At 37.2% G+C, this 288,358-nt stretch overlaps 2 protein-coding genes and 1 long non-coding RNA gene across 5 annotated transcripts; 1 reads left to right on the top strand and 2 right to left on the bottom strand.

The window, feature by feature from the left end:
- Positions 1-74,000: 74,000 nt before the first annotated feature.
- GPATCH2 (G-patch domain containing 2) lies at positions 74,001-193,069 on the bottom strand. The gene is made up of 10 exons (XM_059468549.1): positions 192,867-193,069; positions 184,151-184,864; positions 178,839-178,900; positions 170,835-171,017; positions 169,653-169,732; positions 108,874-108,938; positions 106,197-106,236; positions 103,346-103,416; positions 89,589-89,671; positions 74,001-77,714 (listed from the first exon to the last, which is right to left on the bottom strand). The coding sequence occupies exons 1-10, from the start codon at positions 192,920-192,922 to the stop codon at positions 77,545-77,547; spliced, it is 1,524 nt and encodes a 507-aa protein (XP_059324532.1). The 5' UTR covers positions 192,923-193,069; the 3' UTR covers positions 74,001-77,544.
- Positions 193,070-199,447: 6,378 nt separating this feature from the next.
- Positions 199,448-279,707, top strand: SPATA17 (spermatogenesis associated 17). Of its 3 annotated transcripts, none has more exons than XM_059469108.1 (8): positions 199,448-199,482; positions 205,051-205,101; positions 210,744-210,847; positions 227,912-228,035; positions 245,921-246,124; positions 251,237-251,388; positions 259,730-259,868; positions 279,506-279,707. In XM_059469108.1, exons 2-8 carry the CDS (start codon positions 205,090-205,092, stop codon positions 279,584-279,586), a joined length of 816 nt encoding a protein of 271 aa, XP_059325091.1. In that variant the 5' UTR covers positions 199,448-199,482; positions 205,051-205,089; the 3' UTR covers positions 279,587-279,707. The 3 variants fall into 3 exon arrangements, with proteins under 3 accessions (XP_059325091.1, XP_059325090.1, XP_059325092.1); XM_059469107.1 differs by lacking the exon at positions 279,506-279,707 and adding an exon at positions 260,546-261,105; XM_059469109.1 differs by lacking the exon at positions 279,506-279,707 and adding an exon at positions 260,520-261,105.
- LOC132071785 (uncharacterized) lies at positions 239,917-243,015 on the bottom strand. The gene is made up of 4 exons (XR_009418196.1): positions 242,964-243,015; positions 242,281-242,429; positions 241,486-241,535; positions 239,917-240,373 (listed from the first exon to the last, which is right to left on the bottom strand). It is a non-coding gene; the product is annotated as an uncharacterized LOC132071785 (long non-coding RNA).
- Positions 279,708-288,358: the final 8,651 nt, after the last annotated feature.

The following is a 288,358-nucleotide window of genomic DNA, read 5'->3' as shown; positions in this document are numbered from 1 at the left end:
CTGGGAATATTTTTCAAGAGGAGAACTATACCTTGACACACTACAATTGAGTAGGAAGAGATGTTCCTACAGTAACTGAATTTAGTGGTACAGAACTTTGAAGAGGCCAGAGGTTTTCTACCCAAAATGTGTCAATTAAGTATTTTGTGTCTAAGAAGGTGTTGGTCTTGTTTAAGTATGCTGAAAAGAAGTTTTCTTAAATTCTTACATTTGGTGGTTGAGAGACTCTGAGTCACCTTTAAAATTTGTCTTATTGAGCCCTCTGAACCTAGACATTCATTAGGTACAACGAGGTGGCAAAAGCAGCCTGTGAGCCCTCAAACTGAGTTTAAAAAGTGCCATGAGGTACAGCAGAACCCCGGCTGAAGGGCTTCAACTACAGCTTTCTGGAAGCTCCAAGTGTTCTTCAGCATCTCCAAATTTAGTGCCCAGCTCCAGTGATGATCTCTGCAGTCACAGCCAACAAACAGCCATAGAGAAAGCTGGGTAGGGAAGTTAAGAGACATTTACTATGCATGCTAAAAAAATCAAACAGGACACGAGAGAAATCTAACACACCAATCTGGTTTTTGGTATTCAGCTCTCATACAGGGAACCTTTAATCTGATTGAACCGGTGTGGTGACTGTTTGTTTTTCCTGACTGGGAGAGCACATGTGTATGTGATAGTAGCATGGCAGCAGGCCAGGCCATTAAATTGAGCAACTACATTCAATAAGAAGCAAACAATGGCATTAAGCTTTCTATCATTTTTGCTATTAGACTGAATCTAAAGTTTTCAAAAGAATAAAAGTTGGGTGCTTGAACAGGGAAATCCAATATAACTTGAACTTCTAAATAACAGAGTCCTCTTCTTGGGTAGCTTATGAATTTGAGCTACTTCAGGAGTTCAGGAAAAACTCCCTTTCACTTTCTGCCTTTGATTGTAGCTTGTATCTGATATGTTGAGATAGAAGGGCAGGTTTGAACAACAGCTTCCCTAGAACCCAAAACACTTTACAATGTCAGCACTTAATGTGAAAGAGGGAATTGCACCAGCATAATCCACCATGTTTTATTACAGGCCAGCAGTATCCATCTCAGCTGCTGCTGCTGTATTTTCCAGCAGACTTCTGAGTGGCCTCAATCCTGCTCACTTCTCTTGGAAAACAGAAGACTTCCCAAACTCTGCAGTACTAAAATTATAGCATGTATTTAAATACTGTACTCAAGTACATGAAAACATATTATATATATACACATATAATATATAACATTGCTGGGAGGTGTGTAACCTTCACCTCAGGCTTAAGCAGGAAGTAATCTGTTCCACACTGCTCTGTCCCACCTTTTTTTTACAAAGGAAAAGGAGAACAAACAAATATTTGGACTGCCACAATAGCATTAATAAACATGAGAATGCAACAGCTAGTGTTATTCTACAGAAATGAATGAATAAATAAATAGACTATAAGCACTTTATTCTTCTCACATAATTTCTTCTCAGTGACATTATTGAACAGACTGTTGAAAACAAACATCGTTAAATGAGAAAAGAAGAGCAGGAGCCTGTCTAATTCCCCACTGCAACATTTTCCAATGACGAATGCTCCCTAAATGGATTTAGCTTTTTGAAAAGAAGTCAGAGAGAAATTTGATGTGGCCCCCTGACCCCTGGTAAGCACATGTATCTTCACCTGTCACATAACACACTGGCACTTGCTTACTTTTCAGCAAAGACTATTGATTTTGCTTATTGGCTGCAGGCTAGTCCATAAAGAACAAATTACAAAGTCAGAGGTCTACAGTTAGCAATTGCTTGCATGATAACAGGGAACTCAGCACTATTCCCACAATGCAGTATTAACATTCTCACAAATGTGTGCAAACCTAAAACACTCATTCCTGCTGTGAAGTCCTCTGGATTTTCTGTGATGTACAGCAAGCAGAACACAGAGTACATCCCATCCCAAATGATCTAAAAACTACAGAGATTTTGCCCCAGTACATAAGCTAGACTGTACATAAGACCTCCTTTATGTGGTTTAAACAATATCTTTGTAAAGAACAAAGAGAGAGAGGATTAAGTAATGGTTAAATGCTACTACTAAAAAAAGAAAAATGTTAGACACAACCTACTGTTGTTATGAATGCCTTCACAACTAAATCTTACACAGAAAAAGACAATGTGGTGATTTTTCCGAAATGTTTCATTGTGCTACTTCTCTGGAGTTGTAAAGTTTATCTTTACCCCTGCCTTGATAGATGACCTTGGGGACATATATTTTGATTTGCTGCACCTTGCTTTCATCTTATAGAAAATAGGACACAATACTGTTGTCTGCTGTTCAAGTGCAGTTGAAACCCACTGCTAAAAAGTCCCTGCAAAAGTCTCTGTAGCCTGGCTTTTATTACTGAAATGGGACAGGCATAGGAGAAGGAGAGCCTGAGTGAGTTTCCAAAATGTCATTTTAATTTTTGGAATTTAAATTGTACTTGCCTGATATAATAATTGCAATTATATTTTAATATCCAATCATATAAAAATAGAAATATGTACTGCTCATCTGGCATATATTTTTCAGTAAGAGCCCTGAGAATGACACAGAAGGGTCTCATTTCAACACTATTTCAAGCTAAAGAAATTATTATAAATTTCAGATATGATATTATTAATGACAAAAAAATTAAGCTATTGTCTTAACTCACTTCCCTAGAAAGGAGAGTTTTTTTAAATTTTAAAAGATGCCTTCCATAATCAAATGTGATGATTCAGCAGGTCTGACTGAACAGCTTTCAGGAAAAATTTCCTTTTCTAGAATATTCTAATGGGAGAAAGAGGCTGAAAATTTCAAAGGGGAGTTAGAGCTGAGCATATATGAAAATCATAACTCAATTCCCCACTGAAGTCAAAGTGTCCAGGAAGAAAGAGCAACAAAAAGCACTTAGGGAATTCATAATAAGCACTGGCTTAGTGTGTGTCTGTAACAGACTGTTTTGCTTCAGGTTAACTGGTTACCAATTAACTAGAACTAGTGAGTGTATTAGTAAATTCTACTGCTGACACTTCCTAAATGTTTCTGGCTTATGCTAAGACTGAACATGGCAACCTAGAATAATAAGCTATAGAGAAAGCTGGATAGGACAAAGAAATCTTGTGGAGTAATTTATAGGGCAAACGGAGATCAATGATTTCTCAAGACATGGCCCTGCCACTGAGAAGGCAGACACCTGAGTGGTCAAATAACACGCAGGAACAAGCAGCCACAATGCCCCATCAAGCAATGACAGTCACAACAAAAAGAAAGGCTCAGGACAATAGATGTCCCAAGGTGCATTTGACTTCAGAGGTGGTGGCAAATAACTTCTAATTGTCAAGAGGAAGTATGTGGGTGGTGACACGACCACTTCCTTGGGCAGCCTGCTCCAGTATTTGAAAATCCTTTCAGTAAAGAATTTTTCCTAAAGTCCAATCTAAATTTTACAAGCTTTATTGATAATCCTCAAGGCGGAAATTCAACTTCTCACATTACAAGATTATTGAGTCTCCTTCTCTCTGTTCCAGAGTGAGGTCAACCTAAAAGTCTTGTGGTGCCTGAACACTTGTACTGTGCCTAGTCCATAGTACTAATGGTGACCATGGTTCTTTGGAATTACAGGTTCTGAGTCTTCCCATTAAATAAAAACAACAGAAAAAGCCTGGGCAAGAAATGCTTCACAGATTTGGATGCCTTCACCAAGATCTACAGCCAAAATTCAGCATTGCTGTGAATGCACAATAGTAAAACAGGTTAGGCAACAGCTAACCATTCCAAAAACTTACAGGTGGAGTCTTCAACTAGCATCATGGGTTTACATTTGGCAAAATATAACCTTTCCATTACAAAAAGCTAGGCTTTACTTTCATTTACTATTTCTCATCTCACTCACTTTCTACTTTGATACCCCAACAGACACAAATTTCAATCTCATAATGGGAAACCAGTATGACACAGTGGATTGCATGTCTGTCTCTATTCTGTAAAAAAAATTAAAAATTGAACATGATAGAGAAACAAGCCTCCCTACTGAAAAGTAATGCAGAAACCAAGTAAGAAAGAGCATGCAGATTCCTATGTGAAATTGTTATGGTATTGCCAGTTACAGGGAGCAAAGAAACCCAGTGAGTTTCCCAAAACCTGGATTTTAAAAGATTTTGGGTTTTCTGCTGCAGAGGGATTTTATGATTTATGTCTTCAAGGGTTTTTAAAATTAAAATAAAAAAAAGAAAAGAGAGAGAAAAAAATTACTTTGCAAATATTGAAGATAAGATTATTATTTTCTCAGATGAATACATCTGGATGAAGACCTCCTTTATCAGCAGATGTGTAAAGAAACAGCAACATGATGGCCTTTGATGCAGTCAAAGAAGGGAATATAGCCCAAGAGAGAGATCACTTGATGTTTAAACCTTCTGACCTTCCTGACAAGGCTCTATAAGGATCTCTAGCTGCAGAGAAGAGCTCATTGTGCCCAGCTAGGGATGCTTGCAATTTGATTAAAGAGAGTTACCATCATGCAGGGTATATATAACAAAGCAGAGAACGACTTCTCCAGTTAAGACTATAAAAGAGGTAAATTTACAGACATTTAGAAATTATTTTTGATCTTTTGAATTACTTTTCTTACTTTGAATACCTTCCAGTTGTTTTTAATGTTAGCATTTCATTGAAAAATTCTTACTAATAGTCCTAATTAGAGAAGAACACCCCAACCACAAAAGGAGAAATAATGAAAGGTGAAACATCTGGAAATTAGACCTTTCCTCCAATCTTGTCCAAGACAAAGTCCTTGTGAATGGACACAGAGAGAAAAGCTGAAGAATCTCCATGGATCACAATTAACAAACCCACTGGTCATATGTGTCAACCCCAAGAATGTGGGCTGGAATCTGGGCTGAAAAGCAGATCATCTGTGTTCAGCTCAATGTCAATAAGCACATAATTACTTGTTAAGACTGAGATGGACTCCTCCAATTCCTCCTTCTAATTTGTGCCATCAGTACCAAAAACCACTCTAAATTTGACATTTTAAAAACTACTACTATTTGGGTGGGAAGGGGAAGATTCTTACCTGCAAAGAAAAGCTGACACTATTATTCAAGCAAGGCATCATTGTTTCACTAGTAAAACTGAATTACTTTACTGTCAAATAGCCAAATCTTGATTTCAGTATTCGAGTTCCTTTTCATTTCTCACACACATTGTCTTTGGAATGAATTAAACTTGCATTGTGCCGTTTGTCACCCTCAATGTGGCAGAAAAAAAAGAAAGAGATACAGGAAGTCAAGGTTTCTGAGCCAAGAGCTAACTCATCCATACACAAATGCATTCACTTCCCCTGTCTTCACTGGGTTATGCCAAAACAGAGTGCACTCTCTTTTGCCTCTGTGCCACTGCCTTCTACGGAATTTGAGCTTTGGCCATTGAGTGACAACCTGCATCCAATAAGGTCATGATTCAATGAATAAAATTTTGAAATATTTAATACTTCTAATGTTGTAGAGTTTCTAAATCCATTTCATACTGGTTTCCATAAATCAAGGAAGCAAAATCGATATAAGCAACAGTAAGACACACATTGTTTTTTAAAGTCAAGTCATAAAAAGAATGTCATCGAAAATACATAATTGTTTAGAACTTATGCTAAAGCCCTCGCTGTCACACTGGAGAAGAAAAAAATTACTTTCTGAACACTACTCTTTAGACAGTGCAAACCTTTTAAAGACCCCATTTTTGTAAATGAATACTGGTTTGAGTTGAACATATGAAGAGCAATTCACAGACACTTTTGGATTTGAAGTTAGGTTTGATGAGACAGTGGTGCACTAAAAATCAACAATTCAGTTTAGCTATATCCTCTAAAAGAAACTTTGAAAATACCTGTTGTTACTATAAAATATATAAAATCCCTTCCCCTAGCTGAGGCTGAGAAATTTTAAGTGGAATTGTTATGTGCAAGACATCTAACTTCATAAAAGCTGTACTTTTAAGGACACTACTAGGAGTTGCAGTGATTGAGCCATTTTTTTCAGGTAGAACAAAACATTTCAAATTTATTTCAAACAGTACAATTCAGCACTGCTGTTTAAAATTCATCAGAGAACACTTCAGAAAAGACTGCTTATCTATTCAAGCCACACATTTTAAGTGAACTCGTACTAAATTCTCTATGTACAGATCAGGATTACATGTACTCTGAATATGGAGAACTTCATCTGACAAATTAAAGAGCGGGAGTGGGGCATTCAGCAGAGCCCAAATGCAGAGATCTGCTGTGCCTTGTAAAGGCTGACAGTGTAATATGTCAGGCAAGGGGAGCCTGGGGTAGCAGGGCCAGGCCGTGCTTGTTCCCAGGATGTGATTTAGTGTCTGGGAGCCGTTGGCTTTGCGGCGCGTGGACACCTCGCGGTGCCGAGTGAAGGGGACACATTTGTCACCGCCCGCTGCCAGGAGCACTCCCGAGCAGGGACATCGTCGGCCTTGGATAAGGATTGCTGTTACTAATTCTACTGCGAAACACACAGAGCATCTGCACGGGGACTGCAGGAAGGTGCTGCCAAAACAGCTCTGGCTTTGTGCTGTTGCTCCTGGGGTCTGATTGAGGCAGCGATGAGACAGATCATATGACTTCAGCCCTTGCAAGACCTCATCACTTTTCATGGGAGAATGGAAAAGTGCTGATCCCAAGGCTTTTATGCTGAGGGAAAGCAGATAAAAATCTGCAGGTGCAACTTAAAAAAATTGGTATGAGAGCACAAAATAGTGTAAATAAGGCTGAATTTCTAAGGAAAACAAATAAAGATCAAGCATGTGATGGCAAATAAATGAAAAGAAGAATTTAATGATATAAGCACAGAGGTGTGCATTGTTAACCTGAGTGGATAACATTTTGATTTCCAGAGTATCTGTTAGTTTTAAGCTACAAACAGTATTGATACAAAAAAGCACAAAGATGAATGGATGTAACAATTTCTATTTTATTTTTCTGATGAAAAGGAACTAGTTATAATTGACTGTAACTCTGCCTGGCCCCATCTCTGGAGAGCCATAATCATTCTGGATATATGAAAATAGATTGCTCATTCTAATCCACTATTGTTTTATACTCTTTGGGGCCCACTTCTCAGCTGGTGATAATCAATGGTATTAGTCATTGCAATACAGGGAGCTGATTTACTCTATAAAGGGTTCTGGCCTTGAGCAAAACTCACATTACCCATTTAATTCTCTTCCTAGCAGCAGCAAACTTAACACGGCTTGAACAAGAAGTTGTCTCCTTTCATCCAGTGTGCCAGGAAAAGCTCAGAAATGCTGCCCATACACTGCTTAATCGTACCAAGAGCAGCCACCAGAACCTATGCAATGGATGTTATGATCCTAGGTCCTCCAAACACTGAAGTTTTCGCTTTGAGAGCATTTCAGAAGTTCTGCAAAACCGTTGAGAAACTGGTGTTTTAGAGCCAAACAAGAACAGCTTGGTTTTGTGCATATCCTCAATCATTACCAAGACGTTCAGCTTTTTCTATGCCTGTTATTTTCTTGGCCAGAATTATCACACCTGCCATTTAAGCATGTCGTAAAACGATGTGAAATTTACCTGGGCTTTTCTAACTTGGGCAACAAAACAACTCAAACACAGAGAGAAGCCTTCCCCACCCCCCGCCAGTGTTAACTGGTCGCATCTCACCTGAATTATCAGTTTGAAAAAAACAGGAATTGGCTGCATTTAACAGTTAAAATGCATTTTCAATCCAATTCCAAATGTCTAAAGCGAACATGATTTGGCTATGAATTCCATTATTCACTCACAACATTATTAGCATGGGAGGAGCAAGGTTTATCACTGTTGTCAGCACGATTATGCAGCTTTCCCACTTGCCTTATCTCAGGGAACATACACAGCATGGTCCTGATCAGGTTTGCCATCTTCCCAATGCCTTGGCCATGATGACAGTCAGAATGAATGAACAGATCGGCACTTTGAAGTGCTCATTGATATCTTGAGGTCAGATGTTCCTTGCATGTTTCTGGACCCTTTCCAGGCACACGGGAAGCGACAGGAGCAACGGTACCACAACTGGCTCTGCCAGTCTTCCCCAACTCTACCCTGCTCCTTCCCTGCATGGCCTGGCTGGCTAACACGTGCCAGAAGTCAGAGCAGAAGATTGCCACCTTTTCTTTTTGGTAATGAAGAACTGCTACATCAAAGCGGTTTGGGAGCACTGCTTAAACTGTCTCACTGAATCTGAGCTAGCTATCAAGTTATCCCTCCCACACAGAGCAGAACAGCTTGGTCCTGCTGTTTAGGGGTCCTTGCCAGGTGCAGAGATGGGAAAGGATTTTTTTTGGTTTTGTCTTCATTTTCACTTGTTCTGGTTTTCTCCTGTGCAAGTTTGTTAACATTTGCAGCTCAGAGAAAATGCAATTCAAGAGAACACCCAAACAAAGGATCAAAGATTGAAAAGATAGAAAAAGAGAAAAAGATAATCAATATGTATTAGTGTGGCAGAACTCTTGTCAATATGAATATTCAAGAAGAACAAGTTCTGATTTCCTTAATGTATTTCAATTTTTTTTTTCTAATTCCTGTTTTTATTCAAGTAAATATATTCCAGAACTGGCAGAAGAGCTGCAATTGCAAAGGTGTCACAGTTCTTGTTTGGAGTAACTCACATTGTTAAGAAGTCAATGAGAAACTGCCCAAGGGAAAACCTAAGAAATGTGCTGTGTTGAGATGAAAATAATTTATAAAATAGTAGCAGCTGTAGGACATACAAATTTAGCTGAAGGCTTTGTTTCCCTCTCTGCCTTAAAAGTAAATGACACTGGAACAAACCTTTTTCAGCTTTAGAGTTGGCAGTTACCATTTTCTGGAATGCATTTTTAAAAACATCCCTGTCATCACCAGCTCCTCAGAGCAATACATAAAACTTCCTTAAACAGCCAGTGAAATGAATGTTTGGCACACTCCGGAGCAGTCCCTGGGAAGCAGCATGGCTGCAGCAAGACGCCAGACAGCAATTCCTCAAGAGAAGAAAGGTGTGCCACCAGCAAATAAACACACCCAAAGAATGCCACTGATCAGCAAATATTTTATGCTATTTCCATAATGAAACTCCACAGCTGTGGAGAACTTTTCATCCTCAAAGCCTAGGGTTAGAATTAGGTAAATTATAAATCAGCTCCTGGAGAAGCACTGCCTTATGCGCACCATGTGGGTGTTCTTGACATTGCTCCTCTTTGGAGACCTCCAGTCCCTGGACAGAGGAATCATCTTCTGTGACATGGATGAGTCTTTCAGCTTTTAGCCAACAGTAAATTGGCTCATTTCAGCAACTCAGGCAACTGAAAATATCTGTGCACCACCATCATGTGTAATGCTGCTTGGTTTCATAGCACATTCTAACACCTACTGCTGGCAGTGCCCTGTTCCAATGGTGCATGAGAAAAGGTCACATTTAAGTGTCCAGGTAAAGATTTCAGGTGACATTGCAAAGAGAGTTCAAAACTACAACAAACACTATGAGCCAGTGTACTGCTACCTACAACATGACTAGTCCTATTTACTTGATTAGTTCATTTACTCCTATTTACTTAATGAGTCACATGGAATGTTTAAGAACGTGTTTACAATAAAATGCAAAAACCTAACCAAAGCAGCTGCCTGAATTCATCTAATGTGAAGGCAGTCTTCAGGTTAATCAAGGAAATAAAACACAACTCCACTGTTCATCTATTTTGCTTTACAGAAAAAATGAAAAGGTATCCAGAAGGGCAACAGAGACTGAGGAAGGTATTACACAGCCAATGTAACCTACCATCAGCATCTTATGGTGTAGGGCTTAAGGCATCCTAACTCAAAAATTTCTAGGTAATTTGAACTCTTGAAGCAAAATACAAAAGACAGGTAATTTCAGAGATATACAGGATCCAATCAAAAAAGAGCTTTGTACATCAAAACCAGCACTTTGAAATAAACCCGTAAATAAAATGCAAGTCTAAAGCAGGTCAAGATACCACTAAGAAAGCAGGAAGTCACTAACCCATTCCAGGGGGGTCAAGGATACCTCCAAATTAAGTGCAGTAGCAGGTTCAAAATGTGGAAGCTGTGAGCTGCAATTTTCACATCCAATAGTTGCATTGAAAGAATGAAAGAAATTACATTTTCCTGCCTCTTCCCTAATGATGAGTGGCATCGGTACCAGGACAGAAACGTGACTGTAAAGATACATCATGCCCAACCAGTATTTTGTACAGACTTATTGCATACTTGAATTATCAACAATACTGGTCTCCATGCAGCCTAATTGCATCTTGTTCTATGCATGGCCCTGCCATGTCACTGTGTCAGCTCCCTTCCTGACCCTATTTCCTGGATTAGAACAAATCAGGATCTTCCCAAAAGGTTACTTTTTCCATTCTCTCATGCCAAAGCAGAATCAGCTGCTGCTGACAGAACATCCAAAAATCTTGGTAACAAGCACTCAGTGATGGAGATGCCACAGCCTGTTCATCCCACTGCCCAACTGCCTTAAACATGAGACAGCTTTTCTGAAGTCTTATTGCACTTTAACCACTGCCTCTCACCTGTTGCAGACCTGAAACAAAGCCCAGGTAATTTACAGACTCAGCCCTCTTCTGCAGGCTTTCAAAGATTTGAAGACTGCTACCACATCCTGCCCTTGCATCTCCATTTCCCATTTTCTTTGCCACCTTAACCCACACAACTCTTCCACTCCTCTCATTTAGTTAAAATCTAACATCTAAAATCACATATTTTGTTAAAATCATTTTGACAATCTTACTGTTCTCCTTTGGACTGTTTCCAGGTGGTCTCAGAGGGACAGAAGGAGGCAGAGGAAAGCCATGGGAAGGGAAGAAGTGGGCACAGCCTGGGTTTGCATCTCTCTGCAGGCTGACCAAAAGGCCCAGCATGACAGGAGCAGGGAATTTCACAGGAGATGAGAAAGGTCCTGCCCCAGAGCAAAGGAGGAGCAGAGAGGAAACGGAAGTCTGATGTATAATCCAATTTCTTGTCCACTCACGTGCACTGGCCATCATAATGCCATGACTAAGAGTGGTCTGTCTGGTTGCAAATTCACCCTATGTAGTAAAAGAAGATAGAAACGTTTCTAGCAGTTGTCTAAAAATGCTAATAACTGAAGTTATCTGCCTGGGCACTGAAGTATGGTCCTTTTAATATGTGGGGGTGCCAGGGGGACATGGCAAAACAAACTTTCTGTTGTTTGCTCACTGTGGTTTGGAAGGCATATGAGTTCTGGACAGCTGGTGAGGTGTTTTCATGGAGAAATAACAAATCAGGACAAATCCCTTTGAAACTTCAGCTCAGTCTAGAAGCTATCACAACCTTTGCACAAATCTAAGGGTCTATATTCTATCTAATCTACAGATGAATCAGTGGCTCAGCAGGTTGCTGCTCTCTACTTATTTTACCTGTATGTGGGTGTACAGGCAGGTGAGACTGTCACAGCTACTAGGTTGATGTACCCTGGGTTCTTGGTCACAGCAACAGGCTGGTTTGCACATACAATCCTCCCTCAACACACACTTTTTTCTTTTAGACAATGTCCCTCATGACATTTGAGCATCTGCTTTTGCAAATTGCATCTGAATTCTTTTCTGCTGGAAGAAAAATCTTCACAACCATAGGAAGAACTTGGCAAAATAAAGTTTTTGACCTTTCATGAAAAGATACTTTCTTCTTCCATTTCATTTTCCCCACCAAGATGTAAATGAGGTTCTTCCACCAAAATATTTCTAGCATTTACAAGAACTTACAAAGTAGTAATTTCTTGATTTGATCAACAGTTTGAACACAGGGCCTGTTGCCCTGTTTTTTTCCCATAATATGAATGTTTCCTGCTCTCTGAGATCTTTATTTTAGGCAGTTTTTCAACTGTATTTTTTGTCTGTTTTACACTCCAGCATACAAATACTGAGCAGAACACAATAAATATCCACAAAAGGGTAGCAAAGTAATCCAGGCTCAGAGTCCCAACTTGTATGGCACTGGATGCACTTGGAAAAGAGGTTGTTATGCTCAGAAAGCTCCTCAGACACCACTTCTAAGCCTGACAGAGACTGTGAATCAGAGTCCTCAGCTACAGCAGTTCACAGCCAGGGATGTCCATGTAAACTGAAATCAATAATGATTTAAACCATGGTACCAGGCCTTCAGCTCTGGCCATGCCACAGAGTCAGTTGCCAGGACAGAGGAGGGATGAATCACTGGCACAGGAACATCTGACCCCACCTCTCCATGAATCATCAGATCTCTGGAGCCTGCAGCCTTGGACAGCTGGTTCTTCCTGAGCTGCTCCAGTGTAAACACTTTAAAATAAAACCTGAAAGAACCTGCACCATACCCAAGTCACAGTTCTGCATCTTTTTAAAAGCAGAAGCTAAACAAACAAAAAAAACCCAACCCCAAATTTCTACATATGAAGCCATAGTTCTAAAGGGACTGCTTTTGTGTACCCAACACTTAGGATTAGGAAGTGTGACTCAAAGTTCTGAAAACACTATCCTGGAAATACATTAAAAAAATCATTCCTCCAACCTATTTTTGTTTGGAAAATTGTTTTAAATATTTTTTTTAAATGTTCACTCCTACTAAAATGCATCATAATACTATAATTACTCCACATACAAAGTTTAGACACCAAAGATAGCAGGATGGAAATCTTAGTGTGTTCATACTTGTTTCCATTCTTATCTGTGTTAGAAGGATACTTTGCACGTACATACGTGTAATACTTACTGCATCCTGCTGCTGAACTTGTCATTGTTAGCAGTTACCTTTCTCATTTTGTAGTTGTGAAGGCAGTTGAAAAGCATGTTATTGTTCTAGAAACGTTTTTCTCAGAGTTGTAGACCCTCACCCCCGGGCGAAAATAAAGAAATGTATGATTTGATGAAACCAACCATCTGCAACAGCCCCTGAGCTAAGAAATCCAGAGTGAGATAAAGTGGAAGCTCCAACTTCTTTCTGTGGTTTTGGAAGATAAAATAATTATCTGAGACAAAATGTCAAATTAATCTTTTACTCGTGTGTTTGTCAAAGCTCTAATCAGTAGCAACAAAATCAGATTTAACTTCTCTAAGTTTTATTACATTTACCTGGGGTGTTACTTTCAACACAAATATTTCTGCACAACCCAAAGCACATAGTAACTATTCCAGACCTGATTCTGAGGTCAGATGGAGGCAATTAATCATTTATTCCACTGGACTTGTTGGAATTACAGTGAGACAAATGGGTTCATCAGAATTACAGCCCCTTAGCTGCAATAAATAAAAGATATATTCAAATCTGTGAGCAATTTTCTATTACTTAATCTTTCATTTTCCTTTCCCCACAAACTTTACCCAAATAGAAATTAAAGCACTGTGGCTGAAACTGAGAGCTTCATGAGTCCATAAAAGGCACAAGACTAATGTTCTCTACGTGATGGCAAATTACACTTTTTTGTGTGCATTACAATACTTTTACAAGAGTTGCTACGTAAAAAGAAAATACTGATGATCATTTAACACAGTAAGAATTCACTTAAATGAACTGCCAGAAGAACAGAACTCTTAAAATAATTGATTTTTTCCCCACATCAGATGAAAAATGCATAACGCTGTACAATGAAGTCCGTTTGAGGAAAAGTAATTTTCTGTCCATTAAAAGAAACATAAAATACATTGGGGTACTTAATTAAAAGTCTTAGAACCGATTTGCACATCATAAATTTACCAAACACACACAAATTTCAGAAAAATACCTTAATTAATGCTTTTACTAAATCTATGGGTCCTCCCAAATATTTTATAAGCGTAGGAAATTCACACTCACTACAGTTGGAAGAATAGCACCGTCGCTAAGAAATAAATTCAAACAGTTGCTGCCTCAGTGTTTCTGCCAGCATGCTGATGCCTTACATTTATGGAATGTATGGAGTGATTTGGAAATGACAGCTATCTCATGACAGGCAATACCAGCAGACAGCCTTTGAAAAAATCTATACTGACCTCACCTCCATCCAAAACCTATTGACAGTTGTCACTCAAACTGTGATATCACATAAACACTTTCCGATCTGAGGCTTAAGTTTCCATAGTAGGGCAAAATCCTGTTAACTTCTGACCCACCTCTCAGACACCCTTTCTGTTGTGTTCATGTTTGCAAACCGCTGACAGGTTTTTCAAGGCAGAGCATGTATGGCTGGTGCAACACTGCACTCCCTGCCCTCTAAGTTTCTTCCCTTAAAACCCAGTCAGAAACTTGTTGCTAATCAAAGGCAAAGAAATCTGCACCTGAAAAAGACACAGAGCAATCCAGAGAAAGAAATAAAATATTGTTTGAATGTATTCTCTGAAAGACCTGCAGCATTTTTTCTATGTAGTCCCTTCCACCTTCTGTTATAGGTGGATCAGTTTTCCCTGTTCCTTTCTATTTCAAAACTTTGGGTAGCTCCAAAATGATGTGATAAAATAATCGCTAACCACAAAACTACACTGTAGATATCACCCAGATTATAAAGAGAGATCAGGAAACATAAAACCCTCTTCGATTAGAAAACTTAGGACCTCCATAAGAAGGTAGCAGGGAATGAAGTGTTCTCAGTGTTATAAAAAGAATGATTTATAGCTGCAGCAAAGAAATTAATGTCCATCAATCACAGCTGTTGATACACTCTGGTAATGAGAGGTTTAGAAACATGGAGCATGGATGAGTGTTTATAACCACATCTATCTGCCCCTCTGCAAAACTTCTGGTCATTTATAACAAACTAAGGGATGCTCCAAACTAAGGGATGCTCCAAACTCTGTCAAGCAATTAAAGAAAAGAGGATCAGTTTATCTCCTCCTTCAGCACTTCAGTAAAGTGTTAAAGCACTTCACAACTGCTAAAGGCTCGATATTCCAGTAAGTCTGGTAATAACACAGCAAGTGTATACTCAAATATTATAATGCCTCAATCTAGCCTTTCTTGTACATCTTCTCCACCCTAAAAAAGGACATGTTACTTCAACAAAAACCATGGATCTCTTGGGCTACTTACAAAACATATCTCTAGATGGGTATTTTCTTTGCCTTTTGCTCTCTGACAAAAATTATGGATATATTTCCAAGTTACATTTTGTATTCTGAAATGAAATACAAAATACAGGGGAATGGCTAGGAACTTCGGCCAGGTTTTTGAAGTAAACAGAAACTTAGTTTTGTAACTGAACTTTTGAAATGCTTGTAATTCACAGGAACTGAGAAATAAGATCTAGTCTTTGTGAAACTGCACTAGATATGGATCTAGAATGAAAGGCTGTCCCAGAAAATTAGAGAGAGTTTGGAGATATGGATTTATTCTTAAGGATATATTCCTTCCTGGATGTCAGGTGCCATTTGTCACACCCTGGATTTTGCTGTCCATCAGGATATAGGTGAAAAAAAAAATAAACTGCTTCATAGCTCAAGGAATTTAGTCAAGAGACATTTTTATACAATAGAGAAAGAAGTCATTATCCATTAACAAAGAATAAAAGATCCAGGCAAATCTATATTAGTGTGCATATGTACAGTGGCAGGATGCACAACAGCACGTTTCTGAAGAAGTACTGTTGCAGAGTATGCTGCAGCCCCACTAAAAATATCATATTATTTTGGTCTGCCTAGTTTGATGCAAGGGTGCAGAAATGCTTTTTGATTGAGGGCTAGAGAGACACATTGCAACTTCTAAATCCCCAGGTACCTTTAGCTGATTAATTCATTTACTCTGCTTTACTTGCAGATTTGAAATTGCAATAAAGATGTAAAAAAAAATCTCTTTCCAGGCCCTGGTCCTGAAATGATATACTCCATGGCCAGGCTGCTTTGTCCACACTGAGCCCCATGGACTTCTCCATGGCTCCAGGCAGAGCACCATCAGTTTGCCTACACGCTGTTGGCTGCAAGAGCAGATCTCACAGTCACTGATACTTCCAAGAGGTGACATTAAATAACATGCACCTTAAAAAAAAAAAAAAGCGCCTTTTCACTCTTTTTGTATAGATTAGAAGTTGGGAGAGCAGCTGCACAAGGAGGCTGTCATGACATCCACCAGCCCATCGCTGAGGATCACTCCTGACCTTGGGGCACCACCCACTGCTGGTCCCAGACAGAAATTTCTTTTCTTCTCCCTCCACCCTGTGGGCCTCCCACAGCTGGAAGTGAGGAGCTGGTGCCAGTGCACCGCTGTTTTATTGGATATGTTAATGTACAATGGGGGACCAAGGTCATCCAAACTCATGTCACCTGGGAGCTTTTGTGTCCATTGTGTCAGGCTGGTTTGCACCCCCTTGAATCCAGCTGGTCTGAGATGCAATACCTGTGTGACTGGAAACACCAACCCATGGAAATGCAGTGGCCCTTAAAGTTCAGCAAGACAGATAAACTTGACATTTATCCCTTTTCAGGATACCATGGAGCTCTGTGCTGGTTCATTGGTGAGACCTTCCTGAAATGTTGGCACTGAGCTGTTAAAAAAATGAAAATGTATGGCTGTAATGACAAATCTGCTCTGTATGATGTCTGTTGGTCCAACAGGGGCACTTGTGGATTCTCTGGGATGATGTCACTACCAGATGGCATGTCCCAAAAATGTACAGGGAGAACAGGGATAGAAGTGATGTTGTCTGGTGCTGTTCGGGCTCTATGACAGAAAATCATCTAATTCTCATTCATCTACTATGAACTACATGTGGTAAGGTACTGATGCCAGTGAGAGAACTTCTAATTCCCTCTATACGTATACAGACATCTATTTTATATATATAAAATAAGGAAAATATGCACACATATGTAAATAGATATAAAAACTACATAAAATATGGGATGGTCTCCAGAAGTGTCACCACAATCTGAGTGATTAATTACAAGAAAGTAGAAGCCAACTGAAAAGAGACATAGAACATATCCTATTCCTATTTTCCCTTCCCACGCAGTCTGGTGCTGTTAATTTAATTTTCTTAATTTAGTGACAATTACAGATGCAAATCTGACAGTGTGTAAAAACCAAAATTAGGAAGCAAATAGTAATGGTTGGGTTGGTACCAACATCAAATGGTGCCTTTAGCATCACATCTGGTTTGTGATCTGAGAGGACTACCTCTGCAGGGAGAGGCATTCACAATCACCTTTGAAAGTAGGATGAAGATTCTCATTATCAGGGAATTTATCTGCTAGCAATAAATTATGAGCTGAAGGAACACTTTCCTCAGTACTGCAGGAGCCAGACATGAAATTAGGAGGATGTGGTGATGTTAGGCCAGGTGCTGCATGACTCCACAAACTTCTTACTCAGTTTTATACAGCAGGGACACTTTGTGGGAATTAAAGGTCTTGGTACGTCTATTAGAAAAAGAGAGCAAGGGTGGGAATAAATGATGCTTCCCAACATGTCATTGTTAGTAGACACCAGGGGGACAAAAGAGTTGCTTAAGCTGGAGGACAGTGTTCATATATTAAGAAATGGGTGATGGGCCAAATAACTTCAGTCTGCAAACTGGAGCTAAGTTTTGGAGACTCTGAAATTGAGGAATCCTGAGCTGTCTCCCAGCAAGAGGGCAAGCAACCCAATTTTTGTTCTACCTTATAATGTGGTTTTATAATATTTTTAAACAGAACAATATGAAATAGGTACCTATGATAGTACAGACTGTTTCAGAAGCCAAGAGCTTTCTTCTAGCCCTGTATCCCTACACAGGGAAAAGGAAGAAAGAGTGTAAAATAGTGCATGGGTACAATCTACCCTGAGAAAACATGGTTCTTGTTAAACAGCCTGACAGGAATATTGTGGTGTGGGAGACAGAAGGGCAACAAGGGGCAGGGTTCTTGAGGGTCACATTGCTTCGCAGCCCAGGGCATGTGGTGGTCTCAAGCTTTATGAACACTCACTACCCCGGGGTCTATTATCTGCCAGGCGCCACTGATGCCTGAATTATTGTATTTCAATTAAAATTGCAGCTTTGGTACTTAACCCAATAACTAGATTGGTGCATTCCCTCCCCACACTGAATTGGCATCAGTAAAGAAGTGGAAAGCAGGCTAGCTGCCCCTGTGCTCCCCCCTCAGCAGCCACACACACACGTGGCAGCTCTGGGCTCACACAGGCCAGGGACAGAGGGAGTTCTCTTGGTGATGGACACTGAGAATGCTCCACCACAAAGCACAGACACATCCCTGCCAGGCACAAAGTATAAAATGCAGCCTGACTGGGGGCAGAGTGGAGACATTGTACTGGGGGAAAGCAGAGATAAGCTTATGAACGCCCAGAAATTAAAAAAAAACCCTAAAAATATATTTAAAAAAATTATCTGTAACAGTGTGCTGTAAAAACCTAGAAGAAAAAAAAATTCCCACCAAATCTTGCAGCTTACAAATGCCTCTATGGATGTAAACTCATTACTCATTTATATATGAAGTGAAAAGTATTAAGATAAATGATGCTATTTGCTGCCATGATGCACCTAACATCAAAACAGATGTGTATTTTCAATGTTGGGTGCATTAAACACATTATCCAACTTTCAAAATACAATAAGTGATTTATGCTAGAGGTTTAATATGCCCAAGCAGCAACTAAAAATACAATAGAAAAAAAAAACCCAAACAACCCAGAGCAGATAAGCACAACTAAGATACAAAGTCAGCCAGAAAGCTCAGATTACCCACAAAATTGGAAGGTAAAAATTAAATAAATCCTTGCTTTAGGGTATCTTGGGCAAATTTTTTTTTTCTTCTAATAGTTCACAATGTTTTCCAGGATTTAATCCATGGTCCTGCTTCTAAGCAACACAAACATATTTGCCAGCCAAGAAAAAACATTATTTGTATAGTTTACATTGTTTGTATTTTGTCAGAGAGTCCAGCACAAAAGTATATTTTCTGATGAAAGCATAAGCCAAAACTTCTGGAGTCAAACATAATGTTTTCCAACCTTGGATTTTCCATATTAGAACCACAGCAAAATATCCATCCCCTCACAACCTCTCCCAAAGGGGACACGCATTTCTCCCTTAACAGGGGAAGCAAAGAAAACAACCAAGATTTTTAAATAGGCTTCCCAAAATCTCACGACAAAATAAAGAAGAAAGAAAAATTTCCAGCCATTCTGCTTACCTTAATAGCCTTGTCAAAATACAAACTTGTCACAACTCAGTTAACCAGTCTGGGCACAAGGGGCTGTCTTTGGTGCGGTGGCTCGCTCTGGGGAGACTGGAAGAACACTTTGAGGAGAGTCTTTACCTGCTGGCAGCAGAGGGGTTCCACCCGATATGGCTCAGCTTAATCAGAAAGGCTTTCCTTCCTCGTTAAACAGCACCTGATTGGGATGGAGAAAAGCAGGCTGAAGCTTACATACATTTACCTCCCAATCCGTGCTGAAACATCTGAAATCATTTTAGCCCTGATTTGCAGCCATTTCTCAGCCAGAGCAGTTAGCTGGTGCTGAGGCTGTATGTAAAAGGCAAAAATGGCCAGAGCAGGCATTTCACGTGTGGGCAGTGAGGTGAGCACCCTCCAGGCTGATCTCCCTCAGGAGGAGCAGTGGCTCTGCCATGGGCCCATGCTGCTTGATGCAGGGACAATGGCTGCAGGGTGGGAGGTCTTCATGCCTGCTTTCTGAAAACTGGCAAACAATTACCTTGGAAAGGGCTTGGCCACTGTTTAGATACTTTGTTAGGGCATTGAGACAAAAAGAAGGGGTTTTAAAGCAAACTAGTTTATTGTGGGGATTTGAGAAAAACTCATTGTGTCATACAGTAGTAGCGTGACCACCTTTGACATGCAAGAGTTCTCCTGAGTTCACCAACTGTGCTCAGTGATATTAAAAATCTGGGTTTGTTTTTAAGATGCAAAAGAACAAGGCTGCCAATATTCAGGAAATAGTTCCAAGAACAATTTGCTTCATTAGCCACGGGTCTGAGGCCCCCTCTGAGAACATGTCATCACCTCGGGGGTAAGGAGAGGCCGATGGGGTGAAGGCTGGGAATGCTCAGGGAAGGCCAGTCCCAGCTGGACCACCAAAACGGGCAGCAGGTGGCTGGGAAGCAGCTTGCTGAAGGTGCAGCTGCTTGGCTCTGCCTAGCAGGAAGAGCTATCCTGGGAAGGCACGCTGGAAAAGGGCTTCTGCAGCAGGGAAGGGCTGTGGGAGAGAGTTTATGGGGACTGGCCAGGCCTGGGCAGTGAGGACAGCTTGTCTGCGCCTTCCCAGAGCCACTGAGGGACTGTGCACTCACCCAGCAGGGCACTGCCCACCGGGCAGATGTAGTCCCAGAAATGCTGCCTGGTCCTGCTTCCAGTAACAAATTACCTCAGAGGGGGCTCCCTATGCAGGAATGTCCTTCCTGCTGAGAGTCCAGGCACCCACTGTGAGGCAGGGTGTGAGCTTACTCCCCTCACACCCTGCTTTGCCTCGCTGGCTCCTAAAGTGTCACAGTCCCCCCATGCTGCATTACATTGCTGCACTCTCTGGTGCCAGAGGCTGTAGGACATGTATGTTTGTTGGATAAGGCATGAGACATTTGTTTGCAGTACTGTTTCACTGTTGCTATCCCTGGTCTGGTTTTGAAACTGCATTTATATTTTGCTGATACAGCATAAGAGCTATGATAAACTAGTGTTCAGAAATTCATATTATCCAGTAGTACCTATTAGCATACAAAGTCTTGCTTTGTAAAAGTTTTCGAAGTAAGGAAATTGATGAAAGAAGAACCTGAAGATCCAAGTGACCTCTCTGGCCTGGCTCAGATACTCACAAGCATTTGCTTCTTGGAAGCAGAAATTCCTCTTCTCCTCATGGTATGCCTAGTGCTGCAGCACACAGACCTTTGTTGTCTTGCAGAACAAGAAATGGATTCAGTTTTATTTGTTCTTCAGGGAACAAATAAAATTTACATGGAAGCAGCTGTAAGCTGGAGAGATCTGCACCTCCTGAGACTGCTCTTGGCTTAAAGAATGTGTCTCAGCTGCTGCTTTCATAAACCTGCTGACCAGTTTAGGACCCAGAATCAGAGCTGGACTGGTAAAAGACTGATCAGTAGTATGGGCACAACTTTTTTACAATTTAGAAAAAAATATTTCTGATCACTTCTTCATGGCTGTGTTCATTCATGCTCCCACCTGCCCCTTGCAGCTCATTTCTCACACAAAAGCATAAGGAGAAAAAACAAACCAAAATTATTCTACCTACTCTCCCTTCAGATTTTTAAAGACGGATTTATGAGTGTCCTTTCTAACTGTAAACACCTGGAGTGCAATCAGATGGAGGAGTGCTGGAGACCATGTGAAATATTTTGTGGTTACACAGCACCAAGGAAGTCTGAGGTAAACATGCAAGAGACAAGACTAGCTAAAGACTATCTGGTGTTATTTGTGGATGGAGTCAGTTGAACAGAACCATAGAATCATTTAGGTTGGACAAGAGCTATAAGAGCGTTGTGCCCAACCATTAACCCAGCACTGCCAAGCCCAGCACTAAACCATGTCCCAAAGTGCCACGTCTCCATATCTTTTAAATACCTCCAGGGCTGGTCATTCAACCACATCCCTGGGCAGCCTTTCCAGTGCTTGACAGCCCTTTCAGTTGAGAAGCTTTTCCAGTAGGCATAGAGGAACATACTCCATCTCTGTGGCCAGCTCCTAATAGCAGCCATTCACTCTGCTGGGGTCAGTAGAGACAGTGTGCTATCAAAGTGTGTTAACATCCAGCTGAAACTTTTCTATCCAAATCTCTATAAAGCTCATTTTTCTCATAACATTTTAAACTCATTATTTCATTTCTAAGATTAGGCTGAGAGTTATACAGCTTTTGTCAGAACTTGGGGTGAACCAAGGTGTTATTAGCAGGGTATTCTGAAATCCCATCAATGCAGGGAAGAAAAACCGAACAAATGCTTAAAATTAATTGACAGTGTTCAGAAAACAGTATGTGATGCATCTCTATAAGCACAACTTTCAAAACCTGTCTATTATTCCTTGATATTTGGGCTGGGCCTTGCAGAGCAGCTGAAGCCTTGAAGAATTTACTTTCCATGGAGGAAGATTTGTCAGACTTATGAGTCAGGGCCTTTGCATTGAGAAGCACAGTGATGCAGGTCATGCAGAAACCTGTAATGGATGATAGATATAATAGATGTAACATGTGGCCTATAAAATCTGGTGTACAACTGGCTTTTTACTTGTTCTGTGTTAAGTTTCATTCCCCTGCAATTTTGCAACAGTAATAAATAAAATTTTAAAATGGGTTCATTCTTTCATTCTTCTCTATACTGTTCACAAATAAGTTTTTCTCTTTTCAGATTTCACCTCTTATTTTACCCTCAGTCCAACAAAAAGACTGTAGAGACAAGCGTAATGGAATAAATCCCAACCCTATTGTTACTAACATTTTAACAGCATTATCTGGGTGTGCAAGTTCACACCTCAGTGAGGAATAGGGTGAAACATGGAGAATTGCCATCTTTGCAGCTGCTGCTGGCTGACATGGCAGCAAGGCAGATAGCTGTGAGGACAGTGCTATATCTGCTGTCTTGTTCATGGCAATGAACCAGACTCTCCACAGCCAGCTTCCTTGTGCTGCTCACATAGTGCAAAGGGATGCTAATAAGGCCACACATAGCTTATAAAGAATTAAGATATTGAGGGGAAAAACGGAAATCACACTCACCTAAGCATGCCAGACTTGAGTTTGTTTCATGTGGGTCCTTCGCTTGTGTGATGAAGGGTAATTGTAGGAATGGTGGTGTACTGCTACTGCCATCCACTAATGGTCTATTCCAAAATTACAGTTCAGCACAACTTGGTAATTACTGCTATCCACGGGAGGGAGCAAAATGCCTTTAAAACAGCCCTTAAGAATACATTGAAGGGAGTCCTCACACAGGAAAGAGTTTAACCCCAGAGCTTTGAAAAGAAAAAAAAAGGCAAAACCTTTGATCTTGATCATTTGCTACGGCCTGAATGCACAGCTCAGGGCAGAAGCATTGGCCTCTGCTATCTTCAGAGCCTGGCGTGGCTGCTTGCCAAGCAAGTGCTCTGCAGTCCAAGCAGAAGGACAGCTCTAAATAACACCGGCTACCAACAGCCCAGAGGGCAGCAGTGCAAGAGCTGTGTGTGAACTGGGGCAGGCAGCTCCACTGCCATGCATCCTGTTCTGGCAGCAAAGTGTGGTGTTGATTTTGAGAATGCCATCTCTAAGTTGTCTCTCAAAATAATATAATCCTCTTATTTCCTGCTTCACCAGTTTTAAGGTCGCTTTGGTCTTCTGGGGCAGTGTAAAGCTGTTGTAGCTCCACAGGGGAAAATCTTGGCTATTCCTCTTAGAGCAAAGCTTGACTGTCTGAGATGTTGTAGAGAGGAACATGAATCTCAGTAACCCTCTGAAAGTGCAGTATACACAAATAATCTTTGTGCCTGCAATTCTCTCCTGGCCTGGATGCTAAGGCAGTTTTTAATGAGGATTTGGCTCTGAGTGCATGTTTCCATGAAATGCTTACAATCTTCTTTTCCAGCCTCCACAATAATACCTACGTGCACAAAAATAATAAAGTCTCATGTACAAATATGCAGAACCACATGCCTGTTCTCCAGCTTTCCAGCCCTTCCAAGGACTCCAACAGAGTGGCATTAGAGAGGGGGCAGGAGGACAGCTAAGATGCTGACACCCAGAACAAGAAGCAAAGAGCATATTACAATGCTTTGTCGGGTCAGATCTTTATTCTGGCACTGAAGACAGAGCTACAGACTGACAGAAAGTGTTTATGACCTGAGCAGAAAGAAGACAACAGTGAAAGGATCAAGGCCTGTTAAACCAGGATACAGCTGTCCCCAGAGAACTTGATCCTGGCCAACGGGCTTTGGCAAGGAACAGTTCACATGCAATAGCTGTGTTTTGCTGTGGATGATTGCCTAAATCCCAGCTTAAAGTGGTTAAGTGTTCTACTCCCCCTCACAGATGATCTCTCAATATGATAAGTCGAGGAGAAAGGGATGCAAAAATAGTTAAAAATTAGGTTTTATATATTTTTTGAAACATCTATTTTCATTATGAAAAGAAATATAGAGAGAATAGATGTACAGCACCTTTTTGCTTCCGTGAGGGTAGACAAAATTATGGGAGATGGCAGGAAGACAAAAAAGCGTGCTGGAAAGAGAAAAAGAGGAAAACTGCAAAGTCTAGTTCATTCATCATAAAACTACGAAATCTAATGATGACAAGAGTACCAAGAGACGAAACACAGAGTCACAGAATATGCTGCAATGGAAGAGACCCATCAGAATCATTGAGTCCAACTCCGGGTCCTGCGCAGGACATCCCAGGAGTCACACCATGGCCTCACAGCACTGTCCAAATGCTTCTTGAACTTTGTCAGGCTGGCTGGTGCCGGGACCACTGCCCTGGGGAGGGGGTTCAGGTGCCCAACCGCCTTTTGGGTGAAGAACATTTTCCTGATATGCAACCTAAACCTGCACTGATTCAGCTTCATGCCATTAATAAATAATTAAATTAACAAAAAAATGCTGTTCACTGATGTCTGAAAAATTGTCATTATCCTTAAGAAATGAGTAATAACAAACCAATAAAGTAATTCTACAAGGTTTTTCTATACTTTCAAGAAAAACAAAATGATTGAATGTTTCTATGCAGGAAAAGACAACCTTGAAAACTAGTATTTTTGTTTCAGGGATATGCAAAACATGAATCAAGAGGATCAGGAAGTAGAAATGTCCGCATCAACAGAATGGAATGTCACAGGGTAGAGCTACCTGGAAGGATCCAAAAGGTGGACTGTGCAGCTCAGTCACTTATTGGTGCAAAGTCTTTGTGACCAGAAAACCCTTTGACATTAGCAATTCTACTGGGCAGTGACAGTGACATCAAGTGGATACATTAGTGAATTAAACAACTGAGTTACTCTGATACACGAGAAGCTGTATTTTAGTAATGATTCATCTGAAAAGTGCTTCTACCATATGACAGATTGAGAAGTGATTTGCCCTTTGAGGGACTCTTTGTGTTCATGTGTACATCATCCCCTCCCTGCATGAAGGGCAGCTCCCACTTCATTTATTTGAACAGAAGAAATGGGGAAATTTTCTAAAGAGGCTGAGAAAAGGGTAAAAAATTGGAAGCTTCATCCTTCCAGATACAAATAGCAACAGTTCATGAATGCAGAATTAGTTTGGGAAAACTCAGATGCATAAAATAGGGCTGCCCCAGGCTGTTTTAGCTTCTTCACAACAATGCTGTAGTACCTATTTAGTTATCCAGTAATGCCAAGCAACTGCTGATGACTTCATTATCCGCAAAGTATGCATGCATGCACCCCAAGTGAGTCCACTGCAAATGTACTCGCATCATTAAATTTAGAGTAAGGTACCAAAGAACTTTTCAAATACATGGGGACTCTTAATGAAAAGACTTATTTTCTTCTACCTGGGTGAAAATATTCAAATGCAAAACCTTCATAGTAGCCTTATTCTGAGATGAAAACACACCATTTTCACCATGAGAGTGATGGCAGTGTCTCTTTTATCTTCATCTGCCAACACCCTTGTTTCCACCATATACTCCCATGTGACTAATACTCCCATTTCAGCCTAAGTGCCTGCCACTCACTGGAACTTTTCTTTATTAGGACATTTTATTAGAGGATTTGTATTGCTTGCTCAGCACTGCTGGAGCAGTGCCTTGCAAGTGAAATCAACAATGATGCTCAAGTGTGTAGTGGACTTGGTGGAGTACCCACACTCTCATTTGGTAGTTAAAAACAGGCTTGCATTTTGTCTTGATTTCTGCTAGCATCTGCCTGCTCACTAAAAAGGAAAACTAAGTGTTTTAAACCTAGATTGGTCGGTGACACAACCTTTGGTGGTGATACAACCTTTGGTGCTGTGGCCCAACAAAACGTAGTCCAGATGTCAGCAAAAGTGTTTTGACCATCTTCGTTGCCTCCAGCTTGCACCACACAGGCAGTGTGTGAATATCTCTTTGATTTATGTGGATGGAAATCTACAGAAATGCAAAATCTTGCATTAGAGCTAAGCATCCTCATGTTTCCCTCATGGAAGGTGTGGCTCCACTGACAGCCACCAGCATCCTCCAGGTTTTAAGCAAACATCTCCAGACACTCTTGCCTTGCCCAGGTTGTACAGAGGTGCCAGGGTGATTTCCCACTATCTCCTAGGAGAAGGTTAATTCTTTTGCCCATGAGAAGTTTAGGTCTTTTCCATTATGATGAATCTTTGCTCCTTGGTCTTCTCCAAGGTACCAGTCGAGGTCCCCTGGAAGAAGAGATTTTCTTCACTTCAGGTTGCCCTGTGCAGCTAGGGTGGCTCCCAACCTTGCTCCATTTTGAGATGAGTTCACACAAAAGCAGATGAGAATGCCAACAAAGGAAGGATTTCATGTTTTGGCTGGTGCCATGATGGCTCCTTTATTCAGTTTTTATCCTTAGAAACAGCATTGCCTTAGACTGCACATCTGCTGCAGAAGAACAAATATCTGTCTTTGCCCACTTCTGTACATACATCCTCTGTCTCCTCAGAGGCTTGTGCTCCCCACCACAGAGGTACCCAACCTTTGCTGAAGCAAAGTAACTACACTGAAAATCAATAGTAGAGCTAAGCACACTAATACCCTCTGTGTGCTTCAGCTTCCAAGACCAATCATCTGCTCTTGAGGAAATGCTGAGAGGAAATTAGAAATATTTTTAAAAATCCCACACCTTTATAAATTATTGTGACTATATCGCTGCTGCAGATGCATAAGTGAAAGTAGAAGTTAATATTCTTTGTCACTTCAGAAAAAGCTTTAGACAGGTGCACAGTATGTCTTACCTCAGTGTTGGCAAGCACCTTGTAAAGGATTTCTTTAGGAAAGGGTAGGCAGAAAAGCAGAATGCAAATCCTGCAGTAAGTAAACCTGAGATTACTTCCTTTATGAACAATTTAGATTTTTTGGGGGAAACAAAAATTAAAGAGGAGAAACAATTTGCTATTGTAGAACTGCAAAGCTTTTTCTTGAATGCTTTATTCAAACCTGGATGAACAGACTTTCTTCCCTACACAACCATTGTAATGTGCCTAGGCCAGGAAAACACTGAGAACCAAAACATTTGTGTAAGTTCGGTGTAACTGAAGAATAATTAGCATGGAGGTAAATAATAGAGTGTGCTAATGCAATGTAAACCTGCATGAGATCTGTGTTCTGTAGTACAGATTTCACGTCAATGTCAAAGAATGAATAATGCCTAACAATTAGAGTTTGTGATGCTGTCACTGGAGGAAAGGATTTCATTGCATGTCTACAGGGATTGTCTTATCAGGCCATTTGGATGCAAGATCGTGATGGCAAAACTATTCCACTGTATGCCTAGCCCCTCTGACTATTGCATTACAATGCTGTCAGGGTGCTGGGGCATAAAGATTTTACTGCAATCATTCTGAAGCTAATACGTCCAGATACGATGATATCGGTGTCGCTTGTTTTCCCAATGAATTTAAAAGAAAAAACAGATAAAAAAACTGAAAAATCCAAAAACAATACTGAAGGTTGTTAAGGTTTGGGAAAGGCACTCTAATTTAGTGAGGCACATAAGCTTAGAATCTTCCACATTATTACAGCACCAGTTGGATCATGAGACTCTGGGATATGATGCATGCAGTTGGAATGGAGAACTCTAATTATTCAGATTAGGGTTTTTGAGATACTGTGGCATTTGAACATAGGTAGCTCTAGTATTCCTAGAGGTCCTGAAGGGAACACCATACATAGTCCTGAAATCTTTCTCAGATGTCAAATGTTTAATTGTTTCTATTATCTGCTTTAGTACTCTACTCACACAGGGTTAAAGTTGACCGATGGGGTGGCATACCCTTTCAGAATCACCCATACATCTGTATCTCCATTTTTAAAGATAAAAAATGGTAAGTTAAAGTATCTACCATCCCTGCCTGAAAGCCTTAGCTGAGCCCCCATACTGGAGAGCAGTGCAGCTCAGGGGGGCGTGTACGCTCGCTGCAGCCACGGCACGTGTCTGACACACCATCCCCTTGGCAACCCCTTTTCTCATTTATCTTCCTGAATGCTCGGCTAACCTTCTCTATCTTATAGGCAGCTGCTCTGATTGGCACAGATGTTAATTAAACTAGGTAGTAACAGAGCCCACGCCGCAAAGGCAGCCCTTGGAGCTGAAAGGGATCCTTGTCCGCTCTGCTGCCCCACTGCCGTTCCCAGTTATGTGCAGTGTGGAAGGAGGGAAGAAAAAATAACCTTATCCATGTTCCTGAGGTCTGTAACAGTCTCAGGATGGCAGAAGAAGGGACAGGGCAAGCACCAGCTGGTGGCAACAGGCAGCAAATGGTGGTTACTGGTGAGCCAGAGATGTGGACAAAACACTGCTAATCGCTAACACTGACCTAAGGTTAAATTTCTGTTTTCTCTGCCCATGGGTAGCAATTTTCTTTTTCCTCATTTGAGCACTGTGATCTTCCATGTTGCCCAGAGTATTCTTTCAGTTGGAAATGAGCCATGAGGATATGAAACAGAGTTAAAATTATAAGAAACGGGCTAATGCATCCTTCAACCCTATTTGCTTTTCTTAAATTTTTCATCCAATATTCTGGAAATTTTCCCGCTAGAAATTTTCACAGTGACTTTCCTAGTTATTACAGAAAATCATAGTTATGAGGTGGTTCTAAAGAAGGCAAATCAGGAGGTTTCCCCTGAAAATCCTCTGTAAAACCACTCTACTGTAACACCCATTCACAGAATACTGCAAAGGGCAAGGTGAACTCCCAGGACATGCTGATACATGAATTTTGTTGGACATAGTACATTTTAAGACCCTGTGCTTACTCCAACTTTAATAAATCCCTATCCCATTCTCTGATCTGTAGCAGAGCACTGGTCTTCCTCCACCTGTTTATTTTGCATGAAGCTGTGCTGCAGATACAACCAAAGCCTTAAATTTTGAAAGTTTTGGCTGCTGCAAAAAGTTGATGAAAATTAGATACTGGATAAGAGCAATTGAAACCAGGTATATCACACTCAGCTAGGATCTATAGCTGAACATTCATGCAAAGTGAAAAAAATAATTCTTGGATGCCACCTGTTTCTTTGAGGGTGTCATGAGAATTCCTCCCTCAAATGGTTGAGTTCTTACTTCAGATATGAATAATCACAGAGATTTTTCAGAACTGAGAAAATCTGTGGAATGTGCATTTAAATAGAAATGGTTTGCTATGAGAAAGAAAATGTATTTGATATAATTTTTACTAAGTGCTTTAGATTCACTTAGGTTCCAGATAAGATTAAAAGACCAGAAACTAGCCTGTTTAAACAGATACTGCAAGTTTGAGAGTGTCTGGACCCTCTGCAATCAAAGCTGTGAGCAGTGAGCAGAGATTCTCGGTACTCCCAGGTAAGAAGCTACCTGCTGACAACTCCGCAGCTGCTGGCCACTCCTCCTCTCATCAGTCCTCCCGCTCCATCCTGAGGGCCACTGCAGCTCCAGAAGTGCTCTCTTTCCCTTGGTGTGTAACCTGAATGCTTAAGGCTGTAAAAGGTCTCGGAGGATGTAACCAGGCTCAAGTCATTACCCCTCTCCCCAGCCAACATGCTGCTTAAGGACTTTATGCTCTGTTTGCCTTAATCCTCGCCGGCGCCGTTCCATGCACCGTGCCTCCCCTTGTCTTCTCCTACCAGTTGTGATTTAAAATATACCAGAATATGACCCAGTTTTGTAGTCACGGCGGGCTCTTTGCAGCGCACAGAGCAGGTAGGAAGCTTCTCTAAGCTCCCTGTCTTTCTGAATCAAAAAATCATATGGTTGGTCTCACACATCCTGCGCCAAGCTCATAGGAACTGAACTTGAGACAAAGCAGAGAAACACTGCTATCATTACTGTATTAAGAGTGCAGTCCTGGCTCTGTGTGCCTGCACTTGAAGTGCAAACATCACATAGGTAGCACTGAATATCAGTTTATTCTATTTCCAAAATTTAATTAAATAATAATAAAAAATTCCTTCTATCTACCTAAACCACCGCTTTTCCAAGACATTCCTAATTAATAGCCATGCTCCCATACTATTCCCCAGTTTGGTGCCATCATCATACAGTTCCTGTAGCTGGTGAAACTATTCAGTTTAATTTCATGGCTTCATATTTTTCAAGCAGAATGCAGAAGAAAAAAGGACTTACCTAGGACCTCAAACAACCCTAAAGCCCAGTCAGTATATATCAGAACTTTGTAATTAATAGGTTTCAGCTCTCTTGTAAAAGGCTTAAATCATTTATTCCTATATCATTGCCAGAAAAATCTCAATGTTCTTGTATTAAATATAATATACATTCATATATATTTTTCCTGAGTGTGTTCCAAAAACAGCCCATCAGCTTTAAGAAGCACTTGTTAATGCCTCCACAATATGACAGCATTTGTTTGAAATATTTGCATGCCATATAGTTCAGAGTACCTTCTTTTTTCCAGGCAACAGCTAAAAATTTTACTACAGCATTAAGAAATTTTAATGACTGTTAAAAGGTTCTCTAATGACTATAATAAAGGACAATATTTTATTGATGTCAGCAACTAGCAGTTGACTTATGCAGTACTACTTTTTAATCTTCTGGTTTGCTGTCTTCTTATATATCTTTGCTCTAATTCTTAGAGCAAAACCTGATGCATCTCAGCTGTGATTTAATGAATTTACTCATAGAGCTAAAGAAGTCAATGCTGAAGTTGCTTAATGAAATAAGTGCTGTCTCTCCAGTGCATATTCAATTTTTCACGCTGTTTTCATGCTCATCGTCATTTTCGTTTGGACAGTTGTCTGTGAACCTGTACAATGCCTCCCCTCGGCTGGAAATCCAAAGCCTCATTGTTTATGCCACAGCAAGTTTGCCAAGACATGAGCAGAAGGTCCAAAATCTAATTCCTGGGTAAAGAAGACATCCCAGGCTTGGGTGCCCAGTCCATTTGATTGCCATCTACTTTGGAATCCAAGCACAAGTTTGTTACCTCCTGATGCTCTTTCCTTAGTCTATGGAAGTGCCTGTGTTGGTCTATCAGGACATCCTGGAAGCCTACAAAGAGAAAGGTGGAAAGTCTTTGAAAGACTGCAAAAGATCATGGAATCAAGTCAGCTATTTTTTCCTGAATGTACCCACGCCGTAAGGAAACGAGATGTGGCTGGGGTTCTGGTATATTTACACTTCTGATTTACTGTATGACCTTGGGCAAGTCACTCATCCCTTTTGTGCCTTTGTTCCTGTATCTGCATTACAGAAATAGTAATTACATTTTCTGCCTCACACGGTTCTTCTGAGGCTTATTTAGTGTTATCAATATACAATGCTTCACAAAATACTGGAATTATTTTAACAAATATGTCAATCTGGAATGACTGTTGAGAGCAACAAATTCAGAACCAGTTCTCACAGCAATTCTTAGACCTACCCTCACGATCCCAGGCATCTATCTGAAGAAAAAAGCTCTTTAAGAGTTGTATTATCAATGAAAGGCAGTAGTATCAAAGCCCCAGGGTTGCTCTGGCCTCTAAATGCTAGTACAAGAATATAAAGGTAACACAGATGCATGGCTGGAGCAACCCCTGTTAACTGAGTGAGAGGGAGCTAGCAGGGGAAAAGCCTAACATGCTGACTGGCTCCTAGCCCTGGCTGGGCTGGTGGGGGTACAGCAGAGCACAGCCCACTTAAAACACACTGCCCTCTCATGTTAATCCTTGCAGAATGCTGAAACCATTCTGATTGCTTCATTCATTTGATTACTCCAACTGGTCAAAACAGGGTTTGCAGCATACCTTGCACACAGAAGATGAAGGATGGAAAGGGTGTAGGCACGAAAGTTTCCTACACAGACGTCTGGCAGTTCCTTACCACTTATCAGCGGACCTCCCTGGTCCTCGCAGAGACTAGGAGAGTGCAAATTAACAGAAGCAATTAATTACTCACATGTAAGCTGCTGGACACAATCCGGGGGAATGGAGAGGACGGCAATCCACGAGGTCAGAATGGAGCCTTAATGAGCCCTTCTGGCCCTGGACCCTGTGACTATTCAATTAGGCACGAGACCTCGCTGCGTGCCAAAGGCCTTTCGCCCCAGCCTCCGGAGCTGCGGCTCCTCGTGCCAAGCCACAGACCTTTCCCTGGAAGTCTGGGCCGGCGTTAAACATGGGTAGTTGGACTGCTCTGGATCTCAGCCCTGAAACGAGGGCAAGGAGTGACAGCCCAGCACAACTGCAGCTGCTCTTCACTTCAGCCTTGCCTTTAAGCGCATTGTGTTTTGTCGTCTTAAATTACAGTAAAATTGCAGTCAGCTGGGTGAACCCAAAGACCCGTGTTGTTCTTTGCTGGGTTCTGCTGTTCACAGAGTTCTCTCTCATGCACACCTATAGCTACTCAAACACTACAGTGTTCATCTGAAGGCAGGGAATTTTGTGTTTAAATAAAAACTCAGCTGATTTTTTAATATCCATTTTATCTTTCACCCACCTCACAAGTCTCCTTCAAAATGATCCCTTTCTAAGTGATTAATTTTCCATGAGAAGATGCTAACACCAGGACAGTGCAAAAATAAATATCAGAAAAGAGCAAGCAAAAGGGAATGTGTCACATACTGACTACAGGGAAACAGTGCAAAACATCTAATCACAGCAGTGCCAGGAAACTTGAACCTGTCCAAAAGGATCCAGTGCTCTCAATGTTTAATTGCTGTTGATGGCTGCTGGTCAGTCATGCATGACAATGTGTGTGTCACGCTGCTTCCTGCCTATGTTCATTCCTGTCAGCCTTCACTCCAGGTGATGAGTACAGCTTCTCTGACCAGGGGAGAGAGAGAGAGAGAGAGAGAGAGAGAGGGAAAAAAGAGCCCTCAGAGACACAAAGCAACATGTACCCAAATAACCCAAGCCACAGAAACAGAGTGCCAAAAATGGACAGCAAAGGCCAGCTTTTATCAACTTCTCTACCCCTCATGCTTCGAGCAAACAAAACAAAGCCAAAACCAACCTAACAAAAAACAACAAAAGAACAACAACAAAAAAAACCCCAACAAAAACAACAACAACAAAAAAAGTGTGGCATCTGTGACTGACAGTATTCCAACTGGCAAGTCTCAGGTCTCCTGTTTGCTTGATTATATGTTTGAACACGTGCTTGGGGCTGCATGAAGCAATGTGAATTACAATTGGGTAGCAATGAACATTATCTTTTTTGGGGAACTGGAGCTTTATAAACCTCTTGCTTGAGCTAATAAGAGAAAGGTAGGGGGAAATATAGGAGAAGTAACTTAAAAGGTCTAGAAATTGTATAACAGGTTTCCACTGCTTTCTTAAAGTGATTGTTTAATGGTTTATGTATCTGGGCCCAGATTCAGCAAAGCACTTAAGCATACATTTAACTTTAAGTATGTGAATGATCTCATCCTTATTCAGCAAAACCCTTAAATAAATGCCTAATTTTTAGCCTGTGCTTAGCTGTGTGGCTGTAGCAGGGCTTCATCACACACTTCTGCATCCTGCTATGTCTGTCATATAATTAGAAAGAGAGCTGCTCTTTTACCTCACCCATTGCGCTCTTCTTTTCAAAACAACAATCATTATTTTGCCATTATCTTCCTTTTGCTTTGTGCAAAACTGATGCCTGGGAGTCAATACATTCCTTAAGCATTCAGAACCTATCTGCTCATTCCCATTCCACTTTGGATCCGTCTGCAGTGGAAGTCAGGCTGAGTCCTGCTGTGGTCTCCAGTGGGAGCTGGGTCAGGACACGCTCCAGATGTGGTGCAGCAGTACATGGAGTGAGTTGTCTAAGAATGGGAAAGACAGTGCAGTAGAGAGGTTTTTCTGCAACAAAAGCACAGTAACAAGACTTCAGCTGATTCAAAATTCATCCGACTCCAGCTGTGGTCGGGACACTTTGAGGAAGGAACTAAAATATAATTTCTGGACCACGACTTTTTAAGCTATTAGGAGATAGCATATGACGTTAGTTTTGATGATGTAATTGTTTTACAATCATCTTGTTATTCTCTCTGTATACTGCTTTCATTCATCTCTCCAGTAAGTGGGAAATGAAGGTAGAATACAAAGCAGGGAGAAGAGCTTGTTTCACACGATGTTTCTGGCTCATTTGAAGATGTTCCTTATTGCAATTACCACCCTTTCCATATCCACACCCAAACACCAGTGAGAGTCAGGAAGGCTGTTCAATTTAATTTCTGTTTAGGATGATGATGAGAATCCTGTTTAAGTGCTAATACACAGATCCAAATTGAGAAATGCTGTGGGGGGGGGGGGGGGGGGGGCGGGGGGGGGGGCGGTAACTCCACTTTATTTTTCTTGAATCGGCTTTTTTTAGCTTTAATATTTGGAACAACCTGACTTCTTCTGGCATCACAGAGGAGAGTCTATGGGTTTGTAAATTATTGTTATTGTTACTACTACTACTAAAGAGGTGGTATGGACAAAGAGAGCAAGAGGTGCACAAGGAAGAATAACTCTGCTCAATTTATGTTATTTAATGTATGTGCTCATTCTTTTTTACCACAGATTGAAAAGTGGTAGCAAAATAACTCGCTAAAGAAGTCCTGGGGTACATTCAATTGTCACAATTTCTATGTTCACAAGTGTCATGGAAGGAAAATAAAAACATAAATAAGTAGTTTTGCAAGAGGAGAACTAATGAAGCCCTGTTCCTGCAGCTTTGTGCCTCATAATTAATTGTGAGCTACAGTTGAAGCTTTTCCCAGGGGTGGGACACATATGGTCCATCTCTTACACTCTCTGAGAAATATATAGATAGATATACTGTGTGGATTCTTTATGGTTAATAATGCATGAACTCACTCTGCAGTCTTGTTGTTAGGCAGGCTCCTTATCTGGTGTCTTTTCTTCACCATCCTCCTCCTTCTATCCTTCCACAACAAGTACAAAATTTTATTTCAGTATTAAAGGTTACTTCTCTGCCAAATTTCTCTGAAACCACCAAAGAGATTAAAACCTGAATAGGTTAAACTATACACATGCTAAAATGTATGTTAAATACACTACATACACAAACATGCAAACTGTGTGACTGAATGAGCCTTACCCCTTTGTGAAAGGTGGCTCCCAATTGCATACGACACCAGTAGATATTTATTTTCATGACATGTAAAAGCAAAGGGAAAATACTATCACTTAATCCTTGCCCTTTTTTGGCATCATCTCTTGTAAAGCAGAAGTCACCAACACTCATGAGAACTGCAACAGAGATAAGCCAAATGAGCTCAACAAGAAATGACAAACTCATTGCTAGCATGGGAACGGGCCATGAAGTCAAGTCTGTGAAGTTCAGGTTTGGAATGCATTATGGATTCTGAAGAAAAGCTCAGACTACACTGAAGTGCATGCTGGCACTGAAGAACTCTGTCATGTATGGCCCTTTCCTTTCTGTTCTGCAGGAATGTTAATGATTTGAAGCATTAAAAGGCATTGTTCCTACTTGTGGTGATTTTCAGAAAATGGGAACTGTGAAAACAGGATTATCAAACCATTGGAAACTTAGAACCACTTTTGAAGTTCAGGCCACATAATGACTGTATGTAGGGGAGGATGCAGCAAATCACTTGGAACTTGGCCTTGAATAAGATAGCCAAAAAAGCTCATGTAAAATTAATAAGCAGCCTTCCTTTTCATTTTAAATGCAACCAAAGCCCAAATGCTGGAATAAATACATTCAGTATACAGACAGAATTTTCATAAATCAGCCATGCTTATCCATATCCTTTGTACTTTGTAACCATTAGCCATACACTCTATCGAACATAATGTTTCCTGAGATCCCTGGTGGCTTCAGTAATAATCTGAATTCTGTGATTCTACTGTCAAGTTTAAATTACAGATCTGACCACAAACTCATTAGAAAATATGTTGCTCTATTCTGTGCTTCTCTTGTCTGATTTCATATTTTTTGAAAAAAAAAAAAAAGGAAAAAGAAAAAAAAAAGAAAAAAGAAATAAAAAGGAGAAAAATGCCATTGCTCTTGCAAAAAGACTGATCTCTATGATGTGGCAATGAGCCAAACTTATTTTAGGAAGTGTTGAAAAAAGAAAAAGGATTCATCTTCATCTAATCCATAACTAACATAAATAGGATGTTCGATGATAGATATTTATAACAATTACACAACACATTTATTTATTTATATTTTATATAAAGGATGAAGGATTAATTCTCTTAACTACCAGGGGGCAAGTATAATCTGTCCAGAGGAAAGCACAGTATGGCCAGACGAAATGATAGCTCTCTCACACTGCTCTGTCATTGCAACTAAGCCCTGACATGAAAGCCTTAAGGGTGTGGTAAAAAGGACTGCCCTCCAGTGCGCTGAAAGGAAACTTCAGCATCCTTGCTCATTCGTTTTTTGTATAAAAACTGACAGATGTGTCAAAGGTGTGATAGTTTTGTGAATAAGTAATAAGTCCTGACAAGTTGGACCTTATCATTCCCTTCAGCCTAAGGTGGGGAAGGAGCCTGGGGTAAGAGCAGGGGCAACAGAAAAGCCCTGGATGGGACTTGCGGGATGGCTCGCCTCGCTCGTCTGTGCTCCTGCTGGTACAAAATGGATTTGATGACAAATCTGATCAAATTCATGCCTGGTGTAATTTCAGAGAGGTCAGTGGTGTTACACCAGGGGAAGCATCAGTCCTTGGTGTTTATTTAGGGAAGATGGCAGAGGCTTTGGAATAAGAGCAGCGCACTGAGCCATGAGCTCTCTTCCCCTCAGCAGCGTGGTGTGGATGCTTCCCTGGAAGGGCAGCTGGTTATCAGAGTCATGTAGGAGCACTTTGTCAAAACCTGTGTTCAGCGTGGCTCACAGAGAAGGGGCAATTACTGCACTCGGCCAGTGTGACCCTTAGATGCCTTTCCCAACACTGCCAGATCCACCTGAAATCTCTTTCCAAACAAAAGCAAACCAAGATTCTTCTCTTTGCAATATCTAGGTCATATTACACAAGATTTACATTCAAGTGGAAGAAAAAGAAAGGAGATTGTAATATATTTATTTGTGAAGCAAAAGGTTTGCCTTTCTGCAGGGATGGCAAAGCTCATGTTTACAATGCATAGACTTGCAAAGATCACTAGTGCAATGAGAACATACGAGGTAGTTTGAAAAGCAGGAATTCCAGATGGAAGGGATCCGAATGAGGATGCAAAAATATTTTTACAAGTAAATACTCATGGTCTCAGTATGTAATTTTCATAAGCTTTCATCAGAAGGAAATAAACTAATATGGAAATGACACCAGCTGAGATACTTAAGAATATGATTAACTCTCCAGCTTGGAAAAAAAAAAAGAGTTAGGCAAATTGTAATGCTACTTAGATTTCCTTATCTATGTATTTTTTCACTCAGGTGTGTAATAAACCAGGAAAATCTAATATAACATTCCAGATGATGGGAAAAGGGACGAAAAAATCAGATCAGGTTAACATATTGCTATTGTACATACAACATATATAGGCCAAATAGACAAAGAATGAGAGAACAAGATACAGTGTAAGAGTGTGCTGTGCAATGGCATTGACTTTGCAGGTGATGGATGGTAGTAAGACACACAACCTCAGGGATAGAGGAAACTGGGACATGTGGAAAACAAAAATCCCAGAAGCATGAGAGGGGACTGCAGGAACAGCATGGCAGTGAAGGGCATTCGTTGAAGAAGTCGGGAGAAGGTCAGAGCCAAGAGCCAGACATTGTAGGGAAGAACAGAGAGCCCAGTTTCCTGAGCAGCAGTAGTGGATGTAGCAATGTAGCAGGAAATGGGTTCTGCAAAGAGTGTGGGGGCACCAAATATATGTGATCTGGGGCACAGAGATCTGAAATACTGCACAATGAGGCCAGACAAGTTCTGGCAGAGGGGTTTGGACTGGAGGTAAGAGTTTGTTCCACATTTCACAGACTTGTTCTAACTACTGCAGCACCCCCCTACTTCTTTATGTTTTAAATTACTTCATTGCTGTCTTCCCTCATTTTTTTTTCTCCTAAGGCCTGAAATGCGATGCCTGCTATGAACACTGTCTTCTTTTGACATTTTCGCTCCCTGATAATGCTGCAAGCTAGCCTTGAATTTTAAAAAGTGGCACACATGCACACACTCAAGCACTCCCACTCTGAGGCTGTCATTCTCATCAAACATCTGGAAATCTGTTTGCCAGAGTGCTACTGCCAAATGCTCCTGCCTCATCCAGACAGAATTGTGCTTCCCCTACAGGGTAAGCAAGAAGTGCTCGAGAGCAGATTTACAGCTGTTGATGTGGCAGCACTGAAGTCTTGTGAGGCAGCTCAGAGCTCCTTATTTATGGCTTTAACCCTCAGAGGAGTTTGGTTAGAGAGCAGATTGGATGTGGACATCCAAAGCCTTCATGCAGCCTGAAGATTCTTTCCTTTTCCTTTTATTTCTAGCCTCTTTCCCGTCCAGCCCTTCATAACTCTGGCCAAACACAGATGGCTGAGGACAGCATCAGCCTCAGTACTGAGACCTCACTGGGCAAAGTACCACAAGATTTCAACTCTTAGCCCAGGGGAAGAAGGAATGGAGGATCAGACTTCAAGGCATCTAAGTGCCTGAATCCCATCCCCTTTCTAAAGCAGTCCCTGGGCTGAAGAAAATTCTATTTCAGGCAGGACACATGAAACTGGTAACAAATACTGTCTTGTCTTAGGTCATAAGAATAAGTCCTGTTACCCTGACCTCCTCCCCTGCCAAAAAAATAATTAGGGAAAAGAGGCGGGGGGAAGGCAGGGAAGTGGCATTAAGGCTGTGAGGTAAAAGAGTTGGAAAGATACAGGTGGAGAAATGAAAGGGATTGTATCCAGTCCGAAAAGATCCAATTCTGGATAGCGAGTGGAAAAGTAGAGTAAGAGCAATGGGAAATTAACAGAACCGAGACAAGATGACAACAAGCCACCTGCAGAGACATAGCAGAACAGTAAACAAAAGGAAAAAAGCCTTTCTTGTACTTTCCATAACATCAGGACCAGCATCCAGGATTCCCAATGCAAAGCCCAGACACAGCTGTTTCCTTACTAGCCTAAATATCTTAACAGAAATTTTACATCTTGGCTAAGACATTCAGCCTGCTGGTGTGCAGACCAGAAATGCTCAATTTCTAAAGGATTTTCCCCAAAAGGAGCAAAGCTTGCACACCAGGACACAGGGAGGCATTTGATAGCACAGCACGGAAGGGGAAACTGACTATTCCGTCCCTATTAGGACAGCTGGAAGTTACAGTAAATGGGCTATTGAGAACAATGTGTTGGAGCCAATGGAAAGGCAACTTCCAAACATTTCAATTTAAAGGTCTCTCAGCTATGGAAAATGATTGCCATGGGGCTTTGTTTCAGGTCGAGGCACCAGGGAAAGTGCATTTAAAAAGCATGACAGTCCATTTAGCAGGCATCCCTCAGCCATAGGCACAGATTCCCTCCACAAACGCTTGGCTGTGGGCACACCTGATCTTTATCCAACTTAGAGGAAAAACACCACTAAAAGGCAAGGAGTTTTTAGTGAAGTTTCAGTGCTAAAGCTCCACACAGGCATCTCCTTGTACAAAAAAAAAAAAAAAAAAGAAAAAAAAGAAAACCAAACTAAACCAAACAAAACATAACCCCCTGAATATGTAAGAGCTGTTAGTTACTGCTGTGCTGTTTAGTGGCTGTCAGGCCAGCCTCAGGAAACATGACTGAGGACTATTGTGCCTTTGGTCCTGATGATGGAAAGAACAAAACATGTATTTATTAACAGTGTTATTTTAACTGCTGAACAGCTAGAATAAAATTAAGGCATTTAGACCTTTTTTTTCTCTAAGCATTTACAAACTGCTTTAGTGCTCCAGCTATGTGTTTATCTTTCAGAAAGTGCAAGAACAAAACCAGCCAGACAAATAACCCTAAATATGTTGAAAAAGCAAAGCGTCAATAAGTTGTTTGAATTTAGACAGTCCACTGGTCTGACTTAGAAATGAACATCTGAACTAAAGGAGGCCAAAGTTTTGATTTTTATAAGGCCCAAGGAGAGATTCAGCCCTGGTAAGTGGTCACTATGGCTCACTAGAATGGAGGCACCGTGTCCAGGAAGGTTGGATAACTCATTGCAGGCACAGAGAACCAGTGACAGAAAGAAAATGTGCCCCTGTGCTCATGACATTCCTCATGTTTTTGAAAGGGTCCAAAGTAAAACTCAAGAAAAAGAAGCAAAGGGAAATATTGCCATGATTTGCCTTTTCAACCTTATCTACCATTGCTTACTTGTGCTCTTAGAAAGAGGATGAATGAGGTTGGAAATAGTGAGTTAAGAGTTAATGGGCAGATTCAGCACTTCTTGAATTTACATTTGTTGTCTGGCATCATCCTGCCTATTTTGTCTCTCTTTCTGTGATCACACATATCCCATCATGTATGTCAAGTTTCACATGTGTCTCTGCATCTAGAGTTTCAGGGTAGTGGCCCAGGAGTCAAAATGCCAATTCCCTTTAAGCTCTGGAATGAATCACTTTGGATGCTTGATTACCCAAGAGCAGGGAGACTTATATGTGAATTAGTTGCCATCAGCAGACGATTGGTTCATTCTACAAGTCTTATAATTTTATCTTGCTTGGGAAGAATAGGATTTAGGGGGAATCTGAGTAATTCCAATAGAACAGATAATTGTGCCCATTTTATAATTGTGAGAGTAGGCTTGTTACATCCATTAGCTACCTCAGCTGCCAGGAGCACTGTTTCTAAGGAAGTTTGAAGACTACCTGGGGCAGCTTAACCCTCTGAACACAAAAGAATGGCTGTTTTGTGTTTGTCTGGCACTACAGAATTAGTGGCTTATTTCCCAGTCTTCTTTCAATGTATCAAACATATCAAACAGGTTCAGAGGTACAGCAGTCAGGGATGGAAAAGAAAGTTTGGCCAAGTGTAAAAAGTCAAATCTGCAAATACAGTAAAAACTCAACAGAGGTTTTGAGCAAAATAAGTATCATTTATGTCCTCAAATTAGTTTTTGCAGAGTAAATAAAACAGGATGATGCATGGCTTCACTCCCAAACTGAAACAATTATGCATTAACCCATCTTTTAGACCTTCCTTTTAGGCAGAGATCTAATGTCTTTGTACATGAGTAGTAGATGAAGAAGATTTTTATTGCATCTTTCAGTGGTTCTATTACAAACTATTCAGTTGTTTCACTGTTACCTGGGGTACATAAAACTCTCATTCATTCCTTATGAAAAAGATTTCCCACCATCTACAGACAGTGGAGATTTGGATCTATTACTCCTTGCTATGCACACCTATCTGCTCTTGTTTGGGAATCCTCCAATACAATCATAAAACAGTTGATGTGCCAAAACTTGAACTGCATCAGCAAGAGAGTGCAGGTTCACATCTTGCAGGTTAGAATCCTTTGTACCTCTTCTCTTTTACAGGTTTGGGTTTTTTTTCTATGGAATAGCATTTTAAAAAAGACCCCACCATTTGTTATCTCTAAATTTTTTCAGTCTATCTAGCCTCATTATTTAAGTGCTTATGGACTAAGGTGGTGATAGCTGATCTGGTTTTTATTATACTTGCTTTTTTTCTGCTGCACACCCTGCGCCTACTTTAACAGAAATAAGACACCAAGGAACAGAATGATCAAAACAGTGACAAAAAGGAGGAAAAGATTGAATGCAACAAAATTTTACTTCTAATCAGCTTTGTTCTAATTTCAGCTTGCCCAACAGTTTTTAATATGCAAAAGAAGTGTCCTTCATACTGATTTGATGAAAATGGTCATTTTGCTGAGGGTGTGCTATGTATCATCCAGTCAAGATGTGAATATGCTCAACTGAGGGTTTTTATTTTTGAGCTCAGTATGCCCTCTGGTTTGTTTCTGGTTTGTTTTCACTTAAAAAAAAAATTACAGCAGCTAAATCTGGTCGTTTTGCCAATTCAAACATTTTTCATTCTTTCTCAAACCCAAGTCATTTGTTTCAGCTCAAAGTTACTTCACTTAAGGCATCTGTCTGAGGTTACTTCTTTTTCTCTCTCCAGCCTGTCCCCACATCTATTCTTTCCATATATCATACAAACTAGTCTGCTTTGAACCTCCCCTTTTGTCAGCCACAACGCTGTGGAGGGCGGTGATTTGTAGGCTCGGAGCAGTGAAGACAATGCATGCCTGGGTCAGTAGTAATTAAGGAATGTCAGTGGTCAAGAGGGAGAAAATTCAGCTCAAGCCAAACTGAAGCATTTAGATATTTTACTGCTGCATCCTTTTAGGCCTCTCTCAGCTTATAAATATTAATTTAAAGACTACCAACAAGGACAGTAAACGGATTTAGGCATAAAACTTCCTGTCAGCGGTGATTTGTGCCCAATAAAAGGAGAGCTGGATAGAGAAAGCCTGCTTCACTAAGTTTATGATAGACAGTGAAAGGCTGCCATCAAAATAAAAAGGCTTTCACTCTGTCTTGTGCTGTATTGGCATCTCCTACCCTGACGAGCATCGTGCTGGGGCTGCACTGCTGCTTTCACATCCAGCTCACTGAGGGAGAGGTCTGGGGCAGGACAGCTCTGGCACTGGGCTCTGCACACTCAGCAGCATGGAAAGGCAACTTTTACAGCTGTGGTGCCTTGTAGTGAACACTGAGATGGAAAAAGCTGACAAAATGCCATTCCTTTCCTACTATTGTCCAACCTGAAAGTAGGAAAGGAGTCAGCAGGCACTGTGAGAATGTGTCTTTAAAATGTGACTATGCTAATTATAATAATATATTAATTATCTGCCCCTGACCTAATTTCTCCACAGGAAACAATCACTCTAAACTATAATCTCGTTTATTTTTTGATAGAAAAGAGAATAAATTTTATCCCTTTTCTTTGTTTCTCTGAACAGCCTAATTTCTTTTTCTTTGAGCAGTAAGCCATGCTGTTGCTGAGTAGCATGACCATGAGAACCTGAATATCAGCTAAATATCAACTAAACATAACTCTTTAATTAATCTTAACACTTTATCTATACTTAGGTAAGGGAGCCTGGTTAAAGCAGTTCGTGTTTCCACATGTTTAATTCTCTGGAGTGCCCACCTGGCTCGTGCTCTCTCTCCAGCTAGATCCACAAGACAACACACACCTTGTGTCTGACCTGTGTACAATGTTTGCCCAATTCATTTATCTCCACTCACTGCTTGTACTGCAGGGGATGTTGTTACATGGCTCCACAACCTTTCTAGTTTGCCTTGCTCATCTGAGGCTTGCAACTTTAATATTTTAGGGAGGCAAATAAAAAGGTAACATCTCTGTAATCTCTACAAATATCTAGTGGTCTCAGTAGGTCATGGTGATTGTTTCCCTGCCTGGAGACTGTCCACAGTCATTCACAGGATGCCTGGCTTCATTTTGGAGAAAAGGTTTGCCTACCTCCCTCCTACAGAAGCTGCTCTCTGTGGCTCTTCAGTTCATTGTGAAGACTTGGCCCATGGAGGATCACTGGGGAAAAAGGTTGTTTGGGAAAACCTTCTGAGGGGAGGGTAGTGGGAGGAGGAAAAAGGGACATGCATGTGGAGAAATACCCTTGTGAAAAAAGCTGGGAGACAGAGCTACGCTTTGTGGATGGAATTAACATGAACCAGAGGCTCTTAGAGAAGATCATTCTGAAAAGAAATGAAAAATACATAAAACTTTGTTTAATTTATGGAATTTATAGGCTGCTGACCAGTAAGTATAAAGTTGTGTTCCCATGGTCCTCACTATCACTCATGTATTACTTGTCAGTAAATGTGGTGCACTCAGAACATAACAGCTACTGCAATATTTCTGTTCCCACTGCAGCTTTACTACACCCATGAAACTCTGTAATCTTTAAATTCCCTCACTGTTAACATCTGCTGAAACATTATTGGTCCCAGCATAGCCAAGCTGCTCTGAAATTACATTTAGCAGAGTAGTTAATGCTATGAGTATAATTCTAGAAGCAACCATGTTTTAAAAAGGCTTTACAACTGGTGTGGTGTCTCTGCTTCCCTTTGCTTTCACTCCTTCCCTACTTCCCTGCTTTTTGCAATTATCTCATCTGCAGGCCAGAATTCATGTTGAAACAACGTTTTCAGTTTTCATTTGAATAACATTGTCATTTTGTTTCCCAGCCTTTGACTGCCAAGGCAAACTTCTGAAAACACCTTTGTCTCACCCCGTTACAGCATCAAATTCAAGAGTCCAAGGGGCTGATGGAGGAAATTTCTAAAGCTTTAATAACAATAATATCTTTTATCACCAATATAGACTGCTTTTTGTTACCCAATATAGAAGCAAAATAAACTGGTTGTCATTGTTAATGATGATTGCTTAAAATATTAATTTGCAGCTTGTAAAGAACTCAAGAGTTCAGCCTTGCTTTTATAAGGGAATGTCAGACAGAGGGCATTTAACTAAATCAGGCAGGGTTGCAAACATATAATTATTCTTAAAAAAATAAAATGCAAGCACCCTATAGTATTTGAAATTATGCTATGCATTTTTTAGTACTATGCAATATAATATATTTTAAAAACCTATGCATGGCTATATAATGCCTTATATAAAGCTTTATTCACAGATACTCAGGAAAATAACCACGTTTCTTAAAAAAAAATAATTTGCGTGAGTTTTTCTAAAAAAATTAAGCCCAAAATTTTCATTTTTAATGCAGTAGCTCGAACCCCCTGCCTATTCAGCAGTTCCTCCTTCAGCTAGAAATCCTGATAGCTCTCTTTCAAAAAGTAGCCTTGAAACACACACATTCTAGAGCTGAAAGATTACTGTTAAATGTTTATGTAGCTGTTAGATTTTGTATGTTGTGTATTTAGAATATTATTCTAAAAACTATTAAAAACTATTTAATTAAAAAACCTCCAGATTTTCTGTTCACAAAATAACGAACTGTACAATTTGCAATTTCAAAGAATAATTATTGCATTACCCAGCATTGCACAAGGATAGATGGACTGCTAAATCAGTTAAATTTAACTGGTTCCTGATTCATGAACAGCAGTAAATGACATCTGTGCCAGATGGCAGTCAGCATTTGTGCACTGATACTCTGATTTTCCCTTCTCACCACCCATCTCGTCTCCATTAGTATTTGCTGCTTAAGTGGCAGTGTCCATCATGAGATCATTTAATGCAGGTTAAAGCCATGCAAGTGAAGGAATTTCCCAGGAACACTTTACAGGATTTTTAATGCTACCACAGCAACAGCAGTGGTGTTCAAGATAACTCATTAAATACTCTGCAGTCTAGTTTTATACTTCTGCCCCACATCTGTCTTATGTGATGCATTTTTTAAGATGATTTTTGTTATTGTCTTGTTTAAAAAGAGAGAATGTGTTTTCAGCAAGTGACTAAATTAATGATTTCTTCATGGAGTCATAGCTATGAAAGCATATATATCACAGTATGATGCTACTTCAAGTAATGTGGAATGATTTCTTTTGAAACTTTTCATCAGAGTGATGTTCAGGACAATTCTGTTTGAGGTGTGGATCCCTTCCCTTCAGTCTATTGTGTCCATGTCGGAAGCAGCTGCTGCTACTGCTTGCCAGGAGGGACTCCAATCCCCATCAGTGACATCCTTCTCCCAGTAAGAGGCAATCACAGAGCCTCTGAGAGAAAAAGTGAGGAGCTGCTCTATGCATCATTACCATCATACATCAATCTCTGAGCATGTCATGGGACATTATTTTAGAAAAACTTTAATGTGGCGTTTTGTAATCAGAACTTGAATGTACTTTCCCCCAGTCTTCTCCTATCATGACAGAAATTGACACAAAAGTGGGTAGGGAAAACCATTTCAATGCAACCACTTGGAAATTCCTACCCCCTCATCTGGAAATCTGGAAAAGCTGCAGAATTTCTGAGAAGCACCTATGCTGGCTGATTAACTTCTAGCATTCATGTTTTGATTAAAACAGGACTTGGGACAAATGTGCTTTGTCTGGAAAGTTGCTTTTGGAAAGTTAAAACTCAATTCTAGCTCAGGGTAGGAATCCAAATTCTTTTTCAGAACTGCCTTTATATAAAAAAACCCCTAACATTATTTTGAACAGTGCCACATTTTAGATATTACTACTTTTGTAATAAAGACATTATTTGAATATTGGCCTCAGTCTCAATGCTGTGGTGCAACGAGTGTGGGACCATTTTGTGGCTCACGGGTGAAATGCCATCTGAAGTGGTAGCACAGCTTCTATAAGGGCAGTGGTATCTCCTGTGTCATACTGTACAAAAGGCTTCTCTTTCCTGACATGCCTAGAAAACCCTACAAAATAACCCTCAAACAGCTCTAGAGATAACTGGCACTTGCTGAGGGGTGTGGTACCTGCATCATTTATGATAACACTAAACCCAGTACTTAGTTAACTGTACAGAGCATTTTCATGAGTCTTGATTTTTTTCAAACTGCTGAACAAATATTTGTTTATTCCATTGCTTACTGATTATAATAATTATGACCTGACCTTATCATGACCAATAAATGCACAATATTCTCCTCATTTATTTTATATATAACTCCAAATATCTTAAAAGTTGACACTTGCACAAACTGCCTTTCAGGAAGGGAGCAGCAGTCTCCAAAAAGTCATTTATTGGAAGCAGCATTACTGTGCTAGTTATGGTAAAACCACATTGTACACACTTTTCAGGCTGTAAGGAGTAAATTAAGGTTGTATAAGCTATAAATCACTGATGGATCCTGGAGTCCTGACTATAAATAGTAATGACCCTCTTTTAAGTAATGCATGAGATTAAAATAATAATAGAATATGAAATTATACAATAAATATACAATTCAAGATATAACTATATAAGACATAAAAGATATAAGAATATAAAATAAAAGGTAAAAATCCAGACCCTTGTGGGCAGAGGAGGAAAGCAGGCAGTAATGGATCCCTGCTTCTGCATGTCTTCCCCATGCTTGAAAATCTCAGCCTGTTCCCTCTTAGACTCTCCTTTTCCCTATCCTGTTCTTCTCTGTTTAGGTTCCTTTTCTCAGTCCCATTCTCCTCACATAATCAGGTTCAGCATTACATCCTAGTCCTTCTCTTACACTCATGAAGAGCCCTAAAGAAAATGTGTCATAAATTTAGAGACAGCTCTTTGCTTACTGATTAAATCTACTGGATTTCTCACTCTAGGCTCTCACTTTCTGGATAACAGTTTGGGAACATATGACCTAAATTATTGAGGAAGATGAGGTGTTTAGCTGCTGAATCAGATTAAATCCTGGCAGCCACAGCCTTCAAAGTTAAAAACTGCAGTGCCTAACCAGGACTGTCTCTAGTTCCTGGTCCAAACCATAGATCTTGCTCTAATTGGATCAAATAATTTAAAGGCATTTGGAGATGATATGTATATATGATTTCAGCCTCAAAGAAAACATGCAATAGGCTTTATTTCAGCACTTGTGTAGTTTTGAGGGATTCCTTTACAACTGGAAAATCTAATTACAAGAAAGGCTACAAGCTCCTCTTGGAAAGCAATAGTCAACAACAACACTGCCATGGCTGCTGAGCACCACAACAAGACACTGACCCTCTCAGCCCTGGTAAGATCATCATCACTGGGCTATGAACATGCAAGGTATGGCCACAGGCAGGGATATCAATAGCAGCTTCCTCTCTTTGTATTTGCAGACACAGGAACTCAGCAGCGCATCCAGTCAAATCCCCCTAATCCCCAAAACCCAAACACGAGTGCCCTCCCATCCCTTCTTCCTCCTTTCAAAAAGAGCTTCTTAAAGAAGCCTTTCTGTCTCCAAAGTTGAAATTGGGAAGAACAGAGAAAAAGCTCTCAAATCCTAGTGGTTGTTATAGTGCTCTTAATTATCAAATGGGTCACATTGAGCGGATCCTCCTGCTCTGAGGCTGACAGAGACCACAGCTCTCCTGGAAAAACAGCAGGAGAAGAGTCCCAGATGAATCCACCGTCCTACCAGCCATGTATCCTTCCAGACCTTCCACCTGCACATGGATCAGCAGCTGGGACTTACGGCTGAGCACCTGATGCTCTGAGCTGGTGCTGCTGCACCCACACCTGGCACTGTTCTGGTGCTCCTCCTGCAGCACTGCAAACGAGAAGTGCAGCTGAAGCAGTGCTTGTATTTACAAATTGCAGCTCACTGTGCCATCTACACTTCAGAGGAGGAGTAATATGTAATAACAGTGTAATGCTGTTATTATGATAATGATGATTAATACACAGCCCTGAGCGATGCTAGTCTGAATGCTGAGCTCCACTGCCGTGTTTTCTATCAGAAAACTAACTCAGAAAGAGGCAAAGAATTTCCTTAAATGGTTTTTAGAAAGAAACAGAGAAAAGGCTTTGATACCTAATTACAGTCTCTTTTGAACAATGTGCAGCAGTGTTCCATTTCAGAATGACAGCTGCCTTCAGCTACATGTAATGGCACAGAGTAATCAATAGATAAATAAATAAAGTCAAAAACAAAATAGAATTTTTTAATTAACCTGAGACAGCATTTTATTTTGGGGCAGATGGTAAATTTTTTGAAATGTGGTCTGTGGCCTTCTTTCAAAGTACTTTTATTAAAGACATCTTCTCTCGTCAGGCTCAAGTACTTCCCTGCTCTTTATGCTGCTCCTGACTTTTAAATGAGAGGCTGACATAGAAGGATAAGTTTTCTTTTACATCTTGCTGTATGTGCTCACACAGGGTTTAGTATGAAATCATGGATGATTGTTTGCTGTACTAGCACAGCAAAATCTTTTGTATTATTGGTATACAACTGCAATAAAATTACAATACTGAATGATCACATTATTTTACAGAGGTTATTAAATTGACGGTTAGCGGTGACACTGATGTAGTCAGTTACAAAGTTTTACTAAGGGTATAGAGAGTAGGACCACCTGTGACAGACCCAGTTTTTCCTTCCCTAGTTCTAGCCTTCTAGCACAGAACTTACTTGGCAAACTGCTTGGATTTCTAGTTTTGCTTCTTCAACAAAAGCCCAAAGCTGCTTAAATGTCTTACTCACCTGGAAACCTAGAAATGTCTATTGAAATTAGCAACCAAGCTAAGTAGTATGGGGGTGTGATTTACATCTATGGCACTTTAATACTCCTTTACCCTTCCTGAGCAGCGGAAAGGTAGGTCAGGGAAAAGAGAGAATCAGGCCTTAGGACTATGCTATTTATAAAACAATATAAAATCAAAAGAGAATGTATTAAAATGGTAGCAAAAAAAAGCTATTAAAATCCATGTCCTCCCATACTATTATGTCACAAAATCTTTTCCTTAATAGATTTCACAGGATAGTAAAAAAGGTATTTTTGAAAAGAATTGTTTTATATAAAAGTTGAATTAAAATTTGTAGAGCCATGCTGTAATAGCATTAAGACACTCCTGGGCATGTTTTAATGGTCCATTAATACTCCCCTCTGGTGACTGGATGCATGAGGCTGCACATCCACATTATGTATTAGTGGACCTCTGAAACATGTCCTGTCACCTGTTAATACCATATTACAATGGTGCACTACCTGGGAAGCCTCAGAAATAACTTCCAAAAACTGAGGAGAATGTTTCTGAGCTTTGTAAAATATTACGTTTAATTGCCTGTCGGTGCTTATTCTATTGTTCAAATATTCAAGAAATAACACAATGGTATTAGAGCAAATAAACTCTATAAAACCCATAGAAAATTATCTGGTTTTAAATATTAAATTGCACCCTGAACAACATGAGCAACCTCTCAAGTACCTGCAGAATGATGAATCCTTGCCTTAAAGAGATAATTGGTAAATAGAGTGTAGCTTAAGAAAGGTTATGAAAGTAGTTCAGTAAGAGATGCCTACACATTTCTGCTTTACTATTTCCCTCCTCCATTTTTATATTTCACTCCAAATTGCGCTTATTTTATCTACTGCAATTCTTCCTTATTCTTTCATAATAAGGACTTTGAAATACAAGACTTGAGTCTTGATTACCTAGAGCAGAATGCTATAGATCCTCATTAGAAAGAACTTCAGGTATTTTTAACTCAGAAGGGCCTTTCAAGAAGTCTTGTGCATAGATAAGCCTCTTGAGAAAAATACTTGAGCATAAAGTAAAATGCACTCCCACTCTGCAAAGCATTACAGTTTCTCCATGTGCTTAGGTCCCACTGAGCTCCAGCAGAAGTTCCTAAAGATGAGCACGTGTGGGCTTCTTGCTGGAAGGAAATGCACTGATGCTGAAAAGCCTGTAAAGTCTCTGAAGCTGCCTTCTACGTGATGCCAAGGAATGCTACACATTAAAGAACTGGGAAAAACAAGTTGGTGACAAGTAAGAAAGGAAGATGTTTCTAAAATACGGTTTGCTTTCCTTAATAGAAGCAAAAAACAGGAACATTCCATATCCTGTAAGCTGTTTCTTCCCTTGGCATCTCATGTAAAATTATAATTGAGGAGAAAGTGAACTCACTGCACAGTTTATGTTCCTCCTCTCCTGCATTTTGTGACTAGGCTATTTTATTTCCCTGAGAGAGAGGCCTCTTGACAACTGGACCAAACAAATTGCTTATCAAGAATAAGTAAAATGCATCTTGTAAGGGACATAAGTAGCTACTTACTAGGAAGGGTTCTTTCTTAGTCCTTTAATGGCTGATCATACAATTGCAGCATCACGTTCATCAGAAGGTGGCTGGGTCCTGAAACATTTTGTGTCAAACTTATACATTAAAAATGTCTCTTCCCAGTGCTACCTGTGATACAACTGTGTCTGTTGGGGTTTCGGATGCTCTGGGAGAGATGATTTTCCAAACACAATTGCCTCCAAAAAAGGCCTTTCATGTAGACTCCAAATGTTAGCAAAAAATGGATAGACAAAATTTTCAGGATCCATATTCCAGCATTTATCACACAATTAATTAGACATACGGAAGTCCTGACAGAGTCTGAATTTTTCAAGCACTCTGATGTGCCACAATCTGGACTGCATTTTCTCTCTTGCCATATCTGGAAGATGCAGGTCTGTGTTCACAAGGACCATGGCAATAAACCTCTCCCTTTTCTGCCAGTGGTTTAATGGAAAGGCTCCAACTGCTGAGCAAATCCCTCACCCCACAGATTGCTGTGATCCCAGTCTGTCAGAGGGTGTACCCTGAACATCCTCTGCTGGGAGCACAGGGGTGCTGGCAGCCCCCTGCTCTCCTGGATGGGTGGGTGCACACCAGGTGTGGTGTAACCCTTTCAGAATGGGGCCAGGAACACTTCTATTGCTCCTTGGCTACAAAATCTTCACAATCCCCAGGCAGATCACAGATTTCTGTACCAGAGGCCATCACTCATCTGCTTTCTACTGAAAGACCTCTCCCTTTCATCCTTGACCTCTTTTAATTTTTTTACAGTTTTAATTTTTTTTTACTTCTACAGTTTTGCTCTCCATTTTTTTTTTCTCAGTCTACTTGTAATTTTTTCTCTTTGGAAGCCCTTTCCTGATTCCAAAACTCATGTTGGCCCCTTACCAAAAATAGCAGATGTCAGGGTCTCATGATTTGGTTACCCATTAAAATAAAAGAACAGCGATAGTGAGCCTGGTGATATGATAAACTCTCTTACTGTAAATGCCATGCAGACATTGAGGAAACTTTACTGATTCATTAAACTCTAAGCCAAGAATGAAAAATAATTGTGGAGTTGGAATATTTGTTGCAGGGTAATGAAATGGTGATAGAGAAAACACCAAAACAGCACCAACCAGAAGATTCAAAGAATATATATAATTATATTCTTTGGGATATCCCAAGACCAATAGGAAGAAATACAGATAAGAAAATCAAAGTTGCCAAGAAAAACTTCCTGACATTGAAATGCACTAAGCTTCCAGCTCATCTCTCAGGGGAACAGGAAGGCCCATCACTTGAAATGTTTAACACCAGACTGGAGGAATCACTAGAAAAATATACTACAGGGAACAACTTGTTATTGGCAGAAAGATGGACTGAATGCTGTAAAAGGGATTTTCTATCTCTAATGTTTACTTTTTATGATAGTCATTTATGTTTTTCCTTCATTACAGGTAGAGAAAAATCTATACAAGTTATTGGCTCTGGCACAGCATACTTAATTTCTGTAGAGCCACGTATCTGGGGCGCTCAAGCAAGCTCAACACTACTTCTTGCCTCTTGCCTCTCCTTGTGCATTTTTCCACATGCACTGTTCTTTTTAGTAAAAATGGTAAAATCTTCACAGCATATTCCTAACACCAATGCAAAACCCATCTAAGCATCCCAAGTTTTGATTTAGCTCAAATTAAAGTGAAGGAGAAAATCATGTGGTAGGGAGAAGTGAACCAGCAAAACCCATCTGAGCACCCCAAGTTTTGATTTAGTTCAAACTAAAGGTAGACTAAAGTAAAGGAGAAAATTATGTCATAGGGAGAAGTAAACCAGCAGAAGCATAAGTGAAACACTCATAACGTGAGAAAGAGAAGGAGGAAGACGTGATGGGGAAAAGATTTGGAAAAGTGGGAACTGCACGTATCCATGAGAGAAGATGGCTTGCAGGTTTTTGGAAGTCACCTAGAGCTGTGAGGGCTGGGAGAAGTTGCTGGGAAAGTTGGATAAGGTGATTCTCTCCCTCAGCAATTCCAGCTCTTAAAGGACATAATTTCCCATGTCCCTAGGTGATGAGCTGCAGGGTGCAAACACTATTATTATTAGTACAGGAGAATCAAAGAGGGAAAAGTAAGGGTGAAAGTACATCTGGTGATGGCTTCTGTTTGCCCTAGCAAGGTGTGGGTGGTCAGAGTTAAAATTATGTGTGTCAATCAAATGAAAGCAAACAAATAAAAATCCTTCAATTTTTGTATGCAGAACTCAGGTTCTGTCATTAGACCCAAATCCTTTTCCTCACAGCAGCAAAGTCAAAACACCAACTTCAAACTTGAAGCAGCAGAACAACGCTGAGTATGCTAAAGGTTATTTCTCCCCCTCCCTCCGTGTCCTCTCAGAGCCCTCCCTGAAGAGCCCCAGCAGCCTGGGCTGGTGTTAGGGCAGCAGGGAAACCTGAGGGATGCCAGGAGGACAGAGGGGATTCCGTGGGACCAGGAAAGGTTTCCAAAGACAGACACAGGCCTCTTGTTCCTGCCAAGCAGCTGAGTGTCCCTGCCGGGCTGCTGAGCAAAGGGTGTGATTAATGAAAAGATGTCAGAATGATAATCCTTACTATCAGGAAATAGTGGACAGGATTTTTTTTTTCCTTCACATATCAGGTGGCGGTGGGAAGAGTGAGAACAAAATAAGAAAGCAAAAAGGGAAACAAGGAGAAGGGAGGGGTTTTGAAGAGAGAAAACAGTAATATTATATATATACACACATATATATAAAAGACAGCTTCCCCTCTGCCCACCTCTTTTAATGTTTCTCTGGTGGAGCACTGAGATACCTTCGGCGTTATAAATAGCAGCACAGATGTTGACAGAAAAATGCTCCCTTAATTACCATACAAACTGCTTTACTTGAGTGAGCCGTTTAAAGCGGCCTCCAAAGGAAGTTCACTCAAGCAATTCCACAGATTACAGCTAATGAACAATATTTCCTCACTCCTATTTAGTGCTCATTAAAATGTAAAAGCCTTTCATTTTCAACAGGCACACAATAAATAATTCCTCTCTCCCTGTGCCTGGGAGCAGCCAGGATGGGAGCGGGGAGGGAGGAGACCGGCACAAGGAGGCAGGGGGCTGCAGGAGGCAAATAAGTGGATTGGAGAAGTGGCCAATTCATTAAAATCCCTGGAATAGTGGTGACTGCTGCTTGTTGGGAAAGGCCATGTGTGTGTTTGGAGCTCAGCAGGCAGGCTGGGAGCTGAGCAGGCATTTCCCACCCATCCTGGACAAGCAGCGCACCACTCTGCTCCCGGGAGGCAGCCACCGCTGCTACGGCAAGTGCGGGCACAAATTGCCCCTGTACTCTCATAAAAACAATGTGGACACTGGGAGGGGACAAAAGATGAAAATGCTGTTATGAAAACTGACAGTCCAGATCTGGTTGATGCTTGTTTGGACCCAGTTTAAAATTTCTCCCTGGCTTCAACCTTGCAATCCACTGCAGACCATTCCTTTTATGCTTTGTTTGAAGCCTACCAAAGCTGAATTGGATATATGCTACATTGGAAATTGGCTGCACTTTTAGTTCCTGAGATGGAGCAGGTACAGGGCTGAACTTCAGGCAGGTTGGAGAGCAGAGGGGTCTGTGTGCATTAGGGCACTGTGAGGTGAAGGAGCCCAAGGGAGACTTTATGGCACCTTCCAGTGCCTAAAGAGGCTACAAGAAAAGTGGAGAGGGACTTTTTGCAAAGTGCTAGGACAAGGGGGAATGGCTTTAGAGTGAAGAATGGTAGGTTCAGGTGAGATATTAGGAAGAAATTCTTTACTGTGGGGGTGGTGAGGCCCTGGAACAGATTGCCCAAAGAAACTGTGGGTGTCCCATCTCTGGATACGTTCAAGGCCAGTCTGGATGGGGCTCTGAGCAACCTGCTCTAGTGGAAGGTGTCCCTGCCCATACCAAGGGGAGCTGGAACAAGATGGTCCTTAAGGTCCCCTCCAATTCAAACCATTCTATGACTCTATGATTATCTATTCCCTTACCACCAACCTACTTAGGATTTTAGATTAATTTACAAAACAAGAAATTTTAGAAGCTAGTTAAACCATGAACCAAAGCCTTAACAAGAACCAATCTTAACCAAACTATCTGAAATTATTATTTTGAGTAGGATTCCAGTTAAGTGGATGAATGGGAAATGCAGAGGTACCAGCTGAATTGAAGTTAGTGTGCTCACAGATAGATGGCACACAGAAACATTCTCCATTAGTTTACATAAGAATTTTTGAAGCAGAAGATATGAAGCAAAAAGTTAGCAAGCCACTGAGATGCTGTGCAGATAATAATTGGAAAACTGCAGGAAAGAAAGGCTATTTCACCCTCTTTTAGGATGAATGGGTAAACCAACACTTTAATGCAATACAACACTGATTTTAAGCTGGGATATGCAGCAGATCTCAGCTGAAAGGATACAGAAACAGAGGTTAACAGGCTGCAATTATTGGTGAAAACATGACAGAAACATGACTCCTGCTTCTCTCATCTGCCAAAAACCTCATGGCACCCCTCCCACTATTTTGGTTTTCTTAATTTACGTTTATTTTTTAAATTTTTGTTCCTTCACACTTCTAAGTGTCTGAGGGGCCTCTTTCTCCCCCTGTGGCTGGTGCTGTGCTCCCTTCTGTCCCCGTGAGCCAGGCCACCCCTCCACAGGGAGGTGAATTAGCAGCAGAGGTAGCTACTCCATCAAAGGCAATGCATTCCTGGGGGAGTTGTGGATCTCAACCTTGGCAGGGACTGCCAGAACAAAATCCCTGATATTAGCCTCCCTGAATAGAGGCTACAATCTGAGTAGGATAAAAACCATCAGGGCTTTCTCCTGTCTTTAATTTCAAGGCTTAAAAAATTGACAAGTGTATTTCCTGTGGTGAAGCTAGTATACCCTATACCTGAGCCATAAATAAGACTGTGGTGGTATTCAATCATCAGAAAAGAAAAAAGAAAGCAGAGAACTAAGATCTTATATTGACCTAAGCCTCAGACTTAGATAAACTTGTCAGCAATATCACTTTGTGGTGACTTTATCTTTGTTAAACTTGTGCATGGGGAAGATGCATTCTCACAGCTTGCAGGAGCCACTGTGACCCCACTTGCTGCACTGCCGATGTGCCACCCTCGTGCAGCAAAACTGAACGTTGGCTCAAGGATGCAGTGACATTTCTACATGAGGATAAATGTTACAACAATATATTTTCTCTGAGAAAAATATTTGCAAATAATAATTGCAAGTGGAGTGCAGAAGAACTGGAACCCAGATCCCCATCCTGCCCATGTCCTTTCAGCAGAGGTGATGCCCATTCTCACTGTGGTCCCAATCACCAAAATGTGTCTGGATTTGTGCAATCTTGAATGGTGCAATTTATAATCTCACCCTGCCTTGCCTCCTGTAAGCAGGCAGCTCTGGTAAAGAGAGAACTTTACCAGCAGTGCAGTATTATTGATGCTTTCAACACTCTGTACTTGGTTTTTAACTAAGGTCATTTGAAATCGGTCTTTAACACCCATCTCATTTGCTTTTTTATACTTGCCAATTTAGTGTTGTATTCACAGTGATTAATTAGTTTGTGGTGAAGGTTTATTAGGTAATCTTTCTGTCAATCAAAAATCACAGAGGTTTCTGAGCAAAGAAAAACCAGAGGTTTTATAAACACAAGGAATTGATATTGTTGCCTTTGTGTATGAAAAGTAGGAGCTTTGTCTTGACATGTGGCCATGTACTTTAAAGACTTTAAAGAGTGCTTTTTATTCATGTTCCACCACAAAAGCATCTTGATTCCCTTAGAGTTTATTTTTTTAAACAAGAATCTAGAAATACTTTTGCTTTCTCTGCCTGCTTACTGATGAATTTTTAGGGCTGCTTTAGAAAACCAATCAGTAGAATTCAACAAATTACAAAATGCTGTAGCTCACCATTTGTGAAATATGCTATGTAGTTCATTCATCTCAATATGACTGAAAGCAGGACCAAATTTAATGAATTTAAAAGCATCTTCAACTGGAAACTCTTTCCAATGTTCATATTTGGGAAAACAACTTGTATACCTATATGTATAAAAAGAACAATTTAAAGAGAATTCGGATTTTACACCTTTATGTGTGGAATAATAACTGAGATTCTTTTAAGGGAGAGAAGAAAGATTACATGAAATTAACTAATTCTAAAAATGAAAAATCAACAGCACACCATATAAGAAATACAGATTATTGTCCACCTGACTTATTTTTGCATATTTTTACTGACTTTTTATATTGTTTTGAGTATTGTGTGAAAATTTACTGCAATCTGTGCTACATGATTTTCTACATACAAGTTTTCTTGTTGACAGCCATACTTCGAAAACAAAAGTGGCAAAAAATTGCAAGATTTTAGACAGATGACTTTACTAATCTTCACAAACTTGGTGTTTTCCAGAAGATCTTGAACCTTACTGTGAAAAATACAAAAAGGTGAATGGCTGTCTTGACCAGAAAAGGTATTACATTGAAGAGGTTGGGAAGTGCACTTGGAGATCTTAGCTGATTAAATTACACACTATGTAAATGTATGTCACATTCTGATTTTTACAGCACTGAGGAAACATGTAAAGAGACATAGATTAATAGTAAGAATTCAACTAAGCACTTTTCAGAGCCATTGCTGTTTTAAATTACATCAGTGCTTGTCTAAAAATGTAAAATTGTCTATACCACTGTGAGAATAAGCATCAAGTTAACTGAAGTCCTTCCTCTGTCAGCTCCCAGAGAAAGCTGTGGGTTATTTCTATCACTCAGAGGTGATGAACGGGCAGCAGCAAAATCAGATGACGAATTCGGATGAAACTCTACAGTTGTAGCAGTTTTCCCCCCCTAGCTAAATTCAGGCGTTCTTTTTGTGGGCTCTGGGATTACAGATCTGGAGCTGGAACAGGAGACGGGCATGCAGGGCCACAAACTGGATAACTGACATAAGGACAGATAATATAAAACTATAATCTGTTGAATATATAATCAGCATATTTAAAAGCAGCTTTTCCAAATTAAAAAAGAAAAAGGCAAGTATAGGTCTGTGATAAAATTATTACAGCACGTGTTCTACAGCTTTGACAATCACCCCTTCCCCTCACCCACTCCTACACACAAAGCCAATAGAGATTAACTTCAACTGATTAACATGAATTGAGAGACAGAAAACAGACAGGTTTTAGCCCAGAGTTCACCCACAGACTAGGCCTGACTGTGAGAACGAAACAGTTCTGGAGTTTGTATTATTTTAGTCTTACAAATCTAGCAGCTGTATGAAAATATGTTAAATATTAGTCTGGAAGCCAGAACAATGAAATTTCAGTGTATCTTTATTAATCACCATTTTTGGTTTTATTATTTCTGGTTTAGTTAGACTGCATTTTATTGAATTGGCTTTTGAAAAAGCTTTCATGGCTTTATCAAAAGTGGGAAGGCTCCATTCAGAGGTTTCCTTTCATGCCTGAGACATGAAATTGGAGCAACCAACAATTTGCACACATAATTCCAGCATACAAAATGAGGGAACAAAGAGAGAGGCAAAAATTGAATCTGCTGCCTTCCTGGCCTTATTGCAGGAGACCACTGCAAAGAAAAAAAAAAAAAAAAAAAAAAAAAAGAAAAAAAAAGGGGCAATTATCTGTTTTCTTGAGGTTCCCCAGAAAGCTGAATCACCAGCATTTGGTCCGTGGGCATGCGGGAGACGCCGGCGCGGCCGTGGTAGATGGATGGTACTGATGGCAATCTAACTGGAACATCCTGCCTGAATATGAACAACAGATTTGTCAGTGTGTGACAGGCTGACAGCCCAGCTCCCAGCTGCTTGTCCACTGTTGTTAAATCAGTACCTTGTCTAAGTGCTCAGCAAAGAGGCAATCTGCTTCCTCCATTCGCACAGGCAGGTTGCCAGTTAAAAAACAAGCACTGGCTTTAGGCTGCAGTGCCATAATGCATTGAAAAGATGCAATCTAAACCTTTGCATGCTCCTAAGGCAACAGAGAGCAGGACTTGGAAGTACAGGCTCAGACTTGAGACTATCCTTTTCAAAACCACAAGGATAACTCCACAGGGGAATCATGAAAGAAATGCATGAGGATTTGAAAACTGTGGATGACTTAACAGAACTTATTTAAGGAGGAGAATATGGCTTATTTTGGTCGCAGGGAAGCAAGATCATGCTACTGTACTTAAGAATGTGTCAGAATTTCTTTATAATCTATTTTAAAGCAGTTTATAATTCATCAACAGTAACAATTAGCTCTAGGCTGAAATTTCATATGCAAAGATGCGATCCAGAAGCACTACAGGGGGGAAAAAAAAAAGGAAAAAGAGGAAAACAAAAAAGAAAAAAGCAGCTTGTGTACACAGAAACTCTAAATTACAGAACACAACTAAAGGGCTTACTGGTTTATGAAGGTTTTCTCTTTCCTGTGACAAAAAAATGTCCAGCTGGTTTCAGTTCTTTAATTTGGTAGCTGTTAGTTGACCATATTAAAAAAGAGGTTTAAAAAGTGTGACAATAGTGACATGAACTAAGGAAATCACAAACCCTAGCACTAACAATAATGTTTTCAGCTCTTGGGTGTGGTGTGTGAGGCAGTCTCTGAGGTGATGCTCAGCCATCTGAGAACTAGGAATTTACACCACCAACTGCTGCATCACTTTGGAAGCACTTTTAGCCTGTCAGGTGATTTACAGAGTTCATTTAAGGGTCCCCAATTCCAGATCCATGCATCAGGTCTCTGCTGGCTCAGAAGGAGCCATTGTAGCTCATGGGATCAATAATCTCTGTAGCCTTGTTGGTGTCCCCCATGTGAGAGAGGCTCCCCAGCTGTGTCCCTGTGCACCCTTGTCCAGCTCAGCACCCAGGAGCTCTCACCAAGCCTCATGTTCTGCTCCCATTCCAGGCTGCCAGCCCTGCCCAGCCCCTGCCAGCCCTGCCCTGCCTTGGGCAGAAATTGCACTGGTGGTTCCATGGGCATCCAGCTGCTCCTTCCCAGCACGGCACGTTCTGATGCCCTACCTCGGGCCAAGGATCCATATCCAAGTCCCAGGAATACAGGTGCATAAACATGCCAGGTTATGTGCCTCTGTCTTCTAAAGCATCTTTTCCACACAGTCCTAGGTCAGGTAAGTATTCCTGCTCAGGACAATGTTAATGGGCACACGTTTCAGCTGAAGTCACTGAGATTTAAATATAGGCTTGTTAGCATCTCTCCCAATGACAGCACATCACAGCTTAAAAATTTCTCTAGAAATCAAGATAAGAAGAATTATATTCATATGCACATTTACATATAGTCTTGAGAATTACCCATTCCAAAGTAATCACAGAGACTTCTAAAATACATTAGTTTTCAATTTATCTTCTTGAAAATCCATAATATGGCCTTTAGAAAATAAGGCAAACTGGAGTATGAAGAGACATGTAAAAAAAGCCAATGCAACAGAATAATTTGTTTGCAGAATAATATTTTGCAACCTGTGTGGCCTACGTGGAATACATAATGGTTCAGAAAAAAAAGACATAGGTGGCAGGTTTAAGTCTGAATTCTCCTCTTGGTAAGAAAACCATGTGTAATGAATGAAACTTTAGGTCACGTCACACTATCAAGCATGCTGGTACTTAATAAAATAACCACATCTTATGAATAAAATGAGAAAATATTAGGCTAATATTCTATTATTGTGCCCTTCTTGATTCCCTTATAATTACCAAGTATCAAATCAATTTGTGTGAAGATGTTTCCCCCTTCTCTAGCAGATATGTAAGATCTAGCAGAAGAGCAAGGTAATCAAACTAAAGTGAGAGCACAATCTGTTTGTGGCTTCCCAGTGTGCTGTAGCAGGAGTTATTTTTGCTGTTTGTCACAGTCTAAAGGGAAAGGGGGCAAAATATTTACGTAAGAAATGCCTGCTCTGCAGCTCATGTCACTGTTGTTAGGATGTGTCATAAAATTCAAACATAATTCTGTGACAATTAGCTTCATAATAATATATTCAGAAATACAATGCTGCATCCTATGCCAGAAACTATTTTCTGCTTCAGTGTTTTATTGTGGCTGTATGTTTTAAAGGAGCCAACTATTTTAAACCAAAGCTGCTTTAAAAAATTTTCCCCTATGGAAAAGTACAACATCAATGCACTCAGATGCTATCACTAGTATTTTCCCATTTGGGGAAAAATAGTTGTATTAATAAAACCAAAAATGCCAAAAGCATTGCCAAAATGTTTAGTCTCTTCGTACATTTCCCGTTGGGACATTTATAAAATACTATACTTGTTTGTTTTACCAGCCTCCTCGATGGTAATCTCGATTTAAATCTGTAATTTAATTATCTTTTTTTCTCATTTTGTCCAGCTTTGTAACCTGACTAGTAGCAGTGAACATGGAGACTGCACCTTTATTTACAGCTACTTTCATGTTTTTTTCTCAAGGATAATGAAATGAAGTGCCTTCAGCAGCTCGGCTTGCACAAGAGTTTTTAAAGAAGCTTTGTAAAAATGATAATTAATATGATAATTAATATGGAGGCATTATCTTACTTCTTTACCATGATGCTGATGCTAATGAAAAAGTTACTGAGATGTTACTCTCTGGGCCAAAAACTAATAATGATGAAAAGTTTTGGCTGAATATTAACCTCATACATTTACACAAATCAAAGGAAAATGTTTCCTGAATCCTCTGGGCTTTAGCTGTATTTTTCGGCAGCCTGTAATTTAAGAGGATAAAAAATACTTGCATTATTTCATGGAGGGTTTTCCCAATTGCTAATCACACACTAAAGCATTGCATACAACAGCCTGAGACCTGGGAAAGGGACAGGATGCCAGTGATTCTGACCTGCACCTCCAGCACACCCGTGGCTTTGACCCTGGAGTTTCCTCTCTCTTCACTACATCCATTACCAGGAGCAGCACTGTACAACCAGAACAAACACTCTGCCCCTGCCTCTCATTTTAAAATTCAGAGGGAAGAGGACTTTATATGCGGATAAATTTTTGCCTTCATAGTTCCTACTTCAAGATGATTTTCAGTCAGCATGATATTATGAATCCTATTTAACTATGCTTAAGATCTCTCATTTAGAGCTAAGTGGAAGAAGAAAAGGGAAAAATTGTCTTTGCAGATGTTAAGAAGAAATTCATTGCAAGCAATCATCATTTAATATCCAGCGCTGACTTTTTGAACAAATCCTTGCTCTAAATAATAAATCAAGTGAGTTGGCACTAACAATAATACCTTCGAATATGAATGAGGAAAACAAGAATATTAAAACAATAGAAACATTAACATACAAGGCCCTGCTGTTTACAGGAGGGAATGGCAGAGGACACTATGAAAAATAGCTGTTGCTTATACTCAGTTTTGTGATCTGTCAACAGCAGAGACGACTGCTATTATGGAAAGAGAACTGGGTTCTTCCAGGCACCAGTCCCTTAAAAATGAGCCTGCAGCATTTATTCTTTAAATAGCATGTGATGCTGCTGAGCTGTCTCCATCAGTGAGTGCTCCCCCAGGTGAGAGGGAGCTGACAGGAGCCCCCCACCACCAGCACCCCCTTTCCCTCTGCCACAGGAGTCTCACTGAGCTCTGCCAGAGCTTACCATGAGGACATGGCCCCATGCACAGCAGTGGAGATAAAAATCTGCAACTGCAGCAGCTCCACAGACCCCACGAGTATTGTTTGTTATTTGTCTCTAAGGCATGCCATTGAGATCACCTGGCAAGTTCTGGGATCTCTGAAGGTTTATTTTATCTTTCTTTCTGAGGCTGAAGGGAGTTAGGTCTCACATTCAATAGCAGGTCACATTGTAAACCAAAACATTTCACATAAGGAGGAAGAATAGCATGCAGGGTAACCAAACTAATGCCAGCCATGGATGTGAAGTCCACACCTCGGGGGAAAATAGCTATGTTCAAAGCTGGTGACAAGGCTTTTCAAGGCTCTGGGTGTTGGTACAAGGCACACAGGACTTGGGAACCAGGCAGCACAATGATCTACTCTAGTTTAACAGCACTTCTGTTTCTTTGGTGTGTTTTGTATTTTGTGTGTATATTTTTATATATTACACTGGATTAGTCACAAAATTTATGAAAATGGCTTTGCAGTAAAAACTGCCCCATTGACTAACTGTGTAAGTAAAATATCAGAGGAAATGAAGAGCAATTGGCAGGTTGAAGGCACGAGTTCCAAACAAAACAAACTGTGACTTCAGGAGGACTAGCCATTAACCCCTTACCTGGCAGAAGCATCTGCTATGAACAGTGTAGCCAGTTCCTTTAGACCACCATGCTCCTGATTTTTGCAAAGATACATCTCCTCCTAACATCTTGATGTTGACATATATAAAGGAAAATATTTAAGGGGAGAATGGAAATCAGGATTGACATAAACCCATGGATTGCTCTTGTATTTGGGCTGGATTAAGGTTACACCTTGAAGCTGTCACAGAAAATGAGACACAAATGGCTACACAGACAAATAACACAGAGGAATAATCTGGGTTTTCTCTGGAAGAATAGTATCAGAGATTAAATGCCTTTGCTAAGGTGCCAGGGAAAGCCTGGTGTGATCTCCAACTCAAGAGCAGTCCCTTGAACACAATGATAGCCATGCAAAAATGAGGTGGCTTTGAGAACAGGAATGCAAATCCTTCTATGCTGTGAGCTTGGCTACTCCTTAGGCATTATATAAACTATTCTGCAGCCTTTTACCTGTCCATATAGACATATTCCCAACCTGCTCCAAGCAGGCTGCTGCAGGAGAAGGGCTGGAGGGCACAGCAGCATCCCTGTCCTGCTGCACAGGTTGAGGAGCAGCAGCACAATCAATGTTTCCCAGCTCTGGGGACTGTGCCAGCCTTGCATTTCCTTCTGCCTACTCCAGACCTCTCTCTGCAGGACCTGGCAGAGGTTGGAAAGCTGATACTGTATGTTCTCTCACTAAGATGGAGATGGTATAGTTTTAACTCCTGCTGCTGCTGCATCTCATTTTAGTGACCTTACACCAGTTCCCAGTAAAAGAGCTTTTTTTTTTTTTAATCAACAAGTGGTTTGAAGTGCCCTTGAGATAACTGCACTTCATCTTAATTGTACATGAAGTACATCCACATCCTTACAGTGCTTTATTGGAATTTGGTGTGGCTTTCTCCTTGACTTCTTGGGGTACCACCTGCACAATCCCACCTATTTTGAATATGTCTAGGCTATAAAAATCCAGGGCTTTTGAATAAACTGCAACATCCTACATTTGTTTCACATCAGACAATAAGGGAAGATGCTTTTAGCATCATATTCCTACAGACTGATGTTCCAGACACTACAATCAAATGTAAGGCTGCATTTGGAAGCAATTGTTCCAGATGGCTGCATATTATGGAAGGTTCAGGCACACTGCAAAACTCAAGATTATAATAATAATAATAAAGATTTTTTCATATTTTTGCTTATGGAAAAACTACAGTCTTTTCACAGGTGATGACCAACTATCCAGGCTTTTTATATATTCCCTCTTCCACTATCAGAAAGTTGACCCACACTAAAGTTTCCTTTTGAAATCTCCCATTGGTACCAGCCTTGTCCATAGCTATATATAGATAAGGACTTGCCAAGAGAAAGGAAAAGTTATTACAAATACTGTGTGAGACTGAGAAAGACAACAATACCAGTCATTTAAGTCACATTTACCTGTGATAACATCAGGCTTATTTCAGTCATAAACTGAACTGTAACAACTGATCTCAAACTATAAACCTTTAAATGATTACATGTTCGGACAGATGAAATTTCATCGTTTGAGACCAGATCCAATTGAGGTCTCTTTCCTCAGACTGCTAGAACCTACTTACACTTCTGATATATTTGAATAAAAAGAGCTGAAAAAATTCTGGCTAGACTTTGCTACAGGTAAACATTTAGTAGAGACCTAATTACATTCCTTCTGATGAACCATCTTCATTAACTCTCTGCTGCAGAACATAACCTCTAACTTGAAGACTGGCCTGGCACCACATGGCACTCTACTTAGACATGTCCAAACCTGAAGCTTTCAAATACTTACCCTCTTGGAAGCACTTGCAAGCTGTAGTAGCCATTCCTGCAAGGGAGATCGCTACAGGTGGTTCAGGCAGCTTGTGCCACATCTGTCAGGATGCCCCGAGTCTGGCTGCCCTTCAGGGACAGAGACAGGGAAAGAACCCTGGGACCTGTCATCCCTGCTCTTGAGCAGTGATAAACCCTCCCTAAAGTTGGGAAAACAAAGTCTCATCTCATGAAGATCATTTGGACACCAATGGGCTACGAAGCAGATAGCTTTACAAAGCAGATTCTTCTCTTTAATGATCAGGAATCAATTGCACAGGTTTCCACTAATCTTTGTATGTGTTTTCACACCACTCCTTTCCTTGTGCCTTTCCATTGGGGAAAATGGAGCTTCCTGCACTTTATTTCTAGTGTAAAAGCTACTGCCAAAACTGCAGCTGCCTTGTGTTTTGTCAAAACTTGCTATTTAAAAGTCATGATTTGCCTGGAAACTTTCTTAAAAACAATTATGAAGGTCCAACAGTTGCCATTCCCTATAAATGTCCAATACTGACCATCTTTTGCTTTGTTGCATTTGATACCTGAGAAGCAAAGCTGCTTCCATTTGTCATAAATGTACAGCTTGCTACAGGGTACAGCTGTGAGATACCTCTCTCAGCACTATTGGTGGATTGATGTCTTTTTACAAACAAGTACTTCAGAAAAGACTTAGCTGAATAGTCCTAAATTATTATATTTAAAATATAGAAATTATTGAACTATATACTTCATATATTTTAGTGGAAAACCTGCTTATATAAATACCCTGCACACACTGAATTTCCTGCTTATGAAAAAAGTGAAGAAAAATACTATTTGCTTTTAGGTAATCAGATTCTGTGAGATCTAATCCTATATCCTATTTATGGCTGTGCTAGCTATTCAAAATTAAAATGAACCTTTCATCCGTGTGTATCATAAATGGGCATTTATCAGGATTATATGATTTTGCAATCCATCTGAATATGTAACCAGAATTTGTTTTCTTTCCGTTTCACTATGTAATTACCATGCAACAATAACAAAAGTGACATGTTTGAAGAACAGATAAAATGCTGTAAATTGGCCAGTAATGGTGATATTTCCTCATCTTCTGAAAAACCCATTTATTCTCTCTCTCAACAAATCAAGGCATTGTCAGCCCATACTCATCTCGTGGCCAGAGGGGCCCTACCAATTTCTAGATGTAAGTGAATACTGGAATGCAGATGAGGGCTACTAACTAAGGCTTTCCACCCAGGCAGCTGGTCTTAGCTTGCCTCAATTTCTAAATCATCCATAATGGGGCCAAGACCTCCGAAGCACTAAAAAGAGCGAGCTGACATGCTGGACAAACTGTTAATTTTTTCCTGAAGAAGCTGCTATATTGCACATCTGTCACTGCTGTGCAGACAATTACTTGTGGAGTGGAAAAAAAAAATCTGCTGCTTGTTTCTCTCGTGTAGTTGTTAACAGGCGTGATGGAGAAACACAAGCGGCGTGAGAGCCGCTACAGGAAAGCCTCTCAGCCTCCCCCCACCTTTTTGATCGAGGTCTTCCAGAAATTAAAGTGTTTGAAAGCATCCAGGCTCTGTGGTGTGCACTCTGAGCTGCAGCAATTAAGCCCACACCTTCAGACATTTGATATCCTATGGCTGCACTAGAGGTGCAGGTTGCAAAGATTTGTGTGCTTCAGCTACGAGCTGCCCTGAAATCCTCTCTGAACTGCCTCACTGCTCTGTAACACAGGGGAAAGGCTCTCAGACACCATCATTGCAACATGATAAACACAACAAGAGACTGATGAGAATAAAACAGCTGAAAGCCTTAACTCTCATGCTACATTTCTCAAATATCTATTAAAATATGAAAAAATGTTTAATTGTGAGGTACCCACAAAGTTTACACCAAGAGGTGCTCAAACTATCATTAATAACTGTTCTGAGGAAAAATAATTACCAGAGGTGGCCAACAAGTCTGTGCTTGGTGCTGGAGGGAACAAAAAGCAGGATGGCACAAAATGGATATGGAAACCACCCAGGAAGGACCTCATAATTAAAAAAAATAACATGAATCAAAGTTGGCCACACATCCTAAAAGTCACACCCTTCAACCACAACAGCTATTAAACACTTAATGTGAGCTTGTATAAAATACTGTCCAAAGACAGGCTTACCTAGGGAATGAGTTTAGTATATTAATCATTAAAGCAGCATACAGAATGGTGAAAACAGCATCGAATGCTGTTCCAAACATTTCTGATGGCAGGAAAACCTTGGCACAGTAACCTGCTGCTGCCCTGAAGCATTTCCCCCCTTTTAAGAGGTTACATAGGTTACATGACTCACATGCCAACCAAAGGATGAACCTGGCTCACAGGATCAATTTTGTCAACACTAAACTTTTGGAAGTCTTGACTCAGAACTTGTCTTTCATCAATCAATAATTTCAATTAAAGATAATTAAACAACTTAATAAAATAAAACATTACCTTCACTGTTCTTTTCCCTTTCCTCTGGCACAGGAACACCAGACATGATAGGACTATAGGTTTTCCAGGTAAAAATTTTGCAGGATAATACACAAACAGAAGTGGTGATTTTCAGCAATACATCTGGTATTACAGGAACTTTCCAGATTATACAGGGCATGACCACAAGGCCTTATCTGAGGTCTAAACCAACACAAAAATTGAAATCCATTTCTAAGGAAGATGGGTTGATACCAGTTCAACGTTAAAAAGGACAGTCCTAAAGAAAAAGTTCACAGTGGGGGAAGAACAAGCATCTGAGAGCAGGATGACAAAAACAACCCTGTGTTCTGTTGGAAAATTTAAGAACTGTCAAGGAATGCTCTTCTGTGGCAGTGTGATCGGTGTTTGGATAATTTATGCTATTTCACAACTTGAAGGCAGAAGATGACTCTAATGTATAGACAAAAAGGTAAAAAATCGTTAAAAGTAAGCCACACCCTTGGCAGCTGGTGATACCATCCTGCTGAAGAGAAATTGGGATACACTGAAAAACACCAGGTGCATAATGTGTGTGTGTTTAGTAGGACACAATCAGGAGCCTCTGTGATTCACTTGCCAGCTGATCATATTACTTGCTAAATAAAATACCATTTATTGCCAGTTTACTCCAAAAAAAAACCTACCACCAAAACCTGAACACTTTCAGGAAAACTTGTGATAAAACTAAAGTTTTTGGTGCATTAAACTGACACACTAAAATACAGTAAAGTTTACAAAGTTAGGATAAAAATCAGGGCACAGTAAGAGTATATTTCATTTATCAAGATTAGCAGTCACAAGAGAGGCCACTTGTGCCACCCCAGCACAGATTTTAATGGTGCCTTGGGACTGTGAAAAATGCCACAGAATGGAACAAAACTTAGTGCCTGCAGTGGCTCCTGCCTGATCAGCAGGCAATGCCTGTGGCACCAGGCTGGGCACCTAAAAGGACACTGACAATTCAATGCTTCCTTTGAAAACTTCTGCTTCAAGTAGCATCCTAAGGGATGAAATTTGGAAAGAACCAACATCTTGTCATCCAGGGGACTATGATCTCACATGCCACACGCTGCCACACAAGGTCAGACTCAGTTTTCTGTTTGGTTTCTGCATTCCTTTAACACATATATGACCTAAAAGCAGTTGTGAATTTTGTGTTCACTTCTTACCATCTTCTCCTGTGAAGGATCCAAAAGATCTCAGCCCACTGGCACCACATTTATGGTATCAGCCAAGGAGAACAATGACTTATTTGGAGCAGCCAGAAAGGTTTCCCCAAGACCACATAATTTCCTCTTCCACCTGACTTTGGAACCCTTTATTTTTCCTTCACTTTATCAGTGCTTACAGGGAGAAATAGCTGCTGAATGCAGCCCCACATGAACCAATGGAGAGCTTTCATTCATTGTGCACTTCAGAATACGCCTTTTATCCAGGGAAATTTCTTCAGACAATTTATCTCTAAAGGTATTTTTCAGAAACAATTAAGATCACAAAGGTAGTATATAAAATGTCACAGGATTTTTCTATGGCTTGAAAAATAATTATCAGCTTATTTGCATTGTTAAACATTAATTAGCTATGAATGGTAATTTTTTTTCAACACTGCAATACTTCAATTTCTCATTACAAAATAATTTCAGCTCTATTAATTAGTTCTAACAGTAACTCATAGTAATGGATGACACCTTAAGTGAGCTATTAAATGCACTTTACCACTGATTAGGAAGAAGACAACTAAAAAACCTGGCTAGGTTTACATAAAGGCAGAATATGAAACAATACATTGCAGATTTATTGACTTTTGTGCAAGCAACACACCCCTCTAAGCCAGGCAGGCTCAGCAGAACCAGAGGTTTTGTAACACTTCTGTGAGGTTCACGGGGTGGCCACGTACTTAATGGCCCAGTATTTAACCATGGTTTCCATTATTTTATGTATGACATTGTTCTTTGCAGAGAGCTACACCTCTATGCATACAGATGTGTTTGTTTGTGTAAACTCATGCAGGCAAATAATTTTCTCAATTACACAGTAAACTCAATTTTAAATTTTTTTTTTTTTTTTTTTAATATCTTGCTTCTTTTTCTTTACCTGGTCCAAACACAGCAAAGGGATGTGGTTCTGGCCAAAAATATTCAAAGATCCACTATCCTGGATGGTGACAAAAATCATAACAGAATACTTCTCTTGCCAACACTTCTCTTGCAACCTTTTTGTCATGGGCCAGTATAATTAAGTCATGTAGTGATTTCTTTCTCAAACCACTGCCTAAAAATCTGCATGTATAACCAATCTGCACAGAAGTGCATGAACCTCTCACACGGCTGGTGAGATGGCAGCCTGTGCCTGCAACAAAATCCCACAGCAGTGGCTGCAAACTCCACAATCACCACATTTGACCCTTCTGGGAAGTCCAAACCTGTACTTACACTGATTTACCAGGACATTACCGCTAACTCAGAATGCTCTCAGAAACTGAGATGTGCCAGCCCTTCCTTAAACCTGCAGTGAAATTTGCCTTGGATGCTGTTCTTCATAGGACATTCCAACAATTCCAAAAGAAGTTGAGGAGCAAGAATGTGTTGTCCAAATCACACTTTATTGAGCTGGTGCTCCTTGCTGTGTACTTGGAGCCTCTAGACCTGCCCAGTCAGCAGCTCCCCTGCAGGAAGCCTGGCCATCTCTGCCTCCCCAGCCTCCCAAAACACATCCTCTGAGCTGGAAGCATGGAAACTGCTGTAAGGGCAACCTCCAATGATTGACCCACACTAGAACCACAAAAGCCACAGGGTGATTTCAGGTTTTGCAGTTCTTTGCTCTCTGGTGGGGAGCATTCAAGGTTGGAGAGACACTGAGAGACCTTCTCTGCAGTTTCAGGGGCCTCAAACTGTCAAGGCTTCCAGGCTCTTTCATTTTCCAGAAGAGAGGCTGTACCTGAGCCTATGGAGAAGGACTAGTAACCCAGAACTGAACACTGGCGTAACTTAGTTTCTGACTAACCCATGGAATACACTGTGTCTTGGCTGCAGTTTACTAGAATATTCCACAAGCCACTAGATTTTGGTGAATAAACATTATCTGACACAAAAAAGTTTTACTTTTTTGATTAATATAGATGTAGATCTCATATGAAAATACCCTTATCCTAAGGAGCAGATCTTTTTCCTCTGAAGTCACAGATTTGGCTGACCATAGGGCAAATTCAGGATTTATTCTATTAAAGGAAAGCCCAAGATGAAGTCAGCACCTGAGGCACCCCACCCACTGCAAAGTGCCCCTAGCAGCAGCTCTCCTGGAGTGGTGACCATTCACAGCCCTGGAGGTTTCAGAGGGAAGCCAGCTGTGGGAGGAACACTTCTAATGTTAGCAATAACAATGAAACAGGTATCAAATCCTGGGACTCCAGGCTGCAGGTCTGATTCCTGACACCATTTCTTAGTGAACCTTTACTAAGGAAGATCCAGTGCTTAATGAGAAAACTGCAGGTAGGTACAACATAGAGGTTGAAAGGTGATCTTCTCTATTCCAACACTTTTGCCAGTGCTATCATTCCTGTCCATATCTCTGTTCTATAAAATTCCTGGTTAAAAGCTACTGTTTAGCAGCTGACATATCTTCATGGGCAATGGATAGAAATTGCCCAAATTCAGTTAGTCAGAACTGCAATTCACATGCTCACTGACAAAAGAAGATGAAAAATAAATCAGCTTACACACCACAGTAAGTATAAAGGCAACTATGTAATTGTGTTACTTATTATTTACATCACATTATGAAAACCCTTAAAATCATTACAGGCTCACGCTCAAAATCTCTTATTTCAGTAATAAGGCATATAAAAAAGAAATCTGTAAACTGTTCTTCCAGACAGTGGAACTGTTTGAGTTTAATCCAAATTAACATACTGAGTATCACTGGCATTTTCATTCAACAGTCTTTTGCATCTTGTATTTACATATGTATGGTTCATGTTGCAGATCATATTTGATACTAGAGGAAGAGTGAGCCAGTACCACATCTACTGAGAATCTGGCATCTAGAAAATTTTAGAGAAACATTCCACTTTCTTCACAATAGGTATAACATCTGGATAACCTGAAACTTTTGGGGGAAAAAAAAGTGTGGAATTCAAACTCAGTTCTGAGGACTTGAAACCAAAGGCATGAAATTGAAAATCTGCACACTTGCAAATGCAATCAGAAAAATTCTTGTAGTCTCCACCACAATATTCTGTAAGAAAAGAATCAAGTTTGTGCAAGAGAGAAAGCAATGGTGAATAGCAGTAGGGGTCTTCAAAGACATCCAAAAAAAGTAGAAACATTTTATGGGAGGAAAAACTAGAACCTCTTTGTGCTGATTCTTCAAAGAATCTCCTTAAACTACTCAAATCTACCTTGTAGGACGGTAAGTTAAAACAACATTATAGGCAACTTCCAAGGAAGAGGATTAAAAAAATCACACCTCATTTAAAAAGAAAACAAAATTCATGGGAATGGACATGCAGGGAGCAATCTGAGGTCCAGCACAAACAATAAAGTGCTTGAGTAGAAGATGGAGAAAGATGGAGTGTGGACAGGTGTAGAATAAGATGACTTGCAGAGAAAGTTTGTAGGATTCAACATAGCAGATGCATGAGAAGTTTAGCTTATCTCAGGCATTAAAACCTCCAGCATCCTTCAGTGGGGGATCAAAATGTTGAGCCTGTTTTGCCAAACACTAACATCTTGTTTGTAAATTAAAGAAAATATTACTTGGAACATTAACGTTTTCTTTCTCTGCGTACCTGGTGCATGACTTCCCTTACTCATCTGCCCCCAAATTTAAGAAATTTCAAACTTCTCACTGTATCACAGCTTTAGAAGTGATCTTTGTTCCTTTCCATTACCTGCAACTCTTTCTTTTCTGCTATATTCTTTTTGAATTGACAAGATCCCATCCCACCTACAGAATCACGTCCTGAATACTAAACTGACAACCGTTTATGAGTGGCTTGCTGTGCCTTATTTTGTGCTCTGCAAAATTAAGATATTCCAGGCTGACATGGCAGCCTGACTCCCCACAATGCTGGAATGTATTGGTGTGGGTACTGCAAGGATAGACAGACTGACATGACCCACCTGCTAACCTGTACATTCCTGCAGCCAAAGAGCAGCTCTATAAGAGCTCAGTGCTGAAGATGGGCCAGCACAATCGTGCAAACAGGCAGCTGGGACCTGAGGGAACTCTGATGCCACAGAAAATTTAGGACCTGTATCTTTTACAAGGAAGAAAGTCACAGCCTCAGTCTGCAAATTCTTCCATGCTGCTTATTTTTAGACAGTACTTCACATTTGGAAGCCAATGGCAGATACGTGGACAAATCTCTCACTGACTCGGGGCCACAGGAAGGACAGGGACCCACACAACTGCCTCGTCAAGGACAAAGAAATCCCAAGTTCTCAGTGTCAAAATCTCTTACAACTGATGAAGGCAACATGTGGCCCTTCAGGCAACTGGCTTAGAAAGGGGATGGAAAAGGAACTTCTGTAGAGTAGCAGAAATCACAGAAAATCCTGAGTGGCCTGCCACTTACAAGAAATTATGCTTCAAGAGAGGAAACACTGAGTATTGTCACTTAAAAACACACACAGAGCTGCAGTTTTTCAGAAAAATAGACAAGTATTAAGAAGAAAAGACAACATTATAGACAAGACACAACTGAAATGAGCATATCTATGATGAAATATTCTGAATGACATTTTAATAAGCTCATATATTTACAATAACACATACATACCTCAGAGGCTAATGACTTACGTTCACACTTTCAGAAGTCAAACTCCCCAATGTTTAAATTCATCATAGGAATGTCATCAACAGGCCAAAATAACAACCTTCTATAGACAGAATACCTCATATTAATTTAAACCACTTTTCATAGCTGTTAAAAACCAGTTCTCATTAGTGAGGGAGATCAAGTTTACATAATTTATTACTTAATGATTGAATATTCAAATACAAGCAACATGGTGAAAACAGCTCCATTATCTGTTTTGTTCTAGGACAGAAGAGAATCATGAGAAGCCCAAAAAACTTAATGCGATCAATTGCAAGTAAATGTGTGCTAACCCTTTTGCAGCTACTCCACTGCTCCTGAAAACTCTGTTAGGGATGGAAGTGTAATTAGAAAGTTTCTTGATTAAGAGGGGAGGGATTCCCATTTCTGATATGCCTTCATTGAAAGTGCCCTGGGAGCAGGGGAGAGGGAAAATAAAACAAAGACTGTGTGAGTTTTCCTTGGAGGAACAATTCTGCAGAACTGTTGGAAGAGAAAGCACAAGGCCATGTCATGGTTATCAAAGCATACACATACCTAAGGAGTGAAGGGAACTTGTACTTAGACTTGTAGCAAGTCTTAGAAGAATATGATAACAAAAGTATTGCAAACATCTTAAACGAGGCATTTCCTGATATTGTGGTGTAACCTCTTCAGCAGGATAATAATAGCCTAGGAAAGAAGTACTAGCAAAAAAGTACACAAAAGGCAGTGTAATAGCTTAACCTAGTATGCATTTACTTGGTACATGGGGTAAGCCACTTTAATTATATTTCCAGAAACAGCATGCCTTTGTACTCACCTGTGCAATAGCACTACTGAAAAAGGGTAGTTTAAAGAAAAGAACAATCAAAGCCCATGAAGAATTGAGTCTATTTATTTTATTCCATCTTGCATTTGTGTTGTTAGAGCAAAGCGTTCTATACAAAGCGTTTAGGTATTTACTGCTGTTCTACACCCATTATTGACCTAATTGCAGAAAGACAAATGCAGGGACAAACTTGTTAAACAAGCATATTGATAATGCTTCTCTGACTTTGACAAATATTCATTTAGATATAAGACACTGCTCATGGGTTTCTTTTATTAACAGTTAATGGCTCAATTCACAGAACTTGGAGACACCATGGAACATGTAGCAAAACACAGTGCTGATAATAGGCAACATCTCTTCTCTTCACTACACATTCTTCAGAGGAAGAATATCATGGTAACAGCTGAGCTACTGATTCAAATATTTAAATGGAAAGAATCTGGCAAGTGATGGATGACAACTTTTAGATACAAGATGATCCCGTATTTATTTATGTAGGCAAAAAACTTCAGTGTCACAGGCATAAAGAATTATTATCTGAAAAAACTTGTATATGTAGTTTAAAACAATGTGTTCCAGCTTTATAGCAGGTATCACAGTATGATTGCAGGTTAGACATAGGAAAGATCTGAAGAAAACAAACAGTAAATCCAAGTATTTTGACCTGTTTCAAAGCCAAATAACATTGCAATGGCTTTAAAAAAAAATCTGCAATTAATTTTTGTTTTGTTTCTTAACACTAGTTTTAACTGTATGAAATCACACTGCTAGAGTATCTTTAAAACCACTCCTGTGAGATGTGGAAAACTGAAAATGAAACCACAGTGTGAGCCAGAAAGGGAATTTTACTGCACAAAAAATATCTCAAAACACTACATTAAAATATTTTAATAAATCACTTTGTTCTACAGCTTCTAACAGATAACGTGTACTGTCAGCAGAGGCATCTATTGATAATACCTGGGGAAAACCAAGTGCATCTATCTCTATATCAAAACCAGTTTAACTAACCTTAATGTCTAATAGATTCTCACTAAAAGGCTGATTTAGAACAAAAAAATTTAAGGTTTTCAATCTGATTACATAGTTCATCCATTATGACAGTCTACTAGGCTGGCTGCTTCACTGCATCTGTAGGAATGCATGAAAAAAGAGTTGAATGAGCTAAAGATATTTTTCCTCAATATGTATGCATTATTTCCCTCTTACCTTTTAAAAACAGGAAACAGTTTCAAGAACTTCTGGGGCTCTACACTTATTTCTTGAGAAACTACTGCTATGATAAATTGTACAGAAATACTTCAAAGAAGTGTTATAGGTGCCATACTTCCAGTCCAAGACATGCAGGTTTTGGAACTATAGCAGAACAGTGGAATTTTAACAGACTGAGTATTCTTTTACAGTTTTACAGATAGAGCTACAACAAACAGATCTTAAAATATTCACTTTTGCAATTCACACATTGAAAATGATTTTAAGGGATTTCTGATTGCAGCGTACAAAACAAAGAGGTTGTCAGAGTTCATTTGCTCTCAGGAGCACATGGCACTGTCAGAACAGGTGCAGGCCACAGAAATGCATTATTTGGAATAACACACAAGTGGGCACCTCTGCCAGCTGCAGAATTCCAGGCTCTTGGCCCTCTGTAACTATGTGGCCTTGAAATTCTTTGGATATGGAATGTATTTAACCAAGTTCAGTTGTGCAAGAGATATTTGAAGTGGCAAACTCACATTATGCTATGCCTCAAAACCTTACAATAAAACGTATCTTTTGCTGTATAAATCCCAATTCTGTTTAAAATTTCTTATAATTTTAAAAAGTAAAACCACACAATCATACAAAGTATTTAAACAGCAATAAATGGTCTTCCTGAAACTCAAAGAACATGTGCATTCAACTATCATAAAAACAACATCAGCTACTAATCTGTAATCTCTACACTATGGTGGTATGCTGAAACAACGTCCCCAAACAGACAGTAATTGCACTGGAAAATATGAACATTTCTTTCAAGCAAATTTAATGCTATAATGCTGCTGGTTTTCCTCTTCCTGCTACTATTTTCCTGGAAAAATGGGTGAAGCTGAGAGAAAAAGGAAAGTAATAAAAACACGTCTTAAAATGAATCACTATATTTCACAGTTGCATGAGTAAAACTGTGCTCTTTTTATGCTAAAGAAATATCTTTGCAAGCATCTGGAACTAAGTATTTTTCTCTGCAGCCTGGGAGCTGAGGAAGGGAGATCCTCCTCTTGAAGAAAAAAAAAAGACTGCAGAATCAAATCCTGTTCCCTCTGCAATGAGGGTAAATGTTGCCAGCTACTAGAGGCATGGGTGGTGAGAGGAGCACGATTTTCTCCTTAGTCCATCTGAAAAACAGTTTCCTTCAGCCCTATCATTTAATTTTAAAGTGGAATTTGTTTTATCCTGCAGACTAATAAGTACCCTAGGAGCTTGATTGGTTGGTGCTTAATGAAATTGCTTCTGCTGACATTAGATACATTAGGATACTGATTAAAACACTTAATGATCCCTCTTGATTTTAAATTGCTAGCTTAGATTTGTGAGATGCCATCAAAGCATCTTTTTCCTTCCTTTCCTCCATCCTAATCCTGCTTCTCCTTGCCCTTTTTCTGTTCATGATCCTTAAAGATTGTGGCTCATTGGCAACAGCTCAGTCACAAACCAAATGTTAACACCATGTTGAATACTGCATTGTTTAAAATGTGCCAAACCCCAGAAAAACACTGAAACACAGTCATCCCTGAAATACAATTTCCTGTTTCAAAGCTCAAACTATTCTTAAATGTGGCAACACTGAGGATTATTAATATGAAGGGAAAGCCAAAGTTGGAGTAAACTTTAACTCTGTAAAGTATTTGCTGAGGAAAGATCATTTTGTAAACATAAAAACAAGTATAAAAGCATTACTTCTCAGCTTGAATGTGGAAGACAGTAATACATTGCCAGAAAATGGTGTTGGGATGAGATTCCTATGACAACAAAGCTGTTTTTCATGCTCTTAGACAAAATTGCATACCATATCACCCTCCACTGGGAAACATGTATGTATTATGGCCATAATGACAACTTATACTCAAATACTGTTAAACACTATAAATACCAGGCTTGGAAATTTTGCCTGAAAAGGGGGAAGCCACAATAGCTGTAAAAAGTTCCATTTTCCTCAACAAATCTTATCAAGGCTCTTGAGATGAAATTATACCTACAAAACAAAATTTCCTTACATACTAAAAAAAACCTGCTGTGCCAGAAGCTTTTACCAAAAAAAGTGAGTACACTGAATTTTATGCTTAATACAAACTTTAAGACCACAGAAAATAAAAAAGTAGAAGTTTTTGTACATTTTAGCACCATTGTGAAGTCAGACTCGAATGCCGGTTCTGTCACTGCGGCTGTACCTTGCAGCTGGTGGGAGCTGTGTGAAGCTCGTTGACTTCAGCCATCTTTGAGAGAAGAAAAACTGGATTTGCCGATCACAACAAATAATATGTTTGCCATTTTTTCCTTTTTCTTTCTTTTTTTTTTTTCTTTTTAAATTAATTTTGAGCTTTATTTTTATCTCTGTCAGCTAAATCCAAGTCCAAGTCCTTTGGGCCTCTGCATGGCTCGTATGGGCTCTGCTATTCCTTTGCCATCTGGTCCGAGACCTGTGCCTGGGGTCCAGCCCATACTCTGAAGCATTCTGTTTCCAATGTTGTTTTCTGGGATTGGTTGGGTGTTTTCACCTACAAACCCTGAGATTAAAGAAATACACAGCATTAATCAGCACTGCCTGCCATGTGGAGAAGAGCAGGATAATCTCCCTTAAAGCTTTAAACCTTCTTATTCTCCTAATTTATCTAACAGGTTTCTAGAACAGGCTGCCTTTGCACATGTTGACCTCTTGACTACATATGATTCTAAATAATACAGTCTAATGCTTTTATTTTTAATGCTTTTGAGGATTCATTCTGTTTTTACATATGACAAATAGTATCATATTGTATTCCAATATGGTGGATTTCACATCAGATTCAAAGAATATAAATCACCTGCAGATGTCTACCAGTATATTGCCAAGATCACATGAATTTCTAGTCCTATGCAGTTACTACGGAGAGACACATCATAGTAACATGACCATCACTCTGTTCTTAGTAATATTTATCAATGACCTCCCTCAAGAAAACCCAATAAAAACATTCTTATTAAACAATTACAGCTCTTACAGAAACAGTATAGACAGATGGTCAACCACTCTGTAATTCATATTCAACTATACCTTTACTGTTTCTCTTTTATTGAACATTGTGAATTTCGATATGTCCAACGTTACTTTTGGTGTTTTCAATTTTACTAAGTGTCATTTACACTCTCTTCTCCTTAGCATTGAGATCTTTGAGAAATGCTGCATACATACCACAGAAAAGAGTACCAACATTGCAAGTGTTAGTATATATTTGTTACAATAACAGATTAATTTTTTTATAAGAAAGGTTTTCTTCCCCCCATGAATACATCATTAAAAAAAAAAAAGTGAAGTTAAAATAATAAAGCTAATTTTTCCAGACTCCCCAAACCAGAGTTTAGAGACAATGCATGGATAAGCCTTCTAAATGTAAGTATCTTGCACAAGGGATATTTATTTCAGGAATCTGTGTTAAAATTTATCAACTTCCACCATGCAAACAATTTAAAAAGGACTGAAGGTTTTGAACACAAGCAGTTGCACGTAGACAGCTGGATTTTGTTTTCAGCATTATTCAACATCACCCTGCCCAACAACAAAATAAAAAAAACCCCTCAATGTGCCCAGCTTCCAAACTATCTGTTTGATTTTCTACCTATTTATTCTGCCTGCTACTTTTTAAAAAATACTGTAGTAGAAGCCTGTGATTTTGAGTTCTTGGAGACTATAATATTGACAAGCAGCTGGCTTATCATTATATTAACTTACTAAACAAGAACACATAAAAGTTGAACATGAGCTTCTAAAAAGCCTAATTTATCCCACACACACAAAAAAGCAAGGTCTCACAGTGGAAACTGCATATACAGAGAGAAATTCAAAATGAGAAGTGCACATTAAAAACCTCATGATGATTGTGATGATGAATTTATAGTACTCCAGCATTATCCACTATAGATCTGTTCATATTCAGTAAAACATTGGCTACATAAAAGGCAGACTGCTTTCTAGTATCTCAGTTCCTGAGTCAAAGAAAAAAAGGAGTGCATTGAGGGAAGGCATCCTTTAATACTGGTTTGAAGCTATGCTTAATGCTAGGCTTAAAATAAAGGCTTTTAAGTCAGCAGCCTCCAGTCCCTGAGAGGGTTCTTCTTGAACTGACCAGCACAAAATTCAATGTCCAAGACTTCCTTTCTTTTCAGGCCCCCACAGGCAGAGGCAATTTTCATACAAATGAGTCCCTGGCACAGCCTGGCATACACAACATGGGCTTTGTAACCTTTTCTAGCTAAAAAAAGAAAAAAATAAAAAAGGAAGGAAGAAAGGTTACTGTTCAACAAAAATTCTGGCAAACCTCATAGGTAAAACCCTGGAACTGTGTTTTGGTCCACTTTTTGTAAAAAGTGATGGCAAAAAATGAAGAATCATTCCAGTAAATGTTTGTGGAACAATTAGGGGGAAAACTTCAAGGAGAAGAGAGATCCAACAGACCTGCCAAGAAGGAAAGAGCAAGCACAAGAGTGTATTTTATGACACCTAAAAACTGGAAACATGAAACCATTCATAATGCTGCCTAGGCAGAGGCAGCAATGCTGCTGGAACAGTATGCAAGGCATAGCCTGAGACAACGTAAACAGCTTTTTTGTTTTAGTCTATTCAGGGGAAAAACCCACAGAGCTCTTCCTGTAACAGATGTACCTTTCTATATGAATTTCAATTCCTGAGACAGCCAGAGGAACCCCACAAAGAAGATATAAGAAACAACACTCTGTACTTTGACATGTTATTTAGTAAACTGGTGCTTCTATTTTTGATACCTTTTGAAGCAATTCAATGCTGTTTTTCCCTGACAAGATAATTGGAATTATTTGTTTTTAAAGACATATAAGTACTGCTAGAATATGATACCTATTTTTCCCTCCAGTGTACATACTTTTATATCTCCTATTAAAACATAAGCTCTCCCTTAGAGACCTGTTTTACTCTTGTATATCATCAGATTAAAAAAAAAGGAGAAAAAAGAAAAAGAAAGAAAAGAGAAGCCACGATAAACTTGGTTTCACAACCCACTTTTGGCAAACAATCAAACAACATACACTGTCCAAAGGATAATGTGTTTGAAGGCTTTGTACTACAGCAAGAATAAAGCAAAACCAAAACCCCACCCACCTTGCCTATATTAGTAATTGACTAATTACTCCTTCTCATAAATGAGGTGAATTCAGATTGCATTTATTTGAATAGTGAAAAATACTTAATATACCCTGGCCATTGCATTGCAGTATAGTTTTTATATGAATACTATCTATGTCTGCCTTTAACATTCCTGCAATTCTCACCCATCACTTGAAAAATTTATCTGTAATGCAATATATTTTACTTGAATCCAAAGAATGTGGATAGTGGTATTGCCCTCTTCCTCCATTTCATGTGCAATCAGCAGGTTGGAAAAAATCTCAACATTTGCATTGCTGATAGACTGCATGATGGGAGAGAGCTCTTAAAAATCATGCTACACGGTGAGCTATTCCCCTGACCCCCATTCCTGTGCTTTGGGCTTTTATTTTCTAATTAAAAGCAGTAATTGTCCTTGTAATATTCATCTTCAAGTTCAGTTTTTAATTCATGCCTATGGCACTTCTTGGACTAGCCAGTAGGGCCTGTTAGAGAGAATGGTCCAAGCACACGGCCTTGAAAAGGGCTGTGCTACCTCTGGGACGTGTTCAGTCTTGACCCACCCAGGAGCAAGAGCAAAACCAACCCATTGTGCTGTCCCACAAAAAATAACTATGCAGAATCCAATTAAAAAAAAAAAAAAGTGGGGATATATTTTTGTAATTTTAATGTTGTATGAGGTTTCCAGAAGTTACAAGGATGCCTCTGCACTAATAATTTTTAGGAATCTCCTGTGCAGTACAGCTTTTTTTTTTCTACAGATAGAAAATGTTTTTAGCAACCCTAACAATTGATTCCTGATCTACCAGATGAGTAGTCTGCATGTAGAAGAGGCTGCCATTATATGAGAGAGGAGAAAATATTAAGGTATATTAACTTGTTTGAAAAGGCAGCTCTGTAAAATACCCTCAGCTTATGTTCCTTTTCTCTGCAATACTGCCAGCTGAAAGAAAAAAGGACAATTCTCAAATCTTTGTGTATATGAAGAGACACACTTCAAGGTCTACATTTTTTATGCATATGACCTTACATACATGGAATATAGAGTCAGTGAGTAGCAAGTGACAAAACTGGGAAGTGGAAAGCAAAAAACTCATCACATTTGTTTAATTTTGGTATGATACTTATGATGGCATGAAAGGCAGGTTTCAGTGAAAAATAAAGGTATGTAATTTTTTCTTAACAGCTGTTGAGACAGGTATGTCCTGGTTAAACAGTACACTAGCATTCAGTGCCATACCCTTGATTTTACAGTGATTGCCATGAATTAATTTAATTCCATCTGTAAGCTAAAATCAGATCAGAGGTCTAATGCTGCTGCAGGCTTCACATCTGTTTAATCATTTTTGGATACAGCAGCTTGCAAAAGTTCAGCTTTTAAATTTGCTTCATATTTAAGAAACAATGTTACACCAGTGTACAGCATTGTCAGCAGGAAACAAATGAGCCTATGAACAGTTTTGATCTGATAGACCCATTTTATTTGCAAAATGCTTCTACAGATTCAAAGCTCAACATTGAAGTTATCGTTTATTACAGAATAATAAAGGAGCTATGACCTCATAAACTACTATTGTCACAATATTTATTTGTATGGTCCAATTGCTGGATAAGACTAGCATCAAGCATGTTTGGCTTATATTGGGCTGAATAAAACCAGAATACAGCTAAGATCAAGCTCTCAGATAACCTTATTTAAGAAAATGTGTGGGTTTTTTGTTATGTTTCTTTTTTTTCCCTCTCAACCCTCCCAAGCTGTAAGAAACAAATGAAGGCATAGTGAAGCAATTTCATCTCGGGCCACCACACTATTTCTGATGTTAAGAAAACGGGGTTTTAAACAGTTCTGAGAAAATGGCACTGTACATAAATATAGTTTTACCCTTTCATCTTTCTTTTGTATGATTAAGACTTGTGAGCAGAACAGCAATGCCTTCACAGAGCATACCACAACTATTATTTCCTCTTCTATCGCTCCCAGCAGCCTTAAATCCTTTAAATCCTTTCCTAGAAGGATCTCTTTTTGCTTGGGTAATTTTTGCAATACATGGCCTGCTAACCCTTACCCCCTACCCTGGATCTCACTTATGTCTATCACAGCAGAGTCAGTCTTTCTACCTCAAATCTTCCAAGGAGCATTGTGGATGGTAATTCACTTGCGTAATTGGCTCAAGAGATGAAAATCTTGTATCTGCCTCTCTTAGCCACTAATCTATCCAGCTGACTGCAAGCCTAATTGGCAGCTTGTTTAGTAATTTGGCTCCTAAAGTGTTGTATTGATGTTGGATAAACAGCCAATGGAAGCAGAAATGATACATGCTGATTCTCTTTAAAAGCTGGTGCACTTTCCCCCTCATTTTCTGAAAGCATTTAATATTTCATCTATTCTTTTTCTTTTCTGACTCCTCACCAGACAGATGAGCTCAGAGCAGTAGGGACTGATCCTGATACACAAGGAAACCAATCAGAAAAATACATTGCTGCAGTCTGTCTTTTTATGCCAGCTCTCTCTAACTAGCAAAATGGGAATCAGACTGCCTAGATGTTTATGTTCTTAAAATTGTTTTGGGTAATTGCACAAACACAGCTTCAGAAGCACAGCCACCAGCTGCATGGTGATTTTAAAACTCGGTACCTGCAGTGATTTTCAAAATTCAGTACATATGGCTGTGTATCTACTAAAAAACCCACAAAACACCAAACCAAAACTAAAACAACTCAGCTATGAGAATGCTATGAAAATTGTTTAGTTTAATATTTGAGACTGTTTTATTTCACCAGACTAACACATCCCTCACACTGAGCTATCTAAGACTATCTAAAGAATAACTTTAGAATTATTATGTTCAGGTAAGTCTGCTTGCATTGAATTTTATTCTAACAGAGAGATAAGAATAGCAGAGAGGACATAGCTATGACTTCAGCAGGTGCTGGATGCCTCTGTATTTATCCCGTATCCACAGCAGAGTTTTGTTGATGTCTGCACTGCCATAGTTCATTCCTACTACTCCATCTCAAGGGCCTGAGTAAACACACCCTATCTTGAAGCACAGGCTCTAGATTTCAATTTATTTTCAACTCTCCTGAATATATAAACATAAATTCACACACCAATGAAGACTGTGACACTGAATTTTAGGTACAACTGGTTATCCAGAAACACAGATCACTAGGAATTGGATTTGCAGGTGCTCTTCTCCTTCCATCCTTTACTGGGTTACACTGTATGTGGAGTAAAACTTCATGCCCATTCAGTCTTTGCTGCTATAAAACTGGTTGGAAGAGTTGGTGTTTTTAGATTGCAATTTATCCCTCTGTAAGGGGAATCTCTTGAATATCCAAGACTGTCTTTTCACTTCAGTCCAAAAGTCTTTGTTTTATGCCTTGTCTTTGATGACAGAAACACTGTCACTGGATGGCACTTTGGAAGAAGCATTCTCACTGGGGGACATGGCAAAGTTCTGTTTAACTCCCCCAAAATTCAGCAAAATGAATCCCATCTGATAAGCATTCCCTCACTTTTACAGAAAGACTCGCAGCCTTACAATGAAACCCAGTGGAAATCCAAAGCAAAAATTTTCTTTGTGAAACCCAGAGGTATATACAACAGATTTTATTAGGAACTTTTCCACCAATTGCAAGGCTTTTACAAAAAGACAGAAATCTTGCCTGCACTGGAAACCTGATCAATGAATTTTATTTCCTCGCATGGTAAACTCCTCTGAAGGGTCAAAACTTTCTGCATAAATCTATCAGGTTTATGCACAGACCTCCTTCCTTATTCAGAAAGTGAATCATATGCTGACAAACCTTTAAGAAAAGTGGTTTTTGCATAATACCAGGGACTGTTTGCAGCAGTGCTCCCTATTCCCTCAGGAGAAGGAAAAACTAGTCACCAACAACTGAGAGGTTGTTGTAGAGAGATGGGATAAGAAATAATGTTGACTGAGAGAAAACTACATGTTTTAACTGCAAAACTGTCCATGTTTTAACTGCCAAACTGTCCATGTTTTAACAAAAATCCTTTGCAATTACCTAAAACTGACTGACAGAAATATCAGGTACTTCTTTTATTGGTTGAATTCTAGGAAAACTACAGGACATCCATTTGCCCATCTGAGGAAGGTGATGGTTCTAACAAACTGCACATAAAAAGGAGGTGGCTCCTCTCCATGGGGAACCACTTTAATATGATATCTGGCAGAGAATGTGCAGAACTTGCAGAGCACATAACTGCCCTTGAGGATGAGTCTCCCTACTGACATCTCTGCCTCACTCAAAGCCAGTCCTCAAGTATACAACTGTTTAATGAAACTTGAAAATAATGCCTGGTTTAGCCTTTTTCCCCCTCATATTTCCACTATATTAAGGGTACTCTCTTTGTTTATATTCTCCAGTAAGCTGGTTTATGGTTCTTGAAAGTGAAGCCAAAAAATCCATGGAATCACAGAAATCTCAAGGTGGAAGGGACCCATAAGAACCAGAAAGTTCAGCTCCCAGTAGAGGCAATTTGAAGGGTTTCCATAACCAGAAACAGCTACCTTATGAAAGATTCCCAGAGTTATTCAGGGAATCATTCTTGAAGCTTCCACATTTCACAAGATAAGAACCCTTAGAAAAACAGGCACAGTCATCTTCTATCAATCTGAATGTTTCTTCTTGACTTTATAGTGGCTGTGTGTACAGCCTGTAGAATATTGTCTTCTCTCTAGATCACAAGAAACCCATCAGCAATTTTGCAGGATAAGCTTGTCCTGGTTGAATTGCAGGTCTTCTGAAGTTTGTTACTGAACTTTCTGAACTCTGGTCCTTGTATGTAAGATGCCTTGCCTGAACCAGCCACCTCAAGCTCAACACAGGAAGCCTTTTGCTCTGAAGGGACTGCAGCTTCCAATACTGGATGGCACTCTGCAATCTTTTAACTTCTAGTTTGGTGAGACAATATGGTAGAAGAACCAAAAAACAGAAAGAAGTCCCTAAAATTTAACTTGCTGCCAAGTTACATACCAACCAAAGAAAAATGAGAGTCCATGGGCTGCACAACCAAGCAGGCATGAAGTGCATGCCAGGAAGGATTTGGGCAGACTGAGGGTAAGAAATGGTGCAATGCAATATGGGAGAGGATTCACAACATGCCAATGCTGTGAATTGCCCTGTGACAAGGGATTTCTGCCTATAGAGTTGTACATTTGGAAGACAGAAAAGCAGTGAATCAAGTTAAAAGAAAATAGGCTTATTGTCTAGAGTTTTGGAAATTTATGGTCAGTTCATCCAAGTACCCCAAAGTTTACCTTTTCCCTGAAACTACTGCACTAAGTTGACCTTCACCACAAACTCAGCCTCAGCCACCTCTGTTACCACACTGTAATCACAATCTTTTTCAAATCATCGTTTTGGTTCTGCAGATATTCAGGTCTGATTTTTAATCACTGACATATTAAGCATCAGCAAAATAGTTTGCTTAGCTGTTCCACTGGCAATTTTTAAAAAGGAATGAAAACATGTACCCTTTTGATTACCTTGTTAAAGTGAGTCATGATGGCATTATAGCAGTGCTCACTATTTCTGCTGTAATTAAGAAACTGTCATATTTTTCATTAAAACACATTCTTTAAAATGAGACTTTCAACTTGGTCATTTCAATCAGGACCAGCCTGAAGTGTAGCATGTGCATGCAACATGCCAACTAGATAAAGAATATGACATCTGAAATTTGTTTTTGTAAAAAGGTAAGCATTAAAGTGCCCATTACATGCATAGTAATTTATCTATTTTATATAAACATTTTCTACATTTTAAATAAAAAATAGTTTCCTGTTCTTATAATTGGTTTTTGCAGGTTTTTAACACTGCTTCAAACTGTAAACCACACTATGCAATACCAGAGAAAAAGATTGTTTTGAAATAGAAATAAATTACTATTTACAAGGCATACAAATATGAGATGTGAAGCAGAATTTGGGATTTTTTCCCCAACTTAGAGGTTTGTTATTTAAAAAAAAATCTAAAATATCTCTGAGATTTAACAGGAGATGGTAAAAATCAAAAATCTTGTACAGAAGAGCCAATTAGAAAGAAACTGGGATAAATGCATATTCAGTATATGGTATCTAAAATTATGTAGCACCTATTGGTTTGATATGAGACTTAAACTAGATAATCTAAGACTGAAATTGCTGCAAATATTCTCAGTGCATGTGTTTCAAGTAGTAACACTACCTTGCAAAGAATGTTCTTTCTCTAGCAAAATTTTTGTTGTTGTTGCTATTTTATTATCACTTTCATTAAACTGGACCCAGTATTAGAAGGGCTAATTCCATGACAATGAATTTGTTTGTCTAAGAGGTCCTTTTACAAACTTGAGAGCACTGTATTGCTGCAGTGAAATATGTCAGGGTGTCACATGAAATAGCTCTACCACTCAGGTAATCAGAGGGGAGAGAAGGTCATTGAAAATGACCTGTTCTCACATGAGAACAGAATCACTGGAATAATATTGGTTTCATGGAAGAAGTCATCCAAAAGAGTATTTAAAAGGTACAATACCTCATACTTCAGTTGTGGGAAGTAATCAATTTTTACTAGTATCAGTTTTTTGTTGATTAATTACTTATCTAGGTTTAACAATACACATATGGGATATATGAAACATCCACAAAATAGAAAATTCATCCTAGGAAAAAAGACAGAATATGATACTCCTGTATCAGTACTGTCAGTTCCCACCCACCCATGCCTATATTATCTCCCATTTTCTTTACTGCTATTCAACACATCTTTTCTTCACCTTTACAAATGACATTTTTGAAACAATAAAATGCACTGTGCTGCTCAAACTTTCTTGCTTCAATGCTGTACAAGTAAAGCTACATCCTTTGTTACTAATATACACAAACCTATTGGTATGTGACTTTGATTGCAGGCTGAGAAGGGGCTATAAATTTAGAAATCAATATCTACCTCTATCAATATTCATTTTACTTTTTCAATACAAAATACAAAGGTGAAAGAGCAGTAAATAAGCTGGAGTACTGAAATAAATTGGGTGTTCTTGTCACAATTAATAAATGTTTAACCAATCACACTGCTTGCTACAGAAGTCTGTGGCTTTGTAAGGTGTCTGAAAGTAGCAGGTGCTACCCTTGTGAGACTCAAACCCAGGGAACGTGTTCCAACACCTCGTTAGGATCATTCTCATCAGTACTACTGGACCTAAAGGCACAAATTACCATTTTCAGCACTGTTCAGATTTTCACAAGAGTTAATTTACCAAAGTAGTTTTTTCCAAATGCAAATGGGAATTTAGGAAACACTCTTACCAACACATTGACTCGGACCAAACATTGCCAATTTGCAGTCCATGTAAGAAAACACTTGCAGCAGAGGAGTCATTTACAGACAGCCTTTCAGATTTCACTATGATATCAAATACAAACAATTTTGACGAGAATGTTTTTTTCATTTCTAACTTCTGCTCATCTAAACAACTGCTTATTTTTTTCTTTCAAGAAAGAAGCTCACAAATTCTTCCACATAAATACAAACCCTTCTCTTCCCATATCTTAGCTAACTAAAACTACTGAAAGAAGAATAATCAAATAAGCAATCTCTTATTTTAATCCCAATTTCCAAATGTACATTCATTCTAAAAGAAAACCCTGTTTCTTTCATAAAACCTTATGGAACACAGACAAAAAGCAAGGCGTGCGACAGACAAACAATAATTTAGCTGTAGAAAGGTTAGCCTTTGAGAAAACTATAATAATCTGTAGCATGCTATACAGTTACAAGCCTATTCAATGTTTACCAAAGGTTCTATTTGCTTAAAAACTTACAAGGATGAAGTGCAGAAAAACAACAACTTTTCTAAGACCACAAAAAAAAAAATTCTCAATCCTCCTGATCACAAGAAAATTGAAAAGATTACCTTGAACTTGAAAAGAAAAGAAGGCACATCAGTTAAAAATTACCTTATATGATCCCTTATCCACCATTATTCTCTGTTGCTCTTCATATAAAGGCAAACTTTGGGGCAAAACAATTTCTAAAACTGTGAGTTCATGGACACATAACATTGAATGACCACATATTTGCCTTAGTATCAAAATATTGGCTTTGTAAAGTTATGCAGAGGATCTAGCTTGTAAAATAAAATTCTGAATACTGAAAGCCCTAAGTAAAGTGAATAATAAAATTAATTTCACAATACTTGATAACCTCTCAGTACAAAATGACATCCTCTAGTACTTGAAAGTTGTGAAGTGAAAATCACCTTGTAGAAATAATTACATTATTCTCTCTTCAGCCATTAAGTATTTTTCTTTCTCGGTTCACATATGTTCAGAGTCTTAGAAGCTGACCCATAGATTCTCTTTTTTTTATACTGCTGCCACTAAGGTACTTTTATAACATTGTTAATATTATTCCTGGTCTGTTTCTGCCACTGAGGTTTGAAACAAAGAAGTTTCGGGGGAGGGGAATTCAGTTAGAACACAAGTATTAGGCATCTCTAAAGACATCTACTTGAAATATATTTGAAAATTCTATGTATTGCAAATGTTGCTGCTGTAGTTTATGTTTGACTAGGACATGCAGTCCAGATTTCTATGTTAGAAATATATATAAAGGCTCACATACAACCTAATCTTTCCAGTATGCACATATATAATTAATACAATAAACTGATGAGAGTCCTATAAATCACTGCTAAGTATTGAAAAAGTAATTTCACAGCTGTGACATCAGCAAAATGCATCCAATGGTTGTGATCTCGCATCTGTAAAAATCTTTCAGAAATGTGCTTGCAAGGGCTTCCTGTTAATCTACAGCACTAATTTTAAAGCTGTGTTTCACAGCTTTATCATCATATTTTCGATTGTTTACCCAAGAATTCACATCCTAACTTTATTGTGCAGGGTATTTAGAGCATTCATATGCAGAAAACAAGATGCCTCAGGTCTCTTCCCTTGTCATGTTTGAAGGGACATAAGCAGAAATCTTTGCTGTCTCAGTATATGAAAAAAAATTTATTGTCTTTAAAGAAGTGCTGTTCTACAAAAGACTGGAAATTGGCAATGATTGCAGGAGAGTGGAGGGAGCCTATTTATTTCTTAATCTTTATTAATAAATAAGAATATAACATATTTGAAGTTATATGGGAAGTTACTGAATTTATCAAGCTTTTCCCCAGGTCACTGACCTACTGCTTTGTGTTTAGAGATTTAACATCTTGTGGTTTGTGCTCTGTCCCAGGGAAATTGGTTACCTGTGGGTCCTGGCAGGGGAGCAGCTTTCCTTCTCCGCTTGATGTCTCCCATGCACAATGATCCTAAATGTACACTGGTTTGCCTGCAAGTAATTATAGGAGAAAACTATTAACAAAGGAAGAAAACTGCCACATAAATACACAGCTTGTATAATCTGAACCTATATCAAAACATTCTCAACCAAGATGAAGCTGCACAGTCAAGCCACCAATCTTGTTTATATCGAAACATAATTATGTTTGTTGACAAGCGCTCAGTATCTAAATGCAGCATCATAAATTGTTACTGGAATGAATAAATATAAATATAAAGGGAATGCTTTTTAATTTTCAAAACTGGCAATCTGTCTAGCTCGACATAAAACAAAAACACTGTTGCTCCTGACAGGAAAATAGCTAAGATTAATTATCTAAAGAGATCACAATGCTGTTTGTAGGTTATCAATTGGCTGGTAATGCTTTACTGTCAGAGCAGCATTTATTACATGGAAAATATTATCAATTTTTTTAAGGCAAGATGAAGAATGAATGAGAAAACATGAAACAGTAAACTCTTCAAAGGTGCATGAAATAAACTTGTAGCATAACAATTTATCCTCTTCTAATTCACTGGCAAGTTGTGAGAATATCACGGAAGCACAATATCTGTTAGGCTTCTTGAACAATTATGAGCTTGCACTTGGAGGATGGAAAATTGATGGAGATGCAGAGGGTGGCAAACAAGCAAATGCTATTGCATTAAACCCAGCTATTAGAAGTCAGTACCACAGGAAATGGTAAATTTGGAATTTTCAAGTGTTGGCTTTTGGAATAGAATCTCAAAGGACAATTATAGTTATTATTTTTCTTAAAGCAATATAGAATGCCTGCAGAATTGAATATATGTAGCTGACTTTTCTTTTTCAAAGAACCAGAATAGAATGGGGGGGGGAGGATGCAGTAATTTTAATATGTATCTATAAATGTTACTGAGAAATGCATTTCTTACTACATAAGTGTAGTGAATTTTGATAAAGTTACAAGCTGAAAATTGCATCTGACAATCAACAGCAGTATAGTAACACTGTCACTCATGGGATCTGGTTTCAGTGTGGATATATGACTTACCCTTTATGGCATTTATAAACATTTTAAAGCTGGGCTACTTCTAAATGAATAACAAATGGTCATATACTGTGGAGAGACCTCAGATCTGCTCAATAATGTAAAAGAATGACAACAATGCCTTGATGAGTAAGATGACAATGTACAATGCTCTGCATATTTCTTCTAAGAAGATACAGTAGATTAACAAGTAGAACAGTGCTTGTATTTAAATAATAAAATATTCCAAGAAACTTATGTTTCACAGAGAAGTGCACTCTAGCTTCACCTAGTAAACCCTTATTTCAACACTTTTCTCTCTTTGTTTTAAGCCACATTTTCCTTCCAATTCCAACATAAAATTTTATCCAATTTAATATCAGGAACTCAACACAGTTGGACTAGTAAACTAACAGGATGATAATTTTCAGTTCTGAATTTAGCAAGAAATCAAAAAGTGTAACCCTTTCATAACTGATTGTATGATAAAGAAAATGAATATTTAAATACAATATGGGGCAACATTAACTACAGAAAATATATTTGAGATGTTTGATCAGCAGTGGATCAGTATTTAACAATGGTATCAAACATGCAGAATAAGTTGTGTGATACTCGTAAATTATATATTCTACAGTGTGAAACTCTTGTTTTCTGAATGAAAAAGGGAGAAAGTCTGCAGGAATACAAATAGGATGAAAGATAAAAATTAATAAAGTCAGGCAATTGAACCTGAAGACCTGAGCCACAGCAGTAACAGTGAGCAGCATTTGAGTTATTTTACCAGAATTGATTATCTGTTACACTACATTGAGATATCTAGATTATTGATCTGTAAGATTATGGTACTGGGGTCTCCCCACTTCTCCTCCAGGCACAGGGAATGGAGTTGCAACAAATAACACTAAGTAAGGACTACTTTGTTATTGTTGTCACCCTTCATGTAGAACACAGCAGTTACTTTTTAATTTAAAATCAATGAACGTCTGAAAGGCAGCCTTGTTCCTTCAGCATAAATGAATCATATGCCTTTGCCGATCACAACAACCCCATCACCAGCCAAGGTGAGCGTGGGTATTTCTTTGTTGTTGTCAAAAATTCCCTACACCACAAATAAATAACAATATGCTGGAGCACCAATTAAGCTTTGTCAAGCCCGGTCTGGTTTTGGCTACCATCAAATGTTCGGCCAGCTTGTGATTGTAAAGCTGCATTTGCCTTCACCAGGGCTTAACATCTGATATGCTCTGCCAGTGTAAGTCACAGCAAAACAAAAAGCTCATATTTATTTATTAATTTATTTATTTAGAGAGGAGCAGATAAGAACTATTACTGCTCTGGAACTGGCAGGTTAGACAAAAAGAAGCAGAGTTGTGAACCTGCACAGCACATTTTGAAATGCCTGTAATAGGGGTATTATAAAGTAGGGAGAACTCTGACCCTCAATCAGGCTAGGTTCAGCATTATGTTTCTTAGCATTAAATCAGAAGAGAGTGGATTACAGAAAGGAAGAAAGCTATTTGCCTGCCTTCTTTCTACTTACCCCTAGCTTGCTTCCAGCTATCATTTATAAATAGTGCTCTGGAGGGAAGCTAGGCATTTTATTAGGAAAAAAATAAAACTTGTTAAGACCACCTTGCCTGAAAACCTGGCTTTTGACGTGCTGGTGACAGGGACTGGAGCAAGCAGTGTCAAATGGAATAATTTTTAAGGAAAGACAACAGGAACTTGTCGCCTCATTGTATGCATTTACAAATAGAGGCTTTTCAGAGTATTAGGCCTAGTTAAAGCTGCCCTCTGGATAAAAAGTGTTCCCAAGCAGCCTCAGACAAGCTTGGGAGACAAACAGATGTGACTATGGTCCCTGGCGTTTGGCAAGAACACTCACTGTCAATAGGAAAAATATGAGCATGGACAGGGCATCAGCTGCACCACGGCCGAGCAGGCCTGCAAGTGTCACAGCAGCGGCAAACTTGTGGCAGAGGGAAATAAGAGGGCTGCAAAAGCCAGGCTGGTGCGAACTTACACTAGCATGCCAAGAATTTTTGTTGTTGTTGTTGTGTCATGCCTCAACGTATTAAGCAAAACACTGGAAAAGCTGCTGTCAATTTTTATTCATTTTTCATCTTGCACACAGTGCAAGATTATGCTTTCTACATGGTAAATAAGTCTCAAAAATGAAGACGGACTGGGAAGGCAGCAATAACAAAAATAACTGAAAAAAGCTATTAAAATACTAAATAAACCCCACAAAGTTTAGTTATTAAATCCCATAAAAAAATCCCACAGATTTGATAGAGCAAACACTTTTATAGATGTGATAACATGCAAAGAAATTCACAAGCATTTATGCATTTTTGTGAAACATTCCCTCTGACAGAAATTTTGTTATTTCCTCTTTAAATAGTGGCAGTCTCTTTATCATTTCTTTTTCTCAAGGTAGTTAAGATAATTTCCCTTACCATGGTAACATGTCTAGAATTGTCTCTTTAAGCTCCCCAAGCATATCTGTGCCTACACAACACAATCCCTTTTTCCATAATTTTCATAGCTCCGCAGGCAAATATTTTTGGCAAATGCCTTTTCAGCAGTTACACACATTCACCTCTCGAAGACATTTGTAACAGGTTATGTCAAATTTATGTCTACCCTGACCTCTGCAGTCCATGGACCATGTGGTCACATTCTCCAAAGAAACATGTTGTTCTGTGGGGGAGCCAAGCCAAGGTGCTTTAAATGCAGTAAACCTACTGAGCAACTGAGGACCCAATGGGTTCTTCACTCTTTCACCAGTAGTTCTCACCCTTGCCACTATTAGAGTTAAAAGTTGACCAGTCACTAAGAACAGCACAATAGGATGGCTATAGGACAGCAGATACTCCTGAACACGTGTTCTAGTTCTCTGATTTATTACCTGCTTCTGTACTCACTGTCATCTCAGGTGTAAAAAAAACAAAACAAAATTTACTAATGAAGGCAGGTGTGGAAGAGTGTTTTTTATCTAACAGCATTTATCACATTTCTGTACACTAACTTGGAAAATTGGATACAGCACATTATTATGGTGTAATAATGAATAATGTTTTCAAGAAGACTGATTTCTATTCTATAATTAGACGAATTGGTAAAGATCAATACATGCCTATCCATAATAATGCTATTAACATCTCCCACCTGAGGAAGAAACTCACAGTAAACAGTGACACCCCGTTCTGCCACAGTATCAGTGCATTCCTGCAGATGGCTGTAGAACTCTGCAAGTTTATCACCACTGGATGCTTCAGCTAATGGAGAGGCCTGATCAAAGTTTTTAAGCAAACTTTTTCGCAAGACATCACGAAAAGGAAAAAGTTAACTGGTTTGTATTTTAGAAGGGATTTGAGAGAATTATTTTGAAGGGGAAATCTAACTGAAACTCTCAGTTTTCAGTCCTAAAATATAGATAAAAAATAGATATTCATATGGATATGATTGCAGAGAGGATGTGGTAGGGACAACTTAACTCACTTTAAGCTTGAAATTACCTGACAATTTCTTACAAGCTGAAAGGAGCAGGGAGAGTGTGAAGCAATGTTCACAGCAGCAGTTAAGGATGAAGAAAGCAGAATTCAATTCTGTTTCTGTGGAACCCAGAGAAACAAGCTAACAAAATGATTAAAAAATTGAATCTGTGGAACAGCTCAACTTTATGAAAATCCAAAAATATCCTGAACAAACCTCCTCTTATATAAGTATCTTTTACACAAAAACATCACATAAATGATTCTCCTTACACAGAAGCCTATCTTGTTTTTACATGGCTTAAAATGCAGACACTGCTGTATCTGGTGGCCAGTGGAACACATCCATTAGTGCTGCTTAAATAAGGGAGTCTGGAGGAACTTTAACTCTTACTGATCATTCTTAAATTACCACAAGTGGCAGACAGATGCCTTCAGGAGCACTGGAGTCAACGGAACAGTTTATGGTAAGTTTAGAGGTAAACACCATTAAAACCCTATTATATATGTCTTTTTAAACATCTCATAACACTAATACCTAATTAAATTAAGATGAACATGAAATTCTACATTCCCCTTTGATTGAGTCTCCAGAATAATGGATTAAATTAAAATGCATCACTCCAAATACACGTACTAAGCAACTGGGGCTGTAAATAATATTATGTATTATCTAGGTATAATGAATACTTAATCTTTGCCTCTGGCATGAGTATCAATATAGCCACAGAAAAGATGCATGATGATTTCATAATAGTACACTGAAATATGCAAGGCATATTTGTTTCTAAGGAAAATACATGAAAACCAATGGCTAAGCAAATTTATAATAATAAGCAAATAAGCAAATTTTTTCCTTTGTGGTACACAGCTTGTCAAAGCATGAATGCAGCCCCTAGTGTCTACTTGAACATCCAGAGAAGCGTGGCATGGGCAGTAATGCATGTGTCCCATGGACAGTTAGAGAGGGATGGTTCCTTGTTCACCTGCCTTCTTTTACTCTTTTGCTTTCTTTTCAATTTTCTCAGACAACATTCAGGTGAAATCAGTTCCATGCTTATTCCTCCTCATCCTTTACAAACAGTAAAGCTTTTCCTCAAACTTGTCTAAAGGAAGACATCATCTATACAACAGACTGCTTCACCTACTTCTGCAAGAGTGAAAACCATTACATTAACCAGAAGAGCTGTGCACTTTATTTCCCTTTTATTACATCTTAAAAAGATGTGATAAGCCCATACAACTCTATCAAACTCCTTTCATACAACCTCAATCTGTTCACAACATAACTTCAAACATAAGGGTGACATACCTGTATTATTGAAGGTCCTGGTGCAATCCCATTAGGGCTAGAATACAATCTTTCCCTGGCCCATGAGACTATCTCCTTGCTTAATAAATACTATATCCTAACACACTCCTTGCTGCTGTCTTTAGCAGGACTTTTGTCATTCAGACACAGTAGCTGTCCAAAATTTATCTGAACACTACAAATCGACACATTCAACTCCACACTGGCATAATTTTAGTGCACATGATGGAAAATAAAAACCTGCATCACTCCGTATGATTTGACACCCATACTCAAGTCACTTAAGCACTCTATTTGTGAAAAGAGACCCTAAAAAAATAGTTCAGTAGTAGAGGCCTACTTCCCTCAGAAAGGATAATGCATTGTTTTTCTTGGTTCTAATTAGTAATTTAAGCATATGTTCAGCATTTAACTCTAAATGTTTGCCTTTTCCCCAAGCTCAAAGACAGCTGTCCAAGATGTGAATGCCAGAAAACATTTAAATATCAACATCTGTTGAATTATGTTAATTTAGTGTAATATAATTGGGCATGAGTTGGAATTGATCAAAAGTATATGAATTACACAAAGGCAAATCCAAACCAATATCTTGGTGTACAAACAAGTCACCAAGGAACACTGAAGGAATAAACCCAAAAAATACACTTCTGTCAAGAATTAGATAGGAAAAACTTTCCGTTTTCTTCAACAAATGACATGATTTCACATTTTCAATACAGGAAATTAATATTTACAGTAGCTCAGAATATAAATTTCATATTAATTTAGAATATTTCTAAATATTTTTGATGACAAGTTCCATTATTGTTTTGTGTGAAGAAATACATTATAACAATAAAGCTCACATTCATGCAAAGGTGAAATGTAGTTTGAAAATAGGTTGCAGTAATAGAACATCAACCTGTTATAGGACATTTTTTCACAAATTCTAAAGCAAATATTCTTTGGTTTCTTCTGCATCTTGCAACAACACTTTTGCTATTTGAGAGATTTGGGCCTCAGTCCAGCTCTGCAGAGATGTAGAAAATATCTTTATGACTTGAGCATAAACATGGATCTGAACAGATTCTTTAATGGAAGGACTTGCTAATGTACTCAGCTATACTATTTCTTCCAGATATTTCTGAATACATATTTGTTTACCAAGAATGAAAATAACCTAAATATGGAACAAATGTATTTTTCCGTAAAGATTTAAAAATACACATTTTAAAGTTCTGGATTACAGCCATATAGAGTTAAGTTAAATTACTGCAAGCATTAGTGTTGTGTTCAACATCTTTTAAAATAGGTAAAGAATAAGAAGCAACATTAAAAATTCAAGTACATAATACAGTAGCACAAAAATGGAAGACGAAAATGAATTTTTATGTAATTTGAAGCAAACTATCTAAATTTTTTTCTATACTCTTTCTCTCACCACACAAAATCACAGTCTAAATAGAAGTCAGTGTGCTTATGCCTCAGAATTTTAGCTAACATGCACCAGGGGATAATGATTTACACATATGATATTCAAGGATCCTTTCGAGATTAGTAGGAACCTGATGCAAAAATTGCAGAATTTAGTGTGCAATAAAATCAGAAAGAGGGAAACCCACCCTTCCTTCATGCACGGCTATTCATCTTCATCCTTACAATAGCCAGCTTCCATGTGCCTTTGTGGAGAAATGCAGAGAGACAAAACCAAATTTCTTGTGGTGGGGGAGATGATGGGACAAATCAGAGGTGGAAAACCAGAGTGCAAAACAACCTCCACTGCAGAGCTGCTCAACCACAGCTTAAACAGTTTGTGGGATGACAGTGCAAGCCCCTGTGCACAGCTCCTCCTCAGACCTTACACAGCAGGAAGGGTCTTCAGACATCTGAAGTATAAATTAACTTTATCCTTATGCCATTAATATTTTAACAGGCAAGATGAGACAAAGTTTAAGCTCTGGAACACAAAGCTGTGCAACAAGAGAGCAAGACATGGCATCTAACGCAGCGGAACATGAGAAACAAGCACACCATGTGCTAAAATTTGGTCACTTCAAAGTGAGAGATTTGCTATCAGTTCATTCAGGTTGAAAATTCAATCCAGATAGTACATCAGAAGGATCCAGAGTTACATAATTTCTAGAGGTTATCTGATTTTGCTTTTTAATTTACATGCTTTTAAAATCAGGAAAACATAACTTCCTGTTAGTTAACATAATCATATACCTGGAACTCCATTTTAAATGACAAATTTTCCGTACCATTTACCTTATTATAAAGTATATAAGATTTTAGTGCCAGAACAACAAAATTCAGCTAGTAGTTTTATGTTAAAGATGGAAAAAAATCTGCTCAGATCACACGAAGAAACGTATTTGCAAAACAGAGTACAGTTCAAAATTTTTGCTATTTTTACAGAAGTTCTCATTATGCAAATTAAAAGGTGATACTTTCAGGACATTAGATGACTAATCAGCATTTATTCAATAGATACTTTAAATCTATCCATGAACCACTACTGAGGCTCTAAGATTTCCATAAAATTAAAGCATCACACACTGGCTACATTTTGAAACAACAATTAAACTGTCATGGCCCTGTCCTCCTCTCCCATGTGAAAATCTTTTCAGCACCTTAAAAATAAGGCCACGGTAGAGAAAACTCAATCAGGAATTGCCCTCTCCCAAAACAGCACCATCTTTTACCCTTTCCAGGGAAGAAGAATACCAAACTGATGGAATAATGTTGTCCCTGAGGGTGACAGCAAGGGAGGGAAGCAATGTGTCCTCAAACATTCACATAATTTAATCTGGAACTGCAAATATTATTAAGCAGCAATCATAACAGCACAGTTACTGCTTCATGGCACTCCAAAGAGGAGATAAAACTGCTTAGTTGTTAATTTCTAATGATGTAAACACATTTGGATTTTAATGTTGCATCTGAATCTCCTGCATTATTAGCTCTGGGGTTATAAGACATTAACTTACTACCTTTAATAATTTTACACTTGAATTAAAAGGCATGTTTAAATATTACTTTAAAATAAAGTATTTTTGTTGAGAATATGATGGCATAATATTCATGTAATGGCAGAAGCAAATCACCTAATAAAACAGCTATGCATTCCTTTGTTTTTCTGCAGTGTAAGTATGTGCACATCTTGGTATATAATTTCCAAAAACTGGCTGAATTCACCTCCTCTGGTATTGTAATTTCATTCCGCAAAAGCCACATTAAACAATTACAGTTCTTGTAATTAACCAGTAGTCTAATGTACAGTTTTCTTATCCCGATCCATTAACAGCTGCTCAAAAAACGTAGTAATTAATGGTTTCATTTATTTTTGGCAAACCTGCACCTCGACAAATAGTTTTGTATCTGTTGCAAATTAGGACTCTTTCCCAAACAACAGATGACACGATGGGAAAGTGGGAGCAGGCAGAATCCTTGCACATCTTTGTCTCTTTAGAAGATCAAATAAAGAGCAGCTGTAATGTTATTTGTCACATCTGTGTAAAGAACTACCATGTTCCGTATCATCAGATGGAGACGAACAAGTGCTGTACAAACACACAAACAGGGTTTATGTTTAAAACCAGGAAAGACAGAAAGTTGCAACTTAACCAAAATAATGACACACTTTTGAAAAGCTCTTCTCAGGTTTGGTGTAATTCTTTCTCTTACAAGCTTTCTTTAAATACTAATTCACAGAGAACACAGTTATAAGAAGTGAAAACGTGAGAGTCATCCTCTTGTATCAGCATAAGGCACAAATTTAAACTGGACTGAGAGCAACTAGGGAAAGGAGGGAAAGTGAGGGTAGAAAAAAACCATGAAGAATTTCAGACTGTGCTGTTCACCACGGCAGGAGAAGACTTCAAAGACTTCTGGCCAGCTCATGTGATCACTGGAGGATTGGCACACATTGATTAAATTCTTAAAACAGCCTCAGTTAGGTAGGTGAAACCTGGCATGTAAAATTCTACTCCACCTTGAAACCTTTCATGAGTATGACTTAGCCTTCTTTCAAGCCAGGATTGAACTGCATAGGAACTAAAAGTAGATTTTTTTTTTCCTTTTTCAGAGGTCTTTGGGGGAACATTGGCACGTGGAAAGCCAATACAGAATTATTAAGATTCAACCCTAAAAAATTACTAAGTGGTAAGAATTTGGGTGCTATTTTCCTTTCAGTTTCTCGATTCAGGCATGTATCAAATTATAGTTACAATACAGTAAGAAAAAATAAATATGTAGATGAAATAACTCATGGTAGTTAACAGGAGCACACTACAAAAGAAATATAACACAAGACCTCTATGTAAAGGAAATAATTACATGAGAGTAACTTATTCACAGTCCGTGGGTTTCCCAACCTGCAATTCTCTTGCTTCCAGATTTCAGGATAAATTACCTAGTTATCACAGCAACTGTATGACCAAAGGCAAAAGGTGGTTAAGTATTCCGGTTATTCTGTCAAATGAGGCCAAAGGTACTTCCCCTCTTCATAATGGTATTGTGAAGAAAAGTACATTATGTATTTAAAGACAGAGACAGTTGTGTGATGGAGGTCCACCCCCACAGTAAACAATGAAAATACATGTTCAAAATCATGTTACAGCAGTTCAGCAAAATATCCTTCAGCACTGTCCCCACTGCCAATCAAAGGAATCTCTTAGCCACGGAAAAATCTCCTTTAGGTAAGTTTTCAGGTAAATTTTTTTTTTGGTAAAATTTTAAGGAAGTGACTTAAGAAAACATATTTTACCTTATGAGGGAAGCAGGCAAAGAGCCCATGACCAGCTTTGGCAGTTCAGCTGCCAAGCAGCAACTTGTTAACTCCCTGTAACTCAATCATGTGCAATTGTTTGCCCACTGCCTCGGGCTACAGACAGACATTTGGTCTGCTAACAACTGCGCCAGATGAAGACATTACTATCCCAAGCTATTTGTTATCACACATCTGCTGGAGATTATCATCTCCACAGCTCTGCTGGAGGAAAAAATCATGTGAGCAGGCCTTAATATGGTTTGTACAAAACCAGCCAATTTAATTTAAATAGGTGACTTGAGCTAGCCAGGCTGGTTTAGCCCAAATTATATTAAAAAAAATCAGAAAAAAACCCCCTTCTTTACTGGCAAAAGAATAGGGAGCAAAAAAAAAGCAGCCAGAAGAATTATCTATCACCTTTAAGCAGTGTAGCTGCCTTGGGGAGGAGACTCTTCCCATCCTAATATAAAGAGATAATGTAAACAGAGAACTTTTTCAAGGCTCTACAGGAGAAGGAAATGCAGCTTTTAAAAGAGTATTTTTGGTACTGTTAATAACTTAAAAAATGAATGGGAAAAGTACATATTCACAGATTAAATACTATCTGTACATAGTATAGATAGTATTTAGAACAGAATAGACATATATATTGAATTGTATCATCATGAGTAATATAATCTATTCTGGTTCTAAGTTTTGTGGTGCAGGACTGTCCCCCTCCTTAACATCTGTCCATCAGTAGCCATACCAAAAGTTCTCTACAGACTGATTATCTTACCACTAGCAACAGTTTGTACACGATTAGACAATTATCATTAATGTTGACAGAAGAAACCTAAGACATTAAAGCAAGTGCAGTAAAGCTCATCCCAGACAGTAGGATTCCACCAGAACTAGACAGCTGCAGACCACTGCCACGCTTAGAGCTCCACACCTTTCTGATGTATTTACAGAGTAAATGATTCCACAAGTCACTGTTCTAATGTAATGTCTACATGCTTAAACAAGAACTGTGTTTAGCCATCCAGAAGGGGTAAGAAAAGTCAAGGCAAGCATAGAAAATTGTGTATATGTACATATCTCAATACACATATGAAAACCAGAAACAAGCTCTTCCAAAATGGCAAACAAAGAAGAAATACAAATACGTGAAAACCATACAAAAAAGATCCAGAGAAATTCAGTCTTGCTAAAAAACCAGATTAGACTGTATTCTGGATAAGTACACTAATTTTATAGAATGTCCAAAACTTTTCCATTGCCGCTGTGTCTCACTGCATTTAGCAACAAAGAGTAAGGCAATATAAGGTCACAGCCACTGCTTTTCATGTGCATCTTTTTAAGGGGATTACTCATCTGAATTAGTTTGAGGTGTCCATATATTTTTATTATCTATCTTGTAAACAAGACTGCATGCTTTGAGGTTCTAAGACAGCAGATGGCCTATTAAAAACAAGAGTTTGTAGTTTGAAATATTTTTTAAAGTCACTTCAAGTTTCCATGGCAGACAGAGAGAATTGTGGTTTTCTGAAAGAGCACAAGTAATTATTTTGAAATGACTTGGCTCATTTGGATGAATCTTTATGTACATTGTAATATTAGTTTCTTATGTAAGCTCTACTTGAACAATACAGATATTTTTTAGAAAATGCCAATCTTCAGTCTTGAATTTACCACCTATTACCTGTACACGAACCTGCCACATATTTATTGGGATAAGAGTCAATTAAGGTACTGTCAACTGGATGTGAAGAGTGGTTAAAGATCACTTCAGGTTTTCAAGGCCATTTTACAAGTCTCTATTCTAACTGCTTGTGCAGGTAAACATCAGTTCCCAAGAGCTTCACTGGTAAGGATAACAAACACATAAGTTATGATTCTGAATTCCTCAAACTCTGTTTTGTTTTGCTACAGCATAAAAAAGAACCTAAAAGACTCAGAATATAATCTGTTTCTCACTGCTCAGTTTAAATCCACTTTAAACTCTCAGTTTTGTGCAAGCAGTCTGATAGTAAGACTGCATTTATGGTGAAAATTATATCTAAAGTTAAGTAATTCAAAAATTCACAGTGAAAATATCATTTAACAAGTAAACTTGCCAGAAAATCTGTGCAGAATTTTTCAGAATTTTAATATAAGAGGTTTGGTACACAAAGATAATCAAAATTTCTATAGATAAATGACTGACACTTCTGTAACCTATGTTTGAGAGCATGTAACCAGAACTAGCATACAATGAAACAGGTTCTTATTTAATATATGTATTAAAAAAATATTGGCATACTTTTCCAGGTAATCATCAAGGTAAGTACCTAAAAATATTAAAAACTGTGGTCTGGGTCACCACATATATACTGAAATTCAACTGCCTGACAGGAAATTTTCTCAAGTGGTACCACAGAATTACATACGGATATAAATTTATTAAAACTTTTTGATGAAAGTGATTTGATAGCACATTGTCATCTTTACAGGACAACATAAAAATTCTGTAAGGTGTTGTGCATAGCAAGACAAGCATTTCTGTAGATTCTCATTTGAGAAAAACTAGAATTAAAATAATTATTTGGTAGAATAGATTCAGCAGGTGACTTGTACATAAAAAAACCCTTCTAGAAACAGACTCCTAGACTAGCAAGTTCAGTCTTGAAATTTTTGTCTTTTGAGAGGAAGGAAAGAAGATGGAGAATAGAATTCGATTTGTTTTTATTAAGTCTTCACAATGAAATGTTTATTGTCAAAATACAAGAACAAAATAAGTATTATAGCATTTAAATTATCCTCTTGATTTCAGATATGCATAATAGAATTTTATATATTTCCAGTGCTTAACTTACATGCCAGAAGCACAAACCTTACTTTGGCATCCATTTAGTTCTGATGTTCTAAAGAGATTAAGTTGGATAAAAGTGCAGTTGCATAGTCAACAAAAAAGGTCTAATACTCATATATAAGGCAAAAATTATGCCATGCAAAAAATTCATGAAAGTAAGTCACAAAAAATCCCAGACCTTTGAAAATACCCCCAAAGAATAGTGTAAATTTTACATAAAGATTTAAGGAATCAATAAATTCCTAAACTGTACTAAATGCAAATACCACATTAGGTTACCTGCTGGCTGTTTTTACAGAGCTGTTCTTCTTGTGTCCCCTGTCTGAGCGGTTGTCTCGCAGGAGTTGAAGCTGTTAAAAAATAAAAATTCAGAAGACTCTCACGAACAATGCCTTTATTTGCTCTTTAGAATTGCTATATGGACAATGCAGTTATTTCCTCTCTTGAGTAATCTGTCAATGGCTTTCACCCATGACTTTTGAGATGAATATTAATAGAATTTTACAATAATAGTTAATATGTAAATATATATATGCAAAAATATATATATCCACTAATTTAAAATGCCTAAATAATTGAAATTGTAAGAATCAAAGCATTTTCAAAGCATAATAGAAAGTTATGCAATTCACAATTTCACAATAAACTTATGTGTAAAATTTTATGATTTTCACAATTTCAATTCAAATTTTTGAAGTTGTATAATTAGAAGTGTTGGAGGACACTTAATTTACAAAAAACTAATCAAGTTAGCAGTTGTGTCTAAGCAGTTATGAAACAGTTATAAATTCTTCTGAGCCCCAGGAGCTTTAGTAATTTGCAAGCTGCAGAATAAACAAAAACACAGTATTAAAGTTTCCTGTAATAGTGAGGAAGTAGGAGTAGTGAAGGATTTGTTTAACTGAAATGATGACTCAGTTTCTGAAACAAGCTGTCCTTTATTTTTAGACAAGTAAGACTTTTCATTCAGACTATCTCCAACATTCTAAAGTCTATTTCCAGCATTATGATGTTTGTCAGATGAGTCAGGTGCACTAAGTAAAAAACAACCATCAGAATACTATACTAAAAAAATTAAAACTGGACAGTATAAAACCTCCACAAATGTTTGAAATGGCTCATATATTGAAGAAAAAACAGAATGAAAGACTGTTGAGAAATAAAGTAGAGATAAATTGACCTAATATTCACAGGAAGACACTTCAAAATCCCATGGAAGTTAGGAAATGATCAACTTCAAGACTCGGCCAACTCGGCCACTCACCTTCATGGTTTAAGTGAGCACAGACTCCAAAAACTGCTACCAGTCTGAAAAACTGAACAGTTTTCCCCCACTTTCTACAGCTTCCTTCCTGTACAAGGAATGCTTCCTGTCATTTCAACTATCTTGTTCTCAGATGCAGTAAAATAGTTTATAACTTAAATAAATTTAGTGAGAATTTCATTGGTTGTCAAAATTACATTACACCACCATTACACCATTTCTTTTCTTCTGTCTTACCAAAAAGCTCAACCCCCTTATGCACCAATAACATCTATAACTCATAACATCAGCTCTAGTTCACAAGTCCTTATTAATCTGTAAGTTACAAATTCAGTTAACTTCCAACAACCTCTGACAACACAGCTCTTAGGAAAGATGAAAAAATCCATGTAAAATACAAAATTACCTAAAATTTACTATTATCTGAAAAAAATTGATTAATTCATTCTATACCAGCTAGGCAGACATTTCTCATCTTCCAGGCTGAAAATCAGTGCTGGCATGTACGATATACATTAAGTTACTTCTCATTTGGGAATTTCCTTATTTTTCAGCTTAGAATCTTTTAAGGAAGTAAACAGTACAACTTCAATTAACCCCATTACATGACACGATCAAGATTTAAAAAATTACTCAAACTCATAGTAATCTAATTATTTTTAGGTGTTTCTTCAACTAGGAAAATTATTTCAAAATAATGACTGTTAAATATGAATTATATAAAGCTGTCTACTTAGAGTTTAAGTGTCAGTCAACTTATTGTAACATGCTGGAATCTCACAATTTACAGCTAAAACTACTATGTTTTATCTACTCTGGCAGTTTTGGAGAAGCAGCATTGCTTGCTCTGGAGTTCAAAAGAAAGGGGAGGGAACAGGAAAGTTTTAAACGATGACTTACTGGAGCTACAAGTATTCATGATGGATAATCCTAAAATTAACCTTCCAAGGACTCTTCAGATTTTACTTCCTTTTGAAGTTTCAAATTTATTTACATCTGCAAAAGTACCAGCAAACTGGGACAGATCTAAGGAAATCAACTGTTATATAGATTTTTTCCAACTTAAAGAAATGGAACGTTTGTGTTAAATTTCAATGCATTGATGATATATTCAGCTACTTTAACTGAATAGGTGAAGTTAACTACACATTTGTGAAATGAAACCAGATTTATTTTCACATTTTATAGTTTTGGACAGTAAGTTCTGTTTAGACCATTCTACCATTCATAAAGGTATTCCTCCATCTCTGAAGACAAGCTAAAGAACTAAGTGCTATGCTACCACTCAAATAATAAATACAGCTTCACATTCCTGCAACTACATCTCTAGGCTTGGATCTCCCAGGGACTGCACTGTGGGGGCTCAGCAGACAAACTAATAAGGTATTTTCACCAATATCTGCACCACGATGGAGATTTAACAGCTCCTGTTTTTCTGCTGTAGTCATTGTAACCAATGAAATGCAGAAAAATGGAACTGAAGATCTTCCTGTTGAAGCCTCTCCACTTGTGTAACTCGTTCTGTGTTTGTTGATTTTCGCAGCAAAATGTTTTGCTTTCCAGCATTTTGAAAAGGTAACATTTGGAGATACCACCATTGACAAAATTATAAAAAAAAAAAATCAGAATTTTCACTTGAATGTTAAAACCTCAAGAATATTTAAGTGAAATTAAGTGACAAATTAAAGAGTTTTAATTAAGAGAATTTTGGAAATGCACTGCTGTATGTTTGCTCCCAAGAAGATATGAAATTATACCTCCTTTGTTGAAATTTCTTAAAATATTAGCCCACTACCTCTGCAGTAGAGGTAGTTAAAGTTCTTTATAGATCTCAAGTAAACTGTTCTTGATCAAAGCAGTTCTTACCTGGCTATGTTCCTTCCTAGCCCCAGGGCTAAACCAGTGACTGTGGGAGAAAAAGAAAAGACAGTTTTAACAATATAACTAACAAAGCACATGCTGTCATATGACCAGTCTGTGCGTGCTTTTGGGTATTTTATTGCCTGCCAGGAAAACACAGCCTTTGGCAATGGTTTATTTTAATGGGCTATTTTTATTGAACTCCCTAAGTTTGTAACAGTTGTGAAAGAATGCATCACCGATTTCACTTCTGAATAGCTGCTGGCTTTGCAGGTAATAATATTTTGTAAAACAAGCTAAAATAATACGTAAATGATGGTATTTTAATATACTACAATGCACATGCCATAAATTAGAGTAATTCCATATTTAGTACTGAAGTGGTACTTATTAATGATTATAGCTGAAAAGACTTTCAAGTAGTTTGGACTACCTGCTACCTGTTAATGTATTATTTCACAAACTGAGGTCTGAGATTGAATCTAAAGCGAAATGCTAAGTCTGAAAACCCAGTGGCTTCGTATTTCCATACAACTGCAAAACTGTGACTACTGGCAGCCTTATTTCACAGAGATGGAAATTTGGAGTAAGATTTTGACACACAGGGCTGCCATAATGTGCCTCTTCCCTCAACAGCAGTAAAAGCATAATACTGGTTCACATACACACTGGTCTCAAAGAACTGAATTACCATTTGAATGGAGCTGTAGCAAGCATCATACAAACCTGCACACTTGCAAAATGAAAAGACAGAAAAAAACCCCATACAACAAGGGGGATTTCAAGTTACATGTAGCATCTATGTACTATTTGGGTTAAGTAAGCAATAGCTTTTAAACAAAGTATAAAATAATTCCATCCATCACAATATTGCACAGGAAAGAACATCCCCACAATCTGCTATTACGCTTGCATGTTCCTCTAGAAGTGTAACCAAAGATTACAGCTTAACCTAGCCATGCTTCTTCTGAAACAGTTCCATTCAGTATCATTTAGTCCAATTTTCTCCTCTAAGCAGCCATATAATGACACTTAAATTTTTACTTTAATTAGTATACTGAGAAGATTCCAATTCCATGGAATTGTCTGGTTTAAATCTCTTTTATTTTCAAGTCACAAATCTAAAAATTTTGTGGCTTTTTGTCACTCAGCTTTTCAGAGTTTGATAATGAACAGTCAACCCTCTAATTCTTGCATAAAAGACCAGCTGTCACCAGAACATCCATACTGCTTTTTCTACTTTTATGGTGATTAAGGAAAAGGAGTTGGAAATAAAAAAGGAATTACAGCAATGAAGTCAAAAGTATACCTTGAGACAAAGTATACATCTATATATTTTGGACACAAAACATTCATCAATTGCATTCAATAGCTCAAAATCTGGTGAAAATTGGGAGATTCTATATACACACAACTTTGATGCTGGTAGTGGATGGAAAGTAAAAACATCACATTTGCAAGTGATTCAACAAATAAGGTCAGAATTGTCCAGGGGCTGATGAAAATCAGAATATAATGTGTTAGATTTAAATTCTACATAGATGTTTCTCTTGTCTCTGATCAGTGTGAACAGCAAATGCTCAAGGAGGAGCAGCAAACTGGGGCATCCTCCACATAAACTCTTGTGGATTGTGCCAAACCAGTTGATTACAGACTAAATGATCAGTAAAAACATATTTCTAGTGAAAAAGTACATCAAAGTAATTGGAATACACCTCATATTTAGATATTAAAAACACTTCAAAGAGAATAAGACTTTTTTAAATGGGAAAGTGATACATCACACTCATTTTAAACTTTTTGCCCATTCCCTTAATTACAATATTATTTGTCTGCTTTTTTTTTTTTTTAAATAAGCAAAAGTAAAGCCCAGCTGAATTATTACTTGGTAATAAAAAGTTATGGTACAAATAACTTATGAAATCAAAACCTCTTGAATTTACACACACTTTATCAAGTTATGAGATGAAACAGAGGTGGATCAGTGGTGTAAAAGTTGGTACTGAGGAGCTGATGTCTGTAGTATCTCTGCTTTGGCAAGTTTTGTTTTAAACTGTGGATGATATATTTAGCAGCAGTTAGAACACATAAATGTACCTCCAAATATCCTATTTCCTCATCATGTATGTCTGTGTTTTAGAGTTTTGATTTGAAAAATAAAGGAAATGTAATCTTCAAAGTATTCAAAAGATGTAACCAATAAATAATGCTGTTAAGTGTTGTCAGCTGAAGAGAATTGTTTACAATAATGACACACTAAAGTAACTAAACAAAGTGAATTACACTCCCTATTTACAGGTATTTAAACAATGAATTCAATATCTTTTTGTGAAAAGTATGATAAACTTATTCCTCACATGAAAGACTAGAAGATGTGATGCTTATGTATTTTCATACATCCCATTTTTGCTATCCAGCCTTAAACAAGTTTGTGTTTTAGGAAAGGATATTTAGGAAGTTAATAAAAACATACTTACAAAGCACTGATTTTCATGTTTCCTTAAGAAACAAAAAATTAAGTAAAAAGGATTGTAAGTACTCTTACTAAATAAAGACCATCACATAACTGAGCTGAGGTTACAAGAGATGTTTGTGCAGTTGTAAAATGTGGCTTTGGGGCAGAGGTACCATTGTAAAGCTAATAATAACAAAAAAAATTGTAATTCCCATCACTGATACTTACTCATGGTGAAGAGAATCCTGGGACAAGTGAACTGTTTTCCTGCTACCTCCTGGTCCTGAAGTTATCTAATGGAAACATGAAGGAAAAAAGAAGTCTTTGAATAATGGGGCAGCATATGCACAAAATGATTGCTTACTAAGAAAATACATCAAAAACATTAAATACAAAATAGAGACAGTATACTAGATACAGTAAATGCAATCAGCAATATCTGCAATTTTTCAGTAAAGTCTGAGTGCAGGAAGCGCTATATGAGATTAAGGAAAACCCTTTATGAACAATTTTGATTGGACATCAGACATAAAGTCATTTACAGATTTCAAGGACCTAGGCTACTTTTCTGTAAAGTCCATTTTACCTGCAAAAAAAGGAAAGTTAGATGTTTTGAAAATCATAGCCAACATGGCTCATACAGCAATACATTTATTAAAAAAACAACCCTCCCAACACAAAGCTTTTGAAATTCAAGTGTACACGGGATAGAAAGCAAAGGTAAATTATTTTTACCAAATGCACTGTAGTCCTTGTCTAGTGTTTTATACATACTGTAACCTGAAATATGTGCTATACTCAGCTGAAGAATGATCTTCAGAATGCACAAGAGCACGTGCAGACTTTTGCAGGTGATGACATACTGATATTGCTCAAGAAACGATTCAAACAGCTTTGCTTTTATTTTTGCAAAATGCTTAATTCACGTGCATATGTAGATAAATAAAAGCAGAAGAATAAGAGACAACTCATGATACACATGCTCAAGGAACTAGAGTAGCAGGCAAACTATTCCTGATGGAAAGAATGAAGCAGCAAATTTTCCATTCCTTGGAGATAATTTTACGGTCAGGAGATGACCAGAGGAGGGAATGAAGTCAGATGTTCTTGCAGATTTGACAGGAGACCACAAAAACTCAATGGTAATACATTTATATGGCTCAAGCTTGCCAGAAGTACATAAACTGGAGATTCATGGATAAAAGCAGCCCACTCATTATTACAAGAACAATGAGCTCAACTCTTTAAGTAAAACCTCCCTATTAATCTGGTGTTGTAATGGAGAAAAGGCAGGGCAGTCAGAGCTCCAAGTCTGGAAGACTTTCAAAGAATGCTCACTGAATAATTTGAGAGTTCCACATGGTTAAAGTATTTGACCAAAATCTGCTTCTTTGACCTGAAGAATGATGTCACTCTGGGCTGAATTGAGAAACAATAAAGTGCTGTCACTTTTCTGGCTGAGGGGGATAAAAAAGCATTGGTAATACCTTACCTCTGAAAATCTATGCAACCATACAAATCATAGTAGAGGAAATCACGACAGCTACATAGGAGAACAGCACCTGCTGCTTTATTCCCTTTTGGAATTTACTGTTTTACTAGACTGATCAAGACCTTACACAGCCATGGGATGATAATAAAACACTGACGAAATGCCACTGTTTCAATGTCATAGCTCATCTAATACTAAAACTGAGAAATGGTCATTCACAAAGACAGACCTGGATATATAAACCAGTATTTTAATATGTAATTTCCAAATTTTAAGATTAATAACTAAACTCTTACTTTAAAACTACAGGTAAGCATGCAGCTCAGCTCTTGAGAGTTATATCCTGCATTAATCTCAAAATGAGGTTTTCATGCTATTCCAGTGGGTATCCCTGGAATATAGTAATCCATTTTCTACACTGTGGCTATAAGAAAAGCGGACTGTGCCTATGTCATGCTTTGTTAGAGGTTCATGATCACATTATCTCATGGTGGACCTGACACTTTTATTCAGTTTACAGTATGTTCTGTGTACAGGCAACTTATTTCCTTTGCCAGGGCTGCTGACAACCTTTTCCACACTATATTAATCTTGTTTACAGACTTTATCTTGGTACAAATATCAGAAAACTGAACTTTTTATCTCAGGGAGAAAATAAACAACATGTTGACAGAAGCAAAAGCTATTTTCTGGACTAAAATTGGTTGTTTACCTGCAGCCATACTTATGGAAACAAGTTTAAGTTTCCAGCTTACTCAAAATACATAATCTGAAATTTAATAAGCATGGAAATTTCAAGAAAATTCACTTGATAAATTGCCAGTTTTAAAATAATATAGAAAGCACAGAAGTAGGTTTTTCCACCAATTTTTTATGAGAATATGAACTTGCTTGGAATACAGTTACAAGTGATCACAGTGTTCAGGTTTCTCCTGCACACCCCAGATGGCTTCAGCTACCACACAGCCACAGAATGTCTGTAAAACTAAACTCACAAGGTACACACATACAGACCTTTGCATAAAACTTGCTGCTAATTACTCTAAGATTCCCAATATGTTAATGCAAATTAATTCCTGTTTGCAAAACATACCGAGGGTATAAAAAACGAAACCAAACCTCATTGCCCAACTTCATCTGCTACCTCACCATTACAAAAATATTCAATATTAATAAAGTTCAGGGTCATTTTTGAAACTTTTATTCTCTTCTGGCTACAAGTCCTTTCACCACTGCTTGAATAAGAAGACAAAGTGATGGCTGCATCCTGTTCATAGAATCCCTGAGACACAGGTACTTCAAATCAGAGACAAAGTATTCCTGATTTGCAAAAATTTCTTTGCCTGCAAAATTATGACCTAAACTCATGGATATGGAAAAAAGAAAAAGTACTCAACACTAAGGGGTTCTGCCTCAGAAAACACAACACCATCTACTGCTGCCCAAAATCACAGTTGGAAAAGGCCCCCAGGACCATCAAGTCCAACCTTCAACTGAGTACCACCATGCCCACTAAGCCTCTGTCAAGAAGTGGCACGTTTCATTCTTTGAACACCTCCCAGGATGGCAATTCCACCATTTTCCTGGGCAGCCTGCTCTAATTCTTAACCACCACCAGTGAGGAAATTTTTCCTAATATGCAACCTGATCCTCCCCTGCAAGATATTACACGTGACAAACTTCAGAAGTGACGCAAGGAAAGATGGTGGGAATAAACACAAAAAGGACAAGACAGTCAGAGGACTTCACTCTGGCTAAAATAATATTAAGCACCTCAACTGTCATTTTAAAATGCAAATAATAGAAAATAGACCATTTTGGCTGGAAGGAACCTACAGTGAACATCTTGACCAATTCTCGGCTGACCAGTTTAGAGTGCAATTGTTAAGGGCACAAAGGGGCACATTGTTAATTGTCCAAAACCACCAACAGATTTGGGGCATCAGCCAAGTCTCTCAGAATCCAGCTTTGGTGTTTGAACACACCCTTGGTAAAGAAATGCTTCCTGATGTCCAGTGTGTACCTCCCCTTGAGCAGCTCTGCACCATTCCCACACATGGTATCACTGGGTCCCAGGGATAAGAGATCAGGCCATCAATATTCCCCTCCTCAGGAAGCTGTAAGAGGTCACCCCTCAGTCCCCTTTCCTCTAGTGCAGACAGGCCTGGAGCCCTCAGCCACAGCTCACAGGACATGCCTTCCAGGGCTGTCAACAGCCTTGCTCTCTCCTCTGGACATGTTCAAGGACCTTCATGTCCTCCTTCAACTGTGGAGCCCAGAACTGCACCCAGCACTGGGGGGGAGGCTGCACCAGTGCTGGACCCTGCGAGATCATCCCCCCTTCCGAGAGGCTCACACCACTGAGGGACAGGGAGCAAAGTGCCCACAGCTCAGTCACAGGGTGCTTGAACACCACCACTTACTTTATATGAACAGGCTAAACGGTGTCAAAGACTGGAGAAATAAAAAAATAATCAATTTATGCATCTCCTAATTAAATATGAAAGTGCTATTTTAATTTACATGTGCTGTAGTTTAAAGAAAAAGTTACTACCAGGCACCAAGAAAAATCTGCAAAACATTAATGCACAACAAAAATGTTACACTGCACTTAATAATTCTGCTTACTTTTCATTTGAAGTATATTTTAATGTTCAGTTACTGAATAGCCCAGGAAAAGTCATGAATTATTTTTAAAGACATCTATGATGCAAAGCTCTCAAGTATGGATGTTTTCAAGAATCAATAACTTCTTAGTATTTTAAATAGTATAAACAACCCTAATATGCATGCTCATCCATTCTTGTCCCTTATTTTTTCCCATGTTACCACACAGCCAAGTGAGCAAATACACTCCCTGTTCATAATTTATGTTTATCGTAGGGCACAATATTTTTGAAAAAACATAGACTATGTCCTATTCATAACTGTTCCTGAGATATATTTTCCATTACTTAAAAAGTAAGTTTATTACAGATTAAATAGGTTTTAAACACTGAAAGTGGTATTTTTGCATTTTGAATTAGATTTTATGCCAAGCACTCCACAGCATGGGCAATGAAAAGATATTACTGAGCTCATGTTTTACAGGATGTTATTTCCTTGCCATGATTTGGTGGACTTGGCAGTGCTGGGTTTATGGCTGGGCTTGATCTTTCTTACATGTCCTTTCTAATCTAAATGAGTCTATGATGTGCTTTAAAAAGTCATATAAATAATTATAAAAGTACTTGAAAGCTTAGCTTAGTTGTCACAATATGTCACATTCATAGCAGAGTAAAACCAGTAAAATTTCAGTAAAATTCTGCTGGACACTAATTACACAAATAAGCTAGCTGCTGTCCTAAATGAAAGAACAGGTTGCTTTGTCTGCTCTGTAAATTAACTGGTATGATCAACTACAGCTTAAAAAGTTCCATAGCAAACCAAATTTTCTCAGGCAGGATTTCTGCACAGAAGTTGTTTTCCAAAATGAAATGCAACTAAATTCAAATCCCGGGGAATGGGATTTTGCAGGAAATTACAGCATGGCAATGTCAAATTCATAATTCACAGATCTGCAACTGTCACTTTATAGGAAATTAAATCAAACTACATCAAGGGAAAAAATACAGTAAAACCTGTTCTCCCCATTTTATTGCACTGATTAAAAGCAATACCTTACTATTTTCGGCACCTATTTAGTATTACTCATTTTTTACCCCTTCTCCACTAGGAGCCTTGGGAAGTACATACACTAAACAAGGTTCTGGATTTAAAATACATCTTTAAAAAATATAGATGCACATTTGACTTGGAGCAATATAGAAAATGATGAAAACGAAAATAGCTTTCACAGTGTACATTACTGGAACAGTGCTATAATCCTTGACATTACCATTACACTGTTATTCCCTCTGAAAGCACACTCTTGCTGAAGGGCCCAAACTGACCATTCCAGAGAAGCATCTCTTTAATGTACAGATTACCTTTAAGTGATGCTCAGTCAAACTCTACAAAGTCTCCATGAAGATATGGCTCACTGGCAGAGTATTTCTATACCAGTTTCTTGCTACCCTAGTCATATTTCTTTAAAATTAGCCTCTTACTAGCACAGTGTTGCAAAAATCAATGGATCATTGCCATTCTGTTTACAAAATACATGCGAGTGACAGGGAAAGAAAAAAAAAAGAAAAGAAAAAGAAAAATAGTTCAAAAGACATGGATTTTTATCCTAAAGCAAATAGGTACCTCCCTGTACATGTTTTACTGTTTTCTCTTACACATTAAAAAAAAAAAAAAAGAAAAAGAAAAGTAAGAATTAGTAAGTTTCTTGGCATGACAGAATATGTCCCAGCTCCCCAGTCTCTCCAGTGATTTAACACACTGTTAAGAGTTTTCTCTACATTTCTTTTCACACAACTGATCAAACTGCCTCTATCTCTTGATAGATAGCTTTCAACTGAATGATTAACAGATGGAAAGGAATACCATGACAATATTAGAGACTAAAAGAAGAAAACTCTACTATTGAACCTAGCTACTTCAGAGAAAAATGGGAAATTTAAATCCCACATATAAAAGCAAAGAACAGAATTTCTTTGTAAATTTTTGCTATTTCACAGTTTTTGTCTGCTACCTTTAAGACAAAATCTGAATTTGAAGTTAAATAAATGTAAGCTTAAAACAAAAAAAGTAATTTTTTGAAAATAGAAATGTTTTCTGTTTGTTTTAAATTGTAACATTAGGAGAAAATATCACACACCATGTTTGGTTGTGAATCCTTGTCAAATGGACCAGTTTTTACACACTATAGAATAGGCAGAGTAAGTTTAATGATGCACTGTAATGATCTATATTAGTGCATTCCTGCTGTCTTTAGGTGTGCAATACAGTAACACTGGAGGAGCTATTAGAGGAAATAATACTAATATATAATGTAACAGAAGAAACTGGTCTATGGGGCAGGCAATGGTAAACTGAGAATTTTAAGTCTCCCATCTGCAAGGAAGTCAGTAGGGAAGTTTCTTCTGAGATTCCTAATATTTAATATGAAATATTACTGTGTGGCACTATGCCTCCAATAATAGCTCACAACACTGCAAAAAATGGACTGACTTATAAGTCTCAAGAAGAAAATATAAACCAGAAATTTGTAGTTTTTAATATTCAAATTAATTCAACTCCTTCTAAAAAGGCAAATGTAAGATTCTCCTGGCTGCAAAAATACAATAGACAGCACCATTATTTCAATATTTTACATCAGGAAAGGGGAAATATTCAGGGCAGCTGTGAAACAAAACAATGGCCAGAAGTTTGTAACTTCAGTACTCTGTAAATAGCTAGTATTTAATAAATTTAATCTTAAGTAAACCAGATTTACCTAATTTGGGAAATGGAGCCACTAATTAAATGCTGCAATAATATGCTGCATAAATATAGATATAAACATATATATATATACATATATAAAATCTTTATGGTGATACTCTAGCTGTCCGTTTAGATATAAAACTTATTCGTAGTTGAAATCTTCACTAAATCAACAGGATTTTGATTTCAGTAGTGTTGGGACTGTACCCTTATTAGCTAAGAATAATCTACAATGTTGAAATAATGTTTTACCTTGTAAAATCATAAATAAGTTACCCAAACAGGAATACAGGGAGGAGGAAGTAGCGGAGCAGCAATTAGGCAACTAGCCTTGATCTGCGAGATGCTGGCTACATTTGGAAAAAACACTTAAGATCCTCCTTTCCCTTCCTCCATAAGGGTTCTGTAACAGTATTTCCGTACTTTGTTAAAGTAATATAATATAATGACAGTAAAGATTGTACCAACAACAACGGCTGTCATCAAAGCATTTGCTTTGAGTCTGCTTGAAGTACAGAAGGTGATCTTTATTCCTGCTGCCGTGGGACTTATTAGAGGAAACAGAAAAACGTCATTATTTAATTCATTCCCGTATTGGAGCAGAACTGCTCCTAGCAGAGCCCTTTGCAGGTTGTACAAAGCCAGTTCATGGCAGCCTGAGCTGGCTGGGTGTGGATTCAAACCCCAAGCACGCAACAAACCCCCAGCTCCAAGTGGCGCCCGGCGTCAGCCGCAAGCTGTGAGTGGCCTCTGCTGGCTGACCCAAGGCTACAGGAGTCACCAAGCTCCTGCTCCGAGTCACAGCTGAGGTTACCCTTTAGTGTGGGGAGAAATGGAACAGAAGGAACATGTTCAGCACTGCTACATCATTCACTTAGGCTGGGGCTAAAAACGAACGGCAAACACAAGGTGGGTGATACAACGGGCAGCAGGAAAAATGCCTTTAATACCACTGCTCCCAAACGTGTCCAATACATGCTGCAAATAGACACATGCAGCAGTCCAGTTTCCAAAATGGCAGTGGAATTCAGCAGGATGTACTTTGCTAGCTCTTAAGGTAGACACAAACTTGAAACTCAAGTAGTGTATAATCTGTTCATATAAATTACATATTTTGAACAGAATTACTTCAATTGCAGTATCAACTGTTTGATTTAGATGCACAAATAGAAAGCTTGCTGCATCATCTGAAACATATGAAACCAGAGACTACATAACCATTCTCTTCATAGATGTAAAATAGGTTTGACCTTTTCCTTATACATAAAATTAAAATCAGTAAAATACAGAGAAATAAAAAAAAAAAATTAAAATCAGAAGGATGAAAATGTGTCTATTACCACAAAGATGACCTACAATTTCCTCCAAGCACATAAAAGTTATATTTTGTGAAGAATAAAAGGAGAACAAACTCTAACTTTTTTAAAGACCACAATAATTGTGAACAACACAGCTTAGAGAAAAGCAGTCCAAAACATGGCAAATATACTTATTAGATTATTGTGCAATCTCTGTATCAAAATTTAAAAAAAAAAAAAGACAAATAAAGATAGAGCCAGTAGCAAGGAAGTGGTTTTTTTAACTTCACTTTTCTTTTTCCTAGGAATATGTACCTGATTTGCCATTCCCCCACATTTAAATTACAGGATATCAAGGATTATAGTCAAACACAAGTGACTACTGATGCCAAAAGGTAATTGCCTTCATGAGCAGCTGCATGGTGCTCACATGCAGCCCTGTATTTCCTGATATTTCCAGCTCCTGTTCTGAATTGTGCCCCATCTCAGAGTTCCACCTCATTTCAGAATTCAGTCCCATTATCTCCTCTGCTCCAAATTGTTCACAGGGTTATCTAGCTGCCATAGAAGATAACCCTCCATCTCACTAGACACCACTGGGATATGACATGCTGACCCACAGCAAGCCCTGATTATTAGCTTGAAACATACACCATATAAATGGAGCTTTGAGCCAAATAATTTGCTTTAAAGTTTTTCCATTCTACTTACACATTAAAACTCACTTTAAACATGCTGACATGAGTTCCATTAATCTATACACTTATGAACATATTCAGACATAGATGTATTAATGTTAGATTCTATCATCAGAAAACGGATGAAAAATACTGGTGGGAATGCAGCCTGCAGGGAATGCCTTTTTATTTACAAAAAAGACAAAGGATTTTGGCTTATGAATGAAATGGAAATCAAATGGCCAATCACTGCAATTAAACAGAATGCCTCACTGCCTGTTTTGCACTGAAGCCCACAGTGTTCCAGAAAAAGGACTTGTAGCAAACAGAAGAACAGTGAGATCCCATCTTCTCCATACCACAGTGAGGATTACTGACCCCTAACAGACCTGCTAGGATAATTCTCCTCTTCCCCTCAGCCACCAAATGGTTTCCTGTCATAACACCTACAGTCCTGCATGGATTTAAAAGTCTTGAACTGTTGAAGGTTCATTTGCATGAAAAACTTAATACCTTTTGTTTTTGCCAAAGGGCACCCAATGAGATGTATTACAGCCTGGACAACAAAAACCAGGCAGTACCCGAACTATTATCAGGGGAAAAACATGATAAGAAGACTGAGCACATGAGAATGCTGATAGCAGTATTAAAAATTTCCCATGTGAAGAAAACAGTTCTGAAGATTGTGGATGAAAAGGTTACACTTTGCTAAGATTTGGAATAAAATACATACAGTTTGATCAATAACAGATGCTGTGAAAGTTACACGTTTGAACTGCAAAAATAGAAGCATGACCTTTTGCCCTTCAGGTTAGATGACATTTAAATAATTAGTGCCCACAAAACTATTTTTCTTCATTTCAAGTGAAATTCTCACCAGAAGGGCTCATGACAGTGGGAAAACAACAGGAAGAAGGCTGTAGGGGAGCCTCAGTCACAAACATGGGCAGTTTCACTGTTGTATGTGGATGACATTTCTCATTATCATATCTCATTATCAGTTCACTATTTTGAACTGATCTGTACATAAATGCTTCACACTACAAGCTTACATGAACAAATTTTAGAAATCCTTCTGTATTTGCCACTTCTGCCATCTGAGCTTCTAACATATAACTATAACCATTGTTTCAGATTGTTAATGCCAGTAGAGATGAACAGGAGAAGAACACAGAAGCTCAGAAATCAACTTTTCATTGGGCATTTTTAAGGTCAAGCTAAATTCAGACTTAAGATATATTTTCAAATTTTCTCACCAAGCAAAATGACAAATAAAACATAGTTTAAAACATGTTACAATAAATATAATTCTTCTTAGCAAGACATTCTCTAGCTTTTCCATTACGTTGTCTTCAAATATAAATATTCATAACTTCTGCTATAGAAGAAATGGAAACCAGGAGGTTCTAATAGGAAAAAAGAATCAAAAGTGGGAATTCCACTCATACATTTTAAAATAAACTCTCAAGCTTTTTAGGTTTAACAGCAGTGCCATACAAGGTATCAACACTTGAATAAGGTTGCACTGCATTTCCTAATTTCTAACATAATGCAGATCCCAAAGATCTGTCCTACTGATGGCTAAAGTCATGGATGGATTGTGCAAAGTCATCATCAACTTTGATTTAAAGACTAAACTGTATAGTCTTACTCTCAAATCCCTCCTTATCGGTAAGAGTGTTCTGAAGTTCTCTTTGCATGGTATCAAGCCCTGGATGATGGAAAACATCACAGTATGATCTTAAGAGAGCCGAGTTCCTTACAGTAATTTAAACTTTTAATGCATTACAGTGATAACTATTCCAAAATATTAATTCACAAAGGAAGGGAAGCCTGTGCTCCAGGAGCAGAGCTGCTTCTATTTGCTATCCTCTCCTCCAGCAGGATGAAGCAGCATTGCTGGTTTTGTGCAAGGAAATGGAGTTTTGGAGCGTTTCTGTCATAAAGTTGTGTTCAGTATGTGAAAAACTTTTGGTCTCCTAGAAAATTTAAAACAATGTACAGAAAACAGAGTTTAAGTAGTCCCTAGATGTGTGTCTGTGTGAGTGAGGACAGAGGCTGCCTCTGCTGCAGGACAGAAATCAGGGCACTGTTGTCATTTACAGGCTCTTCTATTCCTGGAAATTAGATGAGGGAAAGACAATTCTCTCTTCCCGATGACTCTGGCAGCATCAATTTTACTTTTCTGGCCAGATCCATGAGAATAGGTTTTGGTAACTCTACAACACATTAGTTGCCTCAGGCTTCTGAAATTCCTGACCAGGTACAAGAAATACCTTCCAACCAAAACCGTATCTTCTACTTACAAAACATCACTGTAGAAACAAGAACAAAAGGAGTACCTGGCTTGTTGGGTCCTGAGGATCAAGTAAATAACATTTTTCTCTTTGTTGCAAGTGTTTAATGTGTTGCAGGGCACAGAGAATGACACTATTTTTCAGACACAAAGATGTAAAGCACATTTTGCCAGGTCCTGGAGAGGGCTGCCTTTCTACCCACCTCAGGGCAGACATCATATATCACAGAATTCTGGCCTTTGGTTATCATCAACTCCTAGCAAAACCTAGGAAAACCTAAATTGCTCTTGAGGAGTTAGAAGATTATATTTTCTATTGTTAAGGGATGAAAAAAAAAATAAATCAGAGAAACCAAAGAGAGAGTCTTTACACAGAGAAGATCTTGAACCAAACCCCAACATTTGATGTTTTTATGGGCATGTTATGACAGAAACACCTCAAGCTAACTTAGTCCCTAATAAAGACAAATTGTCCTTAAAAATTACAACTTGTAAAGCAGTATGACATGACTCACCAAAACAACATCCAAGACAGGAAAATGGAAGTACATTGTGTTCAGCAGCTATTTATGAGGGACAGCCCTGCTGCTTGAAATTTATACATGTCCAGAGGCTTTCATAGACTATTCATGGTATAATCTGATTATCTCCATGATGCAAACTTCACTTTCAGTCAAGGGGAAGTATTTTTACCATCAGTACAAAAAATATGCATTCTCCTATGGGATGCTGGAATACATATTTGATTTTAGTTTGGGAGGGAAGGAATAGGAAAACTAGCCAGAATGAATTTAGTGTGCAAATATTACTACGAAAAATGACAGTATGTGGAAAAGAACACCTACACAGAAATCGTCAGTAAGATAAAAACTAATATACTGTCTAAAGATAACAATAATTATTTAAAATAATCATTTTAAATGATGCTTGAGGAATTCTTTGAATCTCTCTGCTTTGTTCAAGGGTCAAAAACATCAGGTCATTATAATCAGATTCATGTTCTCTACCATCCCCAAGATGGCTGAGTAAATAGCACCAACACAAAGCCTTACTGAATCCACCACTTGCCATTCAAGTTGGTTGTGGTACAAAATTTTTGAAGTGAGTTATTAAGTTTTCATTTCATTTGCTGCCAAAGCATACATGTGATGTTTGCTTACTAAATGCAACTTTTAGCATCGATATCTTTAATTTAGCTAATGAAGCAATACTATGTTGATAGACTATTCCATTTCTTATCAAACAACCAAAAGTTTAAACAGCAGAATAAAGGCTGAATCGAGGTAACTTGGCACATTATTAAGCCTGGTTTAGTTTGCAGGCAGGATTAACACTAGAAAACATGGTATGCTCCAAACTATTGATATGATGCTCAGATTTCTCCAAATAAAAAATATCAAATTGATGGTCAAGATAAAGCTCACCTATTCACTCACTAACTGGACACCAATCGTATAAATATTGCATTCCACAAAACTAACTGGAAACCGTAACATTTATAAAGAGTTAGAAGAACTCTGAGTTTAAGAAGAATTTATAAACAGCTCAATTCAAGAGAAAAAAAACCCAGGCACATCCACAACTTTGGCTGAATCTCTTATGAAATTACATTTGATGGTAGCATTCACTGAATTGTATATATTGGCAGAAAACTCTGTTGTATGTATCATATGCCCAATAGCATTAAATTGTGTAGACTGCCAAGAAGAAAAATTTAGGGAAACAGTAATCTGAATTTGGCATTATGACCCACAAATATTTAAGCAGCACAAAACAAAATAAACTTTGACATTTTATAAACTATTTTAAAAATAATAAAAATACAGTGTTATATTAATTAAGCAGAATGCTGTTGGCAAGAAAAAGATGTTCACTGAAAAGGTGCCATAAGTGCCATGAAGTACTTGGGAACTTTTTCAAGTTCTTCAGGCATATAGCCATGTACTGAGGAAAATACTGAATGAAAAAAAAGGAAAACTTACAGAAAATTCTAGAAAGTTATCAAAGCTGTTCATATTCATTAAGAATCAAACATCTTACTACTAAATTAGAGGTCATCTGCCCATCAAAAGATGGTGCATAGTGAGGGAGTGCCTGTTCCGTGGGGTGGGGGAAAATATGGCATTAGTCACATGGTTCATGGCACCTTCCTGGAAAAGCAACATTCACACACAACAATCTTCAGGGGAAAAAAAAAAATTAAACCATCATTCCAATTCTTAAATTGAGGGATGCAGATATACATAATTTACCTAGCTTATCATCCATAACATCAACTAAAAGAGGTTCAAACATGATGAAATATCCTGAACCCTGAAAATTTCATATTCATCTAACTTGGAACACAAAGAAATCCTCCGTTTTCTTTTTAAAGACACCATTAGAAATATATGCCTCATCTCCTTACACAGCTAAATAGTTGATCTCTGGTACAGGGTAAATTACTATTACCATGAAACCTTTCCAGAAATGTATTTGCCTTCAGCCTACTACAGGAATTCAGAGTTATTTCCTGCTTTTACTTGCAGATCTGAGAGACCACCTCTGGAAGCTCCTGCTCCAACCAAATACCTACTTACTTCTATCATAGATATGGGGATTGTACTACTGTTTTCTTTGATTCAAAGTGAAAGCCTATCACCTACAGAAGCTTTCATATAAAACTATTCAAGAGACATTTTGTGGCTAAATTAGCAAGCATACATTTTCCATTTTTATCCTACCTTAAGAACTCCGATATTTTTTCCTATAATTTTGTATAATCCATCATTACAGCACCATTCTACTGTGATGAAAAAAATCCTCTTTTTTATAGTGGGCTTCTTCCATGCCCCTGGAATTCTTTGAATAGGCTTAATTCATCTTTAGGTAAGACTATAGTTCACTATGTTAAAAACATATCTACTGAAAGGCATAATAAATAAATCACACAATGCAGTGCTCTGGGCTGATTCAATAATTCTGTAGCATTGTGGTTTGTTAAACCTGAATATTTGTGCTATTTCTGCCATTTAAAAATATTTAGGAAGAATTCTATCTTCAAGGTTTAGTCAAATGGTAAACACAGAAACAGAGAATAGAGGGGAAAAAACCCTTGATTACATTAAGACTGACACATGACATCCTTCCAGAACATCCTCAGGCAACTGGAGTATGTTTTCTTCACCATGCCAACAAGCTTACCATTTTACAATTTAAAAGACCAAGGGTCAGGAGGACCAAGGGATTCTGTTCTGACTCTGTAGGTACATTTGTAGTAACACAGGTTTTCAAACTATGCTTGGAAACCACTGCAGTTTAAATGAAGGAGCCACTTTTAAAAGCCAAACATTTCAGTGTTCTCCCTCATCTGACAGAGTCAACCAATGAATGCCTTCATGACAAAAGAGTACTCTTCTCTGTATGAACAATATTTTCTCCCAGAAGTGCTTTAGGATTCTGATCAATACAGAAATAAACAACCTTTTTTGCATCCTTCTCAAAAGGCTTTGCTTTCTATTAAAAGATACTTATTTTTTTAAACCAGATAAAATACTGTGAGAGATCTATGGCTGAGTTACAAAGTTCCTACTGATGAAATTAAGTAAAACATTACAAATACGGGGCCTCAGTAAAGAAAGTGGACACTTGGGATAAGTTAGTTTCCCACTGCCTCCCAGTTTAGCAATTCTGGAAAAGAAGCTCCTAAAAGTTCAAGTTTGCAGAGTCCTTCAGGAATCCTTATTAAATAAATGTCTATCAGCTTTTGAGCAGATGAAATCTTACCCCTAATACAATCGAGCACTTTCCTTTCAACTTTGGAATACATTTCCTCACATAGCACAAATGTAAACCTGCAGACCATGGTGCAAATAACATGCAGTGCAGTAGACTAAAAAGACCTAGCAAACGTCAAACAAAAAGCCCGCTAATTTCCCCAAGGCTGCAGCCATTTATTTTAATAGAGCACTCAGGTTTTCATTAGGTGTCTAAAAGAGAATAAACACTGGAGATGAGACAATACCCCTCACAAATGTTTTTAAAGTTTGCTGACTTCAGAAACCATAAAACTCAAGGCTGGTTAGGACAGGATGTACGTACAGACCTTACAGCCCTTTGCATGCATTACAGCAATCCTCATCTATTATTGGATCATCACTCAAATTCAGCTCTTCTAGCAAAAATCTGAAGTTCACAACATGAAGTTTTAAAGATGCCATGCAGCAACACAATTATAGGGTGGGTAAACTTTAAAGTGCTTGAAAGTGGGAAGCCCTAGGAACCCTAAGCACTAGTGTCACTTTTAGTTAACGTATGATATACGTATCTTAAATGCTGGATTGTTCCTAATAAATAAAAAATGCAATTCCACTAAATGTACTTAATTTCTCAGCCTTATGACTCAGATCCATAAATAAAAATGCCTCCATTGAACGATAATTTCCTAACACAGACTTTGTTAGGCATCTTAAACAGATCTGGATGTATCATTTTAGGAGGGTAACAAATATTAATTTTCCTTTCCTACTGGCTCTCTGGAGTGACTTTAGACTAAAGTGTTGCAGTTCACATACCAAGATAAGCCTCTTTTCATGCCAGAAATGGTATTTCATCTCCACTTGTCTCTCCTTTTAACTGAATAGTTTGAGGAGAAAGGTGGGATATCAACATATTCCTGACATACTGAAGTTTCAACTAAAGCATTTTCTGGTGAAATGATTATAATACACATTTCCCTTAAGATTAAACTAAAAAAACCCCAAATTAAACAGTAATAAATGTACTGGCATTATCACTGTGGCATCAATGCTTTTATCAGCTCTTGAGTAAAAATGCAAGCATGCAAACAACAAATGTCTTGTTTTACAGACAATCTCGTGCATCATGGCACCCTGTTTGTACACCTGCTGTCACTATCTGACGAATGAGTAAGGACTTGCATTTTATCAAAATTTAATTACTTTAAGTTTATATTGAATATAACAATTTTTTTCCAAACCAGAGGGGAGATATCTTTAAGTAGTAAATTATGTTTCTCACACATGAGTACCTCAGACTAATCCCACCAAACTGCCAACTCCAACCTTTTAATGTGTAAGTTGCAGTTCTTTGACAAAATCCCCACATTTAGAAGTTCACTTCAGAAAGTGAACACTACTACAGAGAGTCTGTGTGGATACAGAATTTCCAGCTTTGTTAGTTCTAATTTCTTTCACTTATTTACTTTTCTGAAGGGACTGGCCTTTCAGCTGATATAGATATGCACATTAAATGAGCTACAATTAATTAATTGATAAAGCTACCATCCTTCGGCTAGCTGAGGAGTCGATTCTAAAATGTACACTCATAAATATTTATATTTCCAGGACAGCAAACTTCAAAAGGACTTGAAAAAGGAAATGCCAAGATCTAGCATGTCACATTCCCTTCCACATAGTTAGACTGTAGTATTTGTATTTAACAATCAATTCTTTCATGAGGAGAAAAGGCTTATTGGCTTCCTTTTTTTTGAAGCAGTTAAATGTATTTAAACTATAAATATCTGTTTGCTGTTCAGCGAAAACAAACTGCTAGATATTTGAAAAGGGCAGCTGCCACATTGTTCCCTGGGTGCAACACAATGGCAGGTCAAACTTTCGTTCCTCTTGTCCTACAAACAATTTTCAAGCCCATGCTCAATAAATAAATTTGGTCTCAGCACTCCCAATCAGGGCCGCACAATCCCCTCAGTAGCAGACCTATGATAAATGGACTTATTTTCCCAAATCAAACACTTGAATTTAAATTCAGATGAGTTAATGCAAAGGTCAACATTGTAATCAGTTCTTTTGATCTTTATAGAATTTCTAGAGTAATACATAATAAATCTGAAACAAGGCAATTTGCAGCTCTGTATGTGTGGCTGGTAATAAAAATCTTAACGATTAGAGCCTTTATGTACTTAGGGAACGTTTTATAGTAATAGCTATAGTGAGAGCCTCAATGCATGGGGAATGATGGCAATAGATAACACTGAAAGACATGATTGCTTGATTCTTTATATAGTTTATACAGTATGTATAGATTATACATTATAAATTAAAGCACAATGTATCTGAAGAGTCTCACAATGCTTTTCTAACACTCTATTTCAGATTTGTATCCTCCACAAAACATGGCTTTGGCAAAAATTTGCGAATTTAACAACAATCTCATATATTGAGATTTTTATTGTTTCATATATTAGGATGTTACCTCAGTTAACTGTAAAAAAGAAAAAAGAAATTAAGATGTTTGTGCATAAGGTGTGTATATATGTCTTTGTAGATGTTCTCTAAAAAGGAAGATTCCTTTTTCTGAAAGTATGTATTTAGATGTAAACTATGTCATATTTCTTATGAACAGAAGATTATTATTAGACAAAAATATTTCAGTTGAAAACTGGAACATGCAATCATAGAAACAAACTAAAATGTCAGTAGTCATAAGAGGAAATACTTAAGAACAAATGGTTATTTTTTTTCTCAGATCCTTTAAAGTTTTCTTGATAATAATCAGATAACTACTTAACCACTCAAAGTTGTAAAAACATCTTTACCACAAAATGAGACATTTAAGAATTGGTGTCAGAAAACACGTTCCATAAACATACACTCATGTACCAGAGTGAAAATAGGCTCTAGGTTAGGAACTGAAAGAAAAATACATTTTCAGAAACAAAGAGTAAGCAGCTCTTAGCAATGACTGTACAGGAAGGACCACGAATTCATCCATGGAAACTGTGACCAAGAATCTCACTATCAGGACATATCACTTGTCTACATCCATTCAGTGAAACTGAAGGATAAATAAAACTGACCATTTGTTTACTTCCCCTACTCAGAAGTCTCCTATTCTCACAGAACACATATACATCTCTCTGGAAAAAATAAAACTCTCCTTTATCCGACTCTGAATTCTCTTAGGTGTTAATCAAACAAATTGAGCAAACACACCATCAGACACAGTGTTACTGAAACCTAATGGTGTTTGTGGGGAAAAAAAAGTGAGGCTTATTGTTTGGTTTTGGAGCAAGACCCCATCTCTTAGGTAACAAACAGATCTGTGACAATGATCCTCCTGACATGCTTGGACGAATGTCTTAAGTCTCATCAACTGAGATAACACAACTGTTTTAAGGTGACTACACTTGCTGCATCATATAGAGGTTATGAAGTACAGCTAAGCCTAAAGAATTCTCTAAAGAATATGACTTGATACTCCATGACAGGTCTATTAAAAGTTATCATTAGTCAAAAATCAATACACCACATAGTATATAAAATGGATTAAAACCACAGCTGATCATCTTCAGAAATAATTACAGATGGGGAATCTCTTTCCAATAGACATATTCCTTCCAGCACTCCACAAAGAGCCTGATTAAGATACTGAAGAGCAAAAAGCTAAGAATGCAAAGCTTTGAAAAACCCCATTAAGTTACAGCAAGAAGCACATAGGCAATCTAACTCTGGCAAGTGCAGACAAATCAAGCTTTCACAGCTCTAAAGCTGTCCTTTTGGAAGAGGTTGCTGGGTTTTGCCAACTCTGAATTATTTTGTTAAACTCCCATCTCCCCTCCTGAGAGAATTCTGGTTTATCAAAACCCTGTTCAAGGGTATGGACTGACATTTGTAAAACTACCCCCATGAGGGCTTTCTCCAGCCTTTCACCGTTGGTTCTTATAAAAAGCAGTGGAAGTTGTGTGCTATGGAACAACTGATGAATTCACCAAGAGGGCATCATTCTAGGATGACCCTCCTTGAGCAGGGAGCTTGGAGCAGATGACCCACTGTGGTCCCTTCCAGCCTGACCCATCCTGTGCTCTGGGAGCACACTGAACTGTGGTGAAATGAATTTGGTTCCTCCTATAACAACTTCCTCACACACCACATTGGTGACTCAGAGTGAAAGACACAGAGGGAAAGAATGACATGCAGGCCTTCAAAGACAGTAAGAAACCATGTAAATTTTAATCTTCTACTAATAATGTAATAAATTCAGGATTGCAAGAAGGTAGATTCATATACATGAAAAAATAACTTTCCTAGTATAAGGTCATGGACCACGTGGCAAAATGCATAGGGAGACTGCAATGATGGAGGTTTTTAAGCTTTATAGAAAAACACCCAAGAACTGTTTTGTTTTGAAACCAAAGGTAAAGTGACAGTACAAAGAAGTATGACTGTTATATTATCATATTGGAGAAATTGGTTTTGCTTTTGCTTTAAGGTGTCAGTTTGACTACATTCATTATTAAGGGTAACTGATGAAAAAATATGTAGGAGGATTAAATTATCTTCTTAGTACCTTGTATTTTGAGCTACACGGCACAATTGATAAGAAAACAAAAAAAACCCCAAACCCCATATAAAAGCCCTAAAAGCAAGCTATGAATCTTAAACTACAATTTAAATTCAGAAACCTTTCCATCCTGGACTGTTGTCTGCAACAAACCAACCTGAAAGGATCTTATGAAAAAGAAAAGCACCTTAAATGTAGAAAAAAAATTGGGAAAGGGAAAGCAGTAGAAGGATAATACTGGAAAGACATACACCTAAGAAAACCATCTTTGTCACCACATTCTAAATGGATATAAACAGGCAAAAATGATTTTGTCAAGGCTAGACAAGAAACTGTAACAGAAAATACAGAAAGATGGGAGCCTGAGCCAAAGATGAAAATTGTGTAGAAAGACAGAAAAAGAAAGGTTGTTTCTTTAGCAAGACAGCCAAATAACACGATTTAGAAAGAAAGCTAAGTCAAAGCTGACACTCACTATTGACTGATATGACAAAGGCTGGGAGCATTCTCCACAGTGATTAAATGAGCAAGTGCCATATATATTAAGAAAAAATAAAATAAAATAATGACAGTCCAGATGGGATACTGAAATACTAGAGGTGAGAGTGAAGGACTGTGTGATGTGGGTATCAACAGTAGTTATAGATGACTTGTTGTAAAAACTGGTTTTCTTTATTCTTTGCTATAATAATTAAACAGCAAACCAGCCCATTAAATTCTTTCTATTATTCCATCTGCTGGTATATCCCTATTCTGTCTTCAGCTATAGAAATATGAATACTTCTCTCAGACAACCATTTGTTATTTCTGTTCAACCTGAGAACACCACAATAGTATACAAGATTTTTCCAAACTATGTTTAATTTTAACAAAACTTTGCTTGCAGAATACAAGCTACAAACTTGTTTTCAGGCGGCAGATTAGTCTCCCCGACATGCAACTATAATTTAGTAATTAAAATTTTGGTAGCATAACTAGTGCAAATATATATAACTTGTTAAGTAAGAAATATAATAATTAAGACGCGCAATTATACAATTATCCTGTAATTACACAGGGTTTCTAAAAATTTTCCTCAAAATGATGAATGACCATTTTAAGAGATTCCACAGTCTTTCAGAATTTATCTTGCGGATTACATCCAAATAATCAGCTCATATCACGGATTTAATTGATGGAATGTTTTTTCTCAAGAATAAACTGTCTGCAAATGCAAACAGTAGAAATGGCAGAGCAATTAGGAATTAAAAATATCAGCAATGATATCTGAGTAAGGAGTCTGAGCTTTATAATAAAACTAGCTCAGATTTACAAGACAGTTCCTAGTAACGAGATATTACTCTACCATACTAAATAAAAACTAAGGTGAGCTGCAATACATCTGTACAAATTGGGCCAAACAAGGTATTATCATAACTCTTTCCATATATTCTTTGTTTAGAATTATTAACTTTCTAAAGACAAATACTACTGGAACAAAGTAAACAAACAAAGCAAGAATGCATCTGTCTGAAGTTTCTTGGATCGGTATGATGGTTATCACATTTCAAAACCCTGAGTGTTTTTGTTTTTTTTTTTTTTTTTACAGTATGATGATCAAGCAGAGAACAGTTGAAAAAAACTGAGGCAATTGCTACAACCTTAAGTGTGTATCTTGTAACACCAAGAACAGACTAAAAAGACTTTTGCTCCCACTGCAACTTTTGCTAAACAGTAGGTGTCTATGAAAAAATTATGAATTCTTAAGGTTTTCTTGTACTAATTCTCTACACAATAAAAGACCTGCTGTGTAAAAAACCACGTAACTGCAGCTGCAGAAGAGAGAAAAAACATTGTTCTAGTACAACAGGTGATAAACACATTGCTAAAACCATCAGTATTGGTCTGATCCTGAGAATACTGACACTTTACACACAGGTTCTCAAAACCATCACTGCAGTACCTCAACTCCAAATTTCACGACAAACTAAATACACTCACTGATTCAATTAATAAATAGTACTACAGTTCAGTGCTCTGATGACAAATTAATTACAGTATTTTAGAGGTGCTTTCTTTGTAGGCTTTTGGGGTTTTTTGTTTCATTTTTTAAATGAGAAAACCTAGCCAGATAACAAAAAGGTGCAGGGTTATCAGAGCACTAGCTATAGGAAAGCCTGCAATTCCTTTAAGGGCATTAATCCAGATACTTTTATTTCTCAAATTGGATATAAAGTGTGCTCAAAGTCTGGTTGAAAAAGAACTTGGGAATTTCTTCCTATCACAAATTTTCACACCTTCATGATCACAAGCTAGATCTTTTGCAGTTACACAGACCCTTTCCAGTTCTTGAATTAGTGTGCAAAACTACAGTATTTATAAAAACATATTTCTTTCACCAAAGGATAAATTCAATACAAATTTATGTATGTAACTGTACAAACAGTTCATGCACATGAATAGAGAGTGATGGGAAATAAACCCTGAAGTAGTCAAAGAAAGGAAATCTAAGAGTTTAAAGTTTACATCCTCCCTTGCTTTGGTTCTTGCCTACAGGTCCTACTTTCCATTCTGCTCAGTGACACATAAACAGCGTGAGAGAGAACTTGCCTACAATCCTGAAATGTCTAAGCTCAGTACAAAAAACTGGGTTTCAGTCATACTTGTACATTTGCTAATTCTGTATATTTTTGCATGTAACTTCTTTTTGACCTGGCATTGAAATGCCCAATGACCAACACACGCAAAAATATTTAAGAGAAAACATCAGTTTTCCTGTAGCAAGCAAAAGCCAGCTAAGTTTTTACTGAAGTGTAGTTTATAGGTGTTGACATCTTTGGCTTGATATCCTTTTGGTAAACGAGTATGTCTTTGGTTAAAAGAAAAATAAACTCATCTTGTTGAGACACACTGTTGATAAAAACCACCTTTCATCTTCTTCATCTTCCAATTAGCACCATTAAGATTTACTAGATATGGAAAGCAAAGACACCAAGAAAAAAAAAATTGAATTAAGAGAACCACCCTTCTGTAAATATAAGTTATTTTTAATCTTAGTTCTTCTATTTGGTTGGACACAGACTTTAAGAAGCACAAGTGTATGGAGAAAGATTTTCAAAGAATTTTTAAAAGACAACTATTAGACAACAATAGTAAGTATTACTTTATTAGTAGTATTTTTATCACTTCACAGTTCCCAGTTGCCGTCAAGTCTCAGTATCAGCCATATCAATTCCTACATGCAAGAATAACAAAAGCACTTAAGACCTTCCCTTCTGCCTTTCAATTTATTTATATTCTGTCACCTGTCTCCAAATTCTTGCCATTCTATTTTAGTGTCCTTCCTTTGTTTTTCCAACACCAGTCCCTTGGTTTCTTTCCTTCTCCTTTAACTTATGCTCTCCCATCCAAAAAGCAATAGAAACCCCCCCCCACCCATTACAAACACAATATTGTTTCAGTCACAAGGTATCAGTATTTGGAGTTAACATTTTTGCTTCCTGCTTCTACTGTTCTGGGTATTTAAAACTGCAAAGCTCCCTGGGTTTAGGACTGCTTTTGCTTTCTATTTCTGTATTGCCCAACCCAATAAGAACCTGAAGTTTTGGGGTCTCATGATGCTTATGCTCTTCAGAAATTAGCTTATTTGCTAAAAATTCCAAATTTAATCGACAATTTGTAGACAAAATGCACGTAAGAAACTTTCTTACTACTGTTAAAAAGAAAGAGCACAAAACAACCCTGACAGCATGCTAGACACACTGATGAATTCAGCTTACACAAAACTAAACAGTACTCTGAAATACCCGCCTTGGGAGCCTGTGTATGGAGTTGCATCCGTGTCCAACAGAGGATTTCAGCTGGACAATGATGAAAAGTCCATATGTTACAGTGCCACCATAAATTATGTTAGAACGTATGGTCAGGCCACAGAGGGGCTCCAAAAATAGGTTAGAAACAGCTCTCTGACTGAAAACAAATTGCCTAAATTCCAATATGAGAAAACAGTGTTCTTGACGTATATTTTCATGTGGCTACCGCTGTTTTGAGCTAAGTCTACAGAGATGGAATACAATATGCCACTACTTCAAATTTGGAAGTTGTTATTCTGTCAAGACACGAAAATGCAGGGAAATCTGCATGGGTCTAATGCCTTCAGGCTCCAAGATTTATTACAAAATAAAGAAAAAATGAATGATGGTATGTCAGTCAGCCTGGACATCAGTTACTGAACCTGCATTATAGACTTTTAATCATCACAGACATTAAAATGTTTGTAAAATAACCACTATCATGCAGCTGAGGCTGTATAAAATTTAAAACGTATGAAATACAAACAAAAAACATACAAGCTTGAAAAACACTTTCCCATCACACTTAATACTTTTAAAATTAAAAGAACACCTGATCTGCATATCTATAATGCATCACTTCACAACTCTGAATCTTTTAAAGCCAGGATTAAGCTTTGTAAGAACTACCCTGAATGCAAAATAAGACAGCTTTACAGAACAAACTGATGTTAAGCAGCTTGCAATCTAGATACTATAAAATTCTAACCTCCAGTAAAATCACCTTCATTTTAAAATTATGACATCTGATGGGTTTTTTCCTTGCAACTAAGTATCTTAAAACAAAAAGTAGAAAACAAATTTACAAAGTGCAATTATATTGACTTCATAAATTAATATTCAATAAACTAAGTTGTCTTCTGTTGAAAACGTGTTATACCTCTAAGGCAGGGTGAATCAATCTGGGATTTGCTGATTAACATGTTATGTTGATTAATCCTATGATCTGATTGAAAAGTCTAAAGATCAAATGAATATTAGATAAGCTGCCATGTTAAACTAAGCAGTATTCAGTTTTCACATTTTATTTCTTGTGCACGATATTTTTGGGAATAATCCTTCATGCTTGTCTGATAAATTCATTTGAAAGCTACTCATGTGATGTAAACCCAGCAGAGTTGTACTTAGCAGAGAAAAGTATCAAGTTAAGATGCATTAAGACAATTAGGATTTATAGTAATTACAAGAAACTTGCCAGGGGCTAAGCAACCCTGCTACTTCTGTACAAGCATTCAAGATGATTTTGCATTTCTGCCAGTTTCTACATTCTATTTTGATATTTTCAGGTACTCTAAAGCATGTGACTGGGAAAACAAAGACAAAAAAGTTGATTGTGAATGTATTTATAAATCTTTTTGCATTATTACCTTAAAGTTTCCAGTACCTTGGCATTGACTAGTCTCACTTGACTTCCTGAATCAAAGAAATAAAAAGCTCTTCTAATGTAAATATCCCTTCTTCAGATAACCTTTGGCTAACATAAAACAAAAGCTTGAAATAAATGAAAAACTTAGTTATTTTAATTGCCATTGCTGTACCAAACAGCACAAAGCCATATTGTCCCACAGCATGAAGTGATCAGATATCTGCCCAAAATGATGGACAGCTCTGGCCCAGTGAACAGGCAAAAAAATCCCATTTACACTCTGCCAGATGGGACCTACTGGACGCTTCAGCGCAAACAACTCATCCTTCTTCAGACCTTCTTGTCCGACTCTTGAGCTAGCTCCAGCTGATAATGATGGATATCAAGGCTACAGTAAAGTGGGTGACAACAGCAGCCTTGTTATAACTGCCAGTCTTTCAGTCTTGTCATTATTACACATTGAAGATTTATTTGAGTTTATTGTTGTGCACTGGGTCCAGCCATTTACAATTCATCACCCACTACAGAAGGTTCAAGATAGTGGCCATAGCGATAATTGCCACCTCCACCTGCTTCTGGAAATTATGAGGTCACCAGGGAGGGCAGCCTCACATCCTCAGAGCTCTGCAAGTCTCCACAAGCACCTGCAGAGAATACTAGCAATGCTACTCCTGGAATATTAGCAACTATCGTGAATGTTTTGCAACGTCAGACTTAGTTTGTGGTTATGGAATACTTGTGCCTCAGAGCATCCTTGAAGTTCCAATTCTTTAACAGCATAGCAAAACTTTACACCTGCTTCAGAATCCAGCGAGTCAGTGCTGGAACTTGTATTTGTAAACTAATATTTACTTTATGTATCTGTAAAGAAATCATTTTATCTAAGTACAGTGGGAGTGTACCTTTCAGACAGGCTACAAAAGAACACAATGAGTAATGTGCTAACGTTAAGCAAATAAAAAATAAGTGGCTTAGGAAAATAAAGCCATGCAAAGAATAATGTACTTTTACCACAGGTTCCTTATTATATAAATATTTTAAAAGGGGAAACTGGTTACTCACTGCTGATGTTTTCTTCAGTACTGGTAAATATTTAAGTGGACAAATGCTGTCTAAAAATATTTCCCAGTTTTATTATAATACTCTCAATACTTCTTTTCCATTATTAAAACAATTACCTTTATCCAAGTGAAAATTTAGTGAAGCATGTATATATTTTCTATTGGCAATCATGAATATATCATTAAGAAAATCTGACAATTTGTCTGATATCCACAGTGTTTAAAACCCCCTAGAATTCAATATATAGAAACCAAGAGTAATGCTTCTACTGTACATTACAGGCAATCATTTCGGGCAGGAGCAAAAAATTCAAGCTTTTAGTCAAGTGGCTTGATGAAGGAAAAAAACCCAGAAATTCTTTTCAGGCTTAAACTGGGCTGAAGGTCACTAGTAAAGAGAGTTAACCAGGACCTCACAGTAAGTACTACACAAACACAGCAGAAATGTTTCTACCTAAAAGTCATTCAAAAAGTAAAACTTTCAAAAAAATAAAATCAAATGCCAGTTTGACTTGGTAAATGGCTACATATGTTGCCTACACCCAAGAAAAACCTAACTTTTCTGGTATTGTTAGACCAGCAGTATCCTTCAGTTGCTACAATAGCTATACTGGATGAGGGAGAAGTGTGCTCTATTTATGAAGAATTTAATAAGTATAAATTTACTATACACTCAGATTTATAAAACTATCACATGAACATTGAGGTTATTAAAAAAATAGTTCAGGATTCAAGTCAGTCATTAAAAAGGTATTTTCTGACAAAGTCTCATACAGAAGTGCAAACATACACCAAATGATTAAATTATTCAGAACTCAACATGACCCAGCATTATTAAAATATCACTGATGGATTTGTACATTTCACTTTCAAGTAACTCCTTTCATCCAGGAGAAGCTCTGATTTTTTTTTTCCTCTTCTTCCCTGATGTCAGACAAGCAAGAGACAGAATTGTCTTGGAGTAAATTATTTTTTTGAGCAGCATTATTTAATTTCCAAATGCAGAATGATCTAAAAAAGTAAAATGATTTAAGGTCTCAGTCGCGAGGTTTCCAATAAAGAAGGGTATCTTTCCTACCTGACAAGATACAAATAATCTGGAAAAGAGTGTCAGTATAAGGAAATATTTTTTCATGTCAAAGCAAAGTTTTATTCTCTTACTGTCTAATATACAGTAAGATAAAAGACTATATTTAGATAGTTTTGCATAATTATGTCATCTGTTTAAAAGCCAAGTCATGGCTGTACTTCATGTCCAATGAAGAAGTATATCTACTTAAAATATAAACCCACATCTTGAAGTTTAATAAAAGATCTGAGAATCCTAAGTACAGGACCTTAGCAAATAAGAGTCCCACATTGTTAGCCAGTTAGAAGATAAGATGCTTTATTTTTGAGATTTATTTAATGCAACACAAACTGAGCCCATTTTTATATTTTACAAATGAAAATATTTTCCTGTTCTAAATTTATTCTTAAATACTATTTAGACTACAACCAACTCCCTGTTAAGATTGTGACTACTCTGAAACACAAGATAGTCATTGCAAGGATATAAAACTTTCCATGTCCCACTTCAATACAAGTTGTGTGTACAAGGCGAAAATAAACAAATATAGTAAGATGACTTCAGGCTCGCCTATTTTTCAGATATGTCATAAATACTTTATGCATAGCATTTCCAAAAAAAGCAAGAAGTTAGTGAACGGTTGTGAAAACTGTTTATTTTTCAGCACTAGTGCCAGATTTTGAAAGTTTTCTTTTTCCAAGCATGTTCTTAAGGCTCATTTCACATATTGCTTCTGTAGCTCAGCACTGCTGGGCAAGAACATGGAAATCCAGGCTGGTTTATTTACATCTGTGGAATGCAAAATTAACTGCTTCTATTTTAGTACTTGTGAATGTAGCTAGAGTGAAAAAACTTTAAGATCTTGGAAAGAGACTGCACTGCACCTACAGGTAAATCAGAGGCTGAACAGACCAAGAAAAAACTGCAGGGCAAATGATGCCAGGCTGACAAAGTGAAGATGCCTTTTGATCATCATGAAGCTTGACCAATTTGATTGCCTTCCATAATGAAAACTACCTGGATGGATGAGGGAAGAGCAATGGATATTGTCTACCTTGACCTCAAGGCTTTTGTCTCTCAGATCATCCTTAGAGTGCTGCACATGGGGAGGAATAACCCCAGCACCAGCACAGGCTGGGCTGACCTGCTGGGAAGCAGCTCTGCAAAGAGGGACCTGGGGGTCCTGGCAGACAACAAGCTATCCCTGAGCCAGCAGTGCCCATCTCCAAGAAGGCCAGTGGTGTCCTGGGGTGCAGCAGGAAGAGCATTGCCAGGAGGTAAAGGGAGGTGATCCTGCCCCTCTGCTAAGCCCTGATGAGGCCTGGAATGCCGTGTCCAGTTCTGGGCTCCTTGGTACACGACAAACATGGAGTGAGTCCAGTGGAGGGCTATGAAGATGATTAAGGGACTGGAGTTATGAGGAAAGGCTGAGGCAGCTGGGCCTGTTCAGCCTTAGGAAGAGATGACTGAGAGGGGATCTCATCAGTGTCTGTCAGTATCTGAAGGGAAGGTATCAAGAGGATGAAGCCAGGCTCTTGTTGATGGTTCCAAGCAACAGGACAAGAGGCAATGGGCAGAAACTGATGCACAGAAGTTCCACCTGAATATGAAGAACTTCCTCACAGTGGGTGACTGAGCACTGCAACAGATTGCCCAGAGAGGCTGTGGAGTCTCCTTCACTGAGGATATTCACAAACCATCTGGACACAATCCTGTGCCCTGTGCTCTGGGATAATCCTGCTTAAGCTTGGAGGTTGCACCAGATGACCCACTGTGGCCCCTTCCAGCCTGACCCACTCTGTGATTTTGTGTCAAGGCAGGTAATGGTGCTGCTACAGTGTTGTTTGGCTTCTTTGGGCATAAGGAAAAGATATTTGTTAAGTCTGAAATTTATTAACAAAAATTATTTGGCAACATTTCCAATAAACAAGAAAACACAACAGAAAGTTTAGGAAAACTTCATCTATTTGGGAATATGAGGTGCTCTTTCATTCATGATGATGAGGAGGCATGAAAAAGTGACTAGTACATGTCTCTGCTTTAAATAAAGGGATAGCAAGTAAATGGATGTCAAGAATCTTGAAAGAAGAATTAAGTAATACTAAAAAAATAAATAAAATGGTGACAGAAATGCAATGCTACAAATTAGTAAAATAGCTATAAAAAGTTTTTTAATGCCTTAATTTGACATGTGATAAAAATCATCACTTAAAAAAGATAACATTATTTGCAAATTGAGCAAGAGGACCTGATGATAGCTATATATAATCAGTTGTCACCTTGCAGCTCAATTAGCCCTCATGTAAAAATGAGGCATGTAAGGAGAAATGAGGTTTTGACATTATCTCTGCCAGCAAGATAATTACACAGCCTTCATTTAACAGTAGGGCAACATTACTGTAGCAACAAATTAACTCAGCTCCATTTGCAATTCATGGTGTGTTTTCTCATTTAATACCATTTGTCTTACCCCAAGTGAATGTTTCCATTAGTTTTCTCCAGCATAGCAAAACAGTCTTTGACTTCATACATTACATCACCAACTACTTTAGTTCCAGTAACTTTCTGAAAGCTGTATAAATTTGATTAAGTGATTTCCTCCCTCCCGTCAGCCTAAACTAAACCATTCTTTTTTTGGTTTACAGTCAAATAATAATACAGCAGGTCCTTTTGAATTTAATGAGCAAGGACCTGATTCCTTTACATGTTAATTTTGTTACTGTAGTTGACACCAGAAGCATGAATTTCCTTTGTTTTATGAAAAATATGTGAATTCACATATATCTGTCAAGTCCAAATGAAACTTAAGCAGCACTGGTAGCTAAAATGTTACACATTGCTAAATGGAAGTATTATTAAATGTAACAAGTTTCTGCACAAAACTGAGACCCAAACACTTTAATCCAGGTTGCCATGCCTATCTTTGGTTACCCTTCAGAAAACATGTACACACAATAATTTTTTGTAATGCATGCAGCTTCTTAATTGGCATTTAAGAAGGGACTGTGGGCCAGAACTAACTTCCAACAAAGTTGAATAGGCACTAACTTAATTTCTAGACTTACCTTAATTATTGCCAACCTATAGGAAGAGATAACATTTGAATATAGCTCTGAAGAGCTCCTCAGCACACATACCAAACCCTCATGTGCAAAACCTAAGACGACCCTTCCTGGCAGCAATCAGTTAGCTCTACACGTGGTTTCTGTAAGTCTGGAGAATAATCAACAATCACCTGCTGGTGTCTTCACTGCCAACTAAGCAGAAGGTAGCATAAACGTCTGAAAATTGCCATACTTCATGGCCTAGGAAGGTGTTTACATACTACTACATGCCATTTTGTAAATACTTAAATTACTATCTTTATAAGAGACACAATTGCTAAACTCTTCTCTGAAAGTAACATGAATAGTTTGAAGCCTTTTCTAAATCTTCTTAAAAAAAGGTCCAATCTGCATCAGAATGTCAATTACACTGGAACTATAAAATGCACAAAGGACTGTCTCTCCTGTTACTCAGAAGCAAATGAAGAAATTAATTACACATTTCTAAGGCAAATTTCTTAGCATCTTCATTTTCTTTCTCATAACCATACCTTCATTGCAACAAAAGCTTTTTCATGAGTTATGCAAAACTCTAAGATGATTTGTAACTTCTTGATCTTCCCAAGAATTCTTACTATAGAAGCCTAAAACCTACTACAGCTAGAATTGTACTGACAAATACATAGAGGAGGTAGTAGAGGATCGTCCATCACAGTGACAATCCATCACAAAAATAACCCACCCAGAACATATAGGCCTAAAAACTTGAAATGGTCACTGCAGCCAGTACAAATTGGGGCAGCTTGGAATGACCATGCTTTTCAAAAGTAAAGTCCTTCTTTGTCTACTATTCCCATCTGCATCAATAAACAAATTTTGAGAAGATATGCATTGGTTTTAATCACATACTGTAAAAGATTAGCTGGTTTTTGCACTAGTCTTAGGTCTGTTATCATTCCCATCATATTGAAAGCTTATCCAACAGATGCCCTCCTCTTATCCTCCGGTGGTTCTTTGTGCACTCAAGATTAACACACCAACACAATGTTTTCTTCTGTATTAACCAGCACGAGATATTTGGAGGAGTCTTTGTTGACATAAAATAAGGGAAGTTGCATAAAGGCATCCGAATTGTATTCACTTGTAGGGGACAAGAGTAAAAGATGATGCCAGCACTTCAGGCAACGCATTCCATGCAAAAACTAATTAAAGGGGTTGAAAAACTGTATTATATGTAGTCTTTTGAAACTTCATTTAAAACTGGCTACCAATGATATGCTGAATGTCACCTTTTTCTAGTAAGAATGAACAACCTCTCTGATAATAATCTAAAGCAATAAAAAAGCATACCCATTTTTAAAGTATTTAACAAACATGAACTTTCTGCTTGTCAAAGGAAAGCAACAACTACTTTCCAAATTAATTAAATAGAATAACAAATAGAACTGACACACAGATGATTTATCTAACTAAAGTTCACAAGATATATTTAGCCTATAGTAAAAGAAAGGGTGTCACTTTTTGTTACATGATTCCAAGGTGACTGCTTATATTTTGAACTGTTAGGCTAATGCTAGCCTGAGCACAAATCTGCCTTTTATTTCATAATTAATTCTCAGTGTCAAAAGCAGTAGATGTCTTTTTTTGTATCAACATACTCTGTCTGTTGATTATACCACCATAAAAATCAGGCTTGAAATCAGAATAATGTTATGACAGTATGAAAACTCATAGTGAGATTTCTGAAGGAAATACCAAATTCAGGCTCAAGCAGGCAAATAAGTGAGCTCCTAAATTCACTTGATTGTAAGACTCAGCTTCACAGAAATAGAAGTTTCTTTTAATAGAATAATTGAAAAATACATGCAAAGTGAAACTGCTCATGCTGGTATCTTAATATTGTAAACCAAATAGCATTGCTTCAAAAACACAAGGGTTGTATTTCATATCATGACTATCTACTTGTATAGAGAATGCAGAGCCCCTGCCAACAGAGAGAGGCAAGTTTGTTTGGGATAGAATGGTGACACAGAAAGGAAATTGCTGAAACATACAGTGCTGTAGGTCACTCTTAGAATCCCACTACTTACCAAGTGCTTAAGGATTGAGGTTTCAGAGTTGAATTCTTAAGAGTTAGACCCTATGAAACAGCTTCCCCAGATCCAGCTCCTCCACTACTATTGGACACCATCTCCAATGCAGTTAAAGCTTGACTGTGCACATCATACAATAACCTCGACTACACTGTGACAGAGAGCTCCAAACACCCACTGTCTTTGAACTTCTTCAAAGGCAGAAAGTCTTGGAGAAACACTGTCTTCCCATGACTGATCCTGTGCTCTGCCTGATTGAAATGGGAGGTAGTTTCAACAACACACTCAAAATTCTCTCCAAACAGTGTTCAGCTACTTTCTGTGGCAGTGTAATAAAATGGAGAAGTACTCCAAATTCCTGCTGGCTTTATATCAAGCTAGGCCTGCATGCTGGAGGATGTTTAGCTCTGCAGCCTGAAAAACAGAGGCAGCTGAGGTTCTGCAGCACAGGGCACCCAGGTTGATGGTCCTCAAGTGTGCTCATCTTCCAGCTGTCAGCTTTCATCTAACGCAGATCCCAACTCCTTTCCTGAAGCCTCACGCTGGTGTCTCGGTGTCAGTCTAACACTAATAGAGTTCTAAAAGAACAACCCAAACCCCAAATCGCCTACTTCTTGTTCCTGTTCAGACAGCTTTTAATAACCCTACAGAACTGTGACTAGCAGCAATACTGATGGCCCAGCCTTGCTTCCTTGCCTGCTATTCTCATCTCAGTCAAAAGATTGCAGATGTGAAGATTACAGTATTAGTTGAATTCTACCACCAGTATCAAGAAATCTAATTCAAGCCTTCCATCATTTTTCATGCCCCTCAGACATTTTTATCCATTTTATTTCATGCCATCTCCTCCTCCCTTGTTAGAGAAACCAGATTCCATGTTTTTTAAACTATTTTTTTTAATGTTTATATCATTAGCAGTTCTCTGACTTCTTCCTGTCTCTTGTGCACAGAACATTTTTCACAAACTCATCTGTACAGCTTTCACCCTTCCTCCAGTTAATTCCCTTTGGAAGACCCTCATCTGCTGTGCTGCCCATGGGAAATCCAGCTGATTTATACTGACAAGTTAATTAAAAACCCCAACAGAACAGCTTATTCTTATTTACCAGCCAACAGTCACATATCCTGCCATACTACTTCCCTCAATCTCCTTTGCATGTATGTTTTTATCTCCTTGTGGCAGGAACAGTGGTTTTTTCACATTTGGAAAGTACCTTTTACTTTGTGAGAATAACAGAAAACAAGTATAAGTATGTGAGACTTAAGTCCACAAGGAACAAAAATCCCCAGTTGTTTATAATGACTTATAAACACCAACTGAAATAGTAAAAATTAAATCTGCTAAGGTCTTTGCTATCTTTTATAGACAGTGCTTGGTCTAGCTTTGCAATTTTCAATTATTTTTTTTTAGTGAAATGATTCAACACACCCAAATGCTGAGAAGCTGGATGGGATGGTGCAAGCAAGTGGACGAATTCAAGCTGAGAAATTTCAGTGAAATGCTCAACTACTTCATTAGGTGGAAAAGACCAGGATCAACCAAGGATGTGCATCCTCTTACCCTCCTCCTTTAGGGACGGCAAGCTGTTTTAAGCCAGTTTGGCAGTTCAATTTAACTTAGGACACTGAATAAATTGTTAACCCTCAGGGTGCTGGGAGGGGGAGATTACAATATAAAAATGTTTCAAATTTTTTAATGAAACAAGCCTATGCTGCTAACTTTACTTACTATTCCACCTTGAACAAAAAAAGAAATAAAATCTAAAAGCCAACAAGCTTAACCACAAGAAAACCTAATGTATACCAGGGAAAAGAATCCAACAAAACATTTCCCTTAAGAATGACATTATAAATCAGTTTAGATGAATTATTATAGTGAAAGTTTTAAATTATTTTACATTATTGGTATTATTAATTTGAAACTGTATTTCAAAATAAATTTTTAAATAACCTCATGCACATTAAGTAGTTTTAGAGAATATACTGACAGAAAGATGGTAATTTTAAGGGAAAACAAAGCTAAACTTTAAAAAATATTAATTTTTGACTTACTTGCAATGAGGAAATACAAATAAATGATATGGATGAAAGATATGTTTGGTCACTTTATTGAAGCCCCAGTTACATTCTCTTGTCCACCTCACAACTGGCTGGATGAAATTAATTTAACTAGGGAGCTAATGTATATTAAAAAGAGAACAGAGCAAGGATGTGGCATTTGCCAGTACTTCCAAAATATTTTGCAGTTTCACCTGCTCATACATTAAGAATATATGTTACTACACACACAAGATTATGAAATGAAAATATTTCAGTACAAGAACTTAGCATAACACAGTACCACTGCTATTATGAGTTTAGATATTGATGCAATTCATGTTTCTATAACTACAGATTAACATCCTAAACTACTGGATTTTGCTTCAGTTACACATCAGGGGAAAACTTAATAAAACAGGTAGTTAAGTGTAGATTACTACTTTTATGCTTTCTGGGCTTTTTTTCCAGAAGCAGCAAATTGATATAATCAAGAATTCAAAAAATAATATGCATTTTATCTACAGAAAAGCAGTCTGTTGTTTTTTAGACTAAAGGAATACTTCCATAAGCACATTTAATATACTAGACCAAGTTCTTAGAAAGTGTTACCATTTTGGGACCTTCCCTCACTTTAAAGTGGAGGTGAAACTCCTGCATGGCTTGGCAACAAGAAGCCTTATACTGAAGATAACTTCCCCACTAAACTGAAAATGCTCTGTTTGGGGGTATTTCTTCTCATCTTTGTTCCTTCCTGCTTTCTACCTATCATTCATACAGAAATATTAAGAGGCCAAACTAATACACTAGACATAGTGTATTAGTTAGTAGTATTAGTAGATTGTATTAGTAGACTGTTAGTAGATGAGCTCCCTGTAATTGGTCAACAGCTTCATAGAATAAAGATTTTGGACAGAGGATAAAAAGAGCAGCTTTGATAAGGCAGTCAAGCCAGGCTGTAGACTGTGGTTAATATTCCTTGCTGATTTAATAGTGGTAATTCCCAAGATAGGCATTGCTTCTGATGTAGGACTACCAAAGCACTTGAATTTAAATGTTTCCCTGTAAAATTTAAGCACTTGGTCAAGTGCATAAATCTCTATCAAGAGACTGCATGCACCCTTTCAATATTGAGTACTATTCAGTTAGCCAAAAGACTAAGTGAGATTAAGTCTCTGCCAAAACCGGTTCTTAACCACTCAATTAAGTCTGACATGCTTTAAGAGACAAAAAGTGTTTAATCAGTTGTTACGGATTTTTCTGACAGCTTGAGTGTATGCACTTTACTCTGTTCTTACTCAAGTCAATCCCCAAAACTTCTGCAGTATTACTTCAAGTCCAAGAAAGATAACACAGCATACTTCCCATTTCCAGGCTGGATGCAAAAAAAAAAAAAGAAGGTTCAGATAAATAGGAAAGACAAAGTAAAGTTGGATGGTCATTAGTCCATCAAACCTAGACAGGTTTCCAAACAACTTGATAGTCATATTTCTCAATTTTAACTTAATCAAAAACTAAAGGTAAAATCCCACCAGGAAACAGTTTGTCCTAAATAAGTCATTACTGCTAAAATGGGCTGTCCTGCATACCCTCTTCCACATTCACGTCACAGGTTATGTTTCTCCCCTTCTCCAGATCACTTCCAGCTCACAAATATGATGGCAAAATTAACCTCAAAAGAAAAGTCTGTGGTTTTTTACTGTTTGCTATGATGGATCGAGACAACTCAGAAGTCAGTTATAATTCAGAACTCTGGTAAAATGTAGGACAGGAATCACAGGGCCTAGAGCAGGTAGGTTATGAGCTAGGATAGAATTAAAGAAAGCAAGAAACTAAGCAAGCCTTTGCCTTCCAGTGGCAGGAGACCACTAGATCAACTCAGCTACCCAGCGACTTGACATTTCAAATTCTCAGACATGTTTTCCTTAAATATTAGAAAGCCACAGTATCCGTTTCAATTCTTATTAACTGCAAGACTGAAATAACTTTGAAAACAAACAAGCAATATTTTGTTTCCTTCAAGTTTCCCACATAATTCAGATAATGCATCACATCTGGAAGAGGCTTACTGAGTTTGTGTGACCCACTACCACTCAGTAAACAATTCACATGCAGAACTGCCTCCCTTTGCATCAAACAAACTGTGTTATAATGGAATGAGTGTGATACTTGAAAGAATTGCTAACAATTGCACATACAAGAGAAAAAGATAGCTAAGTCTAAATTAAGATGTTGGCTATGAAGTTTCCAATAGGACCTTGACATGACTGTTGACCTACTCATGACATGATCACACCAGTAAGGATTTGGAATTCTATTAGTATTACCAGAGGAAAAAAGTCAAGGAGTCATCAGGAAAATAAATCTATATCTGCTACTCCATCAGCCAATTACTGTTGTTAAAGTGGAATTAGATGAGTATTGACAATGTGAAGGGGATAAGGATTAAGCAGATGACAGAGCATACAGCTAGCATTGCTCTTCTGGCTTTTTTTTTTTCCCCCTTACAGAAAGCCTTAAAAAAACCCCAGATGGGAAAGGAATATAGTATACAGAATCCAGTGCAGTAGCTCTGATCATGTCCTGAAGTAGCAGTTATAAACATCAGCCTTCCAGCCAATCACAAAACCAGGCCAAACCCAGTATTGGAGTTCACTAAGGCAAGAGTTTGACATGACATTAACTTGACAACTCACTTCAACCTCAATTATCTGAATGCCACATAGTAATGCAATTAAATTATGTTAGAGGTATTTTTCTTAGTTCTTAAGAACTCTTTCAGTGTAATAAATGAAACCATAAAAATTTCTCACTTAAATGAAGCAGTCTTCATGAAGTCAGTGGACTTCTGACATTTAAGAAGTTAACTTCACAGCTGTTTTGTAAATCTTTTTAAATACTCCTAGTAATGGGAGAAAGGGCAGACTTGAAATTCTTACTGAATACTCATTTTGGCTGATACATCTATCAGGCTGCAATTTGGCTTCAGTATTGGCTACAATCCCCATTAATTTCTTTTTAAACACAAACACACATGCAAAGAGTGTACTTTTACAGGGAACAAATGTTACACAAAAACTTGGCAAAAAAATTTCCTCCTGCGGTCCAGGTTGCCCAAACACTCATTTTTTTTTAATGTAATATAAAGGACATAAGTCAATCAGTGTGAATGAACAAACTTGTGTGAAGGGATTAAAAATTTTAACTGTTTGCAGTTCTTACTGAGGATGCTAGTAACACTGAAAAATATAGGGGAAAAACCCTCAGATTGTGTCAAATTTTATTTTGAGTAAACACCTTATTATCTCTGAATGTCATTATTTTTAAATAATGAAAAGCATTTATTTCCAGCAAAAGTGTTAAGTTCCTGCAGAATTACACTGCTACAACATAGTTTTCCTTCACGATCAGATGCACTCAACCATGAACTCTGCAAACCAAAGGAAGAAACTTAGCATATTCAAGCAACTTTTTAGCATTTTAATAATTATTTTGCTTTTTTGGTTCAAATAAACATCAGGATTGGCAGTTTACATAGTATAAGGGAAGAAGAAATCGGAAGGAATGAAATCACCAAGCTTCTGAAAATTAAAATTCCAAGTGACGCGTAAACATAGGTAGCATGGAGATGCATGCACAGTATTTATTTTATTAGTTAATAGTGCTCTTGGATGTAAATGTGCTTTATATACAGTACAAATTCAAAGAATCAGTCTGCTGTCATTTCTGTTCGTGCTTCACATGACTAAACCTAGCAGAGACCCAATTCTTATTCTGGGCTACCAGAAAGCAAATGTCTGCTTCCACCTTGACCCATCATTCTTGGAACTCAAAGGACTTACCCTTCCTGAAAATTTGCCAAGAATTTTCTTGACATTATCTTTTATCAGTACCTCAGGGAAATTTAACCTTAGACACTATTAAAACAGGAAAACACAACATTTTTAGAATATTCAGACAAAAGTTAAAGTAAGTCTTAGAGGTCACTAAGACCTCTAAGAGCTCAAGACATTAAAAAAAACAAAACAAAAAAAAAAACCAGCAAGGTTTCTGTTCAGAGCAAAGCTTTGAGTTTAATTAACTGAAATATAAATAACATTGTCTAAAATAATTAAGGATAACAGAGGATACTAATTACTAAACATAAATGACCTGGCCAACAAATCAATAAAATCAGTGCTTTTAAGTTTCTATTCTAACTGTCTCTACCTGTTCATGATGCATTCTGAAGGGAGATAAAGCAAATGGGGGGCAGGGGGGGAGGAATAAAAATCAAGCAACTCTGCCTGGTTTCTTATAACTTTACACCTGACATTTAAGTGACTTTGAGGGCTAACAAAGGCACAAACACTGATCAAATGTTGAAGCATTTATAAGGTTACTCCCATATGGGTTTCTCTCATGCTAATAACTAAGTTTATGCCAAAAGCCTTTCCTCAGGGGAGTTAATAAATTTAGGTTTGTCACTTAAGCTGGCTACATCTTTTCACAAAACTTGAGGCATTTAATAATCATTTACATCTGAATGACTGTCACATTTAAGTGGAATGTCAAATTAACTTGGAATTTCCTGAAGGTATTGGAATGAGGCAAGAAGGAAGACAGAAAAGTGATGACAGCTCACATGAGTTCCATAGAAAACCCAGGTAAAAAAAAAATGTAATAAAAAATTGGCTTTCCACTAGAGAATGACAATGGATAACACACCTCTCTCCCTCTTCTTGACAAAACAGATTTATTACAGTGGATAAAACAGAGGTACCAACTCCACAGAATATATCATCAACAACAGAGGTTATACAAATCAAGATGTACATTTCAATTATTAGAGAAAATATAGGATAAGATGCCTAGAAGTTCAAAGTAATGTCATTTAGGGAGACAAAGAAAGTTGTTGGGGTTTTTTTTGTTTCAAAGTTATATTAGCTCTACTGATATACAGCATCTCTGGACAAACTTTTTTTTTTACCTCTGTACAGCAGAAGCACTGCAGACCTCACAGCATGGACCTCACATGTTCCACTGCTATGAGGCTCTGCCAATCACTCTCAACTTAGTCCTAAACACAGAAATTACTCACCAAATTTTCCTAAGTGTCTCTACAATGTAGCTGCCCAATGTCACTCAAATCAAGATTTTCGTAACAGCACATGAAAACTTTTCTACAACTTTCCTTTTCTTCCTTAATCTACCATTTCCACTCCTAAACCATCTGCTATCATAATCCATTCTTTCAACTTGCTGCAAGTATTCAGATTAAAAATCAGTACTGTATTTAAACAGGTATTTACTTCCTGAATTACATGCATGTTTAATACCAATAGATACACACCAACCAGACCACACAGAGAGAATTTTGACCTTTTGTAAGTGAGAAGAAAAGTACCTCTGATTTCTTTTTCAGCACCCATCATCCCCAAAAATAATCTCTTAGTGACTTTCTAGAGATCAAGCAACTGGAATGACAGTACTTAAAACCAAAAATACATCACAACAGTTTTTAGGAAACTGCTCAGTTTCCAGATGGATCTACCTGGCATTGGAAAAGATTTTTATGAACTTAAGTGTGACCTCAGTCTACAGGCAAACAGCCAGGCAAATTTACAATGTTTCCTAAATCTGCACCAGACCCATGTTCCCCTAGCAAGCTTATGCCCACTAGATGTTATTGCCCATCTTTACATCTCAGCTGCTTTTCAGATCAGCAATCAGCAGGATAGGCAGAGCAGACAGAAAAATGGACAAAAGTTTTAACAAAGTCAGTCAGAGAATGCTCCTATAGCCTATGAACTACTACACACTTGTTGATTTGCTTACTTAGAACAAATGAATAGTTTCATATTCAGGTGCAAGAGAATTGAAATGAGAGAGCAGCAGCAAGATTGTTTGCATTGGTAACTCGTACACATATTCTAAAAATAAATGACTATTGCACAAGCAGCTGGCTGATGACTAGAAATGGACAAAAAAGGGGATTACACAGCCTCCTCAAAAATGATACAACTGAAACACTGCACTGAGGAGCACTTACAGTAAAAACAACCATTCTGACAATTCACTACTATTACACCACCATTAAGCTTGAGAACTTTGATCCTGTGTAAGGATCTTTTAGGCATTTTAAAAACCCCAACCTCAGGCAGAACCTTCATATATAAGCACTTGTCAGGAGTTGAAAGCTTAAGAAGAGTCACATTTAAATGACTACAACTTTGTATGAATTCAGAGAGCAACTGGCAGCATCTCTTCTCAGTTAAGGGACATTACAGGTATCTGTAACAGTGATTGAGAATAAAGGGCAAAAGAGCAAGAACACACAAACAAGTAAAATGCAAAAATATAAACTTCAACCAATCCACTAAATGTAACCCGTCTTGGCAGATTTTTTTTTAACTTATTGGAAAAGTTGCTCTACTTAATATTGACAAAGAGATGTGTAAATCAATACATTTGGAACAAGCAATATATTTTAATTTAAAAATGTTCAAACTGCAGCAGTAAATCTATGCACTTAGCACATACAAATCAGAGGGGTTTGCTTGTTGGGTACTTTTGACAAGATAAGACAGGATGCTATGCAAAGCTCAGATGCAAGTAACATCACAAACATTTTGAAAAATATACTAGCTAAAAGTAGTATATGTTGAACTCTATTACCATTGGCTTGAATTTACCTAATGAAGTCAAGGAAAAGACACCATGGAAAAACTCTCAGTTTTCTGTTTTGCAATATATTCCAACTTCTTGTTACTGTCATAAAGTTCAGACTCAGGTAGCTCTCAGCAAAATAAGTATCAGAATGAGAAAAGAAGAAGAGTTATTAAAAAAATCTAGAAGTCTCAAATGTAAATAAAGATACCTTGTTTCTTTCTTGTGGTATAATACTGCCCCCATACATTCTCCTCATGCTACTTCAAAACTGCCTCACCACCTTTACTAAGTACATGTTCTCTTAGATTGAAGTTTAAAAAATTTTAAAATTTACTAAGTTTAAAAAATTTTCAATAAAAATATGCTAATCTAAAACCCATTACTCAGTTTCACATTTTAACATGGACCTAAGTATGTCATATCGTGAAAAAATATCCAGGAATTAATTATTATAATTGTTACTATTAAAAATATACTACAGAAAATATGAGTTTGCTTTCAAGTCTGCAAAATATATCTTTAGCAAATTTCAAGATAAAAGTTTGGTAGGATATCCTTACTAAAAGGGGAAGAGGTAGGATTCTATTAGCTATGTATTGACAGAGTAATTATTTGAGAAGGAGTAAGCAATCTGGGACAGTCTCAAGTTTCCCAAGTTAAAGAAGTGTTAATTAATTTCTTCCATAATAATTATTTATCATTCTCATTTTATGTTTATCACAATGGAAAGGTAATAGTGATAAAGGATAAAGGCAGACAAACCAGTCTTAAAAAAATGAAAAAACAGTAGATATTATTTCAGAATAGCCTTAAATTTATAAAGGTATAATAGCATATATTAGAAACCATGATGTCACCTTCACTGCATACACTCGGATAGACCAAAAATTTTCTTGGCAGTGCTACTGCTCTTCTTTGTGTTTGCCCTACTTGCTATGGCCTAGAATATAATCAAAGTTTCAGCTGCTTCTGCAAATGAATTCATCAAGTTGCTAGTAATTTGAAATTGGACTACAAATTTGATCATAACAAATTAGTGCTAATAAGGCCAACTGTTCATTCACCATGGTGATATGCTAGATTTGTGATGAATGGTAAAAGACTGATAATTATTTTACTTGTGACTACAGTCAGAAAAGATTAGAAGCAAGAGACAACACAAATCATTCCAAGTGGATTTCAACAATAAGGATGTTAAAGAGAATGAGAAAATACTTCTCATTTCTCTTCCTTCCCATTTCCTATAAACAGCAACCAGAAATACATTAATGTCTAATAGCTCACCCCTATCAAAAGGTAAAATCTAAATTCATAAATGGCTTCTGGGAAATGGTTGTGGATAACAAAATGAAAAGGTGTTTTTAGGATACCTCTATATTCCACTGGAATATGAGAACTCCCAAATATACTTGTCAAGTAACAGAATTTCACATTGTTATAACTCCCCAGCAAGCCAGTTTGATATCCCTGAGCAAGACAGTGAGAAGAGTATTTAATATATCATGATTGTTCTTTAGAAAGGGTTCTCATGACATTTTAAGTTGAATAGAGGATTAAATAATTCAGAAAGAACATTTATCTTTTTCTTATCACTTGACATGAAAAGTACAAAATATCAGAAGTATATTGGAAATAACCGCACTGTTTTCCTGATTATTTGGGTTCTATCTTCAAAACCACATTCCTCTCTCAGCCTGCATACCTATCCTATAACAAAGTTTTTGAAGTAATTTGAGTAGTAGGGGAAAAAAATAAATCTGCCTTTTCCTGGAAAACTGCCAAAGATTTTTATCAAAGTATTAAGAATTTTCCCCTTCGAATGAGAGAGGGTTGGTGATTACAATACTCTATCCTCTGCAATCCAAGTAAATTCCTTCTGCTGGGATGACTGCCTTGAATCAGTCTCTGGAAGGCCAGAGTTCATAATGCTCCTAAGCAGCTGTGGTGCTGTATCCAGCATTGATGCACTGCCAAGCAAAGCCTGTTACTGCTTTTCAGTCTCTGCTGTCACCACTCTGCAGAAATAAGCATTAGGCTTGCTGTGACAAAAAAATTTATTTAAAATAACTACCAAAACCAGTACAAACAATGTGGTAAGGAAGAAAATGATAAATAAAAAATACTGTAAAAAGGCCCAAAGAGAAAATGCCATGAAAATGCCAAAGGAAAAAATACAAAGAGAAAATGCCATGAAACATTTCTGAGAAATGAGAGTCCAGGAAACAATATATATGACAATACTGCAGGTGGTTTTCCCATGATCCTCTTCCAGACCTGCCCTTGCAGTGACACTAAGCGCATTCCCAGGCAGGACTGATACAAGAGAGAAGGCAGGTTCTGGTTTTTGTTTTGCCTTAAATAAGACAATTATTTAAGGCAAAACATAAACCAGACATATTTAGCTTATATTTGGACAACACAGAACTCTTAACATTCTCATTAAATATATGAAGCTTAATGGTCTGGGGTGATGAATGCATGCAGTGGGTTACAGGACAGGAACTAGACAGAGCACGATGGAGCCAGCAAGCTGCCACTCTGTGCAGCGTCTCTGCCAACACTTGCTTCTACTCACGCCTGTGTCTCCTGAGTCCTAAGGAATACTACACAGATTTCCTGCAGTATCTGGAATTCATACATCTAAGTCAGATAGAGAGAGGCCTAACTGGCCAAGTCTGGCAATTTGGGCAGAATGACAAGGATGGCAAGAAAGTGTCACAGCATATGTCACAGTTGAGACAGCCACAATACACAGAGAATCACCATAAAATTTCAGAAAGCTAGAAGCATCCCCAAACAGAGTAACACCATACTACATCAGAAGGCTTCAGGCATCTGCCCATACAGAGTAACATCACTTCAGAAGGCTTCAAGCATCTGCCCCTCTTGTTCTTTAGCCCAGCCTTTTATACCCCTCATGCTGTGTGCCCTCTGTTACCTTTGGTGGTTGGTCAGTGCACCTGGGCACTCCAGGTCCCATTACCTTCAACGCTGCTCACCTGCTTCTCACAGCTGTAGGGATGAGGCTTGGCTACAGCCCCCTCCCAATGACCACAAACTGTGCCTACAAGAAACGCATGGCACCTTGCTAGAAGCACAGGGGATACTGGCAGCACAGCACAAAGAACCAGACTCCTAGAAATGAGAGTCTCGGGCATAAAGATTTGAAAAGGATCTTTCTCATTGTTTTATAAAACAAATCTTTTACAATTTTAATTTTTTAAATAAATCTACATAGTAGTTATTTAATAAATACATAAGCACAGAGAAACACTTAGCATTTATCTTTGGCAACGAATACTATAATCTAGCACATTGGCAAGAACAACCTTTTCTTTTACCATACCTCCATTTAAAAATTCCTTTATTTAATAAATATGCATCTTTCTGCTACATGCTCTACATCAAAGATCCTTCCTTGTTCTTCTTAAAGACCATGCACTATAAACCCTATTCTGCGCCACCGATTTTAAATTTCATCTATAAAAGTCATTTTACATATACTACAAATAACAATACATGCCCCAGTTTGAATATTAAAGCTGTAATTCAATTTCAAGGTTCTTCTGACAGTATTATATTTTTTTTTTCCAAGATGCTACTTGAATCCATTTTAGTAAATTCACAAACTATTGCAGATCAAAGCTTAAAATCTGATACATTTAAACAAGAACTTCAGCAGAGCTTGTTGCTATCCATGCAAACAGTACTAAGAAGTTGGTCCTATAGTGTCTTACTAGAAATTAACAGATATAGTTGAAATTAACAAAAGAAGCTGCGTGATTCCATATTTATAATCTATACCCTAATACACATTAATTTTAACTTGCATTGCACATTATTTTCTTCTTGCATTCCTATCAAACAAAAGAGAGGGTGTTACTCGCTATTAGGCCAGATATATGAAAAACTCACATAGAGAGAAATCCAGATATAATGAGTATAAACTCACCAAAATCTCTGTTCCTTAGACTTCATTAGCACTAACTACTCAGAGATACCTCACTATTAGACGATACTAGGCTTTGACTGGATGAAAAATATTAGCTTCTATGAATCCTGTTAACAGTGTCAATAGAGTGTAGGTGGTGGTCAGGGACTGGCCCATGCCAGTCACATTTGGTACCAGTTGGCTCTGTGATGGACAAAATCAACTCACTGTTCACCAGAATGGAACCAGGAGTCCCTGCTGCTTCTGTGAAAAGAGTACTTAGGAATGGGAGGCAAAAGCCAAAAGGCGACACACGCAAGAGGATGCAGAAAGGAGATGCCAGAAAGGGGACAAATGCTGAACAGAGGAGATGCGAGAGTGAGACCCACTGGTCTTTAGTACCCCAGATCCTCCTTTCTCCCCTTTTTAAAAACGGGAGCAATGTTTCCCTTTTCCCAGTCACTAGGGACTTTGCCTGACAGCCATGACTTTTCAAATATGATGGAGAGTGCCTTGGCAACAATATCTGTCAGTTCCCCCATCCCTGGGATGTGTGTTATCAGGTCGCTTGTGGCTGCTCAGCTTCATCAGTGATCCTGAATCTACTCTTTGCTTAGACTGGAAGGGATTTTACTCCCTCCACATCCACACAGAATCAGGCACTTGAAGTTGTGTTTTGGGAGACATCAGCACAAACTCAGCCAACTCACATGTGGAGCCTGGAACAATTCATGTCACACACTGCCCCTCTTCAAATAGGCAGTTCAGTTATGATGTTGTATGCAGGTTTAAATAGAAACGAAAGCTCTTTGAGATGGCAAAGAATAGTTGTATTTGCTAACTGCATTTTGTATATTGCCAACAAGCAAACATGGCACTCAATTAAATCTTCAACCTGTTGAAAATGTATGTTCAAAGTCTGCCATATGAAATTTGGCACAGTAAACACTCTAACCCACAAAAACAAGCCAGTGCTTCCCAATAGTAACAAAAATACATACGAAATTCAGAGACATCCACAGCCAGGAGAGCACACAATACCTAGCCAGAACATCTCTTGGAAGACAAAGAAACAAACATAACAAGCCAAGGATTGGTATAATCCATAGTTCTTAGGTCAACTTGCTCCACCTGAAAGAGGCTGAACAAATTATAAAGAAAGCACATGGCAAGACACAGGAAAATCTCAAATGCGTTCTCCCCAGTCTCAACTTTTCACAATCTACCATCCTGCTGCACAAGACAAAAACTCATGGCAATGCCTCCTTATCTCACTATTGCTGCACAGCAAATGAGACCCTGCCAAACATCAGGAGACCCTTGATCAGGAATAATCAGAACTGGGAGAATTGATGAGGATTCCTGTTTTAGGTTAATTAATGAGGATTGCTGCTTTGGGTTATCACCTTCATGAGAGAAAACTCAAAGTGCCTGGGGTTAGCCAGCCTTCTCCAAATTGCTCATCAGACAAGTTCTAAAGTGCTGCTGATCAAACAACAAGCAATACAGTTTTCCAGGCCACACAACATCTAGATCACACTAAACAACACTGGACACATGGATGATGAAGAAGGCTGATCTCTATAAAGCATACAACCAAAAAAACTTTAATAAGACTGATACACAAACCTGGACAAGTACCACCAGCTTCCTCAGAATGCTCAGTTAGAAGATGTACGCTAAGAAAAGCACACAAAGCTTTAAAAAGTCTGCTCTGAGAGAATTTGTGCCAGGCATTTTGCCAAAGGACAGATCATTAATGGTTTTGATGATCTCCCCTTGGAGAGGGGGCTGCCAAGACAAATCCTCTTAGTTATACTAGAGAGGTTAAGTGAGGTCAAAAAGTCCCACCTCTCCCCAGCTGTGGGCACTTCACCAGTTTGATAATTTTGATAATGAAATAAATGAATGCTTTAGGTGTTTACATTTAATTAGTCTGATGCCAGCAGAGTTTCTAATAACCAGTATTATACTTGGGTTTGTGTCTGCTCTGATTAGCTCTCTTAACGGCCCACCAGCTCTGTCACCCTAGTGGAACAATCTATTTTGCGCAAGTCAAGGCCATTTGAGACCTCTGGGCTATGTGGAGGCTGACAGCACGGCTGGCCACTTCCAGCTCCTCCAGCAAGACAGCAGGAATAAAAGGGACACCAGATGTACCTGAATCTCCAGGCACTTTTCTGTGTCCCTTTAGGTTAAGGTAGACACCAGAGCCTGTTTTATTTTCTTCTGAAGGCGAAAGAAATAGTTGCGCTTGGTAACACATTTTGAAAGCCGCAGTGTACAATACCTCAAGGATATTATTTACCTTCCAAAGCAAGAGTGTCTAAACATTCACCTGTTCCCTAAACACTTCTATGCACAGGAGGCAAGAATTAATCTCCTTTCAAGAATAATACTTGTACAGTTGATCTCCATGGCAACAAAGGCGAAACTTAAAAGCAGTTGGTGTAACAACATTCAGTATCCCATCAAAACAGTTAGCTACCACAAATACTGTTTGTGGCTATTCATTCAAGCACATTCTCTACATTGCTATGTTCCTGTTTCAATTATTTTGAGATTAAGTTTCTTTTCTTTACTGATTTAATGGAAAAACTGTAGAAGACACACATCCAAAAGAAATCCAAATATTTTGAACAGAAAAAACCATACAATAATGCTAACTGAAGGGTCACCAATTTCTCTCAAAGAACCAGCAACAAAGAATGTATCAATTGTTAGCAACAATATTGGGTCTATAGTCTAGCAGACTATAGATACAATGGATGCAATTGACCAAAATTTGTGAACAGCAGTCTCATATCTATGAACCTAGAATTAAAAGGTCATCAAATAATTAAGGACCTACTTCCCCGAGGTCCCACAACCACTCAATACATCACTACAACTAGACACAGGTAGTCATAATGAAATTTTCCATGCTTATGACAGATTTTGGGCCTGCTGCCCTCTAAGACTGCTGAAGAGCTCTGATCATACCACCTCCAGCAGTAACTCCCCTGAAATAAGCAGTGAGGTACAAACCTCCCTCCACAGAAAAATAATAAAAAAACCCCAAAAATAATCCCCCGGACCAAAATCTTGAAAGTACACCCAAGCAGACTGCTTTTCAGAAAGTACCTTTCCCCACCCCATAACATCTAAAAGGAAGAGAAGATTGTCATTGAACATCTGGACAACCACTGGAGTTTGCTACTAATGGGTTATTATTGATACTGCTTATATTTTGTTATTTTGTGTTGCTTTACAGTACACACATCTCAATACTTTTTTATGTTTTAGAAGTTGTGCTCACTGTTCTAATCCAAAAGAAAACACATTTCTTCTGAAAGGACATGACAATTCTCTTCCATGCAACATACACACTTTCTGAAATAACTAAAGTGTCCTGGCAACTATAAACCCTGAGAAATGACAGTACAAATGTAGTTCAGAGAAAATCATATTTTAAAGCTTAAAAGAGTTTACACAAAGTTAAAATGATCACGATTCTAATTTTACAATTGTTACATATCAGAGTTAGTTTACAGCCTTGCATCAGCATACATTATTAAATATTCATTCTACCAGTTACACTTACTGATGCTTGTTTGCTCATGTGCTTCTTCCAAACACAGAAAAATATGGCACAAGAAGAATTATTGTAATAGATCATGCATCTTCAGCTGCAAATGTTCCTTTCGAAGACCATGTCTTTCTGGATCTTGCCAATTATTAGCACTAATTAAGTAATTTCCACTTCCCCATGGCAGTGACAAATACACATTTAAAGCAATTTAAACAGACAACATTTATAGTGATTGGCTAAAGCGCAAAACAAGCACACATAAACCCTCTGTTGTTTCTCTAATTCTGTGGCAGCTTTCTTTGCCTTTCTCTTTTAGGCTGTAGTCCTACCCAGTACATAGCTCAGAATAAAAAGTCCTAAGGGGAGGTCACAGAGATTTATATCACTGCTGGAAACTGCTCTGTTGCAAATGTTTTTGACTCTTTCTATAACACATTATTACAATTAGAAATAGAGTAGTACTAGATGGTTCTGATTTTGACAATTTAAAGGGGCATTTTTCACCTAACTTACTCTTGAAGAAGGTTAATACATGATTATGACATATGTATCCCTCAATAAGTACTCTAAGTATCAGATTTGTATTTGTACATAATTAGAGTAAGGCTTAAAATGGGCAAAAAATCCTATTTCCATATAAAAATAAGAAATTAACTTTGAGAGACATGAACATATTGACACTATTTTTAGATAAGCAGGTAAGACCTGTAATTAAAGCCTGATCTTTGCCTAAGAAAACATCTGTTTTCTTCACTGTGTAATTAGTAAAATTAATGAATTCCAATCCATCCGCACAAATGATTTTTTTAACTTTGAAATCAATCACTTTAAAGCCCAAGATGCCTTCAGCTACACAAATTGGCCAAAACGTGATACTGTAGATCAAGTTTAAATTACAACTGTAATTTTCTTATAGTTATGTTTCAAACATTTTCTAGCCTTCTTCCTCTATTCTGCCATTGTTCACATTTCTTTTATAAACAAAACATATTTGTTGTTTTAAGAGATTTGAGATGACTACATACTCAATTAACCTTCTCATATATAATTCTTGTCAGAAATCTGATTAAGATCACATTTTTAACTGGACCATAACAGGAAATATGCTTATTGGGAGATTTGTAAAAAAATAAGACTATCCCACTCTGACATATTTTATTATATACAGAGCAGGAAACTGCTGAACAGTGAACACAATTTCACAGATTTTTAGAATATCAAACATTAGAGAAATTTCTTTTAAAATATGTTCTTAAGAAAAGTGTTACTTCTATAAACATTACACAGCAGGTGACCACACTTGAAGAGGCTAGTTGGATAATTACAGACACCCCAAATGACGGTGCACAGAGCATGCTTTAGCAATCACCACTTTTGCCATTGCATTGCTGCCATAAAGGGAAAACAAAAGGAAGCTTCTATCACACCATCTTTGGGCTCTCAATCACTAGGACAATTCTGACTGCCCATATTAAAAACCTTTGACCAAAACCTATGTATGTATCTGTTCATCTGCTATAATTGTTTCAATTTTCATTTTTGACTCAGAGATATGTGCAGGAAAAACCCAGCTAACAATCCCATAAGTACTTGCTTTACAAATCTGGCCCTCAGTCAAGAAGTTGCCGCGAAAAGTCTTTTAATCACCTTCTGATCAGAATTTACTGGATTGGATCTAAGTTCAAGGGTATTAAAATGTGCAAAGGAGACTATGAAAAAATGGTTGGGTTATAGATTTTAACTTCTTAACTAGAAAATTGACTCAAAATAGATTTTCTAATTTACAATGAATCAAAAGAAAAAACATTAGACCATAGCAAAAGTGGCACAAATGTATCAAAAAGCAAATGAATAAACATTTGAAAAGATTTATTATTAGAAATCGTAATAAATTTTGGAAAGATGAATCGATTTTAGTTAAAAGGTATAACTGACAATTTATTGGGCGGGAAGATGCATTATTTTCCAATTGTTATCCACCTACACTAAAACTGATTTGTGTCCTATTGTATTTTATGGAAAAGGAGAGAGCAACTTTCAGTGATTTAGATTAAATGTATTAATCATAACCAGACACTGTGAACTATATATCTACTATTAAAGAAGATTTTTGACATTTAATTCTGTAGCAATATTTTGGCTCTGTACCACTCTTCCTAAATCCAATTCCTGCTACAGTTGGCAGATTTCTCCGTTTTAATTTTATGGGGCTTAAAGTAGCATTTAACCATCCATGCGGTAAATAATGCAGGATTAGAAATATTTAGTGTTTTGTTTCCCTTTGAAGAGAACCAATCCATCAACCTCCAAATATTTAAAAAATATTTTCCACATTCTAGTAATATTTAATATAAGATTCAGTAAAACATCCTATATAAATGAAGTTGTTTTCCTGAAACAAAAAATACCCCACAATAAATGCTAAAGAAAATATGCATCTGCATCACTGATATAGGGGAAGAAATCTTATAATAATACTGCTTTGGGTACAAAGAAAACTTTAATAAAACCTTCAGAATTTTTAAGCTTAACAGTCACATAATATCTAATACTTACCGTCAATCAGAAAAAATACAGTTAAACGTTCCTCTGAACAAGGCATAACAATATATTTTATAATATTTATGCCCAACTTAACTCTGAAATGGTAGCTTCTGTTTAAACAAATTCCCTCCCTCCCTTTTTTTTTTTATGGAGTCATTGCCTACGTTTTGCTTTAATGTTACATTTTGCTGCATGGAAAAGTGAGTTTAGAATAACTTTTCAGAACCAATATTCTTAGAATTCTTTTAGATAGTACAAAAAGTCTTAAAATGCCTTATAGCTATACTAAAATGTAGATCCTAGGTTTAAAAAAAAAACACAAGAGGTGCAGTATGCCAACAAAATCTCAATTGTGACATGTACAATGCTTTCTTTCCCATAGCATAACAGTGTGAAAGAAAACAGGAAAAAGGGTTTTCTCCAGTTTGACCATATTCTTCAGGGAATAAAAATGCAGCCTACTGTGAACATACTGTACGTATCTGTTTAGGTCTTTGTAAAAAAAGTCTTTTAGAAGCCTTGTCCAAAGCAAACAGGTCAGGGCAAAGGGAAAACGGGGCACATTTTCTCTAAAAAGCTCTTTAAAGGAACTACATGAGTGTTTAAAGAAATACACATCTAAAGCAAGACAGTTGAAACAGAGTTTGCCCATCAGCTAATAGTAAGGAAAGATGACTCCCTAAATAAACAACTTTCAGATCTCTGAATTGAGAAGTTTCTTCCTTGACCTTTAAAACCAAGATCTGCAGGAATACTAAGTCAGAGCTGAGAAACAACAGAATGAAAAAGTTAGTCTCCTACTTGTGAATGCAGGTGTTTAAAACCACCTGTCAAATTACCTATCCCAAGTCAGTAATGAGAAAAACTATCCACAGCAAAAATCAGATCAGGAGTAAGTATAAAAGTCTTCTGAGTCTAATTGCAAGGGCTGAGTGGGACAGATTTTGAGCTGTTACCAAAACTGTTGGACTCAAGTGCTCACTTGATCAGCTACAAGCATTTACACTTCACTTCCAAAAGAAGCTAAAAAAGCACTGCTATGTTGCAGCTGAAGGGACAGTAATTAACATGCAAGGACTAATACACTCTTGGACCACTCCAGCTGCAAGCGCTAATGATAATAAACCTTTTCTTTTTGTCTTCTTTATTCCTAGATACTCTATGTATATCAGCAACTGGACAAATGGTGTAAGTACACAAAAAACAATAATTATTATGTTTTTGAAAACATCATACCAGTGTTTTATGTAGGGCTTTCCCACATCAAGAGCCCATGAAACTTTTTTAAGTACTGATTATCTATGGGGAATAACCTTCCCAATCTAGGATTGCTTACCACCATTTTATTTAGTTAGCACTACTGTCTCTGATTCTGGATAAACACGTTTTATAAAGTGCCCACGTCCAACAGGTTTTCAAATTCAACATGTTGCAGAAACATAAACAAAGCCTACATTTCTGTAAAGAAAAGGTTCTGCATTCAGTTATATACTTACTTGCTGTAAATACCATGTGGTAATGGTCGGAAGAGTTTTGAGTAGTTTTGAGTAATTTTTGCCCTCTCAAAACTGCACTCTAAGTATGGACATTTGATTGTCTTATTTCATGAAACCAAACAGTAGCAAGCACTTTTCCAGCTGACTCAGAAGTAAGGTAGGTACAACAACTGTGGTTTGCTCCTGTCCTTTCTGGTTGTGTTTAACATGTTACAGAACACTGTCTTTACATCCAGCTGAAGTCAGAGCAATCAAAGAAAAGGGCAGAAGAGGACCTCTCCATTCCTGTATAATCTCTCACATCAGAAAAGAAGCCAAGTAATTTTCTTGGTCGACTCAACTTCAATACAATACATCATGTATGTTTCCTACTTGATTTTCTGTCCTGTATTTTGAAGTAATTTGATATATGCACTGCCATGATGAATTCCTGGAGAGAATACTACAGATCCAGTTTAATTCACTCTTTTTGCAGTACTTCTTACTCTGGGTACAAGCCATATGAACTCAAACGGAACATATAACCTCCCGCCCACCCCTCGCCCCCACAGTTTAAATTAGGGTTTGTATTTTTGCTTTTATTAAAAATCAAACAACATTAAAATATTCTCATCCTTGCCTTACAGTAATGATTAGAAAGATAAGCCGTTAATGCTATCCATCACTTCACACAAGATTTTTAGAATATGAATTACATAAACTAATTCTAACAGAACCGGTGAACAAAACAAATGAGTACATCTGAATAGAACCTGCTTATCTTAGAACAAATCTAGGTGGTCACCTAATAGGCTTAATCTGGATATCTGATGGAAATACTCTGCTTACCTCTAGACATGTAAAGCGGCTGCATTCATTACAGATGACCACCATATGAAGGGCAACATAAAAATGCATTTTCAAGTTGGTCCACCCATCAGCAGCCCTGATGGAAAAACCTATTCATGTGAATGAGTTACTATGGGTTGAATAAGAAGAAACTTCCAAGTGTTTAGGAACTGCACTTGTTTTCGGTTTAAAAATGTTAAAAAACATGTTAGCTGAAATCACTGGCATGATTTTCATTATTTACTTAATGTTTATGATGTTATTACAACATAAATGAGATGTTACTTATCAGGTAAACCATAGTATCTGTGCAGGTGTTCCTTGCCTATTACACATGTTTTACTATCTCTTCTCAGCATTAAAGGATCAACTCCCCCCATCAAGCTCAGTACAAGGAAATCCAGCTCAGGATTTCAAGTTAGATTTAGGAAATCTAACTCGACTCTGGATACAGCATGTTGTTCTACCATAAATTATTTGAAATGCTGCTCTTGAGACATTAAGAAGTTTCTAAAAGAGATCCAACAGTGAGATTCTTGCAGGAAAGATACTAAGTGTAATAACAATTAAAGGATTTATTTTTTCCATTAGAATTGCACAAAAACATGAAACATCAAAGAACCCATAGGCACTTGGGAAGTCAAAATAAGCAAACTCCAAATGTCTAGAGAAGAAACATTTTATGCAGTCACACACCAGACAGTGGGGTTTCTTTTAAAGCTGCAGAAAACAAGAGGAATAATCATGTTGCTTCGTATTTTGAGGTCAGAGGTTTTAAAAATCATTATTATCTGTAAAGACTGCTGTAAAACTGTATTAAATGTGTTTTCAAGACAGACACTAACTGAAGAATGAAAGGGATATCATAACGCTATTTGTCCTCCTTGAAAATAAACTTAAGTGAAATTGTAGACGACAATCACTGGAGTGGTTGGGGTGAGGTGAATTACAAGAAATACTGCTTAGCCTAACAGTTCATAGCACTTGTCACCATGAATAAACCACAGAACGCATCTAAAAAACTAAGCAGCACATTTGGCATTTCTGAGACTAAGGCTGGAGGGCAACTGCTTTGCTGAAGTGGGATGCTGGTTTTGACACTATACTTGAGAGTCCAAGAAGAGACTAAGTCACCACAGTCACTTCAGCTAGACAGAAGTTAATCTTTGATAGTTTAAGGGTATGCTTTGATTGTCACTGTAGGTCAACTATACCAATAAAAAAACCATTGTGAGCTTTGTGACACATAGTATCTCTTTTCCTGGTTATACCTAAAAGATACTTACATTTTGTTGACAAAGTACAATTGTTATCTCCAAAAGCTATTAATTGGCTGATGCATCTAAACTATTTTTTTTTTTCTTGATAGTCACAGATTTTGTAAGAATCAAGGCAGGACACAACTCAAGACTCTACACTCTGATTTACAAGGTAAGTGGTACAGAAGAATGAATAAAAGACACATGTCTCACCTTCACCAGTAACTTTTTTCTGGCTAATGAAGTGCAGCTTCAAGTGAGACAAATGCTGTGGTATTATTTGTGTCTCTTTACTGATTTGATGACACCATGATAATTGAAGATTTTCATTAGACAATTTCAGGTCACACAAAAATCACTGTCACTTAATGCAAACACCTTGTGAGGCAGACTTTATTTAACCACAAATCTCAAAAGTGATAGGTAGAAATCACAACCCTTCATAACAGTGATATCAACACTGACAAACTTGACCTATTAATTGCAGTGCTCTGCCTTGAACAATCACATACAAACCAACTGTGCCTTACATACGGATACCACTGCTGGTGCTATTAGTGATGAGAACCACTTTGAGAACTGACCTACCGTGAAAAATGATGCAGGTGTAATTAGGATCCTTTCAATGAGGAAGTACACTAACCCATTATGAAAGCCACTAAGCAGCTTTAGTCCTCCATCAGGTACTTCCCATAGCAGATGGAAGTTACATTAGGCTTGCACTGGTGTAAGTGAAAGCTTTAGAAAAAATGCTGGAAAATTAATTTGTGGAAAAAAGAAGCTCTTGCGATGTGGAATACATGGTGAGGATTAAAAGGTGTAATAACAGTGAGCAGTTCCTCCAAAAATGTATAGATACACGAAGTTAAAAACATCATAGGTACCTCAGCATTTTCCAGAAGATTTACATTGTTACAGGGCTTGCAAGGGTCTTTCAGGGTGAAGAGGGAGATGAGAATGTTGACCTCATGTTCAGAAGGCTTGGTTTATTATTTTATGATATATATTACATTATGACAATACTAAAAGGAATAGAGAGAAAAGTTCTCAGAATGCTAGCAAGCTAAGAATAAAAAATGAAAGAATCACAAAGTTCTGTGTCCAGGCAGAAAGCAAGAACAGCTCTGCCATGAGTGGTCAGTAAATCCAAACATTCACCCAAGACCAATCACGGACACACCTGTTGCATTCCACAGCAGCAGATAACCATGGTTTACATTTTGTTGCTGAGGCCACAGCTTCTCAGAAAGGGGAAAAATCCTCAAGAAAGGATTTTTCACAAAAGATGTCTGTGACATTTACATTTCATTCTGAAACCTACATTGTTTATGATGAGGTTTTGAAATTTGACTGATTCTTTTTTTCCCTTTGGTTCATAGATTTGTGTTGGAAGCCAAAAATCATCAGTCCAACCCCCCTGCCATGGGAAGAGACACCTTCTGCTAAATGTGAAACTATTGTTTTCTCATAAAATAATGCTATTTCAATGTGACTAGGTTTGAAGTCTAGAAGTGTGCCACTTGACTCATTCCTCAGGAAAACTGTAGTATGTTTGCAGATAGTTACTGAACACTAGAAGAATCCAAGGTGGGGCTTACACCAACATCCCAGCAGCATCTCCTCTCCTAACAATCTGAATTTTTCTACCTGAAAAAACTTATCCGCAAGAAGCACATAGGTGCAGGAAACCATCCACTCCTTAAGGAAGTTTTATCCCTCTACACTGTAAAACTAAGGTATTGAGTTAAAGACAGGATTAAAAGAGCATGACATTGACTAGATTTTTGCATAAATAGGTATCAATTTAAGGTAATTACAAATAAAAAAAAAGGGAAAAGCATACTAAGAAAGGCTTTCAGTAGCTCAGAGTATTTGTGATGACAGGAAATCTTAATAAAACCATTACAAAACAAAAAAAGCCCTACTCTCCTACTTGTTTAAAGGTAAATTCATTTGCAGTTTTAGCAGCATAAGGTTTCAAAATGCTACCCTCAGGCAGAGGCTTAATATTCCTCATCATGAATGAATCAAAGTGTGAAATTCAACAAGAGTTTAGTTTTGTTATAATCTAATACCATCACATTTCCACAGAATTTGATATAGAGACTATCACTCCGAATAACAGAAAATCATTAACTGAAGAAAATAATTAATACATCACAGATAAATTCTTTTGTGCACCTTGCTGATACTATATTTTACTATATTATCTGACTATACCACTCATCCAACATAAAGAAATTCTCCATACCACCAAATACACTTCAACTTGAGAAGCAGTGTTCTTCCAAATGTTGCAGAGTATCCACAAAGAGGCTTATGACCAATATTGTAAAAACAGTGCCCAAATTATTCTTTAAGGAAATATTCTTTGGATCTACAGCAAGGTTTCTTTCCTAGTAATATTTCACTTTGTTTCCAAAATATTTTGACAAGAAAAAAGCTCCTGAAAACACCTGGCTGTTTCTTCAGCTAAAAAAAACTTAGATGCAGAAATGTTTGATTTGATTTTACATTTTGGAAGCTGTTTAAAACAGCACGAGTGCTCAATGCATCTTTTCTCCTAATGTCAATAGACTGTTCATCTGTCAACAATTTTTTTGAGAAAAGCTTTTATCTTTGAACTTTTAAAATAAAAGTCACAGGATTTGACAGAAATACCCAGACATCCTCAGATAACGGGTCCTGGAAATGTAGCTTTCATCCTTTAAACACATTTTGAATAATTACAACTGTGTATAGTCAAGCTCAGTAGCACAGCTGTGCAAAAAAAATAAATCAATCCAGGAGTGCAAGACTTAATACAAGCTGTCTTTAATATAATGAAATCAATCCCCACGACACAAAGGTGATGGATGGAAAAACTGGCAGAGTCAAAGAAAGCATCTTTTTTTATTGGTCATGTTTTTTGCACTTTAGCTCAGTGAAATCACTTACCAGCTTCCAGCCCAGACAGGGAATACAGGCAGGAAGAGGCGACACAGAAGAGTTCTTGAACAAAACCTTGCAATGTTTCTCTCTGTCTCAGGGAAGAAACAATGCCTAGAACCACACAAGGAGTAGCTAAAACAGTAGCACTCATTTTCCAAACTTATTAAAATTTCCACATTTGTACGGAGGAGTTGCGAATGAAAGTCAAAATTTTCAGTTGAATACTAAGTTGGGCAAAACAATTTGAAGAAAATGAGAAAATAGTCATGCTTTGGTTTTGCTACCTATAATTAACTCTTATTTTCTTTAAAAGGGGTTTTATGCTCTCCCCAGGAATCTATCTGTGAAAAAAATGACAACCTCAATCATTTTAGGTAAAGAGGCAAGTTAGTATTCTAGATCATAGAAACAAACCTTTACACTTCCAACACATCTAAAGGGTTAGATTTCAGATTTTATTCTACGAAATACCAAAGCTTCACCTGCAATTTGCTAGAATCAACACAGATACAGTACTAGAAAAGTGACATGTATATAAACCATATGTCACTAGATGAGTGCCAAGTCTACAAACATACATAAAGACCAGAAGAAAAAAGCATTCCTTCTAGAAATCAGTGTTTCATTCATGGAACACTACCTCTAAATGTCAGGATTTCTGCATTTTCCTAACACAAAGCAATGTGAGGCTTGGGACTACTTCATCAGGTCCTCTGTAACTTCAGAATCAACCAATTCAACTCAACCACAATAAGATTTGGTGCAATATACACCTTATTAAAAGAATACATTAAACATGAAAGCAAATGCATAATTGTCCTAATTTTAACTACAAAGCTACTACTATCAACTTTGCATGGTATTAGAGAAACCATGTACTTTTCTATTTCTTTTCATGTATAGCTACAGTCAATGCTATCACAAAATCAAGCAATGAAGACATAAAAGCCACCATTATAGTTGCAACCCAAAATATATACATTGCAAACTACTTAATTACAGATCCCATTAAAAACTTGTCTATCTATGAACTGGACAATTGAAAGGCTGCCAGTTGTATTGAATATTTCTTTTTTTATTTTCATGCTCAGCCTTTTCAGTTGTCATCTGCTGTATAACTCATTCAACCTGGACATTGGAGTAAGTAAGGATTTTCAAAGTACATGCCTGCTAGGTTTTCTATTTCTCTCTTTCTTGTCCAGTGTTGTGTGATTATAAAAAAAGTGTTTTGACTCAAAGGCAGTACACCTGATAAAAGAAAGACCCATGAGTTTGCTCAAATTAAGCAACTCATCCATGAAACAAAGGAAGAGCTTCTGGAGAGACTCTAAGTGCTAGCTGTGGCTACCTCAAGCTTGCTGCCTGGTCAATGAAGAGCAGCATTGGTGCTCTGATCCTCAGCTCCCACCGTGCTGTGAACATGTGAGCAGGCAGTTTCCTTGGTCTGCAGCAAGAAATACTCCCACTCTTAGCCTGTTATTCTTCTTACAAGAAAACACTCAAATAGTTGGGCATTAAACACTTTCTGAGAGAGGATGAGGGTATATCCAGCCATTATCATAGCTCCTCTCTCTGCCTTCCCCAAACCTGTGATCTCACCCAGGCTTTGCTGGCTGCTATAATTGTGAACCTTCAACCAAGCTTTTCAAAAAACCTTAAGCCTTGACCGCAGGCAAAAAGCCAACTGCATGCTCACATTCTGTGGATACAAATCACAAACCCTAAGACTGAACAGAAGATATAATGTGTATCTTTTAGGTACTGTATCTATTATTTTTTAACATTGTCTCCCTTTCAGGTCTGTGTAAAAGCAGTGATACAGACATCAGACTCCTTCCTGCTAGAAGAGAATTCATTCACACCGCAATTCTGTTCAATAACTCGAGTCTGCAGTGTTCTTTCCTCAGGATATTAATCTTTCTTACAGCATTCTTGCTCTTCTTCACTGTTACCATCTAATAGCAGCAATTACTTCTTGTTCTGTGTTATCAGATGTCACAGGTATTAAATGACGTTTTTGTCATTGAATTTAAGTATCTAAAGAAGATTTTGTTTAAGAAGCAATCACTGACAAAAGGAAGCACATGAGCTCTGGTTTATATTGCAAAGACAGATGCAGCAGATGTGACCACAAACATAAATAGTCATTAAGGAGGTCAGAAAGCTGCAGCTGCAGAGCTAACAGCACATCCCCTCAATTTGTGACTCCTGCCTAAACATAGTGACTCAGAAGCTACATTCACATGCCAACCTTCTTCCACAACACCATGCAAATGACATATTTAATAACTGGAGGTAACTGAATTATCAGTCTTTAGTAGATTGGCTTGGATTTTTGTTATAAAGGGAACTACAATACCATCATTATATATGGGATACCATGAGTGGAAGACAAAATGGACTCCTAAGGACAATCCAGCAGAAAATAAACATTAGGATTTTTTATTATATATATGCATTCACAGTATATCTTCATCAATTGAAATTTAATCCCCTTTTTACAATTTAGAGGAAAAGGAAGATTTTAGGGTAGTTAAGCCATGTATCATCAGTACCATGAAGCTAACCTATCAGTTATAATAGCTCCTATAAAATACCAGAGTGAAATTGCAATAAGCCTAGAAAATGGGCTACAAATCCCAGATATGCTCAAGCAAGCACTGAACCAAAAATAAAAATAGGTAGATAGGAAACCAAGAACTAGATAGCATTCATCTAATTCACGACCACTAACAGCAGAGATCGCAGGCCAAGGTTTTAAAGCATCTTATTCAGCTCCAAATGGCAATTATTGGACAGTAACTTCAATTATAAAAACCTTGCCTCTTCAAAATGAATTAAATTTCTAGCAGGTCCTTTCTATTTTCTCCACATATAATAACTATGACATTTCTCAGAAGCAACTTATGTTTTTTAGGCAACTTAAATCTGAAAACATTTAATGTTGTCAAACAACAAAGAATATCCATGTTGCAGTATTTATTGTCCTGGCCTATGTTTATTACACCTGATAAAGGATCTCAAACATGCCCTTCCAAACATTTTTCTTATAAGAAAGAAATAGACTGGGATATAATTAATACATTTTAGCATTTAAATTTAAAAAGTCAAATTTCTCTTCTCATCATGCCCTTCTCCAAGGAAAAATTGAAAAAAAAAATATTAGAAACTTATTTTAGACAAAAGCTGTAGGAAAATCCAGGTATTAGATTGCACAGAAATGCAAAGACAGGTGAATTTTTTCCTCCACTTATAAACACTGCTCCTAGGGATGTAGGTACTAAAAAACCCCAAACATCCCATTTGTAGTGCCAGCTTTGAACAGGCTCAGTACAAAGAAATGCATGATCTCTATGGCAGGCACTTGGATAATCTGTTTTAATTTTCTTTTGTATACACCCTTTTTGCCTGACCACACAGGTGTAAAGCAAACAAAAGAAAACAGGGACATATTTTTCAAAACAGATTTTTGGGAAAAAATATGACCTGAATTGCACTAAAATGCATCCTGAAAGCTTTTTTATTATCAGAAAAGAAATTTATTTGATTTTCATCATAGAAGTGAAACATGTTTTCATATAGACATAAGACATATACTGAAAATAGTAACTTATACACATATATACACACAACCGCACTGAAAACTTTTTCCTTTGCTTAGTTCAAAACAAGTACTGAGAAACAGTATCAGATTCTTTCTTCTGCAGTGGAATGTCAGAATATTTAAAAAGAGTAAACATACACTCAGGGAGCAGTGGCAGCAAGTCTTCCAGTTCCATTATCCATCCATAATGTCAGGGAACAAGCATAAGAACAATATGCTTTTCTAGAAGCATACCCTGAGAGCAGTGCACGAGCTTACAAAAATGAGAACACCTACCAGTGCATTCTGGTTTCCTGAAGCCTTTTTTATGTTTCTTGCTGGCATTCCATGAAGATGACTACATCTACTCTGGAAACCTACAAAAAATACAAGTTTGTTTAAGAATATTTTCTCGACCATGGAACCAATAAAATTCACCAATACACACCAATCTATCAATATGAACTCTGTTAAACAAAATCATTTTATTGGCAAACATTTTACTGGTGGAAACAGAGCACAAAATGGGAAAAGTAAGGGAAAGAATAAATTATCAAGAAAATTTAAAATTCTGCAGCTATTCTTACTGCCATCCTGGATCGATGCACCATTGGCAGCACAAGCAGAGCATAGCAGAACTATAGTAGAAGGTGATTTTTGCATCACTTACAACTTCCTTATCACTAGGAAACATTAAATCTGGCCAATCTGCAGAGACTAAGTCCTTCAAAGCAATCCAAGTGTCTAGAGAATAATCCTCACAGAAGGATTCAATACATTCAGTGTAGTAGTTTAAAAGTGATTTGACCACTGCTCAGATTTGTATTTGAATGGGAAAGAAGATCTTTGTGGCAGAGGAAGGTACAACAAAATTCTTTGGTAGCAAGCTGAGGTTTGACAGCTTCAATCTGTGGACAAGAGCGTGTTCCTAGCTGTAAATGCAGTCCAACACTGGTAGAGTTTACCATTGGTAACACTGGATCCACAGTGGTGGGAAGTACTTTAGAAATAAAGAAAAAGGGTATTTTCTAAGTTACAATCTCAATCCATGCTCCAGAAGTACCCTTCCCGCTTCTGTACAAACAACATGGCCATAAAGCAAGGCAGATGGTCACAATAGTCTTTCCAGCCTTTAAATTAATGAACTTCTATAGTATTCTATACATTACAGCAAAGGCCAGGAGCAAAATGGAACATCAGGTTTCACTTGAAATAATGTTGAAAAATTCTCAATGCAAACATTGAGAGAAATAAAAACAGCAGGTCATCAAAATGAGCCATTTTGCATCTTCTGACTTTCCTAATAATTGACTTTGAGTTATTTCTCTCTAACGATATCTTAAAAATTTAACAGTTCAAGGAAACAAACAGGTAACTCCAAGACTTGTACACATTTTACATATTTAATATAATCCACAGATATCCTTCTACTGTACCCAAGTCATTCTACAGCTTGCATTTGCTGGATTTGCTACTTACCTCTCCTCCCTGAGCGGGACATAAGAGGGAAAGTACCAGTTAAGATACTTTCAAAGACTGGGTCAGGCAATTCTCTGTCCAGTTCTGTGGAGTCTTCTTGTTCCCACCATGGAATGACCCCTGTAATTCCACATGCTCCACCTGATTCGTTTTCATGAAACCAATCACTCTGCTCATCATCACCTGTGTGAGGGCAGGGTCCCCCAAACCCCCAAAAAAGAGGGAGGAGCAGAGAAAATAAAAATCAGATGTTACCATCAATAAATACGCTGACAGGATTATTATTTCTTTCACTTTATAGCTGTATAACAATTACTCCTCTATAGCAGTTTTGTTTGGAAAATGTTTCTCAATAGCATGACAAACATTGCCATCAATGAAACATCATAAAATGTAATGCTTTAAAACCAATTTACAATAGTGAAAACAATAATAAACTAGTTAATCCTTTTGGCAATAACTGTGGGGAAATCCATTTAAGTTACTGCACTTTACATATTAACAAAAAAACAAGCCTTAATCTCCTGCAGGGAATTAAAAGGTATAAAACTGAAACTGGTTCTTTGCAGCTGATAATGGTATATAATTAGCTTAATTTCATGATTTGTATGGCTAGTAAAAAGGGAAAACAATCATGAACAGATGTGACTAAATGAAGTTAATCTGATTAAGTTCATTTAGAAATAAGTTTTGAAAAAGTTGATTTTAAATGAAAACTGACAGTACCACATGATTGAGAATTATACTGCATTATAATACAAAGTTGGTAATTTTTACTGACAATATTTATCTATGTAGAATTTAAATTAAGAAATAAGTCAGGACTGAAAATACAAGACTGAAAATTTGATCTTAAAATTAGCTCATAACCACACTGGCAACTAAAAAGAAATGTTTATGTTTGTTTTAAAACATGTTCTTTCATACACACCATCTAGTTTCAGAAGAACAGAAAACAGCTTCAAAAGACATGGGAAATTTTCTTTCCTCTACCCAAAACTTAGATTAGGTATGTGCTATACATTTTATTCTACTTCAAACTATCCAACCATGTTTCATTATTTCTGCACATAAATTATTTGTTTGACATTTCCATTTTTATTTGGAAATAAATTAAGCAAGATACAAATGTAAGATTTGTGAGACACAGATTTCAAGAATAAAAATGCACTTGTGCAAAGTTTCACTGTCACTCAATGCCATAGTGGGGAAATACAAATGATGAAAACCAAAGCCAAAATTTCATGAAAAATAAAATCCAACACACTTTCTCCAAACAAACTGTTACAATGTAAATAATATTTGAAATCAAGCACAACTGAAAATGTCTGTAAACATACAATCAGAACAAGTACTTCTAGAAAATATAGAATAATTAAAGGCCTTCACTGGTCACTTGCAGGTGAAATGGGATCCTTACACCTTTAATGATGACTACTAAAACCAAAATTAGCAGAGGCTACAGAACAGGAACTTTTAGATGGAAGACGGTGAAAACAAAGGTGAGAAGAGATACATAGGTCAAAAAAAGATTTAAATTTCTTTGCATTCCTGAAGCATTTCTACCTGCTCTCCCTATTCACTCTAATCCTCATTTATAGCTATGACATTTCACAGAGGCATTCACCATTAATTCCATCCTCATTTTGTTACAGCCAGGTATGGGCTTTTTGGAGGAACTCTAAGAATACTTAAGAGGGACACTGGTGGTGGTGGAAGGAGAACCACACCTTTTAATTAGATTGGTCTGTGGTTCAGAACTAAGGTTGAAATCGCTTGTTTTGATTTTCCAAACCTTTATGTTTGGAAACACTTTTTCCAAATCTTTATGTTTGGAAACACTTTCCAAACTTTTGTTTGTTAAACTTCCTCTCTATATTTGTCATGAGAGCTCCAGATGCCTTCATTAACAAGAAATACTATCAGGAGCTCAAAAGTTGTCTTCTTACTCATAATTCATCCATGGAGATAAGCACAGAATTCTGAAATGGGGGTCCATGATGAGTTCAGGGACAGAAGCTGTAAGAGGCAGGGAGTGCAGCCTTGGGAGAAAGCTACAATTTCAGACTGGGGTGGTGGAATGTGCAATAAAACTAACAGCAGCTATGGAAGGAAACAGATATCTTTGCTATATACCCAATAGCAGTTCTTGGGGGAAAAAAAAAGAAATTACTTTTCCTTTTTGTGCAACAGGAATATTAGTATGTCAAACAATCTTCTGTTAAGTTACCTTAATTTTTATACTATTACATACTTCCCTAAGCACTTCTGTTGCTTACAGCCAAAGGCAGACTTTAGATGTGAACCTCTTAGTCTTTTTCCACATGACAGCAGCATCCAGATATACTTGGTTTTTAGCTTCCTTGTCTGTGAAATTAAACAACTCTGAATCCTCTGAATATTTTAAATCATATTATCACCTTGAGGCAAGTATAAGCCTATTACTACTATTCTTATCCAGGTGATACCACTCACAAGTCTTTTACTTACCAGTTGTTTCACCTTGAAGGGATGCCACTTTCAGAGCCAGGGGAGACCACTGCATTTAATTCATTCCCTACCTCATACATAGAGGCAATAAAACACAGAGGCCTCCCCATTCAAAGAGTTTGGTAACCAAACAATTGGATTTTATCCTACTTTAATTTGCAGCTCTCAAAAGGCAGCACAGTATTCATAGCAAATATGATCTTAGGCATACTAAAAGCTGAAAACAATATTTTTGCCTTCCAAAGATTCATTACACTGTCCTTTCCTCCTAGGATGCTGATTCAGCATAGGACTACAGCAAATTATGATATTTTTCCAAGGTACAGGAAAGGCAGAAAAATCACCAGATATTCAAAAATAGAGCCCATGCATCCTCCTAAACACATTTTAAAAATATATCAAACTTGTTTATGTGTAAGGTTAATGCTTCAATGAATTACTTCAAAGTAATTTACATTGAATTAGAACTGCACTGATCAGTCCAATAAAGTCAATTTGAGGCTCAGAAATGTCAACTTCAATCCTAAAATTTTCAGGCCAGTTTCTGGCTTAACACACTTTTTTTAGTTATTTTTAGGCCATCCCCTCCTTCCAATTACTGTTTCCCTAAAGTTCACTCCGTATTATGACGTCTATATATTTATGTAAGTACTGCTCCCATGTTAAATTCCTTGCCTTCTTCTTTAAGAAGTTTAGAAAATTATTTTATATGAGCTTCTGGTGGTTTTCCTATGGATGAAGACCCCTTCTGCATCACTATCACTTTCATGTTCAGAAAAACTATACCTGAATCATACTTTAGCTAAAGCAGTGCAGTTTTACAACAAACTTTCCACCGCACATTAAGAGAGAGTCCTACCTCCCTTTCTGTTTTATTACAAAATGGCCAGATCAGGCTCACCAGCAGCCATTATATGTGCTTGCCTAGAACAATCACAACACACTTTGAGAGGTTACTGTGAAAAGTTTGGCATCAATGTCCTACAAACCCCACGTGATGCTGTGCTGCTCTGTTATCCACCAACCCACACACAGAGAACAAGAGCACAGGGTCTGTGAATATCCTGGGATTTCAGTGTCATTTCCAGGACCAGTGTATCTCTTTCTAGGTAAAAAAAAACCCCACTGCTAAGCTGTAATAATCATTTGGAAATATCAGGATATTCACTGTAACACATCCCAGGAGTTTCAGGAAAACAGAAACTGAAGTTACCCCTTCACAGAGGAACACTGCATCTTGCTCTTTGTGCTTTACAGAACTACCCTGACAGAAGCTATACATGTAAAAGGTACACTATAGAAATATTTAGGATTTCAACTACTCAGGTCATGTGCAACAGCTTCATCTTATTTCTTTTCCATCTGTGAAGACTATAAACTTATTTTCCACACCAGTTCAAACCTGGTGTGATTTCACTTTCCATTGCACACTCTAATTGTCTTCTATATGGGGAAACACACCCTGTCACCTGCAGCTACATGCAGTACAAGGTGCAAATTAGTTCCTCACTAGAATTCTTCTACTGAATCAGTACTGGGTCATCTTCATAAAGGACACAGTAATTAATATATGTTTAATGGTAAAATAATGAACAGCTATCTTTAAACGCTTAGCCACATCCACAGTGGAACTCTGACATTCTCTGACCTTCTCCAATTTTAACTGTTTAACACTTTATTAAGATAATATTCCTTCCTACTTGCTTAAATCTTACAGGACATTTCAAGTGTTGCATGCCATGATTTAAGAAGTCTTAAGTCAACTCTGAATTTCCCCAAATGTACAAGTATAGATGAACCAGGAACACACATTATGTTTTCTTTGCTATACCCAAGCTATAAAGCTCATTAAAGAACATCCTTGCAATTTAACTATTTCTTCACCCAAAACAGGGTATCATCCACTAGTGTCTGAATAACAATAGTTTTGTTAACACTGTGTTGAAAGCTTAACTTGTGAAGTGTCTTTGACCTGTGCAGTGCCTTGAAACTGCAGGAGATGCTACTAGTTAGGCCTATCACAGATTTGCTATTTTATGCTGCAATGCATAACTAGACATTTTGGCTCAAGATTCTCTTAAAATTTTCCTATACCAGGCATGACACTGCTTATTGTTAAAGTTTTTAATAATTGCAAAACAGCCAAGAAAATACAACCTGGAACAAAAGGAAAAAAGAGGAAAAAAAAAGGGAAGTCATGAGGATTTCTCATACATAAGCTTCAGGTGCTGCTTAGGTCTTTCAATTACTTTGTTGGCAGATTCTTCTACCTCCATACTTAAGAGCTTGATAGAAAAAATACTGTGGTTCTATCTGTTAAATCTTACCCCTAAAATGCCCAATTTGAAAACCTCTGAAGAAAATACAACCCACAAAAAGTCACTTGAGGTTTGTTAACAGTTCAGCAGCTACCTTCATCCCTGACAGTACCATCACAAACCATTATCTTTAAGCTTTTGCTGACTAACTCTTCAGGGTTTGCAATGTTTCACAGAATAAAAACATTTGCCACACTGGGCCTGCCAAAATTGAGCAACAATTACTTCTGCCAGAAGGAATTACCACAGTGGACAGAGCACAACAAGAGAGCTGCTTGTGCTCTCTCACATGACTTAATGTAAGCACTTGGGTAACTTGGAAAAGGAGGGCAAACAAGGCTGGGCTCAGATAAGGACTCCATGGGAACCAAACAAATCAAACAAAGCTGGAAGACTGGAACAGAGAAAGGAAAAGAGTACAGAAGTCTTAAAAAAATGTTAGATGGTACAGCACATATTAGGAGTTGGAGAGAGGATTTTCAAGTCTCAACAATTTCTCTTATCATATCTCATAATTGATGAGAACTATCCCAATTAAAGCTACACCTGGTTTTCTTTAATCAAATTATCAAAATTGAAACTCTTCTAAGATTCTGTCCACAGAAAATTAGATACTGTAACAAAATTTATCTCCATATCCTTTCTGAAAAATTTTGGAAAACATTAAAGGTCACAAGATCAGGCACTCCAAAGTTCATAATTATTTATTTAACTGGTCAAATGCTCCAAGAAATTGCTGCTTTAGTCACTTTCCTAGAATGTGCCCCAAAGGATGATTTTGGGAATTAAATAAAGTTTTATAGATATTACTTGTCTGCAATAAATGAGATGTGGTTCTTGATCTCAGAAACACAAAACAAACAAATGTTGCCCAGAAGAAAAGGAACCTCTTGTCCTTTGCTACCCAAACTTGCAAGTGATGGCAGGCATATCATTTAAACTAAGTATTTCACCAGGCAACATTAATCAATCTCTGGTTCTCCACTTGACTTAGCAGAAACCTGAAGTCAGAAGTGCAGAAAATTTGAACTACAAATGAGGTCAAGATGCTGATGCTCTGAACATAGATATATAGAGATGTTAAAGATTAGATATAGATATAAGATATAGATATCCTGGAGGAGGGACAGTGGTTAGACAGAAATTAAGAGTCTAGCTTTAAAACTACAAAATAAAACCAGCAATTTCTTCCCTTAATACATTTCCATCCTGTCCTCTTCCAGCTTTGTTTATCACACCTAGGCCTTTCCTTTGCTTCTATTAGACTGACTTTCTTCTTCCTTCATTCTTGTCAATTTAGTATGTGTCTCAGTTCAGCTACAAATTAACTCACAGAGATAAAATAACCTCACCTCAATTAAGGAGAGTACAAATTACTAGTATTTACTATTGGGGGGAATAAACATTATTAGAAAATCAACAATTTTGGTTTTGAAGTAGGATCTCTGATAGTACTTTCATAGAAAAGTCTCACAAAACCAAAGCTATAATGCAGATGTGTCTGAGTTCCACTGTGAAGCTAACAGTCTTCTGATCATACCCACAAAATTATTAGTTCAAAGGAGAGATTGAAAAAATGTTTTGTCATGACAATATCCTTTTAAGGTTTATTTTTATTTGTGTTTGAGAATACATTTTCAGGTCTAATGCTTTCTGCTTGAAAATTGAAAACTGAAACAAGATTCAAATACCAGACAAAATTAAGAGCTACAGCTTTAACGAACCAACGCTAAAAAGGTAACACCATACCACTGAGAAAACACAGTCGGTCACTGATCCCTCCTGTTTTCTTTTCCCACAAAATATATATGAAAACCAGAAACCAATATGTTTTCAGTCATATTATTCAAAGGTTTAAATAATATAGTTCAGGATTTAAGGATAAAAATATTTATAGAAATATATCAGAAAGGTACTGGAAAAACATGTGCAATTAGGAAGTGTGATAGGTCATCTTACATATAAATGTAGAGAAGAAATGCTTTAAAAATTCCAAGTCAGAGGAGAAATTCAAATAGGGAAGTAAAAGCAAATCTGTTTGACTCATACTTAAAGACTTCATGCATTGTAGCACTGAACATAAATCAACCTAAATCAATCTAAATTTTCAAAGAGAACCTAAACTCTTAAAAAAACATGAGTTAGCACAACCAAAATCAGATACTCAGGCTGGGAGGTACAGTTTGTGTAGCACAAGTTATCATTGAACAAGGAAGGTAACACTTCTGTTTTAAGTAGGAAAAATCCTCTCCCTACTGAAGATAATCCCAACCCCCAAAAAAACAGATGGAATGAGAAACTAAAAAAAAAGAAAAAGCCCCAAATGTTCCTTTAACCTAGGTTTGTGGAATGGGTCAGGATTTTATTCCTTGCACACACTCAAGTAGTCCTTGGCAAACTAATACCTCTGTTACCACTAACCTAAAATTTCCAACAGAAAAGCAAGTCTTAAATACTTGAGAGACTACTTTCTGTCTCATTTTTGTATCCTGTCAAAGATAGCAAGTTTCTACTCCAATATAGCATAATACAGGTAAATGTGTTGCAACACAGACTAAAGCTGATAAAAACCCCAAACTGTTACTTCCATCCTCAACAGTTTTATCACAGAAAAACATGTGAAAGCATTACGTGTACTAAAACAAAAGTTTTAATCTTCACCGCATTTCAGATTAAAGAAATGTTTTTTAGAGGGAAGATGTTAAACAGCTCAAATCTCAGTCTTAGACTGCAGAAACAGCAGTTTGTTTGAAATTACTTTGAAATTACTTTTCAAACAAATTAGTGAATGAAAAAGAACTATTAAAAAACTCTACCAGTTTGGAGGAAAAGAAAGAAAAAAGCCATCTCAAAAGAATAGTATGAGAAGTAGTACTATAATCAGAGTCCTGTCAGAAAATTGGAGGAACTAAGCAATTAATATAGATGATTTTTAGGAGATGCTCAAGTTTTTAGTAACTTTATCATATTACAGGGGCTGTTTCTCAACATAGCATTTGACTAAGTCATGTAGTCAAGACACCCTCTGTTAACATTGAAAAAAAAAAACAAAACAGAAAGCAAGCTATACTTCCACTCAGTAAAACAGTAATAGAAACTGAAATACAATAATTAACCTATGAAATAACTTGTAACGCTTACAGAATTTCAACTGATGTGGTTTGAGGGGTGGAGAAGGGAAAGATTGTTTCAATACCTTGTCTTCCCTCATCATTGGTAAACAAACCAGCATCACTGCTGCTCAGACTGCTGGATTCACTGTAATAAGAGAAAGAGAGAAACAGATCAAAAGAACAATTGATCTTTCAGTCGTAAAATTTTAAGGAGACAAGGCTGTGCTCAGATTGAACTTAAGCCCAACAGAGATCAGAGAGAAAATAGGATGATTTTTTTTAATCAAACTGCAAATATCCCAGTTCCATTAACTACAAAGCGTATTATTTTTGGCACATAAAACCATAGGAATCTAATGGTACCCTGACAGTAAGCCAGATGTGACTGCAACGAGGTGCTGACACAATTGATGCATTTTATTATCTCCTTCCATCAAATGCTCACTGCTCCCTTCTTATACTGAGCAATTCAGCTTGATCCTGGAACACCACTGCTCAATAAAATAGGAAAAGTCTCAATCAAAAGCAGCCTAAGCCTTCCTTCAGCACATGAAATATAAGAGTCTGAAAATCAAATTATCTTTCTGAACATAATTTGCAAATATTCTGGAAAAGATACTGCTCAAGATTTCATGATGTTCCACTCAGGGGGAACAGAAAAAGTTTCTAATAAAGGTAACCAATTAAATCAAAACAAAGGTCACCCTGAAGAAAGTAAGTATGATTCAGGATCATCAACAACAACAAAAAAAACAAGGCACAGTTTACTTTGCTATGACTTCCAGCATGGCCTTAAAATTAGAATGTGTGTATACAACATGCACACACATCTCTAAATGAAAAGACATGAGCAGGTATTTAGTTCTTTGCTGTATGCACACTGTTACATACAATAACTCATGTGTCCCTAAACAGTAAATCAGACTGGTCTTTTAATAACACAGATAGGACTTGGCTGAGTTTCACATGAAAGGACTTTTCTGTAAACCCTTTATTTCACTTTTTATCAAGAGAGTAGCTATGTTATGGAGGTAATATTCTCACCAAAATTTTTATCACATTTTACTTAGTTTGAGATGTAGAACAACTTGAGAAAAAAACTCAAACACTTCAGCACAAAAATTCAAGTACATTTTATAAATACTACGGCTACTCTTGATGTCCCCATACAAGTCACTCACAAGAACTTCATGTCTGTTTTTACCTTTGTATACTCATTCATATTACAATTTGCATGCTGTCCTATACTTGAAAAAACTATTTCCAATTATTTTTAAATTTTAATACTCAATTATTTTTATCTGTACATCAAATAACTAGTACACTTGAGGAAATTATTTCCTTTTAAATTCTAATTTCTTACAAAAGCAAGTCTCGAGTTTTTTAATATATTAGTTATTCATATAAATATATGAACTATATAAAATTAATCTAATTCATATTTAATTATAAGCATATATATTTGTTTTTAGTATCTTCCTTTGGGACGCATCCCAACAAGATTTGAAACACAATATGGTAGCAGATGACACAAAGTAGTGTTTGAGTTTTTAAAGCATATATGTATAGAGAGAGACATAGCTCTGTGTTTGAAGATTAAGTTGCCTTAATCTTTGCTGTATCTTATGTATCTTAGGCTTATCCAAATTCTTGATGCATAAGCAACACTTACACTATATCTTATACATAATAAAATCAGAACAGACTTCAGCACTTGCACAACTGCCCTAAGCAGAAGTAAAGCAATATGCATGCAAGGAGAATGGAACCATCTTTTGTGAGGGACACCAAGACTTGAACTTTCTAATACTGCAAGTCCTAGTAATTGCCTTTTAGCAAACATCACACCCTCACTTTATTTATAACACAGATGGCTTTACTGTCCCTAGATTTCTTTGTGCATAATTTTACATCATCCATTTAAAAGGAAACAACATCCCTTCTTCATAGATTCTTTTTGTGCACTTATTGTTTAATTGCATGTTTTAAAATAAAGACAGGAAATCCTTTCAACCCTGATATTTCAGCCAATTTCCCAACCAAAAATTCCAATTTTGAGAACCGGCTCGATCCCTTTTTTAAGATATTTAAATTGTGAAAAAATTCTCACTGAAGGACTAGTCAGCACATAAAAACATAACCACTTGAAATTTTTGAAAAAATTCTAAAAAAATTTAAGAATTCAAACTAACACTGGCTTGTCCATGGCAGCCACAGTGCTCACTCTCCTCAGACCACAGTCACATTGGGCAGGGATTACAGCTGAGATAATTGCTAGATGGCAGTCATTTCACTGAATAAATTCAAAACTTCTGGAATTAATACATTAATAGATAAGTACATGAAACTGAAATTATGATGGAATATATTTCCAGTTTTAATATAATTTTGCAGAGTATACTGCTTATTCCTTTGCTTTATAATGAGAATTCCACTCCCAGTAAGACTTCAATGAAAACAGAAAAATCCACAGACTCTTTTTAGTCCTATAAAATAGTGTGTGCAAGCAAAAATTTGGAAGAACAGCTAAGCTATCCAAAAAGCTTTCACATCTTTATTTCTGTATTTCTGGAAATAAAGAAGAAATACTTGTAATTTGCAGTTCCTATGACTAATGAGCTGCCTGGTGCCCTGGTTTTATATGAGACATGGGAGCTTTGTGCTGTCCCCAGGACCTGACCAGCTCCTGTTTGCCCCCCAGCCACAGTGGGTGGTGCCTCCGAGCTTCACTGCTGCTTCTCTTTCAAAACAGGCAATTGAGATTTCACCTCTCTTTAGTCACTTCAAACACAAACAAGAGCCAAAGCCGGTGGGAATCAAATAGCACCCAGAACATCACACACTGCTGAATTTGGCTGAAACTGACCAAAAGCTGTACAATGAGGATAAAGATGGATAAGCTCTGATCACAAAAATCTCATTTCCAGTGCTTAAAACAATCCTCCCAGGAATTCATCTTTGGGATCATTTAGATGCTGACATTTCAAGAGTTTGAAGACTCCTCTTTCAACTTCAGAATCATGCACTTAAAATCTGGTTTTTGGTGCTTGAACACACACATGCAGAGATAAAAGACTGCCAAAGAAGGGCCATTTAACATTTTTAATGTGCACTTCCAAAACGTGTTATTTTCTGATAAGGTCATGTATACTCTGAAAACTTTTGACTGGTTTTAGAGCCAATCAATTTAACTCCCATTAAAAATTATCAGCTTGGTTTTGTCTCTAAAAAACAAACTTCTAAAAAATTAGTCCTATTTTTAAGAATTACTGAACTATTACACTGAATACTACTGCACACATTACTGCATACAAAACAAAAGCAACTTTGTATACTTTTTATTCTTCCTCTTCCAGCAAGCCCTGCTGAAGTGCAAGTGTTATCCAAGATGCTTTGTTACCTCTTTGCATCTTGTACAATCCCATCTTCCCTTTTAAAATCTAAGCTTTCACTTTCAGAGCAGACTTTTCTTAAGAGTTTGTTCGTTCTTTGAAATTCTTCTAGTTAAATGATCTCTAATAAAGGCACTGTTGCATCTAAGTAAAGTTAGATTAAAACAAAATTATGCACATACGAAATATTCTGATACTGTATCACCTGAGAGCTTTCTAGGCAGATTTCTAGCCACACTATGAAATGCAAGTTTTCTAATTCAGTGATTTCAAAGCTTTCTATTCAGTAGAATGACAGACCACCTCAACTGTTTGCATAAGCAGAAAACCCTATGAAGATGAGAACGGTTTTAAAGACTACTTACTGGGACCATATACAACAAGCATTTGGAATACTGGGGCCATATACAACAAGCATTTGGAATATGACTTGAACAAAAGCAGCATTTGGGGTAACAAAACATCAAGTATTTTGAAGAGGAAGATCAGCTTTTAAAACAATAATGTTTCTTTTGAGAAAGAAGATTCAGACTGACCTGATTAGTTTGGTTCTTGGAGTCTAAAAGAGAATATCCTAATTGAACACTCTTCTCTCCATCCAAAAATTAGCTACAGAACTTTTGAGTTGAAGAACTGTTACCCTTATAGCACAACAGAAAGTCTTTCATAAATGAGAAATGTAACAAGAATATGGACATATGAAAAGCTATACAATGGTTCCTAGTGCGAGGGAAATTTTTAAACATCTGTCCCAGACATGGAGGAACAGACTCCAAGTATTGTCAAAGAAAAGACAAGTTTTCTAAAGGCTTTCTAACAGCACAGACTCCAACTTGCATGCCAAAGGGAGATGTCTACACTGGCTACCCTGAAGGATGAGTTCTGCTCTAGTAATTAACATGTAAGGAAAAATGTTTAAGGTTTGGGATTTATTCAGCTCTTCCAGCTCCTTCTTGTTCACAGGTGAGGGACAGAGCTAGTACATAACAGAAAGACTTAGGACTTTTCTGACCATAACTGGAGTTAGTCACTTACCAATGCTGCTGTTATTACAGTAACCAATCTGACTGCTCTGGTCAAAACCACTCTCTGCACCTCAATTCTATCTGTTCAGTAAGGAAAAGGCTTAACAGTTTATAGATAAATTCCTACAAAGACAACAGGGACACCAGTGCCATCAGGGAACTGATCAAAATAATATCTTTGAAGACGTGTCTGTCTTGCTGACACTTCTGCATTCAGAACCTGGCTTGTGGAACAAACAAAACCAGCCTTACTAGGCCCTGCAGTTAACATCCCCTGTGTACAGTAGAAAAATGACTTATACCTTACTGTGTTGTCAAAATAGTACTTTGGAAACAATTACCACTGTAGTATGACTGTTGTCTGGAATGGATGGATGAGGTGTACTGCCAAAGGGTCATCATTCCTCCATTTTTCTAATGGTAAGCTCAGGTGTTTCTGAACTGTAAATTGGTTTTTGCATTTCGTAAATGATGTATATCCTTGGCAACCTGCAGACTTTTTATGCCCATGACACACCAGAACATACTGTCTAAATGGTGAATCTAAACACTGACAACCCTTCTGACAAATAGAGATAACAATCAAAGTACCAATGTCTAGAAATTGGAAAAACACTAAATTCTTATCTGACAACTGTTACCAGTTGAAATATCCAGAAAAACCTGTGTCATTCATATGTGTATTTTGTCACTCTTGATCTTGAAACAATTAGAATGCATTATTTCTCTAAACTGTTTTCTTGGTTATTCCTCTGCTACGTCACTATTTTATGCAGAATTCCTTAACTTGATCAACTAATACATAAAAAATAGTAGATGTAAAAAAAGTAAGAGTAACTTGTTAAAACAGATACTATTGATGCTAGAATTTAAACTCTGGAATCAACAAAAAATCTAAAGTTTCTCAATACAAGGAACAGTAATAAATGCAAACAAATATTATCCAAAGTTTCTCTAAAAAGAAAAAGGAAGAATAACCTGTCACTCATGTTCTCATCTGAGCCTTTTTGCTCCTCATATTCCATTTTGTCCTTATTTGCTTGACTCACTTCTTCATTTTCTATAACTACTCCTTCATCCAAGATTTCTGGACCTTGTCGAGCTGCAGATACTTTTCTTTTCTTCACTTTGCTCTTGGAAAACTCCTGGTGCTGGTATGATTTATTGTTATTGTCCATTTCTTGATCTCTGCTGTTATCCTGCTGTTGAGTTATTGTCAGTGCATTAGAGACTTCTGACGGCAGATCTATCGCCATGCGTTTTACCTTCCTCCTCCTGCGCAAAGTTCTGTTTCCCAAACTGTCCACAGCCAAATCTGGTTCGTGCCACAGAGGCCTTTTGCCTCTAATGTTATTCAAGTTTGAGGAGGGCCTACGTTTAGCAACCAACAGCTGGTCATCAGAATCGCTGTGGTCTTTCTTGGTGGCATGATTGTCCCTGTAGTCTTTGTTTGATTCCTCCAAACTGGAATCAGAGCCCTCACTCAGGCAGTGCCCAGTCTCCCAGGGGTGATGGGTGGTAAATGAACGTCTTTTCCGTCCCCTCCTTTTCCTTGCTTGCCTCTTTAGAAGACAAGACACGCTTCGAGAATGATCTCCAGTATCAGCAAAACCTCCTCTGGCTTGCTCTGAACTTTCTTCCAGTGCTGAGACCAGATCATGAACCAGCTCCTCCATAGTCCTACTGAAATGCCTATAGATTTCAAAGGGAAAAAAGCACACAAGAAAACAACAAATTAATTAAAAGTGCTAAGCATAAACTACAACAACCTCATAGGACAAAATCATTTTAGACACCTTAGGCAAAGCAGAATAATCTTTATAGGATGGCCACTGACTCTTTCTGCCAAGAGACAAAACCTTGCCAACCAGTCCTACAGAATTTGAAGCACATCAGCATGTGTTCCTTTTAAAAGGTATCTTCCCAAACTTCTGTCTTGGAAAGAAAAGGCAGCCAGGGGCTTCCCCCCATTGGTTTGTGGCCTCACTGTTGTTGTTTGGTTTTAACTAATTTCATCACACTTATAAGACTGCCAGGAATCCCACATGGCAAGAGCATCAACAGTGAGCATTCACTCTAACTGCAGGTAAGGGACACATCTTAAATTTAAGAATGGGAAATGAAATACATAATATTCTCCTTGTATCTATGTATAACAATGACTTCTGCTTAAGACTTTCATTATGAGAAAATATTTTTAAGGATGATTATCTCCTAATGTTGCCTAAATGCTAAAATTAAGTTAAGACAGCAATTCTTGGATAATGACTTTTTTCCTACTAGCAAATAAGTCTGTCTTTCCAAATGGCTGACATCTGTTTGATTTTAAAAAAATAGCAATTCAATGAAGTTATATTGGGTTGAGAGAATACCCAACTACAGGTAATTCTAGAGTATTGAATGTAAAAGTTTGCTACCACATGTAGGCACTTGCATCCATAGAATCCCATAATCGCATAAGGAAAACAATTCCTAAAGATACAGTGTCAAATTAAGGCCTTAATGTTTTGCTTCTTCCTCTTCAAATTTCACTAGCATTTAGCACATCTTTAACTCAGTAAGTTCACCCATGCATTACATGAATGTAATTACAAAAACATTAAATGATTGCTGCTGAACTCTAATCCCTCTCTGAAGGATGAGAACCTTCTCCATATACACAGCAATCAGACTTTCATATCAAAACATCAGAAGACCCCTTTCCTTGAGGCAAAGCAAAGAATAATTTTCATGCTTGCTACTACATTGCACAAACTGATACATGTGGAATACATTGTACATTGTACATTCAGTAAATTATGCAGAGGACATTTAAAAGCAAGACCCTTCACTTCGTTTTACAATATAAATGGCTGGAGGAACCTATAATAACAAGTTTTCTACACATACTCAGTGGTGCTGTGGAGAAAACCTAGACAGATCACAGACAGCTTCCCTCTGCCACTTAGCACAAACTCCACCATCAAAGATACTAATGGTGATGGGCAGTCTTAAATATTAATGGAGGAAATGAAGAACACGTTTAAGAAGAAATCCAAATGCTCATGAAATATCTTACCTAAAGAAGTTATATATTCTCCTTTTAAACCATTTTCAGAAATACTTACTTTAAAGATTTCAATTGCAGGAACAATAAAAGCACAGAAAGTGGTAGAAATACAAGTTTATTTTGAATTCTCGAAACAGCTGTGTCACTTGCATTATTTCCCATACCTCTTTTCCTGTCCTCATGTAACCTCTAGTCATATTACTCCCTCTTAATGTTTCCTTGGCTCTCGGTACAGCAGAATTATACTGTCTTGTAAATGGTGAGACAGCTCTGGAAAAGTGTGACACTTTCTCCTTAATCCATTTGGTTCACAAGATGCTTAACCAGAGGCACTAGCCCATGTTTCCCCATGGCTGTGGCTGCAGTGGGAGGCACTCACCCCTTCAGCCCTCCTGTTAGATCCCCATGCGGACAGGCAATCCCCAGAGACGCTCGTATCAAAAGTGACATGCACTCATTGTACAGAAACCGTAACACCTCAACGAACAAATGGCAGCACATTTGGGTTAACTTGAGACACCAATTCCCTCAAACACCTGCCCAACCCTTCCTGCAAAAGCCATACACTTTTGCATTTATGGCAAACTGATAGAAGTGGAGGTGCACTAAAACATGAACTTGTAGGCTTAAACCTAGATTTAGCTCACCAAATGAACAGATCTCTGCTAACCTGCCAGAATATGAACTAGCTTATATAAATCTCTTGCTGCCCATTCTCTTAGTCATCTTGCAGCACAAAGCAAAAGGGAAAGAGAAGACAGGGAGACTAATGCCTTGCACCATAATTTATGATTAATTCCTTCAATTCAGTATCCCTAATCTGTATGGATAACTATGTCACTAAAATCAATGTAGCTCCTAGAGTGGACATACCAATTTACTCCAGATAATGGCACGAGTATGGTGGTTAAAATTGCCTCAGTTCCAAAATACTTCAAGATCAAACACAATATATCCAGTTAAGAGTTTTATACCTGAATGAAACTTGCCCTGTATTCCTCCCAAAATACTGCAATATAGATGGTTTCAGATCGAAAGACAAAACGCAAGAAAAGTGAACATCTTCAAGTGTTTTGAAGTTAAGGGATAACAAGATTCTTAAATGACTCTGAACAGTAAAGGGACTTCACTTCCAGCAGACTATGACTTTGAATATTATGCATTCCTGCAATTAATCTCTTCTACTGAATACCAAGTCTCTTCATTGAAACTCCTGAATTAAGGTTTGTACAGTGACCTTCTTTGCCCTAAAAACTGCAGCCATGGTCCAATGTATAATATAAATGTATCATAACTGCATCACCTCCTACACAGATCAGACAAATTAATAGTTTAATTATTTCAACATGCTTCCTTAGGATGATTACAAAATTACTTGATCAATTTGGACAGTGCAAGCTTCTTTGCAATAGATTGAGAATGCAAATACAAACCACTTCAGGTTTCTATTCACATTCCACTTTCAACATGCCAGCGGTCCACATTAAAACTCCTTCTCCTGAAAACCCAAAAAAATCTCTTTTGCTTAATTTTTTTGGTGCTCTCATTTCTCCTGCTATAATTGAAGGGAAAAAAAAAACCCCACAGGTAGCAGCAGCCAGATAGATTTCAGATTAACTGTTCTATCTCCAAAAATTCAGGAGCACATTTTTATTATAGCATTATTTATCAGACAAACTCAGTTTTGAAACCAGCTGTCAAGCCTATGAAGCAATTTTAATCATTGCTGCAGATGGGACTGTAACAAAAATATTTGCATTTGAAACAAGTTGAAAAATAACTACAAAAAGTATTGAGGACATGACCAGTGAGTATCAGCAGTGTTCAGTAAGATAAGAAATTTCAAAGGTTGTAACAATGAATGTAGAACAACATATTGAGGTACATAAAATATTAAGATGAGCCACAGTTTAGCACAACTCACATAAGGCTATAAAAATGCTGTTACAGCAACAGCCCACAGCTAGCAATAAACTGTAATGTCCTCACTTAGAGAGGATCCTACTTTACTACAAGAAAATCTAGTTTGCCTACAGTGACCTTTACATTTATCTGAAGCAATTTTAATGTAGTTCACCAAAGGCTGACCCATTTCCTCTCTAACCCTTACCAGAATAGACCATGTAAATTCTGTTTGCAGGGAACAGCATGACTGCTTTCAGCTGCTCCAAAACAGATCACACAGCTTCTGTTCAGTGTAATACTCAAACCGAAAATCCTAATGGAAATGATGGGCACTCACTTCTTCAGTGAAACTTAAGAATCACTTGTGTTCACCTCACACCTAAAGCACATAACAATTGAGCTCTGATTGCTTACAAAATATTTAACAAACACACACTGATGGAAAAGTTAATTTAGTTGCACAACTCTTAAGAGGCATTACATCTTGCCAAACCCACAGATGAATTTACATTTACTTTCTAGTTCTACACCTTTTCCTGTTAAACAGGACTGGGGCTTCTTGCAGCTAAATTCATGCTGCATCTGTGCTTCATCAATTCCAAGAAGAACCATGAGTTTTGCTTCGTTCACAAACCACCTTGATCACAAGCTAAAAGCACGAGAGAAATCAAATAGTTCCTTCAACCTTGGGATTAAAAAACCTGACTCCCAATAATCTTTTCCCATACAGACTCTCTGATGTCTCAGCTGTACCCATGGAGTACCTTTATCTTCAGACAGGCACTAATTTAAATCCCATTTCTCCACCTCAGAAGTTATTTTCACAAAGCCCTAGCTAGAAGCACTGATTTTGAGAGCTCTGCTTTATTAATGAGTGTGACTGAAATTTGGATTGAAGAGGTGAAAGTATTTGGAAGAGAGGAGCACACGACAAATCCCACTGCTTTACTTGAAGAATTTACATAATCAAAAAAGAGACTTATCATGGTTCTTGGGACACACAAAGGGGGAAGCAAAACAAAGCAACACAATTAAGTAAAAATTATTAAAAAGTTGGCAAGAGACTATGGTAGATTATGAAATCACTGATAAACCTCTGCTACACAGAAGTTTATGTTTCCCTCATTCCTAGGTAACAAGATGAGGAAATTGCCTCAAGCTGCACCAGGGGTAGTTCAAAAAATTTTATATTAGGAAAACTTTCTTCATTACAAAGAAAAAAATTAGGAAAGAATGGTCAGGTATTGAACCAAACTGCCCAGAGAAGTGGTGGAAGCACTGGTGGAAGTGTTCAAAAACCGTGTGGATGTGGCACCTGAGGACAGGGTTTAGTGGTGAATGTGGCAGTGCTGCAGTAACAGACTCTGCCTCAGAGGTCTTTCCAAACGTAACCATTCTATGAGCAGAAAATGAAGTTGTGCCTAGACTATTTAAACTCCCTGTCATTAAAAAGCCATCACTGAGAGGAGGACAAAGCATCCAGTTCCACATCCACACCTAGTTATGTCCTTTGGCACTATCTGCTGGACCACCAGGCATGCAAAGCCATCCTTTCCATCCTATATCAACCAGCACTGCAGGGCATAAGAGCTACCTGTATTTACTTGCCACACCTGATGCAGAAACAAGACATGGAAAAGTTGGGAGGGTGTGTTTCAAATGTTCCTGGTTGTTAGAAAGGGTTAAGGTAATAATAACTAGAGTTTGTGAAGACAAACTGAGAAATAAGAAGAGGAGAGATTGAGAGGAAAGTTACTGTCTTTACAAACAATTTTACGGGTGAAGGTGTGGACGCTAACATCTCTGAAAAGGGGCTCAATGTCTCTGCTAACTGTGGGCAGCAGGTTCCTTACAGAGCCCAGACAGCTTGGCTCCTGAACCAAACAAAGGGGTCTGCACAAGCCTGAGTTTCTGAACTTTGGGGTAAAATAGCAGGTTCAAGGGGGGAATATGTGGTCGGCAGTTTGGGAAGGCTGTACCTTCCTAGTGCCTCAGACAATGGGGAAAGGAAGGGGGCAAGGGAGTTGAGGATGTAAGGAGGCTGCACCCTCCAAAACCTCTAGAAAATGCCATGGATGTGTGCCCCGGTGGACACATTTTTTTCTCCCTCTCTTTATTTGAATGAAGTTGCAGGACTCCTCTGTCTCCTTTGTGGACATAAGCCTCTGGCATTTGTGGATTTTCCTGACACAAGGAAGAACCTCCTTACTGTGCAGGGCACCGAGCACTGGAACAGTCTGACAGAGAGTGTGGAGTCTCCCTCACCAGGGATATTGAAGAACCATCTGGATGCAATCCTGTGCCCTGTGCTCTGGATGACCCAGCTTGAGCAGGGAGGTTGGACCAGATGACCACTTCTGTAATTCTGTCCTATACAATACAAAGTATTTCAGGAATGATGGAATTTTATCACCTATTATACTGCTGATCCCCCTAAAAATTAAGACCAGGCTAACTTGCAGTAATTATATCTGACTCTTCTGAAACTGCTGCTGATCTCAAAAGGCACAATATATAAATACTATCAGTCTACCCATATTAAACAGTGAAAAAGTGTTCAGTACAGAGCAATAGCATTCAGTCAGAAAGATGCTGACATGAACTACATTTAACAAGGCTCTAACACAAATGAATTGGTCAGCCAGAAATGAGATTTGGAGCAATTTATCATGAGAGGGAGCAATTCTTGCAATCCCATTGCTGCCATTTACTGATATGCTTGCCCTTTTCAGAAGTATGACTTCATTAATTAATTGCCAAGGTGCCAAACCACATGACCTGTCAAATCATGGTAATACACTAAAGCACCACAGTCATTATCAAAAGAATCAGAGTGCCCAGCAACTATCAAACTGCAAACTATTCTTAAATTGCCACGTGAACTCACAATTAAAAAAAACCATTCTGCTTTGAAGGAGCTTTACCACCAAAAGTGAAAAATTTTACTCTGTGGCTGTTCTGAAACTACTCACCTCTTTAGGATCTTAAGTTTCTAGAAAGCACAAGTTCTTAATTTTCTACATCAAATATTAGACACTGTAAAAAGTATTTTCCTGCATCCCACTCAAACAGGTGTCCTTTAACAGACAGCTTCTGAAATAACTTGTGTAGAAAAATAAGAGAGCAGCTCTGAGGAGTGGTCAGATTTTTAATGGACAAAATTTCAATATTTTCCTCTGTAGTGAATTCCTCTGAGCAGTGTACTAGCATAAGTAATATCATTACTGTATGATGACAATTACAGAAAAATATGCCTACACCTCATACTGCTGAGGGCTACTCTAGAAGCCTCTGGAACTAAATTACTTTAAGCAGACACAAAATATTAAAATTTGAAGACAAATGACAGGTCAAATAAATAGTGAAGACTTTGACAGAACACAGATATGTGTTTGGAATATCTTGGCCAATGTTTCCACTGTATGCAGCATTAATACTCAAAAAAAACCACTTGTGCCACTGGAGTATACCTCGTTCTCTGAAACATTCTGAATTGCACCAACAGAAGTTGTTATATTTACACCAGGCAAATTTGGATGCTTAGCAACACCAGAAAACTTGTTCTAGCAAACAATTAGCAGCTGGGCAAATAAAATCTCTCTTTGAAAGTTTTCTCACATAGAAAAACATAGAAAAAATACCCACAGGGAAAAAAAAAGGTGGTATCAGCAAAAGATGAGGAGAAATGAAGCACTAAACCTTTCCCTCCCCCCATCCTCCCCATCCCCAGAAAAGCACAAAGAAAAAGATGAAAGGAAATATATTTCAAGTCTATTTCAGCTGGGAAATCTACCAGCAGGTATCTGTGCAGGTAACATAGCCTCTAAAAAATGTTATCAGCCTTTGCAAAAAAACCCCCAAACAAAACCCCATCACAATCCTCCTTGCTCCCATTAGTAAGTGAAACAAGAGAGAAGCTACATACACCAGTCCATACCAAATATATCACAAGATTTCAGGAAAAAAATGAACTGTTTCCAGCTGGTTGTTTGGAACATCTTGCTTCCATCAAGTCTCTCCACTACCAGTCTTTATATCTGCACAGCCTAACAGAATGGAGCTTTTCTATTTTGTTACTCAGCCTTCCCTCTTTACAGTGCTACAATAAAAAAAAAAAAAATGGGTTTTGGGGTCGCTATGCTAGCATAAGGAATTACATAAAACAATAAATCTAGGAACTTCTTTTGCAGGAGAGCTACCCATAGTTTCCCTGCTCGATGGCTATAGCAGCACTTGTTGATTCCTGGTTTGCAGCAGGAAAGCTTTAGAGGAGGAAACACACACCGCCCTGGATGCTCAGCTGCACACGCTCCGAGGGCTTTGGGCCTTAGAGAGTCTACCACTACTGGAAAAGCACAAACAGACAGGAAAACCTAACTAAGCTTGGGACAAAAGTTTTGATTCATCTTTCCCCCACTCTCCCTTTCTCAACAAGGCTTGGAAATTTCTTCCTGCAGCCCGCTGCTCGGTCACAAACACGTCCAGCCGCCGCGACACGGCAGCGGCACTCCTCGGAGCCCCAGCGCCTGGTCCCCGGGGCCCGGGGCGGGCTCCAGCACCTTGCCCCGGCCAAAGGGCCGCACGGGGAGGGGAGGGGAGGGAGGCCCGGCCGGAGCGGGGCCCCCCCTCGGCCCCACGGCCCGCTCCTGGCGCGGAGGCGGTGTGGGGACCCCGTCCGGCAGATGGCGGCCCCGCGGCCGGGCAGGGGCGGCGGGCACGTCTGTCCCCCCCAGGGCTTACCAGCTCTTCCTCGCCGCCTGAGCTCGGGTCGGGGTAGGTTCAGCGACCCGGAACATGAACCCGGCGCCTCCCCCGGCCGCTCCCCGAGGAGGCTGGCGCCGCTTCGCAGAGACTGGGCGAGGGGAGGCGGGCGGGGGCCGAGGGCGGGAGGGCTCGGGCCGGGCGGGGAGGGCGCGGGCGGCCGGCGCTGCTCCTCAGTCCCCCATGATGAGAGCCCGGAAGCAGCCGCAGCACCGGAGGAAGCCGGACGCGACCACCTCGCCTCTTCCCTTCCCTGGCCCGGCCGCTGCCCAGAAGCGCCGCGCTCCCTCCAGCACCCCCGGCTCGGATCGTGTGCAGCCCCGCGGAGCGCCCGCTGCCCCCGGAGCCCTGCCCGTGCCGCGCCGCGGGGCCGCCGGCAGCAGCGACACCCCCGCGCTCGAGCGCACTGGGACAGTCCCGTTGCCATGGCGGCAGCGTCTTGCGGGCGGGAGGAGCGAGCCAGCATGGCCGCGCTGGCCCGGCTTCAGGAGAGGATGGCGGGACTCCGAGAGGAGTATTTCCTTACGAACAGGTACTCGGTCCGTGCCGGTGGTGGGGCGGGATGCACCGCCTTATGCCGGGCTGGGGCGGACGGGCCCCGCTCTCCGCCGGCAACGCGATGGAGGCCGCCCCCCTGGAAACTGTCCGGTTCTGGGCTCCTGAGTACGAGGGAGACACGGAGCTCCTGCAGAAGGTCCAGTGGAAGGCTATGAAAATGATTAAGGAACTGGAGCACCCCTCTTACGGGGAAAAGCTGAGGGAGCTGGGCCTGTTGAGCCTTGAAAAAAGACGAGTGAAAGAGAACCTCGTCAGTGTCTCTAAGTATGTGAGGGGAAAGCGTGACGACGATGGACCAGGCTCTTCTCGGCCGTGCCAAGCAATAGGACAAATGGCAATGGGTAGAGACTGGATGCACTGCAAGTTCAATCTAAATATGAGTAACAACTTTATTGTGCAGGTGACCAAGCACTGGGACAGGTTGACCACAGAGAGTGTGGAGTCTTCCTCACTGGAAATACTGAAGAACGGTCTGGACACAATCCTGTGCCCTGTGCCCTGGGGTGGCCCTGTTTGAGCAGGGGGGTTGGACCAGATGACCCACTGTGGTCCCTCCCAGCCTGACCCTCTCTGTGATTATACGATTCTGTGAAACTATTTCGCTTTTAAATCCCTCCCGAGAGCACCAACCCATCGCCTTTTCCCCAATATTTCCACAGCGATCTGATGAGACCTGGTGGCCGCAGCGCAGCTTCTTTAAGGTGGCCCGTTTATACACAGAAAACACTGAGTGTCCCACTCTTCCCCGCCCCACGATAATTTTGAGGGAAAAGGAGCCTCTGTAAAATCCTGAAACCCGCCGAGCCTCGCAAGTTCCGCCCTCTCCCTCCTCGGGAGGCGAGCTCCTTTCCCCGGTCCCGCCTCTGGAGCCTCCCGCCTCTGTCCCGCCCTAGAGGTGCTGCTGTTCCCTGAGCATCCCTGGAGATGCGGGCCCAGCGCTGAGTCCCTGCTCTCTTGGCTCCCATCTGTGACTGCGCCTGGACGTTTGTCCTCTTGCAAAGACACTACTTATTTTTTAATATTTAAATATATATATATTTTTTTTTTTTTTAAAGTTAATTGAAAGAGATCAGATCAGATCTGTTACCCTTGTCCTCACCAACCGGGATGGTTTCTGCTGAGTTTTCTGACTCCCAGAATGGTGGTGGCCAACTTTTCCCAGACCAGGTTTTTGGAAATTGAAAGTTGTAAGACTTACTTAAATATTGCAGAGATTTGTCCCATAAATCCTTTTATTCAGCTGCACTGTTCCTGTATGTGTAATGAAAAAGCTCAAACATAAAAAACCACCAAACATATTTAGCACAGTTCTGGTTTTTTTCTTCACTAATTAATGAATCATTTATTTTTGAATCTAATTAAAACATCATTAGCATGAATAACAAAGCTCCTGAACATCACTGAAAGTTACAGAGATCAAGTCCTGCCTGCATGTACAGTGTTGTGTTTTTCTGCTCTTTGCCTGAACTTTCACTCATACTCTTGTGGCTGTACACACAGCAGTTCACTAAACAAATGTCAGTTGCAGGAGGCTATGCTTGTTTTTCACATGTTTCAGGTTAGAAAGAACAGTCTGAGCCAGACTTGGAAATCCATTGGAGGGCAGCATGCTTGTTGTTTGGGGATTTCTTTTTTTGGCAGAGCTCTCCAAAAATGAATTGTTTCCCTTTTAAGGATGGGCTATGATCTGTTAGTTTCAGAAAATTCAGATTTGCAACTGGGAATGCAAATGAGAGCATTCAAAGAGTCCAGCAGAGCAACAAGTCTTAGTAATGTTTTTCTGATCTTAATAACATTCCTGTTGTGCTTTATGCAGAACTCTGTTTATGTGAGGTGTATAAGGTGTCCTAAGCCGGCTATTTAGGGAAAGCACCTTTCTAGGGAAGAACTTCCCCAATGATGCCACAGTGCAAGAACACCACGAGCCTGCATTTTGAGAAATACCCTTAGCAAAAGGATAAGATTATACAAGTTCCATTAATTCATTCTTTTAAGTGTTACACAATTTTATCACTCTACTCATTCAAGAACCTACTTTTATTTACTGTAGTATCTATATGTCAGGTGCTTGAGTAGGCCTTTTAAACTTTCAGTACAGCCTTTGTGAAGTATCTGTGACTCTCAAGAGCTTAATTCAAGCAGTATGACAACTGGGCAATCTGATCAAAAGGGCAGATAGCTGCTTGAGAAACTTCCACCTCAAAACACTTCTGCTGGCAAGGCAGCTGGGAGTGTTTGTGGAACTATCCTGTGAGAAAAACAACTCTGTTGTTGGTTTGCTTCAATAAACTTTACAAGGACATCTCTCTCGTCCTGGCCAGGCAAGACTGAATGGCAACTAGGAAAAATCTATCAGGGAGTAAGAGAGGAGAAGGCTTCTGCTCTTCCAGAAGACTCTTGTCACTGCCAAGTGCGTAGGACTGGGTTTGGAGCTGGCACCTCTGACGTGGCCAGTCCCATATCCCCCTCATTTCCAAGCTGTAATTGTGGCTGCCTGTCCAGGCCCAAATCGCTCATAGCCTTTTGATCAAAATAATTTTCCTCTAAGGAAAAGTATTCTGCACGTGTCTGCTTCTTGTTGAAGACTAGGAAGCTGCGCAGGAAAGGAACAAGAAAACTCTCTTAGTTTTGAAAACTATTCATTTTTAGGTAAAGAAGCTTGTTTCCCAGAGTTTTCAGGCACTGAGAATGTCTGAAGCAGATCAGACAGTGAAAATTTGTGCCCATTTAATGTGATTGAGAGCCCATGCTGCACCAGATGATATAAAATGAGTGGAGCTAATGTTTCTTGATCTCTGGTAGTAAATCTGCAATTCATTTCATTTTCTGACATATAATGAGGATAATCCTAATTTATCAGATAAACAATGATCTTGTTGGATTTACTGAGGCAATTAATGTTGACATGAAACTTTGTTAGGAGAACTAATTAAGAAAACTAACTAATAGTAACCTAAACGTTATTTTTTGTCAGGTAACAAATTAAAGAATTTGGTGACTATGTTCCTAATAAAAATGGGAAAGAATAAAAATCAATGAAAATTAAAATTTAATTTTAAGTTCAAAGACTTGTCAGACTGACATTTTGAAACAAACAAAAGAAGAATAAAAGCTAGAGGCAATCTCATAGCTGAGTTCTACCCCTCAGCATTGAAACTCATAATGGTAACAATTTCTTTCTGAACTCTCTGAAAAGTCTCCTCCAGACTGACAATACGTTTCTTTAATCTCTTTTAGTTTCATAGTCTTCCTTACAGGACTTTTAGCTTTGTCACAAACACTGTAGATTCACAATTTTATACAGTTATGTGATTTTTATTGTAACTCAGGCCTAATTATCATTAAAGCATTATCCACATATTTCACCGACAATGCATGAAGTCCATGTTACATGCTGACATGTATTTGAGTATTGTATGGGAATAAGAAATGCCCATTCCTAAAACTTACATCCTCTACAAGCTGCAATATTCTTTGTTACCTGCATACTATGCAACTAATGTAAATTAAATTTTTCTGCACTAGCAAAGATGTAGAATTAAAAGTGAAAAACCTGGTGAAAATGATCCCAAGCTGCAACAATAAAATATATTTAGAATAATATTTTTGCTTTGGTTCTACATTACCATGCTGAGAAATATTACTACTTTTATATTTTTCAGAGCTATAGATGAAGACAGAATAATAAAGTACAAAGCTGCTGTCAGGATCCAGCGCTGGTTTCGAGCATGCCGTGTCCGAGCCTATCTGAGGTAGTATATCAAGCCTATTGTAATCCATGTTTAAGCACTGAATTTTTCCTCAATATTTCTCATGGTATTACTTGATTTTAATAAAATTGGAGCATTTTGGAAAAAAAAAGGCAATAACTGTTACCCAGTTTTTCAACAGAACTAAATATATGCTGTGTCATTGTAAGAAATAACAATTTTTTGGCTTTTAGAACTGTATACAATTAAAAAGTCATGATGCTAGAAAGCACGGAAATTATCTTCAGGATAGATACACAGTATTGTTTAAGAAATCTTGTTATAAGTGGGAGAAAAAGAAGTAACTAGATGTCCCCTGGATATGCTGTTTCAGAGACATTTCATGTAGAAACATGGAATATCCTGAGTTGCAAGGGCCCACAAGTGTCTTCAAAGTCCAACTCACAGCCCTGCACAGGACAGTCCCAAGAGTCATACCATGTGCATGAGAACAGTGTCCAAAATGCTTTTTGAACTCCGGAAGAATTGGGCTGTGACTGCTTCTCTGGGAAGCCTTTGCAGTGCCCAACCACCATCTGAGTGAAAAACTTTTTCTAATATCCAACATAAATCTTCCCAACGCAGCTTCAGGCCACTCCCTCCTTGTCACTGGTCACCTGAGAGAATCAGTGCCTGCCTGCCTCTCTGCTTCCCCTTGTTGGGAAGGTGTGAACTGCACTGGTCTCTCCTCAGTCTCCTTCAGGCTGAACAGAAGTGACCTTCAAGGCCCTTCACCAGCATTGTTCTGGGAAATGCTGTATCAACACTGGACTTGATCTTGGAGGTAGTTTCCAACCTTAGTGATTCCATGATTTTATAACATTGTTAGAAATTTCCTGGAAATTGTGGTTGGTCCATTCTCCCAGAAAGCCTTCTTCCATTTCTATGTTATAAGCCAAGCTGGCCAAACTCATCTGCTCAAACTTCTGTATTTTCATAAAACAGGGCGGTTGAGGGAGAGGGATTGTTACACCTTCTAGTCTGACCTCTTGCCTGTTGGAATTAATTGTACATCATCCAGACCTACTGTATGAAACCTAAAGAATTATTAGCTTAAATAACATTTGCTACTTAATGGCCAATATTTCCCCCATAGGAAGATAGGCTGCAGTCATTATGTACACTCAGAAGAAATGTACTTAAGCTGCATCAGAGGAGGTTCAGATGAGATATTAGAAAAAAAATTCAATAAAAGAATTATTAGGCATTGGAATGAGTTGCATGGGAAGATGGCGGAGTCACCATCTCCTGAAGTTCAAGATGTATCTGTATGTGGCACTTGGGAATATGATTTAGGAGTGATTATGGTGCTGTTGGGTGGACAATTGGACGAGATCATGTTGAAGGTTTCTTCCAACCTTGATTGATTCTATAATTCTTTGATTGTCTCTGGCTTACTTAGGACCACAGGCTCAATGTTGCCAATTCTCAGTGTTCTGAATTATCCAAAGACTGCCTTCACTGAGTGCAGTGCAGGATTATAAGTTTGATGTCCATAGTTAGGTGGTATGAATGATCCCTTGTACAGCTTTTTCCATTTCCCAAAGTAATGATTCAATAATTTTCTGCAAAAGTTTATGTGACATCAATTATGAACTTTTTAGTAGCAACATATATGTCCATATAAAAATTAATTAATTAAGGACAAAGTAAACATTCACAATTAAGCTAGGCGTAATTTTATAAATCATAAAGGTGTCTAAAAGTGAAAAAGTATCTAAAAATTCAAGTGTCAGTAGGTTTTGTCAAATAGTTAAAAATGGTATATGGTATAATGAAATAGTATAATGGTATAATGGTATGTGAAAATGTTGCGTATGACAGAAAAAATTCTGAACTGGTCAGATTTGTTGGTTAAAACCATGAAAATGAAACAATTTATTGTGCAAATTAAATTTGTAAGGCTTTTTCATTGATCTTTTCTAATAGTATACAGGTAAGTTTACAGTAACCCATGTTTTCCAAAAACAAAAGTATGTGTGTATGAATAAATATATGTATATAATGGTCTGTGTGTGTCTGTGTGTGTGTGCAAATGTATATATGTATATGTATATGTATATATATACATGTATATGCATAAAGTATGCTTGTAGTGGTCATTTGTGTGATGCATAATACACTGTATGTTATTTTTATTATAATGAAATTTTAATGGGTCATAAGTCTGAAAAGCTAATTACTTTGTTAATATGTTTAATTTTAGATATCTGAGCAAAATGGCGACTTTGATACAGAAGTGGTGGAGAGGTTATCTAAGAAGAAAAAGTTTCAAAGAAGTAGTGGAGGTAGAAAAGTACTTTTTAAAATTTTGTTTGGTTTTTTGTAGAATACGTATGAATAATTCATTTGCTCATCATGAAATTAAAAAGCTGAAACTCCATCTTTTATACACACAGACACTCTTAACTGTACTGCAATGAAAAGCATCATTAATTTGAGCAAGCCTACACTTAAAAATCAAGATAAGTCAGTGTTTAAGTGTTTGCAGCCTTGGAGTGTTGGTCCCCAAACCAGCAATGAGATCTGCTCATGCAGAAGTCTGCCCACATGATATTAATTGCAGGATTGGAGATTTACAAGATGCTGCTTCTGGTTTTTTTCTTCTTTTTCCTTTTTTTTTTCTTTTTTTTTCTGGCAGAACTTTTAATTTTGAAAATAAAATAAGCCAATGTGTCTACACATTGCTATTTTATGTTTTAGTGGTTTAAATTTCTTACTTAATGAACCTAGAAGTATTTGAGGTCTTGCCTTAAGGCACAAAGCAGATTGTAGTTGGTCTAATTCCTGTGATGGGCCTGAAGAGAGTGAATGTGTGTGATAGCACACAATCTAAAACCTCTGCTATAAGGTTTAGGGGACTAAGAAGAAAATAATTTAACATAAAGTATGTGATTTACTTCACTAATTTATCAATTTATACTAATGTTTTACAATACTGTTAAACTTGTTAGTCATTTATTCTTGATTAATTTTGTTAAATTGCTGCTTTTAAGTCAAAACAGATGATTAAAGAAGTAAAAAAAGAGCTAAAATAAACCATATATTCCCAACCAAAGTTCATACACCCTACTAAATTATGTTTTCAAGTATCAGGACTCACTTACCTGAAAGTTCATTTATTTTTTCCCCTAGTCTATCAATAATCTATGTAAAGATTTTCTCTCTTCCAATTTACTAGCTGGCTTAACTGATAAATGATGAGCCATCCTTTCAGTCTGTGGTTTTCACTCATCTTCTAAAAGTAATTCTTGAATACAGAGCAGATAGCTGCATGGTTGCATTGGGTTCTGTTTTGAAAAAAGTAGGACTTCAGCTGAATATTATTCCTGAGTATAAGGAAGGTTTGTTTAATCTAGGAAAGCTTCTGTAGAAGAGAGACATGATAATCTATATTAAAATTTGTTAATGAAAAGAAAGGATCTGTGCAGTCACTGGGACAAGGGAAAGAAGAAATCAACATGATCAAACAGTTTGCCTGTAATTACAGACCTGAGAGAGCTAACATCATAAAGCTCTCCTCAGCTTTCTGTTCTTGAATATAATTCTGAAAAGTAAAATTGTCTTTAATCAATAAAGACTTATGAATATTTAGTTTTTCAAAAAGACATAACTGAAATTCTTGCCAAATCTGAAGTCTATGGAACAATGTAGGACAAAAAATTCTGCAACTTAATACACACATTCTAAATCAGATGATGAATTCATCCAGTTTCTGGATTCCAGTACTTATCCAGTGCTAGCCAGGGCTCTAGAGGAAGAGAATCTCATTAGAAAGCTTACAAATTTTACAGCAATCAGCACAGGAAATGATCTTTTCCTCTTAAACACTACATTTTGTTTTGTTTTGCCATCACTTTGATTGGAGAAGACTAAATAGAACAGCTTGATTGGAAGCCAACCTGAGAACCACACAAGTATGAGATAATTCTACTCCCTTTGGACTGCTGTATTCCGTGTGTTTTGGGGTGGACTTAAATATAAAGTGTGAGTTAATACCTTATATTTGTTATTTTGCTATCTTTATTCAATTAACAGAATATGTAAAAAGCAAAATCTCAGCAGCTTAATATAATTTTCAAGTTAAAAGATCAGGCAATGTTTGCAATGAACTCTTGCTAGTAACTGTTGAAATGACTCCTGACTATGAAAGACAATGATGCCTTTGGCATGACAGTTCCTTAAATACAATGGTCACTTTAAAATTTGTCTGCTGATAATGATTGGATTGGTATCTGCTGCCAGCAAACAAGGCAAAGCATATGCACAAAATACCCACGATTGCTTGATAATAAATCATTTTAATGATTATATTCAAAATTGTGAAATGTGAATGGTACTGATGCGGAAAATAACAAAGGCTGAGATTCATCAGATTGGCTGTCCATATGTGCATCACCACTAGTATTTCATTTGCTTCTCCTCCAGAGCCTCTTCCTTTGATTGCTAAGAGAAATATTTGGTAAAAAACCTAAAAAATCTTGCAGCTATTGATGGCATTTATATGATTAAAGTTATGTGCCTTTCTATTCTAAATAAAAGTGATTTGATATAAAGCTTTGTTTCCTAATTAATCTCAAGCTAAAATTAAGAAATGCTCTCCTACAGTTTTCTTAACAACTTGGTTGCATTGATTGTGTTGAATTCTGAAAGTTTGCATGACCTGCAGGAAGGTATGAATTTTAGAACCAGGAAAACACCAGAACATGAAACAAACTATGCATCGTTTCTTTATTACTGTTTTCTCAGTGCCAGGGAATCATTTGCTAAAGCAAGGGGAATTGTAACATTTCATTATTATATGAAGCTGGAATGCATGATGGCCATATTTTCAGTTTACTTTGGAAGGAGATGCAGTTGAGAAAAGTGAATATTTTATGTTATGTAGTTTGGCACCACCCTAAGTGATTTACCTTCAAGTCAATAAGTTTTAAATAGTTCCAGTCCAATAGGAATTAGGCAAATACCTATTTGCTCTACAACCCCCCCAAAATACACCATGATCACATTCACAATTTAGACCATGTGTTGCTTCCTTCTCTCAACCTTGATCTCATTCTCAAACTCAGTCAGATCCCTGGTTCCTCAAATTCTTTGAATTTGTAATTTTGTATTAACTCTTTAAAACTAAAGACACCATCATTTGTAGATGATTCCCAAGCATGTTTTTAAATACACTATGAGAAAGTATACAAAAGTTTGTGCATCCAAGGCTTCAAATATGTTTTGAAAACCTACACTTAAGATAAGCTGGTAGGAAGGCCTGTATACTAAAGTCAGAATTCACGGCAAAGACATCCTGGCTCAGAAGTAGAGACGGTACATGGATGATTTGGGAAAGTAATTATTTCCAGAGAGTCAACGAGGCAGTGTCACGTTTGAATTGTCACTTAGTGAAAAATGAGGGGCAATCCATAGGGCATGGGCTGAACTGCATGAAATTCCACTTAAAAATAAGAAAAGTGTCTTCTGGACAAGCAGGCCCCAGTTCTGGAAAGAATCTTTTGCTTATTAGGAGAGCACATAAATGTAGACTTGTGTTGAAGCACTAAATTATGACACTAAATTATGACACATTGTTTTTGTGAATAGCAATGAACACCTTCTCTATCATTTGTAATAGTAGAACTTTCGAATCAGGATTAGAAAACAAAGGGCAAATACATTTGCAAAAGAACCTAGATGTTGACACAGCCTTTGGCTTTTGGTGCAAGAATAAAGTTGAAGGACAGTTGCATCAGCAGTTCTGCATTGGAAAGACTTGTGATTTAGAGCAAGAGTTGAGTAAAAGCAGGAATGTGTAACTTCCTTCTTGTTTTGGGTGACCCTCTTAAGTGGTGGTAGGGTAAGGCCTGAATTCCTCACACCTTAGTGTGAGGAATGTGAGGTGTGCAAGATCAAACCTTGGTTGCCACTGACTGTTTTTGTAAGTAGTAGGGGGAGTTCTTCAATAGTTGGCCAAGCTCAGAGTCAAAGTGGTCCCACATTGTCTCTCAGTATGGATGATATAAAGAGCATTAATGATGTAAGGTGTCCAATTTATTTATTATGTTCTTCAGTGAAATGGTATGCATTCAGACCTAAGTGCTCACAGCTTTCAAATATGAGAAGAATAAACAAAAAGGTGTAAAATTGTTTCTTTTAATCACTGATGGACAGAAATCTGATGAATGTTTTTAAGCTTAGGAACATTTTAAGCTTCCATTAAAATGTATTTTATCTATTTGGTAGTGTGGTAACTCTTACGTTCCCTTCCAAAGAAAGAAAAGATGAGCTGCAACCCAAAATTGCATCAATTTAATCAAGCAGTTTAGGGATATACTTAAGTCAGGCAAGCATTATTTCAGTCCATTATTAGCTATCTACAGTTAGTATCACTCAGTAAATACCTATGGAGAATAAAGGGGAGAGAGACAGTCCATTATTTATTCTAATTTGTACATTTGGGGTAGATTTTCCTTTGAATACATACATATATATATATGGATATATTTATGTGTATATATGCACATCCACATGCACATGTGAAACTTCTTTGAACTTTAACAATTCTGCAATTTTCTTTCATATAAGAAATATCTTTTGTACTGTTTCCATTATTAGTAGATTGGTATGATATTAAAGTGAGCATTTAAAATGCACCTTAATTAAACTGCAGGAATTATGCCTTGCTTAATGTAATGAAGAAAGAGAATTTAAAATGAAGTAGCATCATTGTGTTCATTTGTAAATAACATATTGCAGCCAACTGTTTCTTAATTGCCCAGACTGTTGATAAATAATCCAGTCCTGCTGCTCTCCACAGACAATTTGCTTTGGATCAGACTAGGCAATTCAAATAACACTAATTACAGTGAAACCCTTTTATAGTGAATTCCTGTTTGCCATGGGGGAGAAAATCACTATATCAGGGGAAAGCACTTTTGCCTTTGATTTGTGTCTAAAACATGAGAAACACATAAAAGCTGCATGTTGTGCTAAATAAAGGACATACTCTTGCATTCAAAGTACTTATATTTTACTTTTTATGATACAATTGTGAATTATGTTCATTTTGCATTTGTAATTAGAGGGCGGAACAGATGTGAAAGCTTAGTTTAAAGTGATGTATCCATTAAAATAACCTATGCTGCCAAGTGATTGCTTAGTATAATAGGGGATTCGTTCACTATGAGAGGAATTCTACTTTATTGGAAGGAAACCAGGACTTCAGGAAATGTTTTCTATATCAGGGGATTCACTGTAACATGGTATCATTGTATTTATGATTTTATGATGTTGAAATGCATATTAAATGAAACAAAATTCCCAACGATTACTCGGGAGGCAGCTAAGTACATAACATTTAGTACAGATGGTTGGAAAGCACAATTTTGCTCCATCACTGCATCCATATCCTTGAACGATTTCGACTGAAGACAGCATTTCTCTGAATTTTTCATTAAACCAGACATCTTGAAATATGAATTCCTTTTATGTTTCTGTGAGTTTTGGCTAAAAGAACCCCAGTGAATAAATCATACAATACTACATGTCACCAGCACTTGTGAATATTTCTGCTTTGTTATTCTACTCTCAGTAGAGCACCATTGATTATCAAACTCAGCGGAGAGCATTTTATGATCATATATCTCCATTAGCTCCTAGTTTGACTACCATAGATTTTTCTGGTTAAGCCTGCATTATGTATTAGGAAGCCTATCTCTTCAATACAAAGTTTTATTTTATTCTCTCTTAGCCTAGAACTCTTATTATGTATTATGTATAAAGATTCTTATCTTTTATATGTAAAAATAGCAGGACTGTCTTTGTGTAACTGAAATATGTGCCATCTTTTTTTTTTTTTTTATTCACAGAGAGCATATTTTATTAAGAAGGAGAAATTCTACAATGAAATGGCTGTCAGGGTAAATATTTCTTCACTTGTTAAACAAATGAAAAGTCAATTGTGCTCCGAATTTGCTTTTAATAAAATGAGCAAAGCAGAATGATATACACTTGATTGATATGCTGATGGCAACAGCAGGAAATAGTACATAGTTAAAAATTAAAGTTTCACTGAGTCGTCAGGGTTGTATTTGAAAACTGTAGCTGAATTTGAGGTACATCAGTGTGTCTTTGCCCCATTTAAATGCCCATTGGACCTTATCATGTATGATACCGATAAAACCCTCCAACATTCTATCTGCCAGTGTTCTTACAAATGTAAGAACATTTGTTCTGCAAAAGTAGATATGTATTTGCAATTCTGAAAAACTACAGGGCTTTTAAGCTTGTTGATGTGGCTGTGCTTTTTCTCTTGTTAGTGTACGGCATTTGCTGGATCTCAAGAGTTAGAGAGCACAGGCCAATTTTATTGCTTAAACACAAAGGTGGAACTGAACTCATTGATGATATTAAGAGTGAATTTTGCTAGATGAAGAAGTGTATAAACAGACCTTGAACTTCAATGAATCTACAGCAAATTATGTTTGTTGTGGGTGGAACTGCAAAACATATTTAACTAGAAACAAGCTTTTTTCCCTGAACTTTGAAACTGCACTTGAACAAATATGTAAAACAAATATTGGGAAAACATAAAATAATTTTTGTGATTAAGTCTTTTTATGTTGCTTCTTTTTTTCATTTTGTGATATACAAGTGCTTTACTTTAGAAGCCTGTATCTTTTTAAGCCAGGCACCTTACCTTTTGAATTCTACCAAATGCAGGAATATGGTGACAATGGAGATTAACCCAGGGATTAACACAGGGAAACTCGTGTAGAGTAAGAAGATTCTTGGGATGGATTTTAATTTTGTGGCCTCTCTGTGTCCAGAATGACTCATAGTTAAGAGACCTGTACTCATCAGGTGTTTTACTTAGTTCTAGTTCTCTCAAATGCACAAAGTAGAATATTACATTTGGTACATGTTAAAGAACTGAAGGTATTTAACAGCAGTTTAATACCTCACAAATGTACCTTTTTGTTGTGGTTATAGTTCATTCCTTACTTAGCTAGTTTGAAAGTATTCCTCAGTGGATAAATGCTATTTACTCATGCAGCTGAGATCAGTGAGAAAACGTAAGATGTAAGCCAGCTCTTAAAAGTTGCCTCTGTACTTCCAGAAGATATTTGAAGACCAAATTTCAGAGCTAATTATGTATTCTAGTCAAACGGAGTTTTGCATTTGGTCTTTCATTTTTAAAAGAAATTGAATGTGTTCCTATTCATTTGTAATGGAAATATAATGTTGAATCATTAGGTGATATAAATCTTCAAAGTACCATTTTTTCAGTCATGTCCTTTTCTTTAATGGAAATTTAAATCAATAGAAAACAATAGAACAGATCTTTATTTAGTTGCAAATGTCAGAATCTGATTTTCCTCTATCTAAATCTAGTGCAGCCATTTCTGCAGAGGAGACATTAAATGGTACCAGTCTGAAACACAGAATGCTTTTGTGTTTTTTTCTGTCCTGTGTTTCTTGAAGAGCTAATCAAGGTCTAATAGCAAATCAGGCCTGTTGCATTTCTGCACAGATCATGTGTGCTCAAACTTCAGGCTTCCTAAGCCAACAGTTCCTTATGTTCATTCATCATGAGCTTGATTCATGATTAATATAACTCAGTGTTCTAAAAATATAACTGCGCATGTTTTTCTATTTAAGCACTTTGTTTTGTCTCACAGTGTTATTGATATTTATTTCAGTTTATAGTCACTCTTTAGAAAGGCAGTTTCAATTTTGGCATTTGAAGTATCGAGGGCATACACATGCTCATAGTTTTGAAGCCAGTCTACATGTCTTGTCCTTCTGGATTGCATTTGGTTGTAATCAGAGCTATCAGTTTAACCTTTTAAAATTAAATCAGAGATCTTGTTTAAATTGGTTTCAGTTTCAAGGCAAAATATGATTCTGTCTGTTAGAAGATTTAAGGTTCCTGTAAATTTTCAGCAACAAAAGTAATCCTACGGCAAAAAAAAAATTCCACGAGCAGATGGCTTTTGATATATCAAGGTTTTGCCATTTGTTTTAGTGCTTAAAATAAACATTATTTATAAGACCACTTACATTTTGATGTTACTTAATGAGGAATATGCATCATTGATTTGACTAGCTTAAGAGGTCATTTAGAACTTGCCCGTTAACAAGCTGTAATCTGCTGAGCACACAATGACTTTGTTTAAAATTATCTGTTCAGTGCTGATCAATGACAATAATTGTTTTGTACCAATCACTGTTGAAACTTGCTAATTACTTTGAAGGGCATACACACACTTGTCTCTTCTTTTTCAAGAATTTTTTAAACGTTCACCTTGGAATTAAAAAGAAATGCAGTCATAACATTATACTTCTTTATAAAAGCAAACATTTAGAACTTTCAAATTGAAAATATGAGCATCATCAGAAGGTTTTTTAAAAATGGTCTTTTCTAAAAAGATTAATCTTCAGTTTTGGGATTACTGACAAACAGTATTAGGGAAACAGAAATCAGGCATAAAATAATCTGAGACACAATGTAGTTTTTCTTACTTAGGTTTCATTCAGTTGAAATCAGTGAGTTCATTCCAAACAGAGTGGTGTAAATAAAGGTAGAGTGCAGCATTTAATTGGTACACTGAGCCCATTGGAGGTAATTATAGCTTTATACTATTTGAGCCTTTTGTCTTTCAGTTTGAGTTTTGATCCTTTAACCCAGAAATATCCAATTCTGCATTTGTAACTGTGAAGTGAAGACTGTCAGAAAGAGTTTCAAAGGGACCGTAATCCTGCATTAATGAGCACATGGCTATAAGGGAGCCAAGTTGCTCTTGTTGAGAAATTTTGAAGCCAAACAGAAAAATAAAGCTAAGATCCTTATTCACATGCAAAGGATTTTGCTTAATCCCAGATCTCTGAAGGCATACTGATTCTCTGCTCTTTCTCTATTCCTTTTTAACCCAATAAGCTTGTGTATGAGAAAGTAGTGTTGCAAAGAATATGAAATTTACTATCACCTAGTGCAAAGCAGCATGTCCAGAACCTTTCTTGTTCCCAGAACTCTTATTTGTTCATATTATAACAATATGAACATGTTATAATACATGTTCATATTATAACATGTTATAATAACATCTTATAATAGAACAATATGTTCATATTATAGCAATATGAATATATAACAATAGAGGTCCAAACCCCTTTCACTTAAAAAAAAAATCCCAAAAAAGCCCAAAAACCAAAACTATAAAAACCCAAAACCAAACCAAACCAAAACAAAAAAAACAAAACCAAAAAAAACCAGAAAACCCCAGAAACAAAATGAAACAAAACAACAACAACAAAAAAAAAAAAAAACCAAACCAAACAAAGCCAATCATAAACAAATAACAACATGTAGTTAAAAAACAAAAAACAACTTTTGGAATTGCTTTTAAGTCTTATTTGGGAAGGGAGGAAATTCCATGCTGATGCACAAAGGGGAAATAGAAGAACATTTTAACACTGGAAGTTAATATTTTGTTATTCTTAATAACTAACATATAAAGAATTACTGAGAGCTTTCTGTAATTCTTTTTCTCTTGTTAAATCTCGCATAAAAGGATAATTATAACTGTACCCCAAGGTGCCATCAATTGAGGCCAAATGTTGGTTTTTACTTTGAAGAATAGTGTTTGGGGGTTTGAGAATGCAAAATGGTGCCAAAGTATGAAATTTTCAACCCTGCCATTTTAGATGGCTCCAGTAAAAGTCTGGAGGTGGAAAAATTGCATGCTTTTGTCAGTTGTCACAGTGGTACAGGATTGGACTGTGCTGGAACTGGTAGGAGCAGAGAGAGTTTTGCCTGTTACTGAAGAGCACTCCCAAGACTTGATGATAAATATTCTGAAATTACTGAGTGCAATGGTTACTGATAATCTGGGCAATTGGCAGCTTTTTTTAATTTGCCTTCTTCCTGAATCAAACACAAAACCCATGACATTGTTTTCCTTCCTCTTATTTTTTTTAAAAAGGCGCATATTTAGAAAGAGGTAGGCTAAGAAAAAAAGCAAAATAGCAAAAACATGGGTTTCACTCCACTTAAAAAGTCATCCCTTGGTTCTGGAAAGAGAAAGGTTGATGTAAAAAAAAATGTTCCTTATAGATACAACGAAGTGTATAATTTCTTGAAAAATCTGGTAGCTAGGGGCTAACAGGAATAGGAGACCTCTTAGTACATTGCAACATTTTACTTTTCTATGCATTTAGATAAGGGGATGCAGATGATACTTTCTTCTGGATACTAAAACCTCCAACGTCTTGCTTTTTAAATGTAGATTCTGCCTTTCAGCTGCTATGTCTTTTAAGATTTCAAAGCTATAAAGGTCAAAGAGATGGATATTGTGGCAAATGAATCTACTGCAGACTAGAAGATAGAAATTGAGATATTAAAGTAGAAAAATATTGAGAAAAAAGGAGACAAAATGCAATGAAATAAAGAATATTTTGCCAGAAAATTAATAATAAACTCAAGGATGGATTTAAATATGGACGAGCTAGACCGTGAGAAGAGAGGAAAGGATGGTTAGTCTGTTTTTCAGATGTAGACATCCAGAGTACACTGACCTCTTATGGTGAGGAGAATCAGGAGCAAGAGCAACCCTCAGCATGGCTGAATAGAGCAAGTTACATCTTTCAGCTCTGCATGTCATGGCACAGAGATAAATATAACTCAACAAATGGCAGTCCTGCTAGCTTTTTATCTAATTACAGAATAACAGAATCATTTAGGTTGTGAAAGGCCTCTAAAGTCATTGAGTCCAACCCTTTGACTGATCACCACCTTGTCAGCTAGACCATGGCACTAAGTGCCATGTTCATTTTTTTCTCAAACGCTTTCAGGGATGGTGGCTCCACCACCTCCCTGGGCAGCCCATTCCAATGTTTAATTGTCTATATCAGAACTTTTAAAAACATTTAAACCTTCAGTTTAAATCTGTTCTTGGGGAAAGTTGGGTAGACTAAGTATTTTTTTTTCTCCTCTTTTATTTTTTCTTTGTCTTTTTTTTTTTTTTTCAAATGATGTTTTTCAAAATGCACCAAAATATTAACCCTTTTTGTTGGAGGATGCTGCCTAATTTCTATTCATAATGCAACTTTATAACTAGCTACAGATAAAGAGCTTTTTTTCTCCAGGTTAGGCTTTCTCTAGGTTAGGCTTTTTCTGTTATGCAAGAGAATAGTATTTCTTGAGAAGAATGAAACTAATGTGGAACAAATAGACATGAATCATTTTACTTGGAGATGAAAGAACTGCAATTTATAAATGAACTTTCCAGAAAGTCTGATTCATTGAGTTCCTGGGAAGGCTTTTATACTGTTTAGACCTTTGTAGAGCACAAACGTGAAAGTGTAGCAGTAGATGTTGGTAAAGGGGTGACTCAGTGCTACAATATGTTACAACCTACACTAATTTCTTCATTGAAATTTATCGGTGTTTCTACCTGGTATCACTTTTAAGGAAAGAGGTACTTGGGATCTAGTACATATATCCGATATGCATGCAAAATTTTGATTTGAAATATACTAAGAAAGTATTTATTTCCTCCAGATCCAGAAAACCTGGCGAGGCTATTACGTTCGGAAGTATATCCATAATTTTTATGCACTGAAGAAATACCTGGATGCTGTTTCTGTGAATAACGAGCTTGTCAGGTAAAGATAAAAGCTCCATGTGGTAAAGCATTCATTTACTATTCTTTTATTTGCAGAAAGTTTGTGGCACTAAATAAACTATTTCTTTAAGTGTAGTAGGTTCCCCTCCATTATCAAATATATTTATCAATTATCATTCTCTTTATCCTATGCCTATTCATGTTGCACCACATTCTGTTCTCATTTACACTGTTATGAATTCAGAATAATTCATTTGAATTCATTAGGTGTGTTCTGGGTTTATTCTAGTTGAATAAAAATAGATTTGGCTCTTCATCTATGCTCAGAACTTGTAGGTTATTACGCCTTAAATAGGGTTTGTTGAACTAGATATTTTTTCCCCCAGTATACACGAGCTAACCAAAATTTTCTTTTTATAATTTGTTTTGAATATGGGTTATTGACAATGAATGCAACGGAAAATTTGGATTTAAGTTTCATGTGCAAGCCATGCTATGAATATTAATTGGGAAAGATACTGGTGTGGATACAATAAAGCAGATCTTTTTCATAGTTACAGAAGAGAACCAATAGCTTGTCAGGTTTCTGTCTAGAACTTTTCTTACTCTATGTTCTTACTCTATTTCTTCTATAGAAAGATCTGTTGTCTTCTATAGAAAGATCTGTTGTCTTTCCCTGTATTTAAGCTGAAACCTCTCTAAAATAGAGGTAATTATTTCCCTCTAGTGAATTTGATATCCTGATCCATGACCATTACTCAGGTAACAGTGGAAACAAACAAATGAAATGCTGGGTGACCAAGATCATTACTCTCTCAGTGTAAATGAAAGCTGTTGGACAAAATCCATGCAGGGTTTGCCATTCAGAACATCTCACACAAATCTTTGCTTTCTCAAGCACAGAAATATAAGGGAGTCTAGTAAACCAGTATTTCTAGAAATCTTGTCTAATCACATGGCAAAGACTGCTACATAGAGCAGCGTATGCAAGTTATACATGAAAAAAAACAGGATTATCAAGCTTCTTTTATGCTGTTTAATAAGTATATTATTCTTCCAAAGTACAGCTGGTACTACATCCTCTTTTTCATAACATTATTTCTTGTGCATTACATTGTCACCTATAATGAACCATACTGATAGTCACCAACCTCTGATCTCTCATTATTATTCTTTTAAGTGTATTCTGTGCAGAAAGTTAGGTCACAACTCAGCAAAGCCAGACTTAAACATTCTATTATATCTTCAATGGTGTCTTGATCTGAAATCCTTGAAATATTCGCTCTTCTTGAAAAGGTAGAATCCTAGGAAGACTAGACTAAATCTTGGAAAATAAGTGAAGCCATAACTTCTCTGGTTTAAAATCCATATCACTGGATGAACTGCAAAAACAGAATCTGCTTCTCTGTTCATAATCCTTCTATCACTCTTCATTCCCTGCCTAAACCTAAACCATGGCTCATAACTTGTTATTTAGATGGACCTTTGATGTGTCTCAACAAAACAAGATAGCAAGTGGTATTCCTGCTTCACTGTGAACATGGACTGGTTGGAGCTTTGTATTTTTTTTCCCCACACCCACTATAGATCTCTTCTGGGTATACCTTACTTTGGAAGACTACAAAAATATTTGGTTTTCAGTACTTTGGCATGTTGATCAAATTCCCTAGTATTTAGTTTAGGTTAAAAACCATCGAAAACCATAAAGCTTACGCACTGCATAGATATTTTAACCAAGAAATACTTTTGTGCTCTTTAACAGGTAAGATGAGCAGTATGACTTCAGGTACATCAAAATATGTCAAAGTTGGTCTGTGTGAGCTCTTATCTGGCAACTGATATATTGATATTTTGCTAATTTGAGTCCTATACTCCAGAGTTCACAGAAATATGTGTCTTTCAGGTGAAAAAAAATCCATCTTTTCAGTTTAAAAAAGTTAAAAATTAATTGTTGAGCTAATTTGGACAAATGGATCTTATTATTGTTTCAATTTTTAAAACGCATCAGCTGCCAAGTGCAATCAAGAATCACTGCAGTAATCCCTTTACTGGGGTACATTTGAAAACTAATATGTATATCACCTTCAACATTCTTCTTATGAAACCTAACAGATGTTTAGTGAGGATTAGGTGTAGGCCCTCAGCCAAACAGATTTTTCCTGTCATTGGGCTAAGTTGCTGCCAACTACTTTGGCCCCAAGGTGGCCCACTGTGTTTCTTATGTGGAATGTCGAGCCAGGTGGAGGAAAGATTCTCCTCATATTTTCATTAGCCATCACATTGTGTCTGGACAAGTATAACCTCACTGTTCATAAACATTTTTGCAGATAAAAATTATTAGAACTGTGCATTGTAAAAAACACAAAGAATTGTCAAAAATAGAAGGAATGTATTTATGAAATTACTGGGTTTTATTAAAACATCAACATTATGGAAATTTACTTGTTGATGGACAGAGAGATTGATACACTTGTGCACTCAGATTAGACTGCCTTTGAGTGTTTCACATCTCCAGAACTCCATAAAGCAGCACAATGTGGAACATGACATAATGCCCATGAATACATGAAACTGGCCCCTGTCTCTCACACAAAGAAAGCATATTTTTAATTTCAAAAATTTGTTTACAATTTGTTCTTTCCAGAATTATAATTAATTTTTAGTTGAACTACACTGTACAGTTCTCTGTCTTATCTATTCTAGAGTAACACTGGCAGAATTTTTATATGTCAACACCTATCTAAAATCATATTGCAAGTCCTTCCAACTTTTGGACTCCAGAGCCAGGATTTGTACCTAATTTTCTCCTTTTTCATTAAGGAGGAGCCTATATCAAATCATCCCTCACTCATTTCTAAGAGAAACTTTGGAGGAAGTTCTCATGAAACTATGGACATTCTGTTAAGTTTCTTGTGAGAATGAGAGTTATTGACCAAAGTTTGTTTTCTTCTCATTCCTTCTTTACGCTATTTTTTATTAAATAAAGGACACTTGTTGTACTAAGTGGTTTTCTCAACCAGTAGCCACATCTTTACCATTCAGCTTTAATACAAACTGTCCTTATTTAATAGCTGCCCTCATTTAGTAGCCAGACCTTTTTCATTTGTCTTTAGCGTGAAAACCCCAGGAGAAAGTAAACTTAATAGAAGCTGCCCCAGTTTAAAGCCATAGAGGAATGTAATTAAGTTTAACAGAAATTGACCTAACAGAAATTGACCTAAAATATAATTAAATAATAATAGTCATATTATGTGTGAGTTTCCACTCACTTAACAGACTGGTTATGGCACTGTTGGACTTAACAGACTTAAGGAAATGCCTTTGTACAAACTGAAGGTAACTCTAGGCTTTAGCTCCCAGATTGGCCAAATTCCTCCAGCATTCCTATTACTTCCCACTGCTACAGAACCACTAGGTCTGATGGATGCTGTGTCCCCAGTAAAGTCCCTAGGAGTTATGTTGAGAAGTGCTTGAAAGAATCCCTTCAGAGATGAAAAAGAACAAATTTGAACCCTAAACTCTGTCTACATAAGGACATACTCAGACTCTAACATTTGTACAGTTTAGGTTTGGTGTAGTGATGAAATTAGTCCTGAGTTCTCTTTTGCCTAAAAGATATAGGAAGCTCTTAATGAAGCAAGTAAGAACCTTGCTCTTAAATATTTATTTGACTATATTTTGTTATTTAGATTTTAGTAATAAATCCTCATCTGTAGCATCCATTTGTATTTAAGTACCAATATATACTGTATTCTATCTCAATATAGATTAGTTGGATGGTTTAATTTATAAATATATGCATGAAAGTAAATTTCATTACTTCTCAGGACAGTTAGTGTATTTAACTTTAAGGAAAAATACTTTCTTTTGAAACATTCTTAAAGCTGCATTTACCATCTCCAAGAGCTGGCTAAATGGTTACAAGGGGAAATATGCCAGAAGCAATTAGCATAGGCTATAACTCCATATGATGCATTAGAATTTTGTTTTATGTGAAACAGTTTCCAGTCTATGATAAGCAAATGGACATCAGTTCACATAAATTAGCATGCTGGTGCCATTATATCTGAAGAATTTATGGATAATGTCAGTCGCCCAACTGTGTGATTAACTTGCAGTTCTTTGCCTGAGGTTATCTACACACTGGCCTTTACAAACTATAGTACAGGAACTTTGCTACATGTCAGGTGTGCAAGTAGAGATAAGATTTTGGGATGTATTGGTCCATTTACTGATGAATGACACCACTTAAATTTTTTCCCTAGGCACAGAACTGGGTAAAGAAAGCAGTATCAGAAAACTAACAAAGCAGTGGCAAAGTACTGGCATTGAGGTTCTTATGTAATCAAGGCAGGTAGTTCAGCTTTTTTGGCTATTGAATAAATACTGACTTAAAGGTAGCAAACTAAGGCCTGTGTCTAACTTCAATAAGCATCATGGTTTACGGAAACATTGTTGAGTTTATAAATCAGGAATTTCACACACTTGCAGGATCAACACCAAATTATTCTTTCCATTGTTGGCATTAGCAGTGAGTGGCCCTGCAGAGTATGGCTTTGATCCAAGTTTGACTAGCTATTCTATCAGCAGATCTAGTTTCACAGCCATCATTAAAACCTCCAGGTCTTCAAGACACGTCAGGAAATAGATAATACAAAGCAATAAAAATCACTTCTTTGGCAAGATGTGTATTCATAAATCATTTGTACAGCTTGATTTTTTATAACCCTAATGAAGAGTGAAATGAAAGAGTACTTACATGTTGCTGGTGATCTATTCCAATGTTTACCTATTCTGTAAATATGCCTGAGGATGCAGTATGAAAAAAAAGTAATATTGTCTATCTTGTTCTAGATTACAGTACCATTTCTGAAGTGTATTTTCTAACATGGCAAGTACTTGGCTTCTTAAAACTTTTGAGGTATAGCTATTTTCCATGGAGTGGGCTTGAAATAAATTGTTCTTTGTCACAGTAATATGAAGAGAACTCTCTCAGCCTCCACCTGTCAGTTCCTTTCAATCAAAAAGGAAGTGACAAGTCCAGGAGCTGGCCATTTTCTCAAGCATCAAAGTGTTTTGAAGAATGTATATATTGTCTTATAATTCAATTAAAGTGTTCCTCATCATTGACTGCAGAAGCAATTGATTCTGTAGTCTATTTTCAATTAGTGCCAAAGCATTTCAGAGAGCTCCTTAGAATTCTTGCAAAAATTGAGAGCCCTCATTTTTGTAATGTTGTCTTTCACTTGATGTTTAATCAACCACGTTATCTTCAACCCATCTTTTGTTACTTGTCTTCAAAGATATGGAGAGGAAATACATTATGCTTTTTCACTTTCTTACCTGTAATTTGAATTTTCTGGATGTAAGGTTACCCTGTCAGCTTTCTCTGTGTGCCTCAGAAAGAGAGACTGGTGCCAAATAGGCTTTCTCATGTTTAAATATTCATTTGGATTGGTAGGTCACATAATTTAGGACATCCATGCCTTTTCCAGAAGATTTTAGGCATAACTGCTAGATTTCTAGGAATCTTAAAACTGCAATTTATTGAGGATCCTGGAGTACTTCTGTAGACAAAAACCTGTTGCTGTTAGGATAGGTAAGATATAAAAAATGAGCTTTTGGAGTTGATAATGAAATGGAAATGAGGTGTCTAAAGTTATAGAGCAGTCAATGGCCTGTTTTAACTCCATGGGAAAACACTTTCTGAATACTGAGAGGTTAAGGTAGGAACCATTATGTTTACACAGGAAACTGAATTTCCAACACAGATTCAGCTCACATCCCTCATGAGATTTATTCTGTCCATGTCTATTTTGAGCAAGGACTGGAAGCAGCCTTTACCATGTTTTTAGCTAGTTCTGTATAAATAGTTGAAGTTGTGCAGTAAACATGAACACTGTAAGTAACATAAATTGCTGCTTAAATGGAAGTCTTCAATGACATGAAGGCAGAATTTTCTCTGAATTTTTATATAGCACTAAATACACCATTAGGATCAACAGATTTGTTTCATTTGTATCCAAAGAAATTTGGGTTTTGAATCTGAATATGTAGAAGGAAATCTGAGATCACTTTGTGCACTCATTGGACCAAATAGTCTGTGGTGTAGGTTATTAGTTTTGATTAATAAAACAGGTGTGACAACACAGTATTGTAGGATAACAATAGTTCTGTACCTGTGAGCCTTGAAGGTACTGTAGATATCTTATTTTGTAAGAGATCTGTTAGAGTTACTGACAGCTCATAAAAAATTTTCTGTGGACAAAGACTAACTAATCATGGCCTTTTAAACTGTCTCACAGAGACAGACTTCACAGTCTTCTGTTTTGTCTGAAGAATCTTCACTGTAAAATAAGTAGAAAAGGGGAAGAGGTGCAGTTTCATTAAGCTCTAACATATCATTGACTGTCAGGTAGGTCTTGTTATGCTGTCCATCCTCATTTAACTATCCCACAAGATCTCTTAATGAAGTTAAGCCCCAAGTTCACTCCAGTAATTCTGTGGCAAGAGTTTGTGCAATGTAACAATTCATCACTTGTCAGGAAGGCACTTTTAGTTTATACATTTAATAAGGGCATCCTCTAGCTTGGTTAATTAGAAATGAACAGTTTGCATATTTACTAAATGCGGAGTGTCATTGCCACCACGGCCTATTGCCTACATGAATTATTTCTCTATCTGCAATAAACAGCTGGGTAATTATTACTGCCATAATCAGATAAATTCCCTCTGTAAGGCTTTTCTTACATGGCAATTCTTTGAACTCATCCAAAGCTGAACAAAATTTATGAACTCCAGCAGCTAGACCACTTTTTCATAGCGTAGTGTCCCTGTTCCCTATTTCAAGGACATGTAGACTATCATAAATATTGTGTAAATTAGGAGGATAAATATGATTACCTAAAGATTACATATTAATAAACTTGATTTTCAAAATATAATTTTCAGGTTGTAACTGATTACATTATAGCAGTTGTGGTTTATCTAATTGTAGAGACATGACAGGGCATCTATATACAGGCTATACGAGGTTATCAGGCAAGGGCTCTACCACTTGAAGACTAAAGACTCCTGAAGAAGTATATAAATATTTTTCATGTGCCATAGTCACTTCAGCTGTTTAGGTCATTAGAAGTATGACAAATATTATGTGCCATTAACTCAACTCACTTAAGCAGTTCTATTGTTATTAAAATGAGGTGATGGTTCTTTTTGTTGTGCTATTTTCAGTTTAATAATGAAGCATAAAATTTAAATGCATTCATTTAGGTGTTACATAAGAAAATTGGATCTTTAATTTATTTGTAGAAGCACTTTATATACAATTATATAACTAAGTTTGCTCTATGCTATCCAAGTATTCCAGCTCATATGTGAGTTTATCTGTAGGTACATCACTGAGTACTTAATTTACACATTTGTATTTTCCAGAGCATGCTATAATGTAGCTTATTTTTGAGGCCTCCAAAGAAACAAAAACCAAACCAAAACAAAACAAAAAAAACACCAAAAACCAAAAAAACCAAAACCAAAATCAAAATCAAAAGACAGGAATGTTTTTTTCCTTAGTTGGCACACAACAGCCTATTTGATCTAACATCATTATTTTGTTTTTTAATCATAATGTAAAATCCTGTGTCTGAGTGCTGCTAGAAAGTTGCCAGTTACTGTTCTCATACTTCATAACTCTTTATCAAATAAGTAGCTTTACTCACAATTCAGCAAAATGCTCCAAGACATCAGAATGTTAAGGAAGGCCAAACAAAATAAAGTGTTCTTTGGCACTGCTGTAGGCAGTGAAAGGCTTTTGAGATTAGACTCCCTTTATCATTTCCCATTTATGTTAGAGAGATAGAAACTACAGCAGTGAAGACCTTTAAAATGAGCCACATCTCAGTGGTTTTTGTTATTGGAAGTGTGGTGACTATACACTGCTTTTTTTCCAAGTTCATGGTTTAGTTTTTGTCCGAGGATGTGAAAGCTTGTTGATCTTTCTTTGGCATTTCAGTTTTTTTTTACAGTGGAAAATTACATTCCTTTGCTTTATATTGGTGTATCCTATAATGTCCCATGAGATATCATAGAATTGCATGAGATAAAAAGCAATATACAGTATCTTTTGAGCACATTTTTGTTTTGTTTTAAAGAAAAAGTGTCCAAAATGGGGGGAAAAAGGGCATAAAAACTGTCTTAGTAGTTTTTTGATTCTCTAAATCATTATAGACTTTTCTGTTATCTAAGGAGAGTTAACTCTCTGAAGTGGTCACTCAGAGAAGAAAACAGAAAGACTATTTGTATTCTGTTTTTACAGTCTAGTACAGTAGTGAGAAATTACAAAAAAGTGGGAGTTTTTTTTCCTAGTAATGATGAAAACAATGTTATTTGGAATCAGATGATCTTGTCTGACTTCAGATCTACCACCAATATGATATCTTTCAATATCCAATTTATACCAGTATCTATAAAAAGTCCATTAAGCTTTGACTGAACAATCTAGTGTTGATTTAGAACATCAAAATATATCAAAATTTAGTAAGTGCCCTTTTAATTCTAATGTAGGAGTTAATTACCCTTGGTGTTCAATGTATGTCCCATAGTTCCCCACTGAAACAGTTTCATTTTATCTTTGAACCATTACTTCTTGTTATATTTAGCTCTACTAGACTGAAAAGTGTGCTAGACATAAACAACAGAGATCAGTAAAAGCTGTTGTCTCCGCTTAAAATAATTTTTATCACCATTTTGCACAGACCTTCAAATGTCCTTTAAAGTATTAAGCATCAGAACTCAGTTATGATGACTAGGAAATAAAAAAAAATCTTTTCTTCTGTCAGTTTATGCATTCATTTGTATGAATGCTTTCTATCACGTGAAAGAGCTTCTTCATATATATGACTCCTGATTTAAAAGCCATATTTCTTCACATTGTGAGCATGACTTTCCTTAAACTGTGAGAAAATTTTACTTATTATTATACCCCTTTCAAATTCCTTAGACTCTTCACCTTGTAGGGATAATTGCAGGAGTCCATTATCTGGTTTATCCTTGACTCTGAAGCTAAGTCCCAATGTTTTACCTTGAACTTCACAATTCCCGCTACCTTCAAACCAAATCAAAAAACAAAGTATTGCAAGAAAGCAGTATTTTCCACCTCTTTTCTCCAAGTAGGCTATTCTATTCTTGTCCAATTAATGAACTGTTTATTATCAAAGCAATTTGTTCTTTCAGTTTGCATGGCACCCAAATGCATGCAGCACTCATTTGCCTCCTTGTACTTGGTGGGGAGGCCTCACAAGCACCTACAGCATTGTGTTTGGCCCCTCAGGAAAGATTTAGTACTCTCACCAGAAGTTTATGTGCTTGAGTGTAGGCTACAGAATATATTGGATGTACTCTTTAGACATGTATAATTGGAAGTTGAAATCTATAATTAAGTGTAGTCTCATTTTATTAGGTAGAACCAAAATTTCAGAGAACAGACTTCAATTCCGAGTGTAATTTCTTGCACGGCATACTAAAAATGCTTGATTTTTTTTTTCTGGTGTTGATTAATTTGAAGTTTTCAAGACAGTAAGAGATAAGATTTCCTAACACTTCTGCAAATTGGGATCTCGTTGATATTTTCAGCTTGGCAATAAGCCATTGCTGTGAAATCACATACTAACAAGCAGTACTGCTGTATTAAAAAAAATGTGTCATATCTCTCCCAAAATGATTACAATTGCTATGTAATAAAACTATTAATTTACTGTGTCTGTCATAATGTTTTATGCTTCAGTAAAAATGACATCATAGATGTTTAAGTGGTAACACCATTCCATGAATATGAAATAAGAAAACCATGAGGTACCACAAAAATCACTGTGAAGTTGCGAGTCTTGGCATTGCTGCTCTGCCATACGTAATAGGTCATTACATAAAAGCTCTCCATGTCTTGCTGTTGTAAAACCTTTTTAATATAGACAAAGTGTACCATTTTATTTATCAATGTATGCAGACTTTTACGTGAAATTAAGTGAGGGATGTGAGTTAGTGAGTAGACCTCAGTCAAATTGTTTCATAATACTCTGAGAAGGAAAATCAACTTAGCTGATGACCTTTAGAAGCTATAACGTCATGTTTGCTTTCTAAATCACATAATGTTGAATATTGTAAATGTTGCCAAGTACCATATATTAAAGTAAAAGAAGTACAGATATGTTTACATTGTACTGCACTGCAGCAGAGAGATAACTGTTAGCTTAAATGAGTTCATTCCAGTACTGGGAACAGCTTAACTGTAGCAAAACATAGCAGTGAGCTTTCCTCTAGTTATTACTGTGCAGATGGTAGCATATATAGTCTTGTGGGAATTGCAGTGCCAAAAGATAACAGATACTTTCACATGACATTCACTAGAAAACTTCCAATGGTATTTGGCTGTGGTTAGACATCCTCTTTTATATGTTGCAGGAAAAATTAGGAGCATGACTGCTCTCTTAGCAGCTTAGCACTGACACTGTGCAGGAAATGACCACTGCTGCTAAACTGCTGTCAGAATAAATTGTGTTGGGGCTTTGTTATCCATTCTGGCCCAGATCGGCTTTGTTACCCTCAAATACTAATTTCACTGCTTAAGCTAATCACCAAATACTAATTTCACTATTAAAACTAATCAATCAGGCTGATTTTTCACTAGGAGGTCAATAGCAAACAGACATTGAGTGAAAACATTTTTCCTGTTAGGTTTTTCAGTACAGACCTGGGCATAAATAAAGTTGAACCAGCATACTTGGATCTGGTTTCTCTGCCAACAGAAGTTTTGGTGATTAGTTACTCTTATGCCACATCCATAATAGGTGGGGTTTGCAGTTTAATTAAGTCAAAATAATCAAGCTGAAAAATCATTGTTTAGAGTGGACTTTTACAAAAATTTTTTTAACTTCACAGCATTTTCTGCTGCCAATGAGGGTAAAGTAAATTTGCCTTAAGGATATATATACACAAGGGAAACGCATTTAAACCAAGAAGTTTGCACATTTTGGGGAAATAGGATAATCTTAAGAGACTTTATATGAAACAATTTAGGTTTTTAGTACAGGTGAGGAAGAAACTCTGTAGTTATTGAAACCTTAATTAGAAGATTCTGCATAGTGGGTTAGGAAAACAGTCTGGTTTTAGTTGTAAGCTGCCTGTGCAATCAGTGGCTTGAAAGGCTGTTGCACTCTCTTGAGTAACTGTGCAGCCGTGGAAATTGGAGGGATAAGAAGGATGCATCTGTCTGTTCCCTATCACCTGGTACATGCTGTGCCCTGATCTCCTGATCTGCACAAGGCATTCATTCACTCTGTGCCCTTCACCACCACGTTCATCACATTTCCGACGTTGTGTATTGACCACTGTGGACCTTGACAGTGGAACTGGTGTGTCACTTAATCCTTTGGCACTGTACACTGTGTGACTAGGGGAGATGGACAGATGATGTGCTACTATGCACTAATTATAATGGCATTTTAAGGTGTTATGAATTTCTTTCTGTAAAATTAATATTAATAGGAGATACAGGATGTTTTCATATGTCTACACATTGGCTTTATTTATTTTAATTTTTTCATATTCAGGAGTCATAGTCCCTGCACTGCAGGAGCATCCACTGCAGAGCAATAATATTCATCCAGAGCTTGAAAAGAGTGTCAGGAATAATTTGTTGAATAAATTCATGTAAACATTCAGATTTAAAATTACTAAGAATTTTGGACATCTATTTTGGTAGATCTCATAGGCAGTAAGATACCTTGTACCACTAATAATTGACTGCTGCTCTGAGCATCTATCAAACTGCAACTTGAGATCAAATATTTTGGTCAAGGAGTTCTGTCAGGATACACACAGGACTATACATCATGGTAGAGAGGACAAGAGAGTTACCTGTTTTGCTTGCTAAATCTAAGGGGTTCATTTAAAACATGAGAAAAATGTTGAGGATGAGCAAGCTGACTGATGGTACCTAGCTCACGTAAGTGTGTAGTATGTGTATTTGCTAAAATTTTGCCTTCAAGGTACAGAGTTCTCTAAACTATTTTTACATCCTAGGCTGGTCTGTAGATATATTTCATTGTTTTCCTAAATTTAATTGATTAAGTCAAACAATATTATCATGGCAGGTTATATTCCATTCTCACCTACACCAATATGACGTTAAATCCAATGGCATGCAGTGGTATACTAAAAATTATTGTCTCACTAATTTTATTTTACCTTCCATATTCTGTATTTGAGCAGGGAGAATGATATATAGTCAGGAAGATTAAATACATTTAGGTTATCTCCTTGTATGCTAAGGTTGCCTACTGCTTCTGTTGCAGGAATTTTATGATTTGGTGTCTGAACTGTTTAAAATCACAATAACTTAATACTTTTTCTGGATACTCTAGGCAACTATACTGATTATTAGTTTTTATGGGATGCCCTTTCCTTTAGTTAATATAATAATTTTTTAATATTATTTGGCCAAAGGCCTACAGAATGCCAACGGAAATGCAAACAGAATGCAATAAACTTAATAAATATAGGTCAATGTGAATTTCTAAACTGATGAAGTTCCATGCAGAATTATTAAAATCTGTATACTACTGAAATCATCACTTGAAGACCTTTCCAAAAGTTCCAGGAACAATATTATATGTGTATTCTTAACCTTTATACAGACAGCAGGAGCACTGTCAACTGAATTTGCATCTCATAGCAGGAACCAACACCATTGCCTACTGCATAATGAAGAGTCAGAATAACAATAAGTTACCTTGTCAGATGATTTTTTTTTAAACTTTCGAACTATATAGAGCAAGTAATTTTATCATTAACAATTCAGTAGGTACTTAACAGATTTGTTACACAAGATAATTTTTAATTTTGTATTTTGAGCACATGTGTTGATAATCCTATCCCTATTTTCAAAAGCATGAAACATTCCCTATGACAAGGACAATACACTTTGTGTTAGCCACTATATTCATGTTTTTGGTAATAAAATGCATCCTCAATTTGCTGTAGTAAACATTGATATTCTTCTGATTTCTTTAATAATTTTCGGACCATGATAAAACATTACATTTGTTAAAATATCCACGTAATTCTCCTACAAAGCTGTTCCATAAAAATATGTGTGGAAAAAAGCCTGATTGGACTAAACTTAAATGGAAAGCCAGGTTTGTAGGAAGATGCAATAGATGCTGTAAATATATTGAGATAGACTTTAAGATAAAGAGAAGATTATGTGCTAAAATAATTACCCACTTTTTGAGTTTTTTAATAAGCAGCACTTTCCCAGTACTGCTGGAAAAGTATGCAATTATGAACTATGCAACAAACAGATTGCTTGCAAAAATAGAACAAGATGATCAAATACCCTAAAACATGTTTTGCAGTTACAGAACTCTTTTTCTCCTGCAAAATTTATTGAAGCTTTAAAAAAGCAGGTCAAACAATTTGCCTTTTCCCACTTCACCATGAACCAAGAAAGGTTCATCCTTATGCAAAATTGGTCCAGAATCCACAGTGTCATGCATCACAGCTAGTATTCATGTCACAGAGATGATACCCCTATATCCCAAGAAAATATTGCTCAATGAACCCATCATATTTGCAAACAAAGAGAAGACTAGCAGGAAATGTGCTGATTTAATCCAAAAATCATTTAATTTCCAATGATTTCCTATTGACTTTAATAGAACTTGGATTTATTTTCTCTGGGGAGGCATATGTGTAGAAGAGCCCAAGCATGAAACTTCCCAATGAACACATTTCCATGTAAGCTATGTGGAACTCTAGCTGTATTTGGAAGGTTGAATTTACGTTAGAATCACTTCTACACATTTTCTGTATGGCAACAGTGAAACCCCTGCACAGTGCATGACATGTTAGTATTAATCTGCTAATGTGTGAAATAGTATATTCATATCTAACTGCTTTAGATTCTTTGCTTTTGTTGCTCCTTTTCAAATGCTTGAAAGTATGGTAAAAGAATTGAAAGTTTCAGGTTCAAATGGCTTGAAACTATATTTATGCTAAAATATCTATGTTTCTAGTCAGACAATGTTTGAACTGCTACATACCACTTATTTTGTACTGCCTCTCAGGAGGGAATCATCCTGGGAGCTATTATCCCTGTGACAGAATCGTCTGCATGTTTTGTACAACTGTACAGGGCAGTATAGTGCCTGATAGAGATATTTTAGAGCAACTGACAAAATGTGTCTGCTGCAAAAGTAAGCTGAAAATTATTTGTAACTGCTTAAAAAATCTCAGACTTTTACATGGATTATGGTACAAATATTACTGAGGATATGTGATATTCAGGAATGATCATCGTGAAAGCGCTGTCTAAAAAGATCATGAATTACATGGAACTTCAACAGGTATTTTAGACTTCATTTAATTAGAGCAAGTAATGATTATTAATAATTCATTCAAAGCAATCTGATAAATTCCCACTGATGACAACGGGAAACATTTTGCATCCCATTATCATTATTTCTGCAATACAAATCTATATCTTTGACATTATTTGTGGGTTTTTATCACCGGTTGTGTTCTAAATCAAAAAGCTTCCATATTCACTGTTAGGAAGAAGTACCTCAGTATATAAGAATGTTGATTATTATTTCACTAGTTGTAGATAGGGGTACTAAAGCTGAATAGAAGGCTCTTTAATCAAAAAGGAATAGTATTAAATATGTAAACCACAGATCATACACTGTGACATTGAAGGTAAAGAGGCATAAAATAAAAGAACAAAGTTGATACCATATGTATTGTCTATTTATTCATTTGTTTGTGATTGATGGATATAGAACAAAGAGTTTCCTAGTAAAAAATGCTTATGTACCTACATGTAGTGACTCTGAAATCTGTACCTCGAGGACAAAGAAAGGTCGCCAATCTCTCCAACTCCTAGTTCTTTGTCAAAAATGGACACAGTTAATGAGGTTTGTTTGGTACAGCACAAATTCTCAGACACAGATAGAGATCCTTTCAATGGAAACAAATTTGTTTGGCTTTACCAGGTTACTTAGCGATTAATAATAGCCTTGAGATGCAGGTCAGAAAGGTCATCGTCCCTGCTTGCCAACACAATCTAAAATGTGCAGCTACTCCGGCTCTGCAGGCTTTGAGGCCCCAGAACGCTATGCATAAAGTAAAACAGGCTATTTTCCAACTTCTTTTTTCATATTAATAAGCAATTTTCAAGAGAAGGGTGGCAAAATGGGGGCCATGCCACTCTAAGTAATTCATTTATTTTGCAATTTAATCTTATGTTGGAAAAAAATTACACTGCTGCAAAAGCATAGCATGGTGATTTTTAAACGTCAGTGTGCTTCATAAGTAACCTTGTATGAAATATTGTATTAGCAGCCTTTAACAGTAAACTGCTACAAAAAATATTTTCAGAGATTCAAAAATACCTGTGCATCTTTTCTGATCTATATTTCATTTTAATTCTATTTTTCTTTTACAATTGAAATAAAATGTTTATTTAATATTTTACTTATTTTAATTGATAAAATCTTTAAAGATAGCATGAAATGAATGTAAGTTCTGCACTGCAACTTGTATTTAAGAATGTGATTTCAAAGTGTTCATATTTGTAAACCAATTATTGCTCTTTCATATATTTTGATGAACTAATTTAAAGATAACTAAAATACTAAGAGTAAGTCTGAGTAAAAATCTTAAAAAAAGACTTTTGGGTGCAATATTACTTTTATGTGGGATCATTCATATCAGCAAACTTGCCCATGTGCATATTTTGACATGATTTGACCCATATCCTCCCAGTATCTTATTTGGTACTCACTGAAACAACTGAGACTATTAATGTGGACTTCTAAATAATTTGTTTTGCTGGAATATTTTAATTATTAATATTTAGTTATGTGAATAATGTTTTTTCTTTTTATTTTATTGTATATACACACACTAGAAAACATAGAGACTAGAATTTACTCACCTAATTAAACCTTTTAGCAATCTAAATGCTTGACTAAATATGCTTGGTTTCTTTGGCACACAGGTTAATTTGAACTAGCCATTTTGTAATAACAAAATTAACAAATGTTAATCAAACTAACCCTTTTTAACTGGGTCACAAAATGCTATACACGTGCACTGTGCACAATAGCACAGAATTTTGTTTCTTATAGAACATTAATTCACTCTGCTGTTTGCATAATTTTTGGCAAGCCTGGCTCTGTGAAAAAAAAAACAAAAAAAACCACCATCGATTTGGAAATCTATGCCCATTCTCTGGTCAAGTTTTCCTGTAAACATTCAGTTGCAATAATGAATTTTCTCCATTCTTTGAAACCTGGTGTTGGGTATAGTTCCATATTTCTTTTATGTTGAATGGGTTTTCTGCACAGACTCACACATTTAGATGGCTCTGTGTGTTTGCACACCTCTGTTGTGAAGGGCTTCATGGAGCAGTTCAGTTCCTGGTTCTTGTGGTGGCCTCTACAGCTCCCATCAAACCAGAGCAGAAATTTCCTGTGCAAGGAGCCCAATACCATGGAAACTCCTCCTAAGGACATTGAGTGCATGAAAGGTTCCCATCCCGTTTTCCTCTGTGCCATTTTTTCTCAGCCTTACTCAAGGATCCAGGAGTAAATATCATCTCCTATCCCATGTCTGCTATCCTCTCCCATTCCATAAAATCTCCCCTGTCTGCAGATCAGGAGGTGTTGCAAGGCACTAGTTGAAACGTAAGTGAACAACCCATATTCATATTATAATAGGTTCCACTTAGAGAAATTCAAAGTAAGATGACACTTAAAGGCAAATAAAAGGACTTACATGAATACTATTTCATCAAGCTGTAAGCAATGTGAACCTATATACTGCTCCTAATTTTGATCCTTTTAATCCTGTTTCTTCTTAGTTGTATCCATGTAATATCCTACTGCTGTGGAACTGAAAGAACAGTAATTTTACATTCCAGTGGTGTCAGTATACTGCCAATATATAAGAACAAAACACTGTGAAGCTATGAAATGGTTAAAGTAAAATAAAAGACTAGCATGTCTTTTGTTGTTATAATATAGTTAGCAGACTTATTGTATTACAGGTATGAACTTCAAGAATTTGCAGATATGAAAGAAAATGAAGAGAAAATGAAAGACCTGGAAAAGAAAGAAAAGGAAAAGAAATACCAAGCCCGAAAGATGCATTACCTCCTTAGCACTAAGCAGGTTGGTAGACCTGTCCCTGACAGCTCATGCAAACCACTTGGGCCCCCAGCCTGACAGAGATAAACTAGCAGGCTGAATGGGACATGACTTGTTGAAAAGATATCACAAAGACACTACTTCGAGTTCAATTTAGTGCTTTTCTATAGGCAAGAGCAGGTACCATGACTATTCTGTGACAGTAGCTCATAGAGGCAGCATCAGCACTGCTGGCAGAAAGAGTCCAAGTCAGCAGTTTGATCTGCCACTGTGATAACACAACATGAAGGGCATAACCTCGCTTTAAAAACTCATTTTGACTGGCTTATTGTTGTGTTGTTGCACTTGTCAAGAACTAACAAGTTATTAAGCTGAGAAGGGATTTCATTTTTTCCCCCTTTTTTAATTGAGCTAATGCTTAGGTTGGTGCAGTGTTCTGCTTGTTTTTAGGAGAGATTGTAAATGTGGGTTTTCAGTTAAAGCTTTTCTTATTACTCCCTGAATCAGCTTATTTAGCATGATTGTTTTCACTCAAAAAAGTCTAATACATCTTAAATATTATTATTCATTCATTTTGTATCAGTATTACTGGTATATTATTCCAAACTTTCTTATGGAAGCTGCTTTAAACAGACAGGTAAACATACCAGTAGATATATCTAATATAAATTTGATATGATTGGTAAAGCTTGTGGGTTTGCCTTTTTTTTAGTCCCCTCTTGTAAACTTTCATAGAAGGATTTTGTCTCCATAAGTGTTTGGTGGCTGATTGTTCTTTGTACAGATATGAAATTAACATGAAATATTAGTATGAACTTAATGCTTGCTTTTTTAAAGTTGTTAATCATAATCTGTGTTTAACAACTGCTAATCCTAAAGAATGCAGGAAAAATATTATTACACTTAATGACAAAATATTTAGTCTTCCCTTCTGTTTGGGAATTATTTGTGATATATTCTGTAGATAGAAATGTGGTTTGATTAACTAGATGTCAGTTATGAAAACTTGATGTGTAAATTATGTTTAAGTTTTGTTTGTTTTTAAGGCATAGCATAATATAATTAAAAAATAGCATAAAATGTTTTCTCAATGGCTATTAGACAAGGAAGCTAGTTAATGACTGAAATTAGCTCACTATAATTTATTTTTCCACATGTAGATCTAGGATATTAAGAATAACCTGCACAGTGTTTTATATTGTTTTAAACTGTAGAAAATTGAGAATTCTTATTTTGAACAGTGCAATTTATATAAACACATGCATTTAATATGCTTACCTGGAGTACAAAAATTGTCAGGTTGGAGACATGGAGTGACTTGTGGTCTCGTAAGATTTTAGTAAGCTCAGTTCACCTTCAATGATACAGGCTTAGCAAGCTGTAACACTTTTAAAGAAATGGCATTCCTCATTTCAGCCATGGAGGACTGCTGGTAGAGGGCAGCAGTAACTCCTATGGTCTGATGAATTTCGGTTACTAATTTGACAGAATTAGAATTCAGCTAGCAGAACAAAAGAATTCTTGGTATTGCTTGCTGAGATGGTTTGTGCATACTGAGACTCAGAGCGCACAGAAGTTTTTCTTTATGAGAGAACTGCACTCCAAGAGCTGTCTTCTTTTGCAGGTAATATTTCAAAACATAAGTAAATGTACATCAATGTGAAACCTACAGACAACTTGAAAATCATCAAAGATATATTTGAAGTTAACTACTTACTATAAAGTCTGTATTCCAGAAGTCCACATAGTTGTAGAATTTGATATCTTGATAAGATACAGGGCAAATTATTTTCATGCAGAATTTACTGGTTTGATGCTTCGTGCCTGACATTTTGCTCTCCAAATGTCTGGTCTTCTGACCTAGCTATAGCTACATCTTGCTGCTTTTGAAGAACAGTTAATTGGATTACTGAGCAAGGACCATTCATATCTCAGTAGAAACAGGCAAAAGTCAACACTTTTGAGTGAGTTAAGAAAACATATCATTTGTAAGCAGGATACATAGCAAATGAAAAGAGGACATTGATAAGCTGGATTTACTGTAGTCATGCATTCCCTAAAGCCCAGTAAGCTACAGAGATGGCCTACCAAAGTTTGCTTCTCCTCCCCTTCCTGCCATATGCACTGAGATTCAGTGATGGAGCTGAGCCTCCTCATGCATCAAGGCTGCAGGTGTTCAGGCAGGTTATATAGACAGCATTGAAAAATCTCTGTTTGCAATAATTGTTTCAAATATGTCTTATAGTTTGGAATATTCTTGTTTTAATAGAGGCAAAAAGGGTGAGAAAAGGGCGTTTACTTATTGACAGAAAATAATTAAGGAGTTGTTGCTCCTCAATTTTTGTTAAGAAAGCCATGTCAATTTTCATTCTTCTCTCCCAAGCTGAAGCCCACAACAACATCTCAGAAGTATGTTTATATATCTGTATATCCATATCTATATCTTTATCTATATCTATGTCTATATCTTTATCTATATACAAGGTGTGCCCATTCCTAATTGCTAACATTGTTTTACTTTCAAGAAGGAAAGCTGAAGAATGTGAATGTCAGGAATGTACAGGGGTGTCTGGTGTGGATGCAATAGCATGGCCTATGATTAATTTAGTGTTTTGTCCTTTTCATGAGTTGTTATTCAAGAATTTATTTCTTTCATAAACTGCTACTTTCTAAAGAAAACCCACTTTCACGTTGCTTAGTGTAAGAGATTCCTATGTAAAATAGAGCAAGGAATAATTCTATGTGGTGACAACTTTGTGACTTCTAAACCAAATTCAATTTTAAAAATAGGATTTTCTGTATTTCTGGTTTTAAGTTTTTTGTATAACTCAATCCTATTCTTATGTGTTTTTTACCTTATCAGGCTGCTAAATTTTGACTTTATGATGAACATAATAAAAAAAGTCTTTGTTAAGAATATATCTCATAATTTCCTACCAGTAAAAAAATTTGTTTTCATCATTTTTACCTGTTTTATCATGAACTGAATTGTGATTTCTTATTGACACATGAAACCTAAAATAATTAAGTTTTTCTTATTAGTCCAGAATCACAGTATGCTATTTCCACTACAGTGGTAATGATCCTTTTTTTTTTCCAAACTGTCATTAATAAATAAACTACTTATTAAATGTGGTTTTCCATTATAAACATGTTTACCTATGCAGATTATTATTCTATATCCTTGTAGTTCCTTTTTCTGTATTAACAACCTTCACTATAATTGAACAGGTTCTTACTTCTGCTCTTTGTCATATTTTCAAGGCCAACATTTGTAGTGAGGGCCATCCCCTGCCAAGTGCTGACAAATGACCTTTAAAGTCAATGACAGAGAAAAGCACTGAATACATTCATGGCACTTTGCAGAAATGGGGATGAAGAGCCCACTTGTGTTGAAATATGTGGTTGCATGATTCCTGTCATTGATATTTTCAGCCTTTCAAGAAATTTTGAAGTTGGTTTTTGTCTTACAATGTGATGAGAGTCAGGAGTATGACAGTCTGAATCCAGAGATCCAGTATCAAGCTAGCATGCAGACCTGTGTTGTTTTCAGTATCTGCTGACAGAGCAAGCTGAGGTGATGCTGAGGTGATTCTGTGAGTGGGAGCAGGTGCATCAGCACCTGCAAGTCCACAGTGGGACGGGGAGCAGAAGCCAGAGGTAACTGAAATACGGAGCAGAAGTTGTGTCCTGTGAAGTACTGAGTTCAGGAGAAGAGCCCTGTGGAAACTGTGTTCCAAGTGCCACAGCTGAAAAGGCCTTCTGCTATTACATTTTCTCCTGTCACTTAGGAGAGGATTGGAGAATCAGCAGAGCAACAGAGTTTTCCCCTTTATAGTTTTTTACTGTATAGCAAACAGTACTGGTGATGTAAAAGAGTTTTAATTCTCTTTTCTCTTTTCTTTTGTTTCTAAACAGATAAACACATTTACTTTTTGTCACACAAAATAAATGTACAATTAGTCCAGGAAGCCAAATTTCTTTTGATCTGCAGAAACTTGAAAGCTTTGTCACACAATTGAAGAACATACTTGTACATTGTTCATAGTGGGATGTTATACATGCATCGCTTAAGCTTATCATTGCTCTGGCTGGTAGACTGAGTCACAGCCTTTCTTCTAAAGCTGCACCTCCTGCTCTGTGATAAATCATGCTGAGAGTAGATGAGCTAATGCTGCTCCTCCATTCTCTGGGAGCTTCTGTTCTGTCTGAATGCTTTAACTATTGAGACCTTAGAAAATTAATCATGCTGTTATGTGTGTATGTCTAGTCTTGACTTTTGTATAGCATCTTCTTTCTCTTGGCCCCCAATTAGAAGACCTGACTGAATCAGACTTAAGGCTTTCCTGCCAAGCATCCTATTTTTGACAGTGGCCAACAGCACGGCCTAGGGTAGAGGAATAAGATGGAGCAATGGGGCAATATAATTACTGTCAAGAATACTCTCTCAGTTTCCAGGGAACAGTAGTTGAAGGACTTGTAGTTCTTAGCTGTGCAACTTTCTATTTTTGTAATATTTAGCTGCTTTTTTTTTGCCTCCATATTCCTTCAATTCCTGCCTCTCCTAATACCAAGAGAAGGAATAACCTAGACAGGGAGAGTGGGTTAAGAAATCTGGCACTAACACTAGCTCTCAAGTTGTGCTTCCTTGGAAGATCAGGTTCACTCATTCTGCTTGCAGTGTTGTTTTGCTCATGTATGTTCATTTCACAGCTTTGCTGTCTCTGATATTCTGCCACAGGAGAATATGCAACTGTGAAGTGCTTTATTCTGTCTCCACAATTTCATCTGGTTCTGGGGATTGCCTCTGCCACTCTGAGCAACACTTAAGTCCATCACTTTTCAGCCCTCTTTAGCAAGGTGACAGTTTTTCCTGATGTCCTTGGGCAGTTTGTGAACAGATACTGCTCATAAGATCCTGGTAATTTAGACCTGCAAGGGAAGAACAAAGTCCATGTGTAATACTAGGCCCTTTTCATTGTAGAAGTTTTAGAAACCATGGCATTCCTTTTAGCCGCAAGACACGAGTTCTCTTTTTGGATCACAGTAGTTTGGTTTTCAGTGCCTGCGTGAGTGTGTCACCATCAGTGTGTTGAGTCAGGGGTAGTATGTGGCTGATACTGGCCCACATTTATTGCCATTGAAATAATGCTTTGTAAAGAATTACTTGTAAGGATATGATAGCTGATGCTGTAAAATAAGAAAGTATTTTGAATGGAACTAGTATTGACCGAGATGATCCTTTCCAGGGAGATATAAATATGTGAGAAAGTACCCCTTTAATAGTTTAGCACTATATAAAACATTAAAAAAAAGCCCCAAACTCCGACCTTAAGAATAATGTTCTGTGAGGAAGAAGGAAATGTTTGCTATGAGTTACTTCCAAGGGAGTAACAGTGAAAAGTTCTAATATCAGCAATGAGAACCAAAATTTTCCATTTTTACTCTCTCTGTATACCTCCACAAGCAATTCCATTTTAGCTTAAGGGGAACCATTCAGCAAACTTCTCTGGATTTTCTGTTAGGGATTTTGAATATAAAGGAAGTAAAAACCTCCTTTGTTTTTAAGAACAGTTTCATTTTGATTTTCTGTATTTTTTGTAGAACTCAAAATATCACTTTTATCAATTGTTTCCATATTTTTTTAGCATTTGTCAGTTCCTAGAGTAAAATATTTTAAATTCAAATTCTGTTCAATGCCAAAGTAGTCATATATTGAATTTTTCCTGTCAACAGAGATGGCATTATGCTGACTGCCTTTGTCCTCTTTTCACATTACTGGAAATCAGGAGTTAATTCTGCTGAAGTTACTGCACTTATTCAGGTCTAAATGTCTCATGTTCTAAGTGAGAAAGAAAAAAGGCCACAAAACCCTTCATGGAGCAGGTTAATGAATATTCAGGAGACACAACTGATTAATATGCCTCTAACCTAATGTGCTGTCCTGTAAGAACTTGAAAAACAATTGGTCTGAAATGACACTGTTTGACATCCACTCTGTCTCTGGACAGCTGGCAGTTTTATTCTTATAAGGGTGAGGACTCAGTGGATAAAGCCCTAGCCTTTGATCTCCAGATCCACAGTTTAAGAGACAAGGCTGCAAGTTTGGTCATTTGAGCTTAGTCCCGAGTGAACAGTCCACATCACAAAATGATTATACATAATTTGTTACTATTGGCAGTGTCTGTTCAGGAAAGGCCAAGGACTGAGCTAGCATGAAGAATGAATTAGCTCTTACCTTTTACATTTTATTTCCTCCCTCTTTACTGTTGTAATTTTATTATCCTGTCTCTAAAACATTCAGGGGATGAAATTATCATTCATTATAAGTACTAATACATCTTGAAGATGAACTAAAATAGTCAATTTTTTTTTTATTCTAGGTGCCCCAATCAATGAACATCTCTACCTATCCATGGGTGTTTAATATCCACTCATCATTTCTCTGCCAAGTAGTCAGATGTTTCTGAGTACTTTCCAAAGCTTATACCATGAAAAATCCTATTTAAATTAAAGAGGATGAGCTTTCTTAGTTCTCCGGCAGGCTTGCAGCTACATTTAAATTGGAGTTGTATGTGAGGCACTTCATGCTGCAGTATTCTGTTTTTATAAAGTATGATTTCCAAAGGGTTCACAATTTGCATTATATCCTTCTGACAGTACTTGTGACAGGTATGTTCAATTAGCAAGCTTTCCTCATGTATTCACTTCCCATTGGAAGCCAGATGTATCAGTCTATTCACAGGCATTCACTCCAGGAAAATCATTCCAATCTTGTACCTCATGGGGCACTGTCCACACCATCTCAGTTCACTTGGAAGGGATCTCAGTTCGTGTTGCTTAACATTTCTCTCAGAAAAAGGACAAAGTAAGGTAAACTGAAAGAAGACAGAAACTGAGCTGTTTGTGATTCTGAAAGAAAGACATTGTACCTGAATGCCAGCTCAAAATTCCAAAAATGACCTTTAAGTGATTTGCACAATCAAAAATCTCTTGTTCTCTTAGAATCTGAGTCCAGCTCTTGCCCTTTGGGATAACTAATCTTGAGAACACAGAACTGTAATTCTGCTACTCAACACACTATCATGGTGATGTAAAAAAGAGGGAAAGAGCTGAAAGCCAAAACACACCTTCAGAATCTATTTGGTGCTCCCACAGCCAAAATAATTTAGTGGCAAACTTTTAAGCTTCCATAGATTTTCCAGTTTTGCTCATATTCTTTTCAATCAGACATTTTTGTTCTCCAGGAAATAGTGGTTATCTCTCTAGGGAGGACAAGTACAGTCAAAGCCAAAACTAAGATTGTAAGTGTGGTAATTTTCTTGCCCAGAAATGGGTAACTGTGGTTAGAGGATGGAAGAAGTGCTGTCTGCTGATGCCATAACCTATTTCCTATGCAAAATGCATGGATGTGAACTATTTCAGATGTATTTCTTCCCAGTGTCAGTGAAAAGTACTTCCCTCCCATTCACTCTTCTCTGAAGTCTCAGCCTAGCACAAGTGGTAAGTGAAAATATTTCCAACAGAACTCAATAATTTCTCCTTTTGTCTCACTACCTAGAAAACAAGATACTCGCTTCCTATTCCTTAAAGATAGTCCGTGAATGAACTTTCAAACATTATCTGTGACGGTATTGTAAACTCTATTTTTCCTAAAGGCTTCCTGCTATAAAATAATTTCAGGTTTTTTTTGTAACTGGTTAACTGTTCAAAGAAATGAGAGTTTACACAAAAAATTAATCTCTCGTTAGAAAGAGCTTAATACACGATAAAATGTAAAGTTTGAGTGTTGTTTTCTGATTGATCCTATGAAAACCTAGTTTTTAAAGATTTGTCCCAGTAGATATGGCAATATTTCTGAGATTCTTCTGAAGAGCTTGTTACTAGCCATATCACACAAAGCTTGATATTTTAGCAAAGTGACATCTCTGTATCTACCGTGTATTATAGCATTGAGCATTTCAGCCTTAGTAATTTAAAAATCCACTAGCTAGAAGGTCCCTGCATTCAAACAGTCTTTTTCGGTATCTGAATTGCATAATCCCTATTTGTGTGGATTTTTTCTAGACAACAAACTTTGTACTCAATTCCTGTGGGTAGGATTAATGGCAGAGTTTAAAGGACAAGCTGTGCGATCTATCAAAAAGTGTACATGCTGAGGTCTTAGAAAAACATGACCACATTTTGTGTATTACTGTCAATTGGGGTGGCAAAAGGGTTGGATTGCTGCAGGGTCAGAAAGCCGGTAAGAATGAGTTATATATTGAATGCTGGCTGTTTGTAGGATATGGTAAAAACTAGTAAAAGCATTTAAGAATCTATACTGCAAGGAAATCACAGTGCAGCACAACATCAGCTAAATAGTTCACAAAGCTACATTCAGAAATTATGGACTCCACTGACATTCTTGAAATAGTTACTGGTGTAAATTTTGTTGATGCATAGTAGTTCATCTGGTATTTAACCAAGTTGGTGTGAGCTATAGTCTTGCTCAGGTAATTTTTTCTCCTGTTATATTAGGAGAAGTACATGCTAAGTAAGAGATAATTGCATAAGAGAGAGGTTAGGAATGGCATGGGAGAAGTCATGAAGATAAAATACCATGCATGTCTCAACAGCAAACCTTCCTGTTGATTAAGAAGTGGCACTGATGGTATCCTTGCTTTAATGAGACTTCAAGATGAGTGATGCACACAGCAGTTCTTTTGTTTTTCAGCTCTTAGGCAACAGAATAGCATAATGGTGAAGTTCTTTCATTGCTTCCACTGTTTATTCAATATTCCATGCTTTTGTTTAGTATCTAATATATACTGTAATTTGGGAATTGTTCTGTCCTGCAAGGGACATCACAAACACTGTACATCTCCCTCTATCTGTTGTTTGCTTTGTTTTCACTTTTTCCATTTCAGCAATCTTTTAATAAAATCCTCATCTTTGGGGTTTTTTTCTGATTATTTCAGTCTTTTCTACTAATTTCTGACTACCTTTAGTAATCAGGCTAACATGCTTCTGTTCCCTGATTATTCTTTCCCTATACAATACTACGACTGTTCATTAAACCTTCACCTCATTGTTTATTGGTCTGATTGCAGGCTGCTTTGTTAAACATTCTGCCACATTCTGAGTTTTTACTCATTGCTTAATCCCATAGATTTACTGTTTAATAAATCTGTCAGCATATATGTCTGTGAGGGAATACTCACATGTAAGCACAATGCAAGAGACATAAGGCACAAGGAAAAGAATGTTACATTGTTTTGGTTGCACCTATGCAGTTTTGAGAAGTAAAACAATTCTCTATTTAGCAATTATGTCCTTGACAAAGGAAATCTCCATATGATTTCCATCTTTACCTGATACAAAGAGCTTCTCCTCTCTTCTGATATGTTGCAGGTAACTTCTGATGTTACAAATTAGAAGAGTCTAAGTGGTATAATTATAAGGATTTTTCTCAATCCAGTTAGAAAAGGAGTGAATTGCAAGTAGATTTTTTGTAGAAAAAAAAATCCAGCATGGAATTATAATTTTAAGGATGTAAGTAATATCACATATGTAGGTATGTGTTTTAAGGCTCTGAAAACTTCTCACAAGATACATTATTGTAGCCTCAATACTGTTTGTGTGTTTACAGGCAGTTATTGAGACACAGAAGAATAAATTCACCTTCAGAGATTATTTTTCAGACTAAGATCTTTAATTCCCACTTACTCAAGGTGGTTATAGAAGCAGCTTTCTTTCAGAGATTCTTATAATTTGTATGTTATCCCATATTCAGCCTAGCACTTCTTAAAGAGAAAATTTAAACAATAAATGAAATTTCCTGTTCCTGTTTTTAAAATAAAGCCATTCAGCAATTAAATTGTGTTTTTCTGCTTGTTTTGAAATCAGAAGTCAAATGAGAAGACAGTAAGAGAACTTTGAATGTGCTGTCCCTGTATTGTGTCTTTATCATAAGTGTATTGTTTCCCATGCCATCACTCACTCATTCGAGTTATTATCCCTGATCTAGTCAAGTCATCAAGAGCCTGCGTTAGAATTAGATTTGACAGAGTAAGCCTCAGTCAGAGAGAGAATCAATGAAAGGTGGATGCATTTTTGGGATGCATCTGCTGGGCTACTGTGTTTTGGATGTTGTGCCACAATATTTCATGCAGTAAACGAAGATTATGTTTCTCTTTTGTCTTGGTGCCTAAATGACCAAGCAGTTGGTACCTGTTTGGGTACTCAATTGCAGTGTTGTTTCCTGCAATTGAACTTAGTGCCTTGCATGTTTAGAGGTTGGTTTTATGGTCTGTGGCCAGGATACTGGACTTGAATATTTCCTTAACACCTCATTGTACAGTCCATAAAATTGCTGCTTGGTTTACTTATACAAGTGCATTTAAACTGTGACTGCACTATTATTTTGATATCAAGCAAACATTTCACAGATGAAAAGGACGGAACCAAGCTTTTCTGAAGGCAGAATAACAATAATTAATGTTTCTATTACACTGTTTAAACAGAATATATATTAAGCAGAAGACAGGTAATTAATCCCACTTGAAAGAAAATACACTACTCATCACTCATTTATGAATTCTTCGGTCTCTTCATAAAAGCAGTATCTCAAATAAAGGTAAAATACCTTAGGTGCAATAACAGGCTAGGTCCTCTGGTTCTTATTTAGATGAAATTCCTGAGAGTATATTTTTCAGGGATTAGAGGATCAGGCCTGAGGAGTAGCATTAGCTCAGTGAGAACTGAACCTACATTTATAAAGCTGGGTGAAATTCTTCCTTTTGTCAGGCATGGTAAAGAAGTTTTATCTCAAACCAGAATGTTAAACCATATTTTTCCAACATCTGCATAAACTTTACAATGTATTTATTAATTGTTAATACAAAACTCTGTTCACATTAGTTAAAGAATTGCAGATTGTTGCTAGTAGAATACATTATATTGAAGCTTAAATATTTTGATGTTTCAAATTTGAATTCATGGACATAGTCTTTTACTTGTTGCTAGAACAGTGTTTACAGATTTTTTATAGATATTCTTTCTAAAACAAATCTCATATAAAGTCTTGGCATTTTATTTTCACTAAATATTAAATATTCTGAAAGTCTGTAAAAAGCTAGTTATTTAGAAATTTAAAATTCCTTCTCTTTTACAGACGTCTTTGCAGCATTATATAAACATTTATTTCCTTGTGAATCATTAATGTTTCAGGGTATTTCTTTTCCCTGCTAGAGAAACTATATCTGGGGATTAACAGGATTGTTCACTGGAATTCATGTGGAAGCATAACTGCAGTAGCTGAGAAATGATCGTGTTTCCTTTTAGTTCTCAGCAAGAGTAATTGAATGTTGAATATCTTACTAAACGCTGGACTGTGACAGTGTGTTAACACTCCAACTATCTCCTAACAGCAGGGCAATTATTTGCTGAGTGGGATTTTTATAAATCCCCTGGCAGTAGTATGTCCTGATAATTATGATGAAGTGCACTGGTCAGTGTTGATTCAGCAATCCCATCTCTAGCAAATATTTCATTCACAGCTCTCCTTCATGCTTTTACTTTTATGGCTTTTAAAGATCTCTTACCTCTCCTCTCAGCTTGCTTAGGTTTTTTTACAAAATACAATGGAGCAAGAAAAGATTTTCAAGTTAAGTGCCTATTTTGTTGAAGCCTTTTCTTTCTCATTTAACTCCTAATTAAAAGACCAGAGTGAGAAAGTAGCACTTTATTTAGGTTCTTACTATGACAACCACTTGCACAAGCTTCCTCCCTCAAAGCCGTTTTTTTCAAGATTAAATGACTGTTAAATTAAACATTTATATTCATGATATATGTTGATTATTTCAGTCATTCAGAGTTGGTATGAAAAAAGTAATTAAAACAGAGCGTGTCTATTATTGCTTAGTTAAGTTACAGTAAAAATATGTAAATATATCAGAATACACTTTCTATTGATTTAATCCTTGAAATTTATCTTCAGCTCAACTTTGTCAATTTTTAATTTTGCGTGTGTATTCTTATTTGCAGTACAATAGCTATGCTGTATCTTAGAACATATTTGGTTTGCAGTTTTTTACATAGACTTCAAAAGCTCAGCCAAGAAGTAGGAAAGAGGACTAATAAATAAATAATTAATAAATTGAAGTTGCAGAATCTAAACTGCTCAGGATTTACTATACCACTTGGGATCACCTCCTTTCCGATGTACTCTCCAGCATAGTTGACACAGCCTTGTTTTTCCCCTTCTACTTGCACCTTTTTCTTTCCTTTCTTTGTTACTTCCTTCTTTCAATTTCTTTTGCTGCTGCCTTAATTCATAGTTAGCTTTCAAGGCAACTCCTTAATAATTTTCTTCTTTTATTCTGGAAAAAAAAAAATTAGAGTTAACTCTTGCTTTCTGTATCAAAATGATAAGCAGGAAAAGACAAAAATGGATCTTCTTTAGCACTGAGTAAATACAGCATTAGTGGTGGAACCAATTCAGACTATGAAATCCCTAAATCTTTTCTTGCTAATGTTTATTAAATCAATATTTGTTTCCTTATGATTTTTTTCTTCCTTTATATTTGAGCATTAATTATAAAGATAAGAAAATGATTGGGAGGAAACTAAATGATAGAACGTTAGAAATGCAGAAGGATTCAAAATATTAATGTAATGCTAAGGATGACTGCGTAACAAATGGTACATTTGCCAGTATGCTTGACCTGACGCAATTAATATTCCAGGTCACGCTTGGGTTTCCATGATGGAAGGTCTGAGGCAGAGAATTCTAGGGGAAAATATATCTATTGTATAACTCATTTCTCTTTCTCACTCTTTTTTTTTTTTCCCTTTTTTTTTTTTTTATTTGCCCTGACAAGTCAGAACCATCACCTTAAAAAAAAAAAAAAATATCTCTGCTTTCACACCTCATTTGCCATATTCACCACTGGGCCACTGTTGACCAGAAGGGCCTAATGTAAGGAGGTCAGTAAGAAGCTATTAGCAGAATCCCCTCCTGAGATTTCTTTGGTCTTATTGAGTTGGAAGTTAGCATGACAGTACTGCAAATAACTCAGCTGTAAGTTTTTTTAACAGTTAGCACAGATTTCCCCATAGTGTTTGTCATTTTAGAAAATTGTTCCTGGAAATGAAGTCCTGAAATCTGGCTTTGACAGAGGCCCTCCTTAGTGTTGAAGAGCATGGGTACAGAAAAATATATTCTTCTCCCTGCAGACCAGAGGTACTTTTTTGTAATCTATGGTAATTTGGAGTGTTACATATTTTCTTATGGACTAAAGGTGCGGAAAATATTGAAATCACAGTATGGAGTAATATCCAAGACAGATACTTTTCTACCATTGAAAACACAGTATTAAGTACAATGGTTTTGTGGTTGAGAGAATATTTTATTAAAGTAGGGAAAGAAAATGAAGTAATGCTTTTAATACATTGTATTTGTCTCAAGAAGATATAGAAATATATTAAGTACCAAAGGCTTTGTTCCCCGTAATTCTTAGATTTCTGTAGACTGCCAGCTCCCTGCAGAGGACAGAATGAATAGGGTATTCATCACCACATTGCACAACACAAAAAATTCCAAAAACAAGACTAAAAGTTGTAGAGAGATTTTTTAGAAATAATGGAAGCAATTTTTCCAGTAATTGATCTAAACTGGAAAGTAGAATCAAACTCATCCTCTTGTCTCTCCTATCATACTTTACCAATTTTAAATCTAGGACTAACCTTAACACAAACCTTGGGGAGTTTAGAATAAATTAGTATTAATTTTATCTGTCTAGATAATAACTCTGTTGATTGCTTTGTTGTGTCTTGTTGAATACATCAACATATATAATTAAAATATAAAGTAATTAACAAGGATTGCTTAAAAAAATCATTATTTAAATATGCACTTTGTAATCAATTTTGACCCATATCTTACAAAGAGTTTCACCTGTAGAAGAAGCAAAAATTTTTAAAGTGTCTGGTTGGCCTCTCTAAACTACAAATCCATTTTCGCTGTTGATATAGTATCTTATGCATTTAACATGAGAGTATGTAAAAAAAGGGGAACAAAAGATGATTCTTTGTTAAGACACCTTTTCAGCAATAATAATTCCAAAGACACTGAATCAATAGATTTCCACATTTATTATGGCTAATTTTGGTTTCATTAATAGTGCTAGAAGCCAGTTTATTAGTGCTCTTGGAAATACTCAGTAGCATTCCACAGTGTTTGAACCCTTTATTGTTGTTATCTTGTTCTATTTCTAGAGTCCCATACCTTCTGGGTGATATTTCTTGGGGGCAATTCTTCTCAGCACAGACTCCTTCTTCTGCTTGTTGCTGCTTCTTAGTCAGGGCTTCTTCCAGGCTCTCTCTCCCTGACTGGCCAACCCACCTCCTTTTATCAGTTATCTTCACTAGCCACAGCTGCAGCCCATCAAGAACAACCAGGGCTTATCAGGGCAAGGCCTATATACAGATATCCAAATACAATACAGATACTTTACTAGGACCTCTACTATATTTCCCCCTTTTCTTTTTCTTACAGGTTTTACATATTCTACTTACAATTATGTACAATACATATATTTTCCTATCTCCCAACTGTACAATACAGCTAGGACTCCTACCACATTTTCCCCCTTTTTACAGAAACATATTTAGATGGCCACAATTCACTACATATATTCTACCACAGCTCTTGGCTGCACAACACATATATTTACCATGACTCAAAGGCCATGTTTCCCCACAGCTTCTTGACTCAAAGGCCAGATTTCTCACAGCTCCTGGCTGTCACAGCTCCTCAGCTCAAAGGCTACATTCCTTCACAGCTCTCAGGCTGCCACAGCTCTTGGCTGTCCTATCTTCTACAGCTCTTCAGGCTACATATCTCTATCACATCGGGGTCACCAGTGGTTATTATCTTATTGTTGCTATCATATTTCTAAAGTCCTGTACCTTCTGGGTGGCTTTCTCACAAGCAGCTCTTCACAGCACTGTTACTCCTGCTTCTCCCTCTGGGCTCCCCCTTACCAGGCAACCCACCCCCTTTTATCCCAGGTATCTTCATTAGCCACAGCTGCCACCCAGTTAAGGACATCACAGCTGCAGTCCATCAAGAACAACTGGGACCTACCGGGGCAAGGCCTATATACAGATATTCAAGTACTACATTTCCCCCTTTCCTTTTACTTACAGATATTTAAGTACAATACAGATATTTTACTAGGACTCAAAGGCCACCTCTACTATACTTTATGAACTACAGTTTTTTATTACTACCAAACATTTAATCAAAGAAGCACAAAATAGAATATACACAGTATTTTAATAGAGATTGCAAAATGCAGTTTCAGAAAGCCATTTTACTCATGGAGACACACTATCTCTCAGTGTGACTAAAAGAAGTAACCTAGAAAGAACATCAATTTAAAGTTATTCTTGCATTTCCCTCTCCAGAGGAAGAACATGTAAATTACTTCAGATACTGTATTTTTAGACTTTGGAGTAACAAACCCAAACCCCAAACCTGTGTTATGTAGATTGAAATAATAGAACAATTAATTTTTTTTCAGTTAAAAAAATTAAATATTTGCTCCTCAATTTGCTCTTCAGCATATTTTAATTTCTTTCTTTTTTTTTTTTTTTTAAGAAAAGGCTTTAAAAATGTGTAAATTTTGGGAAGACTCAGCCCTGATCAGGATTTGTTACCAATCAACAAATCCATTCCTGCCAACTTTAGAGAGATTTAGTGTTTTCTTCCAGATCGCTCTGATTCTCAGTGATGAGCATGGAGATGTTTCTCTTCTGGATAATATTTGAATTTTCAGTACCATTGTCACTTTCTATAAAGTATGTTTCACAGACATACCATGAGAGCAGGGTCTCTCTCCATGGCTGGGAACCTCTGCACGCTCGTGACATGTCTAGTAAACAATCTCCACAGCTGAGTATGGATGGTGCAGGAAAGGGTGGAAAAATGAAGCAACAACACAGTGAACAGTTCAGTGAAATATATGAAAAACTTAATTTGTCATAGTGTAGGCAGATCCAAAGGCTGTGGTAGGACTAATGAGTGCAGTGGTATAATGACCATGGCATAGAGATGGTTTGTGTATCTCCAGCAAGGGATCTTATTTGTGTGATTCTAATGCATTCCATTGGTATGGAATTTGTATTGACTGTGGCATTTTATATTTGAGAGAACTTGTGTAGGAAGTATGTGATGTAACTGCATTCAGCAATTGTGAGAGAGTGCAATAAATTCCAAGACAGCCCATGGAACTTCTCTTTATGTAGCACTTACACATCACCGAGTGGTCACAGACAAAACTCTACTGGGCTGATAAGAAAATTGCAATATAACAATGCATGAAGTACTATAAAAATAATAACAGCATGAGGAGAATCTGTTACTTTATGAGATGTTTATATGAGTACAAGCCAGATCTGCAGAACAAAAGATTAAGTTGCAGCTGGACTTTACAGATCATAGAGGCGGACCTGGAATTTCCTGTTCACTCCAGTGATTCTCTTGCCTCCTGTTTGAAGCATGGATCCCTGCCATTCCAATTTGGCATCCTGAGGAGCTGAAGGAACAGCCAGTGGTTTTTTGGCATACTTATGTTTCTACCACATTCAAGTCCTCTTTCCCACTGTACATTTTACCCATTAATGAAATATTTTCTAGTGTATACTATAAGAGGGGAACAAATACCAGAGGACCAAAATAAATTGTCCTTAGACCCATATAATTTAGAGATGAAGAATGTAGCTTTTAAAATTTTAAATAGCCCAACACTATTTTGAATAAGCTGAATACTTTTTAAAAAAAAGTATCTGTTAGACCATATGTGTTATATGTACCTCATTTAATTCTTTGACACAAGAAACTGGAACTTCCCAGTAGGATATGTTAATGAAAAATGCATTAGAGGTCATTGGGGAGAGTTCTGTCCTCTCAGCCCCAAGAGTTTAATACTTTGTGTGGAGGCTGATGCCCTACACAGTTTTCTCATGGGTCCTCAGTAGTCCTCCAAAAGAGCAATACAAGATTTTAAACATTTACTCTTTTCTTTAACTTTGCCCGCATCTTGAAACCAATTTCTTTCCCTACTACTTTTACTCAAGGTTTATTCTAGTAATTAGAATTATGATAAGTGCAAAGGACAATGTATTTTAATTGAGCAAGTCTACTTTAAAAGTTTTAGTGTACCTTTGTAGAAAATATAATTATCTTTAAACAAGCCTGTATCTTTAATTTTTGTATATTTTAATCATTTGTCATCTGTTTTATGGGAAATTTAGTGACTTTGTGCAATATGGAAAAGTAATTCTCATATTTTACAGTTCATAATTAATTCAGTAAACTCACATATGTCTATTTGGGAATTGTTTATATACAACTGATATAATGCCTGCATAAATAGGTATGATTTGGGAACAGTTGTCACATAATTTTGACTTGCCAGATATTCAGATAGTTAATGATGTAGATTGCTAAAACAGAATTTGAAATATGTGTTTTATATCAGTAATTGTTACATTATGCCACACTAGTCATACAATTAGTGATGTAAAAAAAAAAATCAAATTCAGTGATAAATGAACCTTTCTATTTTAGTCACAATTTAGAAATCTTTGTGCTAAATTTTTGGTTTTTACATGTTTTCTGCCTTTAAGTGTAAACACATTGTAATAGCTATTCAGGAATTTATTGTGGACATTTTGTTGAGAAAAAAGCAATTATTGGTTTTGGTATTCCAAAAATTCTCTTCTATTTCTCCTTAACTATTTCTCCTAACTTGACTGATTTACTTTTAAAAATGCAGCAGGTGCCACTGTCTGATTTTCATCACAGTTTATGCAGAAATTTAAATGAGTTGAAGTCAAAGACGATCCCATTTTCTGCTCAGATTCCAGGTGTCTACAATTCGCCATTCAGGAAATGCCCAGATGAAATGGAGCTGCTGCTACGGCAGTCAAAGCCACTGACCCACAGGAAGCAGGAAGGGAAGAGTCCTTTTGCTGATGAGCTCTATGGCTGGCCAACCTGTAAAGAGCCTCCAGCTTTTGTCACATCACTGCCTGTGCTACCTGCTGACAGACAGAAACCTCAGGTAACACTTTCCAGTGACTCTGCAGCAGCTTTGCTCTCATCTTTCATCAGAGATTATCACAGAATATCTTGACTTGGATCACCAAGTCTGAATATCCCTTTTGTGAATGTTTTTTTAAAATATAAATCTAGTGCTTGCATTGAAGATATAAAGTCTTTGACACAGATTTGACTTAAAGAAAAAAGAAATCTAGGTGTTATGTAGAAACAGGGAAATATTAATTCTTTGTATGTTGTTTTTGTCCTTTTGGAAGAAAAGTGTAATTTATGATATTTCAAAGGTATGACCCAATATAATTGAGTATCAATATTACGATTAATTAGAGCTAGAATTCTTAATTTCCAATCTTAAATCATTTTAAAATGGGAGAAATTAAAGGTGATAGGAAGAATTAAGCAGCTGTTGATAACTTTGTCCTCAGTTTGCAATTTTTTCCATACGAAGACTGAGGCATCCTCTCAGTTCAGAATAGTTCCTACTCTCTTGTGTCCACTAGATGTGTGAGAGCTTTAATAACAAAGATTTCTATGTGTTCTGCTCCATCACAACCAATTTGCCCAGCTTCCATTATTAACTGTCGTAGTCTCAATTTTAACTTCAGCTGATGTCACCGTATCTGGCAGGTAGATTTTTTCCTTTTCTGTAGAGTTATGGACATCTGTGGCATAATGCATCAAAGCGAATGTCTCACAAGATGGCAAAACCGCTTTTGCTCCCATATTATCAAAACCTGCTGGGAATGTGACCAATAATATATACAGCAGAAAAAAAACTTTGAGAAATTTGTGTTCCACACTTGATAATACAATGAAATGTAGCTTTTGCGAGTAGGTGCCTTATACAAGTACTTTAGGGGTAGAAATATTTTGAGTTTCCCTCTGTTCTGAAGAATTTTTCAGTTTTCCCAGTCTACTGAATCTTCTGCTTAGCTCACACATACACTTTTCATGCTGGTTTCATCATGAGTGACACAATATCTTCAGAACCTCTGACACTTTTCCATTTAGTACTCCATTCCATACTTAAATTTCCTTATTTGTATCTTGCTTAGAAAGACAATACTTCTAAATGAGTCCTTCTTAGCAACTTTCAGTGAAACTATCACCTATCTGCAGAAATGTAACAACTTGAGCAATAAGCAACGTATATATACAAATATCTTTAATGGTGTTTTACTCCTCTGAATCAATATTGCTCTCTACAAGTCTCTGAAAGGAGGCTGTAAGCCAGGTGGGGGCTGGCCTCTTTTTCCCAGGCATCAGGACAAGAGGACATAACAACAAACTGTACCAAGGAAGGTTCAGGCCGGACATCAGGAAGAATTTCTTCACTTTAAGGTGGTCAGGCATTAGAACAGGCAGACCAAGGAGCCAGTAGAGTCACCATCCCCAGAAAGGTTCAAGAAATGAGTGCCCATGGCACTTAGTGCTATGGTTTAGTTTGACAAGGTGGTGTTTGGTCAAAGATTGGACTCCATGATCTTGGAGGTCTTTTCCAACCTTTATGATTCTATGATTCTAAGAAGGTCTATGATTCTGTAATTCTAAGAATGCCTCTGGAGAAGCAGAGGTGAGCCCACTGCTTGTAACAGTAAGAATCAACTTCAGGGCTGTTCTCCACCTATGTCCTTCCTTCCTTGTGTTATCCCTATCCTGACTGCTTTGAGGCTCCTCATAGAATGACCTCATTGACTCACATTAGAACTGAGACAAAGCGTGAGCCAACAGGCAGTTTGGGTGATCAGGGAGTTTGGAGTTGACATAAACATGACATTATAGCTTTACCTTCTGGGACCAAGGGGCTATGACAGTCCTTGAGCAGGATGTGGCGGGTTGCATTGTCTCTCAGGAAAGAGGAAAGTTTTTGCCTTGTGAGCATGGTGAGGAATCAGGCTTTTAAATAGGGAATTCACAGTTCTTCCATTGTTAAGGTGCTCTTGCAAAATTGCTTCACTCTACACAAAATATCTTACGAGCTTCTGCTTGGATTTGGAATATTTTATAGACCTTTTTAAGTTCAGATGCACACACAGCAGTCATGCACAGATAGCCTTTTAGAACAAACCAGAAGAGTTCTGTTTATTTTCTGCACCTCAAAGAGGGAATTTACTATATAATACTTTAATCCTTTCAGCACCCTGGGATGTACACTGTGGGGTAAATTTTCAAAGCACAGCGCGTGGATTTAGCTGCCCGACTCTTATTGATGTTAATGGGAGTCACACGGCTAAATCCCTGCACAACACTTTGACAATTTAGGGTTGTATGTCTAAGAAAAGGACACTGGTTTGAGCTGATGAAACAGCTGGAAATGAAAACCCACCAGAACACATCATTCTGAAAGTTGTCTGGTGTGACCATAAGAAATTTAATTACTAGATATACTTTGTGTCCTCGTTCTTTGTGGTAACACTTTTTGGCACCAAGCTTCCTTTTCTAATATCTGCCTGGCTCACTTATTACTTTTTTTCAGGTATCTAAAATTTTTATTGCCCCTAGGTTTGGATGTTTTATATGAGGATGTCAATTATATGTGTTTAAAAGAAAAGAAATTAACTATCTTTCAGTTTTCTCTTAGGGAAATGGGTATTTAGCATTTAATAGGTAAGGTCTGTGTATGTAAGATAGTGTATTTAAAAGAAAGGTTTTAATGGTGCTTCTACATCAGTTAGATCTATCATTTTTATTACTGAGTTAACTAGAATTATAGTTTGATAGAAACAGATAATGCTAAAATTAGTCATCTATTCATTAAAAGGCGTTAATAACAGAATGCACATTACCATTTAGATCTTTTGCATGCTGTTATCTGTTGTGGAATGGGGAAAGTGAGGAATGCGTAATTTAATGCAGATTATATTTTTTATTATGAGTTTCTGATGTTATGATAAAGTAGTAAGAATGCTGATCTGCTAATCTTTATTTGGCAAACCAGTTGGCATCAAGTAGACTTATGCTGCTCAGTACTAAGTCCGAACATAGAGCATAGAGCTGTGTGAGTTTCCTTCAGGGTAAACCTTGTTGGTCAACTCCTACCATTCTTTTCTAAGCCTGACCTCCCCATAAAGATTTCCATTTTGAAGCAGGACACCTGGAACACTTACAAGCATTGTAAATTTGAAAACGGTTTTTAAGCACCAATCTACTAGAGTTTCCAGAATCTTAATCTTGTAAAATGGGAATAGATACATGGACTTTGTAGAGGTTTTTTTTAAGATACATTTTTGAGGTCCCTATTACTAACTAAATTTCTTCAAATACATGATTCATGGAACACAAAAATCTTCAGGGAATGTTTAGAATTATCTCAGTATTCTAATATATATACTCTGCTTTCATTAGTGATGTCATAGCCTTGTTTTGAGCTACCTTTACTTAGTTACATCCTTTCTCCCTCTCCTTCTATTAGTAGTCTCAGAAATTAAAGATGGAGAAAACCCCTTGCTTGGATATCTGATTTGGCCCTTATCCTGGAGGTTATATGAGTCAGTACTTTTCAGTGAAGAAACAATACAATATTCTTAAAGACTACTTTTAAAATTAAACATATTTTTCTTGGTATTATTTGGTAATAGTACTTGTCTTCCTTCCTTCCTCTATATATCCACTTAATGCAACCATCTTGTAACAGAATATTCAATTTTTATTATAAACTTTAAACTTTTTTTAACTTGATCATCAGGTTATGTATTACTAGAACACTGTTGACTAGTTTCAAGGACCTATTCTAATAATAAGTAGTCTCTCATGGGCGGTAGCACTTTTCATTCTGTTTTCAGACTTTTGTGTTCATTTAAAATGAACATATTTTTCATGCAGACCATGAAAACAGAAGCAAGAAAATATCTGCAAGAAGTGTAAATATTATGCTCATTTGCTTACTGGGACCTTTAAAAAGATCTCAAAATCTGGTGCTGTGCCTTTAAAAAGTAAAGTTCCAATAAAAATCCATTAACTACTTTTAAATATAGCAATCCTCCTGTCCAGCTGTGAAAAGTACTAGATGATACTTATTTGCCATTTGTGTTATTTACGGTCCATGACTTTTATGGTAACTGGTTCCTATTATTGGTTTCTATTAATGTAAAACATAAGTGAACATAAATGAGGCGTGAATCATTTCTTTTTATTAGCCCCACAGTCTTCACTCATTGCTTGCAGTAACTCCAGCTGTGACTTGTTAGTGATAACCTATTTAAAGAAGGATATCTTTAAGAATAAAGGCTGTGATTAGGATTCTTTGTCTGTTCATAGTTTCAAAAGGTTTCACTAGTTCATTGCAAGATCAACAATGATGAAAATAAAAATTAATTTTAATACTTCTAAGTTCAGGCTTGTTATAAAACTGCCATGAGTGACATGAGCACTAATTATATTCCAGGTAAGTTCTTAAGGGTTAATACTAGAAGTGTGACATATATGATATGTCACTTCAGCAGCACAGGAGAGGACTTCCTCCTATTTATCTGTGTTTTTAAATGGTATACTGATACAATCAGTTATTAAACAATATACTTTGGAAAAAAAGATGCATATGTGTATTTTTTTAGAATTACAAAGTTAATGTGAAATTTTTTTAGAAATGGACTATGTGTCTATAGTACTGAAGTCATGTGTTTGAATTCTGTGTAGAAGAATTATGTCTTAAGCCATGCATAAAGTTCCCTTCAAGGTAGGTTTATAGTTACATTGAAAAGAGTATCCTCTTTAAAGTTTGTTCTATGCAAAGTAAAATACTTCAGTTTTCTTCTTAAGCAGAATTTAGATATAGTTAATGATTGTTTTTTATTTCACCAATACTTTTTTCTAAGTAAAAACAAAGTTCTCATAATCAGTTCTAACAATATATTTATTTAAAATTTTAAGTATTTACTAGTAGGTAAATAAATTTGGAGTGCACTCTCTTTGAAGCTTTAGAGTATGTTATCAACCTTTATGCTACTTGTAAGTCTCTATCAAAAGGAATAGCTTTGATTATTTTGGGAGAAGAGTCTTGCTACACTTCCCAAACATTCTGTGTCCTGTTTCATCAGTGTTATGTCATGAATAACAGAGGGGAAAGAGAGGAAGTGTAAGCCCAAACAGAGCACTTGTATTCTCCTGCACCTTTCAGGGGCCGTTCCGCGATCCCGCTGAGGTGCTGCAGCAGCGCTACAAGCCCATGCAACCAACCCTGCGAGTGAGAGAGTCCATGTATTCATCACCCCCCAAGGCCAGAGAGCCAACAGGAGGGGAGGAATGGAGAGATCCCATCCATGACAATCAGTGAGTTCTTTGGCTCTTCTTATATTGTTGTGAGAATGTTTTCTTTATTCCATTGCTTTCAGAAACCTTTCATGCCTGACAAAATGAAATGTCAAACCTGACAGCTTACCACAAAACATTTTATGTATGTACTTCTAAATTCTGTGTCCTCAGATTATAAACTGCTCAGGGCAGAGACCCTATCTTGTAATTGTGTGACATGTGCCATCCGTATCTATGAGTGTCTAAAAGAACTTGTAGTAGTAGTAATATGTGATGCAACAGATGGTTTTATGGGGAATAAGAAAACAAATGCAAATTCTGTCTTGCCACATGCACCTTGCCAAGGAAAAAACACTGTTTCAGTCTTCATATTCTGGAAACTTACTGGTTATGGGAAGAAAAAATGGTGTTGCATGCCAATAAGACTTGTTTTCTCTACCACAGCTCATTTGGAAGGGGAAGGAGCATATGTTGCATGTTAGAACACGACATAGAAACTAGAATAATCTTTGAAGCAGTTTGATTTCCTAAGCCATGGCAGCTGTAATAGTGCCAGACAGGCCAGTTCTTTTCCATAAAATCTCAAATTCAGACATAATCCATTACAAAAGATTAAAGCTTCTGTCCCAAAAGATTTAAGGCTGTTGCCAAAATATTTCCTTTTTAATTTTTTTTTAGCATGATGACTGTTAAACACTGTTTTATCCCATCATAATAAAAGCCTGCTAAGTCACTTTCTCTGCCTTTGTAGTTAACTAGAAAAAGAATTATGTTTTGCCAAACTTTTCCTTGAATTCACTGCTCTTGGCAATCCTTTGGCCCTTCAATACAAAATTCAGGACAGAAGGGAATCACTTTTCCTCATGAGCAGCCTGTGGTCACTGGCATGTGATGTTTTTCTATCTTTGATCTGTTTCATGCCTTTTTATCAGCTCCATATTGCTATATGTCAGATTCAGGACTGGGACTTAAGAGTGCCAGAATCAATTGTGTTTATATGGTTTAACTTCTATGTTTTTATTTTTGGACCATTCCCCCCAATTTAATATTAATAGTAACTTTGAAAGGAAATTCTATTCAGAAACAGTTTTGGAATTCAAAATATATTTTATTTAGACTACTTTTTCACTTTTGGATGACATTTTTGGTGGGTTTTTTTTTTTGTTTGGTAGGTTTTTTGTGGGTTTTTTTGTTTGTTTGTTTAGTGAGAAATAACACTATTTATTTCATACTAAAATCATAAGTGAGTTCAGTTTCAGGTACAAATGTACTCCCCTTTTCTATTTCTCTCTGTATTCTTTCATGTACTGCTGTGTGGAGGAGGAAACAGCTTAATTTTCACATCTGAACATAAATTTCTGGTTTTTTAATTTTCATTTTTATATAAAATTTCTGCTGGTGAAATTTCAAAGAATCCCTATTACTAGGTAGTAATTAATACTGTACTTCTCATTTAAAGTGTTTTCTTCACTGAATTAGTTGTGATTGATGCATTTCAACTTAGGTTAGATGATGTCCTTCACTTATAGGCATGACTACATTGCCCAGTCTTTATTTGATGAAGTTTACCCCAGGCATTACTGTGTCAACACTTTCAGAAGGTCAGACCTTGCAATAAATGTTTCACTGACTCTTCCGTGAGGGAATTGTGAAGATTTGGTCTTGTACAGTTTAAATTTGAAGCCTCCAATTTTGGTAGATATTATTTCATGTGGGTCTTTATTTACCTTATGGGTAAGGAAGCATTTAATGCCATCCTTAATGCACAGAAGCAATGTCCCAACAATCAATGATTCAGCTTCATGCACACTAAATGCAGAGTGGATTATACATTTTCAGGCTGTGATCATTCCATTTGTGCTTCTTATTCAACCAGCCATGCAAGGGTCACATCTGTAACCTTGAAAAGGTGATGACAGAGCTGCAGGTCATCACCAGGACTGATGCTCACTGGTAATGCTGCAGCTGCTGCGTGGGATGTTGGTCTCCAGGGAGGAGCTAGCAAAGAGTTACTCAGATTCTACAGTAGTTTTTTCTCAGCAGTGTCTATTATGAATTGACAAATTTCTGTTTCTTGCTATGTAATTGTGTACTTTGGGACTTTATTTCTTCCTGGTAGTGCTTCCTATGCTGATTATTTTTCTGTTTTAGAAAATAAAGAGAGAATGAGCAGCAGAAGTATGTGGCATTTATTGAGAAAGCTTGTGTTTGCATGAATGACATTTGCATTGATATGTATATTTCCAGAGTAGGTATTGTGTTGGGTCTCTTAAGACAGAAAGATTGTTGGCATGTACCTGAAATTTTCAGCAACATTCAGAATTCTCACAAACCTCTAATTATCAGTGGTTGTTTACAGGATGATAGGATGAGTGTTGCAAGCTCTGAGAAAGTTCTTGCTTTTGATAAAATGCACAAAAAATTTGGAAAAGTTTTCAGAGAGTTTGAGGAAGGCAGAAGCAGTAAAAATGAAACCAAAATAGAATATACTGTTCTCACTTAAAGCAACTGTTGGAATTTCCTTTTCTGTAATGGAAAAGCAACTGAGTAATCCAGCCTAATAAAAATGATTCCTTTTTCTCATATAATTGAAGCTGTTACTACCTTATTGGGCTATTTTTCATACAAATGAAGTGATTTCCCCCTCCACTTGGATAAGAATGACAGTTGCATTCCTTTGGGATGGCCACTTAATATAGTGTTTAGTTTGACACAACAACTGCTGGATCCAGCAGATTTAGATGAAGCTTAAAAAGTTCTTTCCTCAGTTGTGTGCAGGCGCATGCTGGCCTAATTTTCCAGAGAACAAAAATGTAAATTATTTTCATTAACTTTGATGAAATCTGTCTCATATAATATGCCTTATACTTCGAAATATACTATTAAACATCTTTTTGAAGTCAGCAAACATCAGAACAAAATGCAGTGTGGTGATAGCAAGAGTGTAAGGCTTAGGTTTCCTAATTTATTGTAGGCTTCTGGTGTGACATCAGAAACATGACCTCAGCTTCTGGCTGTGTCTGTGCTCAGTGCTGTGCCGAAGATGCACAGCCTGGTCCTGGTCACGCTGGCCCACTGCTGTGCAGCAAGGTTTGCACATCCTGCCTCTCCCGTGCTGTGTGAATACAGCAGCACCCAGCTCCTCATGGACTTATTTCCAGCAAGATTGTGGATTTCTTTAGAGCAGCTGAGGTGCTGTTGTGCTGCCCTGTGCTGGGCAGAACAGATACACTTGCAGAGAAATTAGTGACCTAAATAAGCTCTGTACTTGGAGAGCACCAATGTTATAAGCTGCCTGGTAGTAATTGCAGGAAAACTTAAAATACAAGCCACTTCAAGGTTTAGAGTTTTTAAAAAATCTTTTAATTTCTAGAGTTATAAAATCTTTTACTGTATCTCTGACTTAGCTGCAGTGAAAATGGCTACTACATTTTTTGTCATGCAAACACAGCACATCTGAAAACTTTTTTCAAAGTATACTTACTTTGTCATATGCTTTGCAACTTCAGCAATTTGCATATTTTCTGGACTGTTATTGTATTATGATAAACAGGGATTATCATATATTTTCAGATAATGTTTTCTTAACAATTCAACTTCTATTTGTAACTCTTCCATTTATTTTAATTACTAGCACAGTGTGCAACATTTATTAATCAGCAGAGTCTTTTTAAGTTAAAATACTAAATTAGCTAACCCCATTAACACAGAATACTCCAAACAAGCAGTAATGGGAGAGGTAGTTACTGTGCAAATCGTATTATACATGCGGGTGCTCTAGGGCACAGTTAAGCATGATTACCCTCTTTTGATCCAGTATTCCTCTGCTTCTTCCAGCTAATTTCCACTGGAAATTTACAAAGTAGCGCCTTCATTTTTCCATCTTAATTTTTCTAATGAAGTTCTGGTACTTTATAACACTGGGAATGTAGATAATAAGTCTGTGTATAATTAAGAAGTTCCAGAATTTGCTGCAGGAGAGATCTCTTTTACTTCCTACAGGAACTAGGCTGTGCTTTTATTTGCCACATTACATTATCGCAGACAGGGGTTAAATAAAAATGGCCAGAGAATTTTTAGATTTACTGATGTTACAATCAAAGTGATTGATACATTTTCAATAAACCGTGCATTTAGTATATTACCAGAAACAATATTTGTACTAAGACACCCAAATAGGCTTCTCATGGCAAAACAAGCACACTAAAGATAATGCCACTAGATATGCTAAATAAAATATTCCATCTTTATTCTTGTATCTAACACTTTGATTTTAATATACATGCATTATAAACTAAATAATGTCTGCCCTGCTGCAGTTGTTTTGCTATGGAAAACCATTATGCTTCCTTCTTTGTTCCCAAAGTGAAAAGATTGGATTTGATGAAAAAATTACTTCAGGTATACAATACAATTTTGAAAGCTTAAAATTAATGTCATGTTTTATTAAAGAAAAAGAAGAAGATAAAATATTCACAGATTCCTGATAGAGAAGCATGGCTTGTTTGGAGCTAATTGTTCATGGTATTCTTCAAAGCGAGATGAATTTGAATTAAATCAAAACAACAAAGAGTTGAATTGGTATTGTATAAAAATACTTTAGATAAAAATTTAGCAATGTCATAGAGCTAATACTTTGCTGGCATTTTCCCTACTAAATTACAAAAATGTACAGTACATACAAATGTAAAAGTTTGAAAAGCCATGTAACAATACTCTGTTTTATATTTCTAACTGTGCCCTGGCAGTGCAGCATGTGTGGCAGTCCAGCAGTAGATCTGGCAGAACTTTCTCAGAACCCTGGGAATGTTTTGAAGCTTTTCTGGGATCAGGATTACCTGCTTGCTCCACTAGACTGCTGGGATTTTGCCTCTTGGGCAGATTCAGAGAACATGCTGAGGGACCACTCCATTTTTTTGTGACCATTTATATTTCAATAAAAAGTCACTGCCTCTGTCCTGTGTCCTATTGGTAGGTTCCATATATCACTGGGACACTGTTGCCCAGTGGTCAGTGACGGACCTGGGAAATTCTCCTTCCTGCTTGCACTGCTGTGCTCCTCTCACAATGCCACAGACACCAGAAACCAGTTCCTGCTGCTGCTCCTGTCATCTCTGTCAACACAGTTCAAAAACCTTCAGCATGTAAAAGGCCTTTTCCATCTCCTGTCCAAGTAGTAAGAGAGATTGCAATAAAAGAGGCAGACTGAAGGGGAGAAATGGTAGGTGAGGAATTTAGGAACAAAAATTGTGGAAGGGGGAGTGTAAACATGTGAGAGGAAAAAAGGTTTAGAAAGATGAAATTAAAAGTAGAAGGAAGGTCCAGGACAGGATGAGAGATAAAAGCATTTTTATTTTTGTTAGCAACAAATATCTGTAGTGTCTTTGAAATGTAAATGCCTCTAGCAGCTGTCAGGTCCTGGTTTGGCTACTAAGTGAAGCCTTCTAAGTCTTTTTAGGCTAATTAGGTTGGGGTCCTGGCAGCAGTGCAGCTGGCCTTCATCACCAGTGGCACAGCCAGCCTTGGTCCTGATCCTTCTCAGGTTATGTATGAGTAATACTGCCATTTGTAGTTTCTCATTTTTGGTTCCAACCCTTTCCTCATTTTGATTGTATTCTTTGACATATTTCTCATTCAGGCTGATATGAAATAATTTTTCATTTTTCAATATATTTATTTAGGGAAAGTTCACCTTCCATTAAGTCATCTTTTGGGAAGTCTCAGCTTATACTGATTTTTTCTTATAGCCCAATAAAACATCAATACAGAATTTAATTCTTCTTTGATTGGTACTTCTGTCTCTGTCATGTTAACTGAAAACATTTAAGAATTTCTGAATTTACACTTAAATCACAAGGAAAAGCTGAAAACTAGATGTAGGAATAATGAGTGAATGTTTTGAAATCTAAACCATGGAAATCTAAACTTGTACAGTTGATAATGGTATCCTGGTCTGAATTTAATGTTCTTCTTCCATCATTCTCTTCTGTCACTTTCAGAGCACACACTGTCATTAATTTTGGGACAAGCTGTATCAGGTGTAAACAAAGAGGTACAGAACATAATAACATTACTGAAGTGTTTTGCAGTGCTATTACTTCTTGTTATTATTATTGGTTGAGGGGATATAATGACTTTGGTATCACTCCCATTAATTTGGTTACCCTACTTAAGACAAAAAATTGTTTTAATTCTTTTAATTACTTATTCACATAAGGTAAATTCTCACTTACTTTAAGCAGACACTGAATTTACAAGCATGTTGTTAGAGAATCATCACTTTAAGGATTTGCCCCCTGACTCTGAGATCAGAACTGTAAACAGAAGAAAAAGCTTCTACTTGATACCCTTATCCTCTATTATATTTTTTTCTTTGATTTAAAAGAAAATACTGCTTGTTATGTCTCAAAGTGGTAATTTTGGGGTGGTTTTTTTTGAATCATAGAACCTATATTACTCTGAGAATTTTTTTGCCAAAAGACAATATTTAACTGATTCACAGTAAAATCAAAACCTCTATGTAGAATTTTTTATTTTATGAAAATGATAATAATTTACTTCTACTTTGCTTAAGATTTAAATTATTTTTTCTGTAATGCATTTTACAGACATGGTATTCATATTAAATTATGAGTGCTCTGGCTCAGCTAAATTCTGTGCATATATGGGTAAATCCCAAAACTGCAAGCCTTGTCTTCTCAGCTATCCAATCCCCTGAGAAAGCCAATTTTCTTTCATGTCTGAACAAAAGAAAAATGTACTATTAAAATGCAATTCAGAAGTGATAAAAACTGCAAGTGGAGCAGCCGGCTCACAGCACCTTCGATGTATTCTCTGGGACACTGGGGCCACATTAATTTTTGTGTGTGTGTGATGTCCATCCCATGTGCAAATTAGCATTACAAGTACCCTAATCTGTCTTGTGTGAGGGTGTCCTTTCCCATGGGTATACACATGCTACTATAGCTTTTTATTATTTAAAAGTCTGCTAACTCAGGGTTTTCCTTTCACTAACTTTACATGGCATTTGTTTGTGGTACGTGGTAGAAGAAGTTGATACAGCTGGACAGATTCTCAAACCATTTCTTTTTATGAGGTGGAAAGAAAGAAAAATAATTTTTAAAACCACTCAAACAGTTGTTGATAAATCAGTTAATCAAAATAAATAGTTTTCTGCATCTGTATCAGCTGAGAGACAAAGAAGAGTATTTTAATTCTCATTTTTATAAAAACTTTGTTTACCTTACTCTTATGGGGACTCTGGATTGTGAAAAGCATTCAGCTGAGGAAGGGTTCTAATTAACTACACTTCTTGTCATAGGATTTAAAAGGGATATTTTTGACTTCTGAAGCATATCTTTCTAATTTTACCAAGAATTATTTTTTCCTGCACTTCTAGAATTAAGAACACTTGGTGATTTTTTTCAGAATACCAGCAATGATAAACTTCATTTCCAGTGTTTTGCTTTATAGTAACATGTACTTGTTTGCTCTCATGACTGTCCTGGAAACTGAAATAGATGGAACTAAGATGTGTTTGTAGGGTGTCTTGCAGATCTTCTATATATAAGATGTTTTTTCACTTTCCTTCATACATTTTGCTGTGGAACCTACCCAAAAACCCTGTGGTTGTCCCTGGCAGTTAGGGACATCCATCTGAAAACCCCATCCAGCAGGTAGCTGGAGCTGCACTGCTCGCTGGCACTATCTAAGCAACAAGTCCATCATCATTATTACCAAAAATGAAAGAACCTAGCAAAAAAGATTGCTAATTACGACATAATTATAACTTAAGAGTAAAGTACACAGTCTGTGAATTCTGAAGAAACGATTTCTCTGTTTGGTGGCTTACAAATACGAGCAAGTTTCTCTTTTGCTAATGAGAATATGGTTTATTTATCTTTGGCTATGACAAAGCAAGGATGCCTGTCTCCAGAGGTGCTGTCTGTCCCCGTGCATGGGGAGTGCAGCTGGCACAGGCTGCACTCTCTGCTAGGACCTGAGGCATCAGCAGGCACCTCCCAGCTAAGGGGCCCCCAGTGGTCCTGCACACATCCCACCAGCTGTCCGTGCAGATACACACAAAGTAATAATCTACTCATGCAAGTGAACCAAGCTAGATCCTTGTGCACAAAGTCTTCATTTTATCCTGTTGAAACTCACTGTCTCTTTGCTCCAAATTTATTCCACAAAAGGCTAGAGGAGAAATTGCAGTAGTCCTCTCACAATACTGAGAGGGAACATTAAGAAGATAGTGAAAAATATCAGGAGCATATGTACACCTGCAGAACTGATTTGCATGAATCCTGTGGCATCTAGAGAAGAGCATAACTGATTCTAAAATATTCTTGAATTTCAGGTTTCTGCCATTTTCTTCATATCATAAAAATCATGAGAAGTATGAGCCATCACTTTTTACATCAGGCAAATATGGCCAAGAAGCTTATGGAACTAAATATTTCAGAGAAGTATATCCTAAGAAGTGGATAGCAGACAAGGTAAGTCACTGCAAAGTCAAGAATTTATTTACTTTTTTGATGTTTTATTAGAACTAAGTGAATTTCAGTATGATCCAGTGATCATGGAGTCACACAGGATTCTTTCTAGCATGTTATAAAATCATGTAGTTAGAGCTGTGATGAGATGTGAAATTTCCTTGACTCTCTGGTAAATTCAATTTGAGGAAATTCAACAACTGTTGGTCCTACAAGATCAGGATTTAAGACAGACCCTGATTAAGTAAAGCTTCATTTACATGCATTTTCCTAAGTTTCATTATGCTTGAATTGCCTTTTCTGATTTAAGAGAGGTTGTCTATTTGATCTTACACATTAGGATAAACTTCAGGAAATTATAGGAAAACCTGATTAAAACAGCACAATATTTTAGTGCTTACATTCTTTGGGAAAATGTTAAAACTTGTGAATAGGTGTTTTTAATTTTAAGAAGACCTTGGTAAATTGCCTGCTTTGGCAGAACCATCTCATATATGTCTGGTTTTGTAGTGCTGTAAGAGGTAATTTTTCTAGGAACACAAGTTTGTGTAGTGTTTGCATTACTCCTATTTGTATTACGTATCTTAATCTCACTTTAAAATTTCTGAGTACAAAAAGGACTTTGGCTCTGTGCTGCACTCTCTACCCATACAGTTAGGGGACTGGAGCATCTTTTGTAGGAGCAGAGGCTGAGACAGCTGGAACACTTCAGTCTGGAAAAGAGAAGGCACAGGGGAGATCCTATTGAAGTGCATAAACACCTGATAAGAGCAAAGGAAGAACAGGACCCCAAACTTCTCTCAGACTCCATAGTGTCCACTGACAAGGGTCAGTGAACACAAGTGAAGTGCATGAAATTCCATCTGAATGCAAGAAAACACTATTTTTTTTATTCTTCTTTTTCTGTGTGGGTGATAGAGGACTGGCACAAGTTGCCCAAAGAGGTTGGATAATCTTTATCTTTGGATATATCCATGGTGTAGGCAACCTGCTCTAGCTGAGTAGGGGGGCGATAGAGGGTGATCTCAAGAGGTCTCTTCCTACCTAAACAATTATGGAATTTTGTAAGATATAATTAATTATTTCCTTGAGAGAAGTTTAACCTTTGTAAATATACAAAAAGTTGCAAGGAATCTTAGTTTGAAAAGGAACATTTTGAAAAGATTTTTCCTCAAAACTTTAAGGTTTAAAAATGAGCTCAGAGTAAAGTTTTGGTATTTCAACATGCATTAACTGTATCTCCTTGCAAATAAAACATCAAAAATCAAACAAAAATATTTCTGAATTTTAAAGTCAAGGAGTGGAAGATATGGCTGGCTCAAGTCCCACAGTATAAGTATGATACATAAAAACTTTCTACATGTCTTATTTCTGGTACTTGTATGTCCTGTAAAGACTGTTTTCCAGTTCTTAGCAGTTCTTGCTCAGGCTCAGATGATGATACTTATACTGTATATCATATCCCACATGATACTTATACTGTATATCATATCCCACATATATAAACCATGGGCTTAGCTAAAAAACTCACTTTACTTGTGATCTTGGATAGATACCAACCTAAATCTCTGGTGGTGAATAGCTGTATACATTAACCCAACATGACACGGAGCATTCCAACCCCAATTCTAAATCAATATGAAGCTTCCATTAGGGGCCCCTTGCCCCAGCAGAGAGATAAGAGGAGTAAAGGGCTATTTATGACATACCTAATTCTTTAATGGGTCGTTATTATCAGGAAAAAATCCAAAAAAGAACCTCAAAACCTCAAGCTCCTCATGGCAGTTTAATGGACAAAGGCCTATAGGCAGGTGTGAGGTCATGCTTTCCTAACTGTTAAATTTGACAGAACTCTGTGTCACTTTTTTATTTCTAAACTCTATGAAACCTTTGCCTATATCAATGCTATGAACAAAATTATCTGTTCTAATGAATCACAAGACTGGCAGGCATGTAAAAAATAGTAGAAAACAAAAAGGATTTTTGCTTAATAGCTTGTCTACTGGACATAACCCTCTTTTGAGTTTACCACAAGGTTATATCTTTGTGGATGCAGCCTCTATTACAACCTGAATAACTGATAACACTGCCATGGTATCTGTTCAGTTTCTGACAGTCTTATGCTACACAAGTTTCTTGTGTTTCTGCTGGTAAGGCTGTGTAAGTTCTTCCTAGGAGTCAAGTCAGTGGTCAGTTGATCAGTGACCCGTCTGAGCTGCTGAGGTATTATTTAATGTTGATATTGGGTGGCTTTTTTAATATTAAATACAGAAAATTTCTTTGTGTGTGTGTGTGTGCACGAGCACATCCTAGTTGTATTTTCCAGAGGTTTTCATGTGTTTATAACTATGCAATTTAATTCAAGTCACAAAAAGATTAGTATGTAAATTATATAATTACTTTAGAAGCAAAATGAACAACAATGAAAAATATTACCTTGTTATATTTCTTCCGGAAAATGAAAGGATATTAGCATAGGCTTCCTCTAAACATAATAATTACCATATCTATGTGAGGAAAAGTTAGTTTTTTTCATCTAGTTATAATCTGAAAATTTTTATCTCACTCCGTTTATATTTCAAAGAAGTTTGAGTTGAGGGAAAAAGTGTTCTGTTCTAATTCTTCATTATAAATGAACAAGGAATGGAAATACTTTCCCTTTAGTGAAACTGAATCTAGTTCGTTTCCTCAGTAAATCAGTTTAAAACATAAAACTGCTTATATATTTTAAGTTTTACACCATCTAACTAAATACATTGGAATGCCTCTGATAGGATTAATGTAAGAAGCTTCAATAGAAAAAATTTGCTAGTCACTAGGACTTTAATCTACAATGATAGGTTCCAGTGTAGATGGACAGCCAAGGGATCAAATACCCTAACTATAGTCTTTCAGCTATCAAAACACTCACATATGTTCATATTTGCTGAGGCAGAAATAATAGCTTACAGTCTTTAATCGGTATTGGAATTAGTTTGCATATGCATTTTAGAAAACTGACTTTAATGACAGCATTTAATGTTTTCTTATTTGTAAAAATCAGGAAGTGATAGTTTAAGATGTTCCATTCTGATAGATTCTTCCCTCTGATGCCTTATTATAGGTGAATTACAGTACAAGTGAATCACAGTTTCATTATTTGCACAGGCATTTTGGCCCGAAACAGGATTTTATTATCTACAAAGCATAAAAATACCCAGGACTGCAAAGAATTAATTTAGAGAACCTAAGCATATTGCACAGAACATAAAGTTGACCTTTACCGTCTACAGCTTTTGGAATGGAGTGGGATGTGGAACACATCGTAGATTTAATGTGGCACAACGCTGTCTGCAGAAACTTGGGTGGGACTGTGCCTGCCTGCCCATTGCAGCCAGTGATTGAATCTGCTGTCACCAGCATCCTGATAATAATGAACATTCAGCTTAACGACCGTGATTATGATTATCATAATTGATGTGCAAGTGCAGTGTGTGGGGATCATTACAGCTGAACTGTACAGCAGAGAAACATGCCTTAGTTATAGATAATTTTACTTTCATGCATTGATTGGGATAAAATATGCCTTTCAAGCTCAACAGGCCAGCTTGATATAATTTTAGTAAGAATTCTACATGTATGAATTGATGTTTATGAGCTTCCAACAAAACATTCATTCTAGCTGTTTGTTTTGAATAGTTTCATTCCATTAATAATGGGAAATAATTAAATAATTAGATGTTGTCTAGTGGAAATCACTTATAGAATATTGCCAGCATTAATCAAATATCAACTTCAAATAATTCTGATTATCATGGCCTTGCCTGGGCTAGGAAACACAGCTCTTGTAATTCACCACCAACACAATTCTACTTCTGGTGGAGCAATGGAAGCAGGAGTGTGGTCAACACTGCTGGCATTTTCACACTGTACTGTGTAGCCATTAGAGCAGGCAATAGTTGTTCCATGTATAAATGATATCTCTTCCATTTTGTCACCAGAGGCAGTGAATTACAGGCTCAGATTCAGCCAGGGTAGATAAAGGCACAATCAACAGCTTCAGTTGATTTTGTTGAACAGTGATTGCCTTCAACTGTGATTGCATGAAGTTGCAGAAGTATTTAATTAAATCATGACACATATAACAGATAAAAATGACTATATATTCCAAGCCAGAATTTATATAAAGAATGTTACAACATAAGTATAATGAAAAGTATAGTTTCATTGCTTTATACTAGGCATAAATTTGGCTCTTTGTCCAAAAACTGACAGGTTTTCAATCTGGCTTAATAGAGAAAACAGAAAAAAATTCTTACAGTGGGGGAAAGAAATTTTGTCTGTTTGAAAATTAGTTTTATCTCTTGTAAGGCCAACACATAAAACAGTCATGTCTAGTGTATGATTTCATCATGAGGCAGAATTTTTGATACACTATTTTTGCTTTTCCATCCCTGTCTATACTGAAATTTACTTAAATTCCACCTTAACTCCATTTTTCTAACCTCCCAGTCATTTGACTTGAGATCATAAGTATGATTGTGTGAAGTCTTAAATTCTTTCTTGCTCAGACTGTGACTTCATTTTATCAAAGGAATTTGCTTGTTTTCATTTTAATTAGAAAAAGCTATTATCCAAGAATGTTTTCTAGTATGGTGTGGTACTGGCTAATGAATGTGCATCTGAACTGTCAGCTTTATTACCTTTTAAAACTTTAAAGGCCATATTTACCAGTGTGCTTTGTGACAGGAGTTACTAATGTACACAAGAAATGCTAGCACATATTTGGAATATCAGATTCCTAGTTCTCCAGCCAACCTCAGTGTGTTTTCCTAGGCAATACAGATCTCACACAATGTGGCAGCCAGAAGGGAATTATTAGATGGGCTTTAAGAGTTTGCTTGTCCCAATCCTGTTTTCCTTATGAGCCATGTCAGGGATAATAAGGGTTGTTGCCAAAGTGGGATGCACTCCAGTGGCCCCCAGCCCATGACATGGCTCCTGTATGGTTATTACTGCTGGCATGTGTTGATGTATCTATTCAGATGCTCCAAGTGGACCCTTAGTTTGAGTTATTAACTATCTGCTTCCAACAAAACACTGATTTCTCTCACTTTTCTTTTGGTATTCTGAGTTGTGAACCAAAACAAATAATTTAAATCTAAGGATCTGGTCCAATAACAATATATACTGTACTATAAATGAAAAGTCTGTCTGTTCTACCCTGTAACATATATTTTCTGCTCTCAGAAGAACCACTTGGAGCCAGAATGCTGCTGTAAATAGTGATTACCTTCCTCCACATAGGTTGATTCCCTCAACAGCATTACTCTTTAGAGCTGAGCTCTGTGGAGCTCAGGTGTTTGGCTCTCTGATTAGATAGTACAGAAAAAGAGCAGTGTTGCCCAATTTAATATCACAGAAGAACTTAATAAGCAGGCGGTCCTTGAAACTGGATAAAAAAAAGTATCTTAAAGTCAGTTTTGCAACTTCTACTTCTGATCTCTTTCTCTTTTTAATTTTTTTTTGTAAATGTCATAATGTACTGTTGAGAAGGAAAGGTATTGAGGAAAGCAGAAGTGGGAGCGTGCCATGTTCAAAAATGGGAACAGCAGACATTAACTCTCATTCACAGGCTAGAATTAAGTCTCTCTTATGAGATGCGCCCATTTAGTTTTTCAGGAAAGCAAACGACAATTCCTACTTCTGACAGTTTACATAATGATCTTTCCAGGTTCCTTGTGACTCTGACTTATTTACAGAATTACATTTTGTTGTGAAGATCACTTTCAGAGCTCTCACTGGAAAGGTTCTGAGTTGTAGATTGTTTCCTTTGAGAAAATCCTTAAAATCACCACTGTTGTGTTGCTTTTGAAAAATGCTATTATTGATATAAAATTAATAATTATTATTAACTATAATTGAGCTTTCAAATTATATTCTTGGTTGTAGAAAGATGGTAAACAGTGTGAAGCAAATAAAAACATGCAAAATGTACCCTTGGCTAATGTTCAACTAAATGCAGAAAAGAATCTGTGCATAACTGGAAGGCTGAAAAAACTTTCTAGTGGTTGCTGATGAGTCACAGGGTCCAATGTATATCATTTTGTAATGATAAAAAATAATAAATAATAATATAAACATTGCATAGTAACAGACCCATGTCTGATTTTGAAGTAATGCTAAAAAGTAGTATCTGAGAAGAGTCAAACCATTCAATTATTTGCATAGGAAGAGATACTGTCACCACTAGTCTAATCAAATCCATTCTAGTGGTTATTTATAAGGGTTTGTGGGCAACTAGTTGAATATTTTATAAAACCTGATTTTCAGTTCTGTAATTTCTCAGCGGGCAAATGCAGTCCCTTGATGATGATCCAAGGCTTTGAAGAATAAATTGATTCAAAGGGGAAAATTAGATGGCACTTATTATACTGTCTAACTAGCAATCCTCTGTCATTTGTCTGTTGGATGATAAATGTCTTGCTTTGCCTACCTTCCTCATTTAATAATGTAACTTGCATTTAGTGGTATAAAAGAAAACCTCGCATTTTTAGTAAGAGTTAACTTTAACCAGTATTTCTGTGAGTGAGATGTATGTATGTTTAAGCTCTATAAATAATTCCCATTGTACACATTGCTTAAACGTTTTAAAGCCTCTTATTTAATCAGAAACACTTTAGAAATAGAGTATCTTGCCCAATTACTTCAATATATGCTTAGTGTGCATTACAATAATTTGTGGCACAACTTTAAATTGCAAAAAAAATCAGTTAATCTAGAAACAGTAGATACTGGAGTTACACCTAATTTATTCATATTGGTTTTAGGTGTTGACTGTTTGGATATGATTTTGTTTGTTGGAGTTCAAAATCCATACACTAAACTGGGAATTCCATGCCCTTGCCTATTCATATCAGTTTTGCATAGACTGTTCAGTATTCTTGGAATTAAGTAGTTTTTTTATATGTATGTCAAACATAATGTATTTCAACTCAATTCAATTTGCCAAAATATTGAATTAAAAAGGCTATATTTTGAAATCACTTAAAATTCTTTATGGAATTTATCTGCAAAAGCAAGCTACTTATTATTTGATAATACTCACCGAGCCCCTGTTTGTGCTTGTTAAATGGAGTTGAAATTAGAGTAGCCAAAAGCTTTTCACAATCCTCTGAGAATTACGTGGGCCATACAACTGTTGAAAGCTTCAGGTTTGAGACCTGGTCCTCAGCCCTAGCATAACTGGGATACATCCATGGAGCTGGGCCAATTGGCATGAGATAAGAATCTGACCCATAATGAACAAAATCAACATGTAAATTCATGCCATTCAGACAGAATGTTCTAGGAAAAATGGTGTTACCTATTTTCTCAGAAAAGTTGACTTGTAAAATCTCATCTTTAAACATACATTGCTGGTGAGTTTGAAAATTGAGGTCTAAGATGAGAGACACATATTTTGATGACTTTCTTGCAGCAGGTTCACATAGGAATTCAGACTGTTGAAATGATGTCTGAATTAGAGATTTTGCTACACTGACTCATTATGATTGTATAGTTTTATAATTTAAATGCTAATAACACCTACTGATGTTCTAAGATATTATGCCAGATATGGGCCCAGGTTGAAAGAAAGTCTGTAAGTTTGTGTGTTTTTTGTTTGTTTTGATGCTCTCTCTAGGGAGCAAAAGTACATTATTCTCAGAGCAGTAGGACTTCAATGCATAAAAATGGATTTTAGAGGAACCTGCATTCCTTGTACAGGAAAAACCACAATAACAGCTTTGTGCAGTTATGTTGGAATGAATGAGACATGGGAAGTAGCACAGACTGTTTGTCTTAATGGTTTGACGTAAGATTCTACTGCTTCTTTCTTCAAAATTTATATTATGAATCAATTCTGGACTAATTTGCCCCATTTTAAATCATGGAATGATATCCACTTTGTAATACACTTCAGTGCTTATTCATTTAATGCAATGAAGAGCTGGGTTCAACATGCCCTTTACCAACTCAGGTTAAAAGGATATTCTACAATGATAAGCTGTATTATTTCTTCTGTTACAGCTTTTGTTGATAATACTTGTAGGGAAAGTAAAAGGCATATCCACATGAGGAGTGTTTTTATGAGTAGGTGATTTGCCATGTGTTAATGTTCTAGAATGAAAGTTATGGAATTATTCAGGACTAACCTTTGGAGTTCAAATTCAAACTTCACATCCATATAAACAACCTTACAAGCTTTGATGAGTTAATGTACAGAGGTAACCACACCTGAGGTAGAGGGGTAGGGTACAAAGGCTGAAGCACACAGTACCAGTTTCACAACTGTCCTGGGTTTTTTTCTCATAATGAGATTATTTGAGAAGGTATTTACATTCTGATTGTGGTAATAAAAAGTAATAATATTCCTGGTTTATAGCTTTGAGACATGTCAGGATTTCTCACCTGTAGTCATGTTAAGGAATGGCAGCATGTACCAACCAAACACCCTGCTCTTTTAAAGAATAACTTGAAGGAAAAGGAGAAATAATAAAAACATTGCATGTTGACAGACCTTGTGCACTAATGCAAAGCTGCTTGATTGAGCAGTGTAGTGTCAACCATGTCTTTCTTCTAATGCTAAAAGTAATGCACATAGACAGAGTGACAATCAGAATACAGCCTCCCATCAGCTGTAATTAATCTTTTAGTTAACAAAGACTAGAAAAGCTTCTCATCAGCCTCTTCTGAAGTCCGAGGCACTCTGTTTTTTGATGTTTGCATTCTGAGTAAAATTGTCCCCACCAGTTCTAACAAATTGAAACACCAGGCTAATTATGGCAGCTAATGAAGTGTGTGGAATGGTCACAGCTTGTCGTGAAACTGTTCCTTCAGCTCAGATTAGAGTTTCATCAATCACTTTTTTAAACTGATCCAGAATTGCTTCTGCCCAGTGCTTGGCATTTTTAATGCTGTTTCTGTAATTGGTTTTTTCCCCAAAGCTTAGGCTATTTTTTGAAATATTACATTCTCAGGACAGGACTTACAAACTCCAGTTTATAAAAAAACATCTCATTATTGCCTCTATCAGCTGATCAAGTGCTAGAAAGCTAATAAAAGAAGCAGAAATATAAAATTTGATATATTGCTTTTAATCCAGCTAAAGGTAGCAATAAAGCATATACACATATATGTATATGAATCATTATTACTGTGGGCTGGATGTACACTGCAATCTCCTGAGACATGGTTTGTGGGCTGGATGGTTCAAATCCCACTGAAAGACCTAAATGAAATGAATGACTTTGTCTTAGCTTATTTCCTAGTGGATTGTGGTCCTTCATATATCACTCAAAGGGTTTGGCATGATTTGTAGTTTTTGCAGATGCCCAAGCCTTTGGCAAAAGGAAGGCCAAAATGTGTTGCTATTTAAAGAATTTCCACACTTCAGTTCAAATCTGAAGTCCTCAGAGAAGTATGGGAAACTTTACAGTATAACTTACATTGCTACTACATTGTCAATGAATAAATTAGCATATAAATCCTTGTAAAAATTCCCAGTTCCTCTTCACTTATAAGATATAATCATACTCAGCTATACATTCAAAGTTCTGTATAGACATTAAAGGCATAGATATTAAAGTCTCAGGCTAAATTCTTTCCTCAGCATGGCCAGCAGAGTTGAATCTAGTTCAGAAGTTACCCAGCTGAAAAATGAAACAAACTTTTGCTTATGCACCCCACAGACTGTTGCTGCACAAGTTGTTGCATTTAATATCCACGTAACATGTATTCATGTCAGAACCAAGGCAGCACGGCTTTAGTTTTTGAAGTGCTCAGCAAGCTATTTTTAAAATTTGTGCCAATAAGTGTAATCCATGTAATTTTTTCTGAATAATGTTTAATCTGTAGCAATGTTTGGCTATAAATACTAGCTGTTCTTCTCCCCAAAGCTTCTAGTCAGCAAGTTTGTCCAAACTCACTTCATGTCAATGCCAAAACAAGTCTGCAGCACCGGAGTCAGTAATCACTGTAGGTGATGCTGTTCCTGAACTGTATCAAAGAACTGGTGGATTTACATAGAAGAAAAAGTGCCACTGAAAACATGACGCATAAAAAAGATATGTTATCATATAAGAGTAAATACAGACAGAAAAAATAGCAATAGCTATTAGTCTAAAAGCTTTTGTTCCCATTTTATTGATTAATGAGAGCATGTGTAAACACTGGATGGGAGATGAGTAGTTTCTCTAGTGTTAGCCCATCTGCAAAGTAAGCTTCCTGCAAAATGAGGAAATATTCATGTTTGATAATTTCTATCTCTTCTGAAGGTAGCTTGTATTTCTGGAGGAGAAAAGCTGGTTTTCTCTTTAGCTTTCATCAGTGCTAGGGCACACTGCTGACTCATGTTTAGCCATTCGCCCACAAGGACCAGCAGCTCCTTTTCTGCAGAGCTGCTGCCCAGGGTGTGAGCCTCCAGCCTGCTTTCCTCCAGGATGAGTCTGTGCCAGGTGAATTTGTCCATCCTGTGTTTTGTAGGGTTCTGTCAGGCCATTCCTCCAGCCTGTCTGCATCGCTCTGAGTGACAGCCCTCCAGTGTCTCCATGGCAGCCATTACGTTGGTGTGATCCAGGAACCTGAGGAGAGTGCATTCCATGTCCACCTCCAGGTCTCTGAGGGAGATATTAAGATAGGCCCCAAGACAGCACCTGAGGAAATATGTTGGTACCCAGGTCCAGTTCAGGAGAAGCCATTTATTGCTACCCTTTGAATCTGAGACTCCAGGCAGCAATTACATCTATTAGTCTGCACATCTAGACTATAATTTACCAGCTTGGTTAAAAGGATTCACTGAGACATTGTGTTGAAAGCCTTGTTAAAGCTCAGCCAGACATCCACTGTTCTCCTTTGATCTGCATATCTAGTAATTTAATCACAGAAAATAATCAGGTTAGAAAGTGTCATCCAGAACCATGGGAAACCAGATTAAGTCTAGCTGAAGTACTGGTTTTGTCACATATCAGAAGCCAAATAAGATACAAAATACTTTCATTTGAGGATTTCAACTCAGAATTTTTCCTCCTTAACTCCTGGTGGCACGATTTTGTCAAGTTATGTATAGTTGCAACTTGATCTTGGCAGGTTAAATATTTTCTGGCTTTAGTCTAGCAGGTTAAAAGTGGTTCTGAGTTTTTCTTGGCAGTGAACACTTGGCACTGAACACTTGGCACTGGCTTATTTTCAGCTGAAAAGAGAATGTGGTAGTTGAACAGATTAGACAATGAAGGGGGCAGCTTACAAATGGCCTAAGTCAAGACGTTCATCCCTAAGTGCAGTAGTTTCTCATGCAAGTCTTGTTGCTAGTGGAGTGTGTGTGATGGACAGGACAAGAAGCTGGTTTAAAAATACTGTCGTAAGAATATGTCCTTTACTTTTTTCATCAGATGCTTTTTAAGTCTGTGGGTTTTTTGTACACAGGAATGTGTGTTAGGCTCCACCTCAGATTTAACAACTGCTTTAAAGGCCTATATATTTCTTATTAGAGTGTTTTTGTTCTTGACAATGTTATTTATAAATCTTAAATAGATTAAGATGAACTTCTGCTCCCCTCTTCAGAGATATTTTGTTAAAATACACTGTAAGAGGTAGATATTTGCATGACAATAGCAAATAAACGCCTCTTGGGATTCTGAATACTTACTGAACTATTTCAACTGCACATTTGTTTTTTAGGCCAGATTCAGTAAAGTTCAAGGGTATCCAAGTATGAAATAGCTTGCAGGGAAACTCACATTGGTTTCTTAATTTAATTTACTTGTAAAAAAAAGGCTACATAGTGAAAAAATAGAGTATTATCTTCGGCAATTTTGGTTCATATACAGACATTCAGAATAGAATTTGGGTGATATTGTTTTATAACATTGCCTAAAGTATGGTAGAGCATGCACTGTATCTTTGTGCAGGAAACTATACTTGTAATGTTGAAACTGACTCTGAACAGGTCTCAAAGTACCTGGAAAGTGTCCATCAAGGTGACTTATTCTTCTTCTGTAGGTTAGCTTTATACACTTAAAGAAATTAATTAACTGAACATTTATTTATAAGGGAGACTGCATTTCTTTCTAAAGCATTGTAAAGCTAGTCCATGTTTGAGAGGAAGGACCAGACAGTGCCTTGGCTTGCAGATCATTAATAAATGGAATAAATGAACGTAGAGGGTACAGCTGGGAATTCCACCCTTCCTTCCCCTTGGGCAACCACAATGACTGCAGGGTACTAAATAAATGTAACAAATGCAAATTTGGACCACAAATCTTCATTGCTAGTTATATTATACATGACAAAAAGGACAGCCTAGTTTCAGATCCCAGGTTAATTTTACAGAGGCAATACTTACAGGAAAAAATAATTTACTGGACCCAGTCCTTCCTCTCTTTTCCTTTGTCCTTGCTTACACAGAACTTCATTGAATCCCAGAGATAATTTGCTTGTGAGAAAGGACATTAAGGGTTGACACATTTGTAGTCCTTAATGAACATGGCTATCACAGAATATCTTACTTGTTTAGGAATAGTTGTGCTTTCCTTGTACAGTGGCTTAAACTATTGCATTTTGAAGAGCATCATTATTTTCTGACATGTCATAGCTTAATTTGTGCAGCTATGAAAGGGGATACACTTTTGTTTCTTTCTCCAAACTGCTTCTAACCATGCAGGAGCTAAAATAGGCTCTTCTCAAGCCTAGAACACATCCTCTCCTACCTTGCACAGATGAGGACAAGAAGTTTTAGAGCTTGATTGTCAGTTGCCTCCAACTATCTCCAAAGCACAAATTAGCACAATTTAGATGCAGAGCAATGAAAGGAAACTTCAGTGAGCACAGATGAGCAGCAGAACACTCCTTTCTCCAATACTCCAGAAAGGGAGGAATGGAGTCATAATTTCCATGTTTGGCTGTCCCAAGGGAGCACACGTGGCTGTGCTGCTCATAGTTGACACATCCCACAAAAAAGCATTTAAACCCATGTGATTATCAAGTCAGTGGTTTTTCAAACTCATGAGCCATCATTAGAAATCCTTCACAATTTCTAGCAAGCACTGTTTGAGTTTGGCTTCCTCATTTTTAATTCATAAAATAAAAACATGTAAGAGACAGTGACAGTTATAAATATCCATGAAAAATTAAGGGTAAAAATAATGAAATGTTTGTTACATAAATTAAATAGCAATTAATGTTTTCTCTTTCTGGTTGGAAGATAGGATATTAAAACAGTGTTGTTAAATTTCCTACTGTGAACATAATTTCCTGATTCTTTTTTACAACACATTATCATAATGTCAATAAAAGACTAAAACTAACAAATAGAAAGAAACTTGCCTGATGTAAGTGTAACACAGAAGGTTATAAATTTGCCTTTTATGACAGCTATACAATATCATTTTATTTTAAGATCTAATAGCAAGTTGATTCAAAGGGTAAGGCTTACAAAGTCATTAAAGCAAGTAGAAAATTGCCTTTTACCATAGTCACCCAGTCTTTTTAAATCAAAGAGTTTTATTGTTGGTGGTGATGTTTGCATTTGCAGGAGGTAATTAGGGAATGAGTTAGGCATCACACTCAGAGCCCTCAAGCTTGTCAACAAGAACCATAAAACTTCACTTGAAAAAAAGAAAAATCAGTGTTAGAAGACAAATTGTAGAGACTAGAGGGAAACAGGATCATAGCATTTTGAGTCAGTTTGACCTTTGCTGTGTCTATCCACAATATGGAGAAACACATGTATGCTTCCATGAAAACTTTATTGTTCCCACCAGAAAGAGCAAAATGTAGAGATTTTCATCCTGGTAGCAGTAGTGGACAGTTGAAGGAGGAGGCAGAGCTTAGTTCCTCCTTCTCCTCCTCTGCATGGTGTTGGTCAGCTGAATAGGGAAAGGTGCAGTTCTACTCCCTTCATCACAGCAGTGGTCACTTGTCAGCTGTGGGGCAGGAGCCCTGATAGGATTTTCCCTGGGAGTCAATACCCCTGTGCTGACACAATGAGATCCAGTCCCTAAGGCATGCTCCAGGCGTTTGTTATTGTCTCGTGTATGAAGGGGATGGTTGACCCAATTGGTTAACACATTAGCTTTTGAATTTTATGGCATCAAGTCATGGAAGACCTCTTCCTAGATTTTGGGTTTTTTTCTTCACAGCAGAAAGTAAAATCGGCAGTCTGTGCTCACCAGCCACAGAAACAGAGTTATGCCAAACAACTGTGTCCTAAACTTAATGGCTAATTAGCTGTTTAAGCTGTGCCCAAGAAATAGGTTCTGTTGCCCATGGGAAGTAGTGTGAAGCTGTTATTAATGTCCCAGCTCATATCTCTTAGTAAGTCTTATGAGCAGTGCTGCTTAAAGGGACTAAATGTACAACAGGGAATTAAAAATTATAGTACCCCTTTCACTGACTGAAATATTGTAAACTTTTTACACTGGGGCCAGGATTGGTGTCAATGTACTTTGTGTGAAAAGTGCAATAGAAGCATTAGTATTTGACAGGCCTGGTTGAAATAAGTGAAATTAATGGAGCTCTTTTCATATACGACAAGGCCATGGCACCCCTTTCATGCTGCTTACAGACAGAGAAAAGTCAATACTTTTTTATTACTTGATGCTGACCTACATTTTGCACTACAAGTGCCAGGCCCACTAATTGGTTTCAGTTGTGAGAAAAGTTTGCTCCAAAGAAACACTGGAGCAGATAAATCAATCTTTTTTAGGGTAGCTTAGTGGGTTTTGAGTACTTGAAATGACATTTGTGTTGTATTGACAGAATGGGTTGTTACACTCATTTTATCATGTCAGAGGGCCCTGTACTAGTTGGAAGTATTGTTAACCAGTATTGATAAATTTGCTGAGAATAAAAGTTAGCTGGATCAACATTTTACTTGTCTAACAGCTTGCTGTTTCTGGTTTGCTTCCTTGTTAGAGACCTCTGTGGATATTAGCAGATCAGGAGGCTTACTGTGACAGCTCCATTTAAAACTTTATTTGACTATTACAAGCATTAGGATCATAGGAAACTCTTAAATATGACCACTTAGTGTTTAGCAGGTGGGGTTGTGGACAAGAGCTGAGCAGTGACACTTGGCAGTACTGCCTGGTTTTCAAAGGAGCTGTGCATATGGGATGTCTCCTGACTTTGTGGGAAAGCGGGATTGCTCAATGACTTACCCTACACTAAGAACATTCCTGCTGCAGGGACATTTGTACAGAATTTCCCATCCTATAAGGTCTTGTTGTGTACTTGTGGATATTAGTTTCAAAGTATTGTTTCCTGGTTTTGCTCCCCAATAGCACGAAGATAGAATTATTATTCCAGCAACTGTGCCTGTTTTTCAGTTATTCCTTCTGCCATTAATTCCTAACAGAATTTACTTTCAGAATAGGTATTCTATAAAGAGCAGAACAGAAGAGGCCTAATGTCTCTATAAGAGCAACAGATACAATTCCAGCACTACAAAAAAGTTTTTCTCAGATGCAAACTTTTCATGGATTGGTTTGCCTTTTACACAGCACATGATGCCATGGTTGAGATAAGTGCATTTATACGCTGTCCCTTTAGTGTTTTTCAATTGACTCAGAAGAGGAATCACTGCTATGAATATCTGCTGTTGATGGAATGTTATACATTTCAGAGAATACTTGTCATTATGCAATTTATATTTGAAACTTCTGCCCAAGTTGCTTCTACTAACCCATGAAGGAGTTCTATATTTGTACAGCCTAACACAAATTTAGTCTCAATTCATGCAACCAAATCTTTACTTGTTCAGCAAACACAAGTTTTGTCATTACAGAGAAAGGAAAAACTATACTATCCTGTAAGCCAGATAATATGAGTTTATTGTACACTTATTTTTCCAAGTTTATCACACACTTAACAGTTTCATAATTATTATGGACTTGAGAGATTTGATAAGTGAAATTACCCTGAAGTGTATGTGCAGGAGCTCAGAATAAATGGTAATAAGAGTGCTCTCTGGCCTTAGAATCTGAGCGTCAATCTGCTACTGCTGTTTGTCTGTTCTTGCTTTTGTCTGAGGCAGCTACTTTCTACTTCATTAAATTTCCAAGAAGATACTCAATGATAATTCCTATCTCATTTTTAACTGCATTTTTATATTACAGGATATTGTACAGTACTCTCAAAATTGCTTGGAGAGAAACACTGTTAGTAGATATTTGTTTCTAGAATATCACAGAAGTCATTTTCAAGGGCCTCCAAACCAATCTGAAGGTCTACAAGGTCTTGTTCATTTGCCAGCATTTGTACGTGATCTGTATTTATGTAAGTCTGCATAGTCAGATGAAAAATGTCTTTGGAATTTGCTTTAATAACATTCCAAATATAGACTATGTAACCATTTGGCAAGTCTAATCTATGACATCAGAGTGCTGATTGAGACAAATCTTTGGTGGCTTTATGCCACCTTTTCTGACTCCATTGTTTCGAACTGATGAGCTCACAAGCTCAAGTATATAATACATTGAAAGGGTCTTGTGAAGCTCTGTCAGCTGAACTTGAGTCACTTACAATTTACTAGAGTGAAAAGAATCAAAGCTGGACAAATTTAAAAAGGAAGTGTTACATCAACTTTGTTTGGGAACTTCAAAGTAGTTCTCAGTGTTGAGAATTTCACCTCTCTGATCCTGAGAGTTATATGGCATGATTTAAGAATGCATTGTGGAAAAATTCCATAAAGCTCAGCTCTATGCTCCTGTGCTCCCAAGAGCAAAACTATAGACTGAGCTCACCAATATGTGTGAATTCATATTTGTAAGTCTGTTCATTCCAACTACCAGCAGAGAGGAACTGATGGTGAAAATAATTTTGACGAAGCCTGTTTTTCTCCATTCACAACCTGTGTTCTTCAAAAGGATTATTTACATAGCTTCATAACTTCTATGCTACGTACCAAACAGCCTAAATTCAAGATGATTCCCATCAGAATCAATGAGCAGTGCATCACTATGCTTCTCTTCATGTTTTCAGTGGTCATTTCACCATTCCATTAGATGGACGTAAGAACCTGGCCTCTAATTCCTTTCCCTTTATGATGTGAGGAAGATCTTGCAAGGCCAGGTGGTGATTTCAGGCCTTACTTTATTTCTCTGTTGAAATCTGATTAAAATCTTTATCTTCAAATACAGAAAAGATAGAAACAAGATCTTTTTCCCAAAATATATTTAGAATTTAAATGTGTGCTATGCAATTTTTACCTAGTATACTTCCTAAATTTCTTTAATTAATGTAACTCTAAAGACAAGAATGCTTTTGTTTATCCACCAGACTCTGTAATGTTCCCTAAATGTGGTCGAACATAACTGCTGTCGTCATAATCAGAGCCAGTTGTTTAAATGCTCAGTTGTGAGTATCTAGTGGAATAGTTTTAAATAACAAGATAAACAGTACAGCTGCCAAACCAAAGTAATCTTACACTGAGGGGGCGTGTGGCACAAGAAATTTCCTCTTTGTCATTTTGATTTGAGTTTGAAGCTGGACCTGGGCTTAGTTCCAGCTCAAAACCACTGTTCACTTCAAAGGCTCCTAAATCGTCCCAAGGAGCTAATTTTGGCAGCCAATTGTTTTTGTTTGGCCAGGAATCCTAATAGCAAAAGCCGTCTGCTCCAGCAAATAAAGATCTCTGCCATGCTCAGCCTTCCCATTCCTGATTTTATCCTGATAGGGGCTGCACAGGTTTCACTGATTTCCCTGTCTCACCCAAAGCTCACCACTTGCTAAACTGTTCACAATTTGTTAAGCTGTATGTAACTGTTCTGCATGTAAATTAATGGGATACTTTCTGTTTTAAAAATAATAGATACCATGTTCTGCTCTGAATTACTGCTTAATCCTAAATTATTGCTGGATTATCTGCTTGCTTTCTCAGCAGCTAGAGCTGGTTTGTTGATTTTTCCTTTCCCATGAACAGAATTAGTCTGGTTAATTTACTGAATTGAATATAACTAGCCTTGCTTTAGAAGGAAACAATTTGCAGTTGTATTGGAGATACTATAATATTTATTAGAATAATTATATGGACAAAGTTTCCTATGGTAAGAAGGTGCTTGTGATGCTGAATAGACACTGAAATTTAGAATATTGTGCCATTCTAAAAGTTTAATATCAAAATATGCAAATAGGCTATTTCTGTTGAATAAAAAATTGGCCAGTATAAGGCATAGAGAAGCATTAAAAAGTAAATCTTGTGAATCCTTTAGGAATGGGATACTCACTTTCACACCCCACACGGATTATTTAATTATTTAATTTTGAATGTAGGCCTACCTTGCTATTTTAAGATTTACGCAGCAGAAATTTGGAGGAATCATAGTAAACAAATTTAAGTGTGAGATTTAAGAAATTATATGTTCTCAGTTTGGCAAAGTGCAATGCAGATGAAAGGCAGGTGGGCCCAGTCAGTGTTTGCATGAAGCTTACTCGAAGTCAGAGGTGCTCTATACAGCTGAACTGTGCTCTGTGAAGTAGCTAAATCCAAATTGTCCAGGGAATGATAATTCTGTTTCATGTCCTTAAAAAAAAAAAATTATTCTCTTTTAGAGATGAAATGAAACCTTTCAGATTGGGAAATGTGCTGAAAAGATAAAACTTTTCCCTTTCTTTAACTCATGGCCTCAGACATTCCATGAAGATGTTTCAATTTCTTCCACTTTCACAGAGCTACATGTTGGCAATAGAAAACAGGACAAAATATTCAGAACAACTCCTTAAAAATGAATAATCAGATCCTAGAATGCTGAGAGTTCAGCTGTGGCATTTTTCTAAAGGTAAAAACCATTTTAAAGCAAACCAAGTATTTTCTGTTGTTATACTATCCTCAGTACTTCAGGTTCAAGGAAATAATTTTATTAAGAAGGTTTTAAAACCTTTATCTTAAATACCATGAACTTGCTAATCATTTACCATGAGTATTTTTTACTAAGTAGACAAATCAAAATATGATTTATAACACTTTGTTTTACTATCTTGTTTGTTGGCTGAATTTATGTTGTACTCTTAAGGCACAGCTTCACTTGTGTTTCCCTTATTCAATTTAGATTTTCAAACATTTGCACTAAAAAATTGAATGTAATAAGCAAGAAATTTACCTTGGGGGAAAAAACATGTTCAGGAATCACCCTGCTTCTCCTAATCAATTTGTTGCAACTAGTGCTTAATTAATAGATATTAATTTTTTGAAAATATTTCCTACGGAGCTGTTTTAATACCTCTATTTCAAAGTTAACCAGGGTAGAAAAGTTTAAATATAGCAAGACTATTGTGCTTTCTTTAACCTGCCTCGTTTCCAGGGAAGAGAATAAACTTTTGTATACCATGTATACCATTATATTTTGCAAATATAATTTCTAGAGCAGGAAATTTCTGCAGTTCTTCTAGTTGCTGAGAGTTTGAAATACATATTTGCTTTCAACTAAATCCATTCTTTTGCTCCTCTTTAAGGCAATATTCATATAATGTAAAAACTGTATATTTAATATTCACTATTTTGCATAATTTGCATTCTATCTATATAATGAAATGTAACTAGAAGACAATATTTAGAACTCTAAAATATCTTTAAAAAAAGCCAAACCCACCGAAGCCTAACATAATTTTTTTCTCTCTTTTTTTAGGACTTTGAAACACTGTTTTCATCAATTGCTCTCTTCGAAAAGTTTGGAAAAACTTACTCCAGCACTGGGCAAATACTGTAATTGTCCTGGAGACACATGGAAAGTAGTCAATAAATGTATTTCAGCAAATATACAGCATTATATTTGTCCTGGAGACACATGAAAAGTAGTCAATAAATGCATTTCAGCAAATATACAGCTGTATGTTGACTAAATATTCCATAAAATACTCTTTTTGTGATGGATACTGTGTCTGAAGTAGTTTTAATTGATTTTGCTTGAACTTTAGGCAATATGGCTTCCAAGAATTATCAAAAATGAATTTAAAAAAAAGTTTTATCTTAAAGTAATAATTTCTGAAAAAAACTGTATTTTATTTAGTATAAATAATTTAGAATACAAAATCAGAGTCATCAAGTGAAATACTCAGAATCACATTTATTTATTACACATTTGTAAATGAGATTAACACTAAAAAAGGAAAAAAGTGTAAAATTTATCTCTTTTTTTTCCCCTCACAACAATAAATGTATCTGGTTCATCACTGTTGTTCATCATCTTCAGTGTTAGGTATCCTTGACTGATCCGTGACTTCAGAAGTGCAGGATAGACATTAAATGGAAGATAACATATTTTAAATCCTGTTAGCATTTCTGTGGGTGAAAGAACTTGAGTTTTAAAAAAATAAAAGTTCTGATAACACATATGCCTTATTACTAGGTCAGTTTTTCTATTTCCATTTAATACAGGAGTTAATGCACAGGTCTTTATCAGTACCTGTGCATTAACTCCTTGTCCTGTATGCCGTGACTACAAAATTGTGTGATGCTTGGTCAGAAGAACACATTTGAGAACACAAAACTTATGCTTGTTTCCTCTGTTCATTCCTGCAAAATACTGAGTTTCCTCAGAGCCCATCCACTTCAAAAGGCTCAAAGAATTCAGCATCACTTTGATATCTAAAGATCAAATTACAAGCTAATTCTTAAAATCATGTGAGTGGATTTTTACAGGAATTTTATGCTGAATTTTCTATGATACCATATTTGCTTTTCACGTCATTTGACTATATTTTAATCAAATATTGATTGTTTATCTGTTACTCAATGGTAGGCTTTTTAGTACTATTTTAGTACTTTTTAGTACTATTTTTTAAAATGTGATTCTTATGGCCCCTATAAATGTGAATAAAACTTCCATGCGTGTTTGTATGAATACTTTCTGAACCTGGTCTATTGGAAGGTGTGCCTGCTCATGGCATGGATATTGGATCTGGATGATCTTAAAGGTCCCTTGCAACCCCAGTCTTTCTCTGATTCTATAAACTAGGAGTCACAAATTTCCTTTCTCTAGGTTTTCACCTGTCAGGCTATGTGAAAAAGTTTTACTGCTACCACACACCAGAGTAAAAGCCCTTCCAATTCCATTCGAGCAGGTTGCAAGAGCAGGCACTGTGCTGTACTGGTATTACTTTTTGGAGTTTGTTATTCTCAAGCTTTAAAAGGTTTATTTCTGTTATGAGAAATGAAGTCTGGGAAGCGGGAAGCAGCAGCCCCAGTGGCTGAGTTTCCCAGATAAGATTTAATCTGATGCAATGTATCAGAGTGCTTTAGTTGTTCCTGGAAGGGATTGAACATGAGACACTTGTGCAAAACTGTTGATGAATAAAGATGGCACAGTAATTTTTATATGTGAGAGCTATCTATTTGATTGCTTCAGCTTTAAGGTAGCTCATCACAGTAATTCACCCTGCGTTGCCTCTTTAACTTCATACCACAGTTTCCCATCAGTCCGATTGGAAATGGCAATGCCTTTATCAGATTAATCTTTCTTTCTCTTTCTTCCTTTCAGTGTCTCTGCCCCCAGGACAAAGCTGAGCCTCCCATGCAGCCTGTTCTGCAGGGTGGTAGTGCTCATGGCTGAGGGGCCAGAGCACAGAGGGAGATTAAACCCAATGCTTCCAATGGGAATTGTTTGATACATACACACTTTTCCTCCTCTTGCCGAAAAAAAGCCCAAAACTTTTGTTTCTAAGCAGATAACCAGAAATGTTCTTACACAAAACCAGATCTGTTTACTTTATTTGACAAATAAACATCCACAAAGTGAGGTTTGGATTTTGGGTGTCTTTTTCAAGTTTCATTTCGCAGGGAATCCAATATTTTATATCTGGAGTTCAAACAGAATTTAGGTCATTCATGGATATATAGCATCCAAACTATTTTGTGTAGCCACAGTATAATCCCAGAGTCCTTTCATTTCTCATTAAGTGCATCAAACATTTATTTGTATTTACACAAACCATTTGATAATTATTCTAGAGGGACCATTTTTTCTGCTGTCTTGCTTAAATCAAAATGTTTACAAGTGGCAAACTTGCAGTTTCAGCCAAAGCCCATTAAAGCTGAAATTTTTATATTTCTATTCACTGCAGTGATATAATGAACAAGACAGGAAGAATTTTTATGCTATCATTGTGTAACAAACTGTCAGTAAAAATACTGATTGTGTAAGTGGTTTTACTTTACTCCTGTATAACTTTCTTCCTGATATAGTTTATCCTTCTGTTTTAATTATCAAATTGCTTTTTCTAGTATATTTAACTATTATATTTTTAACACTTTATATTTTAACAATAAGTTTTTCTTATTGTTAAAACTGTTGTTTTATAGCATGCTATGTGTTTCAGAGAAGACGTTTCTGCCTTTTAAGGGATGTTAATATCTATTCTCACTGTATAAAATCTTAACACACAGCATGGCACCAGGAAATGAGCTGAGCACTCAGAAAATTTGCAAGGGACTCCTGGACCTTGAAGAGTCTGCAAGACTTGTAGCCTCTTAGGAATGTAGTTCGCTATGACATTTAGCAAAACTCTCACAGTGGTACCTAAAAATCAAAAAGAATCACTGTCATGGTAGGGAAAATAGACAAATATCAGTCTTCAGAAAAACAAGAATGGATTGAATGTATTTCAGTTGATTGTAATTGAACAAATGTGAATAGTTTAACATCCATAGCCAAACTATAGCAAAGGACCTGATTGCTGTTCTCTGCAATGGCAAAATATTGCCTTCAGCATGCAGCAAGACAAGAATGTTCCTTGGTTTCCAGCAGCAGAAAAGTAGTTTTTGTAATTTGAACTGATTTAGTTCACGTGTACAGAGGAGAAAAAAAAAAGTTTGGATTTTTCCTACTGCATGTCTGCAGAGGCTCAGTAAGTCCTTTAGAAAACAGCCCATACTGGGAAGAGCCCATCTTACCAGCTCCCTACCATCTCATGATGTGTCACTTAGATATTTTTGTCTTACATACAAAAAGCCTGGAACATAATTATATCTGAGCAATTTTTACAGATCATAGATCTTGAGAGAGTCAAATAATAATGTTATTTGGTTTGTATCAGATGCACTGGCCTACATTCCAGGTGCTAACCATTCAAATCCTCTTTGCGCCTCCTTGCTAATGACCAGTGAATGATCTTTGGATTCAGCCACTGTGGGGATGGCAGCACTCGTACAAGGATGAAAACAAAGTCATTAAAAGGGAACAGTTATGTGCAAAAATTGGCTAACCGCCTCTCTTGTCCTGAGAGGCTTCAGGTATATTAGAAAATGTAACATCTATTCTTACCAAAAATATTTTCTATTGCTCAGTGGATTGAAGATCCTTCTATGTTGCTGCCCAATAGTTTTTTTGACTGCTACATAGCTGATGTTGTAAACACAGCAAAATCTTTTAATTTAGGCAATTTAAGGACTGCCTTCTGGGCTGATCCAAGAGGTTCTCAACACTTGTCAGGGAAAACATTTGGCTTGCAATGCCCTCTAGAGGCAGATTTGCCGTAGCAGTGGTGGTGCCTGCAGACCTGCTCTTTACTTTTCTTTTTTTTTTTTTTTTTTTTTTTAGCCACATGTCACATTTCTGTAGGAGAAAAGATCCAAGTGATTTACATACCTCATTCTGGACTTGTGTTGAAGGTGCTTCCAACTGAGATGGGGCCATATTTAAACTGCAAAGCAACATGGTGATGCTTGCAAACAATAATGGATTTTTATACATCACTGCTTGACATTGAATAACACTCTGAAAATATCCAAATTAAAAACATTTCTAACATATTATTGTTATTGCAGAGGATGTGTTTGCTACATGCCTTCCATAAATCTGTGTCGCTCAGTTTAACGAATTTAGCAGCTCTGCTTAGTTGAATGAGGTTGTCTGTCTTTTCCTAGCAGCCATGAGCCATACACAAGTATCAGAGGCTGAAAAGCAAAGGAGGAGTGTAATTCCATAATATCAAAATCTGGATTGTCCCATACTAAAACAGAAACACTGCAACTACAAGGGAGTGACATCCAGGTAATCTGAAACAGAATTTGAGCCTTGAAGCTTTTATGTGTCTTCATTCATAAAACATTTTTTGGGATGAATTTTTCTTCACTGGTTGGCAAAGCTTTCTGGTAGGCCTGGAAAATTGTCAGCAAAGAGGCTCAGGCAATGCTGGCTTGGCTTCATATTCTTCCATCTTTTAATAGTTCAGCTCATTAATGAGAAAATCATCTGGCTGCTGGCACAATCAGATGCAGTCACTTATCAGTACATTGAGTTCAGTTTATAGTACTCCGATTCATATTCATGATCAGAGGATGCAGTGGAGCAATTCATTTGTGCACTGCTGCATTAAGCAATCACTGCCAAAATGTGACATATTGAGAGTTTGCATTAAACTGCTTCCTTTGAGCATCTTTGAGTAAAGAAAATCCCAAGTGCAGAAATCTGTTGAGATAAATCACTCAGCCACTTCAAGAAAAATGTTGAGATTCCATGTATACATCATTTACTTTAAAAAAATCCACTTACTGGTGCTATTGTACATGTGACACGGCCACATTCTCAAATGCAAGTTTATATTATTTTAACAGCTAAAACATGTACAAACTAGATCAGATTTACCCCAAACTGAACCCTGTTTCTTACACTTAACTTATTTTTGCTGTCTAATGAAAATTACAGTTGTTCTTGTTTTGGCTGAAAGTACTCAGCAATCTCAAATCCCAACCTTTTACATTCTCTATGTCATGGTACAAATAAGGGGTACTTGCAGTCTGGACATGCTCACAATGGCCCAGTTTTTATGAAGGGACAGTGATTATAAATTTGAGAGAGATACATCTTGTATACTGTTGTGAGAAGAAGGTGAGGCCAAGTTTAGTCCCCTTTTCACTTATTGAAAGTTTGTAGGATGCTACAGTGGTGATTCCCCATCCACATGCTTCACTTGATTCCATCAGATCATTTCCTACTGTCAACTTCTATTAACATTTCTTCAGATTTAAAAAGTCTGAGCTACTCAGTGGTAAGAAAGAGAGATAGAGAGAGAGAAAGAAAGAGTGAGAGAGAAAGAAAGAAAAAGAAGGAAAGAAAAGAAAGCAAGCTGGGATCACTCATACATAAGCAGAACAGGAGCTAAATTTCTATTGAATGTGCCCTTAATGTAGTTTCTCTTGCTCAAGTAGGATCGTTCTTGGTTTTTCTCATTGGTATTTTTACCAAAATCTGGGCCAGTGAATGAATGATAAAAGGAGAAAATAAGCACAGCTTGTAAAAAAAATAAAATAAAATGGGCTGCTCATACTTTATGCTTTTGCAGCAGTAATAATTTCACTCATGCCTAGTAGTCACCTGTGTTTTGGTGCTGACCGAACAGCTGCTGACACGGGTCTCTCTTTAGTTCAGAAAGCATTTCTGAACTTCATTTTTCTTATTTTTCAAATCCATGTCAGATAGGTAGGATTCTTGTGTACCTGCTAGGGATCATTCACCCCCATGGTTTTCTTTCTTTGTTTGAGCTTTGCTTTTATTGTCCCACTGGATCCATTTCCCCTGCATCATAGGATACTCCTACTATATGCTAATAACAGCATAAAAAATGTTCTACAGAAGTTAATTAAAATCAATTGGGAGTAAAAAGCTCAATTTTTAAAAATATTTCTATTTGCAATATTTCTCTCCCTCTTAATATCCTGTATCTCCTCCACCACCAAGTGTTGCCATATGTGGATGAGAGGAGAATTGGTTTGCCATCAATCTTTTGCTCTGGACAGCAGAGCAAATGGAGTACTCTGAAGCAGTCTGTGTGGCTCTTAAATAAAACCTGGACATTTATTTTGAACAGAAGGGGCTTTCTGACTTCCCCCAGAAAAAACCTTTAACGGTGCCATAAACATAATCATTATGGAACCCTTAGTCTAAGTTTATATCTTAATCCCACTCAGAATATATCAATGTATGTTATTATATATTTTCTAAAATTTAGAATAATTCTAAATCCTACTTAGTCCAGATGATTACTTTTATTTTTCAAGTACCTTAGTTATCTAAGTAAGTTAGGCCTGTGGGTAAGGTAAATTTAAGTTATAAATTAAGTTAAATGCTGTTAAGGGTTGTTCTTTGCTAAACTGTTAAATTTAAGTTATAAGTCAAGTTTAAGTACTTTTGAGTGCCATTAAGTCTTTAGGCCGTATTCCTTTTTGTCCTTGTCCTTTTTATCCTTTTGTCACATGCACCTAAACACACCCACACCCACACCGAGTTCTCCGTTTATTTCTGTTTTGACTGACTGGAATTTCTTTGTTGCTTTGTTTCCCTCTGAGTGCCTAAACCATCTCACAAGTAGCAGAACGAACCTTTCCAACGAGCTCTGTCATGCTGTTGCTTAATATTAAATCAGGTTTTTACCCATCCCCTCATTGGTGATTCTTTAAATGAGCTCAAACACTCTTTTGTAACACAGGGACCATACTGGGGGATACTGGGAGCAGCTGGGAATGGTGGGTGTGAGCTGGAGGCAACTGGGACATACTGGGAGTGAAAGAGATCATACTGGGGGCAACTGGAACCATGCTGGGGCAACTGGGATGATTGGGACTGAGCATGCTGAGAGCACCTGGGATGTACTGGGAGTCAGGGCTAGGGTTATGGTTTGGTTTAGTGTTACATGTATGTCTGTATATATGTTTATAGCCATACACGCTTGTCCAGTTCTCTGCCCATTACATTTTTGCAGGGGTCTGTTATAGGGATGGACATTGCTACAGTTTCACAAACCTTTATGTGTCTTATTCAGAATAGAGCCTCTTGTTTGCTGCTCCTATTTATGATATTAAAAGAAAAAGGAAAGAAATTAAAAGGGAAAAGAGAGTAGAAATTTGAGAGCCATTGCAAAGGAGCAAAGCAAGTAGTGACTGGAAGAAGTGTAGAAACCATCCTGCTCAAGTAGACCCAGGTAGTGACATTTATTGGAAATACTGGGAACACTTTATCCAGGCTTTAAACTGGAAAATGGAAGAGAAAGGACTGCTCTGGGCAGTGGTGTGAGTCACTGAGTGCTTGGTGCAGGGCAGTAATGCCTTTATAGGAATAAAGTTCTCATTCTATGCACAGTCACTCAAAGCCAGATCTCTGGAGTAAGGAATTCACTGTAAAGTCATGCTGCCCATGAGAAGACAGGAATTCTGACTGAGACCACTTTCCATTGCCTGGTGCCACAGCTCCTGCAAGTTGTTAGTTTGTCACTGGCAGTCTAATGACAGCTGAGGAGGATGACCGTGACAGACAGCTGTGTCTGTGAGCATCAAGACAGAGCTTCTGTCTGACCTACTTCTGGCAATGATTAACACATGATTTAGCTCTCATTCATTTCTATTCATGGTCATATATCTCACAGCTGTTGCTGAACACCAAGAATCAGGAAAGGCTTTTGATGACTCTATACAAATGCATCATCAAACAGTGAGATATGGTCATTTAAAATAACAAGTTTTGATTCGTGTAAAAAAATAGAGCTCCTGTTGCTCTGAAGTTTTTATTTCTTTTTAATCACCAGCACATTCTAGAAATGTTAAAACAGAGATGGTGTGTTTATAATGGTGTATTTAATTTCTCGTAAAAACTGTCAATATGCTTATTTAATTTCTCACAGCTCCTATGTGTTGAGAAGAAATTGATGCCTAAAGAGGCTCCCTGGAACAGAGGCTAAACAGTGTTAAAGGAATAAAGTAGGTATTAATTAAAAGGCCTTCAAAAGACACATCCTGGGCAATACAAGAGCCTGGTTGTGGCTCTACCCAAGATGGACCCAAGACGGATGCAAGGTGAACAACCAGTCAGGAGTTTTCACACTTTTATAAGTTTTGTTCCATTTACATATTGGGATTAATTGTCCAATTACAGCTTCAGGTTATGAATTCCCATCCTCCCAGATTGCTCTCCTCAATTCTCCATTGTTTGTACTTTTTGAGCCCATAACTGCCACAGTGCCTTTGGTTCTTGGGCTGGAAAAGGATTATTTTGTCCAACTAAACTTTAGAAGAGACTTTATAGAAGTTCAGAGTTACATACTAATGCAGTACAGAATCTTCAATATATGAAAGCTAAAACCTAAGGCATGAAAATCACCTAATAATAATCAGTCTAATAATTATTTTTGAGATGTTTGAAAGATTTCCAATTTTACATATTCTTGTTCAGTACTTTATTTTTACAGTGGAAACAGCATGATCTCTTCTCCAGTATAATTGTACCAAAAGGGACAAGGTACTTTTGCTGCACCAAAATTTAACATATTTACATCTCTGTGATGATAACAAAGAAAAGGTTATAAATCTATGGCCGACTAGGAGCTAGCAATGCTGCAATAGTTCCACATGCATGGACTTAAAAGTTCTTGGCTTTGTTTGGGATAGCATGTGGAAGTTCATCTGATGTTCAGTAGCAGCCTGGTTGCTGACCACATCTGGGCTGGGAGAGTATCTCCACTGACTGAAAATATTTGTGCCACGTTTACTTATC

Source organism: Ammospiza nelsoni, chromosome 3 (genome assembly GCF_027579445.1).
Source record: "Ammospiza nelsoni isolate bAmmNel1 chromosome 3, bAmmNel1.pri, whole genome shotgun sequence".
NCBI lineage: Eukaryota > Metazoa > Chordata > Aves > Passeriformes > Passerellidae > Ammospiza > Ammospiza nelsoni.
Note: the sequence above shows the minus strand (reverse complement) of the source record. Positions and strands in the feature narration are given on the sequence as shown.

Excerpts from the sequence above, each read along its gene's own strand:
- GPATCH2 (XM_059468549.1), bottom strand. The coding sequence starts at position 192,922 with ATGTTCCGGGTCGCTGAACCTACCCCGACCCGAGCTCAGGCGGCGAGG. Across the intron at positions 108,939-169,652 it reads CAGGAAACCAGAATGCACTG|ATAACTTCAGGACCAGGAGG; the intron begins GTAGGTGTTCTC and ends TGTTTCCATTAG. Across the intron at positions 77,715-89,588 it reads TCCCCTGCCAGGACCCACAG|GGTTTGTAGGTGAAAACACC; the intron begins GTAACCAATTTC and ends CTTTAATCTCAG.
- SPATA17 (XM_059469107.1), top strand. Across the intron at positions 210,848-227,911 it reads GTGAATAACGAGCTTGTCAG|GTATGAACTTCAAGAATTTG; the intron begins GTAAAGATAAAA and ends ATTGTATTACAG. Across the intron at positions 228,036-245,920 it reads ACCTCCTTAGCACTAAGCAG|ATTCCAGGTGTCTACAATTC; the intron begins GTTGGTAGACCT and ends TTTTCTGCTCAG.